The sequence below is a fragment of the Enhydra lutris genome, unplaced genomic scaffold, assembly GCF_002288905.1.
Source record: "Enhydra lutris kenyoni isolate GAN:26980312 unplaced genomic scaffold, ASM228890v2 scaffoldscaffold28, whole genome shotgun sequence".
NCBI classification, from domain to species: Eukaryota; Metazoa; Chordata; class Mammalia; order Carnivora; family Mustelidae; genus Enhydra; species Enhydra lutris.
In genome coordinates this window covers 22,777,276-23,065,633 of record NW_019154112.1, presented here as the reverse complement: position 1 = coordinate 23,065,633, position 288,358 = coordinate 22,777,276, and the positions used below count along the sequence as shown (strand labels likewise).

The following is a 288,358-nucleotide window of genomic DNA, read 5'->3' as shown; positions in this document are numbered from 1 at the left end:
GCTGAGTGCTCAGCTCTGGGATCTGCTTACACTTTGCAGATGTGTGAATTGAATCAGAATGGGAGAATTCGATTGCTAATCACCACAAGCCTCCCAGACTTGGTTTGGGAGGTGAATGGGCATGGGATTGCTTTCCTTTCTTGAGGAAAAATGAAATCAAAGCCATAACATTTTTTTTTTCTGTTGGCTCTCGTGTTCTCACTTTAAAAAACACATTCCTTTTGATCACCATGTAGCTATCTTAGTTCAGTTGTCTTCCTGAAAGATGAATACTTTTGATATTTTAGGGTGAGGAAGTTTGCACGTAAGTGAAAGTAGGCTGTGTTAGGCCTAATTCATGCCGATTAATGAGCGTGTCTCTTTGTTCCAGTGTTCATACTGGAAACTTCTGCATGCTCTAAAGCATTCACAGGGTTGGGGAAGTAGAGTCACATCAACCAATGAGCCCAACCTTGGGGTCATCAGTCCTGAGTTCGAAGGCCAACTGTGTAATTTGGTAGTAATGCTACTTTGGGCAAGTATTCTGTTTCCTTGTCTGTCAAATACTGTAGAGCCTGTGGGCTGGGAGGGATTAGAAACTCTCTTGATGTAAAACACCTGGTACACAGTAAAACAGACAATAAGTGGAACTTAGTATTAGAGAGAGAAATTCTTTTTAGAAACTTTTTAAAGTTATTTTTATTAACCTATAATGTATTATTTGCCCCAGGGGTACAGGTCTGTAAATTGTCAGGCTTACACACTTCACAGCACTCACCCTTTCACATACCCTCCCCAGTGTCCATAACCCAACTACCCTCTCCATAACCCCCTACCCCCAGCAACCCTCAGTTTGTTTTGTGAGATTAAGAGTCTCTTATGGTTTGTCTCCTTCCCCATCCCATCTTGTTTCATTTTTTCCTTCCCTACCTCCCCAACCCCCCACTCTGCTTCTCAAATTCCTCATATCAGGGTGATCATATGATAATTGTAGAGACAGAAATTCTTAAATTTGCTCATTAATTTCAAATTTTCTGACTTCTTCATTTGCAAAAACACAGCTGCTATATTAACTTGAGAAAAAAAAATTTCCTAAGCTCCTGAATAATAATCAGAGGAATACCTATGTGCCTCTTACTGATTTTTTCAAGGTGATTTATGCCTATTTGTCCTTACTTTTTTGTCTCCTATGTGCAGATGGCTTTGTGATTGGCTTGTGGAATTTTAATAAGCACATCGGAACTTTTACCAATGTGGTTGAATTCTTTAAATCAACTTCTAGTACCCGACAGTTATAATTAGAATTGCTCTTAGGAGTCTGGTAAATGTTGAAAATCCTTATCATGTTGCTTAGCCCATACCATTTACTCAGTAAATATTAGCAGTTATTATTAGTAACTGTAGTACTTAGAGGTTCCATCATATGGGCTTCTAGACTATAAATGTTTGAAAAAAGTAAGAGCCCTATTTTTCCTGACCACTTCTCAGATGGGTCCACAGTCAGGATGCAAGTGAAGCTATTGCTTCAGAGAGATCTCACAAAGAGTGGTTTCCTCTTTTATTTCTTATGACTTCCTGGTCTCCCCTGCTATGAAGGCAGTTTTCCCAGTGATTCTGAGAATCACTGCTGCCTCACAGGTACTTCTTTAGAGTTTTCCAGGTAATTCCCCCAGAGGTCAGTCCACAGAGCCCACCCAAGACTTGCGTTGGTCCCTCAAGTTTCACTACACTTCAAAGAGGAAGTTTGAATGTGTATATTTTATCATACAGAACCATTTTATTATTTATTATGCCTGACCAAGGGTGGAAAGAGCAGGAAGAAATGAACAGTTAAGAATGTTGCTCATGGGGCACCTGGGTGGTCAGTCAGTTGTGCGTCTGACTCTTGATCTCAGCACAGGTCTTGATCTCAGGATTGTGAGTTCAAGCCTGGCATGGGGCTCCATGCTGCGTGTGGAGCTTACTTAAAAAATACATATAAATAGATAAAAGAATGTTGTTCAACAATAAGGTAAATTATTTCACTGATTTTTAGCCTACTAAAGCCTCTTGCTCTGGTGAGAGTCAGAATGACATTTCTGACCTCTCCAAAGAAGCACTTACTTCCCAGCAACCAAGCACCCCCTCCTCCCTCCATGAGCTTAGAATGAATGAATGATTTCTGGTGGAGAAACCCAGGGTCCATCACTATAATCTCCATTAGTCTTCCCAAAACCACCCCCAAATCATCATAAATTTCACCGAAAATCAGGTTCTGAATGTGAAGCTATCCGCAGTGTGTGGACAGTGTGTGTTTTTGTTCAGTTTAAGTCAGGTTGATGTCTCTGGGCTTCACCTAAACAGAGCAGCATTTGGTACCTTTGCTGCTCCTCCTTCTACAGCTGAGGTGGAGGGATTCTGGGTCTATAATTTGGAAAGGCTGCCAGACCAGGTTTTTGAAGGAAAGCATCTCCAGGGCGCTGTGAGTGGGATTTAATTAATAGGCAGTGTTACACACACATTTTCTGAAATAAGGCATGTCTGTAGCTGATGTTTGCAAGATTTCCTGCTGGAAATGAAGAACAGCCTAGTAGATTGTCTTTAGGTGGTCTTTTCTAAGCTTCAAAGACTACATTTTGCATAGCATCCTGGAGGTATTGCCGAGATTGAAGCCTGGATACCATTTCATATAGCCCTGCATGAAAAATGTGCATCTTCTGTATTCCCCACATGAGGTCAAACTACTCAGCATTGGGACTGGTGGGTATTGTTTCTAGGCTTGATTTAGCCTCCAATTTTCTGGGGCTGAGGGTGGATTTGTTGGAGGTTAGAACTTTAATGGATTTTTAGTTTTTAAAAAAAGATAAAAGGAGAAAAAAAAATCAAACTGAATCACTAACCTGAATTCTTGTAGCAACCGGATAACTATTGCCTAGCTCTTCTATCTACCAGAAGCAAAGACCTGAAGTTTAGATCTGCTGAGAATGCCTTTTGCATTAGCCTGAGCAGGGAGAGAGCCCTTTTCATCAGACTTCCTCTTCCTCCTTTGCCAGGCTCTTTAACGCACATCATTTTTCAGACTTTGTCTCTCTCTGCTCTACTAAGCCTGAGTTATCCAGGCTGCGTTACTCCTGAACATATCCGAATCAGCCCCTGGAGAATGATCAGTCCTCTTGACTGTTTGTAATTGTCCATTTAGACCAGAGGTTGGCAGATCTTTTGTGGAAAGAGCCAGGTAGTCAGTAGTTTTTCAGGCTTTGGAGGCGAAAGCCATTCCCACCTGTGCTTACAGTGAAAGACAGTATGTAAATGAATTTGTGCAACTGGGTTCCAATAAAACTTCATTTTCCAAAATCGGTGGCAGGCCACAATTGGTCTGTGGACCTTCGTTGTGGATCCCTGATTTAGACCATTCCTGGTGACATCTATACAAAGTGGACTATGTTAAGAGCTTCAGTCTTCAAAATAATTACTAGGGGTAATCATGATTGAAAAACATAGCCAGCTCAAGGTTTCCTTAAAAAAATTAAAAAGAGCAAGATGCTTTTAGAACCATACCATATACAGCAGCCAGAGTCGTATGAATGTCGGGGAAAGGCAAATAACATACATCAATGCATACGGACGAGAAAACGAGCCCACGGCTGCCTCGACTTGGAACATCGGCAGATCTCGGTGGCGTTTATACAGTTTGCAAGCAAACGAATGCTTTAAGGCGCAGATGGATAAAGCTCAATCAAGAGCATTTGTCTTTGAAATACATGGCTCGGGACCTATGTTTTCCTGTCAGACATAGAGTTGGATTATTTAAGCTATTATTGAAGGCTAGGGAAACTTTTTTTTCACTAACGAGAGCACAGCCTTCCACGGGGGTCAAAACGAACAGGTTTTTCTATCCACAATCCACGGGGCTGGGGTCTCCGGTCGATCTCATTTTCACTCGGCAGCTACCGGTATAAACGCAATCATGACCTGTAAGGTTGTTTGCCCGCATGACCTACTGGCATTTTGGCAGAAATGTTTCAGCTGGCTCCACTGATGGCTGCTGACAGGCCGGGGGTTCTTTGCTGTATCAAAGCTGTGGCCCTGACACACCCACGCCTGGTGACTTTCACAGATTTGGTGAACAGTGCTTGAAAATGCACTTGTAATCAAGTCATGTTCTCTATTTTCTTCTTAGAAATTTGGGCTCCTAAAATACCACACAGGTGGTAAGTAGTGGAAGTAGTGCCCAGGCACTTGTTATGGTCTTGGCACAGGGCATAGAAATAGCGTGGCCGAATTTAGCAACTAGAGCTACCAGAGGCCCAGTCGGATGTGAATTTCAGGTAAATGACAAATAATTTTGTTAGTATATATAAATGTGGCAAATGAAATAGTTGGACCATACTTACGCTAAAAATATTATTCATAATAAATGCTTGTTGGGATGTAATTATACTAAGAACTTAATTGGTATTTATCTGAAATTCAAATTTAAATAGTCATGCTAACATACTCCAGTGTACTCTAGTAAATGGAGTTTTAGCTCATACTATGTTTTAAACAGGATACCGCTAAAATTTAAAAATGCAAATGCTTCCAGCAGACAATTTTCAGTACCTTCTTAATGAATCTGTCTTAGTTGAATGTCTACTCCTAAAACCCCCTTTTTAATGAGAGGATGGGAAGCACGCTTTTATTGTGGGGGTATGTTTTCTTCAATTCATGATGGGCAGGAAAAGTTTAAAATAATTGGGTTTGCTCTCTATTTTAATGATAGGCTTTCTTTTTGTTGTTTCATTCTAAGGTTTATGGTATATTTTTTGGAAACTAGATATAAGAAAAAGAAGAAAGAATAAACCAGTGAAAGGAAGAAAGAAGATACTTACACTTACCCATGCTGTTATTATCCAAAGAAAACCACTGTATACCACTGCGAACGTTTTGGGGTTTATCAGGATAGCCTTTTGCACATATATGCATATAAAAAGTAGAGCAGTTGAGGTATCTTGGATATTCAAAAGTACTCCAGCTCTGAAATATCATTTTTATCTTTAATTTCCAAATAAGTAGACTTGAGTCACCTTCCGCCATATTGTAGGACATTTGGAGCACCCAGGATCTTTGAAAAGATTCACCAAAAGCATGTAACCTGTTTCATAGAACCTCTTGCTCCCCATTCTTCCTTTCATGGACCCTCAATCGTCCCTCTAGTTGTCACATGTCCTCTTTTCACATTGTTTAATCTCATTAGAAATGGTCCCTTTGACTGCATTCCTCCAAATAATGCTAACACACAGCTGTTGCATGCAGTTGACTTTTACATAAGGTTAGAAAGTTCGTGGAGGTGGATTACATAGCACAGAACAGGATGGCAGGCAACTTAATACTGAGTACTAGACATCCTGTTCTTAGAAGTTTCCCTGCCAACACCAGCTCTGGGAATTTGTGCTTGGGGTCTGGCCACCTGCCTTGTTGTTATTCCTGACTCCTGTAATTCCAGTGCCCCTTCCCACAGCCTTCTTCTGCTTGGTCCTTCTCATTCTAGAGCCCCGGTAAACCCTTCTCCAGATTGTCTGCTTCTTTTACCTTCTTTGGACTGGAAGCCTGAAAATTCTCTTTACTTCACTATGCAGACTACTGAGTACATTCTTTGTTTAAACTTCTCACTGCCCTAGCCTTTCTCAGGGCTTAGACTCTCAGGAAAAAAATTATAATTTTTATATTTATATTTTAAATTTATATTTTTCATGTGTTTATTTTCTGACTTACAATCAAGTCAGATTAAGTCCCTTTTATTAACCATTAAATATCTACCTATCTATCTCTATAGATAGATATATAAATTTTGGGCTGAGAAAAAATTTATACACACACACACATACACACACTACCCAAAGAACCAGAAAAAAACTTTGGAAGTATACTTTTTCTTTAACTTGAGCCAGACCAATTATTCTTTTTTTTTTTTTTTTTTAAAGATTTTATTTATTTATTTGACAGAGAGAGATCACAGTAGACAGAGGCAGGCAGGGAGAGAGAAGAGAGGGGGAAGCAGGCTCCCTGCTGAGCAGAGAACCCGATGTGGGACTCGATCCCAGGATCCCGAGATCATGACCTGAGCCGAAGGCAGCGGCTTAACCCACTGAGCCACCCAGGCGTCCCCAGACCAATTATTCTTGAAGACTTCCTTCACACCAGTCATCCCTGTGGGTGACAGAACATTTATTCTTCTCCTTTCATGCCCTGCTTTCCCTGATCCTCCTTACCCTGAATCTCACAAAATCTGTTGCAAATGAGCTGTATTCCAACTCTAAGAGTCATGATTTTATGACTCTGTCTGAAGTGCCCTCTAAGACTTAAGTGAAGGGCTTATTTTATTTTTGGAAGCTGCCTCACCACCACCCTGGTCCCCTCGGGCACTGACGTGTCACTCTGTGGTGGCCTACATTATTCACTAGTCTCTATGGGAGCTTCCTGTAAGCAAGGATTATGTCTCATTCATCTCTCTCCGTTTGCTCACCACAGGGCCTAGAATATAGTAGGTGCTTAATAACTGTTGGTTGACTGCATTGATGAACCACTGCATGGAGGAGTCAATGGACAGATAACATCTCTTTCTCTAAGCCTCTCTCCTTCACTACCCACTGGTATGATCAAGTATTGCATAGTATCACAGGAAAGATTTGTCCTGAAAGCTGAGTTGCTATCCAGAGGTTTAATTTTGAGGAGGAGAATCCTGGGGGAGAGGCTATCTTCATAATCCTAAAACACTTCAGATCTTCAGGGGTAGCAGTGAAATGGAGACCCTTCCATGCTTGTGAAAACTACATAGAGCATTTGATATTAGCATCTGTGTTCAGAGTTTCAATTGTAAACAATTGACTACAAAGCAGTGGAAACTCTGCCTCAGTGTTTGGGTCAAAAAAAAAAAATATATATATATAGATAGATATCTATCTATCTATATATATATATTTTAAGATTTTTATTTATTTATTTGACAGACAGAGATCAAAAGTAGACAGAGAGGCAGGCAGAGAGAGAGGAAGGGAAGCAGGCTCCCCACTGAGCGGAGAGCCCGACGCGGGGCTCGATCCCAGGACCCTGGGATCATGACCTGAGCTGAAGGCAGAGGCTTTAACCCACTGAGCCACCCAGGTGCCCCTCAAAATATTTTTATAAGAAATTTTAAGACACTCTACTTCTCCATGACAACTTTTTTGATAATCATAATGATCCACAACAAGTTTATTCATTTTGATTTCAGTGTTATTTATCTTGAAGCAGAACCAACTGCTCCTTCACTTATGTGTTTTTTTAAGACTTTATTTATTTATTTGACAGAGAGAGATCACAGGTAGGCAGAGAGGCAGGCAGAGAGAGAGGGGAAGCAGGCTCCCTGCTGAGCAGAGAGCCTGATGTAGGCCTCGATCCCAGGACCCCGAGATCATGACCGGAGCCAAAGGCGGAGGCTTAACCCACTGAGCCACCCAGGCACCCGTCACTTGTGTTTTTGAGCATCATTAGTATGTTATTATACTTCAGACATGTGGCAGAGAGAAATAATGAACTGTCAGCATTAATGGAAACTGCTTGTCCACTCCATTCTACCTTATTCTTCTCACTCTTGCCTAGAATTTACTTTCCTGGATTTAGTGTTTATAATTCTCGTAAGCGTGTTATAATAATATTGCATATAATCTATACAATTATATATAACTGGTTCTGCATTAAAATATTACATGAATTATATAATGATAGTAATTTCTTTATAGTTTGTTTATGTTTACAATATTATGTTTCCAAGCTATAGTTATGTTGACAGGTATAATTTAGGTAACTTATTCCTTTGTACTATTTCACTGGCGAGATGTCTCATTTTTATTCTTAAATTGATGGGCATTTGGATTATTTTCTTCTTTTCCTCTCATGTAAAGCATCAGGTAAGTATTTATGTGTATGATTTCTTGGGCCAGGCGCAGGAGTTTCTCTAGGGTACATACCTAGGGACGGGATTGCTAGGTTATAGAGTATACTTATGTTCTCCTTTTCCAGGATATTGCCAGATTGCTCTCCAAACTGGATTTACCAGTTTACTCTCCTTTTAGCTACATGTGACATTACCTGTTACTCCACATCCTTGCCAACAATTAGTATTGCTAATTCAGTGGGTAGGAAATGGTATTTCATTAAGGTTTCAGTTTGCTTTTTCCTGATTACTAGTAAGAATGAATGTCTTTTTATGTTTTGTTTTTGGCGTTCATATTTCTTGTTCTGTGAATTTCCTGCTCCTATAATTTGCTAAATATTCCATTTTTAAAAGCTGATTTGCAGAGCACTTAAAATACATTTTTGACTTACAAAACCTTTTTTGATTTTATGTTTTGCAAATATCTTCCTCCCATCTATGGGTTGGCATAGCATTTTTCCCATCTGATTAACATAGCAGTTAACCCATTGTGTAATATTTTGTGTTTGTCTATCTCTTTCTCTCATAATGCTATGAATTCAGGTGAGAGCAGGAACAGACATTTTTATTTTTATTTCCTTAGTCCCCAGCATAGATAACACCCAGTAAAATCGCTTGAATTGACTTGTGAGTGCTACTTAATTTAATGTAGAGACTATGGTAAATTTGAGTTTTTCCCGAAGGCTTTCAATCTGAGGGCATTTCGGACACTCGTGGTTTGTGGTACATACACATATGCACAGAAACATACACACACACACATATACATATGCACAGAAACATACACACACACATACATTCACATCACTTGCAAGACTGGCATTTTGACATTTTTAGAACTGTCAGATTAGACCCATCCATTAACCTTACAAATGGGGCTTCCCTCAATTTCCCGGTAAATATATTCAGACGGGTTTGAAATAACAGATGCACTGCTATTTCTAGTCCAGCGTTGTTGGGGAAGCAGGGAGTAAGGAGGGCATAATTGCACAATGCCTTGTCATCTTTGCAACTCATCAATATCAGCAACTGACACAGGCAAGTGTTTGTCAATGAGTTCTATTGGCTGACGCTGACCTTGCCGTTACAACCACTGCTTTCTTGACATCTGCTAGTTTGACACGTGGCACCAGACTCTGTGTGCAGCTGGTATCTTGGACTTGAATGTACTGTGAGTTCTCTGGCATTGTTAGTGGAATTCCTTGTTTTTGTCACCATGTCATACCTTTGACATCAACGATAGCTATGTACTACCTTTGTGTTTCTTGTTTTGTATCGCAGTAGCTATGTTTCAGTTGATGCGATTGTTTTTAATGGTAGCAGACAGCAGATGTTAAATTAGCTGTGGACTGATGCATGCTCAAATTTGGATTTGCTCCAGCAAAAGTTGATTTTACTCTGACTTTATATAATAAAAAATAATTTATGTAAATTGTAGGTTGGGGTGAGCATCATGACTTTGAAGAATTGTTTTGCATCTAAGCTGAGGCTATTTCTTAAGATTAAATTTGAGATTACAAACTTTAAAAATGTGTAATAATTTTAAGTAGGAAGAACTTGGGAATGTAAAAATGTATCATGATTTGAATGATTTGATCATGAAATACATCTGAAAATGCGATTCTAACCTCTTAACATGTTCTCAGTTATGCACTAGGATTACAAAATATAGAATTTACTGTTCTCACTTTCACCCCTTTGTCCTTCCTTGAACTTTCTCTCTCTCTCTCTCTGTCTCTGTCCCCCTCCCTTCCCTTCTCTCTGTCTTAACCAGGCATCTAAACACTCCTACATTCTTCAGGTGAAACTTTGCACTCCAATTATAAAGTTTCATTATCGCCCCCCCAACCCCCAATAGTGTCTTTTGCACTAACTGGAAATAACGTTGTTTATGGTGCTGTACATAATTACGTTTACTGTTGGGTGTGTCAAGCCTATGATGCTGGAGTAATAAATGGGTACTGAATGTTCCTGTAGCTTTTATTTGCGAGGCATTGCTCATGCAATCAGGGTCACATTACCTAGATGTGAGTAAAATAAGACAGGGAGAAGAGGATTTATGTAATCTACCATTAATGCATTCCTGAGTGACGTATGATTGTTTTTTCTATACCTTCTAGCAGATGGATATTTGTACACATACAATAGCTGAGAACCTTTTTTATTTGGCTAAGAAGGAGAGGAAAATACTCTTTGCCTTGCAAATTCAGGCAATTTTTTCCCTTTTAGAATTTCTCAAATTGGGATTAGTCCATTTTCATTGCTTTTTCAGTTTATTCCCCCAGGGTAGCACAGCTGTAACTGTTCCCAATATATCCTGGTTATTGAAAAAGCCTTTTTATCTCAGAGCCAAGGGGGGCAGTTGAATAGTGAATTTTTTTCCAGAAGTTCAACCATTGTGAATTTCTGTAAAATTTTGTCTTTGCTTTCCTTATTTTCTGTATAAATGTTATATGTTAAGACTTGAAGCTTCTTTAAGATGATGCCAGAAGTTACGCTCGAAATGTACTCAGACTCTGTAGTAAACACTTAATTCTTTTTTTAAATTAACATATAATGTATTATTTGCTTCAGGGGTACAGGTCTGTGATTCATCAGTCTTACACAATTCACAGCACTCACCATAGCACATACCTTCCCCAATGTCCATCACCCAGCCATGCCACCCCTCCAACTCCCATCACCTCTAGCAACCCTCAGTTTGTTTCCTAAGATTAAGAGTCTCTTATGGTTTGTCTCCCTCTTTGGTTTTATCTTTTTTCATTTTTCCCTCCCTTCCCCTATGATCCTCTGTCTGGTTACTCAAATTCCTCATATCACCGAGATCGTATGGTAATTGTCTTTCTTTGATTGACTTCTTTCACTCAGCATAATACCCTCTAGTTCCATCCACATCATTGCAAATAATGAGATTTTGGGTTTTTGATGGCTGTATAATATTCCATTGTGTTTTATATATATATATATATATATATATATATATATATATACACACACACACACACACACACACATACACACACATGTATACACACACACACACACACACATTTATATATATCAATCACACCTTCTTTTTTCATTCATCTGTTGATGGACCTCTAGGCTCTTTCCATAGTTTGGCTATTATGGACATTGCTGCTATAAACATTGGGGTGCACATGCTCCTTTGGATCAGTACATTTGTATCCTTATGGTAAATACCCAGTAGTGCAATTGCTGGGTCATAGGGTAGCTATATTTTCAACTTTTTGAGGAACCTCAATGCTGTTTTCCAGAGTGGTTGCACCAGCTTGCATTCCCACCAATGGTGTAGGAGGGTTCCCCTTTCTCCACATCTTCTCCAACATCTGTCATTTTCTGACTTGTTAATTTTAGCCATTCTGACTGGTGTGAGGTGGTATCTCATTGTGGTTTTGATTTGTCTTTCCCTGATGCCAAGTGATGTTGAACACTTTTTCATGTAAACACTTAATTCTTGAAGATGCAATAGCCTGGTTAGATCTGATTTTAAATCCTCTGTACTTCTTCTGTAGATAACTATTGACTAGGAATTGCATCCATGTGAAACTTTTCATTGTTAGTATATCCTGAGCTCTGAATGTGGTTTCCTTAAATGGGTAGCTGAACGACATGGCCAGGTTAACTGAGGATTTCATCTCCATTCCTTTCTCTCTCACAGATTCTACTGGCTACTATCCCAAGTGGCATCTCTGAGAGGCATAACCCTGAGAAGCATTGTAGGATAATGGTTAAGATCACAGAAAGGCCTGGATTTGAGTTCTCGATCTGTCCTTTACTGGGTGTATGACCTTGTGAGAGGTTATTCAACCATTTCTCAAAATTACGAAGATTTTATTTTTTTTAGAGCAATTTAAGGCTCACAGCAAAATTGCAGGGAAGATATAGAGATCTCCCACATACCCACTGCCCTCACACATCCATAGCCTCTCCCAGTATTAACATCACACACCAGAGTGGTACATTTGTTATAACTGATAAATCTAATGGACAAATTTTAATCATCCAAAGTGCATAAGGTTACCTGAGGGTTCACTCTTGGTGTGGTACATTCTAGAAGTTTGGACAAATATATGATGAAAGTATCAATCATTACCGTGTCATACACAGTATTTTTACTGCCCTTAAAATCCTCTTTGTTCTATCTTTCATCTCCTCCTCCTCCTCTTCTTCTTCTTCTTCTTTTTTAAAGATTTTATTTGTTTATTTGACAGAGAGAGACACAGAGAGAGAGGGAACACAAGCAGGGGGAGCAGGAGAGGGAGAAGCAGGCTTCCCACTGAGCAGGGAGCCCGATGCAGGGCTCGATCCCAGGACCCTGGGATCATGACCTGAGCTGAAGGCAGATGCTTATTGACTGAGCCACCCAGGTGCCCCATCTCCTCCTGTTCTATCAACCCTTGGGAACCACAGATATTTCTACTCTCTCCATAATTTTATATTTTCCAGAATGTCATATAGTTGAAATCACACAGTTTATGGCCTTTTCAGATTGGCTTCTTTCACTTTGTAAAATACATTTAAGTTTCCTCTCTGTTTCTTCATGGCTTGATAGTTAAGTCCTTTTTAGCATTGAATCTATTCCATTTTCTGGGTGTACCATAGTTTATTCTCCTACTGAAGGACATCTTTGTTGCTTCCAAGTTTTGGCAATAATGAATAAAGCTGTCATAAACATTGGTATACAGTTTTTTGTATAGACTTTTTTATTGATATATAGTTGGCTCACAATGTTCCATTAGTTTCAGGTGTACAACCTAATGATTCAACAATTTATATGCTATGTTATGTTATATGCTCACCACAAGTGTGGCTACCATCTGTTACCATACAATGCTACTATGCTGTACCTTTTCTCCCTGTAACTTATTCGTTCCTTAACTGGAAGCCTGTTTCTCCCACTCACCTTCACCCATTTTGCCCATCCCCCTAACCAGCCTCCCCTCTGGTAACCATCAGTTTGTTCTCTGTGTTTGTGGGTCTGTTTTTCCTTTTTGTTTGTTCATTTGTTTTGTTTTTTAGATTCCATAGACGAGAAATCATTTAGTATTTGTCTTTGTCTGATTTCACAAATGCAACTCAAAACCACAGTGAGGTATTACCTTACACCTGTCAGAATGGCTAGAATCAAAAAGACAAGAAATAATAAGTGTTGGTGAGGATCTGGAGGGAAAGGAACATTTGTGCACTGTTGGGAATGTAAATTGGTGCAGCCACTGTGGAAAACAGTATGGGGGTTCTCAAAATATTAAAAACAGAAATACCATATTATCCATTAATTCCACTACTGGGTATTTACCCAAAGAAAATGAAAACAAAGACTCTAATTCAAAAAAATATATGCACTCCTATGTTTATTGCAGCATTATTTTCAATAGCCAAAATATGGAAGCAAATCCAGTTTCCATCACTGGATGAATGGATAAAGAATAGGTGGCATATATATACAATGGAATATGGAATATTGCTCAACCATAAAAAGGAATGAGATCTTGCCATCAACCGTAGGTTTTTAATTCCTTTGAATAAATACCCAGGACTGTGATTGCTAGATCATAACAAAGTTATGTTTACTTTGGTAAGATACCACCAGACTGCCTTCTAAAGCGGGTATACAAGTTTGCATTCACACCAGCGATAAATGAGAGTACCTGTTTCTGTACATCTTTCCTGGCATTTATTTGGTGTTGTCAGTGGTTTTTTGTTTGTTTGTTTGTTTGTTTGTTTGTTTTGGCCATTGTAATAAGTATGTGGGGAAATTTATTGTCTTTCCCTGATGAAATATGATGTGGAGTATCTTTTCATATGCTTATTTGCCATCTCTATCTTTTTTGCTGAGGTATCTGTTAAGGTATTTGGCCCACTTTAAAAATCAGGTTGTTTGTTTTCTTATTGTTGAGTTTTAAGTGTTCTTTGTATATTTTGAATAATGGTACTTTATTGGATGTGTCTTTTGGAAATACTTTCTCTCAGTCTGTGGCCTGTCATCTCATCTTCTTGGCACTATATTTTGCAGATCAGAAGTTTTATTTTTAATTTTCAGGCTTTGCAATTATTTCTTTCATGGATCATGTCTTTGGTGTTGTATCTAAAAAGTCACTGCCATACTTGAAGTCATATAGATTTTCTTCTATGTTATATTCTAGGAGTTTTGTATATTTGAGTTCTACATTTAGGTCTATGATTCATTTTGAGTTCATTTTTGTGATGGGTGCAAGGTGTATGTTGGATTTATTTTTTGCTTGTTTGCATGTGGATGTTCAGTTGTTCTAACACCATTTGTTGAAAAGACTATCTTCGCTCTATTGCCTTTGCTCCTTTGTTAAAGATCAGTTAGCTGTATTTATATGGGTCTATTTCTGGGCTCTTTATTCTTTTATATTGAGCTACTTGTCTAGTCTTTCAACAATATCATACAGATTGGTTACTATAACTTTATAGTCAGTCTTGAAGTCAGGTAATGTCAGTCTTCTAACTTGCTTCTTCTTCTTCAATATTGTGTTGGCTATTCTGGGTCTTTGCTTCTCCATATGAACTTTGGAATTTGTCAATGTCTACAAAATCACTTTCTTGGATTTTGATTGAGATTACATTGGATCCAGAGATCAAGTTCGTAAGAACTGACCTCTCGACAATATTGAGTCTTCCTTCTATGAACATAGACTATATTTCCACTTATTTAGTTCCTTGATTTTTTTTATCAGAATTTGTAATTTTTCTCATAGAGATCTTATGAATATTTTATTTATACATATATATCTCATTTGTGGGGGTGCTAATGTAAATAGTATTGTGTTTTTAATTTCAGATTCTACTTGTTCATTGTTGGTATATAAAAAGGCAATTGACTTTTATATCCTGCCATCTTACTATAATTGCTTATTAGTGCCAGAATTTTTTTTTTTTGGTTGATTATTTCTGATTTTCTGTATAGACAATCATGATGCCTATGAACAAAGTTTATTTTTTCCTTCCCAATCTGCATACCTTTTATTTCCTTTTCTTCTCTAATTGTATTAGCTAGAATTTCCAGTACAATGTTGAAAAGGCATGGTTAGAAAGGATATCCTTACCTCATACCTTGTACTAAGTGGGAAAACTGAGTTTTTCACCATTAAGTATGATGGGAGCTGTAGGGTTTTTGTTTGTTTGTTTGTTTTTTAGATATTCTTTATCAGGTTGAAGGAATTCTCCTCTATTCCTAGATTATTGAGAGTTTTTATCATGAATGGAGGTTGGATTTTGTCAAATGCTTTTTCTGTATCTATTGATCATGTGATTTTTCTTTTTAAGTCTGTTGATATGATGCGTTACATTAATTGATTTTTTAATGTTAAGCTAGCCTTACATATCTAGGATAAATCCCACTTGGTCATGGTGGATAATTCTTTTTACACGTTAGAGTTATTTTGCTAATATTTCATTGAGGTTTCTTGCGTCTGTATTCAAAATAGATACTAGTCTGTGGTTCTTTTCCTTCCTCTCTCTCTGTGCTCTCTCTCTCCCTCCATTCCTTCCTTTTTTCTTTCTTTTGATAATTTTTTAAAATCTAGTTTTGGTATTAGCATAATTTTGGCTTCATAAACTGAGTTAGGAAATACTCCTTTTGCTTCTATCTTCTGAAAGAGATTGTAAAGAACTGGTGTAATTTCCTATTTACATGTTTCATAGAATTCATTAGTGAACATACCTGGGCCTGGTACTTTCTGTTTTGGAAGGTTATTAGGGACTAAATTCCTTTAATAGTTATAGACCTATTCAGATTGTCTATTTTTTATGTAAATTTTGGAAAATTGTCTTTCTAGGAATTAGTCCATTTAATCCAGACTATCAAACTTGTGGGAATATAGTTATTCACAATATTCCTTTACTGTTCTTTTAATGTCCATAGGATCTGTAGTGATGTCGCTATGGATATTAGCTATAGAGGAAGTGAGAATTGGGCAGACAGCATATATTTTGAGACTAGAGCCATGATAAGGTTAATAAACTGGATGTGGAGTATGAGAAATAGATATTGTACTAAAATTTTTATATAATTTTCATATTTTTATCTTTTTATTAAGAAAATCAAAGCTGAAGAAGAGTTCCAAGAAAAGTACAATGAACGCCAAATACCCTTCATCTAGATTCACCAATTATTTAACATTTTGTAGCATTTTACCTCATTTGCTTTATATCTTTATTCTCTCTCTCTCTACCTACCTACCTGCTATCATCTTCTTGTTCATTTTTTTTTGAACCAATTGAGAATAAGGTGTGGACATCACAATATTTGATCTTTGAATACTTCAGCATGGATCTTCTAAGTATAAGAATATTTTCTTATATAACCCCATTAAGTTATCAAAGTTAGGAAATTTAACATAAATGCAATACTGTTTTCCAGTATATATTCTATACGGAATTCCTCCACAAGTACTATACTGAATCCCAAACTCATTCTTTCTTTCCTGGATTAGTGCAAAATTGGTGCACTGTCCTTTGTAACATTGACTTTTATAGCATTGTTTCTTTTCAATCCAGAATGCAATCCAGATTCTTATGTGATACTTAGATACCTATTTTGTTTCCTTTATATAGGACATTTTCTCAGCTTTTCCTTGTCTTTTCTGACATCAGTGTTTTGAAGAGCACAGAGTATTTTTTTTTTTTGTAGTCCTTTGAGTTGAGTGTTTTTTGGATTATTTCCTCATGATTAGATTCAGGTTATTATTTTTGGCCAGAAAGAAATATAAGTGATATATTCTTATCATATCACACTGGAAGGCACGTGATTTTAGTTTGTTCATTTATTGTTGATATTAACATTGATCACTTGGGTTAAGATGGTGTCTACCATATTTATCTATTGGAAAAGTATTTTTTTTTGCAATTAATAAATGATTTATGCAGAAATATTTTTTTTTTTTTTTAAGATTTTATTTTATTTTATTTGAGAGAGAGACAGTGAGAGAGAGCATGAGCGAGGAGAAGGTCAGAGAGAGAAGCAGACTCCCCGTGTAGCCGGGAGCCTGATGCAGGACTCGATCCCGGGACTCCAGGATCATGACCTGAACTGAAGGCAGTCGTCCAACCAACTGAGCCACCCAGGCGTCCCTTTATGCAGAAATATTTTGAGGCTACATATATCCTGTTTCTAAACAAACTTTTACCTAATGGCTTTGACATTCATTGAGGATTCTTTCCTGAATCATTCATTATAGTGAAGGTTCCAAAGTTGTGATTTTTCTAACTCTAATATTGCTTCTATTTTTAGTTGGCATTCTGCTGTCAGGGAGTATGGAAGTATTCCCTACCCAATCTAGTTACGTGTGTACACATAATTTTTAGTATCATCTTGCATTTCTTGTGACTCAACTTTGGAATCAGTCATTTCCCCATTCTCAGTTTGTTTTAGGGGTAAATGGCACAGGAATCAAGATTTGGGTGCCGTATGTGTTTTTTGCTTCAGGGGTGTCATTGCTTCTAGGTGTTTTCAGCAGACAAAGCTATGAAAAATAAATGTTTTTATTGTTTTCCCTAATATTCAACAGATCAGTGTTCTTCCTTATCATCCCTCTTCATATTTTTATCTCCTTTCTTCCACAGTGAAGGATTTACAACTACACACAAAACTATGGATTAATTTTGTGAATATAACATTTAAAAAGTTTGTACTGCCTGAGTCCATTTATAGTTAAGAAAAAACACATGAGGCCATGTTGTGAGAAGTCAGAATAGCAATTAGCCTTGGTGGGGGTATGGTGACTGAAAGGGAGGATGAGGGTTCTGGGGCAGAGGTAAGGTTCTGTCTCTTGACCTGGGAGATGATTATAAGGGTATATTCAATTTTATAAATTCTTCGAATTGTACACTGATATTTCCTACTTTTTTTGATATATAAATTAAACCTCAAGCATTACTTGGATTAATTTCTTTCCTTTCCTTTGTGTGATTATGTTGTCAATTCTATATCTGATTAGGTTAAGTTTGTGGTTTTTGTTGTGTATATTCACTTTTAAGATCCCTTCCCATTGTTGTTTATTTAATTTAATTTTTTCAAATATGTAAAACATTAGCATGATTTCATGCTACAAAAAACTACACAAAAATATGTACTTGCAGAATTACATTTCCTCTAGCATCCCTCCTGCTTTTCCTTCCTCTCCCCACTATAAATAATCAATTTATTGATTTGTGTTTCATCACTTCCTGTTTTCTGTTCCTAATATAGCAGCCAGAATGATCCTTTCAAGGCATAGTGAGATCATGTTATTGCTTTGATTCACATATTCCAATAGTTTCCCATATCACTAAGAATAAAAGTTAAAATCTTTATAGTGGCTAAAATGGCCCCAGCAATCTAGCTCCTGTTCTCAAACAGGCTTGTCTCATCTCCCTAGGCTCTTCCCCAGGGTCACTCATTCTCAGCCACACAAAAGTCTTCTTCCAACAGATATTCTCCCAGCCTTGGGTCTTGGCTTTTGCTATTCTCTCTTCTTGGAGTATATCTCCTTAGATACCTGCATTGCTTATTTCTTCACTTCCTTCAAGTCTTTTCTTTAAAGTCGCTGGGATGGCTTTCCTGTCCAATTTATTTAAATCTGTTTTGCCTTCACCTCTACCTTTGACACACTCCTTGTGCATCTTCATGCTTATTTTTTTCTCAGCAAGATCACATTTTAATATATAACCTATTTGTTTTATTTATTATTTCAAGAAAAAGAAGTCTTGGGTACGTGGGTGGTGCAGTGGGTTAAGCATCTGACTCTTGGTTTCAACTCAGGTCATGATCTCAGTGTCACAAAATTGAGGCCCACGTTGTGCTCCATGCTTACTGCGGAGTCTGCTTGAGATTCTCTCTCTCTCTATCCCTTCTTGCTTGTGCTCACTTTCTTTGTCTCTTTCAAATAAATAAATAACAAAAAAGAAGTGTTATTTGAAGAAGAAAAAGAAATAGAAAGGAAACTAAGAAGGAAAAATAAGGGTAAAAGGGAGTAAACGCAATGAAAGGAGCCAAGGAATTTCAGATAAGTATGGACACCCTTGGGGGCTCCTGGGTAGCTCAGTCTATTAAGTGTCTGCCTTTGGCTCAGGTCATAATCTCAGGATCCTGGGATCAAGTCCTACATTGGGCTCTCCACTCAGCATCAAGTCTGCTTCTCCCACTACCTCTGTGATCCCTTCCACTTTTGCTCTCTCAAATAAATAAATAAGATCTTCCAAAAAAAAAAAAAAAAAAAAAGGTATGGACTCTCTTGAAAGCTCTTGGTGGCTTCCCCTGAGTGCACCTACTTTTTCAACGTGGGGCAACTGCTCTCAGAAGTGCGTGAGAAAGAGAAGGAAGAAAATCCAAGTGTTCAACCTACATGGGCACATTTGTTGGAAGAACATTATTTTGCTTAAATAAAAGAAAGCAGATTTGGCCTGGGTGATGCTGTTATTTACTGAACTGATCAAGAAAAATTTAAAAAGCACAAGATATATTCAGATGCTTATGACGGAAATTCCTTTTTTGGACTCCTCTGCAGTGTGAGATCCTTGCCCTTTGCCAGAAGGCCCATCTGCCAGAAGGCAACCAGACTTTCTGTAGAGCCTAAAACTCTACTTGGGGAATGTGTCTATGGGGAAGACACCTGGGTGGGCTGAACTTACTCCTTACTGAATTCAACCTCTTAAGCTGAGCAGCTCTCTATGGGAATCCTCAGAAAGGACCAGGGAATTATTTCATTTTAGCTCTTGTTCCAAAGGGAAAATGTTCATATGCTTATGCTAATGTGTTTCCCAAACTTCACTCATTTAGTTTAAGCCAGGTTGTTTCAGAATGGTGATAAAATAGTTTATTTTTTCTGAAGAAAATCCAAGGAAAAGAAATTTTTGTGAGGTCTTTGAGCCAGCAAACTTATTGAATATGTCAAAGGTCACATGTTGGAGGTTCAGGGAAGTAAGAGGTAAGAATCTGGCCTAAGTGGGAGATCTGAGGGACAGGGCAAGGCACATACACATAGGACTGGCGAAGTATTGATTTGTTTTACCCTTCTTTGCTTTCCCTGGGGTTTTGTGGCAGATGAGACAATCTTGAAACCAGAATTGAAAGAGGCCAAAGAGCGTGACCAACCATAAAGACTACGCCATTATTTAACCTTGCACATGGAGATAAATACCAGTCATCCATCTTCACTTCCTCTCTAGCCAATTTTTTTTTTTTTTTTATAAATTACAGGGCCATCAAAGAACATCTCCAGAAGCACATTTGTCTCTCTGATTTTAGGGCAAGCTGGCTTTTCAATTTGGGTATTGTTTACTATTCCCTGTTAAGTTAAAAATATGCTGTATCGAAAAGTCAGCTACCATGCTTGAACAGCTGAAATTATACCTATTGCAGAGGTTTCAAAATGGGTAAGCACAGCTCAGTAGTTGTGTCTGGTTAACCATTAGGGCATCAGAAGAAATTATTAATCTGTAATAATTTTTATTTTCACCATTTCAGTGTCCATTTAGGTGCATATTTTATGTGATACATTTGTGCAGAAATACTTGCAGAAGAAAATCAACAAACAAACAAAAAATATGTATATAGTGGAAGTATGTGCCCAAATCATATTTTTAATGGGTGCATACTCCAGAAATTTTGGAGACCACTGTCCCAATATGCCCTATGCTAGTCTGCCACAATTTAAATGACTTTATGTACTAACACCTTGAGACTGAGTCTTTCCCTTAAGTAAGTGTTTAAGAAACACTTGCATGCTTTTTGTATCCTCAATATGGTAGAAGATGCGGACTCACTAGGAGAGATTTTCTTCTTCTTTTTTTGTTTTTTAACAGGCATGCTCATTCTTAAGGTATGGGTGGTAACTCAGTGCACTTCCTTAAAATAATTTAGTTAAGAGTTCCCCTTTCCCGCCATATTAGACATTTATTTTGAGGCCCATAACAAAGAATTTGAACTATTTCTAATGGAACCAAAAAAGAAAAAAAAGGAAATAAAATATTTAGACAAAACTATGGTGGTTTTGAAGAAAACAATTATGTTCCCATAACAGAAGTATATTCAAAAGTGTAACATGGGTACCTTTCTTTTCAGAGATGCTCAAGTTTCTTTAATGGTTTTAGTTGAATTAATAATAAATTGACTAGGACTTAAGAGGTATGTATGAATTTGCACAGATTCTCTATACCCTTAGAGATGCTGAGTTACAGAACTTTAGTTATTAAACAAAGAGGTCCTTTCACAGCAACATTTCAACACAGCAAAAGTACCTATTTTTAGGATATAAGCACTATGGGGAATTACCTTAGCTGAGCTTGAATTTTATATTACCTGATTAGTTTTGTAGCTCAGGTCCACAAGATAATTTTGCTCTCAGGATTTAAAGCCTTACTTTTTCTCCTTTTTAAAAATTTTATTTTATTTATTTATTTGAAAGAGAGAGAGTGAGATCATGAGTCAGGGGAGGAGCAGAAGGAGAGGGACAAGCAAACTCCCTGTTGGGCAGGTAGCTCAACATGGGGCTCTATCCCAGGACCCTGAGATCATGACCTGAGCTGAAGGCAGACACTTCACCGACTGAGCCACCCAGGTGCCCCATTACTTTTTCTCTTACTGGCATACAGAATGTGACTGAATATACATTTCATTTTCAAGTAATTATAGGTTAGCTCAAGCGCATGGGTTTCAGGACTTACTACCTCTGATGGACAGCACATGCAACACAGCTCTAATCTGGAGACTGTCCCTTCTACAGAATGTTCATCCCTGACCATCTGCATCTTTCAAGAACTAGAATCAGAATCCCCTTGAAACAGCATCTCAAAAAACAAAACAAAACAAAACAAAACATTATGTCTCACAATACCAAATATACTTGAAGAATTTACTAAAAGCCTAAATGAAACCCATGTATTGGGTTTATCTTTTAAACTCAAATTTCTGTTGAGCAAACCTATTTTTAAAATGCAGTTAGTTTATAATCCTGACAAACTGAAACATTTTTTAAAAACAATGGGAACACAATAAAATGAGAATTTTCGTATAGGAAAAAAAACAAAAACAAAACAAAAACAGAAACAAAACAAAAAACTAAACCAAAACAAAAACCCAAAAAGCCCAAACCCACCTATGGTCCTATAACAGATATCAGTATATTCTCTGAATGCAAGTGGACTTGACCCCGTGCATTTGTTTTAAGTCTCTGAATTGAACAGCAGGAGGGTTCTCATGGGGCCCATACCCCCACATTCAATTTTCTCCTTAATCTTTACTGATAATATCTCTCCCCACTTTAAATAACGATTTTAAGTAGCATCTTAAATAAACTCTTAAAATAGGGATTTTAGAAGCATCATTTGTAGAGAGTTACAAGTAAGTGGACTACTCTCTCAGCTCGTTGTTTCCTGATTCTTCCTTCCTTGTACTCTTGCATAATGAACGTGTGAAGAAACATGAAGGCAGGGCTCGCATTGCACCTTCCCATCATCAGAGGGAATCTGATCCTTGAGGGATCTCAGTTTTCTTTTCAACTCTTCCATCAGTAATGAGCCCTCTGGCACGTCTCTTCTGGCAGGAAGTGCTCAGACAGCTGTCTAAAGTGTACCAACCAGCTCAGAAAGACATCTTGAGATACAAAAGTTATGCACAGCAGTTACATTCAAGATGTCTATTCTCTGCTGGAATCAACTAGACTTAAAAAAATTACTCAATCCCTTCCAGGAAGATACTCCTGCCTCCATTCTCAGCATGTTTGACAGCCTTATTCTGTATTTCACTTTCATCTGTTGTTTTTTTTTTAAATTAACATATAATGTATTATTTGCTTCGGGGGTACAGGTCTGTGAACACTTTCATCTGTTTTTATATACACTTTCTCTCCAGAACAACTTTCTTTGGCCATTAAAATACTAATACTTTATTTTCTGTGCTATCTTTTTTTTTAATTTAAATTTTATTATTATTATTTTATAAACATATAATATACTTTTATCCCCAGGGGTACAGGTCTGTGAATCGCCAGGTTTACACATTTCACAGCACTCACCATAGCACATACCCTCCCCAATGTCCATAACCCCACCCCCCCTCTCCCAACCCCCCTCCCCCCATAAATCCTCAGTTTGTTTTGTGAGATTAAGAGTCATTTATGGTTTGTCTCCCTCCCAATCCCATTTTGTTTCATTTACTCTTCTCCTACCCCCTTAACCCCCCATATTGCATCTTCTCTCCCTCATATCAGGGAGATCATATGGTAGTTGTCTTTCTCCGATTGACTTATTTCGCTAAGCATGATACCCTCTAGTTCCATCCACATCGTCGCAAATGGCAAGATTTCATTTCTTTTGATGGCTGCATAGTATTCCATTGTGTATATATACCACATCTTCTTTATCCATTCGTCTGTTGATGGACATCTAGGTTCTTTCCATAGTTTGGCTATTGTAGACATTGCTGCTATAAACATTCGGGTGCACGTGCGCCTTTGAATCACTACGTTTGTATCTTTAGGATAAATACCCAGTAGTGCAATTGCTGGGTCATAGGGTAGTTCTATTTTCAACATTTTGAGGAACCTCCATGCTGTTTTCCAGAGTGGTTGCACCAGCTTGCATTCCCAGCAACAGTGTAGGAGGGTTCCCCTTTCTCCGCATCCTCGCCAGCATCTGTCATTTCCTGACTTGTTAATTTTAGCCATTCTGACTGGTGTGAGGTGATACCTCATTGTGGTTTTGATTTGTATTTCCCTGATGCCGAGTGATATGGAGCACTTTTTCATGTGTCTGTTGGCCATCTGGATGTCTTCTTTGCAGAAATGTCTGTTCATGTCCTCTGCCCATTTCTTGATTGGATTATTTGTTCTTTGGGTGTTGAGTTTGCTAAGTTCTTTATAGATTTTGGACACTAGCCCTTTATCTGATATGTCGTTTGCAAATATCTTCTCCCATTCTGTCAGTTGTCTTTTGGTTTTGTTAACTGTTTCCTTTGCTGTGCAAAAGATTTTGATCTTGATGAAATCCCAATAGTTCATTTTTGCCCTTGCTTCCCTTGCCTTTGGCGATGTTCCTAGGAAGATGTTGCTGCGGCTGAGGTCGATGAGGTTGTTGCCTGTGTTTCTCCTCAAGGATTTTGATGGATTCCTTTCTCACATTGAGGTCCTTCATCCATTTTGAGTCTATTTTCGTGTGTGGTGTAAGGAAATGATCCAATTTCATTTTTCTGCATGTGGCTGTCCAATTTTCCCAACACCATTTATTGAAGAGGCTGTCCTTGTTCCATTGGACATTCTTTCCTGCTTTGTCGAAGATTAGTTGACCATAGAGTTGAGGGTCTATTTCTGGGCTCTCTATTCTGTTCCATTGATCTATGTGTCTGTTTTTGTGCCAGTACCGTGCTGTCTTGATGATGACAGCTTTGTAATAGAGCTTGAAGTCCGGAATTGTGATGCCACCAACTTTGGCTTTCTTTTTCAATATTGCTCTGGCTATTCGAGGTCTTTTCCGATTCCATATAAATTTTAGGATTATTTGTTCCATTTCTTTGAAAAAAATGGATGGTACTTTGAGAGGAATTGCATTAAATGTGTAGATTGCTTTAGGTAGCATAGACATTTTCACAATATTTATTCTTCCAATCCAGGAGCATGGAACATTTTTCCATTTCTTTGTGTCTTCCTCAATTTCTTTCATGAGTACTTTATAGTTTTCTGAGTATAGATTCTTAGTCTCTTTGGTTAGGTTTATTCCTAGGTATCTTATAGTTTTGGGTGCAATTGTAAATGGGATTGACTCCTTAATTTCTCTTTCTTCTGTCTTGTTGTTAGTGTAGAGAAATGCAACTGATTTCTGTGCATTGATTTTATATCCTGACACTTTACTGAATTCCTGTACAAGTTCTAGCAGTTTTGGAGTGGAGTCTTTTGGGTTTTCCACATATAGTATCATATCATCTGCGAAGAGTGAGAGTTTGACTTCTTCTTTGCCGATTTGGATGCCTTTAATTTCCTTTTGTTGTCTGATTGCTGAGGCTAGGACTTCTAGTACTATGTTGAATAGCAGTGGTGATAACGGACATCCCTGCCGTGTTCCTGACCTTAGCGGAAAAGCTTTCAGTTTTTCTCCATTGAGAATGATATTTGCGGTGGGTTTTTCATAGATGGCTTTGATAATATTGAGGTATGTGCCCTCTATCCCTACACTTTGAAGAGTTTTGATCAGGAAGGGATGCTGTACTTTGTCAAATGCTTTTTCAGCATCTATGGAGAGTATCATATGGTTCTTGTTCTTTCTTTTATTGATGTGTTGTATCACATTGATTGATTTGTGGATGTTGAACCAACCTTGCAGCCCTGGAATAAATCCCACTTGGTCGTGGTGAATAATCCTTTTAATGTACTGTTGAATCCTATTGGCTAGTATTTTGGCGAGAATTTTTGCATCTGTGTTCATCAAGGATATTGGTCTGTAGTTCTCTTTTTTGATGGGATCCTTGTCTGGTTTTGGGATCAAGGTGATGCTGGCCTCATAAAATGAGTTTGGAAGTTTTCCTTCCATTTCTATTTTTTGGAACAGTTTCAGGAGAATAGGAATTAGTTCTTCTTTAAATGTTTGGTAGAATTCCCCTGGGAAGCCGTCTGGCCCTGGGCTTTTGTTTGTTTGGAGATTTTTGATGACTGTTTCAATCTCCTTACTGGTTATGGGTCTGTTCAGGCTTTCTATTTCTTCCTGGTTCAGTTGTGGTAGTTTATATGTCTCTAGGAATGCATCCATTTCTTCCAGATTGTCAAATTTGCTGGCGTAGAGTTGCTCATAGTATGTTCTTATAATTGTCTGTATTTCTTTGGTGTTAGTTGTGATCTCTCCTCTTTCATTCATGATTTTATTTACTTGGGTCCTTTCTCTTTTCTTTTTGATAAGTCTGGCCAGGGGTTTATCGATCTTATTAATTCTTTCAAAGAACCAGCTCCTAGTTTCGTTGATTCGTTCTATTGTTTTTTTGGTTTCTATTTCATTGATTTCTGCTCTGATCTTTATGATTTCTCTTCTCCTGCTGGGTTTAGGGTTTCTTTCTTGTTCTTTCTCCAGCTCCTTTAGGTATAGGGTTAGGTTGTGTACCTGAGACCTTTCTTGTTTCTTGAGAAAGGCTTGTACCGCTATATATTTTCCTCTCAGGACTGCCTTTGTTGTGTCCCACAGATTTTGAACCATTGTGTTTTCATTATCATTTGTTTCCATGAATTTTTTCAATTCTTCTTTAATTTCCTGGTTGACCCATTCATTCTTTAGAAGGATGCTGTTTAGTCTCCATGTATTTGGGTTCTTTCCAAATTTCCTCTTGTGATTGAGTTCTAGCTTCAGAGTTTTGTGGTCTGAAAATATGCAGGGAATGATCCCAATCTTTTGATATCGGTTGAGACCTGATTTAGGACTGAGGATGTGATCTATTCTGGAGAATGTTCCATGTGCACTAGAGAAGAATGTGTATTCTGTTGCTTTGAGATGAAATGTTCTGAATATATCTGTGATGTCCATCTGGTCCAGTGTGTCATTTAAGGCCTTGATTTCCTTGTTGATCTTTTGCTTGGATGATCTGTCCATTTCAGTGAGGGGAGTGTTAAAGTCCCCTACGATTATTGTATTATTGTTGATGTGTTTCTTTGATTTTGTTATTAACTGGTTTATATAGTTGGCTGCTCCCACGTTAGGGGCATAGATATTTAAAATTGTTAGATCTTCTTGTTGGACAGATCCTTTGAGTATGATATAGTGTCCTTCCTCATCTCTTATTATAGTCTTTGGCTTAAAATCTAATTGATCTGACATAAGGATTGCCACTCCTGCTTTCTTCTGATGTCCATTAGCATGGTAAATTCTTTTCCACCCCCTCACTTTAAATCTCGAGGTGTCTTCGGGTTTAAAATGCGTTTCTTGTAGGCAACATATAGATGGGTTTTGTTTCTTTATCCATTCTGATACCCTGTGTCTTTTGATTGGGGTATTTAGCCCATTAACATTCAGGGTAAGTATTGAGAGATATGAATTTAGTGCCATTGTATTGCCTGTTATTGTATATTGTCTCTGCTCCTTTCTGATCTACTACTTTTAGGGTCTCTCTTTGCTTAGAGGACCCCTTTCAATATTTCCTGTAGACCTGGTTTGGTATTTGCAAATTCTTTCAGTTTTTGTTTGTCCTGGAAGCTTTTAATCTCTCCTTCTATTTTCAATGATAGCCTAGCTGGATATAGTATTCTTGGCTGCATGTTTTTCTCGTTTAGTGCTCTGAATATATCATGCCAGCTCTTTCTGGCCTGCCAGGTCTCTGTGGATAAGTCTAATGCCAATCTAATATTTTTACCATTGTATGTTACAGACTTCTTTTCCTGGGCTGCTTTCAGGATCTTCTCTTTGTCACTAAGACTTGTAAATTTTACTATTAGGTGACGGGGTGTGGACCTATTCTTATTGATTTTGAGGGGGGTTCTATGAACCTCCTGGATTTTGATGCTTGTTCCCTTTGCCATATTGGGGAAATTCTCTACAATAATTCTCTCCAATATACCTTCTGCTCCCCTCTCTGTTTCCTCTTCTTCTGGAATCCCAATTATTCTAATGTTGTTTCATCTTATGGTGTCACTTATCTCTCGAATTCTCCCCTCATGGTCCAGTAGCTGTTTGTCCCTCTTTTGCTCAGCTTCTTTATTCTCTGTCATTTGGTCTTCTATATCGCTAATTCTTTCTTCTGCCTTATTTATCCTAGCAGTGAGAGCCTCCATTTTTGATTGCACCTCATTAATAGCTTTTTTGATTTCAACTTGGTTAGATTTTAGTTCTTTTATTTCTCCAGAAAGGGCTTTTATATCTCCCGAGAGGGTTTCTCTAATACCGTCCATGCCTTTTTCGAGCCCGGCTAGAACCTTGAGAATCATCATTCTGAACTCTAAATCTGACATATTACCAATGTCTGTATTGATTAGGTCCTTAGCCTTTGGTACTGCCTCTTGTTCTTTTTTTTGTGGTGAATTTTTCCGCCTTGTCATTTTGTCCAGATAAGAGTATATGAAGGAGGCAAGTAAAATACTAGAAGGGTGGCAACAACCCCAGGAAAATATGCTTTAACCAAATAAGAAGAGATCCCAAATCGTGAGGGGGGAGAAAGGGGATAAAAAGAGGTTCAGAAAGAAAAGAAAAAAAAATGAAACAATTAAAAGAAGAAAATGAATAAAGAAAAAATATAAAAAGGAAAAAATATATTAGATAATCTAGTTAAAAAACGTTAAAAAAGAAAAGGGTAAAAGTTTAAAAAATTTAGCAGAAGAAGAGAAAAAAATTGAAAAAGAAAAAAATTAAATTAAACGCAAGGCTAAAGAATCATGGGGAGAAAGCCATGAGCTCCGGCTTTGCTTTCTCCTCCTCTGGAATTCCGCTGCTCTCCTTGTTATTGAAACTACACTCCTTGGTAGGTGAACTTGGTCCTGGCTGGGTTTCTTGTTGATCTTCTGGGGGAGGGGCCTGTTGTAGTGATTCTCAAGTGTCTTTGCCCCAGGCGGAGTTGTATCGCCCTTACCAGGGGCTGGGCTGAGTAATCCGCTTGGGTTTGCTTTCGGGAGCTTTTGTTCCCTGAGCGCTTTCCGTAGAGTTCCAGAGGACAGGAAGATGGCAGCCTCCCGTTCTCCAGCCCGGAGGAGCCGAGAGCCCTGGGCCCCACTCCTAGTGCGCCCTCAGAGAACAGCGCCCAATTATTCCCTTCACCCTGGCCTCCGGCCGCGCTCCGAGCTGACCGAGCCTGCGACCAGTTCAAGGTAACCCCAAGTTTAGAGCTCACTCCTCGGCTCTGTCTCTGTAGCTGGCTTCCCCGTTCTAGTACCTATAAGCTCTGCGACCCTCAGACACCCCCGATCCTTCTATGACCCTCCGGGACCTGAGGCCACACTGACCCCGCGCGGGCTTCACCCCGGTTAAGCCTCTGGAGCGATGTCCCTCAGCGGAATAGACTTTTAAAAGTCCCGATTTTGTGCTCCGTTGCTCTGCCGCTTGCCGGGAGCCGGCCCCTCCCCCCGCGGTCTATCTTCCCCTCGCTTTGAATTCACTTCTCTGCCAGTCCTACCTTTCAGAAAGTGGTTGATTTTCTGTTTCTAGAATTGCAGTTCTTCTCTTCGATCTCCCATTGTATTTGTAGGTGTTTGCAATCTTTAGATAAGCTATCTAGCTGATCTCCTGCTACCTGAAGTAGTCTCAGCCTGCTACTTCTCCGCCATCTTGACTCCTCTCCTAAAATACTAATACTTTTGACTCTGAGTCAGTCATTTTAGTCTTCTGTATCCAGGCAACTGGCTGGAATGGGAATCAGTCTTTAAGATATAATAAGCACCAGTTGTATACAGGGTACTCTCATCTGTGTTAAGTCTTTTGTGTTTGTGTACGTGAGAGAGAGGGAGAGAGAGAGAGAGGGAAAGGATCACACATACAACACATGCGCAGGTGGCAATACAGCAGACTAAAATTCTCACGTAATCCCGGAGCACCCAGTCATGGAGTCCTGAAGTTTTCTGCAGCTTTGCTAAGCATGAATTTGAATCCCATCTGTTTGAGGTCAATGTAGGGGAGCCAGTCACTTGGATAATGAGTCAGTCAATGATACAGACCAAAACACAGCATTGTTTCAATTATTTATTTCTTGATTTTTATCTGGGAAATACTATAGAACAGGTTTCTCAACCTCAGCACTGTTGGCATTTTGGGTCAAATTGATCTTTGTTGTGGGGGCTGCCCCATGCATTGTAGGATGTTTAGAAATATTTCTAACCTCTACCCATTAGACGCTAGGAGCATGCCTTTCCCTCTTTTTGTGACAACTAGAAAATGTCTCCAGACATGCTCCATGGAGGGGCAAAATAGCCCTGGGTTGAGAACCACTTCTGGGTCGATGAGTGAAAGTTGAGCCATTAGAGTTTAAATCCTGAGGACACATTCCATTCATAAAATTTCAAAATTGATTTACATTTTTTTTCTTAAAGACACTAATATTATTATTAAATATAGAAAACTAAGTACTATAAAATCTATATTCTCTTTAAGGAAGATGTCTGATAGCTGAGACCTCTTAAAATCTTATTCGGTGAAGTTTGAACTAAATACCTTCTTTTTCCATTGACTATCACTATTTCTAATATAGGCATTCTTCTTTGAAAGTGTTTGGGAAAGATCATTTATCAACTGAGCAGAGGATAAAATGGGGAACGGGGGAAGATTTAATTCAAGGAATCTGGCCAGGACACTGGATTAGCTTTGTCTATAAGATCAGAGTCAGGTGTGTTTTCAAGATCTTGGCAGAAAAATCAATGAGTTTCACATAAGTGGTAATTTTTATTACTTTCAATGAAATCTAACCATCCTCCCATTGAGGCAGGGGTCAAGAGGTGATTTGGTCTTTAATGTCTGGGAACAGCCCATCATGAACTCATTCTCTCCTCCTAGGATCAACCCTTTCGATCCTTCTAGACCCAAGGCCTCCGGTTATGGATCTCTTTTACTTACACTCACATGTGTTATTTGAGAACTTGTAAACATTCAGCATACTTGAAAATTCTTATTTATTCTCTCACTTCTTCATACTTAACTAATTTCATGACTTCTACTTTTAAATCTTGTTTTCAGAGTCATTTCTCTATTCATCAAAATTGGCATTCAACACAAATTATGTTTCTGAATACTAATCCATGGAGATAGCTTTCAGAAGGGAAATTGCAGCTAACTGAAACACTGATAATTTGTCAACCGGGATACTTTTTACAACATGACTTGACTAGGATCCAGGTTTAAATACCTGAGAGAGAGAATTAAAAATAGAATGGGTTTCAGTTTCAGAAAGTGAATTCTTGAAGTGTCTTTCCTGTCCTTTTCATTCAATTTATCACATACCCTGGCACTACTATTTCTGCAAATGGAAGAGTGTTTCCTCTGGGGCTTCCAGATTGCAATGGAACCGAAAGCGCTGAATTCTTTTGGCTGGATTTTTTTCTACAGGCTGGTGAGTTGCCATTTCAATGCCGATCATAACATATTGGCCTAGCAGTAGCATATACTGTACCCTGCAAATAGAAACAAGAACTGGAAAGTTTTACCCTTTTTATATCTTGGTACATGTTTGATTCATTTCAAAACGGTCTCATCTTTGACACGCTCTGGAACAGCTTTTTTGGCCTTGTTTTGTTTATATGTAGGCAAGTAATACCATGGAAATCAGTCAGGTTTTTCAGAAATTATTTCCTTACTGACCATATTTTCCCAATCAAAATATTTAATGTCTCATTACTATTAATTGATAAACTAATAGTGTTATAATGATGATATAAATAGCATTATAGTGAATTTATAATATTGTAGAACTGAATATGTGATATAATGATCGAATGGTTATAAACAGTTTCTTAACACTTACAAAACTTTAAGATGCTGAGAGGGTTTGTAAGGATTACAATTCTATTGACTTTACAGTGCTTCAGTGTATGGTTTGAGCAGTTTTATTAAAGAACAAGCTGTAGAATTATTGAATCTTAAAGCTGTGCAAAGCTCTTAGATAATTTGGTCTAATGGCTTTTGAATTTATGAACCACAAAACCACTGTGTGTGTGTGTGTGTGTGTGTGTGGTTGTGTGTGTGTGTGTTCATTTAAATCTGTAGCAGTCTCCAAATAGTACTTACAGGGATATTTTCTATTAAATTTGATTCTGTCCCATTCTCTTCTCTTTTCTGCTTAATTTAAAAAAAAGCTGAAGAGAATTCATTCAGAGTCATGACCTGTGGTTTGAAAAACACTGATCTAGTCCAGCAGCTGTAGTTTACAGATAAGGAATCTGGGGTCCTCAAACATGCAGTGACTTGTTTAAGGTCACACAGCTCATTAGCAATCCAAGTAAGTGTTCTTTTAAAAACACATATGGAATTTTAGATTCAAATCATTCAGCATTTGGTGCTTACACCATGACCTATGGCTACTCCAGAAAGTACTTTCAAACTACTGTGCTAGGAATCAGGAGATGGGCATTACCCAGAAGCATTGTGCACATACTCACACACTTCCTAATCTCTGTTACTGCCCTGTGGCATCCCAGGCCCAAGAAATCAAGACTTACATTGTTGGCTTTTAGTTCCCTTATATCTTCGATATGGTTGTGGGAGAAATGAGAAATTCCTGCATTTGGTTCTTTATAGCTTTGAAGACTTGGGGAACCTGTGTGGACTCCATGGCTGGAGAAAGTTCAAGAGCAACTGCCAGGTGTTCTGTCACAGGGTGCGACTTTGAGCAAGTCACTTAACTTCTTGTGCCTTAGTTTTTCTCATCTGCACTATGGGGATTATAATATCACAACATCCTTCTTCCCCAGCTTTTATTTTAAGGACCGAATGAGAGAAAAAATGAAAACTTTTTGAAAGATGAAAATACTACATGCAAAAAGAGTAAAATAATTTTCTTCCTTGTCAAAAACCAGATATAATTTTTCCTTGATTTAAAAAAAAAAGGAAGGCATGAAAATGATTGTTTATGATTGTTCTTGTATTGCAGCTGAAGAAATAACATTAGTAAAATCAAAGCTTGGATACACATTATAATAAATGGAGCTATTAACATGTTTATATGTGTATCTCCTAAAATCATTTTGAATAACAGCCAGGGGGCACACGTATCACACTCAGGGTCATGGTGGTGAAGACCAGATGGGTAGACCTAGGATCTAACGCTGCCCTCTACTCTGTGTGACCATGGGCAAATGACCCAACTTCAGACAGGCTTGGTTTCCTCTTTGGAGAAATGAGGATGCTGCTGGCAACCCCACAGGGTTGTAAGGATATTTATGAGGTGACATGGGGTTGGCAGACCTGTGCAGATAGGCCACCACTAGTCCACCATTTGGTTTTGTGAATCAAGTTGAATGAGAATACCAGCAAGCTCATTGATTTGCATATATATATATATGTATATATATATATATATATACATATATATATATATATATATATTTGTTTATTTATTTATTTATTTTATGGCTGCTTTTACCCAACAATGGCAGAAGTGAGTGATTCTAACAGAGATGGTATGATCCCAAAAGCCTAAAATATTTGCTATCTGGCACCTTACAGAGAAAGTTCACTGACTCCTGAGGGTTATCTGATCATGAATCTAAGGCACTTAGCATTTCTGCCACCTGGAAAATGTGCCAGTCTTACAAAAATTTCTTTTTCTTTTCTTCTGGTATCAAAATTAATTTTTAGGAAAGTATCTGAAACTTGCTGTAAAGTGAAAGAATGAGGCTCTAGATGGTTTTAGGCTTAATCCACAGGTGTGGGGAGGTATTTGCTAGGGGAAATCAGATTTGCTTTTTGTCCATTTCTGCAAAAGTGACCACTAATCTCTTCAGACTTCGTTTTTTTCATTCCTGACAACTCTTTTGAAAATATTTATGGAGTGTTCATAAGAGATTTTGTATTTTTTTTTCCTAAGAACACACTGTCATCATGTGCCAGACATCTTCACTGGGGTGAGTCTCTGTGATGAGTCCTGGTCATTTTCCTTTTCCTGTGGATTTCTTAGAAAAATATGTTGGCCTTGTCTGAACTTTTTTTTTGGAGGGGGGATTTACAAAGGTAAGGAAAAGGAGAAGAAATAATTTCATATTTTTATTCATAACTCCTGGGTTCCAGTGAGGTTTCCTCTAAAGTGGACAATTTTGCTATCTCTTTGGCCTAAAAATTGTAACCCATTCTTACCACCCATGGATCCCAGCTATGTCTCAAAGGAAATTAGACTCACTCAGGAACTCAACATCTGTTTCTTCTCCCAGTTATAAATTCAGAAATAGGATCTGTTTCTCCCTTTAAAGCAGTTTCCTTAGCAACTAAACCACCCTTATAGGATCAGAGCCGTTTGTCACTTTTGAAGTCTGACTTTCTGTCAAGGCCTTCTGGCTCAGGGCGATGAAGAAAACAACATCCAAACACAAACATTTCAAAAACTCTCACGTGGAGAATTACAAATGGCAACTGCATTTAGGTGACTTTTCTGTAGATTGTGTGACAGTCCCCATCACCCCCACCTTCCCTTCGCCACCAGCGAAGATAGAGATCTCCTGAAGCAGCTATCTTTGTAACAGAGAAACAGATGGGAGTGATTCTTAAAGTGGCTAAATTACCATAAAGATATATTCTGGGAAGCAGCGGGTGGACGAAGATGGGGCAGATTTGCAGCAGGCGGCCCCGCAACGTGAACTCACCTTGTGATTGTTCAATCACGCTCGTGTGTAGGCCAAAATAAGAGCCGCGGTCACAACTCAGCTACGTGGTTGGAACACAGACTTTTGCGACCTCTGCTCACAAAGGGGCAGGATGGAGTGAGAGGCTGGTGGGTCTTGGCTAAGCCTCGACTGGCTTTTCATTTATTAGTGTTAATATTGAGCCCTCAGGTGCCTTTTCCCCTCTGTCCTGTTTGCTGCTGATTCCGGAGTCAGACCCTCACGCAATTCCGCATTTCCTTCCCTTCCATCCCCTCCACAATCCTCTTTGAGTTCCTGCATCTGATGTAATTAGACTGTACTGGGAGTGGACAGGATTTGGGGCAGGAAGGAAGAAGGGGGTAAACAAACTGTTGGCTGCTTTCTTATGTCATTTTCTATGGACCCCTTTGCAAAGGGGAGAGAGAAACTTATGAGACATTTAGCAATGTCTGAGACTCTTTGAGACCCCCCAGAAGGGCTTGGAGTGAAAGAGAATTGGAATGTATGAGAGGCGTGCTGAATTTGCTTTCCTGATCTCAAGATGTTTGACAGTGTTCTTCCTTGGAAGTTCCTCCCTGTGATCACTGTGTGCCTTCTATGAAGAAAGTTCATGGGAAGCTCTCTCCCGCTGGCTTGTGCTTCTGGTGGAGTGTGTCTGAGGCCCCAGTACATCTAGCATGGAGGGAGGTGTTATATGGAGCTCAGTGAAAAAGGCATGTTCTGCACAACAAGGGACTTAAACCTTTTGCCAAGTCAGTGCTGACTCCAGGAAGAGGTAGGCAAATGTTTTGAAAAGATTTTTTTCTTACAAAAGAACTTTTAAATACCTTCCTTAGGGCATGAGTGGATTCATCTTAGGAACTTCATAGCGATTATATTGTTTAGGTTATGCAAAGACTATGTTTTCATAAAACATCCTATGAATATTTATCACATACCTATTCTAAGTTGAATATTAAAGTAGGTGTTGTGGGAAGAGAAGCATACAATCCAGACCCAAGGCAATGGACACAGAGATGTGGTGTCCAGCAGCCCCTTCAGGACAGATTTGCTGCTGAGCAGTGGGAAGTGTGGCTGGCAGACAGCCTGTGGACGTGACCTCCTCCTGAGTCTGCCACTTCCCGGAGAGACGCTTCACTGAGGTCTTCCCTTTCCAAGGCAGCATTCATGGGGTGAAGGCCTGCCTTCTTTGGCTGCATAGAGGATGGTCTCGTGGTAATAATCATTTCCCAGTTCCCCGAGCAAGTAGCCCAGGCTCTGTCGGGTTTGTGTCATGGTTCAACTTCTTCCTCTGTCCACTCCTGCTTCTGTCCTCCTCCTCTAACAGGTGTTCATGCCTCTTAAGTAACTGGCACCCTGAACTTTGTCTTGGGATCCGTTTCTGGAGAACCCAGCCCAAAACACCTGGTTTTTAAGGATCTTACAAATAATTCAAACCACAAGATTCTCTAATAGGCTTAAATGATAATGTGGAAGAGAATATAAATGCTACAAACTTCAGGTGAGAGTGAGAGGGTTGAGTGCTTTAAAAATTAGATATGGGTTTGTGGTAGGTTGGAACCTTTTTGGTTTGGAAACCCAAGATGCTTGGAGGTGAGAAGAGAACCGGGCAAATGGAGCAGTTTGAGACAAAGCAGCTCGGGATCCTGTGAGGGACCTGGCCTCATTAGAATGAAGGATGCCCATTAGGTAAGAGACATTGAAATGTTGATTCACTTAAGGTTAGACCTGGCTGTGGACAAGAAATTTCATGATAGGTATTTACTTCTCACATTAGTAAAAAAAAAAAAAAGAAAAAGAAAAGAAAAAGTTCAGAGCTTATCAGTCCTGACCTCACTTTAGGGTTCCTTCTGCTAATTCATGTATCATTCTGTCATGTCCAGAGTAAAGCTTTTATCATGATGGTCTAATATGGCTGCTAGAGATCCAGCCATCACATGCAAATTGTAGACAGCAAGATGGAGGATGAAATCAAGAAGGACATGCCATACCTTTTTAAGGAGATTTACTTCTAATTGCATCTCATTGGCCACAGCTTAATCACTGGACCACACCTACCAGTAGAGGAGGGTGCAGAATATAATATTTAAACTGGGCAGCAAAATACAAGGCTAATTTTTTTTTAAAAATTGCAATTGAAGAAGACATTACTAGATTTTATTTCAGATGATGGAAACAAGTAAGAATAATAAGAAGGCTAAAGTATGGTGTCTGGGAAGTGATAGTGGCAGTAAAGCATTTCTAGAACTTATGGAGGAGTTATTTTATATAAGTATATGGAATGTCAAAATATTTTGGACATATTCAACTGGACATCAATGGAAATAATCATCTAACATACGTTGAGTGCTTTCCATGCACCAGGAACTATAGCAAATGCTTTACACCTGTTGTATTACTCAGTGGAACCTAGGTTTTCTACCTGATCTATTACAAATGAGGAAATGAAGATTTCGAGAAATTAAGAAGATGGACCAAGGTCATGCAGCTTGTAAATGGCAGAGCCAGGCCATGTTTGTCAGACTCCCCAGTCCAACCTCTTGCACTGTGGTGTTTGTATTAGAGCCAGCAAGTGAAACATAGAAGTGGGGAAGCTGGAGTTGTGGGGAGAGGGAGCAGTGGGAACTCAGAGAGCCAGCTAGCCTTCCAAAGTGTTGAAATGACAGAGTACAGGACAACCATCAGGGAAGGAGGAAACTCAAGCCAAAGAGAAGAGGCATTAAGTGCTAAGTCTTTGGGCTCAGGAGGAGAACCCAAGGAGAAGAAGCAGAAGAATGACTGGGGCAGAACCAGGGCAAGGAGCACTCAGAGAGGGCCAAGAGGAAAGCTCTCTTAATGATGAAAAGAGCCAACAATATCTATGACACAGATGTTTAGAAACAAGTCAGTGATTTGAGCGGCATGAGGTCATTCATTTATTATCTTTAGGAGTGTTGGAAAGCGGATGTGAGAATGGATGAAGGAAGGTTGGAAATAATGAATGAATTACTTAAACATATATCGTTGTTCTATTGTAAATAATAGCTGATAATAACAGTTAATATTTATTGAACATATACTCTATGCCAGCTCTTGTTGCCAGGACTTATGTTTGCTAATTCATGTAAGCACAGCCCTGTGATGTAGCTACTCTCATTATTCCTATTTTACAGATGAGAAAATTGAGGCAGCAAGAAGTCAAGTAATCTTTCTGGCTGCTAAGCTCATGGTTAGTACTCTAGAAAAGCCAAAGGTTTCTTTAAAAAGTAATGAATTGACACAAGGCCATGGATTATTTATTTTCTGAGATAAAAATCTCATGTATATTTTCAAAGGAAATATTAAATGTACTTAGGGATTATTCATTTTTCTTTGCTACAAAAACCATTTCAAAGAGGAAATAGTTTTATTTTTTATGTCAGTTTTTAAAGGAAAATATTTAAAAAAATAATCTGAGTAAAATTTGAAATCCTGAGGGAAAGTATATTGTATTTTTACTAGTAAGCTTATTGAGAGAATTTAAGTGATACATTTTGGACCTTGGTAAATGTCTTCAGAAAGAAAGGGGACATTCTATCTTTACAGGAAAACATTTTAGTAACTGTGCACTGGGACAATGATTTTTTTGTGTCTCAAATTCCTTTATGCCTACAGAGTGCTCAGCTGAATGTCATTAGAACCTCTAGAACTTATTTGTGCATAGTTTGAACCCTTCCCCATCTCCTACACAGTCACATGTTGATTTGAAAAAAAACAGGTATATATACATAGCTGTACATGATACAGTATGGGCAACGTATTGGAATCTAAGACTTACAGATTGCCTGCCTGCTCAGCATCCCTAACCCTTTTCAGGTAAACAGACTTATTAGCAGCAATACGTGTTTTCAAAAGACTGAGAAGTGATTCTGAAAATGTTTCTGCAGAAACACTATAGTTAGATTTTGAATAAAATAGCACTGTGATATTAAAAAACAAAGACTCTTGGAAAAGGATTCTGTATAGACTGTGTTGATAATTGGAATAGGCAGATTTGAAGGGAATAGGTTTGTCTTTGCATGTGGACTTACCAATTAACAAAATCACAGGTGAAAATAGTTATATAGTTATAATAATGTCTATAATGCATTATATACAGAGATGTGAACTATGAGGGCAAAAACAATAAAATTGATCAGAATAAACAAAATACTGATTTTTAAAGAAAAATACTTTGGAGTATATATCAGCAATAATATTTCTGTGAAATTTTAAAATGATGGTTATGTAACTGGCATTTATTGGTTTAAATATATAATTAATGTAAGATTGCTAGTTGCTTTGGGCAACTCAGTATTATGTCATACAACTACAGCAATAGCTAATCATTATTGAGGCTTTGTCAGACGGTAGGCACCATGTTGGGAAGGTTTTATGTACAATTTTATTTAATTATCACAAAATCCCTGTGGGTGAGATAATCTAGTTTCTTTATGGAAATGAGGGAGCTATTTTTCACTGCAAATTTTTTTTTTTTTAAAGATTTTATTTATTTATTTGACAGAGAGAGATCACAAGCAGGCAGAGAGGCAGGTAGAGAGAGAGGAGGAAGCAGGCTCCCTGCTGAGCAGAGAGCCCGATGCGGGGCTCGATCCCAGGACCCCGAGATCATGACCTGAGCCGAAAGCAGTGGCTTAACCCACTGAGCCACCCAGGCGCCCTCACTGCAAATTTTTTAATAGTCTCTTTGTTTTAATCTGTCGGCAAATTTGATAAATAGGTCAAGTGCTTTTTCTCGGGTAAGACGGTTGCTAGTTCAGTGTCCCTTTTGTGATGTACAGAATACCTTTAAATGATCTATTGTATTGACTTGAAATGTTTGCTTTGTTTATCCTGCATATGACTTCATCACACACTATGAGAAGTAAACAAAGAAAAATGTTTTCTTCATATTATCTTCTCTACTGCTTCCTAATATCTCACCTGTGAAACAGTAGCCATTTCTGACCTAGGAAGCCTTCTATCATCTAATGTAATGTAGTCAGAGAAGTGCCAGTAGAAGGTTGACTTACAGTTGCATTACCATTAGGTAAGGTGAATTATGCACAGAAAAGCTTTGTGTTTTGTTTTCTATTTCTTTACACTTGACACATGGCACCGTTACTTCTTACCTCTTATTTTCTCGAGGGTAGGTGTATACTATTAATTCTTTCAACAATATTCGTACCGACCAAAAGTTAAGCACCAGGAATGCAGTGGTGAGCCAAAGAATCATTAATTCCTGTCTTCATGGAAAGTTTCACAGGAGCATGGGTTCCCAGGACATCTCTCATCTTGTGGGAATATATTGTTGTCGCCAGCAACTAGGTTTCCTTTGGGTGAAAATTTCTAAGTATCAAACCAAAAATCGAAAGGAAAGACCATCTCAATATAATGTGGTTCATATACAACTCTCCATCCACTCAGTTTATCTTTTACAATGAATATGAACCTTCACTGAAATAACCCTTCAGGGGTGTCTGGGTGGCTTGGTCTATTAAGCATTGGACTCTTAGTTTCAGCTCAGGTCATGATCTCAGGCTCATGAGATTGAGCCCTGCCTGGGGCTGCATGCTCAAGGAATCTCTCTCTCCTCCTCTTCCTCTGCTTGAGGAATCTCTCTCTCCTCCTCTTCCTCTGCCCCCACCACACTCAAATAAATAGATAAATCTAAAAACAAAAAACAAAAACAAACAAACAAAAAAAAAACAACAAAAAAAACCAAACCCAAAAAAACAAAAAACAAGTCCAAAACCAAGATAACCCTTCAGTTTAAGTAGTGATTGCTTTGGGTGGATATGGAGCAAAAGTTGGATCTACTAACTTGCTGCCTGATTGTTTAGTAACTTCTGATGAAGCTGGTTTTGAGCATTTGTGGGTAAGCCACAGAGTTATAAAATATCTTTAGTATGATAGTAGATGAGAGTGAAGTGGTTAAAATTCAACTTTCTGTTTTGTTTTGGAGTTAAGGGGAGGAAGAGGAGGAAATCATGCAAGTAAATGAGATTGTATTCTGATACTTGTATCACTTAGAAGTTTTTGGTAAACCTCTTCCATTTTATCTATCCTAAAAAGAAAGAGATAAATTATATATATTGTGTGCCTACTATGTGTTGAGCCATATGCTAGGGTCTTATATGTCATTTAATTTTCACCTTAACCCTATGAGATTTGGATGCTTTTATCATGTTTCTTTTATAGACGAAAAAAACTAAAGCTCATGGAATTTAAGTAACTTACATAATACCACCAATAATACCACCAATAGGTAGATTTATTATTTGAATCTGATTCTGACTCCGAATTTCGTTGTTTCTATTAGTGGAATTACTCAGTTGATGGTGTAAAACATAAGTTAGAGCTCACACATTGCTTTTGAAGATAAATCTTATCTACTAAATATATTGAGATACTTATCATAAATATATTTAGTCATATTTAAATATCTGACACTTTTTCTGTATCTGTATTGTACTATCCATATTGAAATTTATGTAGCTTTAGCACTTATACCAGTGACAATATAATCGTATTTTCTGGTGATAATCTCATTTCACTTGTAAAGCTATGTGCAAAATAAGTATGCATTGCTTTTATAGTTGAACCGACATAGAGACACTAAGAGAGTAACAGCTCTAAAAGGCAGAAGAGTCAGAGTATGTGGCTATATTTTGAGAATGAATAGGGTGGCTTGGGAAAAAAATGTTCATCATTGCCCAGTTTTTCTGGATAGAAACAATGTTAAAAACACAATCCTTGCTGGCTTCTGCATTGTAATGTCCTGTCCTACCACCTTTCTTTCTTCCTTTTTTTTTTTTTTAAGATTTTATTTATTTATTTGACAGAAAGAGATCACAAATAGGCAGAGAGGCAGGCAGAGAGAGAGGAGGAAGCAGGCTTCCCGCCGAGCAGCGAGCCCAATGAGGGGCTCAATCCCGGGACCCTGAGATCATGACCTCAGCCGAGGGCAGAGGCTTAACCCACTGAGCCACCCAGTTGCCCCTCCTACCTCCTTTCTTATCACTTTTCTATGAATGAGTATCTGTAAGGTAACGGGGGCAGAAGTGGTCAGCAAATAAGAGTCAACACTACTCTGGGTTGAAGGCAGGCAGACCCAATTTCAAATCGAATTGCATCATGTGCTAGTTGAGCAAGGGATTTAATTTCCCTGAGTCTCATTTTTCTTGTCTAACAGACACCATAATTCTCTTGATGGCTTGTTGTAGGAAATAGAAGAAATAATATATGTTAAGTATCAAGAGTAGCATCACGTCAGATGGTTCAGTGGTATTTACGTGTATTGTATGTAGGACAAGTTCTGTTCTCAGGATGAGTAGGTGAAGTGTGTGAAGTAGCCAGGGTGAGAGTCTGAGGCTGCCAGGAATGGGAGGGGAGATCTCAACCAGAGATGCTTTTCCCATTTTTCTTCATTCACTCTTGCCCCTGACACACCTTTTATGCTTGATTCCTTCCATACACTCCTAAAGGTCACAGCTTTGATATCCAGTGTGGGTTGGTTTTTTGTATGTGCTCTATCTTCAAAATTATACAATGATTAAATGATTCATTTCTCTCTGGGTCCTGATACTGTATGTTCCTTGAAGACAAATCTCTCTTGCCGTCTCCAAATCTTCCATACTACTGTCATGAATGTGCACGATCGTTCATTTATTGAATGGACATTTACTGATCCCACATTATGTGATAGGCACTGTATTAGGTACTTTGGGTACAGCAAGGAACAAATTAGAAATTTCCCATTGTCCTGGTGCTTATGTTTCAGACTGGAGAGTCAGATACTAAAGTAATTCATTATATAATCATGTAATTTTAATAGCAGCAAAGGCTATGAAAAAGTACAAGGTGCTGAGAGAGTGGACAATAGGAGGTTGTGTCTAACCCATGGAATCAGGGAAGGAGTTGTTAGTTAGTGATTTTATGAGTTTATTGTCTTTCAGAAATTGTATTACCCTCATGATGCAAATTAAAATGATTTACCATAGAATCTGAGTTTCCTGGGATTCAGTGGGATTAAGAGGGGTTAACAGGGAAGAGGCTGCTAGAGAATGTTCCAAGCAGAGTCAGGAGTGCCAATCATCCACCCTGCTCCATTTTTTTTTTTTTTTTTTAAGCTAACACAATAAGCCCCTCATATCATCCCTACCCTCAACCAATACCCAATTTCTATTTAGGAAAAAGGAGAAATAACTCACTGAACACATGAATTGGCAAATTTCCTATATTTCATAGCATACCATTTTAACCTCCTGACAGTATTGAGATATTATATTTCTGTGTTGCAAATAAATAGACTGATTATGTCTTGCTCCAAATAGTCCCATTTATGCTTATGTCCTAAAGTAATTCCTAATAATGCTCTCCCCCACCCCTACCCTTCAGACTTAAGAGGGTCTCAGTTTGTGTGATAAGTTCTATGGTCAAAATAAATGAAGGTCAGGGAGATCAAGGATCTTCTTTGGGTCACATAGCTAATAAGTGGTGGGGGATACCACACCAGTACTCTCTGACCTATAGCCCACGTTCTCATTACTATATTGCAAACACAAGTTGTTAGTTACTTCTACTCTTATATTGTTCCCTGTTTTATTCTTCCAATCAAGGTTAGATAGTCCATGACAAAACTAATAAAAACTGGCTTTCTGAAGTCTTTGTTCAGTTATTCTGCTAAGGGTTGTGTATTTCTATAGATTATATAGGAAAGAAAAATGATGGGTTAAGATAAAATAAATGTGTAGTAAGTTATAGTTATTTTCTTGATATGCCTATCTTTTTTTTTTTTTAAAGATTTTATTTATTTATTTGTCAGAGAGAGAGAGAGGGAGAGAGAGCAAGCACAGGCAGACAGAATGGCAGGCAGAGGCAGAGGGAGAAGCAGGCTCCCTGATGAGCAAGGAGCCCCATGTGGGACTCGATCCCAGGACGCCGGGATCATGACCTGAGCCGAAGGCAGCTGCTTAACCAACTGAGCCACCCAGGCGTCCCTTGATATGCCTATCTTTATACTTATATTAAGTCTGTTCTTTATGTTGCCCAAGTATGAGGAAGCTGATTTAAAATACAATTGCTGGGGTGCCTGGGTGGCTCAGTAGGTTAAGCATCTATCTGCCTTCAGCTCAGGTTATGCTCAGTGGGAAGCCTGCTCTTCCCTCTCCCTCTGCCTGCCATTCCCCCTGCTTGTGCACTCTCTCTCTCTTTCTCTCTCAAATAAATAAATAAAAATTGAGTTGAAAAAATCTTTAAAATGCCGTTGCTTTGAAAAGTCAAGGTGTGACTCTAATGACAAAACATTGGTAATTGATCTTTTCTTTAACAAGATCCCCTGTGGGTGGGGGCAGTCCATGATTTGCCTTGGTGGGCAGAGCCCAAGTGTAAAGAGTTTAGAGTCTCAAAAGTAATCAATTAAATCTTTTAATGTTTGAACCATTTTGGACAGTTTTCATCATTGTCTAAACTGAGTAATACAGATAAAATTTTTTATCTGTGGCATATCATGATGACTTTTGAGGGCATTCTTCATACATAAATATATCTGAAACATAAAATAGAATGCTATTGCTTTATTTTCAATAAAAGTGCATATAAAATCATATTATACTAACAGTCATATTGGCAATAAATATTACTTTGTCATGTTTATGAAATTTTAATGTAAAGTCTAAAGATGATAGGGTCACTCTATGCACATAGAAATAAGATTTTATGAATTACATTTTGGATCAGCATTTAAGTTGCTCTTATGATGTGTATAGAAACAATTCACTATGGAATCTCTGAGTATATCTATTAAATAATATGTTTCATCCCCAGGTATTTGCCTCATACTTTATTATTACCTCTTTGGATATATTTTGAGATCTTCTAGTCAATTCATCGTCTACTTACTTAATTCCTATTCCTATGCCACTGAATATTTTGTTAGTCAGCTGTTTGCCCAAATGGGTATGTAGTTGGTAGACCTGGAATGTGCAACACCTCTTGTTTTTTTCTTTGTAACACAGAGAACATCTGCCATCTATCTCATTATGCTCTCTCCCAGATCATGAATAGTGCTTCATATACTAACTTTGTGGAAACTTTGTTTGTTTGCTTGACCAAACTACTTTCTTTTTATATATTTATTGGATATCACAGCAGAAAGAAGTCTTTATGGTTTGTCCAATTTAGCAGTTCCCATTTTGAGTGGGATATTGGTATACATTAGGCAAGCAGGGGGTTCTGTGGCCAAATAAATGTTAGAAACTGTGGGCTAAACCAAGCTTCAAAGACCTCTTGGCTATGAGACGCCTAACAGAAGATATGGAATATACTGGTTCCTAAATTTATTTGACCACAGAGTCTCTTCATTACCATTCATCTTGCAAGATTAGTATTCTAAAGAAGGGGCATTAGGCAACACTAATCCAGAATTTTATTTTATAAATAAATTGTCCCTGAGAAATTAAGTGACTTACCCAAGACCTCACAGGTCTCTGGTGGAAAATCTGGAATCCGGAGCTATTTTGTCTGCTTCTGATCAAGACGACTGGAAATTCCATTGCTTTGAACATCCTGCTGTTCTTGCTGCAAGTATTTGTATGGAAGAGTCATGGGGAGGGAGGGGACTGAAATTACCTCCATCTTGCTTCTTCCTTTAGCCCTTACACCTTCGGTTTTTAGTAAGGACCTGTGCATACCAGCAATAACTGTCCCATTTGGAACTGAGAATCTTGAGGAAATTGGGCTGATTCTGTTTTCTTCTGGACAATTAATTCCAAGTTTAACCAAAATTATTATCCTTTTCATCAGAAGAAAAGAAATATAAGAAATATCCACAAATAAAGAGATCACTGTCAGTCAATAAGTTTATTGGACAAATATTTATTGAGTGCTTATATGTGCCACATAGTGTTCTGGTGGCTAGGGAAATAATAATGATCAAAACAAAATCCTTGCTCTCAGAGTGTTTAAAATCCAATGATGACATCAGATAATAAACAAGCATTAGGGGCTGGTTACTGCTCTGGAGAAAAATAACATGGGCTGAGGGGGACAGAGAGTGCTAGCAAGAGTTTAGAATTGGGGTGGCAATTTTATGTAGAGTAGTGAGGAATTTTTTTTTAGTTGGAGTGACATTTGAGCAGAGACATGAGGAAGTGAAGGAACTCATGAGCTTGTGAAAAACATTCTGGGGAGTGGGATTAGCATGCTCTAGGAATGTAGGAAAATCACTGTAGATAGAGCTAAGGGGAGCAAGGGGGGAGAGTAGTAGGGGCCAGATCATGTTTGTTGTTGGCTATCGTAAGGATGTTGGCTTATCCTCTGGGTAACAAAGGAAGCCATTGAAGGGTATGGCATAGAAAAGTGGCATTTTCTGACTTCTGTTTTAAAGGCTCAATCTTGCTACTGTGTGGCAAATAACTATAGGGAGAGGAGATGACAGATCATGTTCCCAGGAAGTGGACTCTGAGGTAGAGTTTGCTTACAGGAAGTTTACCCCCATGGAAGTGCTCTAAGGAACACCACCCGTGGAAACAGGAAAGCAGCAACATAATTGAGAGAGAGAATTGGGTTGCAATGCACACCCAACAAAAGCTTAACTGACCTCATGAGGAGCTCTGAATTTGGGATCGCTCTTTGGAGTTGCCCTAAATTGGAAGGAGAGTGCCAGGCCTTTATATATGGATGTATCAAGTAGCCATTGGATGCAGGCAACCCCTGAGAAGGGGGAGAGGCTTTGGGCAAGGAGCTTCATTCAGTAGAGAGCAGCTCATGAAGAGGACAGACAGCTGAGTACTTTTACAGTACTTCCAGCAGCTAGGGAATAGTCTTTGGCCTGAAGGGAGATATGGATTATTTATCAGACCATTCACTATAGAAGGCAACGAGGAGGCAGGAGATTAGTTAGGAGGAAGTGATTTGGAAAAGAGATGATGGTAGGTTCTGCTACTAGGAGGTTAGAAGTAGAGGTGGCAAGGTATAAACATTTTCTGGATTTATTTTGAAGGGAGGTAATACTGATAAATTGGTGAGGGGGATAGATAAATCAAGATTATTGGTATATTCACTAATACTGATATATTGATGGGGGATTATGGGAAACCAATAAAAATTGATGTGACCTCATCATGTTTAGCCTAAGCAATGAAAAATAGTTGCACAACTATATGCTGAGGTGGGGAAAATTGGGGGTTCTGGTGGGGAACAGTTTTTGGAGAAAGACAAATAATTCAGTTTCAGGTATCAATCAGGTATCCAAGTGAAGATGTTAGTTGGATACATGAGTATTACTCAGGGAGGCCATTCAGGTTGGGGAAATAAATTTGGAACTCGCTGGCTTATTATTTGAAGCTATATAATGGGATGAGATTATCTAAGGAGTGACTTCTGGGCTACTTCAAAGCTTAAGGGTAGGATGGTGTAAAGCAGCCAGAGAAGGCGTGTCTAGGGGATAGGAACAGGAGCGATAGGAAATGGTGCCAGAAGCCAAATGGAGAAAGTGAATTCGACAGGGGAGAGTGACCACCAAGTGCTTATTCCTGGTGGATAAATATTTCTTATCACTGTCTCTTTTCCTTTCAAATTCTACCATGTACAAGGCCTATTATTTTTTCTGAATATCTAATTATGTCACGGTCTTACTTAGGTGCTATGTTTTCCTCAATACTTTGAAGCTTCTAGTGTATTTGAACTAAGGAGGGGTACCAGTAGCTTATTAACTAGGAGTATAAACCTCAATGAGGAGAGAATCTATGAGTGCAGAAGCAACAGAAGTAGAAGCAATACAGATGAGGCCAAAACAGATGCCTGGTAAAGATGGAGCCAAACTTAGGCTGTGATGGAATCTCACATATTTTTGATGAGAGGTCAGAATTCACTTTAAATAAAATACACTCAGTTCTGAGACTGTGAATTGAGATGGCCCTGATTGGATCCCTGGAATCACCTATTGCCCTAGAGACAGGGATCCAAACTCTTGGTGAGTCCCATTTTCAGAGGGAACACACCAACCAGAAACTAAATCAAAATGAGAAGTGTCCCAGTGTTGGTCACCAGAAACAGGAACTAAGAATGCAGAAGCTAAGAGTGCAGTCTCCTCGGGAATGGCCCGAGACCACTTCCCCATGGGGTCTGTATTCCACACATCACCTCGCACTGTCCTCTGACTTCACTCACCACCCTTGTAACTTGTGTCTCTTTCGTGAAACTGTCACGCATATTGGGAATAGAGTCCAAATCTTCTTTGTCTTTGTGTCTCTCAGAGCTTAGAGTAGTGCCTGGTACTCAACAGATGTTTCTGAAGATAAATGAATGGGATTTCTAGTACGTTATGTTATCAAGCACAGGGTATAGGAACAGACAAATGGGTAATTGAATAGTTTTGGCAGCTGGATCTGTTTAATTACATGTTTCTTGGCAAACTTTTGTGTGCTAATCTATTTTTTTTCTCAAATTTGCTTCCCATGTCAAGAAGAGAGACTATTTGTTCTTTATTGTTTATTTTAAAAGCAGTATCTGAAGAGTCTTTTGGCTAGAAGTTACTACAGTAATATCTGTTTAGAAAGAAGGTGAAAGACGTCCTACTTCAGCCATCAATAATGCCAAAATTTAAAGAGAATTTGGATTGTATTTGTCTGTTGCAAAGTTTGACAAATTTTATTTGCTCTTGGCAAAAGATTATTCAACAGAGCATTTTGTGTTATTTGGTGGGAGAGAGAGCATTAAAAAGTTTGTGTTTATATAAAAAGAGGCAGAACTAAACAAGTATGTTTACATGATCACTTAGCCTAACTGACTAAATGCCTACATCGAGCTGTGGAAAAAATGGTTTGTGTTTCTAAATGCTTCAGGGTCTTGGGCAGACCCTAGGTGATGTTCTTACTGATAGGAAAAGTCTTTGCAATTGGAGGACGGACACTCTTCCTCCCCACCTCTCTATCCTATGTAAGTAACTTCCTTGCTTTTCATCATTCAGGACTGGGGCCTGTTTTTGAACAGGTGCCATCATTTTCTATTTAAATGAGGATGGTTTCTATAGAAATTGTCCTAAATACATGTGCTCTTTGAGGCTATATGTAGTTACTAACCAGATGGCTGAAGCATGCTGTTATAATGCATGACCATTATGTTTTTTTAAACTAACAATTATTACTTCTATCAATACAACAAATAGTCTGCAACACCAACAATTATTAATAAAGCCAGGGAAAGAAAATGATTCGAGAAAAGTTGCCAGTAAGACACAGAGCCAAATAACAAAATAATGGATTAATTCAATTGGTTTTCATGTTGTAAAATGACTCAAGGAAGAGTTCAAATAGGGCAAAAGATAGGGGCTAAAGTATTTCCCCTTCCAAAGTTGACTTGCCAACATGCATAAATATTGCTTTGGTTGGGGAAGGATATGAGAGAGAAAAGACCAGAGGGAGGACAGAATGAGGTATGGGAGAAGAGCTTCATAGAGTCTACTTGGAACAAACGGATCAAACTATTGATGCCTGACCAGGCTGCTGCTTCCTCGTAGGGAGCCACTCACTAGGACTGTGTAAGATGAATGTGACCTCTAGGGGTTACATGATTTCACAGTAATTCTTGCAAGAACCCTGTGAGATAAGTACTATTCATATCCACATTTCACAAGTGAAAGGATTGTCTTTGGGAGGTCCCCTTGTGTCCCCAGTGAATGATCATCTCTAGGTTTTCGCCTTTTATGACTCTTCTTATGGCATACTGCTGTTAGGACAGGTGCATTCACTCAGGCCTTTAACTCTGCTTGAAAGGAGTGTTATTCTGTCCCACTTTCCTAAGCCCCCAGTCCCCGATCCTTTGAAGTGCAGCACCAGTGCCGCTTTCTCCTTGAATTTCTCTATGTAGCTGTGATCTCACGTCCCTCCGATTACCCCCCAGGTCTTTGCTACTCAAAGTGCTATGGGCAAGCAGCCAGGCATGAGCAGGGAGCTTGCTGGACATGCAGAATCTGAGGGCAGGGATGCCTTGGTGGCTCAGTCAGTTAGTTGTCTACCTTCAGCTCAGGTCATGATCCCAGCATCCTGGGATGGAGACCTGTGTTGGGCTCATTGCTCAGTGGGGAGCCTGCTTCTCCCTCTGCCTGCCACTCCACTTGCTTTGGCCCTCTCTCTCTCTGACAAGTAAGTAAATAACATCTTAAAAAAAAAAAAAAAAAAAAAAGGAGAATCTAAGGGCAGATTTCCTCAAGCTCTCCAGGTAGTTTATAGTTTCTGCATAAAGTTTGAGAACTTCAATGTCTCTCTCTCTCTCTCTCTTTTTTTTTTTTTTTTTTTTGCTTTGCATTTCTGTTATTTGTAATCTGTTTTCTATTCTCAATTGGAATGTAAGCTCTCTGAGGGCAGGAAGATGTTATATTTTCTTTTCTTTTGAGTATGCATAAATATACATAGCCTAGAGGAAGGCATATAATTTACCTAGGGGTGTAACAGCACTTCTATTCAGAAATTTAGAGAATTTTCTAGGTCAAAAAGTGCTGTGTTGTTTGGGAGAATTTTTGCCAGTGTGCTAGTAGAATCACTTTGAGCATTATTTTACTCGTAATATTTCCACAAATTCTGGCTTTTGATAAAGTTGAAAATGTTAAGAGGTATAATCCAGGTCCCCAAAGTAAAATCTTCATTCCTTCCCATAGCCTTTGGTCTATAACCAACCCTTGGGCCACAACATCTTTCTTTGCCAAAGCACAAATCTAGATATTACAGATTTGGAGAAAAGTCAATACTTAAAAAAAGTAGAAATCCCAAAAGCTTGAAGACGCAAGTCAGTTTCACATGTGAGGTTTTGAGGTTGGTTCGTCTGCAGTCAGGACGCTCACTGTCTTCCAGGAAGCCTCAGAAGGGAATTTTGTTTCAACAAATATTTGTCTCCAAGCTTCAATCTAGAGCTAAAGTGATTAATAGCAAAACTTCAGTCACTACAGAGTTCCTGCTGCATTTGCATGCCAAAGACCGATAATACTATTGATCTTTTGAAATGATCGCTGTGTGTTTTCTAGGGCTTTATTTAGGCGCAGTGTTTGCATGTGTTTGTACCTCTCAGTGTTCTCAGTGAGTGTGACCAACTGGTTGCTGAGATTGGCAGATGCTCAGGCCTTTCAATCAGCTTCTCGTCACCACACAATCTGGCTTCTCTCTTTGCATAGAATATGTAATTGGAATATATGCGTGACAAGAAAAGAGGGCAAACACGTATAGGTGGGGTTTTTTTTCTTTCTTTCTTTCTTTCTTTCTTTTTTTTTTTCTTTCTTTCTTTCTTTCTTTTTTTTTTTTTCTTTTACTTCTCCTGGCTTCATTTCAGCAGTCAACATGACCTCTCATGAAGTTCCAAATCTAAAAATTATCTACACATAAACCTACTCTTGGGAGCTGACAGGATTCTTCAAATCAGGGAGGATGCCACTTTACCTCTTTTTAGAATTCCTTTTTTCTGTGTGAGTGTGTGTTGTTTTAGTGAGAGGCTCCCTTCCCACCTCAGTCATCGGTTTGCTCACTCCCTTATGTGATGAATCAATGCTTCCAGAACAGGGGTTTCCGAGGGACTGCGGGAACAATTACTTCCAAATGAACTCGGGCGTCCTAGCAGGGAGCATTCAGACCACACCCCAGGTAAAGGGAAGTCTTTCCTTAATGCTTTCAAGAACTTTTAAAGGCTGTGCACTTCGGTGTTTGCTGCAAGAGGGCTTGAGGGAGAGCTGCCTGAGGAGAGATAAATTTGCCTGTATATCGAAATGAAATGTTATTATCTGCAGTTAGTGGCAGGGTGAGCAGATAAAAGCAAACAGCTTTCTGGCCAACCCCACAAAACGCTCGGGACTGCCCTTGGCATAGTGTGGAAGCTGACGCCCTGCCATGCCTCTTCTTCTTAACAGGAGGCTAGTGGCCATCTGTGAGTGTGGGTGTCACCACAGGAAGGAAGAGAACTTTTAGGGGAATAGAAGACAGGAAGGCATTGCAGCCCAGAAACCGAGCAACAGAGCAGTGAACTTGCATGGCACGGGGAAACGCCATTTCTTCAGTTATTATTCGGCTGTCCAGTGAGAGGGGGACAGTCTCAGACAGTTCTGAGTGCTTGAAACCGTAGTGAGGGCGAGATGTTCATCCTCTCAGGTCTAATTTCAGTTATTAAACTAGTTTCCCAAGGATAGGAACTAAGATGTGTTTTTAAATGGCATTGACAACTTGAAAGTGTTAAACTGGCATTTAACAAGTGCAATGATATTAACATGCATCTGTTTCTGCTTTGTGTGGAAAATGATTTTTCATCACCATAGCGATTCATTTCTGGGCTCCACTGGAACTTGGCTACCGTATGCAATAAAGAGAGAAAAAAAATTTTTTTTTCTTCTTTTCTGAACAGGGGATTCAACAGTCTACCCTGGCTAACACATGGCTCTTCATCTAAATGTTGCATCGTGTAGCTAGTATAATTTCAAATCCTTTTCCAACCTGAATTCTGTACCAAAAAAAAAAAAAAAGAAAGAAAAGAAAAGAAAAGAAATCAGTACCTCCTTGGTTAGATAAGAGGATGCTAGGTAACGATGAAAAGAGCCCTGTGCTAACACTGTACTCCCAGCTTAAAAGTGGATACCACTTTTGTGGTGGTGTTTCTGAGGATATGTGTTCAGACAGGAATTTATCCCTGATCTTTTTCTCCAACGGTAACCCAGGAAGATGAATACGTCTTTAGTCCTATTAGATTTTCCCTTTTATGTTATTCTTGAATGACATCATGCGTGGGTTCAACTAAAATTAAAAAAAAAAAAAAAAATTGTTCTCCTCCACCGGGGAAGACATTTTTTGTCGGATATGGATGTGTTTGTAGGAAAATATGACAATAATGTAGAAAGAAATAATTTTACTTTTCTGTTGCTTTCATTGTCCACATGTGGTTATGCTTTGAAATTCCTTTGAGGGCATTGGGTGGAAAGTGCACCTTATGCACTGAATCATCAGTTTTCATTTATATTTTGTTTCCCTTTTAGTCACTGAAATTATAGCTATTACCCTTTAAAAAGTCTGTAGTTTATTGGGTGTCAGTGATGGCAATCTATTTGTTTTTTAGAGATTTAGGTAGCATTGCATTATTCAAATTGCACAAGGTCATAGAAGATGTAAATTTTCGGTATTGTGTGTGTTTTAGAAGGCAAAGCCATGTCCTATTAATAATGGTTATATGTATTTCAGACCCCTGGGGCACTTATACTGAAGCCTTTCATGTATCAGTATTTAAATTTCATTGGGATAGAACCCAAGATAGACTTGTAATTATCATGGAGAGAGATGGAGCAGGCCTATAGAACCTGGGGATAAGGTCACAATTTCACCTTTTGACTCCTAAAGGACTGTCTTTATCTCCTGCCCACATGAAATTCTGTGATGAATTATCTGAACCACCTCTAGTGCTTTTGTTGCTAAAACCACTCTCTATCTATCTTGATATTGATGAGATTAGTCGTGTAAAAAGGTCTTCCTAGGAAATAATCTATCCAATAAGTGTGTTACATTGTTATTGCTGATAAGACTAATGGGCTTTCCAAATCTCACAAGGGATCTAATGTTTCTTACCACAAAAAAGAGCATTGATTTATTACTTTCCCATGATTAGCAGCAACCTGGGAATTTTGACATGACTGCAATGAGCAAATAAAGACAGCTGTCTTTAAGGGCATTAAAGAATCTTAGGGGCACCTGAGTGGTGCAGTCAGTTAAGTGTCCGACCATTGGTTTGTGCTTAGGTCATGATCTCAGGTTCCTGAGATGGAGTCCGCATTGGGCTCAGCATGCGGTCTGTTTGTCCCTTTCCTTCTGCTCCTCCCCCTGCTCTTTCTCTCACTCTCTTTCTCATAAATAAATAAAATCTTACCAAAAAGGGAATATTAAAAAATGAGAGCTCATAAGGGTTTGCCTGTATGTTTGATATTTCTAAGGAATATGCATCATTTCTAGAAGGCATAGCTGTTTTCATTTTTTTAGTTACCAAAAACTTTTACTATATAGTAAGTGGCCTACATTTAGTTCATTGGACCTATAACTTGGGTGAAATCTCCCGTACGGAGATCCAGTCCTCTTTGTTTGATTACATGCTCACAAAGAAAATATCCCATTACTAATCTAGCATCCCAGGAAGCTTGCTCCAGCTACCTCCTGACCCTAGGCTCACATTGTGCCCCCATGCTATCCGTCTCTCTCTCCAGGCCAGTCTCACTGTCACCCAGCATGACTTTTGTTTTCCCTGGGCTGACCTTGTCAACCTTCTTTTCTCATAGTTGCTTGAGCTTCATAAGCTTGGTGTCTTTTCTGTTTTTTTTTTTTTTTTTTTCTCCTTCCCAGATAGTCAGTCTCAAGGCCAAAGCCTAGACCACATAGAATTATCATACCTCTAAATCTTACATTTTCACATACTGTACTGTAAACCAAGCCATTCTTCCAGACACTCAACATGCTATTAGATCTGTTATCTGAGTGTCAGAGACCACTGGTCCCTGGAATCTGAGGGCCCCTCTCTTGGATCTGTCCAAACTCCACTCCATTTTGGTCATTTGCTCTACTCTCACAAGGGCTCTCAATTTCCTCAATTTCCTTTCCAGTTTCCAAACACCAGCTCTGTAAGTGCTATAGTTGACTTTCTCTGTTCCTGTGAGAGGCTGTTTGAATATCCCTGGAAGGAATATCAAAAGGCCAAGTAAATTGGCTTCACTGCAACAAATTCCTGGCTCTTCAGCAGAGCCTGGTAATCCTTTGGTTGATAGTCACACATCTTTCCTTTTGATGTCAGTGACATTTCAGTCTTTTCTATTTTCCTTAAAATCCCATGTCACCTCTACAAGTTCTTCCTTTGCTACTGGATCGCTTGTGTTACAAGTCGGGAGGGTTCAGCCTTGGACCTCTTCTTTTCTTGTTTGTGCTTGCGCCCTTGGTGAGCTCATCTGGTCTTGTGGTTTCAAATACAATGTATAAGTTAACAACCCTAATAATTTCATCTTTAGCACAGACGCTCCTCTAAATTTGACTCCCTTCCCACATTTCCATTTGGATCTATATTTAGCAAATCAAATTTGATCTTTATTCTCAGACTAGCTTCACCTGTTGATTTCCCCATTTTATTAAATAAAAGCTCATTTCTTACAGTTATTTAGGTCAATAATTTTGTACTCATCTTGATTCTTATCTATCTCTTATATCCCACATTTAGTTTTTAAGCAAATTCTGTTTTCCTTTAAAATAGAGCCAGAATCTTGGGTGCCTGTGTGGCTCAGTCAGTTAAGCATCTGCTTTTGGTTCAGGTCATGATTGAGTCCTGCATCGGGTTCCCTGCTCAGGGGGGAGTCTGCTTCTCCCTCTGCCCACCTCCCCCCTCGTGTTCTTTCTCTCTTGCAAAAATAAATAAATAAAACCTTAAAAAATAAATAACTAAAATATAGCTAGAATCTTAACACTTCTTATCATGGTTACCATAGCAACCCAAGTTCAACCTACCATTTCTCTACCATGGGTCATTGCAATAGCCTTAAAGCTAGGCTTCATAGCTTATAACTATATAAGTACTAAATATTTTACATATTTATTTTGTTTACTACTTCCTCCTCTGCGATATAAATTCCATTAGTATAAAGATTTTTGCTCACCATTATATCGCCAACACTTAAAGTGGTGCCTTAGCATTTAGTAGGCATTTAATGACACCTTGTTGAATAAATAAAAGTTAGTAGAAAGCAAAATATTCAAGTGAGAGTTGATTTTACTAGGGACATAATGGCAGGACTTCAGGCCACATGAGAGAACAAAGATGCGGGTGGGTGAGTAGATGTGGTGATGGGAACCTTGGTAATTCTTTTCTGATTGCTTCAGTTATCTCAGTGAAATGAGAAACAAACTTATCAGCTCAGAGTAAGACCATGGAAGAAGATGTTGGAGAGGATGTGAGTTTTCTAGGCAAGTGGGAGAGTAAATGGGCCAAATAGCTAGTGTATGTTTATAGAGCAGCATTGAAGGGACTGCTTGGGCTGAGTCATAAATTTGAAGTGAAACCAGTAAGCATAGTTTGTGTGATTTCCTCCAATCACATACTGTTGTGGTGCAGGAGTAGAGTAGGAGGTTAGATTTAGTGAGAATGGTGATTTACCCAGTTGGGAGGGGATGATGTGAGAGAGGGGAAAGCATTTGAGGAGTGTGCATGGGGGGTAACTGTGGTGAATGCAATCATTGAGGTTGGTTAAAAAGAAGAAATATGGGATAATATAATGTTGGTGGGATCTGTAGATTTTTATTCTGGTGAGATCTAAGAAATGTTGGAGTTGGAGTATGAGAAGGAGGTATGGAAAGAAAAGAAGTGGCAGCCAGAGAATGGAAAATGTGACATTATAGAGGGGTTGTAGGTACTGGTTGAGGCTAGGGATTTGAAAATCAGGAAGGAGTAGAGGCCAGGGCAACACAAGATGAGGAAAATTACCTACGGTCTATGATGTTGAGTATTGCACAAAGCATAATGTTAAAAAGAGTGGAACTGAGCCAGGAACTAAATCTTCAAAGAAAGAAGGGCTTCCTTTGGTTGTGGGGAGATGGCAGTGAAGAATATAGACTACTGACAGGAGATTCAAATCTGCAAGTTTCTAGGTAAAAGGAAAGAGGAATAGTCTGGAAGCAGTACAGGGAAGTGAGGAGGACACACTTGTAGTTCTAGGCCCAGTGTGAGAGAAAACAGTTTCCACTGAGGTGGCTTCTTAGAGACAAAGCCCTTTAGAAAAAGCCATAGTTTGGTTAGAGCTAGTTAGAGAAGTTAGAGAAGAGGTTTGGGACATGGGGGATTTTGTGGTGGCCGACTGGATACCAGAAAGTGTGTGGTGGAAAGGCTTCAAGAGTTGGAGCAGGCCACAGATGGGAAAAGAACAACGGGTATGTATAGCACAAAGGGATTGTGAGATGACTGAGGTCTGGGTTTTTTCACAGGGGCTGACATCGCTGGGTTTAAAAGGAATGCCAAGGTGAAATCTGAGGGTTTCAAGGCATAGAGGGGTTCATGGCTTAAAGGGAGAGGACAGTAAGGGTCTTGCCAGGTGTATCATATTTCTTGAGACTGAGGCATGCAGGTGGCAGAGGGGCAGTGTTACTCTGACGAGATGGGGCTGATTTTATCATCAATGTTGATTATACCACCTTTCTGCTCCCCGGTACACCACATTCATGAGCTTTCCTGTATCTTAGTTAATTTTCTCTGGACTCAAATGTGACCATATGTTCCCTTAACTTATTTTGCCTGCTTCCTCCAGGACCCTGTTTTGCTTTCCTTCTCTCCTGATCCCTACCCCCAGTCTACCTACATGTTCAAGTCTATCCGATTACATTGCTTGGTGATTATGAGTCAGATTGAACATGCTAACCCAGAGTTAAATGAATAAAAGTTGATTTTGAAACAGGATAGATGCTGTGTTTGTGATGACCCTACGGGGAGGTACAGGTGCCTTGTAATGTTCCAAGAGATCAACTAGCCAATCCACTGTTTTGCTGCCATCCCCTACAATAGGCTGTTTCTTGGGTTGTATTGCTTTCTCTGATAAATGGAATAATTTAAAAAAGGAATCTGGTCCATGCTCACTATTTTTACAGCTGTTTTCTTTGGCAACCATACACATGATCACAGGATAAGAGTCAACTTCTCAAAATAAATGAAGTAAATATCATGGTAATTAGAAAATAAAGTCAAGATAAACCTCTAACAAGACTGAGAGTCTAATTTATTACATGTCTCTTAGGTCTCTTCTGGTGATTCTGAAGCCAAACCTCTGATCTTCACATTTGTCCCTACTGTCAGAAGACTACCAACCCACTCAAAGTTGGCTGACACCTCTAAATTCCTTGTTAAAATTCCCGAGGAACCAAGTGATAAGAATCCAGAAACTGTAAATAGGGTAGGATTATTTTTGTTCTTTCTTTATATTAAGCAATTTTATATTAAGCATTAAATTGTCCATAAGAATGACTTGGAAATTTGTATGAATGTTTATTTCCCTTGCATAAAGTGAGATGACTGTGAAATCCAAGGTTGACTAAAAATATAACCGTATAATAGAAACCGAAACATTATCGTACTGTACTTCTCTCCAATATACTACTCTCAACTCTCCTGAGTTGACATCCTATTCTTTGCTATTCACGTGACACATTCTGCCTCTGGGCACTTGCTCTTCTCCCAAATATGTCCTAAAATAATAAAAATGAAATTTTTGGACAAGTTTGAATTTCTGTCAGTTTCTTGACAGAAAATAAAGATAAAACAATGAGGCATTATTGTTTTACATGCAATAACTTAGCAAAATTTAAAAAGTGCAATATCCAGTGCTGGGGCAGTTGTGAAGATACTGGTGTGCTCACACTTTGCTGCTAGCATTGTGAATTTGTACAATTTTGGTGGAAAACCCTTATGCATGATCATAAAACTGTTCATAATCTTTCAATAATCTAACTCTTGAAAATGTATTCCAAGAATGGTACAAAAGCAAAAATGTTCTGTAGGAAAACAGGGAAAAATAAAAATAGCTTACTAGCTAATAATCAGAAAAAAGTTGAGAGTGTAATAATACACCATTTTCACAAAGTTATAATTATAATGATTATGTAATTCCATGGAAAATGTTAACTTTATAACAGTAAGAGACAAAATTGGTTGTAAAATTATATTTATATGCTGACTATGCTTATCTAAAATGAGACCAAGACTGGCAATAAAATTAAAACGAACTTTAAAAAACCCTGAATATGACTTGTGTTAGAATAATGACATTTTGGGGAAAAAAAACTTTCTCTTTAGAATGTCTTTTAATATTATCTTATTATGAGTAAAAGATGACTGGGGGATTTTGTGGTATTCTTGAACCACTAAAAGGGGGTAAAATAATCTGATTCACCTTATCTGTATGAAAATATCTTATCCAGAAAGTTGTAATATATCTGTGATCTGAGATTTTCAATACTACCACCTTATTTCAAAGAATATGAAGGTTGAATTATTTCAGGGAGATCTTAAATGCTACTATAGGAATTTCTGGGAAACTTGTCTAACAGTGCTCAACTCTATGTGATGTATTTATGGGATCCTTTGTATAGGTGCTACGAGTATGAATGAGCTGTGCATGTATGAATTCCTCTTGGTTGCAAACCTCCAGAGCTTCCTAAGATGTTGATATTTATTTTGATTGCAATGATCACACACAACCACATATTTAAAATAGCCAAGATTTTTCTTCCTATTTTTTAAATAGTTCAATGTTATAATAGAACAGGATAAATTCTCCCTTGATCATTTATGTATTCAACCACTACGGACTGAATATACTATGTGCTTGGTGCTGTGTTCTGAATGAATAAAGTCAACTCATATAAGTCATTCTTGGGAAGGCATACAATAAAAAAAATGAAAAGTATATAATAAAGTTTCAGTGATAAAGCTATAAAAATACATTAGAGTAAAAGAATAGACAGTGATGGACTATGGGGGAAGGGAGTCATTGTATTTTATTTTTTTCTGATATAAACCATTGATTTAATAAGCAAATTGGAGAGAATGGACAAACCTGTGCAGAAAATTTTTTTCAAAGTCAAGCAGAGAAAAACAATTATCATAAGGTTTCACTCATATGTGGAATATAAGGAATAGCACAGGGGAAGTTGTTTTAGATCATTAATAATGTTTTCAAAAACTAGTTCAATTTTTGCCACCTTTTAATTATAGTTATTTTTTATAATAAGCAATCTGTCTTTGAATCCTGTTATTTTTAATTTAAACTTCTTTCCAGTTTGGGTTTTTGTTACTGTATAGAATTGTAATTTAAATGTGAAATGACCATTGTCCAAGAAATCCTAATGAGAGGCCATTTGTGTTTTATCTCAACTAAATCATCATCAGCTGAAAAATGTGCAATGGGCATATAAAATAACGTCCTTAGATTAGTTATATATAATCAATGGTTTGACTTCTATTTTCATACACACAACATGCATGCACATAAGAGCACATGTTAAATTTATCATCATGGTTGAAATTCAGTTTATTTTAGTTAGTGTCTTTTTAAATTTTTTATTCTGAAGTAATTTTAGGCCTAAAGAAATGTTCAAAGAAAAATATAGTAACCACAGCATGGTTATCAAAACCAGAAAAATAAACACTGACTCTTTTAAACACAATCTTAGTGTACACTGCTGCTCTCATTTTAGAAAAAGATGTTTGATAGCTTGATATAGCTGTCTTACTCTGGTCCTGTAAATCCTCTATTTACTCATAGAAAATTGAATGGGAAAAGATTAAGAATTACAAAATAAAATAGCAGTGAAAAATTCCTTGTACTAAAAATATCTACTTGTTTTCTTGGCATCTTATTCTTGAGTTCTTTTCAATTAGTTTGGATGGTTTTGTCTGAATATCTATATTTTTGGTCACAATTTTAGTTTTCCTCTCAGACTTTTAGAGAGATTTGTTTTATTTTAGAAACTTTCAATAGGGTTTCCTTTCTCTCCTGGCATATATAGGATATATAGGTTTTGCTTGACCAATAATTAAACCCTTGGTCAACCCCTGTTTGTCTCACGAATGTCTTCATGGGAAACACTGCTGTCTCTATCTCTTTTTAAGAAAATGTGTCATGATTTATTTGAAAGCAGGTTTACTTGATGTTGATTCTGAGCCCTAAATTGTTTGGGCTTGAACCAGGACAAATAAGTGGGCTGGTAAAAGTAAACCATTAACTTCAACCCAATCTCTCCTAAACCAACCTGATTTTTAAATATATTTTAAATAATTCTTGTCCTTGGAGATTATAAGCAGGTTAAACTTTTACGTGTACATGCAAAAAGGAAGCCATTGTCAAACCAATGTCAATGCTTTTATGTCTCTACATTAATTGCAGTCTGAGTCCAATGAGTACTTGACCTTGAATGCCAGGAGCCAACAGGAGAGAAACCAAGGGACATTGATTTATCCTTCAGAGGGCAGTGAAAAGGTTTTGCAAGCAAGGGGAATTAAAGCAAACAAACTTCAAGGAATGCAGCAAAGTGACCTCTTCAAAGCTGAATATGTCTTTATTGTGGACTCAGAAGGGGAAGATGAAGCTACAAGTGGAAAAGGTGAACAAGGCCCCCCTGGGGGGATGAGCACTACAGCTTCTCGGCCCAAATCTCTAGCAATTTCCTCCAGTCTGGTTTCTGATGTGGTACGTCCCAAAACACGAGGGGCAGACCTCCAGGCCCCATCATACCCTGAAATGTCTCATGGGATTGCCTCTCAGCAAAAGCACGGGCAGGTAGGTTTTTCTTCTTGTCATAAGAAAAAAAAAATGTTTACATACTCTTTATCCTAGGCTGTCCGCAAAGGCCTTCCTGTTTGAGGCATGCAAAGCTCTCAAAGAAAAAGGTATTAAAAAACCCAAATCCCAAGATCATAAATCATCACAGAGTAAATATAGATAATAAATTCATAAGACAAAAAAGATTATATAATTGTACTGTGAATTGGCTGAAGAGAAGATGTAAGATGTTCAGCTGGGGTGGATCTGGGAGAATGTTATCTCTTTTGAACAATTCTTGGAAGATTGATACTGGGAGTTTCTTAGGAGAGAGTGCTTGGTTGGCTGGCTGCATCAAGAAGCATACTGCACATACGAGAAAGATCCTGTGGGAAGACATTGGTTGGATGTTAGACGCAGGCATATTACTTTTAAACTACTGAAAAAGTAGTCAAAGGATATGCTAGGAAATAAGAGTGTTTAGAAAAAAAAAATTCTCGCCTGTGTGTCCTTCGGAAAATATGTGTTGTGGTCCTGGAAGCCACTAGTGCAGGTATTGCCTCAGTGAAATGGGTAGAATATCCTACCCCAAAACTTAGCAGCAAAACTGAATAGTTCCTTTATGTTGGAGAGCCTATTAAAGACCCATTTCTGTGATGGCAGGAAAGAAAGGGAGTGGAGAGGGAGGGATTTTGAAGGGAAAAATAGGAAGATTTCCCATTGGTTGGCTATTTGTTGTGATGAAATTATACAATGATTTGACTAGGCATAGGTAGAATGTCAGGAATGCAGAGGCTGGCTTTGGGAGTAGACAGTGGATGCAAAGTTCTCCTTGAGAAAGCATGTGTCAGTACCAGATGTCCTGTTTAGGATCTGCTATACCAGGTACTTGTAAGCATCCCAAAGTAGTTGGGAGAACATTTTTATTGGTGAGTTGGCCTTTTGGTGCTGCTAGGACCTATGCATAATTGTAGAGGACGTGTCTTATTTTGGGTGCCACTCTATTTTCATTTCTGCCACCTTCACTGACTTCCTGATGCTTAATTTCTATCACCTATAAGCCTAGGGTCCTTAGGCTACTTTTTGATGATAGAAGACTCTCCCTGGGTTACTCCTACCTCAGTCTACTGAACTAAAACATTTATTTCTTCTCAAAATTTATTCTCAGACAGTTGTTGGAAATGTTCTAATCATGTAATTAAACATATTCTCAGTAAGCAGTGATAGGCTTGAACGTTTCTTTCTTGCCTCAGGAAAGATGATGGAATAACCAAGTTGGAGATGTGGGGGTTTCCAAAGTTAGGGGAGGGTAATTTGATGGAGCCCCTTTGAAGAACTTATAGGTGTGATAATAACAAATGTAAGTAAACAAAGCAAACATTCTTAATGAAGCAACTTTTGGATTTTTGCTTTACTTTTCCCCCCAATTGTTAGATTTCTTTCCCTAAGTTGGTCATTTAATTCGTTTTAATGTGACCAAATACACAGAAGTAAACTAGAGCCTGAACACACACTTTGGAATCTTTTGTCCAAAGACAGTTATATGGCAGCAGGTTATAGCTGATGTTATCAAGGCTGCCAATGAAAAGGCAAAGATCAATCTAATTCATTAGCAGTGGCCAAAAATGATGGTTACCACTAATGGGGGAATACTAGATCTTGAAATGTTTGGGAGTAGCCATTGTTCCTGTTTGCATTTCCCATAACAATCCATTTGAGTAATGAATAGTAGGCTATCATCAAATAAAAATAAGAGGAAATAAGAATAAGGTAATTGTTAACCACAAATGTCAACCCCAGAGTAATGACCAGAGAACCAAAGAAGGTACTCTGAGAATTTTAATGTAGTGAGTAATAGAAACAATAAGTCTAAAGAATATCCCTGATTGGATTACTTGATGCCAACAACATCTACTTTTCTCTCAGAAATATAGTCATTAGGTGAATTTCTGGTCTGCCTGGTAAAAATAAATCCATGTACAGAACTGTCCATAAATTAACACTATTAGTCAGCAATAATTTATTAAGCTATTCTAAAAGATGCCTTCAGTTCCTGTTCTGGCTTTTAACTTTTCCATAAACTAGCCTAGATGTCATTTTCTAACCACACCTTCTACCTCTCTTCTTCAGTTCTTCTCAACTACAGCAAAGGTGCATACTTTATACTTTTCCATCCCTGAGCCTTTGATTCCTCTGTGTATAAAGCTTCTTCCCCAGACTCATCTTCATAGGCTACTCAATATACTCTGAACTCAGTTCAAGTAGTGCCTCTTTCTAGAGCCATTCCCTTTGAAGAGGAGGTAGGTCTTCTCCATCTGTACCATTTTCCACATCGTTTTTTAGCTTTTTTAGAAAATTTCCATAACTCCTTTTTACCCTGTTGTAATAATGGATTACCTTTTTCCCTCACTAGAGAGCAATTTAAGTCAAGATGTGTCCCATTTATTTCTGTGTCTCCAGCACTTAGTAGAGTGTCTTGCATATAGGTGAGGTTCAATAAGGTGTGTAAAAGGAATAAATATTTAAGAGTTCACATCTTTGAAGTCTTTGCCCAGACACTGACTCCTTTATGAAGTCAGGTTTTGTTCTCTGAGTCAAAATAAACTATTCCTCAATGTGCTTCTGATAGCTTTTTTTCTGTCCATCTTTTGTAACAATTCTCCTATTTCAGCATGTAGTATAACTATTTACATACATGCCTTATCTCCCCTAGCAGATTGTAAAGTCTTTAGAGATGAAGTCTATGGTAAATCCATTTCTATTAAACATTTTGTTCTCTGTAGTATTTACTATATTATCATGAATGTAGTCAATATGAATATTGGGTTGAATATGGTTATGCTCCAAATACTTTCATTGAAGTAGCATGTTAAATAAAAGTGCATTATGTCAAAAAAACACTAAACAGTTAAAACATTTGAAGTGTAGGTTAAAAGTTAAAATGTTATATATAAAATAAGCAGTTGAATCAAAATCCTCTCAATAAAAATTCAGAAAGAAAGAGTAATGTTTTTGAGTATTGGCATCTTGAATGTTGATGTAAAGGTCTAATACTGTCTTACTTAGGGATAACATTAGAGTTAAAAGAGAGGTGAATATACACCTATGAACACGGAGTGATTTGGCTGGAAGACCTATGGTAAAGCCTGTAGCTCAGGCAATGAGAGTGGGAATAAAAAGAAGAACTTACAAGGTAGATTTAGCTGGATTTATTCATTGACTTATAGGGGAAAAGTCAAGGATGGATGAAATTTCTCACTAGGGAAATTGGAAGAATGTTGATATCATCAATTGAGGGAAAAATAACAGGTTTCAGGTATTGGTAGGAAGAGATAAGACATCTGATCTAAAGTTTGAGATGCCTTGATGACACAGCATGATGTTCTCTAGGAAGGAGCTGGAAGTATGAGTCTAGAACACAGGGTAGGGCTGGGATACTGGAGATATTTCTACATAAGCTGATGAGAGTGGAGATATTTATTCATGGAAAGAATGTAGAACAAGAAGAAGGGAGGTATAGGCCAGGAAATAGCAAAATATAAAGGGCCTATGAAAGAATAGAACCCATGACAGAGACTGAGAGGGGTCCAAGGAAGTTGGAGGGAGGGGTTTCATGCACTGAAAGCTGGAGGGACATTCAACAAAAAGAATAGTCTATAAACAAGGTCAAGTAAATAAAAATACTATAAAATCTTATAAATATAAGGAAAAATAAAACATAAAACAAGATCAAATAAAGTAGGACCTTTAGAGCCCATTAAATTTCAGAATTAGAAGGTCATTTGTTGACCTGAAGGGAAACAGTGTGAGTGCGGTGATAGGGACAAAAATGAGGTTGAGAAATGGATGGGTGGTAAGGAAGGGAGCCCATGCACCAGAGAGATGTTTTGGGAAAGCAGGAATGACACAAGTAACATACTGGCTTCTCTGGGTAGTTACTTGAAATTATAAACCTTAGTTTCCTCATTTGTAAAATGAGGTAATGATATCAACCTTTTTTGTGAGGATTAAATGAGATAGTAATATACAGAATGTGCCTAGAAGACTGCCTGGATCATGGTAGGTTCTCAACAGATGATTTACTGTATTTAAGAAGTTTGAGATGATAGCATGTTTTGGGGTACAAGGAGAAGGAACTTGTGAGGAGGGAGAGGTTTTATATAAAACAATTATAAAGATTTTATTTATCTCAGAGAGAGAGATAAATAAGCAAGGGTTAGGGCAGAGGGACCAGCAGATTCCCCACTGAGTGGGGAGCCCAACATTGGGCTCAATCCCAGGACCCTGAGATCATGACCCAAGCCAAAGGCAGAGGCTTAGCCAACTAAGCCACCCAGGCGAAATGTAGCTTAGGTGTAAGAACAGAGAAGACATGGAAAATGAGGTCAGAAAAACTGGCTGGAGTTAAATAAAGGATGTTCTTACATGAAAGTGTGGGAAATTAGGAAACTAGCATGCATATTTATTAAGTACCTAGACTTTATGGATCCATGGAAAATAAATTACAACAAATTATTTGGATAGGATGTTAGATGTAGAAACCTTCCTTATACCTCCAGCCTTCAATCTTCTCTGATGCTGGCAGTATCCCTGAGATCCTTCAGTGGTAGCATGTTGTTTCCTCTGGGTGAGGAATCAATTTTGCCATTAGCCCATAAGACAGAGGAAGTACATTTGTGGAAAATCAAGCTGCTTTGACAATTCCCGCAGAAAGCTGATGGAAACTTTTAACAGGAGGTTCTCCTGATTTGTTGATGTCAGAACTCAATTTTGTTGTTGTTGGCGAGGTAAAGACTCAATGGATATCAGTGTCACTGTCCCCTTCTCCTGCTTATCTTCACTATCTAGAGTCTAGGCCAGAACAAGAGGGCACAGTCACTGAGGGAGATGATGAAGCTGGCTTTAAGGAGACATTATGTCCCTGAATTCTGTCCTTTTGTTCCTATATCCACTAAACACCATTTCTTCATTCCTGCATGACAGTAATATTACTCTCCGTACTGGAGAGTAAGGGAATTAACTATAAAAAACATACTACCTGCCTTTAAGGAACTTGAAAAAGATGCACCTGAAAACATTGACCATGAAAGGGAACATGTTCTAAGAACAAGGGGAAGTTCAGGGGGAGGATGCCTAGATCAGCCCAGACCATCAGGAAGGGTCACACTGTAATTAGCTGAAATGTGAGCAATGAGTACAAGTTTTCTTGATGGGTAACTAGGGCCTGGGCATTTCAGACAGTGTGAATGGCCAGGGAAGTACCAACATGTAAGAGGAGGGTGGAAAAGACAAGGAATGTGAAAAGGACTCGTCAGAAGATAGGAAATAAAGTAGGAGATAGTGATAAAACAGAACCCACAGATAAAACCTTTTTAAAAAGGAGGGAGGGATTGGAAGTCGGATTCTATGGAGAAATCAGAAAAGATAAGGCATTCAAGTGCCTGTTGGGCTTAGGAAAATATAAATCACTGTAGACATTGGTGATAACAGTTACTGTGGAAGACTAAGTAGGGAGTAAGAGCTGTTAAGAGGTCAGTAGGAAGTGTATTAGTTTTCTATTGCTGCACAACAGATGATCATAAATTCAGTGGCTTTAAATGCCTATTTATTTTTTTTAGGTTTCTGTAGATCAGAGGTCTATGCCCAGCTGAACTGGTGCTTCGCTCAGAACCTCCTGAGTTTGAAGTGAAGGTGTCAGGTTGCACCCTCATCTGGAGGTCCTACACAAGAAAGGATCTGCTTCTAAGCTCCCTCCTGTTACTGACAGAATTCACTTCCTCTCCTTGAGGCTATAGAATTCATGGCAGCTTATTTCTTAAAGTTGGCAGCAGAGAAAGAAAATTTCTGCTACTGAAATCTCTAACCTTTTGACCCTCTTTAAACAGCTCACTTAATTAGGTCTTGCCTACACAGGATGGTCTGTTGATTAACTTAAAGTCATCTGACCAAGGACTTAAATTACATCTGCAAAATGCCTTCAGCTTTGCCAGGTTCTATTAGAAGCAAGTCGGGGATTCCACCCATATTTGAAAGGAGGGGATTATGAAAGGGTGGGATTTTGGGGAGCAGTCTCTTTAAGTTTGTTGGCTATCAGAAGTAAGGAGATCAATACCGTGATTGTATGGTACAGATGTCACTAAGAAGATGACGACATGGGTCTGAAGTTAAGGAACACAGAGGATCCACAAAAGTCTTGGTGCACGTGTGTGTGTGTGTGTGTGTGTGTGTGTGTGTGTGTTTATCAGTCAGCTTTTGCTGCATAACAAGCCATACCAAAGTGCAGTGCTTTCAAACAGCGAGCATTTATTTAGCTTAAGTATCTGCAGATCGGCAATTTGGCTCTGTTCAAGTGGGTGGTTCTGCTTATTTGGGGCAGGGTCAGCTAATCTTTGCTGTGATTCACCTACTTGTCTGCCATTGGCTGCTGGGCAGGCTGGTAGCTTGTTAGCTGAGATGTGGTCTTGTAACCTCCATTGGAAAAGCCTGGGCTCTTTCACATCTTGGTGCTCTTATGTGCTGCGCAAGCTGGTAAGTTCCAAGGCACTCGGGCCTTTCAAGCCACTGCTTCTTGGATCATTTTTGTTAGTGTCCTCCTGGTCCAACCAAGTCAGAAGGCCAGTTGAGAAGGAGTGGTGAGGAAAAGAACTTTGCCTTTTTTTTTTGTGAAAAGAGAATTTGAGGCATTTTTATAACCTACTACATGACATTTATTACTATGTTTTTAAAGATTGGAAGGATTTTTGCTTTATATTTATGAGACAAATGAGACAGCTAATAAAAAGGAAAAAGGATGGATACATAGCCCATGGGGGATAACTGATGAAATAAGATTTCCTAAGAAGGCAAGAGCTGCTGTGATTCAGAGTATATAGGGAAAATTTACCTTTTCAAAAATGAAAAGTCATCATTTTTTCTTAGAAGAGAGGAAAAGGAATAAGAGTAGATCTAGAAAATAATAGATTTTCCTGGTAATCACCATTTTTCCTTGGAGAAAGTGAAACTAGGTCATCTATTGAGTACAATGGAGGAAGTGGTAAGAGCAGGGTTTGTGGAGAGTGTTAACTTTTTAGAAGAGCTATTGTTCAGAGCAGGATGGGAAACTGATTTCAAAACCAAGGGAAAAAAAAAACTACTAACAACCAACCAACAGAAAAATGAGAGGTACAGGGTACAGCTGAGACTATGACATTAACTTCATGATGACATTAATCTATAGTACCTTCCCAGCCCAGCCCATATGTGAGCTAGAGAAAGATGGCCACTCTGCACAGGTGCAGGAAGTTCAGCTCCACTCTCAGCTGGTACCCATATACAGGACAAGTTCGTGGGTCAAGTGCAGTGGTCCTGCCAACCAAAAGGGCTGTATTATTTTGTATTTATTTTTCTCTCCATTCTGTTTTTTTTTTAAAATCCAGTACAATTAATGTGCAGTGTTGTATTAGTTTTGGGTGAGCAATATAGTGATTTTATAATTCTATGCATTACTCAGAGGTCATATGACAAGTGTACTCTTAATACCCATCACCTATTTCCCTCCACTCAACTCTCCTCTGGTAGCCAGCAGTTTGTTCACTATATTTAAGTCTGTTTTTTGGATTGTCTGTTTTTTTCTTTGTTTTGTTTCTTAAATTTCACATGAGTGAAATCATGTGGTGTTTTGTTTTTCCCTGACTGACTTATTTCACTTATCATTATACCCTCTCGATCATCCATGCTGTTGCAAATGGCAAGATTTCATTCTTTTTTATGGCTGAGTACTATTTTGGGGTGTGTGTGTGTGTGAGAGAGAGAGAGAGAGAGAGAGAGACAGAATCACTGCTTTTTTTTTTAAATTTTATTTATTTATTTGACAGAGATCACAAGTAGGCAGAGAGTCAGGCAGAGAGAAGCAGGGGGAAGCAGGCTCCCTGCTGAGCAGAGAGCCTGATGGGGGGCTCAATCCCAGGACCCTGAGATATGGCCAGAGCCGAAGGCAGAGACTTAACCCACTGAGCCACCCTAGGTGCCCCGTATCACCTCTTCTTTATCCGTCTACCAGTGGACTTTGGGGTTGCTTCCATAATTTGCTATTGTAAATAATGCTGCAATGCAAACATAGGGGTGCATTTATCTTTTCCACTTAGTGTTTTCACTTTCTCTGGGTAAACACCCAGTAGTGAAATTACTGGATCATATGGTAATTTTATTTTTAATTTTTTGAGGAACCTCCACACTGTTTTCCACAGTGGTTGTACCACTTTGTCTTCCCACTGACAGTGCATGAAGGTTCCTTTTTCTTCACGTCCTGGCCAGTGCTTGTTTCTTGTGGTCTTGATTGTAGTCATTCTGACAGGTGTGAGGTAGTACCTCATTATGGTTTTGATTTGCATTTGCCTGATGATGACTGATGTTGAGCATCTTTTCATGTGGATGTTGGCCAACTGGATGTCTTCTTCAGAGAAATGTCTGTGTATGTCTTCTGCCCATTTTTAATTGGATTTTTTGATGGTGGTGTTGAGTTGTATAAGTTCTTTATGTATTTTGGATCCTAAAGCCTATCAGATATATCATTTTCAAATATCTTCTCCTATTCCTTAGGTTGTCTTTCAGTTTTGTTGATTGTTTCTTTTGCTTTTGCTATGCAGAAGCTTTTTTTTTTTTTTTTTTTTTGTAGTCCCAATAGTTTATTTTTGCTTTTGTTTCCCTTGTCTTAGGAAACATTTCTAGAAAAATGTTGCTATGGTTGATGTCAGAGAAATGACTGCCTGTGCTCTCGCCTAGAATTTTTAATGGCTTCAGGTCTCCTACTTCGGTCACTAATACATTTTGAGTTAATTTTTTGTTGGTATGAAAAAGTGTCCAGTTTCATTCTTTTGCATGTAGCTGTCCTGTTTTACAAACACAATTTGTTGAAAAGACTGTCTTTTTTTCCATTGCATATTCTTGCCTCCTTTGTTGAAGATTGATTATATAATTGTGGGTTTATTTCTGGGCTCTTTATCTTGTTCTGTTGATCTGTGTGTCTATTTTTGCATCAGTGCCACACTATTTTTGATTACTACAGCTTTGTATTGTATCTTGATATCTGAGATTGTGATACTTCAAGTTTTATTTTCTTTTTCACTACTGCTTTGGCTATTCAGTATCTTTTGTGGTTCCACAAAATTTTAAGATTCTTTGTTCTAGTTCTGTGAAAAATGCTCTTGATATTTTGATAGGGATAGCATTAAATCTATAGATTGCTTGGGGTAGTGTGGACATTTTAACATTTGTTCTTCCAACACGAGCATGGAATATGTTTCCATTTCTTTGTGTTGTCTCAATTTCTTACATCAGTGTTTTATAGTTTTCAGAGTATAGGATTTTCACCTCCTTGGTTAAGTTTATTCCTAGGTATTTTATTATTTTTGTTATAATTGTAAATGAAACTTTTTTCTTTTTTTTCTCTTTCTGCTACTTCATTATTAGTGTATAGAAATGCAACTTATTGAGGTAACTGTATGGCTCAGTGGGTTAAGCCTCTGCCTTCAGCTCTGGTCATGATCTTAGGGTCCTGGGATCGAGCCCCAGAGCCCTGCATCAGGCTCTCTGCTCAGCGGGGAGCCTTCTCCCCGCCCTCTCTCAGCCTGCCTACTTGTGATCTCTCTCTCTCTCTCTGTCAAATAAATAAATAAAATTTTTAAAAAAGAAAGAAATGCAACTTATTTCCGATTATCAATTTTGTAACTTGCAACTTTCCTGAATTCATTTATGAGTTTTAGTAGTTTTTTGTGCTGGAGTCTTTAGGGTTTTTTAGATAGAGTATCATGTGATCTGCAAATAGTGAAAGTTTTTACTTCTTCCTTACCAGTTTGGATGTCTTCCTTTTTGTTGTCTGATTGCTAAGACTTCCAGTACTATGTTGAATAAAAGTGCTATGGGTGGACATCCTTGCCTTGTTCCTGACATTAGGGGAAAAGCTCTCAAGTTTTCACCATCAAGTATGATGTTGGCTGTGGGTTTTTCATATATGGCCTTTAGTATGTGGAGGTATGTTGCCTCTAAACCTACTTTGTTGAGGATTTTTATCATGAATGGATGATATAGTATGGCAAATGCTTTTTTTCTGTCTATTGAAATGATCATATGGTTTTTATCCTTTTCTTGTTGGTGTGATATACTGTGTTGATTGATTTGTGAATACTGAACCACTCTTGCATCCCAGGAATATATTCCATTTGATTATGGTGAATGATTTTTTAACGTATTGTTGGATTTGGTTTGCTAATTTTTTTTGAGGATTTTTGCATCCATGTTCATTTGAGATATTGACCAATGGTTCTCTTTTCTTGTAGTGTCTTTATTTGAGTTTGGTATCAGGGTAATGATGGTCTCATAGAATGAATTTGGAAGCTTTTCTTCCTCTTATATATATATATTTTTTTACTAGTTTGAGAAAAAGGTTTTTTGTTGTTGTTTTTGTTGTTTTGTTTTGTTTTTTAAGTAGGCTCCACATCCAGCTTGGAGCTTGAACTGACCGCCTGAGATCAAGAGTTGCACGCTCAATGGATTGAGCCAGGCAGGTGCCCTGAGAAGAATAGGTGTTAACTCTATTTTGAAAGTTTGGTAAAATTCACCTGTGAAGCCATCTGATCCTGGACTTTTGGTTGTGGGCGTTTTTAAGTTATTGATTCAATTTCATTGCCGGTGATTGGTTGGTTCAAATTTTCTATTTCTTCCTGTTTAGTTATGGAATTTTATCCATTTCTAGGACTTTTATCCATTGCTTATAGGTAGTCCAATTTGTTGGCAAACAATTTCTCATAATATTCTCTTAAAATTGTTTGTATTTTCTGTCGTGTTTCTTATTTGTTCTCTTTAATTTGTGATTTTGTTTGTGTTCTCATTCACTTTTTTAAAATTTTAGTTTTTTTCAGTGTTCCAAGAGTCATTGTTTATGTACCATACCCAGTGCTCCATGTAATACTCACTTTTTTATGTATGTGTCCACCTAAAGGTTTGTCAATTTTGTTGATCCTTTAAAAGAACTCCTAATCTCATTCTATTTCATTTATGTTTCTCTTTCATTTATTTCTGTCCTAATCTTTATTATCTCCTTCCTTCAACTATTTTGGGGTTTTTGCTCTTATTTTTCTAGTTCTTATGTGTAAGGTTAGGTTTTTTGAGATTTTTCTTGCTTCTTGAGGTCAGCTTGTATTGCTATAAAGTTCCCTCTTAGAATAGCTTTCGCTGCAGCCCAGATTTTGAACCATTGTTTTTTTAACTTTCATTTGTTTCCATATATTTTTTATTTTCTCCTTAATTTCTTGGTTGACTCATTCATTGTTTAGTAACATGTTATTTAACCTTCATGTATTTGTTGTTTTTCCAGACTTTTTCTTGTGGTTGATTTCTCATTTCATAGTGTTGTGGTCAGAAAAGATGCATGGTATGACTTATATGTTTTTGAATTTGTGGGGACTGGTTTTGTGGCCTATTAGTGGTCTATTCTGGAGCATGTTCCATGTGCACGTGAAAAGAATACATATTCTGCTGTTCTAGGATGGAGTGTTCTGAATTTATCTGTTAAATACATCTGGTTCAATGTATCATTTGAAGCCACTATTTCTCTGTTGTTTTTCTGTTTGGATGATCCATCCATTGATGTAAGTGGATGTTAAAGTCTTCTAGTATTATTGTATTGTTATTGTTTACTTCCTTTACATTTGCTATTAGCTGCTTTATGTATTTGGGTGCTCCCAGGTTGAGTGTATAAATATTTACAATTGTTATATCTTCTTGTTTATTCCTTTTATAACTCTATAGTGTCCACTATAAATGTGGACACTATAGATAAAAGTGTCTACTTTGTCTGATATAAGTATTGCTACTCCAGCTTTCTTCACTTTCATTTGCATGATATATGCTTTTCCATCCCTTCACTTTCAATCCCCATATATCTTTGGGTATAAAATGAGTATCTTGCAGGAAGCATACTGATGGGTCTTACTTTTTTATCCATTCCATCATCCTGTGTCTTTTGATTAGAGTGTTTAGCACATTTACATTCAAAATGATTATTGATAGGTATGTACTCATTGTCATTTGTTAACTGTTTTATGGTTGTTTTTATAGTTCTTCTCTTTTCCTTTCTTCCCTTGTTCTCTTCTGTCATATTTTGCTGGTTTTCTTTAGTGATATACTTGGATTCCCTTCTCTTTATTTTTTGTATCTCTGTTACCTGTTTTTGATTTGCGGTTACCATTTGGTTCTATATAACATCTTATACATATAGCAGTCTATATTAATTCAACCATGGCTTAAGCTTGCACCCATTCTAAAAGCACTAAATTTCTATTCCTCTCCTCCCCCACAACACACCCATTTTAGGTATATGGCATCACACTTTATATCCTTTTATTCTGTGACTCCTTGACTGATTTTCATAAATATACTTCATTTTACTGATTTTGTGCTTCCAAGTTTTCTTACTCCTGCTGATGGTCTTTCCTTTCCACTCAGATTCCCCTTTGTCATTTCTTCTAAGGCTGGTTTAGTCATGATAAATTCCTTTAACTTTTGTATGTCTGGGAAACTCTATCTCTGTCTATTCTGAATGATAGCTTTGCTGGATAGACAATTCTTGGTTGTAGGTTTTTTGTTGTTGTTGTTGTTGTTGTTTGTTTGTTTGTTTTTCCCCTTTCAGCACTTGGAATATATCATGCCACTCTCTTTTGTCCTACAGAGTTTCTGATGAAAAATCAACTGATAGCCCCATAGGATTTCCTTCATATGTAACAGTTTTCTTTCCTCTTGCTGATTTTTAAATTTTCTGTCTTTATCACTACTTTTTTTTTTCCCTTTTAATTACTATGTATCTTGGTGTAGATTTCCTTGGTTGATTTTTTAGGCGGCTTTCTGTGTCTCCTGGATCTGGACTTTTGTTTTCTTCCCCAGATTCAGGAAGTCTTCAGCTATTATTTCTTCAAGTTATTTTTCTTTCCCCCTTTCCTTCTCTTCTTCTGGGATCCCTATAATGTGAATGTCATTATGCTTGATGGTATTGCTGAGTTCCCTTAATCTATTTTCATTTATTATTATTATTTTTTCTCTCTCATGACCATCTTGATTGCTTTCCATTACTCCTCCAGGTTGCTGATCTGTTTTTCTGCTTCTTCCTACCTACACTTATTCCCTCTAGAGTGTTTTCAGTCACAGTTATTGGGTTCTTTATCTCTGATTAATTATTGTTAATATTTTCTGTCTCTTTGTTGAGGATCTCACTGAGATCTTCCATTCTTTTCCCAAGCCCGGTGAATATTTTTAAAACCATTATTTTAAGTTCTCAATTGGGTAAGTTACTTATCTGTTTTATTTAGCTCTCTTGCTGTGATTTTGTCCTTTTCTTTCATTTGGAACATATTCCTCTGTCTCCTCATTTTATCCAACTTTCTGTGTCTGTTTCTATATGTTAGGGAAGTCAGCTATTTCTCCTGCTCTTGAAAGTAGTAGCCTTAAGAAAATGAGGTCCTATAATGCCCTATAGTGCAATGTTCCCTGTTCGCCAGAAACTGGCTCTTTAGGGGCATCTCTTATATTTGTTCCATGTGCTTATTTTTGTGGCTGAGTCAGGTTGTCTACAATGTCTCTCTTTGCCTGTTGTGGGCAGCATTTGGTCACTGTGTTGTTAGTAGGTCAATCTGGGGCTGCGTTGGGCTGCGGTTAAGTCAGTCTCACATTTGTGAGAGCTGTGGTGACACAGAACTGCAGCATGCTATTCCTCTGTTATCCCCTGTGAAACTTTTGTTGGTGGGTGGGCCTGAACTCAAAGAAGTTATCTGCTCCCAGCCCACAGCTATAGCCATAGTTGAACTGGTGAGTGTGATTTTCTTTCCCTGTCCCTTGGGCAGGAGACATTTTGAGGTGGGACTGGCCCCTTAAAAGGCTGCTTGGGCACTGGCACACTTGCAGTATGACTTTTGGATGAACTCCTGACAAGGGCATGTTGGATGGGGTGGGTCTACAGAAGAGCTTGAGGGTGCGGTATAATGTTAGTGAGCTAGGTGGATAGTGTTGGTGTTATGTTATTCCCACAGATATCCATGTATGTAGACTGGGGGAGGGGGAATGGTACCCACTAACTCTTTTGTTCTTGGAGATGTCACATAAAGATCCCTGCCCCTCTAGAAAACCCTCTGAAATTAGTAAACAAATCTCTCTCCTATATTCCCCAGGCATTTTTCAAACTGCTAGTTCTCTGCTGTATCTTGTAGAGCTATTTATTGTGCTCTCTCTTTAAGGGTGGAAACTCAGTTTCCTGTTGCTCTCCAGCTCTCCCAGAGCTGAGCCTGCTTATTTTTAAAGTTCCAGATGTCAATCTGCCCTGATTGTAAGAACTCCCAAAGTTAGATTCCTCTTGTTTTCAAAGCCAGATGTAATGGTGATTTGCCTTCCCAGTGCAAGTGCCCTATGCCTGGAGTGCCTGATATGGGGTCTGCTACTCTCCCCTCTCAGCACTTGGGATGTCCTTCCCTCCTAAGAAAAGTCCCCTGGGTCAGTTTGGCTCCTGACTGTGTCTCCACCTTTCCTACTCTCTTTGGTGTGGCATCTTCTTTACATTTAGCTGTGAAGAGTTTGCTCTGCTTGTCTTTGGGCCCTTTTCTGGGTTACTTACACTAGTGTGGGTGTTATCTAGATGTATCCATGGCATGAGGTGGGCCTAGGATTCTCTTACTCTACCACCTTCCCAGGAAGTCCTCTGTCATTATTATTATTATTATTTTTTAATATCAGCTTGAAGTAGACTGGGTCTCAGAGCAAAATGGCAGTTAGTGAGATTGATATAAAGAATGAAGATTTGGCAAGTAGATTAGAAAAAGAATAAGATAGCTAGAATGTTGACAATGCTGGCAAAAAGGTTGAGATTGAACAAAGTACTTCTAAAACCTAACGTGCAAAATAGGGGATGAGGGAGTTGGGATAGGACAGCAAGAGAGGGGATCTGTCATGAAGGAAAGATCTTTAGTTCACATTATATGGAAAAAGGATTGATGATAATCTTATGCATAGGTGTACTTTGATTAGATTTTAAAAAGTTACTCCAATAATAGGTTAAAGGGGGTGCAACTAGAGGCAGGAATACCAGAAATATTATTTATATTGTTCATCTTTGAAAGGCTGAGAATATATCTGCCCAGTGACATTACAAGGGTTCTTCAGTGAGAAAACCCATGAACAGGTTAAGTTTAGGAGGCCAAGCTGTTGTGTTGTAATGATTGCATATGAGGACAAAAAAGAATCTAGAGTTTCTGCCTTGCATGGCTTTACAGATTCAGGAGGAAGAGTTCAATTATATGAATCAATATCTTGTGCCATTCATATCTTGGGAACTATTCAGAGATCAGATCAATCACTTTGGTTTTTATTCAGATGCTTTGGAATCTGGTACTAATTAGGAAAAATTGGGTATGTATAGGAAGAGTTAATTTTATGTTGATTAAAACTAAAAGGAAGCTCCACAACAGATGTTGGTTGTTAGAATAATTGATGGCCTCTATTATATAGGATCCAAGAGTGGATTTAGGGTTAAGATTGTCTACTTGATGACAGCAGAACACTGCAAACATCCTCTCTTACTGATATTACTCTGAATGTATTCCAGAGCTCAGGGTAGTTTTTCTGGGAGAAGAGAGTTTTGAAAATAACTTTGGAGGAGGTATATAGTAAGGGGACTCAAGAATCAGTGGAAGGCTGGTGATTGGAGAGCATAAGCAGGGGTAGCTCTAGAGAGGTGTTTGAAACAAAGGAATCAACAAAGACCATGTTAGAAATAAATGATGGAGAAAACAGAGAACAGCTTTGAGGAGAAGGAATAAAAGTATCATTGACAAACCTAGAGAACAGAACAAGAGGTTATTAATGGGAGAGGCTGAAGGGGTGGAAATCTGTAGATGTCAATAGAGAAGTTTATTATCACTGGTAAGGGATTTATAGTGTAGAAGTGAAAGAAGGCTCTCTTCTGAGATAACTGAGCATTTGACAGGTATCCATTCTTTCTTTCTGCACGAAGTTATTCATGTCTGTACCTCCTCTCCGCTACTTTTTTTAAACCTATTGAGAGGAATTTAGGAAAACGAATCTTTTTTTTTTTTTTTAAGATTTTATTTATTTATTTGACAGAGACAGAGATCACAAGCAGGCAGAGAGGCAGGCAAAGAGAGTGGGGAACAGACTCCCTGCTGAGCAGAGAGCCCGATGCGGAACTCGATCCCAGGACCCCAAGATTATGACCTGAGCCGAAGGCAGTGGCCTAACCCACTGAGCCACTCAGGTGCCCAAATGAATCTTTTTCATTAAAAAAAAAAATTCTTCATGTCTGGGAATTTTATAAAAGTGTGGTACCACATTTTTTATTAGAATAAATCAGGATAATATCCACATGTATTTGCAAATTAGAAATAAATATATTGCAAATACTTGTTAATATACTGCATAGGAAAAGATAATAAACATATATGTAGGTTAATGCAAACATAATAAATATTCTTAGACTTTTCAGAGTCTTTCTCTTAGAAGGTCTTTAATAGTCAACTATTCAAAAGCACAATAAATTGAATTACTTAAATTAGGTAAAATATGACTCAGTGTAGTAGAATTATAGGCCTATGATTTTAACATGATAATTTCATGGATAATCTGAATGAATCAATAAATTTATTGTATAAATGAAGTTATCTGTAAATATGACTTAAAAGGTGATGGATTTTTGTGGCCATTACAGAATTTACAAAATTCTTTACCAAAAGCTATAACATAATATGCAAAGACACTCTACACAGCCTTGAAATTGCTTCATTCTTTTTGTGAGAAGAGACCAGTCATTGGAAACAATCGGAGAAGACTTTGCATTTATGTCTAATCACATGAATCAGTTATATGAGCACTGGCTAAGCAGAATTGTTTCTAAGTAAAGCTTATGTAAGGGAATTGTTAAGCATTCTTTCTCAATTTGATTGAATTCTGCTTGATTTTCAATTACCCCTGATATTTTTATATTCTGGGTAATGCCATGTATTCAAATATTAATTATGTAGGAAAAATTCTGTGTTGCAAGTACACATATGAATTTATACATAAAAAGAAAGGGCTATTTTGGGTATGTTTACTTGAAACTTAAACGTTTAGGATGCGTTGTTTGCATTTATCAGTTTTAAATTTTTCAGAACTCAAAATTATATGATATGAAAATCTTTGCAGTAGGTCTGACGGATACCTTGTTAACACGTTACAAAGCAAAATCGAGTAATATCATTTACTGAATTTGTAAACCAAGCTTTTGTCAAGTTTAATAGTTATGGTCATACATTTTTCTGCTATGTAAGGCCATAAATAAAATAAATAAATAAACACACATATATATAATAACAGGTAATATAATGTCACCTAATAAATATTAACATTTTGATTAACTGATATTCCCTAAATTCTCTTATGAGTTGATAGAATCAAATCAATAATTTTGTAGGAGGCCTGTGTTTAAAGATCTGGCTTTTGAATCATTTATAATTTTAGCATTGTCTTAAAGTACTGGATGATTTTTAATATAGCACAAAATACACATACCCAGACATTTCTTTCTTTCTTTCTTTCTTTCTTTCTTTCTTTCTTTCTTTCTTTCTTTCTTTCTTTCTTTTTTTTTTTTTTTTGTTTAAATTTGTTGAGGGGTTTGTGGGTTGCATTGCTTCAGGCAGGTGACATTTGTAAACTATTCTTTTCTTTTGATTTGAAAGCATATCTACCCTTCCCAACATAATCCAAATCACTTATTAAATGTTCATTCTGGCAAATAATTAGTGACATGTTTTTCATAAGTTAAAACTTGATCTGTATTTCAAACTTTGCTTTCACTCTCTTAATTTATTATTGTTGATCTCAATCGTGTTGATGGGTGCTGCATCTTTCGAATTCTGGTCATTTTTTGCAGTTGGACAATATGTAGGAGTACTTTAAGTTTTTAGAATTTTAAACACTTGAAGTGTGTTAGATTTTTTAAGGATTATAGTAATTACATTGTAGTCATTATATTGTTGTAGTCAGTATATTATTATGTTAGTTATCCTGTTATATTTTTACAATGGAAAAAAATCTATCTTGTTTTCCAATGTGAACTTTGAAACCTATTGATGGTGATTTAAATCTTTTCAAGTCACACAACTCCAAATTAAGATAACTGTTTAAGATTTTGTCAGTGAATTCTTTTCCAAAAGGGAACATGCATATACAACTCTATATTGATGTTCTTCCAGGGAATAAATGAGGCATAATATATAATATTTCACAGTTTGTTTATATTTTATTTCAAATTTAAAGCAATGCCTCATTAGCACAACAGAACTCCTAAAATTTTTATGGAGGTTTAAGGTGCCTGTTTTGTGTAAACTAATAGAAAGACTGTTTACAGAAACACACAAGTAACAAGAATATTGTGATCATTTCACAAATAATGTCCTATTACAATCTGTCTATTTCTCTTTCCTCTAGTTAACTTCTTCTCCCACTACCTCTGAGCAGCTTGCCTATAAACCACCTGCTTTCTCCTTTGTTTCTCCAACTAATCAGAAAACGCCACCTGACCCAGTTAACCTCGACGGAGCCTCTGTGCTAGAGGAGTTCCACACTAGGAGGCTGGATGTCAGTGGGGCCTTGGTGGAAGAAACAACTACGTATTTTCAAACTTCTGCTCACTCTTCACCCTTTTTTGCACGGAAGGGCACCTCCTCGACGTCACAGTTTCCCCATTTCACTCAGTTATCAGGTTCTAATTTATCCAGTCCGAGACCTGCAGATAAGAAACCTGGACTGGCATCTGAAGTTCCGAAGAAAACAGCTTTCACCTCGCATGTCCTTAGCCCCAGAGAAAGCCCGAGAACCACTTCTCCTTCACCATCCTCCAGTGCTTCTCTGAAGTCCAATTCGGGCTCATATATACCAGTCCGTATTGTCACACATTCACTCTCTCCAAGTCCCAAACAGTTTACCTCCTCTTTCCATGGCTCTTCTTCCACTATCTGTAGCCAAGTGTCATCTAGTGGAAATCTCTCAAAGTCAGGGGTAAAATCCCCAGTGCCTTCCCGGCTTTCCCTGCTCACTGCCATGCTCAAGTCAAACCCTTCTCACCAAAGACCCTTTTCCCCTGCATCCTGTCCCACTTTCTCTCTCAACTCCTTGGCTTCTTCCACACTCACACTCGATCAAAAAGCAAAAGAAACCCCGTCCACACCTAAGAAATCTCTCTCTAGTTGCTCCCTGAGAACAGGGTCTCCAGAACAAAGGGAACACCAAGTTTCCGAACTCAGCCAGCAATCCTTTCACTTACCTTTTTTTGCCAAATCTGCTCCCCTTTCTCAGGCAGGCTCCCTCTCTCCCACAACACATGTTGATAGTAGCCTTGTTTCTTTGAATGTAGAGAAAACATCACCCACTTCTTTGAAGAGGAACCCAACATTCTCACTGCTACAGACTAATACATTGAGTTCTGCGGGTCTTCCTCCCGTTCCACCAAGTGTTCCTTCTCTTTCTTTGAAGGGCAAAGAGGATGTTGACCTCAGGGGTCCAGAAAAGCCCAGGAATATTCACATACATCCTACATCAGCCTCATCTGCATTATCTACTCTATCTCCTCCCGCTAACCAAAGGGCCACACTCTCCTTTCCAGAGAAATGTTTCCATCCTTCCCCAGCTCTTTCAAACCTGATAAACAGATCTAAGAGAACAGCCCCGCAGCTAGCTGACCAGGGACAGAATCCTTCAATTCCTCCTTCACCCCCTGTCTCCAGTGCTAGCTCTGCCTCACTTTCCACACTGGGGTCCTTCCCAGTCCCTCCTGCTACTCTGCCCACCCAGGCAATCCAGCTCCATCCCTCAACACTGGACCCAAAATTTGGCAGTGGTACCTTGCCTTCAAGACTTGGAAAATCTGAAAGCTCGATATCCAACCACAGGTCATCTGTTTCAACCCCATCACCTCCCATTTCTCTAACAAGAACCAAGGAGCTGATTTCACCTTGTGCGTTGTCCATGTCAACAGGCCTTGAAAATAAGAAACCCAAGGTATTTTTTTTTTTTTTTTTGCATGTTTCATGGTGCATGATAATTTTAAAATATGGGAGAATCTTTTTCTCAGGGGAAAAATAATTATGATCTTCATTCTGTTCCTACATGGAGTTATAGAAAATATAAGCGGGGTGAGGATTTGGTATATTTGAATGTGGAAATGAATTATAATCTATCTAAAAATGTGCATGTTTTGGTAAAACTCTTTGATTTTGCAAATTCTCTTGTTATGTCAACTTCTTATATCTATGAGTCCAAGGGCATTTTTTTTATCAGGCATAATATGAGTTATATCATTGATCACAAAGACGGGATTTAAAGCAGATAGCTCAGGTTTGAGAATATGATACACCTCTGATTATTGAATTGCATGGACCCTATTGTCTAACAAAATATTCTATACTGATAGAATAGTAGCAGCAGTGTAAAATGGAATAGTGTCCTTGATCTAGGTCCATATTATTGCCAAGGCAAGTTGAAACCTTTCTATTTCCTTTGCTGACATTCATTTATTATTATTAATTTTTCCCCTTTTACCAAGTTGATTTCTTTACTGCTCCTCATACCCCCTCAAATTCATACCAATATGTATTTAGCTATATACATGTAGGGCAAAAGGGAATTGAAGTTTCTTTTATATGTGAATATTATATTTGATTTATTTTGAACACTATATACTTAGGAATTATGACAAACGAAAGGGTGGGTAGGCTGGGTGTGAGGAAATAGAATTGAGAAAGGAGAAATACTGACTTCTAAATGATCTGAAGCAACCCACTGAGCAAGAATGTGACATTGGCATTTATTTGTTTTTTACTTATTTAAAAAATTTTTTTTATTCTTATTGAAGTGTAACCAATGTATAATGTTATAGTGGCTTCAGCTGTACAACAAATTGATTCAACAATTTTATGCATTGCTCAGTGCTCACTGTGATAAGTGCCATACAGTACCGTTTAAATATTTTCTGTGCTGTACTTTCATCTCTGTGGCTTACATATTTTATAACTAGAAGTTTATTCTTCTCCTCTGAAAACCACCAGTTTCTTCTCTGTATTTAAGAATATGGTTTTTTGTTTGTCTTTTCTTTTGCTTTGTTTTGAGATTCCAAAATAAGTGAAACAATAGGGTACCATGCACTGTTGGTGGGATTATAATGGGTATAGCCACTGTGGAAAATAGTATGGAGGTTCCTCAAAAAATTAAAAACAGAATTACCATATAATCCAATAATTCCACTACTGGATATTTACCCAAGGGAAAAAAAAATCTTAATTCAGAAAGATAGAGGCACTCTTAGTTTATTGCAACATTATTTATAGTAGCCAAGATATGGAAGCAACCTAAGTGTCCGTCGACAGATGAAGGTATAAAGATGTAATACACACACACACACACACACACACACAGGAATATTATGCAGCCACAAGAAAGCATGAGATCTTGCAATTTGCAACAGTATAGATGGACCCATAAGGTATTAGGCTAAGTGCAATAAGTCAGACTGAGAGAGATACCATATGGTTTCACTGATATGTGGAATCTAAAAAGCAAAAGAAATAAAGAGAGAAACAAACAAAAAGAAGAATCAGACCTGCAAACACGAGAACAAACTGATGGTTGCTAGAGGGAAAGGGGGAGGAAGATGGGCAAAATGGGTGAAAAGAAGTGGAAGATACAGCCTTCCAGTTATGGAATGATTAAATCATGAGAATAAAAGGTACAGCATAGGGAATGTAGTCAATGATATTGCACTAGTGTTTTTTGGTGACAGATGGTATCTACACTTGCAGTAGGCATAGCATAACAGAGGTGTTGAAGCACCCATGTTATACACCTGAAACTAAGGTTAGCACTGTGGGTCAACTATATTCAAATGAAAACACTTAAAAAATAAAAACCCTGTACTCTGGAGACTGGCATTTATCTTAATGTGAGAAGGGAAGTATTTGAAGGTGTGATCCATAGAGTTCATTTTTCCTGGTAGAAGAGCATCTCTGCTCTAGAGCATACCAGCTTCCCAGCTATTCTCAAATAATTAGGATGTGATGCTATAGAACTAGAGTTTGGTTATTGTCATATAAATAAAATAAAATCATGAAAATGCCTGTAGTAGGAGGGGGCTGTGATTTTAAGTTCATTGCATTGAAATAACACAGTTTGAGAGCTTCTGAATTCCATGGAGATTGTGTTCAACTCTGTTACTGTTTGAATGACGAAGTTAAGATGGAAAAGATAAACAACACACAGGATCTTGTTAAGTTAAACTGTATTACAACATCATTAACAAGCATGCAGAAAACACCTGCTGTATGCCCCCCACTATACCAGCTTTTCTGGGGGATGTATGTTTGTGTGTATGTATTTTTTAAGGAAAGTAAGCAGCAGTCCTTTGTCTATAAAAAATTAATTTTTTTTTCAGCAGGAGGAAATACACATATACATAATATGGAGGAGCTATATAGGATTATTAAATCTACAATAAAACTAGAGAACAAGTTTAACGCAATATTAACATAGTAAATACAGATGATATATAGTATTCACTGAATTCAATATAATAGAAGTATTATTATGGGGGGTGGCTAGTGAGGGAAGTTATAATAAATGTCAGGCCTGTTGGAAATGTTTAAGATTTAGCTTAATGAAGAGGAAAGGAGCTAGCATTTCAAAAACAGTAAATAACCTGACCAAATTTACAGAAGATAAACCCAGTAGAGTATATGTGGAGACATAAAAAGATTGGCCTTATCATCAACTACTGATAATTGTAATAATAATAATTATTTTAACAGATATCACATGCTTTCTGTGAGGTAAGAACTATCCTATACAAAATATACAAAGTAGTTAAAATTAATTAAAAGAACTACATCAGTTACTTTTTATGACATTATAAACTTGGTAATATTTTCTCCATATTATATACCAAAATGCAAAAGCAATGACTAATATTAATTATCATTTTAGCCAATTTAGTAATTCTCATGAAGGAAATCATCATAATGGAATAGTCAGAATTATCAATTTCTATAATGTTTGGGTCATTTAAAAATGTATTTTTAGAGATTATTAAGTCCTTGTATTTTAAACTTTCAAAGCAAATGGGACAGAGAAAATCTAGCATTTTCTATAATTCTAAATTTAAATATCATTATTTGAGGTAAAATGACCTGGTAATTATCTTTTCAATACATATGTGTGATTATGGAATTCATTTGTGGTATATTAAAAACAACCTGGTGATGTAAACATTACTGTCTCCTGAATTTATTAACAATTATTTCTTAAACCATAATGCCATATGCTTAAATTATTCATTATCTTTATGAAAAGTGATTTTACTCCAGAGGCTTCTTTGAAGTATTTCTGTTTATGGTTCACTCTGCTTTGTTCACATTTTGTCCTATTTTTGGAGAGATGGAAGAGGGTGAGCTCAGAGAGCTTTTAATCAAGTCAAGGTCTTTTTTGTCCTAAAATCAAGTTTGTTGAAGATCTGTTCTCCCCCAGCTCACTTACTGCTCCCAATATTGAAGAATTTTCAGCATTTGCTTTATTATTGGTTTTATTTTTTAAATTTCCAAGTTAAAAAATGCAGCTTGTAGAAGTGCATGATAAATCTGATGGACATAAAAACATGAAGAGTAATTATAACATATCCATTTTTACCTGTTTTTTGAATAAAAAATGTTTCTTATAATAGGAAAAATTTATGATAACTTCTGCAAAAATAGTTGCTCTCTGAGACATACTGTTCTTAGTTATATTTATTTATTCCTTGCTTCTTGCTATTATCTCTCCAGGTAAAAATCAGTTTACATTTCTTTTTTTATTGCAAACTATTATTTGTAGAAGTTGTAACAAGCATAAAAATGTATTAAAATGGACACTGGAATAGATAAATCTTATCCCAGTTTCCTTTGATGTTTGACTAGTTATGTTTGAATTGCTAAGATTATTTCATAGATTGATAAGAGGAAATAGACAAAAGCTTTGGGATATCAAAGAATTCATATGTGTCTATGGATTGTTTCTTGTCTTGCTCCTTCCACTGTGGTGCTAATCCAAGCACAAGGCTCTCTTTGAAGTCAAAGAGCTTCAGATTTAGATCAGCTTCACTCAGTGCCAGATCCCAAAAGAAAAGAGGTCCTAGAATACAAATGGCCATCAAATTAAAACCTGAATGCTTCAGGGGTATTAGTTCAAAGTGTGGGCCCCACTGTCCTTTGATATTGAAATAAAATGGAACAGCTAGAGTACACTGAACTAAATTTAGATATGAAGCATATTTGATATTTCTTTTTCATAGATAGAATCTTAAGGTTCTAAATCTGTTTGCATTAGTATAACTGGTATACTTTAATTTCACATAATGTTTTAAAATATTATTTCACATAATAATCATGGCCCTAGACAGGATGAGCATCTGCCTGAAGGTTGCTCAGTTTACTCTTTGATTGACATCTGTATTGTTGAGATGTTTCTGTTCCTTGGGAAAGCCTGGATATCATAAAGCTAATTCCTGGAGTTGTAATTTGAGTTCCCAACATATTTGGTCTTCATTTATAAAATACTTTAAAATTTTCTACTAGTGAATTATCATGGTATTCCATATAGGAATTTGAGGACATTACCTCAAAACTGCAAACATTTTGCCACTTACTGAAGGTGGCTTGAAGTTTTTTTCTAACTATGAGGGCTCCAGTGGCATGCTTGCCCTGGCCTTAAATAGCTTGGGAATCAATTGAGAGCATTTTAATATTTCACAAACTTTTATAGTTGGTTTTTTTTTAATAGACTCTCATTCCTTGAAGACATCAAAGCATTTCCAAATACGTCACACCAAAAACTTGGGGACAAGAGTCTCTATGTGATTTTCTCCATTTCTGCTGACCACTTATAATTAGGGAAATGAGTAATAATGGAATGTACCTCCATGAGCTAAAATAGTCGATGTGGTTCAAGAAAATCATTCACTCATTCAATAGACATTCACTGAGTGCTTATTATGTGCAAGGCACATTTCAAAGCCATGAGGAGGTTGCAACAAAATAAAATTGCAAAATGCTTGCTCATAGAAAGTTTACATTCTTGGGTGGAACAGAAGAAACCAGCAATTACCATTACCACCTCCCCATTGCTGCAAGTAAATTTTCTTGTGCCTTAGAAGATCATACATGGTATGGAGAAAAGTATAGTGGGGTAAGGCATAGTGTCACAAATTAATATTGGGTGGTCAGGATAGTTTTCTTTGGGAAGGTGACATTCATAGACGTGATACACCTTAAGAGAGTATAGTTAGAAAAAATACCTGATGTCAGATAGTGCTTGGCAAAGATAGGTGAGCCAGCGTGGCAAGAATGGAGTTAGTCTGAGGAATTTGAAGTTGTCAGAGACATGTAACTGCAAGCTAGGGCCTATGAGGTCTTGTAGGCCACATCTTAGTCTTTGCTTTTTAATTTAAGAAGCTGGTGGATAGTTTTGAATAGATAATTGGCACAATCATGTCTATCTGGCTGCTATGTTAAGAATAGACTAAGAGGGTGAAAGCGGAAGTAAGGAAACCTTAGGAGTCTGTGGATCAATCCAGGCAAGTGAAGATGATGGCTCTGGTGAGGTTCTAGTGGTGAAGTTGAAGGTCATAAATCTATATGTATTTTGTAGGGAGGGTTAACAAACATTCACAATCATATGTGAGATGATAAAACAACTGCAACTAGATATATGTATTCTCTTGTTTTCTTTTTCTCTTTTTGTCCTGTTGTTTTGTACTCTACCTCCTCCACAGAATTTTTGGTGCGTTTGTGGAAATCCTAGATTTTCTTCTAAGATTCTCCCACTCCTGCTATCTGTTGCTTACATCTATGTACTAACCACTTCAGGGTCTCATTCCCTTTGTTTTTCTCCAGCTAACTTTTCTGAAATGAGCTTAGTAGTGATTCACACTCAAGGGTCAGTGTTTGACAAAACCTCCTTGTTTTACCCCTTGAGGAATATTTTCATTTTAATTCAAGGAGGGGCTTTTGCAGTTTAATTCAAAAGAGGGATTTAAAAAAAAAAGGGATTTAAGGTCATGAGTTCAAATCTTAGAAGTTCACATCACTGATGTGAACTTTGAAGTTTCACATCCAAAACTAATATTAGAAAAATTAGAAATGCCTTTAGGGCATACTTGGAAAGAGGAAGAGGATCTCCAATCAGTCAAGTGTGTCTAAGACGTGAATAGTAGATGAGGAACTAAAATTTTGGTTCTCCATGCCCTATAAATCTTACTGTAATTTTCAATAAAATACCTTGGTTTAAGTCAACAAATATTTGCCAAATATCTATTCTTTACTAAGTTAGTATAAGGTATTGGAAATAATAGAAAATATCTTCTCCAAAAGACCTATCAGGCTAATAGGGATGTCAAAATATTGTAATACAATAATGTTTAGAGTACTAGAAACATACAAAAGATAAACCAACCATGGAGAGGGGTCCTATGAAGACAGTTGTGCAGGGAAATTTCCCCCCTTCTCTTCCCCACTGCTTCTGTTCTCAGGATCATTATAGAGATGATATTCTGCCAATAATTCAGATGTAAGGAAGGTATCAGGGCAATTTCCTTCTGTGAGTTGAATTAAGGCTTGAGTTGAGCTTTTGCCTCAGGGAGATTCTGACTCAGGCACTGCAGGCATGGTCACTGATGAGCAGAAAGTGTACATTTGGAGCAGTGCTCTCATTTCTACTCATGGGTGCATCAGAAAGGAGAAGTTGGCCATAGTGGTAGGGAGGCTCTTTGTCAGGGTTCCCTCTTGTTGTTCATGTTATCTGAGATTCTGCCCTTCACCAATACTTAAAGTGTAACCATGAGTTCAAATTTCTAATTCTCAAGGCAACTAATATAGTTTGCTTTGAGATCTCATGGGCCTTTATTACTGGAGCCAGTGGTAGAATTTTAGGCATTAGCAATATCGAATAGGATAGTGGTGAGAGTATTTTCTGAAGGGGAAAGATGTGTGGCTGTCCCCACCTTCATACCCAGAATTTATGTTACAGTTATCTAGGATAAATTGTATTTATAAATAGGGTTAGCTCTGATAAACTAATGTAGTAAAATAGCATTTCCTTTTCTAAACCTAAAATTTTACCCTGCACCTGTCATGTAGTGGATACTTAGGAAATATTTATTGAGGGTGCCAGGGTGACTCAGTCAGTTAAGCATCTGACTCTTTTTTTTTTTTAAAGATTTTATTTATTTATTTGACAGAAAGAAAGAGATCATAAGTAGGCAGAGAGGCAGGCATAGAGAGAGGGGGAAGTAGGCTCCCTGCTGAGCAGAGAGCCCGATGCAGGGCTTGACTGCAGGACCCTGAGATCATGACCTGAGCCAATGGCAGAGGTTTAACCCACTGAGCCACCCAGGTGCCCCAAGCATCTGGCTCTTGATTTTGGCTTGTGTCACGATCTTAGGCTCATGAGATTGAATTTCATACTGAGCGTGAAGCCTGCTTAAGATTTTCCATCTCCCTCTCCTTCTGTCCCTACCTCCACATGGGCTTTCTCTTTCTTAAAAAAAAAAGAAAAGAAAGAAAAAAAGAGAAAAGAAAAGAAAAAATATTTTTTGAATGTTGAGCAAAAGCATAGAGTACAAATTGGAGAGATACAAAATATTATTGAATTTTTTGCTGGATTCAGGGTAGGCTGGTCCGTTCTACCTTCTATGATCAGCTGATGGTGATTACAGCCTATAACACTAAAACCTACTATTTAAGTTATACTTACACTGACTAGAGTGATTTATAATTTTAAACCAAGCAAAGGAAACCAATGAATTTAATTTAACACCTCGGAAACTTGGAATGCTAAAGAAGAAATATGTTTCAAATTAGAATATTGTTAAAAGAAACCTAAAGAACTATAGTGAACCCAAAAAGTATCTCTAAGGTCAACAAGAATGATTTTCACACTGAAAAGAAAGACTACATATGTCTTAAACTCACATAAAGGAACTAGAAGGAAACATCTATATGTTCTAAATTCATATCTCCTGGTCTAGATAAATTGTGCCTCAAACAGATGAAATTTCTACTTCTATTGTAAATGATAGGAAATAAAGGAGATTTGCTGGAAAAGAAGTGAGCCATATGTTTTATTTTTCACGAAAAAAGGGAAGGTAAATTCTGAAGATGATTATATTCTTGTGATTGTTATCAAAATCAGTTATAACTGGAAGTCAGACATTTTCTTCAAGCAAGTAATGTTTATTGAATTGCTTTCCAAGTTCCAGCTTTTGTGATGTTTTTCATGATATCATGAATAAGGAAAGGTATGTGAGGTGTAAGAGCATATTTCTGTGAACTCACATTTGTTCTGAGTGCCCATTTTAACACATCCTTGAGGTCACTTTCTATTCCAACACACTATTTGAATTTTCTGCGAATTATTTATCTCTCCATAACTTTTCTTTTGATTTCTCATTTCTTTGCTTTTAGTTTGTCTCTGTTTATTAGGGTATAAGCTCTAGAGAGTAAGGCTTTGGATGTTTTGTTTACTGCTGAATCTCTAATACTTAGAACAATGTAGGTCACAAAGTAGGTGTTCCATAATATTTTGTTGAATGAATCAATTAGCTGAACTGTCATAAATAAATAAAGTTACAGGATAGATTGATATCCACCAGGTTGGTAGGACCCAGGAGGTAAGAGTTCTCCATCCTTGGTATATGACTTGAATGATGATAAAAAAGACTTGCCTAACAAGATGGTTCATGAAATAATATAAAAATTATTGTCTTCATAGTTTGTAATAAGAAACCAAAACTAATCAGATGAAGCTGGATAGAGATAATGCGTGAAGTACAGTTTGGCATCTAGAGAAAAAAAGCATAACTACATGACGGAATTTAATTTCAATGAATGTTAAAGAAAAAAAGATGAAAGCATTAGGGAATTAGCATACTCGGTGTGATCTAACAATAGGAAATGACTCTAACTTCCCTCTCTTGTATATTCTAAACTGACTGCGAAAGCCAAGGAGACCATTCCAGTTAGTATCATCTTCATTGTATTAATTGATTTTATTGTCAGTATCTTCAAGGTGATGATTATATTCTACTTTGTGTTAAAAATACATCTAGTTTAACACACACCTTTTAAAAAAAGATTTTATTATGTTTTTATTTAGGGAGTGAGTGCATGAGTGAGGGAAAGGGGAGAGGGAGAGAGTGTCCCAAGCAGGCTCCATGCTTAGTGTGGAGCCTGACATGGCCCGATTTCATGACCCTGAGATCATGACCAAAGCCGAAATCAAGGGCTGGACACTTAATTGACTGAGCCAAGCACCCCAACACACCACTTTTCAACATTTGTAAAGGAATATTGACAGAAGAAGGTGATGAGGATAGTGACATTCTTCAACTGAGGATCAGTAAGGAGAGGTGTGGTGGAAACAGCTGTACAACTATTGTGCAGAATTGAGCTCTTCACATGTGTCATCATTCCAAGATTGGTAGAAAGGACCAATGGAGTAAGTTATCAGGAAGCATATTTTGGCTCAGTATAAGGGAGATTTTTTTTTTTTTTAAAGCCACTTCTTACAATTAGGCCGAACATGCTGACTTGAAAGGTAGGCAAGAGTTCATGTGGTAGCTGAACAGAGGATCAATCAGAGAGTTTCATGTCTTGGATGAGAGGGTTGAACCAGATGCCCTTACTATCACATCTAATTCTAAGACTGTATGGCATTATGTGTGCAGTAACAGTATATCTCTCTGTATAGGCTTGTCCAAGTATATACTCCAGGGCAGTTGGGGATAGGAGAACTGAAAATGTAAGTGACTGTGTGTCCTGAAATGAGAGGCAAGGGTCTATCATAGATAAGTGCATAGCTGTTGACTGGCATGGCTGCATCCAAATCCCAATTATGACTTACTACCTAATGGCCTTGGATAAGTTACTTAACATCTGTATACTTTAGTTTCCATATATAAACTGAATGTGATTAGAATCTATCCAGTAGGGGTGCCTGGGTGGCTCAGTGGGTTAAGCCTCTGCCTTCAGCTCAGGTCATGATCCCAGAGTCCTGGGATCAAGCCCCGCATTGGGCTCTCTGCTCAGCAGGGAGCCTGCTTCCCCTCTCTCTCTGCCTGTCTCTCTGCCTACTTGTGATCTCTGTCTGTCAAATAAATAAATAAAAATAAAATCTTTAGAATCTATCCAATAATTTGGTTGTGATAATTAAATGAGATAATGTACATAAAGCTTCTAGAATGGTACCTGGCTCATAGTGAGTGTTAGCTATTATTATTATTATTAAAACTATTGTTACAATTAAGTATCTATGAAATCATCATGGAATAGTAATGATATATTCTATTATATATTCTTTGTCTGCCTAGGTATTCTTTGAGAGAAAATATTATCTCATAGAGAAAGCATGGATATTGGATCCAAACAGGTCTGGGTTCCAAACCTGTTTCTATTCTTTACGGGCTGTGTATCTTAGACAAGTCACTTGATTGTACTGTGCCTCCCTTCCCTAATGGTTCTTTAGCTATAGGGCTTCTGTAAAATTAAATGAGGCAGTGTATATAATTTGTCTGGTCCTAAGTGCCAGCTATTACTCTCCACAAAGAGATGGCATTTCGTTTTCAGTCCTTATCCAGAATATGTCATATGGGGACTATAGCAGTGCTGGGTCAATATGGAGACAAGGGCTTGAAGGCATCTGAGACTTTTCCCCCAGGCCTGGCATTTTTATTTTTCTCTACCTCATCTTCTTCGTAAGGAAAATGAATGTATTACTCCCCCTTCCTCACATCATTTTAATGGAAGATTATATCAATTATATCCATAAAACTCAAGTCTTTATTTTATTTGACTATCATGTCTTCTATGATCCTGTGGTCTACCCAGGGGACTAAGATGGCTTGGAGTCCTCTACCAACTTCTAGCTGGCTCTGGACCCCTGGGGAAGCTGTCTGAGGCATAGGCTTTTGAAGCGATAAGAGTCTTGACCTTGGTTAAGCAGCATGGGACCCAGAGAAATATCAAAACCAGGCTTTTGATTATGCATAATATCCTGATTTATACAGCTTCCTCATGCTCTACCCTCTCTTTCAAATACTGCATGAAACTGAACTATATTACTCTGCGTTTTATTTAAAACTCAGGATGTTTTGTCATTTGATTCATCAATATCATTTCATTAGAAAGAGCAGGAGATGACGAAGCTTAAAAAAGTGAACTGAAGATCAAAAGTTTGGCTTTTGAATCTTTTTCATTATGGAGTTAAATTGCTGATATTACTTCTATTCAAAATATGCTACTTATTAAACATTACTGCTAAATGTTATGTATTCTGACCCTTGTTTTTACGAATGATGCAAGAGAATGTATCAAGAGTTCAATTAGATTTGTTGGCATAACATTTGTAAATTATGGCACTATAAAAAAGAGCCCCTTTCCTTTGAGAATTAAGCAAAACAAAAAAACCCCACCCACATTTGTAGACTAGTAGTACTCCTATGGGGGGACACACTGCTTATGAGAAATTTATAAGTAACTTTGTAGAAGTGGATGTTTTTAAGTTCTGAAACTTTATAGTACATAATTGCCTATAATCCCTAGACTGATATTTTACTATGATATTCCTTTGTTTCTCATTCTAATAAAATATTAACATGGTAAGCTAATTTTTTCTGTTAAAAACAAGTTGTAATAACTGTTTTCTTCATTTGATAACATGCCATTTAACTTGGCAGACCTAGTCTAAAATTGTGTTCTATTCTTCCCCCTTTTCATCTCCGCTCTTGCTTTCTGGTTACTCGTTCTAGCAATACAAGACCAAGTCAAGCTACAAGGCTTTTGCAGCAATCCCTACAAACACATTGCTTTTGGAACAGAAGGTCAGTGTTGGCTCAAAAGCAGAGGGAATTTTATGTTTCTAGTGTCATTTTGTTATGTGTTCTAAAATGGTTGTTTTGAAGTTCTGCTTTTACTAAAATGTTGCTCTTAGTTTAGGGTCTCATGATGAAAGCATCTCGGTGAACAGAATTTGAGACATCATTGATTTTTCACCAGAGGCTCAATATGGGCTTAGAATTGTCCAGTCCACTGTAAAGCAGGCCTAGGAAACTTGATTCGGATTTGGAGAGATCCCCGTCCTCTGGAATTTTAAGAGCTTCCACCTCTTTTCACATTGATCAAAATGGGGTTACATGAGGGCAACTGGCCAGTCAATACTTGGTGACTAGTAGTGGTTTCTACAGGGTAGAAACATGTTAGCTGAGTATCCAACTTAGCTCCTTAAATCCCAGCATGGGCTAAACCTCTTTGGCTGTTCTCACCAGCCACTGATGCTACGTCCATGAATGGGAGGGAGGACCGAAATCACTTCCAGTGACCCAGCTGCTTTCACATGCCTCTAGGGCATTTTTGCTTTGCTATTAAGAGTCATTAATTATAAAATTACAGGATTCTGCTTCCGTAGGTAAATTAAATTAAAGCCTCTTGTTTAATAAGCACATTACGTATGTTCAAATGAAGACCAAATGCAGGATTATATCAGAATCGAAGTGAAATCAATTCCCAAGTCAAAGAAATTACTCATTTCATGTTATTTTTATATTTATTTAGGTAATCTATCTCAGTGTATTAAGCCTATTTTTTTTTCTGTGTAATTAGAGTGTTTCAAATGCTGTTATTATCATTTGTCAAAATGTTAGTGTTTGCCAACCAGGTGTATCTTGAACATTGGTTTATGAATTTACTTTCTTGTTGTTTTAGTATGATCTGGGTAATGAAATCTTTGCATGATCTCTTATCTAAACCGTAGGAATCATTAGTGGGAGATACTCAGTAGCATGCAGATGGGTTTTGGTGGGCAGCATCTCTTTTATTCTAATCTCTGGTAACTAACTCGGATTTATCTACATGTGGTCCAGAGTCCATGTTTTATATTTGTGAACGCTTCCAGCTGGGGAGCTGAGGAGTCGCCGAACTGCAGAGAGAGAGATCTGCCACTTTTTCTCTAGCTTCTCTTCTGAATTTCTACCTTTTATATAGCCCAAGAAAAGATGAGATGGACCTAATCACTGATTTCAGGAGGCTCAGGAGGATTCAGGAAGTGACCATTTTAGCAGTGGTCCCTTATCCTATTATCTGGGGCTTTTATGTTGAGTCATAGTGCAGTGTTTTCTCACAGCAGACTCTGGGCCCATTTCAGATAGATTTTTGTGAAATATGGTCACAGTGTCTGACCCTGCAGAAGTGGGAGAAACTCTCCTCCTCAGCAGCTAGGAGAAGTAAATAGGGGCCTGGTGGTTTCCCTCCATCATACTTGTCTCACCTAACCTAGTACATTGTCATGTACCTGTGGGCTACCACTATATTAGTTTTCTATTTAGAAAAATTAGAGTTAATTCTCCTTTAAAGATGTTTGAAAGGAAAGGCTGGATGTCATTATTGGTTCCAGAATCTCTGTCTACTAGCTCTCTTCTCTTCCAAGTAAATGGATTTTAGAGATTATCATCTATTAGTTAGTCATTCAAAATGAAGAATCATTAATTTCCAGTATCATCATAAACCTATTTCATAAATGTATATGATAATATCACTGTGTATTGAACCTAATGTGAGTGCATATAGGAGGGTTTTTTTTTTGTTTTGTTTTGTTTTTGTTTTAAATTTTGAATAAGACAGACTCTATGGGAAAATTTTGAATAAGACAGACTCTGTGGGAAAATATAAATATCATGACATCAAACTTACAATAGTTTTTTCTAGGGAGGACTGACTACTGTATAAACACTAGGATTGACTATTGTATAAGCACTAGTCTCTTGGCTAAGAGAAATTGGTTTTGGGCCACAAATATATGAATTGTTCGAAGATCACAAGATATGACATATGTTTGTTTTTTCTTTAGAGCCTTTGTATAATCTATTTTTTTGAGGGGGGGCTGGCTTTTCTATATTGCGTGTTGCTCCATGAGAAACTTTAATTTGTAAGGATTTTTAAAGGATTTTTAAATAACAAAAGTCTAAACTTGAGATTTTATCAGCATTTATTTCTATATTCACTAAAATTAAATATTTCCATGTTCCTTTCATGGTGGTAGTTTTAAAAAAAATCTGGTAATTTAGGTCTTTTTATCCATCTGTTTATATAATAGAACTCAACCTATGCCATTAAAATCAAAGGGACTTATTTCTGAATTGAGTGGGAAAATTAAGACTCTAATTGTCAGAAATTCTGCTTTGGAAAGAATTAACACTTTTGGAATATTTTCTGAGACCCCTTTAATATCACACAGAACATCACAATTAAAGAGAATGGGGATGCTGCAGTGCCATTATAATGTTTGGTTAGGGTCTATGCTGTGGATTGCCTTAAAAATAGAACTAACGAATTTAATTTAGACAGTTTAATAATTATCCCCTCCCAAACACATTAAACTCACGGTTGATGTTTTATACCACATTTTATTTTATAGTATATGGTATAATGAGGAACTGGAATCACTTTAAGAAATAATACTATTTTTAAAAGCAAGATTTTCTCCAAATTGAAGTACCAGCATCCCTTTCAATCACATATTAAGCTATCATTGAATCGCTGGATTGGTTTCAGCTTTAATCACCCCTAGATGAAACCCATCATTTTCAAAAGAGTACATTTTGTTGGCAGGAGACATGAGGTTTCTGGTAGTTCTGTTCTGTAATTTATTGTCTGCATCAAAACTTAAATTTATAGCTTATTCTGTATTCTGTAATTTTTTTCCCCCATGAACATTTAGGAGGAAAGCATTTTTAGCTTAAGCCTTAACTAAGGCTTTATAGGAAGAGATAAATGTGAGGCGTATTTTAATGTGTTAGTTTCAGAGTCTTTGGCTTCATCTCCTACCAATAATCATCTTCTCCAAGATTGAGATGAGGATGAAATACAAGTGATTATAAAGCAGGAATAAAGTAAGCAGATCAGCTTGTGTTTGTGACTGCCCACAAACTTTATTACGACATGTTCAACAATACTGTAGAGGAAATAATTTTGAAATGGACATTACTTTTTAGGCTTGCTCTGTGTGCTTCTGTTCAAAGAATATTAAAGATCTTACTCTCTCTTACTAATTTTTCTTCTTATCATATGAGTCTGATAGCAATAGGTACAAAGTGAAAATTAAACTGAAGGACTCATAGTAACATTCTAAATAAATGGCTTTTTATTGGAAAGGAAACATAGAGAAAGGAATATTTCCACGATATAAAACAGTGTGCATCCTTATTGTTTCACAAGTGATTCATATTTTTCCATGAAATATTTTTCATGAGAGCATATTTTTTAAAGCAATTTGAGTTCTCCGTTCTTTTCTTCACAAGTATTTCTCAGGATAAAATCAAGGCTACAGTTAGGTGCCATTTTCTAACAAATGGCATTGTTATCTGCCATTTTCAAGACATTTTTAATTTATAAGCTATGTGAGTTTGAAAGAAGGATAATAGAGTAGTTCAATTCTATAAGTAGCACATTTAAATTATAGGGTTAATTATTTAAGTAAAAGTTAATATAAAAATTATTTTATTTTTTCCCAATGGAAGGAAGTTAAAGAATAGCCATTCTGAAGACAATTGTAAAAATTGTGCTATAGAAATGGAAAGGTGAAGATTCGAGATGTCTTGTCGGTTTTTAAATCAATTTATTCTAAATTGCCAGCTTAAAATTTTAAAGCATGAGTTGGTAAACTTTAATCTGATTAAACATATGTCTTTGGGTGAGATATTTTAAGATCTCTGCATGTCTCAAAAATCTAACAAAATCTGGTTGCTAGCTTAGCATATGGCCTATACTAGAGAGGCATCTCTTATTAATTGATTAGTACAAGGAAATGTGTTCCCATTTCTCTAGCAATGGAAAAATGCCCAGGACCCAAATCTATTCCAGTTGGTTCTCCTCAGGCAGTTGTATACCATGCACGTGTCTTTTTTAAAGTCCTTACCAAGCCATATGTAATTATACATGTTGGTAGCTTTTTTTTTTTTTCCTACTATGAACTATTTGAGGGAATATAGTAGTTTCTTGTTAGGTGTTCATTGAATTAATTACTTTGGTTTGCAGCTGAGTAGGTCACTAAAATGTCCAATTTTATTTCATAGGATTTTAAGGCAAATTTTTGCTCATAAAATTATAAAAATTAAGGACCCTAATGTATGATAATTTGGGAGATGATAATTAAGAATCCTTCTTTAGGGTAGAATAAACTTCATCAATTCTATTTAACATATAAAAGCTATAAAAGACCTTCTACTATGAGGGAAGTAAATTGATTTTAGACCTGGTACCTTTTAACAATTCGAAAATACAATCACAATGGCTGCCATATTGAACATTCTGGTGAATCAGACACTGAGCTAAATGTTTTGCTATCCTTACAATTCTGTGAAGATTTTGATGCTCAAAGATGCCAAGTAAATCCCGCAAAGCAGCAGAGCTATTAAGTTGCTGAATTGGACCTTATATGATTATCTCCCAGCCTTTTCCTGTTTACCATGCAAGTGACATCAACTAGCTGAAGTGAAACACTGAGCAAGAAATGATGATTTTGGATTTCTGTCTACAATGCTTTTTTTTTTTTTATTACGTGCTAAAATATATTAAAATCCTCATCAAATTAGAGCAACAAAAATTTTTGTTTTTGTTTTTGTTTTAGTGAAAAACAATGAAAGAGAATGGGAAATGATTTAGCCCTGAGACTTGAAAGTTTACCAACCATCTCTGACTCCTTGAGTTGCTGAGATGAGTCACATTACAGTGAAAGAGGTTAGAGCCGGAAGCAAGGCACACCTTTCTGACGTCCTTGATTAAATGAAGGAAAAATATGAATTCTCCTGTTATTGAACCTTAATGAATGGTTTTGAAATAGGCTGTAATGGTCTGCACAAATTCCCTTCCTTCTGTGTGGTAGGAAGAGATGATCAACCCTTCAGTGTTTTTGGGATTATAAACACCATGTAGATTTCCTCAATTGTTAAATATTTTAAACCAATCATGAAAATAATGTAAGGATAAAGACATCTGTATCTTTAAAGAAGCTGTATTTTTAAGTATCCGGAAGCCCTTTTGGCTTACAGTGTACATTTCCCCCTTTTCTTCAGATCTGAATGCTATTCAGACCCGAATCTTCAACTATATAATCAAAGTGAGATTTATTTTGCTGAAGATATCTCTAATCCTACAAAAGCTTTTGTGTTAATGACTGAAAATCAAACAAGGCTTTTGTAGTCTTCAGAGGATTTATTCTACCAGATACATAGCTGGTCAGATTAACAAAGTGTAGGAGCACTTGGGTTTAGCATGGGAGGGGGTTAATTTGATCATAACTGAAACAGAGTAACTGGCCCATAACATTTTTGAAGCCCAATCTAATTAGATAGTTTAGGCATCACAAAAAGTTTACAAGCCCTTTTAGGTTAGTCTTCCTTTGAAAGTAGTTTGCTTTCTGGCTCTGTTTAGAGTGCAATTCATGCTGTCTTTAGATTTTTAGAAGTTAATCCCATTTCCAGAAAGCAGGTTAGATTGATATAATATATCTGACTTAAAAGTGCCTGCGGTTCCATCAGGGTTCTCTTTTCAGGTGAGAAGCACCTGTTATAGTTTACTGGCGTGTATTCCCATAAGAACTTTGATTTACAGTGCTCGTTCAGAGTCCTTGCCTCTTAATTATAATGTAGTGCTGAGCTCAGAAACTATTTTCTACTAAAAATCGGATTTACTATGTCTCTTCTTAAAAACTGGACCCCACAGTTGGCTGTTCTGAGCAAAAGATAACTACTTTTTTTTTAAGATTTTATTTATTTACTTATTTTTGAGAGAGAGACAGAGAGTGGCAGAGTGGCAAGCAGAGGCAGAGAGAGAAGCAGGCTCCCCACTGAGCAAGGAGCCCAAAGCGGGACTCGATCCCAGGACCCTAGGATCATGACCTTAACTGACTGAGCCACCCAGGCATCACAAGATAACTACTTTTAATGAAAATATTCCTCATAACTTACATTAGTTAAGAATATTTAAAAAATAAGATTCAAAGCATTCACCTTTATGTCTCACTTGGCTAAAAAATTGATGTCCAATTTGGTAGAAAATATATGTTTTTAATAAAACTCTTTTATTGGAGAATATTTTGAGACAGCTTCATTCAAAATTAATAAATCTAAAAAAAATCAATACATTGCTGCTGGCTAAGGTGTCAAAAAGCAGTCTATGGTTAGAGTTCTTTTAATGGAGATTTAATAAATTTTCATTTAAATATAGTTTTGTACCACAGGGAAAAAAAAAACAAAACAACTCTTTAAGGCTGGCAGAAGGAATGGATCAAGATGATACATTTGACAAATAACTCCTCATTAATTAAAAAAATCTATTCTAATACTTTTCCAAGCTATTGAAACTCAAAATAACCTTTTCTCCAAATTTTAATGCACTCTGAGTATTACCCTATTTCAAAGTTTCAGCATTATTCACCTAATTCCATTTATCTTCCTTAATTTTCCAAGGGTTCTGAGTAGATAGTGTTTTCATTCATTGAGTAAATTCAATATTTTAAATGGCCTCCTGAAAGTTGTGTTTGCCTAGAGTAAGTTCCTACAGAGTAACCAAGATATTAACCTTATTGATTGTGGCTGAAAAAACATCGCCTCATTACATTAGCACCAATCATATGCTCAGCTCTTTGATGGTAAACAAATTTAATTGAAATGCAGGGAAAAAAAATTATGTATTTGTTATTTAAAATATTCAAAGGGTTTAAACTACTTCTCTAGAACATTTTACAGAGGAGGATTAAAATCATATTATTTGTATGATTCACTTATTCATTTAACTCCATTAGTTGTTACTTCACCCTTTCAATTCATCCTAAGAATCTTTATTGATCACTTGCTCTATCCTGGGGCTATAAAGATAAATACCATATTTTTCCGATTGTGATAGGGACAAATGGTCCAGTTGGGTAGAGATACTGTTGAAAAGTAATTATGATATCATATGTTTAAAGTATGTACAAAGTGATATGGTGCCCAAGGAAGGAATGACAGACTTTTCCTAATATGAGGGCCAAAAATAATTCATGAAGGAATTTGATTAGCATCTTTAGGGTGAACAGGAATTCTTGAAGTGAGCTGAGAGTGAAGGAAGGACAATCTAGGCAGAGTTAATAACATGCAGTTATAAGGTCAAAGAACTCAAGCGGTTCTTCATGGTTGGAGAGCAGCTTGCAAATGAAGAGAAAATAGAAGATATTATTGAAAAGGTAAAGAAAGGCTGGATCAAACTGTTCCCCTAAGGAGTTTGTTCTTAGTCCTTCTCATTAATTTCTGACTTTTTTCTTCTCCATAATTATCATTGTAGTTAGAAGTCGTATGGCATCAAGTCTAAAATTAAGGCCCCATATTATGTGCCACCTTGATGTAATAGTGAAATTAGAGGGGTCTCAAGTAGCCTAACTTCAAATTCCCCCACCCCCACTGTCCACCCCCAGATACGGTCCCCTAACCCTCCTTATCAAACTGACCATGTACAGTTTCTACTGAATCAAGCCAATCACAACTTTCTACAAACCAGGGGACATGTACGTCACCCTCTTGATACTACAAAGCCTGTCTTCCACCACCCCTGGTCGTTTACTTTGTGCCTGAGCACAGCCCTTGTGTGGCCCAGTGTGGTGTGCATCATTCTCTTCCTCTAGGCTGTGAATATATCTGACTAATAAACTGTTGGTTCTATCTGCCCAGTGGTCGGGGTTGTGTATTTGGCCGTGCCCATAACCTCAAGGTAAATAGGTAATTAAGACACTGTGCAGAGAAAAATTAAACTATCTGAACACCAGCTAGGAGTTATCTTTATGAAATTTTCTGTTCTTGCTACCCATTACTCATGACTAGTAAGTTTAGAGGAAGAAGAAGGAAGGCAAAAGAGAAATTTTTTATGGTTAGAAAGAGGCAATCTTACATATATATATATTTTTTAATTTTATTTTTATAAACATATAATATATTTTTATCCCCAGGGGTACAGGTCTGTGAATCGCCAGGTTTACACACTTCACAGCACTCACCATAGCACACACCCTCCCTAATGTCCATAATCCCACCCCCCCAACTCCCCTCCCCCCATTAACCCTCAGTTTGTTTTGTGAGATTAAGAGTCACTTATGGTTTGTCTCCCTCCCAATCCCATCTTGTTTCATTTACTCTTCTCCTACCCCCTTAACCCACCATGTTGCATCTCCTCTCCCTCATATCAGGGAGATCATATGATAGTTGTCTTTCTCCGATTGACTTATTTCGCTAAGCATGATACCCTCTAGTTCCATCCACGTTGTCGCAAATGGCAAGATTTCATTTCTTTTAATGGCTGCATAGTATTCCATTGTGTATATATACCACATCTTCTTTATCCATTCGTCTGTTAATGGACATCTAGGTTCTTTCCATAGTTTGGCTATCGTAGACATTGCTGCTATAAACATTCGGGTGCACGTGCCCCTTCGGATCACTACGTTTGTATCTTTAGGGTAAATACCCAGCAGTAAATACCTATGACCCAATTGCTGGGTCATAGGGTAGTTCTATTTTCAACATTTTGAGGAACCTCCATGCTGTTTTCCAGAGTGGCTGCACTCACATATATTTTTAAAAAGATTTTATTTATTTATTTGACAGGGAGAGAGATCACAAGTAGGCAGAGAGGCAGGCAGAGGGGGAGGGGGAAGCAGGCTCCCTGCTGAGCAGAGAGCCTGATGCGGGGCTTGACTGCAGGACCCTGAGATCATAACCTGAGCCGAAGGCAGATGCTTAACCCACTGAGACATCCAGGCGTTGCCAATCTCATGCATTTCTATTAGGTTATCATAGATAATGTTTTATATTTTTTTAATTACTGCAGAAGAGTGGATTTTGCAAAAAAAAAAAAAAAAAAAAAAAAAAATCCAGACAGTATTTTCCTTTGTGATTTATTGAAACGAGAAGATGGTAAATTCTTATTTTTAGAAGCAACTTTTCTGAATTCTGAGGTGTATATCCTAGGCCAAAATGACAACCGGCATCTGCCCATGGTTCCTATTGGTGAAGATTAACAGTCCTGGATCTGTTCTGTCACTGGGTCTGTTAGAAGGGGAAAAATTGATTCTGTTGAGTCTTAGATTGCATGGTTCCACAGCCTGTGTGACACTTTCTGGTCAGAATATGCGTTTATCAGACTGATAATGAGGAAACGAAGAATTAAGGTAAATCTAAGTAACAGGACAGGACAGCCTGTAATTTCCAGTTGAATACAGCAATTGGAAGTGGTTCACCCCAAATATGAAGCTGAGCTCATAAAAAAGTCAGGGCACTCCCCAAGGGTCAAATACCAAAAGCAAGTTGAAGTTCAGAATGCTTAGTTATTCAGAAGATATTATGCTCACTAATCATAGAGATTGGGATTTACTATCAAACTGGTGAAGGGAGAGAAAGATTTGGGGCTGAGTGAGACGAGGACTGGAATTGCCTCCCTGTCATAAATCCAGGGTTTCTGAAGGGTTGCATTCTCAATTACAAGATGAATAAGAGGGGTACCTGGGTGGCTCAGTGGGTGGCTCAGTGGGTTAAAGCCTCTGCCTTGGGCTCAGGTCATGAGCCCAGGGTCCTGGGATTGAGCCCCGCATCAGGCTCTCCACTCAGTGGGGAGCCTGCTTCCCCCGGCCTGCCTCTCTGCCTACTTGTGATCTCTGTCAAAAAAAAAAAAAAAAAAAAAAGATGGATAAGAAAAAAGAAATTTGCAAAGGGAAATGACAAGCAAATTTTCTTATGTCAGCCTGGGCTCAGGGTAGGAAAAAAGAGAATCTTTAACCATAAGCCTACCCTGAAGTGGGTTTGAGATTTGAATTTATGCAGTCTCTGTGATAAGGAAAATTTATGCTAAAGAATTGAAATGAGTTTGACTCCTTATATTTCTAGGAAATGAACAGTAGCTGGTATTGGACCAATTCTTTTGTAGGTAACTCTGATAAACTAGGCAAAATACAAAAAAATCATTGTCTAAAAGTACTGAACCAAGTGACCAAGAGCAGGTTGAATTTCAGTAGAGTCAATGTTTGTAAAGAGATAAAGGAATTGAGTGATTTTCCAAATTTTCTGAGTTTTTCATCTATGGGAGGCTCTTTGTCTCTTCACCATCAAGCAAACGAAAACTCAGCAAGAAACCAGCAGGCTTACTGGATGAGGAATCAGAGAAGAGAATGGAGGGTTACACAGGATCTGGAAAGTGAGGGGAGAATCTGGGAAAAGAATGAGTCACAGAAAGGAAGCCCTAAATGTTGCATATAAACTCTGTCCAAACCCCTGGATGACCACTGAATTACACATGTGCCTGTTAAGCCCAGCTAACCTCAGCTAAGGATAAAATAACTAAACAGAGATTCCAGCTGCTGCCCACCATCAAGGAGACAGAGTCTGGAGCTGAAGTAAGTGCCTGCTAAAACTAAACAATAACAACAAAATAGTTAGGATACAAAATTACTAATTTCTAGACATGCAAAGAAGCAGGATAATTTAAACCATCCTCAAAGAGAAAATGTAATTCACAGAGAGTGACCCAAAGATGTTCCAGGTGTTGTTCTTGTAACTATCCTCAAGGGTATAAAGGAAAATATGCTGATAATGAGTTATATAGGACTTCACAAAAATAGAAACTAAAACAGGCTCAAATGGAAATTCTAGAGTTGAAAACTACAATATTGGAAATTAGAAAATGCACTGTATTTTTCAAGAAAAAAATGAAGATGCAGATGTGTCAGTGAACTTGAAGATAAATTGCTAGAAAGTACCTGATCTGAATAAAAGGGGAACACAAATAGATGAACAGAGTTCCAGTGACATGGGGGATGATACAAAACGTAATTAAAGTCACAGAGGGTGAGGAGAGAATGGGGTAGAAAAAATATTTGAATAACTAATAGACAAAATTTTTCCATATTTGGTATAATATGTAATACTTTTCAGAAGCTCAGATAGTCCCCAAATGTTTAATTCAAAGAAAATCATGACTGAGCATATTACAATCGAACTTCTTAAAAATCAAATATAAAGAGAAAATTTTGGAAGCAGTCAGGGAAAAATAATGCATTACATACTGAGGAACAACAATAAAATAATTACTAACTTCTCATTAGAAACAGTGGAGGCCAGAAGACAATGAATGGAATGACATCTTTAAATGCTGAGAGAGAGAGAGGAAAAAACTCTCTCTTATGAGAGTTGTTATTATGTTGCTGGGGAAAACCCCTTCAAGAATGAAGACAAAATGAAGATATTTTCAGCTGAAAGAAGACTGAGAGAACTTGTTGATTACAGATTTTACAACAAAATATGCTAAAGGAAGTTCGTCAAGCTGAAGATAAATAATGGTGAATAGAAACTCAGAACTTCAGGAAGGAAAGCAGAACATGGAAAATAATAAATATGTGGATAACTATAAAATACTATTTTGTAAAAACTCCTTTAACATACATATAACTAAGGCAAAAATTAAAACATGAGGGGCACCTGAGTGGCTCAGTGGGTTAAAGCCTCTACCTTAGGCTCAGGTCATGATCCCAGGGTCTTGGAATCGAGCCCCACGTGGGGCTCTCTGCTCAGCTGGGAGCCTGCTTCCCCCTCACCCCCCATCTCTGCCTGCCTCTCTGCCTACTTGTGATCTCTTTCTCTCTCTCTGTCAAATAAATAAAATCTTTAAAAAGAAAAAAAAGTAGTTAAAAAAATTAAAACATGATAATATGTTGGTAGCATATTCAAATATATTTATAAGGCAATTAGAACATAAAAACAAGAGTAGGGGTTGAAGAAAGCTATACAATTGCTACATTATTGAATAGTATGTGAATTGAATCTAGATTTTGTACTGCTTGGTTTAGACCTTGGTATAAAAAGAAAAATTTTCAAGGTTAATTTGTAAAAAAAAAAAAAAAATAGTCTATAACATTCATATTAGTTTTTATGTAAGCCATACTCACTGCCATAGTGGACAAACCCTGATATTTCAGTGGCTTAACACAATCATTGTTTATTTCCTTTCCGTATCCATGTTGGTAGTGTTCATTTTTGCCCTCCCACATGAGTTCTTAGTAATTCAGTGATTTAGGAAGGTAGTCGGCTTCCATCTTGTGTCTTAGTTATCTGAAGAAGATGGAAGAGAGAATTATGGAAAGTCATATCCACTCTTAGCTGCCTTGCACCAGAGGTTATGTATGACTTCTACTCACATTTATTTCATAAGTCACAAGATCATACTTGAGACCAAAGAAATGTATATCTGTGTCCAAGAAAATGATAATCTCTGGTGAACATTTAGCATTTTCTTTGCCATGATATCCAAATTACTGGAGGGCAAATGAGTTAGAAAAAAACAAATTTAATCAATTAAAATATTTAAAAACTGAATAAAAATGAAATAGGAAAAGTAAAACAAAAATAAAACAAATGTTTTGGAAACATTTAAACATATAATTGTAATAAAAGAAATGTTAACCTCTCCAGTTAAAAGACAGTGGAAATTAGACTGGATCAAAAAATGAATTCTAGACATCTGTTATTTATAAACCACTGATTTTTAATGTTTGAATGTAGGAAATTGAAAAAAAAGAGGCATGAAATGATGTACTAGTAAAATGCTAATCAAAGCATTTGGTTTTATGAGGCAAACTAGATATTAAGACATAAAGCATTACTGGTGAGACAGAGGGTCACTTTATAATGATAAACATTTAAGTCATGAGGGAGGAATACTTCTAATTATGAATGTAGCTAATAAAATGGCTTCAAACTATGTTGAGCAAAAATTGCTGGTATCACAGGGAGAGATTAACAAATCCACTATCATTCCCTGAGATTTTATGATACCTCTTTCAATTATTGATAGAGCACGTATGCAGGAAACCCAGTAAAACTAGGATAAATTGAATAAAACAATAATTTTGATCAGAGAGACACACACTTACATGCAGAAGCCTGCAGACAACAGAAGATAGATATTTTCTTAAGTATAAATGGAATATTTATAAAACCGTGTCTTATGTCATAAATCTCAAACTTCATAAAAAGTCACTATTATGAAGAAGAAATTCTCTGGCTATAGCATAACTAAAATAGATAATTTTAAAATTGGGAAAAATCCTCATTTTTAAAAATTAATAGGGAAAACCTCTTTTAAATAGCCCGTGAATCTAAGTAATCTTAACAGAAGTGTTTAAAGATGTATTGAAAATGGAATGACAGTGATCATACTATATATAATGACTTGTGAAATGCAACAAAAGGAACACATTCAGAAAGGTTAGGATAAATCCAAAAAAAGGTAGAGGGAAGGAATTAAAGATATTAACATATATTACTGAAATGGAATATGAATATGCCAAAGAAGGTCAATGCCAATATGTAGTTTAATTAAGAGATGAGAAATTGATCATTCTCTGGAGAAACTGATTGTTTAAAAAAGTAGGTAGACACAAATAAATATTAGAGATGATAAAGGAGTGGGACCAAGATGGCGGTATGAGACTTCTGAAATTTCGTCTTTCCATAGACACACCAAATGTACAGCTATATGTTGAACAATTCCCTCTGAGAAAAATCCAGAAACTATGTGAGTGACTCTTACACACTGGGTGAATGAGAATATCAAAACCGGTTAAAAACAAAGAAAAGGCTGAGATACACTGTCCTTATAAACTCCAATGCTGGCACAGCTCCATGTGGTTGGGAAAGAATCCCCAATTCCCAGCTTCGCCGTGAGGCATGAAGGATTTAGACCACATATGAAGCAACCCAAATTTTAAGAATTCCACCCAAGGGCATGACTTACTAGGTTAGAAGAGAGTTCCTTAAATCACAAAGGAAAATGATGAAGAAAACTTTGATCGTATTGCAATGAAAACTTGTGTCTGTTATCATAAGACATATTGGCGATCATGAAAAGGGAAGGCAAGACTGGGTGAAGACGTGTGTGCCACATCTAACTGACAAATACTTTGCATCAAAATTATATAAAATTTCCAACAAATGAATAAAAAGCAGACTACCCAATAGAACAATGAATACATAAATAAAAGGAAACATGAATAACCAGTAAATACATAAAAGATGCCCAACCTCAAAAATTATCAGGCAAATTCAACATAAAACCATAGGGAGATATTTTATGTATGTCAGGATGTTAAGATTCTTCAAAGTCTGAAAAATAGGAACTCATATTCATTGCAGTTACGAGTGTAAAATTATACAATTGTTTTAAAGAACAATTTCACAATATCTGAAAAAGCTATCTTTTTCTTTAGTCTTAAACTACAAATATGTTATAAAGAAAAGTGTACGTGGGAGATAGTTGTTACAGTTTCTAATAGGGAAAATATGGGGCACCCTAAATATTCAGCACTAGAAGAAGTATCTATTTTGTTGTGGAATATGCATAAAATGGGATATAATGTGGAGGTCCAACAACTAAATAGCTATATGGAAAACAATAATGAGGGCAAGAGGAAATTTTCAGAGGTGATGGACGTGTTTATGGCAATAGACTGTTGACATGGTTTCATGGATATATACTTGTTTCCAAACACATCAGTTGCATATGTTAAATAGGTACAGATTTTTCTATTTCAACCGTTTCTCAATAAAGTAGTTTAAAGCAAGCAAACAAACACAAAAAAGTTCCAGAATCATATTTTGTATTTATATGAAATTAGAAGATTTGCACAACATAACCTTATATATTGTTTAGTGATGTATAAATATATTGCTACATTTTAAAAATTAAAGGCATACACATGATAAACACAAAATTAATGAGTGATGAATTCTCAGGTTCACGTGGAAGATGAAAAAGCAAGCAGGGAGGAATGCATACTGGTTTCCATTATTTTGTGAAACTAATTATTCTCAATGGCATAAGAACACGGTACAGAGTGCCATCTTACTTTCTCCGTATCTAAACTATATGTCTAAAATAGGTATCTGAACTATATATCACAGTAAATAAAAAGTAGATACCTGACCTATATCACAATAAACAAAAAGTATTTCTCAAAAGAGTTGAATGTCATCTGAGGCCAAGTCTAACGAATCAAGTAACCCAAATTTTTTATACCTAAATGATTAAAAATTAGGCAAGTTTCTTTCTTGTGTATGCATGTTTCTTATTAAACTGGCCCTGAAGTATTTTCTCGAAAGTAGTTTTTATGGTATTTTGAGAAAGGACTACATCATTGTTTCTGTGTGTCACTTCCCAAAGTGATTTCTTTGAAGGGGACAAGTGTCATCTGAATGTATAACGTGTCCAAGTTCCAGTGTATATGTTAAAAAGTTCGGCTTCCTTTCTTTATTTCAATACCGTATGTTCGAGATACTCATTACATTGGAGAAACTAGACAGATGTGAGCAATGCCTCTATGCCAGATAATAGATCATCATCAATGATTCAAAGTCTTTTTTTTTTTTTTTTTCTTTTTGAAATCTTGAGATACAGGGCTTTTTTGAAGAGACTTTTCTATTACATGTATATTTGACTAAAAGCCTCACAAGAGAACTATTTTGTTTATCACTAGGCACTCGATGAACCAGCCAAGACTGAAAGTGTCTTCAAGGACAACACTTTAGACCCACCTCTGGAGGTAATGACTTCAGATTATCCATGCTTTTGAAACAAAAGACCGAAACTCATTGCTAACTCAGTACCTGGTTTCAATTCTTCCAGTTTTGTTTCCCTGCACAGCTCAGGCAGCAAACTGAAGAGCTCTGTGCTACCATTGATAAGGTCTTACAGGATTCCTTGTCTATGGTAATGCCTTAGACTAGAATGTGCAATTCAAACATTTGCTTCGCTTCTCTTCATTTTCCTCTGTTTGAGTATGATGCGTCTTAGGTTTGTCCTTCTTGTTTCTTTTTCTTTTCCAGCATTCTGACTCTCCTTCGAGTTCCTCACAGACATTGTTGGGTTCTGACACAATGAAAGTATGTATATATTTAATATAATTTGCTGAACCATAAGAGTGACTAGATCAATGGTTTTAAACTCTAGGCTAAGACCCTGTCGTGAATTGGAAAGTTAATTAGTTGAATAGCAACCAGCATCTTAAAAACAGAATAATAGGAATGTAAAATATCAGACTTGATTACAAGTAGTGAGTAGTATTGTTGAAGTATGTTTCAATTTGTTTACATGTATGTATGTAAGTATATGTGTCAGGGTTACAAAGTAAAATTTATTACTAACTATGGGTTAAGTTCAAATAGTTTGAAAGCGAAAGTGTTAGACTTTGTCCTTATAGTTGGCATTTTAAGAAGCATTTTAAGAACCGCATATAGAATTTGTGGCTTATCCTTATCTCATACCATAGCTTCAGTACTTATGTAATTCACAGTCACTTAGAATTGCAGAAGTGGGAAAGGAAGTAGACTGAAGTCACATTAGGCTAAGAGTTTTCACACAGGTATTTCTGGAACTTTTTTCCTTTTGGTTGACTAAGCTTATTTAGTTGTTCTTTGACTCACAGGGACAAAAACCTGGATATTTTAGATTGTTTGGATACTACTAAGTCATTAATTGTTTTAACTATTTAATTATTTCCTTCTTATAATAGTCATTTTTGTTTGTTGGAATAAAATGCTACATTTTTTTTTTGAATGCTTAATACAGATCTCATCAAATTTTCAAAATGGTTGTGGCTTTTTCTTTATAATTGTTAGGGTTTTTTGGTCAGCTGCATTTTCACTCTTTGAGTGAGTGTAAATGCTTTTTTCAGGTTCCCTTTAAAAATTGTACATTGTGGGGCGCCTGGGTGGCTCAGTGGGTTAAAGCCTCTGCCTTCGGCTCGGGTCATGATCTCAGGGTCCTGGGATCGAGCCCCGCATCGGGCTCTCTGCTCCGCGGGGAGCCTGCTTCCTCCTCTCTCTCTGCCTGCCTCTCTGCCTACTTGTGATTTCTCTCTGTCAAATAAATAAAATCTTTAAAAAAAAAAAAAAGAATCTTCATAACAAGCTATTAAAATTTAAAAAAAAATAAAATAAAAAATAAAAATTGTACATTGTGGGGGCACTTCGGTGGCTCAGTCATTAAGCGTCTGCCTTCAGCTCAGGTCATGAGCCCAGGGTCCTGGGACTGAGCCCTGCATTGTCGGGCTCCCTGCTCAGCAGGAAGCCTGCTTCTCTTTCTCCCACTCCCCCTGCTTGTGTTGCCTCTCTTGCTGTCTCTCTCTCTCTCTCTCTGTCAAATAAATAAATAAAATTTTTTAAAAAATAAAAATAAAATAAAAGTTGTACATTGTATATACAAAGCAAGTTTTAAATGTACAGAATTGCTTATGACTAGAAGAGTGTCCTAATTTTTGATTGGAATATCAAAACTATAATTATCCATGAATAATGACATAGGAACTCAGTAACTAATAATCATCAGTATTAACAAATGATATTTTAGCAGAGAGGACCTACAAATAGATAATTGTAATTTTTATATTTGCCTATTCATTGTATATTCTTTAAGTCTTTTAATCTAAAAATATGAAACATTGATTTCTTTGAGGCTACATAAATTTTAAAATATATTTTCATTCTGTTTGTTGAACATATAAAAAGTACTTTATATTTTATAACAGGAATAGAAATTAAGTAATACTATGTGAATAATATATATTATTGATTTATTTAACAAATATTTAATGCTTATAGTATTAAAATACATTATTCTAAGTCACTAAGTTTAAGACAACTGTTTCATTCAACAAGTATTTATTAAGGGCCTACTATGGGCCTGATGGTATGAGGCATTAAGGAGATAATGGCGAGCAAGGTAATGTAAGCAAGGTAATATTTTGGATGTAGTGATCAGAAAGAGGAATTCAAGCTGAGAGCAAAGATGGGAAGAGTCCAAGGTATAGAGAGATCAGGGAGATTAGCTTTTAGGTGTGCACATTTCCCGAGGCAGGAAGGAACTTAATATGTATGAAGATGAAGGTGAGTATGGCTGCAGTATAGGGAACCAGGGGCTGAGCATGTGAAATGGGACGGTGGGCTAGGGATAGTGACTTAGATACTTACAGCATACCCTGGAGGTATGGAAGGCTCAGTTCCAGCCCATAGCAATATGGTGAATATTGCAATAAAGTGAATCAAGTGCATTTTTCCATTTCCCAATACATATAAAATTTATGTTCACAATATATCATCATCTGTTAAGTGTGTAATAACATGTCTAGAAAACAATGGACATATCTTAGTTAAAAATACTTTATTGTTAAATAATGCTAACTGTCCTCTGAACTTTCAGAGAGTCATAACCTTTTTGCTCGTGGAGGGACTTGCCTCCATGTTAATGGCCCCTGGCTGATCAGGGTGGTGGTTGCTCAAGGCCGGGGTGGCTGTGGCAGTTTCTTCAAACAAGACAACGATGAAGTTTGCCTCATCAATGGACTCTTCCTTCCATGATTTCTCTGTAGTGTGTGATGCTGTCTGATGGCATTTTACCTGCAGAACTTCTTTCACAATTAGTCCTCTCAAATCCTGCCACAACTTTAACAACTAAGTTTATGTCATGTTCTAAATCCTTTGTTATCATTTCAACAATCTTCCCACTATCTTTATCAAGAGTACATTCCATCTCAAAAAACCGTGTTCTTTGTTCCTCCACCAGAAACAACTCTTCATCCATTCGAGTTTGATCACGAGATTGCAGCAACTCAGGTACATCTTCGGGCTCCACTTCCAATTTTAGGTCTCACTGTTTCCACCCCATCTGCACTTACTTCCCCTAGTGAAATCTTGAACTCCTTCAAGTCCTCCATGAGGGTTGGAATCAAGTTCTTCCAAACTCATGTCAGTGTTGATATTCTGACCTCTTCCCATGAGTCACAGATGTTCTTAATGGCATTAAGAATGGTGAATCATGTCCAGAAAGTTTTCTTTTCATTTTTTCTTTTTTAAAAAAATTGAGGTATAGGGATTCTCTCTCTTCCTCAGCCCGCCCCCCTTTGACTTGTGCTTGGTTTCTCCCTCTTTGAAAAAAATACAAATAAATAAAATCAATAAAATTGGAGTATGTTGATACATAATATTATATTAGCTTCAGGTGTGTAACATCGTGATATGACAATTCTGTATATTATCCTATGTCACCACAATTGTAGCTACTGTCTGTCAGCATACACTGCTATTATTATACCACTGACTATATTCTCTGTGCTGTATCTTTTATTCCTGTGAATTATTCATTCCATAACTGGAAGCCTATACCTCCCACTTTCCTTCATTCATTTGACCATTCCCTTGCCTCCTCCCCTCTGGCCACCATCAGTTTGTTCTCTGTATTTATGAGTATTTTTCTGGTTTTGTTTATTTGTTGGCTCATTTGTTTTTGTTTGTTTGTTTGTTTTGTTTTGTTTTTAGACTCCACATATAAGTGAAATCTTATGGTATTTGTCTTTCTCTGTCTGACTTATTTCACTTAGCATAATATCCTCAAGGTCTTTCCATGTTGCTGCAAATGACATAGTAAGACTTAAAAGTCAATACTACTCATTGATCCATGAGCTGCAGAATAAATGTTGGAATAGCAGTCATGGCAACAACATTAATCTTGCTGTACATTTCCATCAGAGTTCTTGGGTGACCAGTTCTTTTGTCAATGAACAGTAATATTTTGAAAGGAATCTTTCTTTCTGAGCAATAGGTCTCAACAGTGGGCTTCAGATATCCAGAAAACCATGTTATAAACAGATGTGCTGTCATCTACACTTTGTTCCATTTATAGAGCACAGTCAAAGTAGATTTAGCATAATTCTCAAGGATTATTCCTAGGATTTTCAGAATTGTCAATGAACACTGGCTTCAACTTAAAGTCACCAGCTACATTAGTCCCTAACAAGAGAGTTGGCCCCTATCCTTGGAAGCTTTGAAGCCAGGCACTGATTTCTCCTCTCTAGCTATGAAAGTCTTAGATGGCACCTTCTTCCAATATGAGGCTGTCTCATCTACATTGAAAATCTGTAGTTTAGTGCAGCCTCCTTCATGAATTCTCCCTAAATCTTCTGGATAACCTGCAGCTCCCAAATCAGCATTTGCTGGTTCACCTTGCACTTGAGTTGTATGGAGATGGTTTCTTTCCTTAAACCTCATGAACCCACCTCTGCAGGCTTCAAGCTTTTCTTCTGCAGCTTCCTCATCTCTCCCAGCCTTCCTTATCTCTCCCAGAGTTTGAAGAGAGTTAGGGTCTTGCTCTGGATTAGACTTCGGTTTAAGGGAATGTTAGTGGCTATTTTGATCTTTTACCCAGATGGCAAAATCTTTCTCTGCATCAGCAATAAGTCTTTCTTTCTTATCACTCGTATGTTCGCTGGAGTAGCACTTTTAATTTCCTGCAACAACTTCTCCTGTGCATTCACAACTTGGCTGTTTGGCATGAGAAGCTTAGCTCTGGGTTTATCCTGGCTTTCAACATGCCTTCCTCACTAAGCTGAATCATTTCCAGCTTTTGATTTAAAGGGAGGGATGTGCAACTCTTCCTTTTACATGAACACTAAGAGGCCATTATAGGTTCTTAATTGACCTAATTTCAATTTTGTTATTTTTCAGGGAACAGGGAGACCAAGGTAAGGGAGAGAGATTGAGGAATGGCTTTTGGGAAAGTCAGAACACATCTTTGCCATCTTACATGGGCATAGCTTATGGCACCCCAAAAGAATTACAATTGTAACATCATAGATTACTGATCACAGATCACCATAACAAATATAACAATAATTAAAAAGTTTGAAATATTGCAAGAATTACCAATAAGTGGCACAGAAATACAAAGTAGCAAATGTTGGAAAACATGCTGATAAACTTTTGTCACAGGTTGCCACAAAATTTCAATTTTTGAAAATCACATTATCTACAAAGCACAATAAAGTAAAGCACAATAAAACAAGGTATGCTTATATTTAATAGTGTGAAATTTGGAAACCATGGAAAATGGAGGGATATAAAAATATGGAGGAATAATATAAAATGATTGACAATGATCAAGATGGCTGCTGTGGGGGGGCTCTTGAGGTCAGAGGACCAGTCAGTGATGATGGCCTAAGTGGGGTGGATTCAGGGGGCTAGAGGAGAGCATGTGGGTTTGATAGATATTTTAGGCTTGCTGCGGGGTTGGATGGAAGTAGTCTAAGAGAGTAAAATCATGGATGAACTCCAGGTTTTTGCCTTGAGCTCAGACAATCATGTAGAAGGCAAAATGTGGAAGAGGTTATGTTCACTTTGGACAGGATGAGTTTGAAGTATGTACCAGGGGGCCTTAAACTGGTGTGTCTGGAACTTGTAGGAGAGATCTGGAGATGATGGGCACGTTAACATTGGGAGTGCCCTACAGAGAGCTCCAAGGAACAAAATATTGTAGGTCTAATCAAGGAGGTAGAGGAGAAGCCAGTAGAGGAGATGAAATGTCCATTGTTGTGAGAGGAAAATTAGAACTATGTGGTAAGCTACGAGAGTAAGAGAATGTAATCGTGGTAATTGCTGCCTAGAGGAAGACAAAGATAATGCTAGAGTAGTGTTTATTAGGTTTGACTTGTATATTTTGAACTTGTGTTGCTTTTGCTTATGTGTGGTGTTCATTCTCATCTTTTTGATTTTTATACCCTTTAATAGCATATATAATCCTTTTAAGCCTGAGGTTGTTCTTAATCTAGTACGAAAACGGCGACCTCCATGTAGGTAATATATGTATGCAATTTTAAATTCATGTTTTCCTAGCTATATCTTTTGTTATTATTTTCTATTACTTTCATACCTCATTACTTTTTTACTATTTTCTCTATTACTTGTTTTTTTTAGAAAAAATGTTTTGCCCTCTGGTCTAATTATTTTTAGGACAATATATTTCTGGATATCACTTTTATATTCAGTCCAGAGAATCTGTTTATCTGGGATCCTAAATCGTTTTTTTTGTTTTTTTTTTTTTTCCCTGCTTTCCTTCTAGTATTTTGACATTGACGGATTTGAAAATTTAAAAAATTTTGACTATTTTACTTTACGTTTTCTTTGCTTAGTTGCACATAAATTGTTAAAGATAATAATTATGTTTACCTTCCTATCCACTTTGCAATATCTGTGTTATATCTTTCTTGATATCTTCTTTATTTAGATCCTGATTTCTCACACACTGATAGCTTTCTCCTGGATTTATTTATTTTTTCTTGGTGGAATCTTGCTGAAAATTATATACAACAAGGTGTTTTTGTGTTGGTTCTGTGGTCTATGTTTTTGAGAATATCTTTATTTTGCCCTTTCATCTAAATTACAGTTTTGTTGAACAGAAAATTATAGGTCCTATCTCTTCAACACTTTTTTCCCTAGGTTCTTTTTCTTCAACAACATACTTGTGAAGTATTTTGCCAGCATGATATTTAATCGTCTGCTACAGAGTGATCATTTACTAAGTGGCTCTGTATTCTTTCTAAGTTTTTTTTTTTTTTTTTTTTTTTGGTGCAGTACTTACTTCTTTATTAATCTTTTTATTTAATTCCGGTATAGTTAACATATATTATTGTTATATTAGTTTTTGGTGTACAATATAGTTCTATACAACACCTGGTGCTCATCACAAGTAGACTCCTTAATCCCCACCACCTATTTAACCCATCCCCTCACCCACCTTTTCTCTGGTAACCATCAGTGTGTTCTCTAGAATTAAGAGTCTATTTCTTCCTTAATAAGTGTTGTGATGAACACTGACTGTTATACACAGCTAATGAATCATTGAACACTACATCCAAAATGAATGATGTTCTATATGTCAGCTAACTGAACATAATAATAAAAAATTTTAAAAAAGAGTTTGTTTCTTGGTTTGTAGAATTTTATCTCTAATGTGACTGATTTTTCTTATAACATAAGGTGCATTTTTTTCTCTTACATGTCTGGATTGGTACTCTCTGTGACCTCTCCTTTGAAGTCTTCAATCTTTTCTGCCCCTTACATTCAGGATAATTTTTAGTCACAGTTTTCAAATGTTTCTTCCTCCTGGGACTCTTATAAAGTGATTTTGTCCCTTTTGCTTTCTGTTTTCCATAAACCTTAATATTTATACATTTTTTTTCTATTTACTGCTTCCTAATTTCTTTAAGGGGATTCCTTGATTTGATATTTCAATTCAAGAATTTGTTCAGTATCTATTCTGTCCTTTAATTTCTATGTTATTTGTTATGTCGGATATAGTTTTCCTTTTTAAAGTCATATTTGTTGAGGTATAGTTTAGCCATTGTTAAATTTACCCTTTCAGTGTACAGTTCTATGGATTTTCACAAAGCATAGTACAGTTGTGTGACCACTACCATGTCTGAAGTACAAAACACTTCCATCAAATGAAAAAGTTCCCTTGTATTCCTTTGTAGTATGTCCCTCCCTCCAACCCAAGTACCAGACAGCTACTGATCTCTTCTCTGTTTCTATACTTTTACCTTTTCAAGAATGTCATATAAATAATATAATTATACAGTATGTGGTCTTCTGAGTCTCACTGTTTATACATAGTAAAAAGCAGATGAGATTCATCCATGTTTCTGCATGTATCAATAGTTCATTTGTTTTCACTGCTGAGTGGTATTCTGTCATATGGTCGTACCATAGGTTAAGTCTTCACCATTTGATGGACAATTGGGTTATTTCTGCTTAGGTGCTATTACCACTAGAGCTGCGAAGAACACTTATAAACAAGATTTTGTATGGACATGTTTCTCTTGTGTAAAAATCTAGGAGAGGAATAACAGCACCATTGTTTTTTCCTACAGCATTCACATTTTTCAGATTCTTCTTATTTTTCCATGGAAACTCAAAGTTCTTGGAGCATATCGGCTTGCTTGGCTCCATGTGTGCCTGCTGCCTAGGTGGAAGACGCGAAAGCCTAGGGCCTAGGATTTGCCAATTCTGCTGAGTTTTATCTTTTGTTTTTGTTTTATGAAGAACAAAAAGAACATGTGTTTCAGGCTGTAGAAAGCTGTAATGTCAACCACTCTCCCCGTGCCATTCTCTTCCCACCCTGGTGATGACGTCCCTCATCTTTGACTTTCTGTACCTTTATTTATGGCTCTCCACGTTCCTCTTCAAAGAGCCGTTTCCATTGTCATCTCTGAGGAAGGCCTCAAAAACGGTCCAGTTGTCCAAACCTGTGCTTAACTGTCCCCTTTTCCCCCAGCCAGGCTGAAGGGACATCTTGAAATTATCCTCAGAGATACTTCTTTTCACTGTCCTCAAATTTTTCTCCCTCATATTACCCCTCTGCTGCCCTTATCTCTAATGTTGAAGAGTGATATGTGATGAGAAAGCAGAGACAGAATATGTAAAACAAACAGACAGAAACAACTACTTGGAAATGTTGGGCTGTGAAAGAGAGAAGGAAATTGGGTCTGAAGTAGGTCAAGGAATTTCTGGGTTGCTTTTTAAAGCTGAAAATGATAAGAGCAAGTTGACATGGGGTAGATTCACTAGAGGGGAGGTACTAATTATACAAAAAAAGGGAGATCCTGAAGGATGAAAATCCCTCAGAAGGACATAGAACCTACAGCCTAATTCAAATAAGTGTCATTTGGTTAAAACCTGGAAACCTGCCATTGTAACAGAACAGAAAACAGAGGAAATGTCAGGTGTGGGTGCAAGCATGTTTGTAGGTGGATGGAGGGAAAATGAAGGATTTTATAACCCATATGTTTAGTTATTCAATTACTAACACTTTTCAGTGAAGAAAGGTTTAAGATTATTAACTGAGATTGAAAAGCAACCATACGATGGGGAAGAAATTAGAAAAAAAGTTGTAAACCATTAGGTGTTCTGATTTCAGTTCCCTCATTCCCCATAAATTCTCTCCATTCAGGTCTGTGCCCTCACTGTGCTGCCCAGACCATGTTCCCCAGTTTCCCATTGCTATAAACTCAGCTCTGGTCAGAGCTGCCATAGCTGCAAAATTGGAGATAGTAGACACACCCTCCTCTTTTGCACACATTCCTCTAGGGCCTTCCAGGACACTGCTCTCTCAGCTTTTGTCCTACATCACTTGCCATTATTATTTCTTAGGATCCTTTGCTGGTTCATCCTCCTCTTCCTGAACTACGAATGCTAGAGGGACGCTGGAATCCATCCTTGGACTTCTCATTCCTCTCTGTATTCATTCCTTTGGTGTTTTGAAAGACAAGTCTATGCTAACAACTCTCAAATTTCTATCTCTAGTCCGGGATTATCCCCAAATTCTATTCTCCCAGATATCTGTTCTCCGTTACCATTTACATTTTTAATAAATATCTGAAATCTTAAAACCTAGATTTCTTCCCACAAAAACTATTTCATATCCTGCCTTCCCATCTCCACCTATAGAATTCTAATCTTTTGTTTGCACAAGGCCAGAAACTTTGGTGTCAAGTTTTCTTCTTCTCTCTCTCTCATATTCCACATTGCTGTAAGAATCCCTATTGCTGTAGATTTAAAATGTATGTAGAATATGATTATTTCATGCTTTCTGTACTGCTGAGCCATCCTCATGTTTTGCTGGATAGTGCAATACTTTTTTACCTCTATCCTTGCCTTACTATGATTCATTTTTAACACATCAAAGAGAGAGATCCTTTTCAAGCGTAAATCAGATTATGGCCCGCCTCGGCTGAAAACCAGCAGTGCCTACACATTTCCTTCAGATATAAACAGAGTCCTTACAAGCTCCTGGAAGGGCCTCTATGATCTGGTGCCCCAGCCCTTCCATCACTGCTCCCCTGCTCTCCTGCCCTGCTCCCAGCATGACCGCTCCGCCTGCTTCCTTCCTGTGCCTCGAATGTGCCAAGCATGCTCTTGTCTTAGCACATTTTGTTCTGTTTTCAAATCAGTTATATCACTTCTTATAGTTTCTAGTGCGTTGTAAAAATTTAAGCTTAACTTTTATCTCAGAAAAAGCATGTTGATAACTATGGTTGTTTTCAGTCTGGTTCTTAGAAAACAGATTTCTGGATTCTCTGTGCATGTTTTTTGGTTGTTCATTATTTCTGCTCGTTTTAACTAACATTGTCTTACCTCTTTGTGTGTTTGAATCTGATTGTGTGTTGGATATTCTACTCAAAAGTTAATTTATAGAAATTATTTGAGGGCTCAGATGATATCTTACTACAGAGAGCTTTTTCTTTGCTTCTGTCAGACACCAGGAGCATTAGCAAGGAAGGATTTTTTAATTTAATCTACGGTTTGGGGATGATTTTTTTCTAAGTAGTTGTTTTCATGATTCGAGGCAAGTCTGAAGACTATGTGAGGTCTTCTAGATCATTCTTAGTCCTGAGGCTCGGTCTATTCTTGGGGATCATGGATTCTGATTTTTATCTCCCTACACCTCTGAGACAGTCAAAAGTTTGGATCAGTTTCTCAAGCAACTCATTATTGTTTGCAAACATCTTTAGGATAAAAGCCGGTCTCAGATGCTTGACTCATCTATTTGGATTCCCATCTTTTCCTGATCTTGAGCCCAAGTTCTTTTTTTTTTTTTTTTTAATTAGCTCATTGATGTTTTTAATAAATAACATGTCAATATTGTTTTAAATATTTTAATTATTGTTGTCTATTTTGAAAGGATTGCTTTGAGTCCTTGAGCCACCATTCTGGGGTGGGAATTCGTTTTGAGAACTTTACATTTTTCCTTCTTGTTGAAATGCTCTTTTTTTAGATTGTGCATATCCAGCTCCCTCACTTCCTTCAGATCTTAACCCAAATGTCACCTTCTCTAGATTGGCCATCCTATTTAAAAGCCCTCAGCACTCTTGACCTTCTTAACACCTGGGTTATCTGAAAGAAATAAGGTCTTTGGCAGAAGAAAAGATTTTCTCTGGAAGAATACATTACCCTAGGCTTCAAATTATTTCTATTTTTTTTTTTTGTTTTGCATAACATATAGTGAAATATATGATTTACCTGCAACATACAGTGTAATTTACTTATTCATTGTTTTATTGTTTACCTTCTATCTTGCTAGAGTGTAAGCTCTTCAAGGACAGGGTATCTTTGTCTGTTTTGTTTAGTTATAAACTGAAGGGTATAGAAAAGTTCCTGGCACATAGTAGATATATAATAAATATTTGCTGAGGAGATAAATGACTCAAATAACACATCTCATTTCAGAAAGTAGGAAAGTGGGCCTACAAGAGAAAAATTAGAGGCTTACCAGGCAGTATTGAATTCTCATTTGAAGTTGGTAACTGTTAATTTATAATGAAATCAATTAGCTTGGTTGAGAGAGTTTCTCCACAATGTTTTGCTTTTCAAGTTTAGAGAAAATCGATGATAAGATCCACCAGGGTTGTGGTTTTCTTCTCTCTCTCTCTCTCTCTCTCTTTTTTTTTTTTTTTTTTTTTGGGTGAGTGTATCATAAAGAGAAAGGGAGGCCAGAGAAATTAAGGTATTAAAATAACTGATAATTTGAAATATATATAAACTAAGGGTAATAACACCACAATGGAACTGGTAAAACTCATTGATTTTGGAGTCTCAATGGGGCTAAAGAAATGTTGTATTGGGGACATTTGAGAAGTGAATGGGAGATAGAATTCTCAGAGTAGGATGCTCAAATTAAAATTTTACAGATTTCCCATTTTATTTGTGAAGGCAAAGTCTAGGAATGATCCTGAGAGTGGATGAGTGAAATGGAATGTATGAGAACACCTTTGGAGTTCAGTGGCTTGAAGAAGTGAGAGGTTAGAGACTTCCATGTGAATTTTGGAAATGGCAGAAATCCCATAAGGGGCCATTATGATTCATGAATGGATGTCATCAGTAAATACGGGAAAACTTATCAGAAAACTGATAGATAATGACAATGAAAAGAATAGTGAAGTGATATAGTTTAATGAAATAATTTTCAGAAGAACAGGGTTTTGTATAGAAAAGAGAGCAGAATGGTTAGAAATTCATAATGACAAAAAAAAAAAAGGTGAACACTTATCCCAGAAGTTGAATCTTTCAGTATTTTTGTGGTTACTTCAGTAGTATAATTATTTTTCTTTTCATGCAGATGCCTACAACTCTTCCAAGAGCAGCTGGTCGAGAAACCAAATATGTAAGTCCCTTCATAATGATACATACTGTTTTTTAATGGGTGGATGTGTATGCTTTAGAGGGAACTCAATTACACAGTCATTAAAATTGAATTAGTTGATATTTTTCATAAGTGGAAAGGGGTAGGATGGTGTGATTCACCCAGATGTGGAAGATCAGGTTAGGTCAGGTAAGTTTATTGATTAAATTCCTTTTTAAGTGAGGTCTAGTTTGATTAGTTTGGCTAAATAAAATGGGACTCCAACACCTCTTTTCTGTCTTTCTAAATATCAGAGCTTCGATGACACTTTCATTTTTGTAAAAGTTTATTGTGCTTATCATAAAGGAGTCAATTCATATACTTGAACCATTAAGATTTGTCAGTTTCCAATGGGATGGCCAGTTTAGCTGGTTTTGACTAGTTTTTTGCTTTCTTTTTGATTTAAATTATTGTCAAATAAACTAATTTCCACTTAGGAGCAAAAAAAGATTAATAGATGTGTAGATAGAGACTCACACACTTGATTCAATTAATTATGACTCTGGCTGTGAATGCCTTAGGCACACACATATAGCCCCATCACATTTCCATTCTTTACTCAACTCATAATCCACCCCGTGGCCAGCTTCAACAGAAACAAGATTTTCTCCTAAGCAAGTGTTTAGTTTTTAGTTTAAAACAAAACAGTAAATTATTTCTTTTAGGTTATGCCTTATATTTTCTAATATGCTATTTCCATCACTATCATCATCATCGTCATCAAGAATGCATAATCATTAATTGCATACTTTGTGACATATTCTCTTTCCAATTTTTGTATTTCTGTCTTCATTCGGATCTCCCTAAGCAAATAATAAACTGGTTGAAATCACCGAATTTTATCACATTTAGGAAATGATGTTTAGAGGGTATGGATAGGAACACTTCTTAGAGTATTTACCCAGAAGATTTCACTCTCATTTTTATTGAAAGCCATTTGGAGTAATACTTAAAAGACTAGAGACATTTAGTAGACTATACCCATATTTAAATCATAACATGGCTGTTTGCTGTCTGATCCTGGTAAAATAACTTAACCTCTCTATGCCTTAATTTTTTCATCTATAAAATTGGGAAACTAATAATTGCCTTATGTATGATTCATATTAGTTAATTTATGAAAGGCCCTTGATGTAGTCCTGACATACAGGAATAAATAATAGTTCTTCGCTTTCTTCCTCTTATTTTCCTTTGCTTTTCCCTTCATCTATGCCTCCCCCTTTCTCTTTCTCCTTTTTATCTTGGGAAGAGTAGAAGTGCCATGACTTAACGGAGTTCCTTGATTCTGAAGTTGAATACAAGAAATGAAAGTTCCCTAAAGCGGTTTCAATACTTTTTGTGACTAATATGTGCTACAAGAGCCAGACCCAGGAAAAAATAGCTGCGAGTTTTTGATTTCTCATGTCTTTCTCACCTACTCCTACCTGTCACCAAAGTGCCTCTGATGGAGACTCATTCACAAGAAGATGGGGAGGGGCTGATAAACATCCTCTCATCCCTCCCTGTGGGTAGTTAACTTGGTAGCAATTGGAATAATTCTGGAGGGGCTGCTTCATTTACTTCAAATTATTCTTCAATAAGTTATCAGACTTAATTAAAGTAGGTTAACATTTGCCCCAAACTTTCTGAGAGCATTTGAGTCATTCAATGTTAACAATGAATCATCAAATAGATTAGTATAGACTAGACCAAATATGAACTCTGATTTAGATAACATTCTTCACTTTGATTACATTTGGTTTCTTGAGTGAGAAGCTTTATTTTTTTACTTTCTCTTACAACATGACATTTAAATTGTTCTTTGTGAGACCTCAAATATGTCCATGTCTTTTAGAAGACTATCAAGGATAATTTTATGGTGGAATGTAAAACCCAGTTCTTTGGTGCCAAATCATAGGGAAATCACACTTCTAAATATTTGGCTATAGTTGTTATATTTACCAAGTGATGTCTGATACATTTATTTTAAGAAGAAAAAAATGAAATTTTAGAGCAGAAGTCCACTTCAGCTATAAGCGTTGGTCTCATGTGAACAATCTATTTTAATTACAGCATGTTCTGATTTAAAAGAATGACATAGTTGTATTTTCTTCTAGAAATTCCAATATTCATATTGCCTGAACTATAAGATACCTTACCTTAAGGATGACTTGGATAGCTTTTACTCAATTAATTAATTAATCTTTTGCTATATTTTTTTCTCTTCCACTCCCATGGAAACTCAAAAGCAAATCTAAGAAGTCTTTTCAGTATTTCACCACCTCTCTGCAGACTTGAAGGAAGTAGGCATCTTTGCAGTATATACTTGCTGGGACTTGATGTGTCATTGACTGTAGAAATTCTCAGATTCAATTAGAAAACAGGGACCCCCTGTTTACCAACTCCTACACCACATAGGGAAAAGGAGAAGACTTAGATGAGAACCAGAGAAAAAGTATTGTGATATTTAAGAATATCCTCAACAGATTAGCATAGACCATTTAAAATCCCTATATCTGGGGTCTCTCAGAAAGTGCAGTATATGACCCATGAATCACAACTAGTGGAAAACTTAGAATTTTCTAGCTAGTTCTATTACTCAATTTCCTACTCTTATGCATTGGTTGAACAAATATTTACTGAGTGTCTACCATGTCTACTCACTGAGGAGTCACTGGAGTGAGGGATGAACCTAATAAGGTCCCCATTTCTACAACTTATAATGGGGGAGACAGTTAGGGAATGAGCAAGACGCTTTCCTGTAGACATTAGAGAAGAGCTGGCTGTAGAATTGGTTGAACTGTAAGCAGACTTACCAAGTTGCTAATTTTTGATGAAGCTGTATTATCTATTGGATTTCCAGTGTTCCTGGGATGATTATAATGGTTTTATTAAATAACGAGAAATTGTATGACTAATTCCTCTTTCTGGGAACTTTGGTAAAATGCTGCTTTTCTTTTTCATGAAAAACAGAAAAGAAAAGAAAAGAAAAAGAAAAGAAAATGCAAAAACAATTAGTTTCCTATTCTTATTCTTTATTGCACATATTGTTACATTTCACATAGTCTGTTTTTTTTAGGATAAGCCAGATGCTTGAAAAGTACCATCAATTCAGTCTAATTAGAGTCAAAGTTTTCTTCAATTCATGGTGTACTTGAATTGCAAATGATTTTAAAGTAAATTGAGGTCTTCTTAAGTGTAGTAGAATAAGTGAGGCTAACAACATGTTGAGTAGTGGTGATCTCCACAGGTCACTTGTAAGATTGACTCTATTAATTTATCAACAATATTCCATTCAATTGTTTTGAGTTCTTACCTTGCAAATGAGACTGAAGTATTTCACTTAACCTTACACCAGTCGTATGAAGTGGGTAGTATTATTTCAAGATCTTCATATGACAAAGGAGGAAACCAAGTCTTGGAAGTCAGAGTAGGCAAAATCCAACCAGCTTTAATTCATGTCAAAGCCCTTGCCATTAACAGTTGTGTGAGAACTATAGAAGATGCGGAAATGGTTTGTTTTCCTTAAATATTTTATCCATTAGTATTTATATTTTGGGTCTAAATTATTTCTTCATGTTCAATAACCTTGCAGGCTAAACTTTGAATAATTTCATATTTGATGGCAATATCTAAAACAATATCTATTATATTTCTAACATTTTACATCACTCTGATAATTTAACTCATAATTTATCAGATAATGTGTAAGAGTGATTGTTTCTCATGACACTTACTTTTAAAGAATTTCTTTCCTCCTATGTGATTGTTTCTCATGACACTTACTTTTAGAGAATTTCTTTCCTCCTATATAAAGGAATGAAATTTTTTATTTGAATTTCTATTTTATTCTGTTTTCAGTCTATCATATTTGGTGGGGAATGTCCTTTTTTCCTTTGCATTACACTTGTCTTTGTAAAGATTTATTTTTCATTAACTACAACCAGTATAAATTATTTCATTCATATAATTCAAAACCACAGTGCGCTTTCTTAACAAAGAGCAACCTCAGAAAATAAGACAAGTATCAGATCCATTACTAATTTATCAAAAAACCCTTAGTTGGAATCACAACCTATAGATAACAACTTCTTTTATAAACTCTGTACATTGCATGAATTACTTTTAAGTGCCAGAGAAATAACAGAGATAGGCCTACTGAAGGTTATATAGTAAACAGGTAAGATCCCATCTTAATGAGCTTGAGGGACAGAAAAATGTCATAACAATGGATACATATTGCTTTCAAAATATCACAATATATTAAAAAATATGTCAAGGTTTATTAAGAATATTCCCCACTACACACACACACACACACACACACACACGCACATACGCACATACACACAGTTATTCAAGTAAAGGTCACTGTCTCCAATTTAGGCAATTCCCCTGTTGCTATGCTTGGCAATGTCTCTATGCTGGGGTGTTTTCAGAGGTGCTGTGTGCTTATGCAGTCCTAGGTCTGAAGGTAAGAGGATGCAGTTCACTTCAATGCAGTTCACTTCAGTCCAGACCTTGGTCCTGATCTGCTTTCCATAGTTTGTGACCATAGATTTGACGAATTACAGAAAGAGTTGTGAACACTTTAAACAACAATTCTGCTTATTCTCATTTATTTATTTATTTTATGATTTTTATTTATTTATTGTATTTAAATATTTCTGAGGCATGCTTATGTGAAATGGGATGAGGAAGGAACTAGGGTAATTATCTGGGTTCTGCTAAATGAAGAGGAAGAGAAAAGATGTAATGAGAGACTCCTTATGCCTTGTATCCTTCAAATCATTATTTTAGACTTTACCAAACATGAAGCCTCCGTATTTCAGCCAAACTTCCCCTTGATCTGATCTTTTATCTCCTCATTAGCATATATAAACAATGGCTGTCCCTGGTCCCTATGCCCACTTATTTTGCCTCTTGGTTATGTTCATGACAAGATGGAATCATCATTCCTTAGTACAAAGACTCAAACTTTCAAATTTATTTTTTGTGTTTAGGCCTTTTGGGGATGATAAGTTACTAATTTATAAAATGTTTTTCAACGAGATAGATAGGGTAATGTCTATAGAGGGTTAGAGTAAAGAATGTGAAGCAAAAAAGATATGATGCCTCATAATATATCGCTATGGGCTTGGTGCCTAACATTCTTACTATTGGATTCATTCTTTTGCATACATAGTAACCTATGTACAAATAACAGGAGCTCTTGGGGTGCCTGGGTGGTTCAGTTGTTAAGCATCTGCCTTCAGCTCAGGTCATGGTCCCAGCGTCCTGGGATCAAGCCCCACATCAGGCTGCTTGCTTGGCAGGAAACCTGCTTCTCCCTCTCTTACTCCCCCTGCTTGTGTTCCCTCTCTCGCTATGCCTGTCTCTCTGACAAATAAATACATAAAATCTTAAAAAACAAAACAAAACAGGAGCACTTGCTAGGTTAAGGGAAAGACAGTGTTTTATCATTTTATCATTTTATGTCTCAGCACTCAATGATTACTAGGGGCTCAGTTAATATTTTAAGCTTTGTCTTTCTGCCTGGGAGAAGTAACATAATTCATTTAACACATTATCACTAATTAAACTTCTTTGAGCCATGAGAAAAGGAAACTCAGAACAATGAGTCAACAGAGAAAAGGTGGAAGAAAAACACTTCAATGATGCTGAACTGGCTGTTTTATTCAGGTGGGAGAGATGTGACTGCTGAAAGGGAAAAAAGCAAGCAAGTGGAAGTGTAGAGTACAGAAGGCAAAGACAACTGGAACAACTGGGTTCTGTTCCAGTCCCCCAAGAGGGTGTCTGCTAGTGTGATGCCAGCCAAAAAGACATGTGTCAAGAATGAGGAAAAGCTGCACATGGCAAGGAAAAACAATGTAGATGCTGACTAAGGAGCTTCATTGTACTTCTTATGCCTCTAACAGCAAGTCTTTGGAAAAGGAACATGGTTTCTCCAAAGCTGGTTTGGGGCAGTGGTGGCCCTGTAGAGCAATTTATTTTTCAGTGAATTTCAAATTCTCCTTTCTTGCCTTTGTCTTTAGCTATTTGTTTTTCCATATACTCTAGCTCATTAATAGATTTTCTCTAAAGTAAGAAATTTTGCCTTTCACATTTTTTTTGGTCTTCTTTGTTGGTTTCTAAGCTTTTCAAATGATGTTATGTTAGTTAACATGGCTCCTCCTCCTTTCTTATACATTCCTTTTCTTTCTTTTATGATTAAAATGATGTTAAAGGCCTTAGAATAGATGGTAGGATTTTGTTTCACACAACAGCCATCCTTACACTCCTCTGTATTATTGTTCCTCACAGTTAGTATTAATGTGGATAGACACGAAAAACTAAAATCTTTGTTGTTATTCAAATCCAATTTCAAGTTTAGTCTTAGGAACATCAAGTTGCTTCTCTACCTTCCTTCACTAACCAAGGAGCAGTGGTTCATTCAGACAGAGTAACTTTCTCCCACCTCTCACTGCTCTGATCTCAGTTCACCAAACAGGCTTTTCTCCCTTTTCGGAAAATAATTGCTACAAAATTGATAACATATTTATACCTACAACATTTAATAAACCCTGCAAACCTGTATTAGGCAAACAAAGTGAGGCTTCTCAAAGAGCTTGACATGATTGGCTTGGTTGAAAAAATCTGGTTATATTCATAATACACAGAAGCCAATATTCTTTTTCTTTGGTGAAGGATCTGCAGTGCTTTTATAAATATTTATGTCACCCTGAGAGAGACATTTAATTCTATCCTTCTCTGGGAAGAGTTTCTCACATAAATGATATGAAATCCATTGTAAAAGTTAGAATAAAAATGGAATTGGGATGTTTAGAGTATCTTATTGTAATGTTATAATTCCCAGTAAAGGAATTTTGGTTCAAAGGTATTTGGGTTTTTCCGTAATTTAATCACAACTTTTCTTGAACATTTAATCTTTTTTCCCTCTAATAGTTTGGTATTATTTAGCACTACACACTGATAAATGTCAGTAATGTGGTTAAATTGCACAAATACTTAAAAAGATGTTTTTAATTATGTTATCTTAGTAGCCATACAGTATATCATCAGTTTTTGATGTAGTGTTCCATGATTCATTGTTTGTGTATAACACCCAGTGCTCCGTGCAATACGTGCCCTCCTTAATACCCACCACCAGGCTCACCCATCACTCCACCTCGCCTCCCCTCTAAAACCCTCAGTTTGTTTCCTGGAGTCCGTAGTCTCTCGTGGTTCATCTCCCCCTCTGATTACCTCCCTTCATTTCTCCCTTCCTTCTCCTAATGTCTTCCATGTTATTCCTTATGCTGCACAAATAAGTGAAACCCTGTGATAATTGTCTTTCTCTGCTTGACTTATTTCACTCAGCAGAATCTCCTCCAGTCCCATCCATGATGATACAAATGTTGGGTATTCATCCTTTCTGATGGCGGAATAATATTCCATGTGTATATAGACCACATCTTCTTTATACACAGATGAATCAGTACTTTGTTTTTGATCTGTAATCCCTTCTTTCCTATAATTATTGAGATGAAAACTTAACTATGATAGGTTTCAGTCAAAATACTCACATTTGTTTCAGCATATGTCATAGAAGCTATTAACTTAACTTATGGGACTCATAGAAAATTCTCTCACTATTGCAATAATGAGAAATTAACTTAAGAGAAAAAAAAAGACTTTAGAGGAAATAATTATTACTCATATTACATTATGAGGTTAAAAACAAAACCCTAGGTGGACTGAATGTGATGAACATTCTGAAAGGCAATTTCCTGCAGCACAGCATAACCATAAACCTTGGTGCACATTAACCACTAACCTGGTCCCAGCAATTAGAGATGGGGAGCATTTAGCCAAGACACCCTGCTGCCAGAGAGCAACCATGAATGGCAGCAAGCAGCGACAGACCTTGTGAAGAAAGGCATGAGTCAAAAAGCAGAAAACAAACAATATTGGGCACAGTGTGAGAAGGACCACAGGTGCCTTGTCCTTATGTTTGGTGATTCATACTTCTATATACTTGGCGATACCAAAAGAACCACTAAACTCTCAGTTCCCAGTTATCATTCATAGCTCAGAAAGTAAAAAGAATATTGACACATTTATAATACACCTTGAAAACATTTGCAGTTTCAAAAAGAATAGGAATATTTTAGGAAAACCACTTTATCATATTTCAGGCAAGTCTATTATTTATAATTAAGCATTTGTATGTTGACTGCTTCCCATCACAGTTGAGGGTGGAGTTGATGTGGAACCCAGCCTCCCATTTAAATGCAGAAAGCTTGATGAACCACAATTATTAAAAATGTTTAGGTGACCCAATCTGAAGTAAAGAAGAAACTTCTGTATGCCAGAAATGAAAAGGGAGTTCCAGGTGGAGAAGTTAAAGCTTTGGTGGAACACAGGTACATCAGAACCTGTGTGCCAGGAGCCAGGAGCTCAGATTTTAACTTTCACTATTTAGTAAGTCTAAAACATATTAAAAATGTTAAACAATGAATCTTGGAACACTGAAAAAATAAAATTAAATTAAAAAAATAAAAATGTTAAAGTAGTTAAAAGGAATTATAGATATTATAAGAAAGATTTGAAAAAGAATCAAGTAGAACTTCCAGAAGGTAAAAGTAAGTCTTTAAAACATGAAATTCAATTGTCATGTTGAATGTATTAATATAAAATTGAAGAAAAATTAGTTAACTGTCAAGTGTATATGTGGAAACCATGCAGAATGCAGCATAAAGGGATAAAAATATGAAAGGAAATTGAGGGAAATTAGATGGATTAAAAAACTAAATATATATTTAATAGAATTTTCTTAAGAAGAGATGAGACAATGTGAGAAAGGCAATATTTGAAGAGTTACTCATAGAAGATTTTCCAGAACTGAAGAAAGATATACATACTCAGAATGATGGACCACACCAAATCTCAAAAAAGAAGCATTAAAAGAAATCCACCCTCACATATAGCATGGTGAAATAACAGAATGTATGGAAAAAAGTTGTTTTTTTTTTTTTTAAGATTTTATTTATTTCAGAGATAGAGTGAGAGCATGAGTTGGGGGAGGAGCAGAGGGAGAGGGACAAGGAGAATCTGCGCTGAGTGCAAAGCCTAACATGGGGGGCTCAATCTCACAACCTTGAGATCATGACCCTGAGATCACGAACTGAGCCGAAATCAAGAGTCAGATGCTTAACCAGCTGAGCCACCCAGGTGCCCCATGGAGGAAAGTATTAATCGCTTACCAAGTGTGAAGACAAACGATCCACCAAGGTAGGACATTTAGACTGACAACACTGACAGAAGCCAGAGCCATGGGACAGTGTCTGAGAAATGCTGAGAGAAAATAACTCTGAACCTAGAATTCTATATCCAGTTGAACTCTCATTCAAGAATGAGCACAAAAGTAAAAACGTTGGCAGGCATAGTCCACGACAGTAGGGTGTGGCAGAACTACCACAACATTTACTTCAGTAAGAAGGAAACTAAATCCAGATGGAAGGAGTGAAGTTCAGGAACCAAGAAGGAAGAAATGATATTAGCCCCCACTTTGATTGAAAATAGTTTTTTTTTTTTTAAACTAAATTGTTTCCTTCCAAAATCATGAAAATTTTGTTATGCTTTCCTTCATATATAAAGATACTTTAAGAAAAAAATCTGTTGTGTCAATTTGCTGTAAACAAATTTAAACATCCACCAATGCTAGTATGTTTAGGTAAAATGTGCAGTATATACAGAGACTGAAATATTGTGTCATCTTGAAGAAATTTTGATGTTTTATGATAGTACTTATATTAAGATGTTAAGGAAAAGTAACACATAAAACATCTTATTCCTTGTTTGTAAGGCAATGTACCAAGCATGTTCACATCATTTTTTGGTGACATAATGATGTTTTTCCTTTTACCTTATACTTTTCAAAATCCTATAGTGGACGTGTATTCTTTAATAATAAAAGAACTCAAAAAACTTAAAAATATAGATATTTGTTAAATTATGAATTTCACTAAATGAACACCATGTTTCAAATTTTGCAGGCAAACCTATCCTTGCCATCCTCTACAGTATCTGACAATCAGCTGGTATGTATCCTCTTATTAAGTCATGAACCTATTTTAGAAAATTCTGACCTCTCAAGATAGCTTTGAGAGAAAGCGAACTGAGAATATATGTACTACATATATTTGCTTACTTGTCTAACAAAAATTTACTGATTCTTTACTGAAGCAGCTTCTGAACATACATAAAATCGTACATAGACCGATTGCTAGAAACTTGAATCTTAGTAGTGGGACTGGAATAATATGGGTGGGGTCAGAAGCAAGATGCTTTTGCAATTTATAGAAGGAGAGTGCTCGATTCCTGATGGGACAGATGCTTTTTAAAAAGCATTCAAGGGCAGGTCGCATTTGATAATGTAGGGCATGTTCTGGATTTTAAAACATGAGCAATGGGATATTTCAGACAGGAAGGTTAGCACGTGAATGGTTTAGATCAGTAATGGTTAGCAGAAATAGAATGTGAACCATAAATGCAAGTCACATATGTAATTTAAGATTTTCTAATAGCCACATTAAAAAGTAAAAAAACAAAACCAAACCAAACTCCAAAACAAAAAAACAACAAGACAAACACAGGGAACGTTAATTTCAAAGATATATTTTATGTAATGATATGTAAATCCTCTTTCAAACATATAATCAGTATAAACTTGAGATATTCTACATTCCTTGTTTGGGGCCAAGTCTTTGAACTATGCTGTGTATTTTCTATTTATAGCACAGCTTGGTTCTGAATAACCATATTTCAAAAAAAAAAAAAAAAAGTAACCACATTTCATCAGCCTGACAAGGGAATACTGGCTACTGTGTTGGCACAGATGTAGACTCTAGAATCTGTTATTTATAGATGAAAATTTGATTACATGGAATTATTTTTCCTTATAGTGTCTTGTATTTTCTATTCTTATAGTGGCTGTCAAATTGAAACCATGAAATAAGTTGCATAGATATTACTAAAGATTTTCTTTGTATCTTTTAACTTTTATTATTTATAATTATAAGTTCCTGAACAATAGTCACCTTCAGTATAATTAGAAAAATTTGTAGTAAAGCAGTTTGAGATGTAAGAAGACAAAAATCACTGTTTAGTACTGATTTTTTTCCCCTTTTTAAGCAATTGTTTTGGGGTCCATAGCCAGCAAGTCATTTTGTCATTATCATGCCAAAATATTTTCATTTGTAATACAAAAAAACATAAAAAACATAGTTTGACTCACAAAGTAGCCTAACTTAAGCAAACTACTTGAGTTTGTTGATGTTTATACATATGGTATATATATGGGATGTGTTTCCGTGCACGCGTGTGTGCTAATTTTAGTGTTAGTTTAGAATAGTACCTGGCAGTATGGTGTAGGTGAAAGAATGCTAGAATGGGGCCAGAACCACCATTTTTTATTTCTGCTTTGACACTAGCCACGGGGCTGGCAGTGAGGAAGCCACAAATTTGAAAGTTTGATCCTCAGTTTCCTAAATGAGCAATGAGAACGTTCTATTACATACTTTTGAAGCCCCTTTAGTACCTGTGAGTCCATGATTACCAACAGAGTGAAGAAGTTGCCATGGAAACAAGCACTGCAATAACAGTAAAGTTGAATGGTTTCCCAGTTTAGATATGGAAATATTACTACAACAATTTTAATATTTAAAGTAATGATACACTTGTTTCTTGAGAGCAAAATATTAAGCCAAGAACTGACTTGTATGTATGTGTATATGTATATATATATACACACATATACATATATGTATGTGTATATGTGTGTATATATATAGATAGATACATATATGTATATGTGTGTATATATATATACATATACACATACATACAAGTCAGTTCTTGGCTTAATATTTTAAGAAACTATTTTAAAGAGGCAAATATAAATAGTGATTTCATAAAAAGAGACATATTAAAATCAACTCATTGTAAATGTAATAAATAAGCCTTTTCTTGCCTAATAAAATAGTTTTGTGAATTCTAAGTTTGTGTTCTTTAGGGAGAAAAAATGCAAAGCATTGCTTTGACTGACTTTAATGATAATTTCTTTGCATTTGCTTTAGACTTTTTCTCTAAAGAGTTCAAGGAATATCTTAACCAAGTTTTAAATTAAATTTTAATCCTCAAATTCCCTTGAAATATAGGTCGGTTTGTGAAGGGATTATTATCAGGCAAGTTTATCACACAAAAAAAGAACATCTGGATTGATATAATTATTCAGTTTAATCACTTTGACTTCTATTTCATGGCATTAACCCTGTTTTTCATTACTGGGAAATAGAATAGAATAGAAATAATTGTAAGTAAGGACAGCTGTATGACATTTGCTTCTTTAAGGATTTGTGATGTTTTTGCTCTTAAGTAATATAAAATATGAATGAAATTATAACTTTTCCTTTCTATGAATGAATTTCCAATATTTGTCATCTCAAACTCTCTTCAACATTAAGTTCTGAGTAATTTGGATGAGAATAACTTTGAAAAATGAAACTAGGTATACATATGTGTATGTGTATGTACATGTTTATGATATAAATATAGATGCCATATAACAGGTAATTCTGATATAATATGTTGCTTTTTGTTAAGTAGTGTGTGTGTGTAGCACATAAAAATTACTGGGAACATATGATAGATTATAGTTAAATTATATAAGTAAATACTCTGTTCTGTGTAAAATAAGCAGTTAGTTAAAATTATTTTAGTCCTGTTTTGGGGGAGAAATATAATAAATTGGTTGAAGTGAAAATCCAAGATAGATCACCATAGTAGTACAAGCTTAATATAGAAACCATTTTGCTTTTGACATTTGGCTTTTTAGGGTATATAATATTTTCATACTTTCTTCTTTTCAACTTGCCTAAACCATTCACTTGTTAACATTGCAACTGTTCCAGTTCAACATGGAAAGAACAAAAGAACAAAAGAAATATGACTGTGCCCCTTACTCTTAAGATATTTCCATCATTTACTCTGGAAACCAAACTATTTAGTATCAGGCTCAGGATAATAGAATAATCTGGGCCTCCATGTGATACCAGTTCACCAATCTGTGCTTCAGCTTCTCTTCTTCTATTAGACACCACCACAGGATGTGAAAACTAGAAAGGAACTTAAGAGATGAGGGCATTGGAAATACTCATCCATAAAATGGGAGGTTGGAATAATTACTCAGTCAACCTGTAGGGGTATTGCAAGGCTCATGTATCACAGGATCTGAAGTTGCCAGTATAGCCTTGTGCATATGGGAGGTGTTATTGTTGCACACATGATCTCTGAAATATTATCTCGGAGATAATTATCTCCATTTTAAATGACTTGAGTTTGTTGGTCTTTGTCTCAGAAATAATGATCTCGGAGGTAATATTTTTTCGGATAAAGAAACAGAGGTTCACAGTTTAAATAGATTGCCTAACACCACAGCAGTAGTGGTTACTTTTGTGTGACTTTCAAAAAAAAAAAATCGTATGGACTTGAGATCATTAAAAAAGAATGAGAAAATGTTGATGAAGGAGTTGGGAAATTTGTCCTCTACAGACGTACGACTTTCGCTGGGTACCTCCCATGTGGGCCCGGTGCTAGCATTTTCCCATAGCCTATAAAGATGCACTTATGAAAGAGGAGGAGAATAGGTAGGGTGAATTCGGGTATAGAGATTTCTCCCCTGTGAGTAGTACCATACTTAACATAACAAGGGCAGCAAAAGGAAAGGATCTAGGATCTAGGTGTGGTACCTTTACAGAGCTTTCCTAATTCCTGAACTGAATCATCCCAATGTTAACAGAGGCTGGTGGGGCCTCTTCTTTGGATGAGAAAATAGATGAGGTTCAACAAAATGGGTAAGCACTGGTCTTCCTTGGGGGTAGATGGGGGAACCTTGTTTAGAAGACATTTGCTTTTGCATTTGGTATTTAATGCCATTACGAAATGTTCATTGTTGCGGGAGATGGAATACTGAATCTGGAGAGGAAAAACAATAGGTTAAAAAAATAAGCCACATGGCTACATACAGGTAAAAGCAAAATGCAGCTTACTGGAACACTATAAAGAAGAGTGGGTAAGCTTTCAGATACTTTGTTCCCAGTTCTGAATGCCAGCTGATGTGTCCTGCTTTAGTGAGGCATGAGTCATCTTTCTGAGGGCCCTTGAGGTCACTGTTGTTCAGAAAATGCAGCCCTGAAAGCTTTTGTGTAGAATTGATGTCTTCTTCAGGCTTAAGGGTGGTTTGTCCTTGACCAGTTTTCCTTGACACAACATACTTAAGTTCTACAGCATTCATCATATATGCCTCCTGAGGTTTGAATCATGCTATTGTCTTTTCTTTAACCATCGAAGTATTTCAATTCAACCAACCTGTGTTGTACACGTTACACAAAATATTTTTTGAGCTATGGGATATGGTTTATAAGAATTGAAATACTACATATATGTTTTTTAAGATTTTATTTACTTAATTGACAGAAAGATAGAGAGAGCACAAGTAGGCAGAGCAGCAGGCAGAGGGAGAGGGAGAGACAGGCTCTCCACTGAGCAGGGAGCCTGATGAGGGTCTTGATCCCAGGACCCTGGGATCATGACCTGAGCTGAAGGCAATGGCTTAACTGACTGAACCACCCAGGGGGCTCCCATATATTTGTTTTTATACAGCTATCATAGTAACTAATTTTTTTTAAAAGCATATCAGGTAGGTACTTTCCTGGATGGTGCAGATCATTTAGAATCAACATTCTATATTATAAATGCAAAAATAGGAAAAAGGAAAGTTTTTTTTCCCCTTTCACATTCATTCTATGTTGTTTTTCCTTTACAAAGTTCTGTCATGCATATTACAGCAGTCCCATAGCTAATGGGTGGTATAAAAATCTGTTTTTTTCCTCCTGAATCTTGGCAACTTTGCTCTGCACTTTGAAATCTGAGATATTTATTGGAGGGGAAAAATGCTTACATATTTGCTTCAAGTATATAATATTGTTTGTTGAGAAAGAAAGAAAGCTAATAAAGGTTTATTAATTGAAGGAGTGAGTAAGCTAAATAATTTAGAGCATACTGCTTTTGTCAACAGTCTTGACTGGTAGAATGTTTTTGAGTTTCTATGAGCTTGTTGCTACAGAAATTCTAAAATATATATGTATATACATAAAACACTAAAGACTAAAGACCAAACTGAAGCAAATGGGTAAAAGAAACATGGGGTACTTTCGCAAGCTCTTGGATCCACCAGATTAGTAGAACTCCTAGCCAAGCTCACCAAGGTTTCTATATCCAGTGTTTTATTACTTTCTTGCTTTTTTATTTTACATTTTATTTCTTTAAAAAGATAAAAATAAATCCATGAACACTGACACCTTGTTCTTTATTTCTTTTCTTCCCTCATCACAACCACTGCGGAGCTTATGACCGTCATTAAAGGCAATTAAAAACAGTCCACTAGTTGCAGTTACTAATTTGAGAATGAGGTTGCTCTCAGCAGCCATTATTTTAAGATATTGATAATGGATTCTCTAGGTCAGTGCTGGCAGTTAATTTTCAACTTTGGTCTCAAGCCAGAGGCAGTACCAACTTGTCATAGAATTATGATTGTAAGTTCCAAAGGACAGAAGCAATATTTATTTTTACGGTGCCCCTGAGTAGTACTGTTGAAGCATAAATGTATACTCATTGAGTTATAAACACAAATTAATAGCAGCCTCAGACCAGTGCCCTGTGTGGGCCATTAAAACCTGCCACCAGCCTCTAGAGACTCCATATGCTCTTGGACATTTTCTCCCTCAAGATTAGCAGAAGGTTTAAATGTGATATCTTTAGTCCCACCACACTCTTAAATTCTCCAAAAAAAGATGATATCATTGTCTTTTGGTATTAAAAATTTTATTGCTTATCACCATAAGCATATAAGGGGAAAAACAACAACTTTTTTTTTTTTTTTTTTTTAATGAAGAAGTTTAAAATCTTGTAAGTCCCTTAAGAACTGATCCCTGGCTTTGAATTCTTATATCCATCAGAGCTGGGAATTTCAGCCTCTATTCTTATCTCTAAGGGTGGAACTCACTAACCCACTTTCCTTCTTCTGGTCTTCTCTTGGGGAAAACAGTATGGATCTTCTATCCTGAAGAGTTCTCTCTTCTTGGGTTATACCCAAATAAAAATATTAATCCAGAAAAAGTAATGGGGGACACCAAGCTGGCAAGCAACACTCCTTGAGGTCTCCATATTGGATAATAGCCAGCATCCTGGGCTGCTTCTGCCTGTCAATTAATTTATTCATTCTTCAGTTATTTATTTAGCACCTTCTAGGATCCAGACACAGTTCTGCATGTTGGAAATACAACAGTGAGCAAAGTCATCATCTCTGGCCTCACAAATCATATATTCTAGTGGAGGAAAAAAAAAAACAACAACAATAAACACATAAACAAATGTCAGATTGTGATAAGTTCTATGGAAAAAAAATATCAGCATTCCAGGGATATCAGCATTCCAGGGAGAAATGACTTCTGGAAAAAGTAAAGAGCCCAAGTGCAAACTCTCAGGGGACAGGGCATCATGGTGTCTGTGCTAGGATGGAGAGCATGAGGGGGTGAGAGGGACAGTAGCAGCAGATAAGATGGAGAAGGGAGAGTCTCGTTAGGCATCAGAAAGATTAGGTCAGATAGCACTTGGTAGGCATTACCTCACAGGCATGACAAAGGTTTTGGCTTTCACTCTAAGTGAGAAAGTGAGGCATTAGAGAGCTCTGAGAGGATTCAAGTGACATGACTTGACTCCTAGTGTGAATATTCTGTGGTATACTGAACTGAATGCCAGCTGTCTGAGAACAAGGGTTATAGACACTATAGTTCCTGACATAGACGAGGTCCGATTGGCAAAATGGCTCCAGAGAGTGTCTGATAGACATGTGCTTCAGAGATCCAAAACAATGGTTATTTTGTCTTTGGGACACTTCAAAGATGGCTTACATCCTGTGTTGGTCAGTTCTCAGTAGGTTCATCATGATGAATTGAAATTTGGCATTTAGAGAAACTTTTTGTTATTCTTTCTGTGCTTTTTTTGTGTTAACTGTGGGAGTCATTGCCTGTTTTTATTTCCCCATTTAGGCTGGTAAGAAAATTAGGGAGTTGCTTTTCCTGGCCTCATAAGAATAACATTTGTGTGTATTAGTCATGAGTCTAGCTGGATCTATGGATTCCATAGCAGGTAAAAATGAAAGAAGAGCCAGTTGGGACTAATTTTGTTGCTGCAATGACAGTCTTACAGGAGCTCACTTTAACAGACTCTTCTAACTTGATTCATCTAATTTCCTTTATTTTTGTTTGTACACAAACCTAGCCCATTAGTTTTACCAGAATTAGAGAGCAAAGGTCTACTTCAAGTTTGAAAATATCAGTGGGTGTGTGCAAGGATGCAATGTAGATTAGAAACCAATAATAGACAGTCTCTTCTAAAGCCTCTCTTTTAGTCTGGAGGCAGATGCTCAAGGTTGAACAGATGTCTCTAAAATGGCAGACCAAGGAAGATCTATCTTTAGGCAGGCGGCACAGCGTTTAAATGGAAAGAGTTCTAGTTGAGTGCACATGAATCACCTAGGGATTTTGTGAAAACTCAGATTATGATTCAGTAGGTCTGGGATAGGGCCTGAGATCTGGCACTTTTAACAGGTTCTCAAGTGACACCGATGGTACTGGTTTACATAGCCCATTCTGAGTGGCAAGGTGCTAAAAGACATCTTATTTGGATAGATCCATTAGTTTACTCTGTGTTGCAATTTAGTCTTCAACAAGTGTAGATTACATAATTGTTTGACATTAGTAACGGGAATTAGGAAGAACAGAGAGCAAGTTAACTAATATTCCAGGGAAGCCTTGCATGTACCAGCAACAGAGCCAGTTGCTTTACTTAGGCTATTGTATAGATGTCCTAAAAGCACCTTGGGACCCTTGTTTGGGGGATGGATTTGAATATGCAGAAATAAGACTTATGTAAAAACTCTATGTGGTATGATACCTGAGAGGAAAGGAATATAAATAATAAAATGTGCCATTATTCATTATTAAAGGACCTAATCATGGACAATTATAATCCTTTAGCAGAACGTCCAGGCCGGTTGAACAGCTTTTTCCAGGTCATACAGTCTTTTAACACTAGTGCAAAAATTAAAATCTGTATCCTGCTTGCTTTCCTCCCAGCAACATCATGCTGTTTTTTGTGACTGTATTTTTAACCAAGTCTGGAGAGAGACATCAGTACAAATTTTGATGTCTTGGCCATGCAAACCACAGAGCCCTTTATGATGTAGGATATGGTGTAGGGTGCATATGCGTATATATAGAGGTGAAGGGAAGATTTATGGATGTGTATATCAAATAGGAAAACTTCACATCCTACAATGTTTTAGGAGTGCTCTTTTGCAGGAACATTTTGCCATGCTAAAGGAAAGAAAAACTGTATTGAGTAAGACTAATGAAAAAAAAAGGTAAATTGATACTGAATGAAGTAACATTGGCCAACATCAAGGATGTGGCAATGGACATTAGAAATAAAACATAACACAGAGGACACTGGGAATTGGAGAGGAAAAGTGAGTTGGGGGAAATCGGAGGGGGAGATAAGCCATGATAGACTGTGGGCTCTGAGAAATAACTGAGGGTTTTGGAAGGGAGGTTGGTGGGGGTTGGGTGAGCCTGGGGTGGGTATTAAGGAGGGCACATATTGCATAAAGCACTGGGTGTGGTGCATTAAAAAAAAATGAATCTTGGAAAACTGAAAAAATATTACAAAGAAGGAAAGAAAGAAAGCAGAAGCAATGAATTTAAAAAGAATCACAAATATAAAAATACTAGGGCTTTGTTATTGATTGGACAGAGGAAATTATAGAGGTGGGTATTTAAAAATGATTTTAAATTTCTGTCTGTCTGTCTGTCTCTGCAATAGGCATAGGAGTAGTTAAAATCATGGGCTCAATGACTGGATCTGCACTGAATTTAAATGTTGAGTTCTTCCTATATTAACTGTTTGGCTTTGACATGTGGCTTATTCTCTCTAAGCCTCTCACAGGGTTGTTTATAGGGAATTGATGAGATAATCTACCTACGATAGAGACTATAGAGCCTGATCACATATAGGTAAGACACAGAATCTGGATCTACAGAAGAATGATGGTGTCATTATCTGCAATGAATCTTCAAGGATTTTGAAATTGATTTCAAAGCATGTGAAATGGTGTGAGCAAGGTGCAGAGGTTGCCACAAACATGATTTGTCCATGTACCATGGTTTATGGAGCATGTGTGAGGTTTAGAATGGGACCACTAGTGTTTAATTCCCAACTTGACCATACTGACTAAATACTGAGAAATAGTTAGGTGTGGAGGTTATGGTTCAAGTTCACAGAATGGGAAATAGGAACATGTCAAAGGCAAACTATGCCTAGTCTTCTTGTGTGTAATTTGGCTTCCATGTCTGTAAAATACTACTGAGTAACAACAAGTGAAGGTGTGGGAGAAAACATAGGACTGGAGGAAGAGGAGATAAATACAGTGTAAGAATCAGGGCAACTATACCAAGGCCAACTGGGCAAACTAGAATGAGGGAGACTCAGAGACTTCAGGTAGACCAAGCCTAGGGACAAAATCAAAGAAAAGAGCATGTGCAACATCCAGTAGAGTAGAGGAAATAGGGAAAGAATTATTGTCAAATTAACAGACAACCACCAAATTTGGGAAATTCACAGGAACTAAGGAGCATAAAGGCTGGAACAAAAACAATTATGAAACATTAGTAACTGATTCTGATACTGAATATCCAGAAGAGTCTCTTTGCTGGGTCTCTCTCCCAGGAGAGAAGATCTGAGTGAAAGTCTCCAGGTGAGGATAACCCAAATCATCAGTCTGCTGGCAATACAATCAGTCAGGTAGCCATGTTGCTCTGGCAGAGGGATTCTTAGCATATCAAGTGCTCTGAGTCAGACTTTTCCTCTCTGCTTTCGTCTTTTTGCATACTGCCACCAAACTTAGCTCCTAAAGCTCCATGTTGGTTTTAAAACCTGGTAGGTCCAGGGTACTAGAGCTGTATTGATTTCCTACCACACAAAGGAGCGGAGAGAATGAGAAGGTACAGGAGTAGGGGGAAACGGAAATGAAACAGGAAGTCAAGTGGAAAAGAGAGACAGAAAATCTGGACAACTTAAGATCATGACCCAGATATCAGGCATCTCCCTTATTATAGATGGTTATAGAAATCAGTAGCTGCCTACGCTTTGTTCTTGTGTTGAGTTTACTGGAGGGATACTGCTCTCATATGTATACTCAACTCTGCGACTTAATACATAATTGGATGTTACTTGCACATTTTTCCCTCTTGAGAGAAATAACAGTTTCTTTTTTTTTTTTTAAAGATTTTATTTATTTGACAGAGAGAGAGAGAGATCACAAGTAGGCATAGAGGCAGGCAGAGAGAGAGGGGAGGAAGCAGGCTCCCTGCGGAGCAGAGAGCCCGATGCGGGGCTTGATCCCAGGACCCTGAGATCATGACCCGAGCTGAAGGCAGAGGCTTTAACCCACTGAGCCACCCAGGCGCCCCAAAATAAGAGTTTCTTAAGTAGGAGATAATTTCTTAGCCTGGGGACAATAAAGACTTCTCTCACACTTTACTTCCCCAGTTGGCATAAATATGAAAGACAACTGGGAAAATATCGATTGAAGAAAGTATTGCAGAATAGCATTTATTCAAGCCTCAAAATATATCAGGTGGTTTATAGAGCAGAGAGATAGATGTAGTCCCTTAAGGCTTAAGTTGTGAGTATCAGCATTTACTGAGGAGAACTAATTTACTATTTTCTGAAAGGAAATGGGGTTGAGAAGAATGATTGCAGCAAAATGCTTAACCAGGAGAAGTGTCACAACTTTTTATTGAATTCTTGTTTGGAGTATTTTTGTAAACTTATCAATCATTTTGTGACATTTCACAGTGTAACGAGATTTTGGTGTTTGTGAAACATCACTCTGAAATTGCCCCAAAGTAGATTTCTCTCTCTCTCTTTCTCATCAAACTGACATTGGGTACAAGTTTATGAGTCTTGAATGACTGGTCCATTAGGTAAAACTCTTTTGGTTGCAAGTTACGGAAGTTGTAAGTTTTAAAAAGAAGGAGATCTTGTGTGAAAGAAAAGGAAATTCTTAGGGAGCCTCAGGAAACAAAAAATCAGCGGGGCCCCAGGAATGTTTTAGAATTCCATTCTGGAAAGCCCCTGAGTGTCTCTCCTCCTTAGGCTCCCCATGCACTTCGCTCTCCTTCTTGTTCTCATCTGATCTGCTTTTTATGGCAAATTGAGGCTTTCCCATAGCTTGCAAATTGACATATTATAATTTCAATCTTCCCAAGTAATTGCAGAGCAGTCTGAATTCCTATTCCCCATTCATGGAAGAGAAAGTCTTACTCTAACCACCCCCCTTAGGTCAGAAGGCCATCCCTGGTTTCATCAGACTTAGTACGAACCTGGTTTCTGGGGGCCAGCTCTGTGGATGTTGGGTCATGGGAGTTGTTTTCCAGAAAAATAAAATCTTAAAGGCTTGGTGGCTTGTGCCAAATTCATCTCTCCTACCATGCCCAGAATGAGAAAGCTGCCTGCCATTAAGGACACTCTCCATAAATATCTGTTAAATGAAATATTTGTTGACTGAATGACCAGTGAGGATATAGGAACACATTTGGCTAGATAAATGAGGAAGGTTTTTGCATTTTGAACATTGGATAGTAGATACTTATTAGTCAATTGCTGTAGCAGTTAATTTTAAAGTTATCAGTGAAAATCATTTGATTTCTAGGCTGCTTTTATGTATTGGTAAAATCATTTTAAAATTTAAAAAATTAAAAATTTTTGTGAGAACATTTGGATGACTTAACAGTACACATATTCATTCATTTTAATGCCATTTATTTCTTTATTTTTTAAAATTTTATTTAACATTCATGAAGACTAAGCCTGGAGTAATTCGCCCAGTACCTGTAAAATCCAAAATATTACTGAGAAAAGAGGAGGAAATCTATGAGCCCAATCCTTTCAGTAAATACCTGGAAGATAACAGTGACTTCTTTTCTGATCAGGTGAGCATACAGAAGAAAAAATTTTGATACTTTGATAAATAACTGTATAAAATATGAAGATGCTTCTATGAATATGGTATGTACAAGAAAATGTTTATTTGACTGGAGTGTCCTTAGTAATAAGAAAAGGTCCATTATTTGCATAATAAAAAGAAATTCATATATTCCCAGGATGATATTTTGTTTGAAGTGTTTCAAGTTAAAAAAAATTTTTTTTCTACCTTGTGCTGGTAATGTTTTAGGAACAAAGACACGATTCTCCATAAAGAAAGACATCATGAAGTCATTGGTTGGATGGGTCATATAGATGTCGCATTATTATTTCTAAATTCCTGCTTCATTTTGAAGAGATGAACTATTTTGGATTTGGTATATTAGTACATTTAGCGAAATATCTTTTGTATGGATGCGTAGTAACATACTAGAGATGATACGAACCCCTAGATTGAGCAGTAATAGTGGATTGGGGCTTAAGATATTTTAAGGCTTTTTTGGTCATTTGGATTACTTGTAAAAAAGGAGTACTATCTTCCCCTTGTATATCCTATATGTTGGAGGGAGAATAATGGGAGGTTGTTGATGGTGCTTTATAAGCTATTTGGGAAACCTATGAAAATACACATTTATGCAATATAAAAGTCCATAAATTATTTCAGAGTGAAACTTTGCCTCTTTTTTGTCCTATTAAGATGCAGCAAATAGGCATGGGTTGTATATTTTATATCGCAAATACTATGACATGGATAAACAATGTAAGCAATCCAGAAAACTTTCTGAATACAGCCAAGGCAAGTAAAATCACCACCCTTGGTGATCTATAATAAAATATACTTATGAAGGAATACAAAGTGATATACTCCATGTAAATTTTACTTTGAAAATAACTAAGAATATTCTTGAAACAATAAATTATACTTGCATTTGTGAATCATAAGGACTATCTTATCTGCCACTTATTAGCTCTATAACATCTCTCTTCATTTTCCTCATATGTAAAATGAGGCGTTCAGATTGGGTACTTTTTAAGGATCCTTCCAATTCAAAAATCTGTGTTCCTTAAAAATCTAAGATTAACCCTCATTAAGTCAGAAGTCACTGTGTAGCCTTGAAGATGTTCATCATAAATACTTTCTCAGGATTTGTTATAGTTTTTTCTATAAAATGGAGACAATATGATTTTATAAGGTAAATATTTTTAGAAGACACTAATAGCATTACCTATGATAATTAGAGGCAATTACTTTCATTTTATAGAATAAAATGTTATCCTCACTTTAAATAGAGAAATCTCACTGATTTATAGGATTGTCTTTATTAATTCCACACATAACAGAAATGAAAATTCCTCTTAAAGCATATTTTAATCATCAACAAAAAACACTTATCAAATATCTACTGCTTGTGTGATACAAATACTTTAGAGGCTTACTATGACATTTTAGACCTCATGGGATCATTATAAAAATAATGCAGTCAAATGACAAAAACGTCAACAGCTAAGATAAACTTCACATACTATCTATGTAATTTACGTTCTTCAAAATACAACCTACTGCTGTAAAATAATGATTTTGTTCTTTTATATTAGTATAATTTCAAATGTATGTATTTTGTTTTAAATAAGATTCATGTGTAGAATATCAAGGTACAGATTTATCACCATTAACTCTCCATGAAAATAATAAATTCCATTTTCAAGTTTAGGAAATTCTTGTCATTAAAAGGAGTTGCCATTTCTTTGCCCTGCTTTTTTTGACTAGACTGCAAGTTTAAAGCTCTGTTTATGTTCAACATAAACCTATGAATTTCCAGATAATTTGTGGAAAATTGGAACTCTTTTGCAAATATGGAGGTGCCACAGATACAACTGTACTCATATTGTTTTTTTCAACCAATTTTTTCTTGCTTTTATCTCACCTTTTATGTGGAACATGGGAAGTAAAAGGAGTCTCTAGACTGTCATATTGAAAGAGGTAGAGCATACTATTTAAAAGTGAATTCCAGACATTCCCTGGTCGTCCTCATTAACCTTGCATGAGAGGGATAATTTAATAGAAATTTGGGGTCCCTGCACGTGGGCCAACTACATATACTATGAACTAGTCTCTCTATGTGGAGTTCTAACTACCATCTCCGTGTCCAGAATCTGCCAGGGAGAAAGACATCAAAGACAGCTCACCAGTGCAGATGCTTAGATCTACTTAAAATATAAATTGAGTAATAACAGTTTATAATCTCAGTGTTGCTACTTCATCAGAACTTGAATAGAAGAGCATGTACTCAAATTCGCTAGTCACTCTTGTAGTCTCCTTTGCTGCTGCCACAGAATAAATTGAATGGTTCCAAACTCAGTTGATCTCACCCACCCATGTAATGGAAAATTCTTTAGCCAGACACTTGGGCCAAATTGAAGCTGCTCACATTCACTAATCTGCCTTGTACTGGGGACAGTTCCACATGACAGGAGATGCTGGATGGGATTGTTAAGTCAATAAATTTCCCCTAACAGCTTCGCTGCCATAAAATATGATTTCAAAACTCTCTGTTACAAAATGTCAGACACTAGAGATGATGAGACCAGACAGAAATGTATTTACTGTAGCGTAAGATACAAGCAGGCAGCCTTTTAAACTGATAATGAACTGAACATTTGCCTGGAGACCGTCTCTGGGTACTAAAAGCAAAGTTTGAAACTAAACGCATAATCAAGTAATTGAGACTTATTAATCAACAGCTTTTACATCAAAATGGCATAGGCCAAGAAGCATCCGTCTATATTTGATGGATTTTGTGACAAAGACTCTTCGGAATGAAGCTTATGCTTTTTTGAAATTACCTTTAAATCCATTATTGTATCAATTTGTGGTCCTGTTGACTTATTGCAAAAAATCCTCACACTTGCATTTGGATTTGAAAGTATGGTGATATACTTTGAAGCATACCCTATAGACAGCCAAGGTCAGAGCTGAAAAGTAATTAACAGAATTGATTGGACAAACAGGCATCCAGAAGACATTGAGGCTTAGAAAATCAATTCACTGATGAGAATGAAGATACTTAAAGAGCCCACTGATTTTTAGTTTGTCTGACTACTTGTGAGTTGGCAAAATACATTGATTGTTTTCTGGTCACTTAGACACACTTTCTGGTGTGTCTAATTGGATAAAGGTGATTTCTTCACTTAAGATCTTCAACTTAATAAAAAAGCAATTGCTAAACTCAGTTATATAAAATGTTACATAAAATACTCTCTTTCTCTCTTTATAAATAAGTAATTGAACCCAAAGTATTAAATATGTAATTTTCTTCTGAAAACCTTAGAGAAATACATAAAAAGAAAGGATTTGGACAGAATTAAAGAGGAAATATTGTTATTTCATCTGATTACCCTGGTTGTTTTTGTTTGTTTGTTTTGTTTTGTTTTTTTAGTGAGAAATAACACTTCCTAGCACGTGTACCTCTTGAATTTTATTTTCTTTCTAATTTGCTTCAATAAGAAAAGGAACATGTTTTGTGTGAAAATGACCATTTAATGAATTTCCTCCACACCACTTTACAGAGAACTTAAAGGGACAATTATGGGGGATTTTTTTTTTTTTTTTTTGGGTAATATTTTCAGTCTTTCTTTTCTCTGATTTTTCTGAGATACCTGACTTCGCTACCAAATTTTGTTTGACATTCAACTTTGATGATTATGTGGGTGACTTTCAGATTTCTATCTCATTATTCATCAAGTTAGATTTCTTCTGCGACCTTCACCTTCACTTCCTTGTGTCACGTGCATGTTACTATTACAGAGCAAGTATTCATCTTTGTCATGGGTGAAACTGACAATACTGCCTTTTATTCTGAATGACTTCTGGCTTTGCCATAAATTGCTACTGTTTCAACAATTGTTTCTCAATCAAAATAGTCCATTCTCTTTTGTTGTAAAATGATCTCTTATCAGTGCTAACCTTTCATTGAGAAGTAGTTTTCAGTTTAAAATGTTTAACCTTTCTAGGTCTAGAAGTGATTAAGTGGTTTTCCCTGTCTTAAGGAGGGAGAACCGAAATGCCTTGTGTTACATTTCTTATGGAAGGGTTAAGACCAGATTTAGTTTCTTCATGTTTTGCCAGGTTATTTGTGTTTATTCGAGTAATGAAATCTTTGTGAGTTTTTTTTTTCCTTTTTCCTTTTGTCTTCCTCCCTCCTTCCCCACCTTTCTTTCTTATTTCCTTCCTTTCTACCTTCCCACCCCTCCTTCCTCCCTCTAAGTGTAATAGGTAATTGTTTATCATAAACAGGTACTATATCACATGTAATAGTTTATCATCATAAACTGTTTTTTTTCTTTTCTTTTCTGAAATTGTCCTATAGAGACAATATTTGCTTTTTCTCTAGAATATAATCAAAATAGGATCACCTTTTCAGACTTAAGATTTCCTCTCATTCTTTCTATTTGGCAGGGGGAGGTTTAAGCTTTCTCATGACCTTGTGTAATTATTGAGATTGGAAGATTAGAACTGGAACTACAGAGTTTCAATTTTCTGTTGCAGTTGTCTTCAAGCTATGGGAAACTTAGTTTCTTGTCCCCCTTCCTTTGCCTTACATAGCATTAAAGTATTGAAGAGATTCTTACTTGCTTTAAAACAAGCAAACAAACACATGAAGAAAACCCATTGCCACTTGGATCATAATAGATAGAATTATTCTATTTCTACTAATTCTAATAATTACTTAAGCAACTGAATTCTAATAATTAATTCTAATAATTAGTCAAGCTCTGAAGCATTAGTTGCCTAAGAAATATTGGTAGATATGCAGTATCTTACCATATCCTAATCCATGGGGAAAAAATGATAATCTGAAAGTTTTATACAAATGTGTTCTTTGATGTTTTGTTAGCTCATGATGTCCCTATCTATCTCTATTTAAGAGGAATGGTACTGTCATATATAGAGGCTCTCATGTAAATTATGCTACAGTTTTAAGATAAGGTCTTGTTAAAATTAAATATCATATATTAGTTTCTTCTGAAGAGTATTAAACAACAGTTAGAATGTCAAAAGAGAGAAGGTAGCTGTGTAAAATATTTTAAGTAATATCCAGAGTAAATGTTATTTAGAGATTAGAAAGTTTTGTTTTGGCAAGGAAAATGATACATTCTTATGTTTTACTTCACTGGTCTGTACCCCAAACTTTTCCTTGAACTCCGAGTCAAGGTCAACCTGTAGATAGAACTATAGATGGTACCAATATGGCATTTAAGACAGTTTTGGTAAAACTAGTGCTGTTCTTCAGCACACTGTCTATAATACTCCCTTTCCTCCTTCCTTACACAGTTTCAATTCTACAACTACCTTAAAATGACTTATGGTTATTAATAATGTTTAAAAAAAAAACCCAAAACCATGGGCCCCAGATGGTATCATTTAGAGTTCTTGAACCTGTGCTTAGTACGTAATTGATTTGTAGTTTCTACCTCCCCTGGAAATATAGTCTTTGCTTGTCAGTCAAGAATTTTTCTATCATTCCCCGCCCATCAAAGAAATAGGAGGTAATAATCTGCATGATAAGACACCTGCCCCCCTCCCCAAAGCTACCTCCCCTGGACAATCCTTTTCTTTTGCTGATAATGTTCTTGCCCCACCCTTCTACAAACCCTTCCATTTTGCCTAACTCCTCAGAGCTCTCTTCTACTTCCTGGAGGTTCATGAATCATTTAATAAAGCCAAGTAAATCTTTAAAATTTACTTGATTAAACTTTGTTATTTAACAATAAAGATCCTTAGGAAATGCGATCCGAGTGAGAGGCTTGTGATTTTCTCTTCTCTATCAAATAATTTTCTTTGACCCATAAGAAGAGGACTCAAGGTAGAAAGCACAGAGGATGACACAGTGAAAGTCGGATGTACTATTTGAATATAAATGCTAAGATTGACGTGTTTGAAACACATTATACTCTCTAAGCAGCAGGGAGATTGTTACTTATTTTAATGTGTGGGTGAGATTAGACTTTGTTGACAAATGTAAAGGTCACAGCAAAATATATAAGTCTGAAGATGAGTTATGTGGAGAGATTTAGAAACCTCTTTTCTGTGATCCAAGATAAAGAAAAAAAAAGGTGGGTAATTTGGGCAAGAAGAACAACAAATTCAAATGATAGCAGCAACCAAAAGAATGCATAGGAGAGAATGAAGCAGAGAGAAAAAGGGGGTAAATAAACTGGTTTTTGAATTCCATTAAAGAGCCACAGACAGCCTGAGAAGTCCAGCACGTGGGAAAACTCAACTCAAGCTGGTGAAGCAGGTCCTTTACAGTAAATATATGGAAAAAGAATATGTATGGAATACATTACACAAGTGCAAAAATGTAGTTCTATTTATTTCGAAGGCTGCATGGAAAGGAAGATCTGTAAAATCTATAAATTCAAAATTGATGATTCCTCAAGGACCGCAGAGCTGGCAGGTTTTTAGACTTTTTCAAGCTAATGTTCTAATCTCCAAATACGGACATCTGAAGAGAAATTTAATCTCTTGCAGCCAGATCATCCAAATACCAATTTGTCTTATGGACCTTTAGGTGTGAGATATATATATATATATATATACACACACACACACACACACACACACACACACACACACATTTTAACCTTTATGTATGTATGTGTGTGTATGTGTGGGTGTATATATAGATATAGATATAAACTTTTATTTTTCCTTGAAAATAGAAAATTGCATTTGGCATGGTAATAAACAACTCACCGGGACTGGATTGTCTCTTATATTTATCTGGTAGAGTTGAGAGGCTTAACGTATTTTACCGGTTCGAATAAAGCAAGCGTGTATGACATTCATTCCTTTGGGTAAGTTCGGAAATAGAGGTGTTTTTTTCAATCTTTGGCTAATCTATTTCCAGGAAATGTTAGGCTCTCCTGAACTGCATTTTGTGGAAGGACTGGCCTTTTGCAGAATATTGTAGGGTCAGGCTAGTCTCACCTCCCAAATTTAGAACCTCTATCCAGGGAGGATCTAATGAGCTCATTCATTCTGAGGTATAATTGAACCAAAGGAAAACTAGAGCAGCTTGGTTTTTCAGAAAGAACTCTGATGTCTGGAACATAGCCAAAGAAGCTTGATTAGTCAGCTCTACCCTTGATTAATCAGCTCTACCCTGTGTGTTTGTGAGCCATGAACCTCATCAATGAAGTGAGAGAATTGGGCTGGCCTGATGGTTTTCAACTGGGGTGATGTTGGCCCAACATTATTGGTTGTCATAATTGAGGATGCCACTGGCATCTAGTGGGCAGAGGCCAGGAATGCTGGCCTCTAAGCAATGTATGGGGCAGTCTCACACAACGCTGAATTATCCAGCCTGAAATGTCAGTAGTGCTGGAGTTGAGAAATCCTGGACGACACCATTTCTTGGCTCCCTTCCAGCTCCAAGAACACTAAACTAAAGAATCTCAATGCTACCACTGCACAGCATTTCAGTTCAACCAACACTGACTAGGTATCTTCTTTTTGTGCCTTCACTAAGAACTTTTCCCTATTTGATTTGTATAAAGGAGGTAAGCTTCCATTGATGGGATTTCCCCACGTACCATATAGCCTCTAGCCATATCCCCATTTATTAAGGGGCATGCATTTTTATTGACACTAGATATTTCAGCCAAGTTATGGCTTCCCCAACTTCCTATACATTTTACCTTCATTCTTATATTTCCCTAATTGTTAGGTTTCAGGAGAATCAATTAAAAAAGAATTTTTTTTTTAAGAGAAAATTTTGAATGTCAGGCAGCGGTATGAAAAATGCCTGTTGTTTGATGAAGTCCTTCCTGATCCTGAACCTTATTACATAGCTGCAAAAAGAGGGCATTGTACAAAATACTTTTCATGGTGCCCTCTTACCCTACAATTCTGTGTTTATGTTTGTAAATACTATTGGAATATAATGATAAATGTTATTAAATATTCAAATATTATTGGTTGATGTTTCTCATCCTTAGCTGATTCAAAAAAGGAAAGGAGCAAGTGTTGCTCAGGCCATAATGTTTGGGGAGATGGAAAGTCTTGTAATCTACTGTGTAGGTCAAAATCGTAATAAACAGTTCCTATTTCCTGGTAAGTGGTCCCCTCAATGCTATGGTTTCCTGATGTTCGTGATGAGTGGCATTGCTGCTTTCTTCCATGCTCACTCCTTTCTCTCTACTCCTAGCATTCAACTCTTTAACGTTTGTGTGCCAAGCTCTGCAACATATATGGGTGACTCTGCTGGAAATCGAGCCGACAGTATCCCTGCCCTCATAAAGCTTAGGTTCTAGTGATTTCTACCTATTTTGGACCTTGGTCTCTTTCTGTCAATCTTAACTTTCCCTGTAATCTTCCGTACTTCCTCGTGTGAAACTGTCCACTACACACTCAAGCTACACACACCATGGCCCAGTTCTCTGGTCCTCTTATCCCTTAAGGGACTTTCTGTGACTGCTGGTTACTGGAGTCTTTGATTCTTCTACTTCCTGCAAAGGAGAGAAACCTTGCAATAGAATGCAGTGGAAAGAACATGGATTCTGTGTGAGCCTGGGAACTCTGAACTTAATTTTTATCCTAGAAAAAGATGGGACTACTCATCCCATTTCTAATGGTACCCATACTGATACCTATTTGTGATTATACAAAATAGTCACCGCAAAAGGGCTTTGGACACTTGAAAGGGAATACACATTTGAAATGTTTATTGTTATCATTTCCTTTAAAATCACTGTAATTTTGGAAGAAAGGGTTTGACCCCTTGCCAAGACGATATCAAATATGTTCTCTCCTCCCCACTGTTATGAGAAATCACCGAAGTCTCTTTTCTATGTTGTTTTTTGACTTCTTCAATACATGTCTGGTGGCACCTCTCTACCAAATACATGTCTGGTGGCACCCTAAGATAAGAATTAAATTCTATGTATAGAAAAACAAAACTGGGCATTTTAACCTTCTAGTGCCCACTGTGATTGATTATGACATATTTTCTCTTTTTTTCCCTTGAGCATGTTGCCATCACAGTACCTTCCCAGGGGCATCTGCTCTTTAAGGTTTGCTGTTAGACAACCACAAACGCTAAGCCCTAACTAATCCAAAGCCTATCTTGCAAATTGTATTTGAATCATTTAAAAACTTTTTGGGGTAAAGGGGATTTGAAAAAGCTAAGCATATGCTATTTCTTTTCATACTTCACATGTTTGCATTTTTTGGTTCAAATAAGAATTTGAAATAGGTAAGTGAGGCGTAAAGTATGTCTGTTTTTAAAATGCATATAGATCCTCCAGAATAAGGGCTGATAAACAAGAAGCTATTCCAGGGGCACCTGGGTGGCTCAGTCATTAAGCGTCTGCCTTCTGCTCAGGTCATGATCCCAGGGTCCGGGGATCTAGTCCTGCCTCTAGTCCCACATTGGGCTCCCTGCTTGGCAGGAAGCCTGCTTCTCCCTCTCCCACTCCCCCTGCTTGTGTTCCTTCTCTTGCTGTGTATCTCTCTGTTAAATAAATAAATAAAATCTTAAAAAATAAAAAAGGGCTCCAGTAATTTCACCTGGTGATGCTCTGCATTTCCAGAGGCACAAATCACTGCATGGTGTGAAGTGGGGACAGCAGGAGCGAAGAGAAAGTGGATTTTCACCCTTCACTTCCAAACCACGGGGAAAGGGGGTAACTTTAAAATGCCAGGATGGAACAAAAGAGTCTCAGATGTGCAGGCTTTAATGAAAAGAGCCCATAGTGCCTTAAAATGCCCTTTGGTATTGCAGTGAAAACAGCTTTTGAAGTTAAATAGTTCCACTTGATGGCTGAGGGGAAAGTAGGCTTTTTTTAAAGTGGTAAATGCAGCGGATATGGCTATAGCATTAATTTTCTGAAGTCTCTGTCAATACTTAATTCTGCAGTTTCTCCAGCTCTCTTAATAAACAGAACTAAATTAATTTATTCACCACATATTGTCTGCAAAATTTTCTATAACGAACAAAGGTATTACTCGCTTCATAAATTCTTGTGTTCCTTATTTTTCAGGATATGATATTATAATCAAATAAAAGAATCCCTTTTTAAAAATCAAGCTCCTAAGTCAAGCTTATTTTCTTTTGAAAAATTTGTCCTAAGTATTTTTATACTGAAAAAGACAATTCTCAAGTAAGTGAAAAGCAGTTTAAAGCATTTTACTAGAAATTGCTTTGGTAACATATCTCACTGATAGAAACGGGGTATGAAACAATTTTATGATTCCCTATCCTTCCCTCAAAAACTAGAACATTAGAAGATTCATCTATTGGATGCAAAAGCAGGGTAGATGATGTTCATTTCCAGGAATCATTTAGAATAGTGATCTCCAAAGCAGTATCTACCTACCTCAAGATAGTTCCTTGGGGTGGTGGTGGGGTACAGGTCAGATATGATGAAGATTTTATTGATGTACGATAGGGTTCACACTATTACCTGTTGGCCATATCTGGTCCACCACCTGTTCCTATAAATAATATTTTATTGGTACACGACCATACGTATTCTTTAATGTCTTGTCTGAGGCTGTTTTCATGCTACCATGGTAATAGTGACAAAACATATGGTTTGTAAAGCCTACTGTGTATCCTCAGTGGACCCTCACAGGAAAAGCTGGCCACCTCCTGACTTAAAATTCTAAGAAATATTTTAAGCTTTGCCGATTAATATGGATTTACACTGGTGTCCTTTGTAAGTCTGAGTGCTAGACAGTCACAACTCATGTATATTTTAAGTGAGATTTCCTGAGAAAGTGTCAGCCCTTCAGTTTGGTGCAGTGAACAGAGAGCCCTCAGCTGGCTACTCCTTAAGCCTTTTATCCTTGATTGAAGATCATGTGCCCAGTCGGACGTATGATTTATCACATAACTATTTTTTTTTTAAGATTTTATTTATTTATTTGACAGAGAGAGATCACAAGTAGACAGAGAGGCAGGCAGAGAGAAGCAGGCTCCCTGGTGAGCAGAGAGCCCGATGTGGGACTCGATCCCAGGACCCTGAGATCATGACCTGAGTCGAATGCAGCAGCTTAAACCACTGAGCCACCCAGGCACCCACTATCACATAACTATTTTTAATTAAAATAATCCACATAAAATGAACAAGGGGTTTTATTTTAAAACATCTGCAAAATAGTCTGGATTGAGTGTACCACGACTAATATAGGAATAAATAACAAGAAATGACAGTGATGATGTAAGACCTATATCTAGTATAAGCTTGTTAACAGCCATATTGTTAATTCATCATTCATATTAGTATACCTAGCCCTATATTTATAGTTTTACCTTGAGTTTTAACTAATAATGGCATTATGGCATCATAAGACATTTACAAAGTAGGCATTCAGGACCTGGTGATGCTTTGCGACTTTAGTAATGTTTAAAGAAGTGAGGTACTCAATATTATAATGTTTAACATTTTGCTGAAGTCAATGATAAATATCTTTTTTGAGGAATATTCATAGAGGAAAAATTAAAAACCCAATTTAATTGGAAACATACATGTTCTTCCTGCTGCAGAAAACACTATAAAGTAATACATAGAAAACAATAGAATGGTGAACTGAAATTCATTCCTTTGTATCAGATACCATTATGAAGTGCATTGAAAACATATCTGAATATTTAAAACAGGACATAGTGAGCAATCACACCGTATTGCAGTTTTATAATGCAGTTAAATTAAAACACAGATTTAAAATAGTTTCAGTGTATGGCATTTGTGTTCTACACATGAAATCTACAATGAGTGACATTTTGGGGATTTAGAAGAGAAATAAGTTAGAGAAAATTTATTCCTTAAAGTAAGGGACTTCTTTATATCAAATTACAATTCTGTGAGAAAATTGTGAAGGTATAATCGGCAGTAGAATATGTAAAATAATTCTGGGTGTGAGGCTGAAGTTACATCAACATCCATAGATAAGCTCTGATGACAAAGTCATTGTAGATGTGTGTACACACACACACACACACACACACAGTATATAGAAAGGGCCTGTTATGTATATTACATTTGTATATGGTCAAGATTCCTATATATAGTAATAAAAACATAGGGATAAAGATGGGTGTGTGCGTGTGTGTGTGTGTGTGTATTTTTATAATAATGAGATAGAGAAGGACCAAGAATATCTTTTGAATCATTTGGAGGTTCTCAAGTTATCTTCTGGCAAAATATTTTGAAAAGTAACAAACTTCCATATGCATTGTGACTATTTGGACTTCCTTGCTACCTGCATATTGAAAATGTGCTTTTCAACAAATTTTTGATTAAAGAGGAAATTCAAAATAAAATTTCTACCTGGAAGAAAAAAGTAATGAAACTATTGTCTATTAGAAATTATGGAATACAGTCAAAATAGTCTCTGGAAGAAAACTCATGACTCTAAATATGGTTAATGAATGAATATGAGAATACAAACAAATGAATTAAATATTTGATTTGGAAAATTTAAGAACGATAACATCCTGTGCATAAGGAAAGCAAGGGAAATGAATTTATAAGAATTGACAAAAGAAAACTAGAAAAATTAAATGTAAGGGCAGAACAAAATTTTCAACATGCAAAGGTCAAAATTTTTCTTCTAATACTCCATTTCCCCCCAGGAAACTCCTCTAGGGCCCAATAGATACAAAAGAGAACCAAGAAACACATGGCATACTGGAAACAGGAGATCGAACATAAAGAGACAGGAACAGAAAATTTCCAGAATGATGGTAAAGAGAATCACAGCCTAATGGCTTATACGAAGCATAGAAGACAACTAGCACAGATCAGAACAGGTGCCTCAGGTGACATTTATGTCAAGGCGGTCACCACCAAGAATTCGTTCACCTTTGTACCATATTATTAACCAAAGTGATCCTGGCCTGAACCCTTAACTCCCTATAGCCTGTCCAAATGCTGATACGATTCTGCTCTTCCCTCCCTGCTGAGCTGCCCGGGATAGCTGGGATCCTCTCTGACCCACAGAAGTATCCAGGCTTGACCAGCCCCTGAGATAGGGAGGTTGGCTACAGAGAGGACAGAAATATGAAACATTTTCTGTCTGATTGGTTAGCCCTTAGCCCTGCCTGAGTCCCCCATCTAGGGAATCTTCTGTTGCCCCAGGATCACTACAGTCTTGGCTTCTGAAGTCCTCAGAATGGGTTCTTGAACCCTCCCAGAAAAGCTGAAGCCAAACATCAACCAGGAACTGTTCGCTCACCTTTTCCTCTCACCTCTTCCTAACCGCCATCAACTGTCAGTAACAAAGCTACCTTTTCCTTACACACCTAGTCTTTGTGTTTGCTACTCAGTTCTCAAATCAGTTTCCACACTGATTAAGAATTGTAATGAGCTGTTGATAAAATAATGAAATCACTGATTGAGAAAACAAATTAGAATATATTTCAGTCTAAAAGCCGTCTTTAATGGGAAAACACTAAAAGTGTTCCCTTCAAGGTGCACAATAATGTGACCATTATTTAATGTTAGTGGCAGGGGCCAATGGAATTAGACAAAAGGAAGGAATCAAAAATATGAAAACTGGCAAAGAGGAGGTAAATTTATCATACCATTAACTATTTGATATTTTGGGTGATATACCTAGAGTTTCCAAAAGAATCAATTGAATGACAATTATATCCGTGAGATAACTCAGTAATGTGTTTTGCTAGGAAATCCAAATCTTTCATGGACTGACAGAAATATTCCAAAGATATTGTTAAATGGGGGAAAAATACAAACAAACGAGATGCAGAATGTTGCAAATTGGATGCTTTTTTTAAAAATAATAATGTGTGCTTACCGCATGCATGTGTAAAATTATTTGTATTTGCTTGATATGTAAAATAAACACTTGCAGCACAAACAAGAAACCAGTTAGTTACCATTTCAAAGTACAGAGGCTTATAATCTCTCATTTCTACAAACTTAAAAGATCTAGAATTATAATTTTCTAACCTGCTTAAATTTTCTGAGTCTTTTAAAAGTAAGTTCTGAATCTAATGCTTAAAAAAAAGAAAAAAGGGGTGCCTGGGTGGCTCAGTGGGTTAAAGCCTCTGCCTTCGGCTCAGGTCATGATCCCAGGGTCCTGGGATGGAGCCCCACATCGGGCTCTCTGCTCAGCAGGGAGCCTGCTTCCCTTCCTCTCTTTGCCTGCCTCTCTGCCTACTTGTGATCTCTGTCTGTCAAATAAATAAACAATCTTAAAAAAAAAAAAAGACATCTACCAATATAGCAAACATGTTCAACGTACACTTTAGAAAGACAATCAGTGGCTGAAAAATACATAGTATTGGTAAAATGAATTAAATTTACATTAAAAATATTAAAGATTTATTTATTTATTTATTTGACAGACAGAGATCACAAGTAAGCAGAGAGGCAGACAGAGAGAGGAGGAAACAGGCTCCCTGATGAGCAGAGAGCCCGATGCGGGGCTTGCTCCCAGGGCCCTGGAATCATGACCTGAGCCAAAGGCAGAGGCTTTAACCCACTGAGCCACCCAGGTGCCCCAAAATTTACATTAAAAATATTAAATGTACAGTTTTAAAGTGGAATTTATTTGCTTGCTAAATATAATTTTGAGCAATGTGTATTATTTCGTACTAAATTTCCATTTCACACAAAACCAAATATATTTTTAGTTCATTGCTTATGGAGCAGAGAAATAATAGAATACAGTATTGAACTCACAGAAAATATAATATTCCTCTGAAATTTCAGTCATTAATGCATTAAGCATCTACTATATTACACGTTGCACTTGACTCTGAGGCCACAGAGGTGAATAAAGGTTTCATTTTATAAGATTCATGTCCTAAGGGGTTTTACTATAGGATAATCACTGTTGATTTATTTCCCCACATTAAAAGTTTCAGAAATATAAGAGATGGTATATCTGAAAAAGTAGCCCTGTCTTTCATAGATATTTATGTATACAGGCCCTTTTTGGAGCTTTTCTTTGTAGGCTCAAGACTTCCCACTCTCGTGGCTTTCTTGCCCCCATTCCCGGCCTCATACTGTGGGTCCTACTTCCTCAAAGTCTTTGGCATTCACCCATTTTTCCAGGTTCAAGACCCACCCTAGGGAAAGCCTCCTTCCCTCTCCTCTCTACACTGTAACTCATCTGTGTGCTCTCTCCAGTTTCTCTCCAAAGGAACACACTGCCTGGATTGAAAACCTCATGTGTCTCTCCAGACCTACCTCTCCCCGATCCCTTGCCCTTACTCAGCCCAGCTTCACAACTTAACGGTACCACAAATTAAACTGATGCTTTGGCCCTGCTGCTTGCACACTGATATCCTCTGTGATGGCCTCCCATCTCCCTCATTTCTTCCACACTAAATCACAAGCACTCTTAGATTCATTTCCATTGTTGCTGTCCTCTTCCACAAAGCCTTTTCTGATCTCATCCTATCACCTTTGGGATGGATGCTCACTTTCCTTAAACATTTCTCCTCTCAACACTTTGAAAAATAACAACCTTGACACCCTTCAGGAGACACTGCAGGTGCTTGTTTCTTTCTGTGGAGGAGGCTGGAGGAGGGAGACTGACAGGAATTCCTGAAAGAGACAGTACACCATGAAAGTGGTGTGTTGTGAGGGGCCCAAGTGCGAGCAGAGGCTTCCTTCTTACTAGTAAGAGATTCTGATGTAAAGTCCATAATGTTTAGACTTAATTCCAGGTGAGCTTGACTTTCATCCACTAACATGCTCTTTATACCTTTCTTCTTCCCAGGATGTGACAGTTCCTCCCAAGCCTGTTTCTCTCCACCCTTTATATCAGACTAGACTCTATCCTCCTGCTCAGTCCCTGCTGCCTCCACAGACCCTCTCACATGCTGACTGTCTTACCCCAGGACCTTTCAGTCATTTGTCCTCCTTCTCAGTGAGTGATGAACAGGGGAATTTTCACACCTTGTTTAGAGGCAACACATATAATAAGGTGAGAATTCCCTGCTGAGATGGGAATTGTTCTGCGCTGGGAAGCTTCTTTATGCTCAAATTTTAAAACTTAAGTGTAGAGGAAACATATATATTAAGAATATTAAATATTTGTGTTAGAGCCCATGACCTTACAAAAAGATAGCAATTAACCTTGAGAACTTATTCAATATTTATTTTTGCTTTCAAAATCATTTCCTGATTTGCATTCCTTACTGTTTCGTGTTCTAACCCCCAGGTGGAAATCCCAAGAAATTTTCCAAAACCTTACAAGATAGCATTATTAATTTATCTTCAAGTTTCAGTTCAATGTTCTTTAAAAAAGTCTCTAAATTATAGTGCCTTAATGAGGAGGCACTCATTGAAGTCAATGAGCAAAGGAATTCTTAGAATGTCTACAAATATCTGTAAAATAACATTAACATCTCATTTTATTTCATTTTATTTTTTGAGTATAGTTGGCACAATGTTACAGTAGCTTCAGGTGTACAACATAGTGATTCAACAGTTTTATACCTTATGCTATTAATATTTTATTTTAAAATGTGTCTGTCTGCCTCATTATGTATAGTGATGGGATATGTAAAATGAGGTGTTCATTACCCCAAAGAAAACGTATGTATTATAGATATCTTATACATAATATATTTATACATATTAAATATTTACTATATCAATATTTTATTATAGTGTTATATTTATGATACAATTTATATATAATTATTTAAATGTTTTAATATATATTGTATATTTATACAAATTATATCTTTTTAGATATATTAAATGTATATTTTAAGTGAAAAAAGTATTTATAGTTGACTTTGGAATGCAATCATAAATATTCTACTAGAAGCAAGAGGCTAATACTACCACACAAAGCTTATGTGCAAGTGCCCTTTGTTCTTCTGAGCATTACCATAAGGTCATCCTGTCTATTACAGACTTTCAGTTTCTGAAAATTTCACAACAGAATTGATTAGTTAAACTCAACCTGGAGTTATTATTTTTTAACTCAAAAGCTAGTTTAAAAACACTTATTTTGAAAATTCTCTATATCAATGGAATATACCTCTGTACTTGGAAATGAATAAAGGCCAGAATCAGAATGTTCCAGCATGTAGTTGTACAATATCCCTTGGTCCCCAAAATGTGTGTTTTTTTTGTTTGTTTGTTTGTTTGAGAAAATGCTCATAAACTCAATCTAAAGACAGTCATCTAAAAAGTGAATAATATATGGAGAATATTTTATTTTTCATATGTAATAGCATCTATCATATTGGATGATCAGCCCTTAATTAAACCTTTAAAATGTCCATTTTCTGTAAACAGAATATTTTTGGGCAAAGTTCAGGATGACATTTTTATGACTTTTGTTTCTTATTTTTGGTTTAGAAAAAAAGCAGCATTTCAGAGAAAGTGTAAGATTTTAAATGATTTTATGTTCTTTGAAATTTTTCCTGATCTAATCCTTGCCAACATATATGAAATCCATTTAGCTATTAAATAAAGTCAGTGATTCTGAAAATAACATAACCAGATTCTTATGAATTGTCATCTATGAGAGGATTATAATTGTATTTTCTAAATATCAATTGCATTAAGTAGCTTATTTTTTTATATTTTGGTTATGTTTCCTAGAAACAGAGGTTTCTTCACAAATGTTCGAGGGTAGAATCAGTATTTCATTGACATTTTCATCTGAATTTGATCAGGCTGTGAAGAACAATATATAAAAGTGATTTGAGGTTGGACAACTATTTTCAGTTTACACAATCCTCATAATATATTTTGTCTTTCACAGTCTGAGATTTATGGTTACTGAAAAAAATATTCATATCAGAAATAATAATAATTAAAGTAATGTAAGACAATATTTCTTAATGAAAGATTCAGAACACTCAATAGTCTTGTACTTAAATTGCTCGCATTAAAACATACAGATGACCCAATTTGTTATCTATGTCTATAAACCTTGTGTTATGAATACAGAGCCGGTAGTATACTGGGTTTCAGGACTTGTCTTTTTAAATTTGAAATAGCTTCTTGTCTGGAACTGTAAAACATAATCTAAATTCTCTCCAATACTCAACATCAATGCCAGACATAGTTTACAGCTTTCCCTACTAGGCTCATCTCCCAATTCAAATCTTCCCATAATTACCCCTAGAGAGCCATACTGAAGTTGAGTTAACTATCTTTGATAGTCCCTCACCAACCAGGACTATAGAAGGTGTTTAACAGGTTTTATTATCCTTCTGTTGAATCTGTAGTGTGTGCTCTTTTTTTCCAAATCTCCATCAGACTCTGTGTGTCCTCTATCTTTACCTTAATCCCTACCCTCTTCTCTTACTTGCAAGATAGAGCTCTGTCATATGATGTCATATCATACGTGATGATGCTCAGGTGCTTCCCTTTCCATCTTGTAATAAATCAGGAGGTCCTTTTTTTTCTCCAGGTCTCAAGAAGGGAGTTATTACTGTTACTTCTTTCTTTAATCCTTCAAAGTAATAGAGACCTATGGTTAACACGGTTAAGAGCATGATGTCTCTAGACAGCTGGGTCTAGATTCATTTCTTGACCCCACTCCTTCCAGATGGTGATTTTGGGTAAGTCATTTAGGTTCTGCATGCCTCCATTGATTCACCTATCGGGGGCATGACAATAGTACCCACTTTAGTAGAGTATTATGAGATTAGGATGTATTAATATGTAAAAAGCACTTAGAATAGTGCCTTGAACATTACAGGAACCATGTAAGAGTTATATCTTATGATTAATAAGTCTTTCTGAAGTGTCATTCCCAGCGTTCTCTTGAATCATTTGTCCTTTTTTGTGTTGGATCCCTCCTCCTTGCAGAAACCTCAAAAAGAAAGTTAAAAAAAAAAAAAAAAAGATGAAATGAGCTGTCTCTCTCCTTTTCCTTGATAGTGCTGTTAGCCTAGTAATTTCAAGACTTTCTCTCTCTCATAGTGATCAATAGTCATTATCTCTGTCCTCCCTCTATAAACTCATGCTTTAACCCATTCTTGAAAGCATTCTGTCTTTTTGCCTCAACCACTCTGTTGAGATTGCTTCTCTCAAGGTTAGCTGCTTGTCAGCAAACTCAGCTGAATTTCCTGAGTCCTGTCTTTTATCCCTTGCAGGAACTGACACGATTGTTCATGTGCTCTTGAATCTCCCTCCTCACCCTGCTCTTGGGATCAAAGGCACATTCTGACTCCCTGACTGCTCCTTCTTTGTTTTCTTTCTGGACCCTTCTTCCTCTTCTCCCTCATTGCCTCCCTTCAGATACTCACCCACTCACAGACTTCTATGATTACCTTAGGACTGATAATTCTCAAATCCACATTTCTGATTCTGTTTCTCCTCCGTCATCTAGTTTTATATCTTCAGCTGCTCACTTGTCACTTCCCCTAGGATGTCCTGTTGTCACCTCAAACTCATCATTCATTTTGCCTCAAACTAGTTCTGTTCTGGCGTTCCTACTTCTGTCATTAATACCACAGTTCTCAGACCTTAGACTCAGACTTGATTCAGCTGTAAAGCTTTTTAGGCTTTGTCCTCATGGCTAGTCATTCATCAGGTTGAATGGATTCTTCCTTTGTGAGGTCTTTCCTGTAGTTATCTCTCAGTACTCTTTATTATTATTCTAGTTCACTTGAACCAATCAACTTACTTTCCTCCAGGCATGCCTGGGGGAATTTCTTATTGTTTAACTCTCTCCTGCATTCCCCTCCCCTAAAATACCCTCCTGCTTTTCACCTTCCTTCCGCAAAGCAAATTCTTATCCTTTATCATCTAGTCAAATTATCCTGGCTCCTCTGTGAAGTTTTCCCACTCATCAGCATTCAAAGTGATGTTTTTCTCCTTTTAGTTTTTATAATCCTTGCCCGTGCCAAGGTATCTCATGCACATTACAGGTTATCTTGTATGTGCTTGTTGTGATTGTTCGTGTCCATCTAGGGTGTGACATGCTTGATAGGGTGTCTTTCACATTGTAGGTAGAGCAGTAAATATATGTTCATGATGAACAAATCCTAAAATGACCCAGGTTATTCACTAGGAGCCCCAAATGCTTAAAATATTTAGGATTATTTCCATCTTAGTAGAAACAAAATAGAATCAATCTATGGATTTATCAGCACACTGAATACAATTTCAGTCAGTTGAGAATATCCCTTTTTTGGGGGTTCCATGCACTTTCCGTTGAGCTGATGGAGCGCTTCAGTATAGGAGCGTAAGTGGGGTGGGGGTGGATTGGCAGTAGGCATCTGATCTTTCTTTGCCAAATGTGGGCTTTGGTGGCCACCAGGGTATCCTCAATCCTGTCTGGTAATATGACCATCAGTCACAGAATACACTTGCTGCATCCTTCTTTCTCCTGCTGCATGGCCTGCCCTGATTGGCTCTATTTTAGCTACTTCTGAGCCCCTCGAGCCTATATGGGAAAACACAGTTACCTGCATGCTGGGAGAGGATCAGTTTTTGTGAAGCCCTCTCAGAACCATCCAGTTAGATCTTCTACATATCCTTCATCACTCTTCTTTTCCCACCCCCTCATCTGTAGAAACTCTAGGAGTCCATCCTTATGAATTTGCCTACACACGAAAATGTATTTGTAACCCCGAAATCAATACTCACTGTACTTTTGTGGTCATTTGCGGACATGTGAGGAACAGCGAAAAATGTGATTGGCCTGTGCACATGTTCCCAGCTGAGGTGAACAAGGTGACTTTCTGCCTTCTTGCTTGAGCTCTCACGCTGTACGCAATCATTCTTGTCATGGTCCATTGAGTACCACATGTTTTGAATTTCTGTGCTTTTTCTTGTGGTTTTCACTGTTTAAAATGACCTCTTGGGCACAGTGCTAAAGTTCTGTCGGTGCGCAGAACTCAAGAGGGCTACTGTGTACCTCACAGAGACAGTAAACATGTCGGGTAAGCTTCCTTTAGGCATGAGTTACGGTGCTGTGGGCTGTGGGTTCAATGTTAATGAACCAATGATATATATTAAATAAGGTGTTTGTAAACAGAAAGATACATTAAACAAGACCATGATTAACTGATAAAAATTAATTGGGGGCGCCTGGGTGGCTCAGTGGGTTAAAGCCTCTGCCTTCAGCTCGGGTCATGGTCCTAGGGTCCTGGGATCGAGCCCCACATTGGGCTCTCTGCTCAGCAGGAGGCCTGCTTCCCGCTCCTCCTCTGTCTGCCTCTCTGCCTACCTGTGATCTCTCTCTCTGTCAAATAAATAAATAAAATCTTTAGGAAAAAAAAAAGAAAAAATTAATTGGGCTCTCAGGAACTTAATCTTCTCTTTCATCCTGGAGCAATGGTTCAGGACTTGCTAATTCCACATTTGCGGTGACTTTACAGAACAGAACTACTGTAAATATGGAGAATCAATTGTACCTTTGTTTTGGCGTCACTGAGAAGAGGATTCATTTACAAGTAGTTAATTTGGGAGCTGGTTCCAGGAAACACCAGTGAAGGAAGTGGGGAACTGGGAAAGATGTTTAATAAAGGGCATATCATCAAACAAGTTACCAGGTAGGAAAAAGAGGTTGAGTTTACTGGGGAATTCTAGGAGCCAGCAGGGACGATTCAGAGGTAGGCAATTTGAGGTGGGGGCAGGGAATCCTCCTAGTCTTCATATGAGGGCTGTGCTTGGGGAGAAAAGCATTTATCAGCAGAAGGAGCCCTCAGGCAAAGAGAAACCTTGTGAACGCTGTGCACAGGCTGATACTAAAATGTCAAGGCCTGAGATGGCAAAGGAAGGACCATAGATTATATTATATATATTTGTAACTTTTTTTTTTTAAAGATTTTATTTATTTATTTGACAGAGAAAGAGAGAGAGCACAAGTAGGGGGAGCAGCAGGCAGAGGGAGAAGGAGAAGCAGGTTCTCCACCATAGGGGAGCCTGATAGCAGGATCCTGGGATCATGACCTAAGCTGAAGGCAGATGCTTAACCAACTGAGCCACCCAGGCATCCCTATATTTGCAACTTTTATGTTCATGATCTAAATTTGAGGTTCAGGATCCTGCAAATCAAAACTTGGGCTAGCAGAATGCAAGAGAATTTTCTTTATTTTGGACATATTTTACCCTGGGCCATGCATAATGGCTGAAATGATAAAGAATACAGAGGAATTATAGGTCTAATATGTTCGTGTGTTGGTGGGGGGGTTACAACCTTAAAGTTGTATCTCATCTGGGGTCATTGATGTAAGAAATATGTTAGGGTTTGATGGTGATGGCCAAGAAAGAATTCTTGAGATGTCTTTGGTGCAAAAAGGTGTTTTTGTTTTTTTTTAAAGATTTTTAAAATTTTATTTATTTGACAGAGAGATCACAAGTAGGCAGAGAGGCAGGCAGAGAGAGAAGAGGAAGCAGGCTCCCGCTGAGGAGAGAGCCCGATGCGGGGCTCGATCCCAGGACACTGGGATCATGACCTGAGCCGAAGGCAGAGGCTTTAACCCACTGAGCCACCCAGGTGCCCCCAAAAAGGTGGTTTTATTGAAGCATGGGGATAGGACCTATGAGCAGAAAGAACTGCACTGGGATCATGAGGAGTGGCCCATTATATACTTTCAAGTTGGGAGGGGGCTACGGATAGCATAAGTCTCTAAGGACTTTTGGAAAGCAAGATTTCCAGGACCTTGAGGGGGCTAGCTGTTGCTGGGAAAAGGCCATTTATTACCGTCTAATAAAACGTTAGTCATGAGACCTTTCAGATGTATATTAGTGGGTCATATGTTTGGGGGATGATTGTGGGTAGAGATAAAGGAAGTTTCCAAAGGAACTTTTATATATTAAAGTAGACTCCCAGGATCCGGGGGCAGGGGTCAGGCTAAGATTGCCTTTTGCGTTTAGCAAAGTATTAACATGGAGACAGCTGAGTTCCTAGAAAAATGTCACGCTGCCTGTTTCAAGGACTTGTCAATGGACTGTAAGTAGTAAGGAAATTTAATAATTTTTCTTCTGCCTTTGTTTCCCATATCAATTTTTACCAATTTCCCCCCCATTTTGAAGTTCACATAGAAATGTTTATCTTCAAAGTTAATAAAGTACCATGCACAGCATGGGTACGTCAGTGTTTAGGTCGGAGACTAGTGGATGCCCCCTCTGTTTTTGAGAATTCAGTTCATTTGGAACGATTCCTTTCCTACACACCACTCAGATGTTGCCACAGGGGTCTCAACTACTTACTGTCCTGGCCATAGGTAAGGACACTAGTGAAAGTTGATGGCCCTTCATGACCTTTTTTTCTTTTCTGCATCCTCTGCCTCATTTCTTCTGTCTCGTACTCCCATCATCTCTGAGGCGCAGCTGCATTTTAAGTCAAACCCAAATTCCAGTTCTTCTGGCTTACTTTCACTTTCCCACCAAAGCACTCACCTTTCTGTACTTTTCCCTCTTTTCTCATCCCAGCAACCTTTTCTACCTTGTATTTGGCAGAAACACTAGGCGAGGTGGACAGGATGTTCTCTCTCCTGCTGTCTCCCCTGAGTCTCTATTCTACCTGATTTGCACCAGCAACAAACAAGAAAACCCACCGCAGGCCTATGAATAGGAAGGAGAGGAGGGGGAACTAAGCCTGCACAGTCTGGGCTGACTTCTGGTGTGCTGGGGAGCGAGGCTGGGATTTCCTACTCAGGAAGGCTCTATTTACAGTGAAAGCTTGTGAGGTTTTATGCATAAGAATAGCATCTTTATAGACAGAGAGACAGTTTTAAATCCCCAGGAGAACGCTGACAGCCGTTCTGAGGACATCTCTTTCGGTTTTCAAAAAATTACATTCTTCAGAGGCCTCGTTTGTGACTGTGCGGCCATTTTTATTTCACTTTCAGTTTCTAAAATGCATTATCCTTGTGCCTTGTTTGCAGTCATTTACCATTACCATTGCTGCTCTTTCTCTCATCCAAGAGATAAGTGTGGCTGGTTTCTTTGCATAAGAATCCTCCCATTGGCTCCACTGCTATTAAATTCTATTGTATATTTTCTATGCAAACGTTGGGGCTAGCTAGCTTTTTCCAACATGTTCAATTTAAGTACTATCTCTGGAGTAGACCCTTGAAAAATAGCTTTCAACCATGAGCAGGAGAGAGTTATTTATTTATCTCCCACCTCCATTCTTCCTGCCCAGAACCCCCCTGGTCCTGATCACACCCATTTGCAGACCCCAGGCTGTTATCAAGACCCCTGGAAGTCAGGGAAAGACCTAAAGGTCTTTCATGGAGAGAGAAAAACCTATGTCCCTGTGTAAGACAACCTGTGTTCTAATCTGTCCTGGACATTTTTGTAAAACTATATCAATATGTGTTTTTCCACTGTTTTAGGGGAAAATTTTACTTTTTAAAAAGAGTGGTTTTTTTTTTTTTAAGATTTTATTTATTTATTTGACACAGAGAGAAGGAACACAAGTAGGGGGAGTAGGAGGGGGAGAAGCAGGTTCCCTGCTGAGCAGAGAGCCCGATGCAGGACTCAATCCCAGAACCCTGGGATCATGACCTGAGCCGAAGGCAGACGCTTCACGACTGAGCCACCCAGGGGCCCCTTAAAAATAGTTTTTTGAAAACAAATATTTTATAGATCTACCAATATAAAAACCATTTGTTAATATGTATTTTTAATATTATATGATTTCAGTTATTTCTGTGCCCCTTGTCATTATTAAAGTGTCCAGTTTGATCAGTCAAGTAGACTTAACAGTTACTTTACTCATAGTGAAATGCAACAAAAGTTCATCCATGGCCCCTACTGCTGAATTAATTTTGTTGAATAAATAAATTGTTTTATGTCCATGTTTAGAAAAGTAATCCAAACTCTTGCTTTAGTTTCCTTATTTATAAAATAGCAATAAAAATAGAATATTTAGGTGTGCCTGGCTCGCTCAGTGGGTAGAGCATGAAGCCATTGATCGCTGGGTCTTGAGTCCAAGCCCCACTTGGGTGTGGAGATTACTTAAGGAAATTAAAAACAAAAAAAAAAAACAAAAAAAACAAACTTAAAAAATGTAGAATCTTTATCATAGGATTTTTTACCAAGATCAAGTGGTACATCTAAGTGAAACTTTCATGTTCCAACTTAAGTACGCAGTTTAATATATTTTTCAGCATGCTACCTGTTTGTAGGATTTTGGTGCTGGAGTGAAGGAGCAGTCCGTTGATGTAACTAGGAGAACCTTACTCTCATCTAAAATGCCGTTTTTCCTTTTATTACAACCTATTGATTCCTTTCATGCTTTCAAATTTATTCACATATGTATTTGCTTTACATGTGATTTCTCACTCCCTTTTCCTTTCTCCGCATAGTCAACTATACTGTTTTTTTCATCTGTTTGAATATTTTCTTCCAAATGTTGCATTGTTATTTGGTGTACGTATAATTTAATTTACAGAAATGATATTGTGAACACATACTTCACTCTTTTTTAGTGGATTTCTTTTTCCTCTGGAATAGTAGGATATTGCGCTTGGTTCTTAAGCTTTTACTTTAGGATCAAAACTGGGATCATTTCATGAGAATTATGTGGGAGAACTTTAGAAATATGCAGATTCCTGAGACTCACTTAGAACTCCTAAACTCATAACTTCATTGGACTGGATGATCTTTAAAGTTTTTACCTCCTTGGGGCCCCTGGGTGGCTCAGTCCTTTGAGCATCTGCCTTTGGCTCGGGTCATGATCCCAGGGTCCTGGAATCCAGTCCAGAGTTCCTGGTTTATCCCCTTCCCACCCCAGTTGGCTTAGGCTCCCTGCTCAGCAGAGGCAGAGGATGGGGGGAGGGGGAGGGGGAGGGGTGTCTGTTTCTCCTTTTCCCTCTGCCCCTCTGCCCACTTGTACACTCTCTCCCTCTCTTTCATAAATAAATAAAATCTTAAAAAAAAAAAAGTTTTTACCTCTTGGAAGCTTTCCCATTGATAGCAAATGTTTCCTCTTGTCTTTTAAATTCTGTACTATTGAGGGACGCCGGGGTCACTCAGTTGGTTAAGCCTGTGCCTTCGGCTCAGGACATGATCTGGGGTCCTGGGATCCAGCCTGCGTTGGGATCCCTGCTCAGCAGGAAGCCTGCTTCTCCCTCTCACACTCTACTTCATTGTGTTCCCTCTCTCACTGTCTCTCTCTCTCTCTATCAAATAAATAAATTCTTTAAAAATAATAAAATAGATCTTGTAATGATTCAGCAAGAAAATAAACTTCATTATGAAAAATAAATGGTATATATACCAACTTAGGTCACAGGATGTTTTTTATTTTTTTTACCCCTTAATTTAAAAAAAAATGTTAGGTTGAGTTCTTAATCAAAATTACTCCCATGTGCTTGTAACATTTACAGTTGGGCTGAGTGTTTATATATCCAGTATTCATGGACTTATTGAATCAGAAAGTACATTTTTTTCCAATACATTACTTTGATTATTAAAAGTCATTTCTCTTTGAAAAAGTACTGAAGCTGCCAACGTGTACTTTTTTATGATTTACTTTTTAAGAAATTAAAGTGCCTTTTTCATAAAATGAGATTTTAGAATATACCAATCCTTTATATTAGAATATGTTTTTGCTAAGAAAGATGAAACATTTAATTTGAAATGTATCTTTATGATACATCAACAGAGTATTTACTGATGGGTTTTTATTAGCCTCTTTTCCAAGCAGCTGCTCTTGGGATTATAGATTAAGAATAAAGAGGAAATATAACTTGTCTGCAATGACAAAGTGAGAGGAAGGTGAGCACAATGGAAATATTTTCAGGCCATTATTTGTCTTTTCTAGGTAAAGGATCACTCCACTTATAATAAAAGCCAAGGGCAAGACGTCTGTTAGAAATAGAGGGAACCCTTTTTAGCCAAATGTATGATGAATGAGAAACACACAGTTATGGGAGTAGAGGGGGAAGCACCTGAATGTACTAGACAGTGAACTCACTGGGAGATTTGAGCTCTACTGTCTTTTGTTTTCACATCATGGAGTACTGAGGGTTGGCAATGGACTCTGGAACCTCTGACGAAGTCTCCTGGTGGAAAGGTACTGTGCGATGAGCTAGGAAGACAGAAGAAAGGAAGGAAACATATATCCAGGATCAATAGATAGGAAAGTTTCCACCATAAACTGGCTTTAGCCTATTCCTGGGTCATGAGCATGTTTCCTTTAAACCTTTTGGTTTATAGTTCACCCTATAAATGTTGGCTTTTCTCACTTTGTTTTTTCTCCATTTGTTCCCGTACTTATTTATTTTCAAATAAAGTTGTAAAGTTTATATTGTTTCCATTATTGATAATATCTTAACTGGTAGTGCTATTGTATGGCTACTCAGAAAATTGACTCTCTGAATCTACAGAAATGCAGCAAATGAATTAAATTTTTTAATATTATCAGTGTGTTTCCAACATGCGTTAAACTTTTTAGTACCTCATCTGAAAGGAGAATTGTTTTTGAGGTTTCTTCTAATATTTTAACAGAGATTAATCAACAGAAGTTATGGCAGATTGTGTTTTGCTGGAGAAGGGAAAATCTAAAGTATTCTAACCTTCACCAACTGGTTCAAAGGCTGAGGGGGCTTTGAAATTAAAAAAAAAAAAAACAACCAGAAACCGTTTTTCTAACGTAAGCTGTAAATATTTAGATCTAAAGATGTGAAAAATCTTTTATAGATGTATTTCAAGAATAAAGCAATTCTCCTTTGAGATAAGCAGTTCACAATTGCACATAGATTCCAAATGAGAAAATGAACACTAAATTAAGTGGTTTGGCTCAAGGTCACAAAAACCTTGTCTAACTAATAACCCAATTCCCTACCAGTAACAAGGAGCATTGACTTTGCAACTTTTTATTCCAGTCTGAAGTCTTGGAACCCTGGAACCTGGAAGGTGATACATTACCTCCTTATTTCACAAAGATTTACTAAGTATCCCTTAGGTGTCTCTGCTGGCCTTACTCTGAAATCAAGTATACAGAAATGTAAGGGCACTTGGTCAAGTATTTTCTCCACTTGGGAAAAGCAGAAATTAAATATGCAAAAAAATCCATTACTGAATTATAATTGTGGCAACTGCCACGTAGAAGACCACTGAGTGGTTAGGAGTATCTGTTGTAGAAGTCCTGATCTAGTCTGATGAATCAGGAAGGACTTCAATGGGGTCATGATGTCTGAATGCAGGTCTGAACAGAAGCAGTTTGGGGGCCTGCTGGCCACTTCAGTCAGAGGGAACTGCAGCAGGAAGGTTGTCAGGCAGGAAAGAAAAGAGACAGGACAAGCATGAAAAAAAGGAAAGCAGGCCAGAGTATTGAAGAAGCATGTGGGACCAGGAGCTACCATTTGAAGTTAGCAAGAAGTAAGACTGCCAGACAGCTTTGTATCCCTGGGAGCCCTGGGTTAGCAGAACCTGTGAGAAGAAAGCAGGGTAAGAGTTGAGGGGGTCATGGAAATTTTGTAAGAAAGAAATTAATATTTGGAAAAATAGGCAAATGTTCCACTTTATTTTTATTTAATTATTTTTTAATTTAATTAAAAATTTTTTTTTTAAATTCTGGCATAATTAACATGCAGTGTTATATTAGTTTCAGGTGTACGATATAGTGATTCAACAATTCTATACACTATTCAGGGCTCATCATGATAAGTGGACTCTTAATCCCCTTCACCTATTTTACCCATCCCCCACCCACCTCCCCTTGGGTGATCACCAGACCAGTTCTCTAATTTTTCAAGTCTGGGTTTTTTGTTTGTTTGTTTGTTTGTTTGTCTCTTTTTTCTTTGTTTTGTGTCTTAAATTCCACCTTTGAGTGAAATCATGTGGTATTTGTCTTTCTCTGACTAATTTCACTTAGAAGTGTGCCCTCCAGATCCAACCATGTGGTCCCAAGTAACATGCCACTTACTTTATAGGCAGCATTTTATTTACATTTCAAAACATTCAGAAAGTAGGTTTTAATCCCTTTATTTCACATACAAAGAAACTGAGGCTCAGAGAGTGTAAACAGTTTGTCCGTGATTCCAGCAAACTAGCTTCAAAGCTGGTGCCTAACATCAAAGAAATAGCATCACCACCTTCACCAGCCACCACCATCCTGGAATCACAGACTTGTATCTGGTTCACCAATAACACTTTATAGCTCAGGACTGGAACTAACCACTGAGATCAATCAACTTCCTTCGGCTGACAGATGAGGAAACTGGAGACTAGTGATGCAGTGACACACCCTGGGGTAGTGTGAGTTATGGGAAGAGCCTGGGTTTATCAGGAAGTCCACAGCCCTCCTCACCTTGCATGCCCAGGCTGCAGCCATTTTCTGCAGCCACAGTTCCAAAGGCTGGTGGCCAAGAGAACCACTGTGCCTCTAACACTTCGACACACTGTAGGCAGCTACGTGTATGGAAAGAAGTCATCTGGAATTTTGGACTCAAAACTTTCTCTTCTCCTCTTCATTAATCCTATCTGTTTTTGTTCCATCGACATAATTAGAAATTCTTCTGTGTGAATAAACCAATGTAATTTATTTTCTATCATCACAGAGATAATACACAGAGAGCCACCTGGCTCTCAATTCCAAAACTTTTCTGACAACTTTGGGAGTTCATGGGAATTGGATAGCTGTTTAGGTAATGTAGAATAGAAAACCTTTGAGGTGGGTGGAGTAGGAGAAAAAGCCATCTAAAAATTGGTTTTTAATGTTTTTAGATTTTTCAGGAAACCGAAACAGGGGCACTGTTTGCCTATGCAGAATTGTTTTCAGAATGGATGAATTTGTATAAAAGTTTCATAAAGAACATTCTGTTCAAAATGGGTAAATGCAAATTAATTGGGCTTTTAACATTAAAAAGATGAATGCTGGTGAGTAGATATTTTAAGAGAAACAGTTCTGAAAACTGAAGTATCAGTCATATTTAGTTAGGTTCTCCACTAGAGGGCAAAAAGAACATTTCAACACAATTGATGCCTTAAAGACAGGCTGGCATTTGAAACCAGGCATGTTTCAGGTTATCTAATTGCCAGTCATCATTCTTAAAATGTACTTAATGTAATCACAAACAGTTGACTTTTAAATTTCTTTCAGGAAATTGAGAACAATCAATTTTCATATCCCTGTCCCTGAGCTCATTTGTTGTCATCTAGCTGAAATTTTTCATTATAACACTTTTTTTTAAAAAAAGATTTTATTTTTTTTTGACAGAGAGAGACAGTAGAGAGGTAACACAAGCAGGGGGAGTGCGAGAGGAACAGGCTTCCTGCTGAGCAGGGATCCCAATGCAGGGCTCGATCCCAGGATCCTGGGATCATGACCAGAGTCGAAGGCAGATGCTTAATGAATGAACCACCCAGGTGCCCCCCATTATAACACTTAATAAAATCATCTTAAAAATTATGGATTTGCCAATTGGAAAGAGATATGCAATAGGAAGCAGGTTGGATGACATTTGTAGTGAAGAAAAGTATACTTGGAGAAAGATGATTTTTAAAGCTCTCAAAAATAACATGCTGTCCCCTTAGAATTAATTGCCCATGCTTGTCTTTCTATAGGCATAAAGAAAATAAACTGCCATCAGCTTACACCCTGTTCAGATAGAGGCACAAAAGAAAAATGAGCTTGTATTTCACAGCACTCAGCTGCCACCTGTCCCTTCCCTAGTGCATAGTATCTAGATCAGGTTCTTTGGAAGCAGAGCTTGAGACAAGGGTTCAGGTATTGTGATTTATTGAGGTGTGCTCTTCAGAAAAACTTTCTGTAAGAGAGAGAGAGTGAACACTAATTGAGAAGGGCAAAGAGCAGAGCAAATGTGTTCCTAGGTAGCAGTCAGCCTTGTCCTAATTCACAGGGAGAGGAGAGCATAAGAGGCAAAGTTATCCACTCTTGAGAAAAAAGTGCTGACCTTCGATACCCCATGTCAGTCAGTCTTTGGTTGTGGGCCATGATGTGGGAGAAGGTCAAGAAACTCAGCTTCAGGATATTCAACTGAGGGTGATGGTCTGTCGAGGGAGGTAGCTGTTGGCCCAGAAGTATAATAAAAACCCTGATGGAGGCATTCATCTTTATAAATTGAGTCTCTATACACACACACACACACACACACACACACATTTATATACATATATATGTATATGTGTTTATAAACATATACATATTTATCTTTGAGCACAGCTGTTTGTTTAAACCTCTAACACTATGACTTAGTTTTTTAAAATGTCTCGTATGAGATTGATCCACATGAAATCACCATTATTCAAGTTATCATTCAAGTTATTCAATGGTTCTTGACTTAAAAAAACATCAATTTTATCAGTTTTATATAGTTCCACCTACTTACATGTCTCATTGCTTTATTTTGTTATCCCTTTACTTATTCAGTGTAACAAAAGCCATATATAACATGTGGTATTTACACAGTGAAGGAGTCTCTTATTTTGAAACTTCAGAGCAGAATGTTCCTATGTGGTTTCATCTTGCTTAATATAACCACTGTTTTATTCCTTTCACTAAAATGAGCATAATATTTTTTTCAGATTTTTAAATTTGTTGAAGTTTACCCATGTGTGACTGATTTGATACAACTCAGGCATTTTATTTACAGCATGAAATAATAATATCCATTTGCCCTCAATAAGCCATGTGTTCCATATGTTCTGTGAATCAAATAGAAATATTTTGCAGAAGAAATGACTGTGGGGTTGGACCCTTCCTCAGGTTGTTTAAAAATATTTACTTAGCTCCCATCGGGCACTGAAACACTATCATAGTTCTATTAAGGCATTAGGATGAAGTACAAGGTCTCTCCTTTGCTCTCAAGGAATTAAAGATTACTAATCTCAATTCTTTGTATTACTAGGAATATATATTTGGGGTGCCTGGATCGCTCAGCCACTTAAGTGGCTGGCTTTTGATTTTGGCTCAGGCAGGTCAAGTTGTGGAATCAAGCCTGCGTCAGGCTCTGCACTTAGTGGGGAGTCTGTTTGAGATTCTTCCTCTCCTCCCCCCTCTCCTCTCCCCCCCACCCCCAATAAATAAATAAATATTTTTTTAAAAAGAATATATGTTTATGATGGTTATATCTTCTTGTTCATTGACTTTTTTTTTAAACTAGTATTTAATGTCTTTTCTCGTCCCTTATAATTTTTTTACTTAAGGTCTATTTTTAAAGATAATAACATTGCTATTCCAGTTTTATATTGGCTCAGATTGGATAGATAAATTTTTTCATCCTTTTATTTTCAATTTTTATGTCTTCGTGTGTGTGTCACTTTTCTCGACTGAATATTATCTGATCTTGATTTTTAATGGTACCGAAGGGACTTCTCTTAATGTGTAAGATTATCTCATTACATGATCTTAATACTGTCATGTTATTTTACATTTTCTCTTTCTCTACTTATCTCTTATTTCGAGTTTTCCACCCAAGAGATATGGTTTTTACTACTTTAAAAATGATTCATTCTTTTTTTTGTGTGTGTGTGTGTGTGTGTGTGTTTTTTAACATTTTATTTATTTACTTGAGACAGAGAGAGCATGAGCAGGGGGAGCAGCAGAGGAAGAGGGAGAACCAGATGCCCCACTGAGTGGGCAGCCGGACTCCAGGCTTTATCTTAGGGCCCTGAGCCATCACCTGAGCCAAAGGCAGTTGCTTAACCAAGTGAGCCACCTACGTGCCCTTAAAAGTGATTCATTCTATTTTGTTGTTATGATTGCCCTTAACTTGGGGTCCATATTCATGTTAATATACCCTATTGGTATCTATATCCTCTAGAAGACTCTTCACTTGGCCCCTTCCATGACCTCTCATCATGCTGATGTATCCTAGATTTTTATATCTGGCATTTTATCGTTATAGTTTCTTTTTTTTTTTTTCCTGTGGTCTTTCATGGCAACACCATACTTACTCAAAATGTTTTATTAACCTACCTTCCTCTATTTCTTGCCATATCTTCTTGCATTGGTTTCTTTTCTTATTTGAGTTCTTGAATCAAGAAGGTTTTTTAAGGCAGTCATTATTTGGCAAATATTCTGAGGCCTATATGCCTGAGAATATATTTTATGCTTCAATGTTTCAATAACCTTTTAACACTTTATCAGATTCCAGGTGATAAAAATCTTGGACCAATCTGGTAGCATTATAAGCATTTTTACCCTAATTTTCAGATGATCTCACTCTTTGACATGAAACCTACTGACATGACATGACATAACATGGCATAACATGACATCACTTAGGGGTTTTCTATGGGTTTCTATACTTAGTAAATACCACACCTATATGGTTTGAAGTTTAAATAAAAACTACCAAGCTTGTTAGGATGTGGCTCTGTCAGGAGCTTGGCAAGGTATAAAAGAAGACGGATTCACCAGAAAGGAGATTTTGGGTAAGTGGAGGGCTGCCTCCTATATGCAGCCTGTCTGCCCCACTTTCTTGTGGTTGAATCCCATTCCTCCATTTTCTGTACATTGTTTCACACTAGCTTGTGAACGATCTGAGTCCTTCCCAACACTCTCACCATGTCTGTCATACACCTTTAACTGTCAGCATACCCACTGCCTACCCGCCACCTTGCCCTAGCTCTTTGATCCTGCAGTGCCTCCTACAGCTTGGTCTTAGATCCCAGCCATTCCTGAAGAATTCTTTTTTCTTTTCTTTTTTTTTTTTTTTTTTTATGATTTTATTTATTCATTTGACAGAGAGAGACACAGCAAGAGAAGGAACACAAGCAGGGGAAGTGGGAGAGGGAGAAGCAGGATCCCCGCCGAGCAGGGAGCCCAATGCGGGGCTTGATACCGGGACTCTGGAATCATGACCTGAGCTGAAGGCAGATGCTGCTGAATGACTGAGCCACCCAGGCATCTCTCCTGAGGGATTCTGACAGGAATTCTTGCTTTCCTGATTCTTAAAGGCAGATGGTCCTCAGCTCATCTGCCTACTTCTCATTCACAAAACTTCTCCCTCTTCAACCCCCTCCTTACATACTCAAAGATGCTGCTAGGAGTGTAGTGTTAGGGGAGAGCAGGTTGGGGTCTGGTAGGGGGTCTCTGGGGGTCCAGGGGAGCACAGATTGGCCCCATCACATTTGTGCCTGTTCTTCCTCTTAAGAAACACTTTTCCAAATTTTTATAATACATCGACTGACATCTGTTGACACGCTCCTGAGTTCTGGGATAGGTTTCTTGCAACTTGGGATAACTGGTTGCAAATTAGGAACAGCTGGGATGAGATTAAAGCAGGACAGGAACTGAAAAAAAAAAAATTATGAGGCTGAGTCTTAATAGAGAGCTGTTTATTTTTTATGATATATCCCATTGGGATAAAATAGCTAATAGCCCTCAGAGTCTATAGAAAAGAAAGAACAGGGGGAGAAAGATACTACACCAACACTGTCTTTTGTGCAGAAAGAGACATTTGTTTATGATTGCATTAGTGTTAGTATGATATTGACAATTGAAGTAATGTTTTGCCTGTAGTAGCAAGCAACTAATTGTGTCCTTGAAGGCTAGAGGAAAGACAGAGAACAAATATGCTTCCTTGTCAATTCCAATTTCAGTTTCTGGAATTTGAGTCCAAAAAAATGCTGTTGGAATATAGATCTTGTTCTATTTTCATTACAACCTGGGAGCTGTGCAATGCAAAAAGTGAATTGCGTAGTTAATCCCCTCAAGGAAGTGGTTTTCTAGTTGAGAAAGAAGCAACTGTAGATGAAAAATGTGGATAAACACAGGGATGTGGTACTTGTTTTCAAAATAGGCTGAACACAGAGTAGATGAGAAAAAAAAATCCATTAAGCTGCCCTTTAGAAAGTGGTCTTTAGAGGAAGGAATTCTAACTGTCCCAAGTCTGTACCTCCTGGGATGAAAGAGAAAAGGCCAAGAATAAAAATAGTACAATTTGGAAATGTTCAACCAGATCTCAAAAGACTCATTACAAAGATCAGAGCAGAAAATTTCTGTTTTCTTACTGGTATTAGAGTGGTTTCAGACTTACTGGTACTTAGACTTCAATATAATGACATTAATGATCAACACTTAATAGCAAGTTTTCTCTGGGTTTATGAAACAAGGAACATGTATCAAATTCCAACTGAGTTTATGATAATACTGAAGGAATACACAAAGGGATATTGTGAAACTTAATAGTATTTATAAAAGTTCATACAATGAGCAAGTGTCATGGTTAAATACTGATATTAAGGATTCCAGGAACAGTCTATGGAGAGTTCATTTTTACCATTGCTAGAGGCACCAATTCTACCTCAGCTATGGCTTGGGAGATTCCAAAAATGAAGGAGATTCCAAAACGAAGAACTTTTTGTCTGAGACAGCATCATTTATCAATCAACAGGGTTGTGGTTACACAGATTCACCAAGTTATCCAAGTAGAAGGAGGTACTGGAGCTCATCTACTTAGGGCCCAGATTTTAAAGATGAGGAAACCAAGGCCCAGAGACAAAGAGGTGTTCCCTAAGTCACACAGGGAGTTAATGGCATAAGGCGAAAAAAAAAATTATAAGACTTTAAATAATCTCTACACTGAATAGAGGCTTGAGCTCAGGGCTCAAATTATTACCCTGAGATCAAGAGTCACACATTCTACTGACTGAGCCTGCCAGACACCCCTGGCATGGGCAAAAAAATTTTTTTTAAGATTTTATTTATTTCAGAGACAGAGCGTGCAAGTGTGCACAGGAGAGTGTGGGGAGGGGGAGGAGCAGAGGGAAAGAGAGAGGGAGGAGGAAAGAATCTCTAGCAAACTGTGAGCTGAGTGTGTGGAGCCTCGTGCGGGTCTCGGTCCCAAGACCCCGAGATCATGACCTGAGCCCAAACCAAGAGTCTGACTGATGCTCAATCAATTAACTGAGCCATGTGGCACCCCTGGCATGGGAAAATTTTTAAAACTTTTGGGCATCACCAAAAATAGATGCCGCACCCTTAAATCCTAATAATATATATTTAAATTACTGATGTTCTGGAATTTTAAAAAATATTTTAGGCTAGGGCAGATGAGCTCTTCAAGACATACGGGTAGGAGGTTTCTGCCATCACTGAGAGCAGGTTTTTCCTCAGAGCACAACAGCCCTCAGTAAGGGAAGACTTGGAGCATGGCCCGTTTTGTACAAGGCATAGACTCTTGAGCACTGAAGTTGATCAATTAGGATTTGGTGCACAACTGCTAGGGTATAATGGGCCCTAGCCTTCAGCAGCTCAAAGTCTTTATGGGAAATGAGACAACCGTATTAAGTAGTTTTCATTCACTTAACAAGCATTTGGAAGGGCTTCCTCTTTTCCATTGTAAGTGGAGTTGGGGTATGCAAAATCCCTGTGTAGCCTCAGTTTCTGACGTCCTCCCACTCACTGTGCCTGTGCACTCTGAATTTTCTCCCTCTCTTCCCTTCAGCGTGAGTAATTTCTTTTCAGCGATGAACCCCGTATTCACTCTTTATACCCCTTCTCCCTTAGGACCCTTCTTTAGATTCAGTCTCTTGGAAAGAGAGTTCTTCATCCTTCTAGACCAGGTCAGATTTCTGTTTCGAACCTTTTATTTCCTAACACATTATTTTGTGTTTGTTTCTCTATATTCCTGATTAAATAATTAAGATCTGTCTCTTCCACTAGTCTGTGGTCTCTAAGGGCAGGGACGATGGCTTTTTGATCACCTTTATATCCCTAACACCTAGCAACATGTCAGGCACACTAGCAGGTAACTAATTAAAAAGATCTGTGGTAAATTATATAATTAAATGACTGCATTACAGCTCAATTGATTAGGACATTTCTAATATAGTTAATTTCAGTTGTGAGTAGATAAATATTTGAAAACTATCAATGCCCTCAGTTCACACAAAAATGTTGGCTGTGGCCTCCTTACTCAACCTGTGGTAGCATTGCCATCAGTTGAGAGCCAGTTAGAAATGCAGGGTCTCAGGCCGACTGTGTCGCAATGTAGAGATGATGAGACTCCCCAGGTGTTTTCTGTGTCCTGGGTTATGTTGTAAGTGAGAGATTAAGAACTCAGATGTTTTCTTTGCCCAGGCAGATCCCCCAAATGAGTGAAGCAAGCCAGTTATATAGGTAGAAACATGATAGCAAGTGACTTCTGACCCTGAGTCTCCTCTTAGCAGGATGGAGGGGACTGTGTTGACATGAAGACCTTCAGCTTCATCAAATATAGCCAGGCTGCTCTACAGATCTAGATGTTTGCAGGGCCTGTGTTGTAAGACCTTTAAGCGGTTCAAGAGAAACCAGAAACACAGACCTGCATGGAGAGTTGGTAGGCTTCAACACTGACAGCTAAATTCAATTCCTTTTCAGGCAAAAGAATTGTGAGGGTCAAACAGAAGACATGTGTATGATAGTTCTAGTTCCAAGGTCCCTGGTTTGCAAAATCTCCTATAAATGAGGAGTTTTTTAGGAATGCAATAACATGTCCTAATTCCTCACTAATTCAGAATTCTTTAATTTTGCAAGTCAGAAAATCCTCTTTTCTCTATCCATCTCATTCATTCATTCTTTCATTCATCTACTTACCTGGTAGTCATTTAGTTGTACTTGCTATTGAGTGGGTCCTGTGCCAGGTGCAGAGGACCTAAAAATGAATAACCCATAATCCACATGACTTCTAAAGGCTTATGCTCTCCTAATGGCAATGTCATACTTAGGAAACACATTTTATGTTGGTAGTGCTACAACAGTTTGTCACATCTATTTTTGAGAGATGTTCTTAGGAAGCTTGCACTATAGCTGGAGTGGTCTACAGTCTAGATGGTGCAACAGGAGTAGATGGTACGGCTTTCCCAAGACAAAAGGCGTGAAGAAGATTTATGAGAAGATGTGGTTCAGCAGAAAAACAATCCCAAAGGACTGAATTCTTTTTTTTTTTTTTAAAGATTTTATTTTTTTAAGAGAGAGAAGGAGAGAGAGAGGAGGGCCAGGTGGAGAGGGACAAGCAGACTCCCTGCTGAGCAGGGACCCTGGGATCATGACGAGAGCCAAAGACAGATGCTTAAACAACTGAGCCATCCAGGTGCCTTCCAAAGGGCTGAAATCTGAATAGCATTTGTAGCACCCTTGGCAATTTTAAAATGTTAACATTCCTGCAGCACTTTCTCAGCTTTGTAATTTCTGGCAAACAAAAAAACCTACTTCATCTTTGTGCAGGAGGGAGAGCTCCAACACCAAAGCGAGAGCTTTGAATTCCATTTCTCAGGTAGAGTCAAGACTTAATGAAGTGATTTAACCACATTTGGCATATTTCCTTTTTTTTTTTTTTTTCCTAGTTGTCCAGGTTCTCATTTCTCCTGTTGGTTTGAGGGCATTTATCTGTCTTTGTTAGAGAAGTTCACATTACCTTGGGAGAAGCAGTGACATTTCTGAGAAAGCCACACTGGTAACAAACACTTCAGGAGGCTTTATATCAGGTTGGTGGCAGCTGTGATTAAGAGCGTAATAAAAATCAACTGAACATTTTATTCAAATACCACTTGTTGATTATCCCACAGTAGTGAGTGAGTGAAGGTCTAATTAATCTGTTATACAATATCCGGGACATGAGTTTCCATCCAGGATACAATATGTTTTGTCTCATTTCACCTGAGCTTTTTATTTCATGGTTCCTCCTGTGTTGAATAGTGTTCTGATGATAAAATTAGTAACTTTTTTTTTTTTTTTTGAGGCATAATGGTAATTTGCTTTCCAGAACACTTATAACCAAGTAAACAGGCTTGGATAACTATGGCCTTCAGTATACTCCTACTCTCTGGATAGCACACCACTCACTTACTTAGAATTTATTTCATTTTTAAAAAAATTTTTTTAAGCAAGCTCTATGCCCAACATGGGGTTGGAACTTATGGCCCTGAGATCAAGAGTTGCTTGCTCTACTGACTGAGCCAGCCAGACACCCCTGTAGAATTTACTTTAATGTTTTAGTTTCACTGTCAACCTTCTGATTGTGAGAAGATTTTCACAGCACGTTTTATTGACCCCCTCCTCCCCCACACTTAGCCGCTCTAGCCCTCGAGCGCTACAAAATGTCTCCATTCAGCAGACGTATCACCATTCAGCATTATTTCTCTCCAGTGTTTCAGTGTGTCTTCCCGAATCAGTATCATCAACATGTCTACCTGATGCTGCTTCACTCATCCTGGAGAGTAGGGGGTCTAGAGTCACCCAGAAAAATCTTGAGTCTATTCCATACTCGAAGGCAATGCTTTAATCTAAACCTTCTTCTTGATTCTCTCCCTCAGATTACTTAAATCTTCCAAGTGTCTCCCCGCTCCCCAGCCTTCCGTATTTTGCACATCAGCCAACATAGACTTTTTCTGACATGAAAATCTAATCACATGTGCCCCTTTTCTTCCTTAAAGTACTTCCGTGGTTTCTCACTGCCTGGAGAATGAGCCAGACTCCTCATCTCACACATAAACTCCATTGGATTATGTCTGCAGTGTGGCCCTTCGTAGCCCCACCGGGCACTCCTGACTGCTTCCGACCTTTGAACGGGGCACTCAGGCCTTTCATATGTGGCTCTTCCTTCTGTGGAATGGCACATAGCTCTCCCTTCCCCTGGTTCCCCATCCTGTCTCCTGAGTACCTTCCTGGCGTACTACCTCTTCATCCTTGCTTTGAAAGCATAACATGTGGAACTTTCATCCGGATTCCAGTCATGGTTCTGCCACTTACTGGTTCTGGACCTGGAATAAGTGTCATTCTGCCTCTCTGTGCATTGGTGTCCTCATCTGTGAAACAGGGTAATACTAGTGCTCACCTCACCAGATTGTTATGAAAACAAAACAAATACATGTGGGGAATTTGTCACATGAGTATATAATTATGATGGCTAAATCTATTAATCTTCAAATATCACATTTTATTTTACATTTGCAGTCAGTTTGAGGATAATACAAAGGCAAACCTACTATGATAAGCAATCATAGATAGAAGAAAGCATCCCAAAGCCAAACATAAATGATTTGGGGATTACCAATTAATTCGGATTAGTCATTTTCTGTTCTCTTTTGTTGATTAGGGTAATTAACACAGTTTTTAAAAATTCAAGATTAAAATGAAATGAATTTAAATGAATCAGTACCTATATTGGAAAGAAGGAATGGGATGTAAAAATAGGTATTACATAATTGCTCAATTACCTTTCTAGTCTTAGCTGAACATTTTCTTGGAAGAGTTCCAACATTTTAAAATTTTAGGATATTTATCCTATTCTATTTTAGGAGACCAGGAGACTGAAAATTTGACATTGTGCAAACTCTGATGATTTATATAATTACCCTACTGCATAGCCCAGGTATGCTAAAGAGTCTGTTTCCTCCAGGACCAATTACCTGGGTCTAGGGTTTGAAATGATAGTAGGGTCCATTCCTGAGCCATGCTGAGGATCTCAGGAGACCCTGATGAACAAGAGAAAGTAAGCACTTCCAGCTGATTTCTGGAATGCTGTTTAGATCTCTCGTTGGCTCTGGGGCCAGATCATGCTTCTATTTAAAGCAATGGCCTTGGGCAGCCAGGCGTCCTGATGTTATAATACCCAGAAGTATCTATTTCATAGTTGGGAACAGAGTGTCATGTTTGGGATTTAGTGAAACTAGAACTTTGGATAAAAACAGGCTCCATTCTTAAAAATCTTCTGGCACAGAGGGAAGGAAGCCTGAAGAAATGTGAAGCAGGATCTCCTTGGCCTTCCCAGCCGCCAGGGATGGCATGGTCCTGGGCCCGAGGACACCTTGCCAAGTTTCACTGGAGGATTAGGAAGTAGAAGCTCTTCTACTGAGTTACTGATCGTATCAGGACCCTCCTGAGAGTGAAAGCCGGGGCAATTATTTTCCTACTTCTGATTTGCCCAGAACAATAACAGAAACAAGGAATGTTCTTGGCACACCGGGTACTGTGGTTACCCTGAAGCTTGAATGAGGAGAGATGGTGAAAGAAAGGGGGCAAACAGATTTATTACAAATGATAGCTCTCCCCTGCTCTTCTTCGTGTGGGTCCCTCATTCTGCCTCTCTCTTTTTCTTGCATTATCTATGTCTCTCTTCTGCCTTCTTAGGTTTAAGTGTATGTCTAATGCTCAGATGACCCATGCAATAATCAGATTCCTCTTACAGAAGCACAAAACCTCTTTTCTGTGAAAATGTCACTGTGTTGTAAACTACATTATAACAACATATCCTAGAAGATTACAATGTTTGTGAAGTCCCTGTACATTGACATTATTACTGTTTGCAATAATGCCCAATGCTTTATGTTCCAACTAAGTATTTACTATCTCTGGAACATCTGCATTTACTGCAGTCTAAGCACGATTTGTTTCTTTTGTTGGAGGTTTTCAATTTGAAGCCTATTATGAGGGCGGAGACATAACTATAGCTTCATTTCCTCTATGTGAAATCTGTCAGTGTGCTTTAACAATTCATTCATTCGATAAGAAATTAATAAGTGTCTATATTATACGCCAGACACTGTGAGAGTTTATGTGGGACACAAAGATACCTAAAATGTGGTCTCGTGCTCAAAGTATTCTCCGCTGCCAATGTGTGTGTGTGTGTGTGTGTGTGTGTAGACTATCTGCCCTGTTTTTAATTACAAATCAGTTCAAATCAAATGTTTACACTTGGAAGACTCTACTATGATCGGCAATAATATACATATGTCATTGTTTATATATTTAAATGAAATGTAAACATTTATTTTTCCTCACTTCTCCCCCCCCCCCGCCCCACCCCCATCACATCCTGGGCGTCCTTTCTGTGAAGCTGAGTCATCCAATGGTGGCTATTCCTGAACACGAAACTCTTGATTCCAAAGAGGTAAATGTAAGATACAATTAGAGATGTAGTTATCCATTTCCATGTGATACTAGATTGTAGAAATAAATCTTATTTAAAAATATTAATAAGATCGTGCTTTTAATCCCCTCTTTAAATTTAAATTTTAAATTTTTTATAGATTTTATTTATTTATTTGACAGAGAGAGACACAGAGAGAGAAGGAACACAAGCAGGGGGAGTGGGAGAGGGAGAAGCAGGCTTCCCGCTGAGCAGGGAACCAGATGTGGGGCTTGATCTTAGGACCCTGGGATCAGGACCAGAGCCGAAGGCAGATGCTTAATGCCTGAGTCACCCAGGCACCCTATATTCCCCCTTTTATTTTAAAAATAAAACTAACTGGCCCACTTTGTGGTGTTCAGAAGCAACTGATACTTGAGTAAATAAATTTTTGCTTCTTGACATGGAAGGTGGTTCTAGAGGTTCCCATATGTGTAGCATCTTGATCACAAACCAGCTCTTTCTATACCCATGTCCGCCTTGGAGATTACCACTTTGGATTCATATGCGAAACCCTGTTGCTGTCTTTTGATGGTCAAAGGGTGTCCGCCATACTTATGGTGGGTCTTATGAAGAGTATCACCAGTATCTCCTGGTGTCTCAGTTTCAGCTCATTGGAGAATGTCTGCTGTCACTGAGCCCTGCCCCTGATCCTTTGGTAAATTCTGCTTGCGTCAGGTAGCATGTAGGCAAAAACATGCCAGCTGAAATGGAGTCTCTGATTTTCATACAAATGTGTAGTCACTTTCACATTTTGAGCTGACGAAAAATAAATAAAAAAAAAACCAAACACCAAAAACCCTCTGTATTTCTAGAAATACTATACCAAACAGGCAAAGAAAAAATTCTGTATAGGAATTTTGATTTTCTTTTGATCAAGAGCAAGAATAACTAAACAATGTTTTCTTCTTCTACATCCTTCCAGACAAAGTGGTAAATGTGAGGGGGAAAAAGTGATTTTTAAAGGACTTATCTTTCAGAAGGGAGTTAAGAGAGCCCATGCTTTCAAATATCTTTGCAAATGAGACATGGTCAAAAAAAGAAACATAATACAAAAGAGAAGTAGGAATAATAGAGTTCTAAATAAAATGTAACTTTTCCCCAAGCAAATTTTCTATAATTTTGGGCATCTTATCCACTTTTCATAAACTGATGTTCCTATTGTTGCAAATTTTAAAACGTTTGTTATATGGGACCATGTGGCTTTCTGCTGTAACATTAGGCATTAAACTAGAAAATTGTGTTATGAATAGATGTGAGTTTGTATCCTTGAGCACATCTTTGATTATTTTTAAGTTGGATTATTGGTTCCATGAGTATGGACATATGGGAAAATTTTAATAGATATAGCCAAGTTACATTCCTGAAAAATTATAACAACTCACCCTAGAAGGAGGCTGTTTTTACAGCTCCTTTCCTGTAATCTTGCCAGGACTGAGAATTATCATAATTGTCAATTTACTGAGAATTTGCTATATGTTGGAATATATTATGTACTTTATATGCTTTATTTTACTTATCTTCCAAAATGAAGTTAAGTACTCTTACTTCCATTTTACAGATGAGGAAACTGAGATTAAGGGAAATCAGTATATTGCCTAAAGTGAAATAGCTGGGAAGTATCTGCTTCATCAGGAATTGAATCCAGATCTGACTGCCTAGAGCCTACACTCTTAAGAACTCTACCGTACTCTGTCCAGCTCTCTATCCAAATCTCTATCTATGCTATCTAAATATTACCCCCCCCTTTTTTTTTCTTTTTAAGATTATTTATTTGAGAGAGAGAGCAAGAGATCACAAGCAGGGGACTAACAGAGGGAGAGGGAGAAGCAGGCTCCCCACTGAGCAGGGAGCCCAATGAGGGGCTCCATCCCAGGACCCTGGGATCATGACCTGAGCCAAAGGCAGACACTTAACTGACTGAGCCACCCAGGTACCCTAAATCTTTCTTCCTTTTAAAATCATGCCTGGGTGGCTCAGTCAGTTAAGTGTCTACCTTTGGCTCAGGTCATGATCCCAGGGTCCTGGATGGAGCCCCAAGGTACGCAGCTCGCTGCTCAGTGGAGAGCCTGCTTCTGCCTCTCCCTCTGCCTGCTGCTCCCCCTACTTGTGCTCTCTCTCTCTCTCTCTCAAAAAATAAAATCTTAAATAAATAAATAAAATAATATTTTAAAATATTGATTATTTAAAGGGAATTATTTTTCACATTTCTTTGCATTTAAAGAATTCTGTATTTTTCTCCTACTTTTGTCTATTTTGTTTATGCATTATGTTATACATTTATCTACTGGTATGGTAATATCTTTCTTACTGAGTTGTAAACTCCCTTTATATATTAAGGATATTAATTCTTTGTCAAATGTGCTAGCCCTTTCAGTGTGACAGTGGCAGATTATGTAATAGTAAAAATTTGGACAATTGTGTCCAAAAATAGAATGAATAAATTTTACACATTTCAGTGAGTGTTTTCCAAACTTTCCCATTTCAGCCATTGACTTAACTTGCTCTGTGTTTCTTGTCACTGATTAATTAGGTTCTTGACTTGGTAACCTGCAGAGGCTTATCTTCTCTCCACTCTTAAGCCATTCCTTCTGCCATCTGAGCCTTTTCTTTCTTTCATCTTTTTTTCCAAGTAATCTCTACTCTCAACACGGGGCTGAACTCATAACCCCAAGATCAAGAGTCCTATGCTCTACCCACTGAGCCAGCCAGATGCCCCCAAATTTTACAAATTTTACAAATTTTACGCATTTCAGATGAATGTAAAAAGAAATAATCAAATGTTCTTTCTTTCAAACATCATAATTTTGGCTCAAACTCACATAGGCTGTTTCTACACAATAAGAGTGTTTCTACACAGTAATAGAAAATCAATTGGTTATTTAAATAACAAAAACATCCAGTTCAGATAATAAGTGCTGAATTAAGGACTTTGGAATGTGCTGCAAAAAAGAATAGCTTGGGTGCCATATTTGCATTTTTTGCATCAATTATCATAATTTGAGAGACAAAACTTAAAATTAAGCTAGTGGGTAAGATTAACAAAAGGTGATTTCAATCTCAGGTTTGGAATATATGAGAGTAAAGAAACTAAAGTTTGAAGTTTAATATTTATGAGAGATAGTGCGTTACTGTTGGTATTAAAAGAAATGTAAATAATTAAGCAAAAGACCATTTTATTTTCCCAGTGTACTATATTTTACTTGTTAGTAATATTGGCACATCTTAGAGCAATTTCACAACTTCTTACAACTCCTTATGGTATGTGGCAGGCTGCAATACTGACCCGTACATTTTCCACAAACCCTCTTATTTTTTATTTATTTACCTACATGGCACCAACTGAGAACATGATCTGTTTTTAATAAAACAATTCTATTCTTACGACTCTATGGCCTAAGGAATAACCCATTCCAGTTAAATACCCAGTGAAAATAAAGAATTATAGAGGAAACTTTACTAGATCTCAGAAATCCCCCCTTGGCTTTTCTTTCATTTCCTAAAGCTAAGTTTGTCTTTCTTACTACCAGAGTCCCACCTCTTATTTTCAGTCATGTTATTTGTAGATAACTAGTTTTTTAAAAATTTGCTTTGTAATTCCTTTAAAAACTAACAGACTTCAGATTTATCTGATTGGATTTGTCCCTTGTTTGTTTGTTTGTTTATTAACATATAATGTATTATTGCTTCAGGGGTACATGTCTGTGAATCATCAGTCTTACACAATTCACAGCACTCAACATGCCACATACCCTCCCCAGTGTCCACCACCCAACTACCCCATCCCTTTCACCCTTGTCCCCTCCAGCAACCCTCAGTTTGTTTCCTGAGATTGAGAGTCTCTTACGGTTTATTTCCCTCCTGATCCCATCTTGTTTCATTTTTTCCCTTGTTTTTATAAATCATATGATTTTAAAAATACACTTTAAAAAAACTAACTCAAAACAACATTTCCAGTTATAATCTAGTTCAGGGGATCTCAACTCTGGTGGAATATTAGATAGACTCCCCTGGGACTTTTTAAAAGCCCCAGTAGCAGGATTTCACTCTAGGCAAACTAAGTCAAAGATCTCTGAAGGGAACAAAGTGGGTGGTTGTTTGAAAATCTCTCCAGGCTGCACAAATGGGTGACAAGAATTGAGATTTTCAAATTCTAGCTCCTTTCTTGATAATCTAGGAAAACAAATAAGTTATTCGATCTCAGAAAAAAAAATTTGAAAGTAAAAGCAGGAGAATCCTCAAGAAATTTGTTTCAGGGAATTCTTTGAATTAATAGAAAAAACGGGGTCACATATTTCTGCCTACCATGATACAGATTTAACATGTGCTTTCTTTCACCTGGTAGGTTAATTTTGAGAATTAACCCAATTAATTTTGAGAATCTATTCTACATTAAGATTCACTAAAATTTTCTTAGTAAAACCTAAGATTTCTTTGTGTTTTCTTTGATATTCCACAAGAGCTTGGAAAATCTTTAGGCTGGGCCAAGCTGAGTGTGGGGAGTTTCATGGGAGATAGTACATTCCAAAGGATTTTTTTATTTAGCATTTTATATGGTACTTTAAAAAATTCTTGGCCAGTGATGAACCCTCATACAAACAGATGAAATCCCTAAATAATTGATTTGACCTGATCAGTTTTCAAAGAAGCTCACTTTCATACTTGTCAATTGTTCACTCACAGCAAGGCAGTAATTCCAAAGTAGGTGTATCTATAACACCATCTCATTTATAGCAAACTCCCTGCCTGAGGTAAACGATTTCCACATAGAGTTGCTTAGAAGAAATTAAATTCTAGTTGCAATAATTGTTTCTGATTGTATTTATCATGTCTTGTGAATTCAGCAACTCTTTGATCCACAACTACTCTGTAGCCCTCTTCTCTTTCCGCAGGCTTAATTGTGAACGTTGTAGTGGGGGAAGAGATAGAATCAGACCTGCTGCTCTTCACATTGCCTGCTACACGTAGCCCTGGGTCCATTTTATTTTTCACTTGAGGGTCAATTGATTTCCAAAAACATGATTAGATGCAGTTGACTCTGACCTTTTGGATCTACTTGCTCTTAACACAACTTGAGAGCTAATCATTCACCAGCTGCCCATAAACACATACTAGGCAAATTCTTCTCCTGTTTTCTCATTCCTTCTCTGTGCAGAATTTTGATAAACATTTAAGAGTTGGCAAGATAGCAATAGTGTTAGCAAGGTGACTACAACTGATTTGTTGCTGTGGTGCACATAAGCATTTTGTGCCTATTTTATTTCAAATTCCAGAACCTCCATTGACGTTTCAAATTCTAATCTTAGGGGACAGCACGTCTCGTTCCTTTATCTCCAGTCTCCAGATGAGAACATAGGGAAGAGAAAATGAGTGTCTTGTCCATGGAAGCCACTCTCATTTTCTGGTTTGATTCAAGGGTAAAAACGAAATTATCAAGAGAAATGGGCCCACTCTGTTCCCTTGAGGCAATTTCCCATAAATGTTATTTCTCAAAATCAGGCTTCGATAAATCCTAGATTGCTGAGTTCAAGGTTGTAATCTCGGGCAGGAACTCAGGATCTGGTTATTATTAACTGCTGATTAAAAGAAAATTCATATACTTTGATAGACAACTGCCTAGAGAGCCAGAGTAAATTTATCTAATAAACACAATAACATGAACACCCAAATGGTTAGCCACCCTGCTTAGGTATCCAGGTAGACAAGGCAATGAAAAAGAGAAGGACATTCCTAGTGCAGGTTTGGCACCCCATTGAAATGATTTCTTGGGTTATAAGCCTCCTGCCTGTTTTGGGGAAAAATAATTTTAAAAAATTCTGCTGGCCCAGAAATCATCTTCTTAAATATAGTAGAGAAAGGAAACACTTTTGTTATTAAATAAGCATTAAACCAGAACGTTATATGCATCACAATCACACAGAGATGGCAAAGACGGGTAGAAATCTCACCCTTCACATAGTCAAGAGGATACAACCCATTATATACACGTTTGTCAAGATAAACAATAATTCAATGCATCCTCAAGTAATGACTTGGCAGTAGTATTTATTATACATAGTTCACCCTAAATTGCCTGGCAATTGGGGCAACCATGTTAGTTAATTGCCTTTATGCCAAGCAAAAGTACACTTTTCATATCTTTATGATAAGAGTTAGTTTTACCACTTGGAGCCAGGTGTCCGCTAAACTTAGCCAAAGTTAGGCTCTTACCCTCTCTCAGAGACTAGAAAACAGGGAAGCTGTCTCATCTGGACATTTTATACAAAGGAATGGTTCTCAAAGGCCTTGAGAAAGACATTGCTGGGTCTTAAAGCTGACAAAATGCCCACTGACTTTTCAGAGGAATGAATATGTATTTCCAAGGGAGTCAATTACAGTGACGAGTTTTTTTAAAGTAGATGCTCTATGAAGGAGGGAGGGAAATTGCTTCCCATATTTTCTTTTATGAAAGATTTATTTATTTATTTACTTATTTATTTTAGTGGGGTGGGGGAAGGAGCTGAGGGAGAGAATCTTCTACAGACTCCCTGCTGAGCAAGGAGCCAGTGCAGGGCTCAGTCTCACCACCCATGAGCTGAAACCTGAGTTGGATGCTTAACTGACTGAGTCACAGAGATGCCCAGCTTCCCTTATTTTCAACAAAGAGAATGAAGCCTCTTCTTTTTAATTTCCCTTTGTTCTTTCAACTGGTGGACAAGGGGCAGATCTGCAATCTGAAAGTCTTACTCTGAAGTAGTCAATAAAAAGACAAGCAAGTGTCATTTATTTTTCTTTTCTAGGGACACAGCTGAATCAAATGTAAGAGAGGTGGGGGTTTTGTAAAACTGAGGTCCCTCCTTCAAAGTCATCTCAATAGATTATTGTTGGTTTGGGCATTGTCATGAGTCATGGTAAAGCTGAGCAAAAGTCAGGGAACTAAGTGGACTTACATTCCTCTGTGTGCTAATTTCTCAAGATAAACAAAATAAGATCAGGGCTTATAATTATTTGGAGCTCAGGTTATCCAGATATTAAATGTTTTGACCCCAGATTTAATGTGATGCTCTCTGGTATCCGTTATATGTATATTATCTATCTATCAGGCTACTTTTATAGCACGCTTAATTACTGCATGTTTTATAACTCTGGCTTCTGGACAATAAATTCTGATCTGGATCTTGTGTTTTCACACCGAAGTTAGTAGTTACATAAATGTCCAAAATACATTTAAAATCTTTTGGAAAACAATGAGTATATAGCAATACGATTATATATATTTCCTGTAAATAACATTTTTGGGGGAAGTCTGGTTTCATAGTTACAAGGGCACATACGTAGATTGTTTTGCTTTCTTTTGGCAGAGAAAAGTATACATGAATGGTTTTGTATAAGAAGGGAAAAAAACTCACACATCACATTCTTTTAAGAAATGCTTTCTGTAACATTGGTTTAAAGTTTTACACCCTACATTACTTATTATCCAAAGTTCACTAAAAAAATTGGGATTTGAGTCCCTTCAAAATTATGATGTTTAAAAATGCCTTAAGTTCTTATTTATATTTTCTTATATCCAAAATAAGTGTGTTGCTCAACTGGCAGCGTGAGACAATCCCGAGCCTCAACTACCAGGGGGCTCGTCTGAAACATAGGATTTATTTATTTATCTTATTAATGAACTTCATCTCTCTGAAATGTCAGACCTTTGTTTTTCCCAAGTTATTGAATGCCGTATGTACTGAGATTGGCAAAGGTAATTAAAGACTTCACAAAATGTCGAAAATCCCCCAACTCTACCTGTCATAGCATAATGCATCCCTTCAAACTGCGAAACTGTGATTCCAGACATGACTTTGATCTGCCCATGAGTTCAGGAAGAACTGAGAAATAGTGCTGGGTTTGCCAGCATGGTCACAGCAGATGAGCTACCTAGTCCTCTTCGATCTGACTTAATTACTTACATAATTATAAATCGTAAATGAAAAGAATTCAGAGGACATTGAGTCTAGTATTTGACTGAATGTTACTATCCTGTCTGTACTTATATCCTTGCATATCATCTGTTTAAGTACTTTCAATGATGCAGTTGATCATTTATAAGCCAGACACAATATGGGTTTTCATATATGGCCAAGACAGTCTAATGACTACACCACCAACAAAAACAAATAGAAAACACTGGACAAACCAGGGTTTAATTTCAAATGCTGTGGCCTTGGGCACTATATTTAATTTTTTTGAGCCTCAATTTCATTCTCTGTAAAATGAGATCAAGGGATAATGGTGAAGATTTGCATTTATGCATGCAAAGTGCTGAGTGTATAAAATACCTAACACTTCATAAGCATTAGCTAAAGGATGATGATTCCTTTAAATCTCTTGCAGTATTAGCTACCAAATGTTGGTACTTTCAGGAAAATCAAATAGACAGTAGTTTTTATTTGTTAGAAAAGGAGAAGATGCGATTTAGTCATTTCCTCCTTTTATTTTAAAGCTTTGGAGAACCCCAGATGATGAAAACTACAACTTAGGTATTTCATGACTACTGATTTTCTGTGGCCAGAAAAAATTAGTGCAGTGGTGGAGCTACCCCCTTGTTTTGGTAGCCTTTTCCTTTCCTCCTCCTTCTCATCTAACAAATGTAGTTTCTCCTAAATGATACAGAATGTGTCCACGTTTCACAACTCTGCTTCGCTGCTTGGCCATACAATACTCAGGTTTCTGGTCTGCTTTACTTAGCCCTTGTACATAGCTGGTGCTTCTTTTGGAGTCAGGTCTCCCAGACCATGGCTTCATCATCCTGTGATCCAGCCCAGGGCAAAACAGGGAGACTTGCTTACAGAAGAGCAGTGGGCCTCTTCTCTTCTCCACCTGCCATTTTGGAATGCTCCATTGGTACCCAGAAGTATAAAGTTATGGACATCTCCTTCCATTAGTGCCATTTCGTCATTGTTCAATCAGAGTGCTATTTTAGAACTAAATTTCTCTTCTGCCCTTATCTCTGATACTTTCTTTTAAACTTCCTTTCTTGACTTGTTAATCTACTTAATCCCTCCATTAAGTTTATATCTTCTGTGCTGGAGAGTCCAACCTTGTCAAATAGGAACACATGGAGATGGATGGATAAAGAAATTATGAAAATCACTCCCATGTCACACAGTAGCATTATAAATCCAGTTGAATCAGTATATGGAACAACAACAAAAACAACAATAGGAGCCCCACTTGCTGTCTGTCTTTTGTAATGGTCCATTTTGCAAAAGCTAGGATTTGTTCCAGTCCCACTTCTCGTTCCCTCCTTGTCTGAGAGATTACATTCTAGGGAATGGTGGAGTCATCAGCACTAAAGGAAAGGGGTGGGACAGCAGTCAAGTGATGAGTGGGTGAGGGCTTATGGGTGGGATGTGGAAATGCTGTACCTTAAGGCTGCACCAGCCCCCCAAAGCCTTCATAACCCTTTGCATGAGGCCAGAGCTGCTTGCTGAACTCTCAAGAGATCAGAGTTTGATGTGAAGGTACAGCTGTAGGTCTTTATTATGCCGTTAATTGTGTAACAAGAAAATAGCTCCTAAGGGGAAAATAAAAATTTCCCACTATAAATAATTTTTTATATGAGACTCTATGTCCAAATGCTAATATATACATTTTTAGGTGTATTTTTGGTGTTTTATTTATCTCATCAACCTAACTACTATTTCCTCTTGTTTCGTAGCAATGAAGTTGGAGCAGAAGCTGGAAACAGGCTGCGCTAAAGTTTTCTGGAATGCTGGTGCTAATCACTTGCTAGATTTGATGTTTAATTTTTTTTTTTCCTATGAGTGTTTCCTTTATGAACTGCAGTAGAAGTAAAAAAAAAAAAAAAAAGTGTCCTGCAGGCATATAACATCACAGTACCCTACTAACACCCAGCATAGAAAAGATTTATCTATAGCTTCTTGCACCACTGTTAGAGCCTTTAATGCCTTCTATTAAGCTGACAACAATATTAACATGCCCCTATATTTAGCTGCCAAATAAAGAAGAATCATGGGTAAATAGAAGAATGGTTGTGACTATTTTTCAACACCACTTTTATTTAATGCATACATTACTTACTGAATCAGGTTTTATTTCCCTTTAGATTGATTGGTTGATTTTTTTATGTGTTAAAAAAATGAGCAACTTTTAAGAAATGAGCCCCTGCCCGCTTTCAGGGGATGCTAATATTCAGAGGTTCATTGTGGTGATCTTGAACATGAGAAAGTTGGCATTTCACATAACTCACACAGTTTTCCTGTTCTGTTTGGGTTCCATGTTACCAGGACAGACCCCGTATTAGGGGCAGTCCAGTGATGTTGAGCTTCATGTTGTTGGGATGTTCTTCACATTGTGGTTTCTCTGTTGTCACACAATTCTTGTGAAGGCTACTTCTGAGTCAGTTCATTCTTATAATCTTGGGAGCAGTAAAGACCACAGAGCAAAACCATACTTTGATGACAATCCTGGGATTCCACTCTACAGCATATCTAATGCTCACCATATTGGCCATTGGTCCTAGTCTTGTCTACCTGGTTTCCTTCTTATAACTTTCTGTCCATCTGGGAAGCCTAGAGCAATATGCACTAATCAGGAAACCATGGCAATTCCAGACAGGGAGCTCCTGGTAGCAGGTGAGCCTTGGTAATGGCTCCTCTACTTACTTCTTGCACATAATCCTTGTTCCCTTGGAGCCGGCTCTGTTTGAACCACAGTTCTCTTAGACCACTGCTGCATTACCCCACAATCCTGCCCAAGGCAAAGCAGGGAAAGTTGTCTACCAAAGAACAACTGTTCTTTCTCATTCTCTACCTGCCATTTTTGGAATGATCTACTGTCAGTCATGGATTGGTACCTGAAAATACAAAGCTTTCCTATCATCTCCATTAGCATATGAAGGCAGCAGAGCTTTGGTAAAGCTCTCTGTTCATCTTTCCCAAAAAAACACTATTTCTCTATCAACCTGCTACACGGTGTGAGGCATCACTTTAGAGTATTAGTAACAATTTCATACTCCCTGTGTTCTTCTCATGTGCCAGGCCTCACACCAAGTGCTTCATTTCAATTTAACCTAACCTTCACAATGAGACTGCAAGGTAGGTAATATTATTACTTATATTTTATGTTTGTGAGAACAGATTCTAAAAGATTAAATCGAGCTCATAAGTGGTAGAGGCAGAATTCAAATCCAGATACTCTGACTCAAAGACCACCCATTTATTAAACCTTTCATTCATTCATTCTTTTTTTTTTTTTTTTTTTTGTGACCTTGGGTATGAAAAGTTGAGTTTATCACACTTTTCAGTTCATGGCAGACTGCTGTAATAGGTCTGGGCAAGTCCTTCCCCAACGTATTTATTGGTTAGATGATTGCTTAACTTTATAAATAATATCTGTCTTTCCTTCCCATGCTATAGGCATACATTCTTATGTGTTTAATGTATAGTCCCTACTTACATGTTTTGAAGATGTGCATTGCTTTTGTCTGAATATATAAGAATCATAAATGATATTGTTTCTATTTTGTTTCTTTTTTTTCTCCCAGCACTATGGCTTTTAAGTTCTTGGTTTATTTTTTAAGATTTATTTATTTATTTGAGAGAGAGGGAGCGGGGGGGGGGGGGCAGAGGAATTCTGAGAGGGAGAGGGAGAGAAACTCAAGCAAACACCCAGTTGAGCACAGAGCTGGATGTGGGGCTCGATCCCATGACCCTGAGATCATGACCAGAGCCAAAATCAAGAGTCAGAAGTTTAATCTACTGAGCCACCCAGTCACCCTGGTTTTAAGTTCTATTCACAATGCTCTGTAAATGTCAAATGGATTATTTCTGCACAGCTGTGTTGTATGTTTTCATCACTTATCACTTAGCCACCTGTCCATTGGTAGTCTTCCAAGTTGTTTTCCTCTATCAGGTATGGTTGTGATGCACCACCTTACATATACTCCCTTGTGGATTTTTTTTTTTTAAGATTTTATTTATTTATTTGAGAGAGAGAGAATGAGAGGAGGAAGGTCAGTGGGAGAAGCAGACTCCCTACCGAGCAGGGAGCCTGATGTGGGACTTGATCCCAGGACTCCAGGATCATGACCTGAGCTGAAGGCAGTGGCTTAACCAACTGAGCCACCCAGGTGTCTTCCCTTGTGGATCTTTTTGAGAATTTCTCTGAAGTATATACCTAGGATTTGAATTGTTTAATCATAAGTACTCATGTATTTGATTTGACTAAATCCTCTCAGAATGCTGCTCTTTAGAGTGGACATATCCATTTTTATTCCCCCCACCAACAATGCTTTAGGGCTCTTCTATCCCTGGGTTCTTCTCTACTTTTGAAGATCTGAACTTTGAAACAGGCTATACCATCATTAAAGGCAACTTCTAAGTTGGGAGTTTTCTTTGAAATGCTGTCCTATTTATCTTAAGTTTTCCAATTCTCAGAGCCTTTTGTACTCCAACTCATGACAGATGTCAGATATTGGCTTCATTTCATTGATGGGAAACTTGAACCACAAGAGTAATTTGACTGAGGTCACCAAAGTAGTGAATGACAGACCAAGAACAAAGTCTTTTGATTTTCCTACTGTGTTTTTCTAGCCAAACAAGCTATATCTGAACATCACAGTCTAACCTATTTATTCAGATTCTCAGCAAAAATCTTGATTCTTGAGTCTTAAGAGCATGAGTACAGGAAGGGCAAATGTTGGTTGTGGAGACAACATGGAGAATTGGGTGCTTTTTAGTTTGGTTGGTATCAGCTTTCAGTGCCCTGAGTCGCTTAGGAGCACAATGGCTGTCTGTAAGGAGGAAGAGGGTGAGAACAGTGATATGGAATGGACAGATATTGAGGTTGTCTATTTGGGTCCCCCAGGAAGCAGATTCTGAGAAAGATTTAGTGTAAATAGTTTCTCTGGAAGATGACCACAGAGGGAGTGAAGAAGCTAGCTAGGGAAGAGAAGGAAACAGAATCCATTATAAAGCCAATTACTGCAATGGGTAACTGGAGCTCATTCACATGGGGAGTTCAAGGATACAAGGTTGAACACGTCTCACAGTTAATTCAACTCAGAGGAAAGGAAAATGGTAAACATTCTAAAGCTTGACTATCAACCTTCACAGAGCTGTGATTTCTTTCTCCGTAAAAATTTTTTTTCTTTTTTTTCTTTTTTTTACTTTTCATTGTGCAAACCTAATAGGACTTATTATTTTCTTGTGATATTTCAATTTGGAAAATATGGAAAGTCTAGTGAATATTGTTCTGTATGATCTTTGAAATAAAGTGCAAGAAGGAAGAGTTAGTTGAAAGCTTAATAATAAAGGAATACCTTCAGAATTGTATTTATTGGACAAACAGAAAATTTTGCACTTAGGCTTGGGAACAAAAATCCTTCTGGAATGCCATGGATTTCCACATTTGAAAGAAACTGTATCATCTAGAAATTAAATCAACTGTGTGAGAAGATAACTTCATTTGCAAGAGGAAGAGATTGTTTTGCTTAGAGCAAGTCTAGAGTCCATGGAATAATTGAATAGTAATTAGGAAATATTACTCAATTTGTTTAAAATATATATTACATGTTGGGGACTTCATGTTTCTATGGTATGTTGTAAAATTCAACATTATTTCCTCTCATGTTTTAGAATGTTCTTCTTAACTAATTAATTTAAAGATTTTATTTACTTATTCAACAGATTGAGAGAGAAAGAGCACAAGTAGGCAGAGCATCAGGCTAGAGAAAGGAAGAAGCAGATGCCCTGCTGAGCAAGGAGCCTGATATGGGATTCGATCCTAGGACCCTGGGATCATGACCTGAGCTGAAGGCATTCTCTTAGCCAACTGAGCCACCCCGATGCCCCAATAATTTATTTGACCAGAAACTGATTTTTCTTCTTTAATTTATACTTTAATGAATACACCTTAATTTCTTATAAACATTTTTCCTCATGGATTTATTTGGAATTGTTCAGCCTCACTTAAGCACCTGAGTCCAGATTTTCCCAAGTGGGATAAAATTTAAATATGTATGTTTTCCTCCAAGTTTTCAGTCCCACCACTAAGCACAGATTTTACTTGTAGAAAAAGAGCTAAATCTCTAAACAGAAATGTCTTGAACTGCTATGGTAATTTTTGTTGAAGGACCAACCCTAACCTCCAATAAACAGGAGTCTGGATGTATGACATCTTTAGGGTTTCTAAAAATACAAGTTGAAAATTATAGTTCCATTTGGTTTTATCTTTTCCTCAAGAAGGGTAAAGAAAAAAAATGAACAGTTTATCATGTTGATAAAACAATGAAAAGCCATGTGAAATAAGTTATTTGGAAGCAACATTTAGCTCAGAGCAGCCAATATTAATAGTATTAGGGTGCATTTTAAATTGATAATATTTAATTATTTTTGTTTTAAGCTTGTCTAGAGAAGATTTCATCTTTGACAAACACACACACACATACGCAGTTATTCCTAACATTATATTTATTGCAAGAGTGGGTGTTGAGGTGCTGTGCTCACGTAGGCAAGAAAATGGAGCAGTTTTAGGTAACAACTTTCCAGACAAACTAGCTGTGACTTCTTAGGTACCCATCAGTCTACCTTTATGAGGCTCAGTTTTTTCATCTGCAAAATACGTGCCAGACTAGATTTTTCTTCACTTGGTTTCCTTCCAACCAAAATAATTATGTGAATTTATTACTTGGTTTTAGGAAATTCTCCTCTACATTCTGAAACTGAGGAACAAAATAATTTGGGAAATATGGCATATTTTAGCCCTCTGGGTCTCTTACAATCTTGGCGGGATCTTTCACAGTGACCAAGACCACTTGTATCAGAATGAGTGAGGCTGTTTTTTTAAAAGATCATTTTCTGTTCCTTTCCCATACCTATTGAATTAGAATATATGAAGTGGGGCTCAGAAATCTGCTTTTTAAATAAAATCTATGGGTTATTACTATGCAGATGAACTTTTGATAAGTGTAGATTCTCAGATCAGTATAATAGGTAAGCAGGAAGAATAAGGATATATTCCATGGCTAAGATAAGCATGTGATGACATTGTTTGTTTTACTTATGGTGGGAGGGAAAAAGAGAGAACCTATATTAAGTGTTTGTACATCAATTGAGTAAGGGCAAATAGTATAATTAAACTGAATACAGTTAGGCTAAGTATATGATAGAACTAGTAAATGATCTAGAACTGGAAATATACTACTGAGTATAGTTTTGAAGAAGAGAAAAGTACTCACCATTGTTTCAGTTGTAAATAGTAATAATTTAGAATAGATCTTAAGTCAAATATGCAGAAGGGAACATTGGGATGATTAAAGGAACAGTTTATATTCTTTATTTTCCTTCCATGTGCCAATTGACACCAAGGAATGAAAGAACTAGCAACTGATATGAGCCCCTAAAAGGCCCAAGATCAGAGACAGATTCCTTTATATATTTTACCTCATTTTAATTTAATTATTCCCAAAGTCAAACAAGGTGTACATTATTGGCACAGTAATGCTGAGAAGTAAGCTGAGGTTGAGAGATATTAAATCTCAAGGCTAGACAGGATGTGACAGGATTGGACTTCAATTTTGGTCTCTTCTTTGTTCCAAATTCCTTTACGTTATATAAGAGCTTTTCCATTTTTCTCCTGCTACATGCCAGAGAACTAACTCTCCCATGGAAAACACATTCCCTTCTTTAAGGGCACAACACCAGGACCTACTAACTAGAGATCATAACAGGTGGGAACCTCTTCACCAGCTTGGGCAGCAAACAGTTTCAAGTCCTTTATTTTTGAGACTGATAATTTACGTCTGCCCTTGCCTTATGCGTGGGTAATCTGACTGTCCATATCTTGACATTGTTCTCTGGTGTCCTTTGCCCAAAGACTTCTTCATGCATGATGATCCCCCTTTGGGAACCTAGCTTCCACTTCCCTCAGCCAATCTTCCCGGGCAACATATTGTTCAAGCAATTCTTCCCCAGTTAACAAAATCTGCCTTAAGGTGACTTGTTTCTTAACTAGAGAGAACTAATGTATTCTTTTATTTTAAAGAAATTCTGCCTCACTTAGCACTCTATCATGATAGAAGAGGCTTTCGCGATTATGTGTGTTTCAGTGGTGTGCCAGCTGTCTTTCACTCCTTTTTCTTAGAATGCTTTACCACTCTGATTTTTGAAAACTGCTGTTATATATGCCACCCTGTTCCCTGAAGAGTCAAGGAAGCCTAGCGTGATTCATTCACCATTTCAGAATACGGTTGCTAAATCAATCTCAATATTATATATAGAATGCCACCTCTAGTTAAGACTGGCTTGGACACATACACTTGCAAAAAGAAATCCAATGCCCTCTCCAAGATTCCTGTGAATTTGCAAGGATTTCTTTCCTAACCTCCTCTACAACAAGCTCCCAGGTCCTGTGGAATATTCATACCCTGCTCTTTATCTTGCTGCTGTACTCTCACAGTGTCTTCAGTGTGGGTTACCATCAGTTTACGATGATGTCCTCCTAAAAGTCCCCTCCAACAAGGTATGCAAGGACATTTATTGGAGATTTGTGGGCAATGTTGAAGAATGGGGGAGACAAGTTCATTTAGCATGGTATCAGAGGGTAGCCTATTTAATTTGGATTTTTGACTTCCCTGTTCTTAAAAGGGAATGAGCCATTTAATGCCAAATCCGTGTCTTCAGTTTCTACCTTGGAGCTTAGGGTTCTTCTCCATTTTTTGACTTCTTAGTTCCATTCCATGCTTAGATTGCTTCTTCATTTTTATGCATCACTGTTAATATCTCTTTTTCAGATCTTCTCCCTACCCAGCCAAGTAGTTTATTGATTTTCCTAAATAAAAATGTTTTCTTTCCTCAGAGCCTTTCCCAAGAGTTAAATAATAATATTAATAATAACGATGATGATGATGATGACATACCATGAATGTACAGGGAGTAGTAGCATCCAAAACTTTCAGCTAAAAATCTACCATAACTTTTTTCTCTTTTTCTTCCTTTAAAGAAAGCAAAAATGTGACAAAATATAAGTAAATTGGAATCATCACAGTAAAAAATAATAATAAAACCAAAAACTATTGTGCTTTGTCTGCTCTGGAGTTGTTCATTCCGGCATCCTCTGTCTAAGGAAGCCGTAACTGGATATAGGGCTTCCATGCCAAGCCGTTTTCAGCCCCTTTTACCTTCAAACCTATCAGCTTCTTCTTCTTCTTCTTTATTTTAAAGATTGTATTTATTTACTTGACAGAGAGACACAGTGAGAGGGAACATAAGCAGGGGGAGTGGGAGAGGGAGAAGCAGGCCTCCCTCTGGGCACGGAGCCTGATGTGGGGCTCGATCCCAGGAGGGTCCTGGGATCATGACCTGAGCTGAAGGCAGAGGCTTAATGACTGAGCCACCCAGGGGCCGCGAAACTTCCATATTCTTAATCGTCTTAGTCACTGACATGTCCAGGCCCCCTTCAGATTAGCAGTTTGGGTGTGCGTCACATCCTGGGCTCTAATCTGACACTTCCCTCAGGAGCTCATCCTTTAAAGCTGTGGACCTATAATCTAGAAAATTCGCCATATTCTGTCTCTTGTGCAGCTATGGTGATTTCAGGCCCCAGCACCAACCCATATGGAAAATAGGTGGGAGGTTATTAGACTTGAACCATTTGGGAGTCTTAACTGTGTACAACAATATGTAACTCTGCTTACATATTGAATAATAAGCTATGTTGAAGGTGACCTGTGCTTTCCACTCTATCTTAGAAGTAGGTAGCAATATTGGGAGAAACGGTGAAAAGTGCCATTGATGGAAAATACACTTGACTTTCTGGAAAAATGCCCAGAAAACTTTTCAGTTTCTATTGACTGGCTACGTGAGAGTTGTACTTACTTCAGAGGATTTAAATGGAATAGAATACGTGAGGCTAAGGTTTGCACATCAAGCCTGAAACCCAAAGTCATTTTTGTTTCATAAGACAACTTTTTAGGCTTATTAAAAAATATTCCATGTCAGACCATTTCCTTGGTAAATGCTTTATCACTACAATTAATAAAAATTATAAATGGAAACCTGAAGCTGACTGAATGGTCCTTTCAGGTTGCATCCCACTTCCATTTATGCTTACAGCCAGAACGTTACTAAGAAAATGTGCTTTGTTCACTTGATAAGTTTCTGCTTTGTTGAACTGCCCCTGGGGAATGAGTTTTAGATATTTCCTATGAGGACAACTTTTCTTCTATTGAGGGCCATCCAGACACAAGCTCGGTGAAGGTTTTCCTGGCAAACACTTTTTAGCTACCTCTTAGGGCATGGGAGCTGTCAAGATGGGCTGTCAAATGAGTCCTTCATTTTTAATCCAGTCACATTCCCCCAGTCTCTAAGTGCTTCCAAACTTATTTACCAGCACACACACACACACACGCACACTTTCTTTTCCTCACATACATACTTACACACACAAATAGACATACTCCTATACTTTATCATTAGCAGCTGAATTATAGGCATTTTTAAAATTTTGATGGCTATAGAATAAGCTTCTTTCAAATATTTCACAGCAGACCAATGAACACATGAGATGGTATATGTAAGCCTTTGTGTAGGTCCAAAGTATAAAGCTTTTAGACAACCCTTTCCTACAAGAATGGTAAACCTCTGACATAATCTCCCCATCTCCCATCCTATACTCATGGAAGAATCTTTTTCCAGATCATGGCCTCGAGCTATGGACTTTAGGTTTGGTTTTAGAATCCTCCATTTAGAGCTCCAGGTATCCATAATTAAATAGTAGCTTACATTCAGAATGAAATCTGTGATGGCCTCTGCCCTGAACTGTTGCAAGTTAGCCATTAGACAATTCTTTCCTCTGTAGTCTTCTTTTTCTTCAAGAACCATTCTCTCTGGCTGTCTGAACCAACTCAGGTCCCCCAAACTCCCCTTATCCCTGAGCAAGTGAGGTCTATGCCTTGGACTCTGCACTGTCGGAAACTCTGAGCTTTGGAGTGTGTTCCTCAAAAATATCCAAACTCCTCTTTCATTGCTCAAATGAGTCAGAGTTGACAGTACCACTCAAACCAGGCCTCCTAAGTTTGTAGAAGGAACTTTATACCTTTCATCCCTATCCTCTCTTTCTCCTGTTCAGGGTATCTTGACCCTCAATCTTTGGGTCTACCAGGTACTCTGGGTTGTTCCAAGGTTCTATGGTCTAGCCCCAATTCTAGGAAAGTGATCTGGTAAGAAGATCACTCTGGCTGCCTTAATGTGCTATATCTTTCACAGAATCATGCAAGATCAGACGTCTACATGGAGCTGACGTGTTGTTTTTGCTGACTCCAATTGCTCTTTTAGACAGAGGGGTTTCCAAACACAGTCTTCCTGCAATGTTAACACCATTTGTGTTCTACCACATCTTTCCTTCCTACTAATTACCCTCCAACACTTTATTTATTTATTTATTTATTATTTTATTGCAGGAAAGAAATACTACTCCCAATATTTGCTTCCAAAATTGAAAACTTACTTGTTCTGGTTCCTAATGTTACTGGAACCTACTGCCATTGGTTTCTTAAGAAGGGGCATAGAACTAATTCAGGTCAATGGTATTTAAGAGGAAGTACACTTGGGGTCTTCTAGTAAGGATTTCTTAGTTCTCAAAAATGGAAACAACTTAGAACTTCCATTGTTAGTTGAAAATATCCTAAATCAAAATTGTATTTAACACATCTAATCTAGCAAACATCAAAGCTTAGCCTAACCTATCTTAACCGTGCTTAGAACACTTACATTAGCCTACTATTGGGAAAAAAATAATCTAACACAAAGTTATATATATGTTTTATAATAAAGCATTGAATATCTTATAATTTATTGACTACTATATTACTAAAAGTGAAAAACAGAACAGTTTATGGTTATAGGCATACCTCATTTTATTGTGCTTTACTTTGTTGTGCTTCATGGATATTGTGTTTTTTACAAATTATAGGCTTGTGGCCTCCCTTCATTGAGCAAGTTTATTATTGTACCATTTTCCCAACACTATTTGTGTACTCTGTGTATCTGGGTAACATTTTGGTAATTCTCACAATATTTCATTAAAGATCATTATTATTATATTTAACATGGTTATCTATGATCAGTGATCTTTGATATTACTTTATAATTGTTTTGGGGCACCATGAACCATGCCCAAATAAGATGGTGAACTTGATCGATAAATGGCGTGTATGTTCTGACTGCTCCTCTGGCCTCTAAGCGTTCAAGTGAAAGGAAGAGCTGCACATCTCTCACTTTAAATTAAAGCCAGAAATAATTAAGCCTAGTAAGGAAGGCATGTCAAAAACCAAGGTAGGTTGAAAGGTCTCTTGAACCAAATAGTTAGCCAGGTTGCGAATGAAGGCAAGGAAAATTAAAAGCGCTACTTCAGTGAATATACTTAGGATAAGAAAGCAAAGCGGCCTTATTTCCAATATAGAGAAAGATTTTGTGGCTTGGATAGAAAATCGAACTAGTCACAACTTTCCGTGAAGCCAAAGCCTAATCCAGAGCAAGGCCCTAACTCTCTTAAGTTCTCTGAAGGCCAAGAGAGGTGAGGAAGCTGCAGAAGAACAGTTTGAAGACAGCAGAGGGAGATTCATGAGGTTTAAGGAAAGAAGCCAATTCCACAACATCCAAGTACAAGGTGAAGCAGCAAGTGCTGATGTAGATGCTGCTGCAAATTTTTCAGAATATCTAGCTAATTAATGAAGGTGCTATACTAAACAGGAGATTTTCAGTGTAGATGAAACAGCCTTATATTGGAAGAAGGTGTCATCTAAGACTTTCATAGCGAGAGAGGAAAAGTCAATGCCTGGCCTCAAACCTTCCTAGGACAGGCTGACTCCTCTGTTAGAGGCTAATGCATTTGGTGACTTTTGGTTGAGGCCAGTGCTCATGCACCATTTGCAAAAATTCTAGGGCCCTTAGGAATTATGCTAGATCTAATTTGCCTGTGTTGTGTAAATGGAACAACAAAGCCTGGATGACGGCACATCTGTTTATGACATGGTTTACTGCCTATTGTAAGTATACTATTGAAACCTACTACATAGGAAAAAAGATTCCTTTCAAAATATCACTGCTCATTGATAATGCACCTGGTCATCCAAGAGCTCTTCTGAGGATGTACAATGAGACTAATATTATTTTCATGTCTGCTAACACAACATTCTACAGCTCATGGATCAAGGAATAATTTCAACTTTCAAGTCTTATTATTTCAGAAATACATCTTGTAAAAATGTAGCTGTCCTAGATAGTGGTTTCTCTTAGGTTCTGGGCAAACTAAATTGAAAATCTTTTGTAAAAGATTCACCATTCTTGGTGTCATTAAGAAAATCTGTGATTCATGGGCAGCTGTCAAAACATCCACACTAATGAGCACTTGGAAGAAGTAGATTCCAACCCTCCAATGGAGGACATTGAGGGGTTCAAGACTTCCATGGAGGACGTAATTGCAGACAGAGTGGAAATAGCAAGAGAACTGGAATTAGGAGTAGACTGAAGATGTGCCTGAGCTGCTACAAGCTAATGATAGAACTTGTATGGCTAAGAAGTTGTTCTCTATGAATGAGCAAAAAAGTGGTTGCTTAAGATGGAATGTACTCCTAGTGAAGATATTGTGAAGACTGTTGACATGACAACTAAGAATTTAGAATATTAAATAAACTTAGATGATAAAGAAGCAGCAGCATTTGCAGGATGGGAGTCCGATTTTAAAAGGATTCTACTGTGGGTAAAATGCTATTAAATACCATCACATGATAGAGAGAAATTGTTTGTGAAAACTAGAGTGAATTGATGAAGCAAACTTTACTGTTGTCTTATTTTAAGAAATTGCCACGGCCACCCCCACCTTCAGCAACCACCACCTTGATCAGTCACCAGCCATCAACATGGAGGCAAGACCCTCAACCAGCAAAAAGATTATGATTCACTGAAAACTTAGATGATGGTTAGCATTTTTTAAGCAATAAAGTATATTTAATTTAATTTAATTTTATTTTATTCATTTTTTCAGTGTTCCAAGATTCATTGTTTATGCACCACACCCAGTGGTCCTTGCAATATGTGCCCTCCTTAATACCCACCACCAGGCTCACCCAACCCCCCCACCCTATCCCCTCTAAAATCCAGTTTGTTTCTCAAAGTCCACAGTCTTTCATGGTTCGTCTCCCCCTCCAATTTCCCCTAATTCACTTTTCCTTTCCTTCTTCTAATGTCCTCCATGTTATTCCTCATGTTCCATGAGTAAGTGAAACCATATGATAATTGACTTTCTCTGCTTGGCTTATTTCACTCAGCATAATCTCCTCCAGTCCCATCCATGTTGATACAAAAATTGGGTATTCATCCTTTCTGATGGCTGTGTAATATTTAAGAGTAGAGCAGAGAACAATGAGTTAGAAACTAGAGATACAGTAGAGCACACCAATGAAACTAGAAGTCGGTTCTTTGAAAGAATTAATAAGGTCAAAAAACCATTGGCCAAACTAATCCAAAAGAAAAGAGAGAGGACCCAAATTAATAAAATTATGAACGAAAGGGGAGAGGTTATGACTAACACCAAGGAAATAGAAATGATCATCAGAAATTATTATCAACAGCTATATGCCAATAAGTTAAGCAACCTAGAAGAAATGGATGCATTCCTGGAAACCTGTAAAACTTCCAAGACTGAAACAGGAAGAAATTGACAACCTGAACAGACCAATAACTAGTAACAAGTTTGAAGCAGTGACCAAAAACCTCCCAAAAAACAAGAGCCCAGGACCTGATGGATTTCCTGGGAAATTCTACCAAATATTCAAAGAAGCAATAATACCTATTCTCCTGAAGCTGTTTCAAAAAAATAGAAACAGAAGGAAAACTTCCAGACTCTATATAGCCAGCATTTCCTTGATCCCCAAACCAGGCAAAGATACCATCAAAAAGGAGAATTTCAGACCAATATCCCTGATGAATATGGATGCCAAGATTCTTAACAAGATCCTAGCTAATAGGATCCAACAGTATCATCCACCATGTCATCCACCATGACCAGGTGGAATTTATCCCTGGGATGCAAGGGTGGTTCAACATTTACAAATCAATCAATGTGATCGAACAAATCAATAATAGAAGAGAGAAGAACCACATGGTTCTCTTAATTGATGCAAAAAAAGCATTTGACAAAATACAGCGTCAGTTCCTGATTAAAACTCTTCAAAATATAGGGATAAAGAGAACATTCCTCAACTTCGTAAAATCCATCTATGAAAAACCCACAGTGAATATCATTCTCATTGGAAAAGCTGACAGCCTTCCTACTGAAATCAGGAACACGAAAAGGATGCCCAGTCTCACCACTGTTGTTCAACATAGTACTAGAAGTCCTAGCAACAGCAATCAGAAAACAAAAACAAATAAAAGGTATTCAAATTGACAAAGAAGAAATCAAACTCTCTCTCTTCGCTGATGACATGATACTTTATATGGAAAACCCAAAAGAATCCACCCCCAAATTACTAGAACTCATACAGCAATAAAGTATTTTTAAATATGGGTATGTACATTTCTTTTTCATATATAATGCTATTGCACACTTGATAGACTACAGTGTGCTGCACATATAACTTTTTTTTTTTAAAGATTTTATTTATTTATTTGACAGAGAGAAATCACAAGTAGGCAGAGAGGCAGGCAGAGAGAGAGGAGGAAGCAGGCTCCCCGCTGAGCAGAAAGCCCGATGTGGGGCTTGAACCCAGGACCTGGGATCATGACCTGAGCCGAAGGCAGCGGCTTAACCCACTGAGCCACCCAGGCGCCCCAACATATAACTTTTATATGCACTGGGAAATAAAAAAATTCATTTGACTTGCTTTATTGTGATATTTGCTTTATTACGGTGGTCTGGGACCAAATGTGCAGTATCTCTGAGGTGCACTGAAATATCTAGACTTGTTCAGTGTGGAACAAGAGGGTTGGATTAGTGTCAGAGTGAGGAAGTTCATGGAGTCATGTTTCATTGTATTATTAAAGTTTCAGATGAGAGGGGGTAACAAGTTCCTACCAAGGCAAGGAGTTGAGAGACCAGATCAGCATATGGCAACCGTCTGTGTTGAGCAAGAGATTGGCCTTGGTAAATTGGAAGCTTCTATCCAATTGTTTTTCCCAATATAAGAACATTAGACTACTCTCAGAACTGAACAAAAGTTGAACATGACTATTTCAGAAAGTCCAAGTACATCTAGAGGTTCTGAGTTGTATTTTAATGACTTGCTTAAAGTTGTAACAGCTACTTTGAGGAAGTCCCCTCAGACCACAGGAGAACCCACAGGTGCGGGGCCCCTCCCCCACCAACACTGGCTTGTTCTCTAGTTTCCGACACTCTCATCCTGCCTTAGGCTGGGCCCTGACTGTGGCTGGGGCTCATCTCCCAACACTGGACAGCTTGGCTCTGTTCTTTCACAGAGATCTCTTCTCAGTGGACTGTGTGGAAATTAAGACACTGACTCTAACTTTGATTCTCAGTGTGAGTGTGGCCAACTCACTACTCTGTTTGGGCTTCTGTTTCCTTATCTTGTGAAGTGAGTGTTCCACTGCCTCCCTTATCAAGTGACATCTCAGAACCTTCCTGGAATTTATACTCTGAGATTCTCTGATTAATAGGTACCAACCCATGTTTTAACAAATGTAAATGATTGTATGACGTCATTAACCCTGTCCAGTTGGCCCAGGGAACTGTAGTCAGAGCTTCAAAGTTCATTAGAAACTAGTCATTAACCAAGGTATCTAAGTCTTGAGTTATATGACATTATTTTCTGAGCAAATGTTCAATGGAATTTCTGGACAAGTATGTCTTACAGATTCCATCACTGCACACATGAGCCTTATTTCCCAGGGCTTTCCCCTCCCTTGCTCTGGTGCTGATATTTTCTTTCCCTATATGATTTATTGTATTTTTTTATTTTATATTTTCTCACCAAAATTCTTCAGAGCTTGAGGTTTTTTTTTTTTTTTTTCCTTTTATATTCCAAAATGCGTTGCTGTGGTAAAAACAGACAAACCAAAAATGACAGTCTTTGGGCTAAGTTTGGATGGGGTTTAAATTCTCCTTTTGTACTTATTAGATTGGGGAAAGTTATTGTTTCTCTGAGTCCCTGTTTTCACATCCGCTGAATGGGGATACTATAGAACACTTCAGAGTTTTGTTTGAGGATTAAGGAAAGATTAGTTTCCTGTGACTTTTCTCATATTACTAAGAACATCACTAAGAACAAACCCCGTGAGGGATCTTTATTCTTTGTTTTTCATTTAGTCTTATTCATACTCAGCCAAACTCTGCATCTAGAGTAGCCCAAGTGAAGGAAGAGGAACACTATGTGTACGCTCATTCATGCTCAGGAAGATTGTGTTTGAGATTGTGATTTAAAATACCATTCATCTTTTATATTTATATTATATTTAATATTTTAATATTATTTATTTAATATTATATTATATAATATATTTATATATAATATATATTATATGTTATATATTATAATATATAAATTATTATATATAATATTTAATATTATATTCTTTTATATTTATATTATATTTAAATATATTTATATTGTATTTTTATATTTTATATTGTGATTTAAAATACCATTCTTCTTTTATCTTCAATATGTATGACATACCTAGGCATGTTTGAAAATTATAGATATGCTTTCCTTCCTCCTTGTTTGAGCTGAACACCTATTAATTTATTTATCTCGTACCCTCTTTTCTAGGACTCCCCAGCCCTTCTCTTGATACACTGGCCAACTACACAGTCATTGTGGGAGCTGTCATGTTGGTATCTCCAGGTCACCATTCAATTGTACAAAAATGAAACCCCCACTTAAGAACCTAGCTCAGTCCGTAATTGGTCTTAATGGGTACATGTCTCCGGCTAGACCAACTGACCAAATCCAGAGATTTGGAGTTTGACTAGAGAGAATTCATTCTATCTTTTATATAGGTGGGAAGATATTGGACCATCTCAGAAACTTTCAGAGCTATTTTCCACAGTGGATATAGGCAATTAAAAAAAAAAAAAATATATATATATATATATATGTTTTTCACTGAGTGACAAGAGAAGGAAATGCATGGAAGGAAATAGAGATGAGAGTGGTTAATCTGAATTTCTTCTGGCCTTGTAGCCACTGGTTCCATTGATTTCCAAAGGGCTACCTAGCTCCCTGCCTGCATAAGCTCTCTATGCACCCTTTTCATGAATGTCCTTGTTTTTGCTTAAACTAGTTCAAGTTGAAATCTGTTACTGGTTAACTAAAAGATGTGTAACTGACTGATATGAAATTAAAACACAGCCTGTTAGTCTGGGGGGCCACTGCTGTGTTTAGAGACAAATGATCCCTTTTTGTAGATTTCATCATGTATTGTTTTCAGCAGCATTCTTTACTCCTAGTAAGCATGTGTTCTAATGATGTTCAGATCAGGTTTTCCAGTGCCTTTTAGCTTAGCTTAGATTTATTAAGCAGTGTGGTTCATTAGAATCAATTGGAACTTTTTCTGGGAAGTTCTGTTAAAGTGTACCTTAAGAAGAATTTGGTTTAAAGCAGAAGACTCTAAATGGAGGTCAAGTACAATTTGCTTTGGATCCATTTAAGCAGATAGAGCGTGTGAGAACCATAACCCTTCTGTCACATTAGAAAACTAGTCAGCATAGAAGAACGTGTTTGATAATAATAACAGGTCACTCAGATATGCAGAAAGTAGCTAGTGTTGTACTGCTGTAAAAGTATGAATTCTGAACTACCCTATCTTAGTTTGAATTTTGATTTTGACACTTAGCCACTATGTGTCTTTGGACAAGTTATTTAAATAGTAACCTTTTAAGGTTTATTTTATTTTATTTTTTAATTTTTTATTTTTTTTAGAGAGAGGGAGAAGGAGAGGTGGGGAGGGGCAGAAGGAGAGAGAGGGATCTTAAGTAGGCTCCACGGCCATTGTGGAGATTTGATCTCACAACCTAGAGATCATGACCTGAATCGAAATCAAGTGGTGATTACTCAACCCACTGAGCCACCCAGGTACCACAAAGTAGTGTTCGGTTTTTTTTTTTTTTTTAAAGATTTTATTTATTTATTTGACAGAGGAAGAGACAGCAAGAAAGGGAACACAAGCAGGGTGAGTAGGAGAGGGAGAGACAGGCATCCCTCTGAGCAGGGAGCCTGATGTGGAGGAGCTTTGACCCCAGGACCCTAAAATCATGACCTGAGTCAAAGGCAGCCGCTTAATGACTGAGCCACCCAGGTGTCCCCTGAAGTAGTATTCTTTATAAGTAGACTGGCTCATAGTAGTTGTAGCTCAATAAATGTGAGTTATTACTATTTTTTAAAGATTTTATTTATTTATGTGAGAGAGAGAGGGAAAGAGAGGGGAGCAAATTCCCTACTGAGCAGGGAGCCCAATGTGGAGCTCAGTCCCAGGACTCTGAGATCAAGACCTGAGCTGAAGGCAGTCGCTTAACTGAGTGAGCCACCCAGGCATCCCACTATTATTTTTATGATCACAGCTATGTAGCCTTAGCCAGGTTTAGAAATTCTTGTGTACCTCAGTACCTAAGTAGAACAAATATCTGGAAGTTATTTATAAGCCTGAAGTCTAATTCCCTTACTTAACTATTTGTGTGCTGGTTAACATTAGTCTTTAAACTGTATGTGGCAAAAAATTATACCAAAGACAGATGATACAAAAGAGAGAAAAAAAAAAAAAGTTTTCTATCCTTAGCAGTTTAGAGTCTAATGAAAGGTCTGAGGGCAATTGTTGAAGAAGATGAAAAAATAAATAATAAACATCAAAAATAAGTATATAAAATATATGCCACAAGTGCAAACCAGTGCTAAAAATAACAGTGTGTTTACTGTATGTACAAAGATCTAGCCTATTTTTGTTTTACTACATACTCAAATGCATAGATTACTGGTGAGAATGGAGGAGATTGGTGTCTCAGAGGATGCATTTTACTTAAAGGGGAATTGAGACAAGAGTTTAAAGAGAGAAACCAATGGAGCTTTTCGGGATAGGAGAAGCATCATAAAAGACCTGAACTTGGAGGTAGAGATATTCTGAATGTCTTTCAACAAATAATGTTTGGGCACCTGCCATGTACTATGTACTATATTAGTCACTGAATTTTCAAAGACAAATCAAAATACTTACAGCTGACAGGAAACACTCCGGAGTGTCAGACACATGAATAAATGTAATGGGGGATAATTCTTGGCAAACTTCAAACCCACACGTTTTCAGATTCTTCCTCAATGTGTTTTCTCCTGCAGCTTTTCACCCACCTCGCGCTGAGCTGCCAGGCTTCCTGCTCCAGGGAAGGAAAAGGAGGGTATTGCTTAGAAAAGAGGCCACTGATTAGTCTTAAATTTTGAAGCTGACTTTCTTGACCCTTTTATTTATTCATTTATTTATTTATTTATTTATTTATTTATTTATTTTAATTTTATTTTTTATAAACATATAATATATTTTTATCCCCAGGGGTACAGGTCTGTGAATCGCCAGGTTTACACACTTCACAGCACTCACCATAGCACACACCCTCCCCAATGTCCATAACCCCACCCCCCCTCCCAACCCCCCTCCCCCCATCAACCCTCAGTTTGTTTTGTGAGATTAAGAGTCACTTATGGTTTGTCTCCCTCCCAATCCCATCTTGTTTCATTTACTCTTCTCCTACCCCCTTAACCCCCCATGTTGCATCTCCTCTCCCTCATATCAGGGAGATCATATGATAGTTGTCTTTCTCCGATTGACTTATTTCGCTAAGCATGATACCCTTTAGTGACACTTTTAGGAAGGTAGTAACTCTGAAACAGATTGTAAGAGAGGAAATAATTTTCTAAATTGCTTTATCCTCCCTTAGGATACCGAAAGATAAGTGAAAAATTAGATCAAAGAGGTAGACTCGCTATGGCAGGGGTAGAGAGGTCCCAGGATGTTGGGGGACCATGCAGAGAGTCAGCCCCTGACCTTGAGGTTGGTGAGAGAAGCGAAGGGGAAGATGTAACACAGAAGAAGCTGAAGATCCCCGAAAGAATCCGAGCCTTCAGCTGTTGCCACATCCAAATGGTCTGTAAGTGATTGGGTAGAGAAGGCAGCGGAAGGAGTCCCGAGAGCACTCTGTCTCCCCAAGGCCCTGCTGCAGAGTTCAGGGAAATCAGAGATTCCCAGATTAACAGAAGGTGCTAATGAGCCCAGAGAGCTAGTAAGGGTTATGTTCGGAATAAAATAAATAAATAAACAACCTATGTTTTCTGGACTTCAATCCCAGAGTCAAATATGTGGAATCACAGATTTTTATGGTAAGTTCCTCATGTCACCTAAAATTAATTGTTATTGCATATCTGAGAGTAGGGTTTTGAGGAAGGGGAGATGTATATGCAGTCCTTAACAGGGACTCCATGAGAGGGCTTCTTTGGAAGTATAATGTTCTTTGTTGACATGATGTGACATTCAAGTCCTTAAGAATAAGTAGGGATGACTCTGGCAAAATGAGGGACGTGGCATTGGCATTCCAGGTCTCAGATATCACATGAGCAAGGGGCCAGAAGGAAAAACATATTCGGGGTGTTGCATTTCAAATGCTTGAAGCACAGAATTTGAGGCACATTTTAGGTTCCCTAGGAAACAGACTCTGAGGCAAAGATGTCAGTGTAGGAGGTTATTGGAGGAATGCTCTGAGTTGATGACACCTGTCAGGGAGTCAGGGGGTGTAGACCTGAGCAGAAGCTGGAGAAGCTGAGTCCTGAGGAGTGATGACAGAGATCTGATGCTGTCCCTTAGAGATTTCTGGAACCCGGATGGCTTCTTAAATTTGTCACAGATTGAAGTAACGAGAGGGTCTTTGTATCCTCCATTGACCACAGATAAAGGCTGCCACAAGGGTAATGGGGTAAACTTGGGTGAGGCAACTTCCTCTGGTTGAAGGCAATTTCTGGAAAATAATTTCAGCTGTGAGCTATCAGTTGGCAATGTTTCAGTGGTTGGAGAAATGACTGCATCAGAGTTGAAGGGGAGCCTGGGCAGCTCATCACTGCAGCCACGGCAAGGTATATGTTTGCACAAGATGGATTTAGAGAAGTAAGCCCTGACCAGGTAATGCAGGGCTTTATGAATCATGTTTACAGATTTGGGCTTTTTTTTTTTTTTTTTTTAAAGAAAGAGCTACAGAAAGGTTTTAAGCAGGAGCTTAAGTCAATACAATCATGTTTGCATTTTAAAAAGATCATTATGGTTGTTGTATAGAGAAATGATTTGAGAGAGAATCCTCAAGACAGGGAGATTTGTGAGGAAGTTGTGACCATCAGAGAGAGGTGTGATGAGAGTTCGGATTTATAAAGTAGGGAGGTGGGAAAACAGATCATATGTGTGTGTATATACACATATACATATACATTATATATATATGTGTGTATATATATATATATATATATACACTGATTCAAGAGATACAGAGCAAGTAGAATTAATGGTATCCACTTATGGACTGATGGCATGTGAGGGTGATGGGAAAAGATGGAGGAAGCCCATTCCCAGGGTTTTCTGGCCTGGGAATCCGAACTAGGAAATTGAGCCAAAGACAATGCCATGTGGTATGCATTTCTTATGCCTTCTTTCTGACGCACCAACAACTATACTTGGCAACATCCTTGCAGTTAGGAGGGACCATGGAACTATCTCTGGCTAGTGGAATGTAAATGGAAGCAATGTATGTTATTTTTGGGACAAAGCCATGGAAACCCTCGGGCCATTCTCTAGTCTTTTAATTCCTCTTTGGTGAGAAGCAGGAGGGCCATTTCTTGACATGGTTGGACCACAAAATCAAAGCAGCTGAGACTTCCGAGTCACACCGTGGAGGACAGCTACTTTGGATTGTTACCCGGTCAAGAGAGTAGGACCTTGTGTGAGCTGGAGATAACTTTAGAATAGTTATGTTTTTGAGATTTGGGGGCTGTTTGTGGTCACAGAATGAGAGTAGCCTGTCATGACAAATACTGGAACACAGAGATCGTCTGTGTCATGGGGGGTTGTGTGTGCATGTGTGTGTGTCTAAGGACACACAGGGGGGCGGAGAATGGAAGAATGTGAATTGAGTTTTAGAAATGTTGAGTTTGGGACACCCGGGTGGTTCAGTTGGTTAAGTGTCTGCCCTAGGCTCAGATCATGGCCCCAGAGTCCTGGGATCGAGTCCCACGTTGGGTTCCCTGCTCAGCGAGAAGTCTGCTCCTCCTTCTGACCCACCCCCATCTGCTCATGCTCTCCTCTGTCTCTCACAAAAGTAAATAAAATCTTAAAAAAAATGTTGAGTTCAAGGTAACTGAGAAACGTTTAAGTGGATGTGTCCAATATGCAGTTAAAACGTGGCAAGGATTTTGAAGCAAAATCTAGGCTGGAGATACAGATTTTGAAAGGCATAATAGCCAGCAAATGAAGTCCTGTGAAGGATGAGATTATTAAACCCTCCAATCTAAAGTGATCTGAACACATTATTTTCCTGCTCATGGTCTTTTCTAATCCCTTTTAGAAAGCAACAGAAGTAGAGAAAACTTTACCCTTTAGTTTTAAAATCGCATTTACTATATAAGTCAATCTCAATATCATCAGACATTACAAAGCTATTTTCTTTTTTCCTTTTTTTCCTACTTCATAGTTCTGTAGACATCAGGGTGCCCTGCTGGAATGCAAGGAAGGAGAAGAGCCACCTGTATCTTCATGGCAGAGCAGGGCAAGCCAAACGATTATCATTAAAAACCTGCAATCAGTTTCCAGCTTCCTTGAAGTGATGTCTCAAACTCAAATTAGAAGTTATTTGGAAAGTTGTCAAAAGGGGTCCTTTGGTTACACAAATGTAAAATAAGGACCAATACATTGCTGTTGACAACTACAAAATAATCTGCATATTGCTATTTTAGACACAGAAGCTATGAGAGCTATTTGGTAATGTACGTTATATATGATTGAAATAGGCTTCAAAATGCTACAGATTTTGTTGCTTTTGGGGGATAAAAATGTAAGATGGGATCTGCTATAAATGCAGCCTTTACTGTAATTGCACTCTCGCCTACTCGTGTTCAGAGACATGTTTTCGTTCCTGCTTAACATTAGCTATTAGATGTCTAACCCAACTCTGTTCAGCAGCAAAAATGTCTGGGCATGGGCATGAGATTTGTATCATGTTGCAAGTGGGGAAGAAACAAAGTCATGTTTCTGCTTGGCTCACCCTAACTGTGGACTAAATTGTTACTGTCCTTTTCACACAGATAACCAGCATTTTTTATATTAATATTTTATACTTATTATCATTTCACTCCTAAATGGAGTCACTGAAAGATTAAGTGACCTCTAAAAGGAATTCAGCAAAATATAGGCGCCAAAGCTCGAACCTAGGCTTGGTTCTCTTTGATTCCAAATCCCATACTCTCCTTTCTTGACCACACTGTTTTATGTGAAGTCATTTCTGATGTGTTATTTATATGCCTCTGTATTTATATCCCTCCCTCCCTTCTTTCCTTACTTCTTCCAACCTTCTTCCTTCCTTCTTCTTCCTCTCTCCCTCCCTCCCGGTCCTCGGAGCTTTGAAACATTTTAGGAAGAGATGTTAGTTTCCATGCTCCCTTTTGTTTGTGATCGTGGAAATTCTTCCCTTCTCTCTCTCTCCTTGTGTTCACTAGGTCAGCTGCTCAGAATGAGTCAGCTTTTCCAGTCAGCTGTGGTGTGTGCCTCATGGTGCGGAGGAAAGGGCCCATCCCTGTAATAATGCACCAATAGTCGCTTGTTTGTGATGAGAGAAAAGGAGCCCTGTCCTTGTCTGGAACCATCATCTCTTTCTCAACCCCCACACACCGATCTCTCTCAGTGTTTCATCTCTTTTGCCTCATTCTGTTTTGATTAAACATCATCCTTTTTGATGGGTCATTATCACTGTCTCTGTGAGTAAATGGGATGGGAATACCCTGAGGAACCCCGCTCAGGAACGCAAACTCTCTTCCATTCTACGAAGGGAAGAAGCAAAATCACTGAATATTAATAGCTCACCAGAGATTAGAATTCAGGATTAGACAAGATCTGCCTAATGCATTTATTATCCAAAGGTGGATGATGGGTTAAGGAGGGGCAGAGCAAGCATGTAATTTAGAGAGGAAACTAATATATATTGAGTGCCTATTTATATCCGGTACAGAAAATTTTCTACTTACAAATTTTCCATCTGTTGGCTTTCACTATGTGAAAATGGCTTGCTTTTATCCTTTGTAGTTTTTACTTCCCAGGTGATTCTAATCTGCAGCCAGTGTGCCCACTACTGCGTTAGGAGTTCACGAGGGAGACTGTGGGTTTATAAATGGAGGGGCTTGTAAGCACTAAATGTGCTCTGTCCTAAAGTTAGGATGATGGCCCCGAGCTGGTGGAGCTTCCACGGGCTCCGAGCTCCTTCAGATTTCACACATTAAAACCAGTGATGAGGCAGTAAATACTATTGCCACACGCTAACAAGTTTCCCTTCACTGTATTCACATATTTTCATATAAATTCAACAGTCATATTTTGAAAAAGACTCCTAATTGAATGAATGAATATATATATATCTATATCTCTATATATCTATATCTATATATATCAGTGGAAGATAAGACTATGTTTAGTTTTAAGTTATTTTAGAGAAATGTGTCTAGGACTACAAGCTGAAACCTGGGTGTTTCTTTGGATTTGAACACATTGACTTAAGTTTGGCCTTATGCAATCTAAGTCTTTGCAAGTAAAGGAGCTTCTGCATAGTTCCAGTAATCTCTTATAGATCATTTTATTTAATCTTCAAAGCGACTCTGTAGGATTCCTATTTTGATGTTTGAGTCAACCAAATTTATAGGAAGGTAATGGACTTGACTAATGGCTGGTAAGGAATTTCAATTTGATTTAAAAATTTTTTTTTTTAAATTTCTTTTGATTTGAACCCAAAACTAAGAATCATTCTCATATACTATGATGTTTCATAAAAATACACCAGGAATTTCTTATAGTTCATGAAAAAAAAAGTGATTAAAAAAACTTTTAGTGGTGTCCATGAGGTTCTAAAATACAATTCTTTACAACCACATTTAGACTATTCAGATATCTTACAGAGTCATGCTTCACCTTGTCTGATGATGGGTAATGTCATTCACTTTCATGCTTTTACTATCAATTGTATGTTGATGACTTCCAAATCTATGCTTAGCAGAGATGGAAGCCAGTTCCTCCTTAGGCATCTGCATCTGGATCATCCACCAGTAAATCAAACCATGAATTGCAAACTGAGCTAAACTTTGCCCTAAATTGCTTCTTCTATAGCTAATACTGCTATCTAGGTCATTTACACCAGAAATCAGGGAACTCATGCTAAGCAACCTCTATTACTTTATCCTCACATCCAACTAGATAATTTACAAGCTAATACTTGTATTAACCTATAAACATATAACTTACAAGATATGTCCTTTCTATGTGTCATATTTACCTTCTATTTCAGAACCACTTCTCAAGGGCTAGTTCCTATCTTCTACATGGACTACTATAGTAGTTTCCAGATTGATCTCCTAGCCTTCAATCCCACCCTCATCCAATCCATCCTCTATTCTAACATAATTATCTACTGAAAATGCTATCCTGGCCATAACCTTGTCTTGTCATGAACCTGAAATAACTTCCTGTCTCAACAATTCTTTAGTTACAAATAACAAACACTGACATGGGTTAGTTGAAAGTCCTCCAAAAAGGATTTTTTTTTTTAAAGATTTTATTTATTTATTGGACAGAGAGAGGTCACAAGTAGGCAGAGAGGCAGGCAGGGAGAGGGGGAAGCAGGCTCCCTGCTAAGCAGGGAGCCCGATACGGGCATCGATCCCAGGACCCTGAGATCATGACCTGAGCGGAAGGCAGAGGCTTAACCCACTGAGCCACCCAGGCACCCCCAAAAAGAATTTTTGAAGGATATTGATATTTATAGAAATAAGGAAAAACTGATCAGGGATCTTGGTTACTACCTCATGGGCATTTTGGGGGGAATGTCGGTATTTCAATGACTCAGCCTTATCTGGACTATATATCAGGCACTCCACTCAAGAGTCACATTCTTTGGAGAGAGTGACTGGCTCAGGTTAAGTCATACGAGGCCTCAGGGAGGTGGTGAAGGTGAAGACCTGTGACTGATTTTTTTCACCAGGACTACATGGCAGGGTGGGGTGAGGTGGGGGAGAGCAGATCTCCAAAAGAAAATTCATGCTGTTACTTAAAGAATTTTGGATGAGCAAAAACAACTGACTCCTATTCCTTTTCATTTTTAAAGAAAGTCTACACTTAGTATATCCTTGTCATTCAAGGTCTAAAATGATCTGGCCCTACCACTTTTTCAAATACATCATTTATTTTCTGTTTCTGGTTCTAGAATTTCTATTTACTTTACATGAAAAATATGCCTGTTTACTCTTTAAGACTCACATGAAATGTCATTTTCTTAGTCTTTCTTAATTCTAGCAGGAAGGATTGACCACTACCTCTTTTGTGCTCTCATTAAATCCTCTCTCTGTAATAACACTTATCAAGGATCATTGTAATACTGTGCATGTGTGTGTGTGTATGTGTGTTGTTGTTATTGTTGTTTTAACAAGTTAGCTTCCCTGGCTATCCTGGGTTGTTCTTTAAGTATTAGGGTTAGATTTTTTTAGTATATGTATCTATAGAATTTAGCTCCCCCCAGAATACATCTGGAGTACATTTTTTTTTTTTTTAGTAAGAGAATGAATGACTACAACTGCCTTTCCTCAAAGCTATACTGCTAGAAGTACAGTAAGACAACGAGATAGCATGTCTCTTTCTTACTTTTAAGTAAGAAATAAAACAATGTTTTATTTATTGTGAAACAAAACAACGTTTTTTTTATTAGCTCTAGAGGTGACTTTTTGTGTTCCCCATTGTTTCCTGTTTAAATACATTGAAATTAGAATTTTGACGTGAAAGAAAATTTTGTTTTTAAACATTTGCACAATTCTTCATCTAATAACTTGTTTTTTCTATTAGTTTTTTCTCCCTTGTAGTCTTTTACTATCCCCTTTGCCTTCATGCATTTCTGTTTATTTTTTCTTTTTTCTAGTTTATTTTTGAGTTTGGTCATTCTAAAATTTTAACGGCTCCTCCCTTGTCCACATCAAGGCAAAGAATTGGCAACACGAGCTCTGCAGGAGGCCCTTAACCAGAGTGGAGACCTGGTGGGTGTTAAAATAGGGCCTTTGTCAGGGCCATTCTCTGCCTTGCTCCAGACCCAAATGGACATATACTCTTGGCCTGTAAGAGGTTTTTTTTTGGTGCCTAATGATCTAAGTCAGATATCCTTCCCAGCTGTATTATTCTGCAGATGCAATTTTATGTTGGAAAGTTAATAAAAAGGAAAAGGATGTTGAAATTGTTATTTTTTAAGAAGCAGAAAAAACAACAGAAATGTTTAATTATTATAAAAGGTTAGATGGTTTTGAGAAAAATTTCTGAAGCCTGGACCTGAGCCCAGTGTCCTGAACCATTGTCAGTTGGAGAGCTATTGCAAGATCCTCTTTTCCATTTCATGGATCTGCTAAATTTTTAATTCTTTTCAGTGCTCTTAGTAATGTATAATTAGAAGCCAAATCTGCATTAGTGGGTAGACTTCACAGAAGAGTGGAGTTTCACTTGAGTGTTTTTATAATATACAACCAATCAGGGAAAACCCTATGATCCTTCCCAAGATCTTTACCCTCTCCCATACTCTCTCCACCTCAGGAAGCACTTGGTTAAAAAGGACCTAGAAAGATAGTCCATGTCATGGGTAAGACCAGGCTTTAGGCAAGATGACCAGATGAATATTTAAACAGAAAGGCTGGATAGGTCAGGGAAATATGCACTGAGCTTGTGGTCAAACATTCTATCATTGGCTGTGTGTCTGGTATTGTCACCTGAGCCTCAGTCCTTCCTGTGTAAAAACTAATGTAGGGATAGTAATTATAATTGCTGCCATCACGACTGGTTGCAAGGATCAAAGAGATTGTGTACATATGCTAACACAATATGTGTTGTGTATTATACAGACATAGATATGTATATATTACAGAGGTATATGGTAATTATAATGTATCACATCCTTCAGTCTCCCTCACAGCCTAATCTTAAAGACAACTACCCCTTCTTTACATCTCTTTGAAGTCCTCTATTCTAAAATTCAAAATAACTTAGTAGGGTAGAAATAAGAAGAGTGTTGCTTCAAATAGTTAACTAATGGACCAATGTGTGAAGAAAGAACATTTCATTTTTAACAAGTCTTCTCTCTACCCTTTCTTATCATCTTTACCAATCCTTTATGAGATCATCCTAGATCTTTCTTAAAAGAAATATATATATATTTATTTTGGAGAGAGAGAGTGTGAGTGGGGTGAGGGGTGGAGGGAGAGAGAGAGAGAGAAAGAGAAACAGAAACAGACTCCCTGCTGAGTGTAGAGCCTCCTGGGGAGCTTAATCTCTTGACTCTGATATCATGACCTGAGCTGAAATTGAAAGTAAGATGCTTAACTGACTGAGTCACCCAGGTGCCCCCATTCTAGATCTCTTAGCACTTACTACCACAGGACACTTCTGCAGCCTCCATAATTCAAAGAGATAAATCTCTGGGGTGCCTGGATGGCTCAGAAGGTTAAGCATCTGCCTTTGGCTCAGGTCATGATCACCGGGTGCTGGGATGGAGCCCTGCATCAGGCTCCCTGCTCAGCGATGAGCCTATTTCTCCCTCTCCCTTGGCCTGCCATTCCCCGCTCTTGTGCTCTCTCTCTCTCTCTGTTGAATAAATAAACAAAATCATAAAGAAAAAAAAAAAGCTTAAAGAGATAAATCTCTAATGACAGAATTTAAGTCAATAAAATAAAGTGGTTTCAGCAAGCTCCCCCTCTCTGTTCTCTCTCTCCCCTCCTCTCATCCCCTCTCCCATTCAAGTTTATAGTTCACTTGTTTAAATAAACCCACAAACTTCCAATTATAAAAATCACTGAAATTTCCAGTGTCCAGTCCATTTTCACAGCAACTAAGATCTTGCATATAGAAAGTTATTTGGTTGACTTCCTTCCTCCCAAGGAAAAATCAGAAGGTGCTGATTCCCTCCATTGTTCTTTGTGCAATGGGGGTTGTAAAAATCACTAGAAGAAGGAATGTGACATTTTCCTTACCTAAAACATAGATCATCCAAGGAGAGTGGTCAAGCTGGAAAAGAGTGTGGCACGGTGGATCTCAACCTTTCTAGTTATGCGTATACTGATTTGTCAAAGTGTGCTGCTGTTATCTCAAAAGCAACCATTGTTGGAGGTCCAGATGATCAACATTTATATAAATCCAAATTGCAAGTACGCATGATAATTTTTATTTTTTTCTGATTTCTTGTTCTTTTTAAAATGTTTGTAATGTGTATAAGTTAGTGTTTATCAGCGGTGTCATTATTGACACTGTTGGTCAGATAACTCTTTGTTGTGGGTTCCGTCCTGTGCATCTGGGGTGTTAGCAGCGTCCCCAGCTTCTATCCACTGTGCCACCTCCCCAGTCAGGTCAGCAAAAACTCTAGATATTGTTAAACTTCTCCTGGGAAGCAAAGTCACCCCTGTTGAAAACACTGGTCTAAAGGAATTCAGTAGTAGTGGAACTTGTGTGAAATATGTTCTTTCAATGTGAAGTTTATTTGCAGAGATATTTGAAAGCTTTTATCAACTTAGAGAAGTTATATTGGTAAAAGCAAGATATTATAATTCTGGTAGATACACTTATCAGACATCCACTTTCTATAAGGTCTTATAGCCCATGGCTTTTAGACTGATTGAGTGCTGGGGTTTTTTGAGGGAAGATGAGGTATAAAGACTAGGGAAGAAAAGAATTGAGACTATTGGTAAAAACATACTTTAAATTATCACTGAAAAGGAAAGAGAGTCCAAGCAGATTGTAAAGCCTTGTAAAGAATGGGAAGAGAATCAGGAAAGAATGAAGCTAAAGTTGAAAAGGTGTTCTAGGGGGACAACATACTTATTAATGGTAGGTAACATTTACTTAGCATGTGCGATGTGCCAGGTACTCTGAGTATTATCTCATTTAAATTTGCCACCCACCCGGTGTGGTAATCAATATTATTATGCAAATTTCACAAATGAAGAAATTGAGATATAAACCCAAAGACAAGCTGCTAGTTAATGGTGACATAAGGTTTTGAACTCCGTTAGTCTCTTGGGCTCCAGTTTGTAATATAGTGCTAAATGCTGCCAAAGATTCATGTCTGATGAGGCTGGACACAGATGTATGGGAACTGGATGTAAAGGGGTCATTGGTCATAGGTGGTGAGAATGTTCACAGCACTTTGCAGTAGTTTCGTGAGTGAATGTTGAGGAAATCTCCACTAGCCTTTTTGGGATTGGAGAGTCAGGATGATTATGGACAGGGATGCCAAGATGTGTAAATTTGAAACAGAAAAGATAAAGGAACTTATGCTGGTTTATAGCCAGAGAGGAAGGGTCAAGAAAGTGAAACAATGATGTGTGAATCAGATAAATTATGCGGGGGTTAGAATTGTGAATTAGCCTTAGAGAAGACCCTTGTTTTATAAGAAAAAGTAACTGAGAACCAGAGAAGCAAATTGTGAACCCAAAGTCATAAAGCTAATTAAATAGTAGCCAGGGACCAGAGTCCGGCTTTTCTGACCGTCAAGACAAGTCCTTTCTATTAAGCCACCCAGCCACTCTTGCTGATTCATCATTCACTTGTTACGTCTCCTGAATCCAAAGGGAGTTACTGTAGTTAATGAATAAACACAGTATAACAAAACCCACTGTAAATGTACAGTTCTACTAAAGACATCTTGACCTTTGGGTTTCCTTCATGACTACCTCTTCCTGAAGTTTTCTAGCACAGAGATGGTCTTTCCTTGACTATAAAATGCCTTTTAGATACTGCAGGTTCCTACACTGGTGCCAAGAAGGGACTCAGGTGGAAGGAACTAAGGTCACCCTCAGGGAATTTCTAGCTGAATTAGGCTCAACTAAGCCTTGAAATCAAAATGCTTCTGGTAGGTAAATGGAGTACAGATGGGAAATCAAACCAGTGTGTGACTGGGCATGATTTAGAGCAACTGTTATTGATATGACAGATCCTAGCAGGTAACCCCATGAAAGCTTGGATTTTAGTTGCTGTGCAAGTAGGTGAAATGAATAATTGTGTTTTTGACTTTCCAATTTCCTACACCTTGCCAGTGGTTATTGCAGCCATAATTTGGGCCATGTGTATTCCAGAGAGGTTTCTGATTTAAGAATCTAGATTTTTTTTGAGGCAAGGTTTATTCAATGTATTTCATCAATGCTAAGATTTTATGTACTTATTTTTGTGGTGATGGATTTTTTTGCATGATATAAAATATTACATATTTTTAACTTTGAAGGAATGATAAGGGTCTATTTTTAACACATTATCTTGGGCAAACATTTAAATTTTTGATTAATGTTTAACTACAAGAAGTATACTCAGTTCAAGTAAAGGATCCACTTCAGGATTCAGGCTGGGTTGTCTTGATGATTAGAATTCCGGCTCCAAGGAGAAGCCCCAAAGCCAAGGGTATTGACTATAACAGAAAGTGGGAACCCTACCTGACATCTAGAGAATGTGGACTGGATATAAGATCTTAATCTTTTCCTATCTTACCACAGAAATTTGGATGAAGAAACAGTATTTATCTCAAAGAGAAGTGATCCCAGGACCTGCTTTCACTAGGAATCACACGATTTGGGAGGGTTCTCGATTCAAGAGAGCCATTTTCAAAGGACAATACTGTAGAAGTTTTGGTTGTTGTGAAGACAGAGATGATGGCTGTGCCACTCAGTTCTATGAGGCAAATGCAGTATGTTACTGCGATAAATTCTGTGAAAGGGAAAATTCTGATTGCTGTCCTGATTATAAGTCATTTTGCCTTGAAGAGAAAGAATGGCCTCCTCACACAAAGCCTTGGGATCCAGAAGGTAGGCTTTGGAAATGTGTTTGAACAAGTGCCTGGTTCATTACAGATCTGTCAAACTTTCTTTTCCTCTCCTCCCGTCTTACTTTCCTTCCTTTCTTAAGAGGAGGTGAAAAATGAATATTATGGTTAAACAAATGTCCTTGGATTGTTCAAGTGCTTTGCTTTAGATGCAAGATACCTGTATTGTATTAGAACTTTCAAGAAAGTTCTGGTGTGATGGTCATGAATTCTGGTCTGGATCCTTTTGGGAATACTGACTCAATATACATCAGAGTTACTTAACACTCTTTCTTTCTTAGTAAAATGTTTTGACAGCGGACTCTTAAGCTCTTTTGAGTGTAACCTGTTAGAGTATCTCATCAATCACAGGCCTGATCATCTGCAGACTCACCTAACATTTGGCTTATTATGTCATTTGACTAATGGACCTCCTGACATTAGAACCATTAATGCCATTAAAACCAGGCCACAAACAAAATAAAGGCAGCTAGCTACCTGCCTAAGTAATACCAAACAGATCTTTCGTATGTATTTTTGTTTTGTTTCACTTTTATCTGGGATTTTTTAAACCTTTGAAACTAAGGAAAACTTCCCATGGAGTAATTGTAAGAGTCAAAAATTGAGTGGTTAAGTACAAATAATTAATGAGGAGAATGATTGTATTTACCACATTGGTCTAATTATAGGAGAAAGGCTCTAGATTCTGAGCAATCAATACATCTAAGATTTGCAACAAACCACAAAGCAACACCCTTTTGCTATACTTAAATAAAACCCTATTTTTTTTTTGAATTACCTGTCACATCAAATCTCCTCAGCAGAAAATGCAGGTTTAATCAGAGCTCTATAAAACTACTAGAAATTTCAGGTGAAGATAATTAAAGGTCAACTAGGATTTGGCAACCTTATTTCAAAATCCAAATGTGATTGCCTTCATTCTCAATAATGTCATATTGCTTGTAAAATTGAGGGAATGCCTTTTAAAACATGTATATATTAGATTAAAATTTCCACAGAACTGTCATTTATCCCAGACCTTTACCTCTACCAATATACAGCTCAGAAAACATCAAACATTTATTTTATCCTAAAAAGGGGCAGATCCTTTACTAATAATGGAGAATGTAGTCATTCATGAAAAATTATTCACTGAATATCTTCACTATGCCAGGCACCGAACTTAGTGCTGGGGTACCAATGGGGAAGAAAAAGACAGGATCTTACTCTCTTTGAAGTGACAGTCAAGTTACCAGGGAGAGGGTAAGATATTTAACAAATTCATGGTGTAGTTGCAAATTGTGATAAATTCTCTGAAGGAAACACTTGGGGTGTTGTGAGAGTGTATCACAGTGTAACATTAATCTGTAAAATGTTATATTTTATAGGGGAGAGTCAGCAAGGGAAAATATTTAACAGAGGCTCTCGGAGTGAGGAGGAATGAATTGACCTGAAGAATTGATAGAAAGGTATAGATCTGAGAGAGAGGAGATTGGAATGTGGAACTGGAATGTGGCCGACATTTCTGGAGAGTAGGGTCTAGCGGAAGGCTTGGTAGGGGGGGACATGAAATGAGGTTTGAGAAGTGAGTAGAGGTCAGATTATGCCAGGATGTATAGGCTATATTAAGGATTTGGGCTTTTATTCTGTTATGAGGACTCATTGGCAGATGTTAAGTAGGTATACTGTTGGCTTCATGGGTGTTGAGTCTCAATATTACATATAAATTGTAGTGTTTTCGATGTGTACAATGTTTTTAAGTTTTTCTTATTTGAAACATATAGCTCATTTAGAAAAAAGTAATTGGTACTTTTTCAATGTCCATTTTTGCTTGAGCTAGAATTTTGCTCTGACTTTAAATTACGGTCATGTTTTAGGTAGAAATTATGTTCCAGGTATAGTTTTTATTCCATTCTTTATGAAGGGAAGCAATTAATCATTTTATTTAGTAGCAAAAAGTTCACATTAGACTATAATTGCTCTTATGAGGGTAATTTGTTTTCTTTTGTTTTATCTTGTGGAAGTAGCTGGTCAAAAGAAAATAGCACTACACAATATTAAAAATCATGCAAAATTAAAATAAAAACACAATGGTATATTATTTATACCAATTTTTGCAGTACTATGACTTTCCTCTGAGATGCTAAGTTGTTCACTCACTGATCTACTAAGCATTATTTTTCAGTTATCTAATTACGTGGTATTATCTAGTTCTTTATCCTACAACTGTCCCAAGAGTTCTTTTTAAATGAGTGACTTAACACTATGTACACCATCTTAAGGGTTATAAAAATAAATATGTACCTTTTCTATAAACTGGAAGTAGGACATACTGGTAAATAAGTTCCTTCTTTGTTTTTTTTCTTTTTTTTTTTTTTCTCCATCTCTGATGGTAACTTCTGGTACTTGGAGGATTTCAATGTCAGATACTGAAAGCAAGTGATAGAGTTCGAAAGAGAACCAGAATGGATTTTCCAGACAAATCTTTTGGTGTAGCAGATTTTAAGGGAAGAGTCTAGTATACCATCTGTTGTGAAGAGACATAAGTTAATTTAATTTATGCAGAACTTTTATGTTCACATTGGTAAAAAATGTGTGTAAGCCACTGACACATTTGAACTGGATAAGTGTTATTTAATCCTTCACAACCTCCTTAACCAACCACATTGTAATGAAGATAAGTCACAGTCCAAATTCTGCCATACACACTGATAGTTACAAAAATATATATTGCTAAGGCGACGTACACCAGTTCAACAACCTGTGTAAGCGTCATGAAGTCTCAAGTCCCTATCCTTTAGAGGTTCCCACATTTACCTTGCTTGAGTAATTTACTGGAGGCACATATGATAATAATGCAGAGGTAGGATTCTGTTACCCTTGCAGTGGGCATCAGGGAATGAGAATGCCTGCTAACCAGTGGCTGGGACACAGAACTTTTTAGAGATCAATTCTAGGGCATCAGGTCTATGGATAAAGGCTTTTGACCTTAAGAGAAACATAAACTGTTAGCTGTTAAGAGTGGGAGTGTGGGGCATGACTTTTAAATTGTTTAACTAATATATATAAGTTGAATACTATTAATTTAACCAATAAGAGTTGATTACATATATCCATTATGTTGATTAACAAGACACTAATTTTACCAATGAAAGCCCATTTCTGATATTCATTATACTGGTAGTCTAGTGTTCATCCAAAGATGGATAACGGAAGCACTTATAGCAGCTGCCTTGGAATCTGGACTTTCAGAATAACTGCTACTGACCACCCATGGGATGTGGATTCCTGATCTGAGCAAATAACTGTCTTCCTAAAGTGAAGTTTAGACCAGCATAGATACTATAAAGCATTATGATGAAGTATTAAAATAAATTAACAGGCATTGTATTACCATCCTTTTTAAAAAATCAATGGGCCAACTATTTCACTCTCCAGATACCTGATTTGCCTTGTGTTTTGATCTTGTGTTAATGTCTATTAATGTGTAAAACCCTATTAATTTCAACAGCCATTATCTTTTTTTTCCCAAGATGCTATATGAGTAACCATTTTGATTAACTCACTCTGAGGCATTTCATGTACATTTCACTGAGAAAATAAAACCATCAGGAATTCTTTCATCTCTATCATCATAATTTTCAACCTCCTTCCCTCTGGATTACTCTTAAACTCTAAACCTCTGAATCCAGTCCTCTCTTGTCTTTTTAATCTTCACCATTACAATTCTCTCTCTCTTTTTTCCCTTTCGTTCTCCTTCTCTCCTTTTCTTTTCCCACTCTTTCTTTCCTAAAGCTGCCTTTTCCCCCTTATTTCATGGATCAGTGATCAATTTACAAAATGTGTTTTTCTAGCTTCCAATTTGAAAAAGCCCTCCCTTGGCTCCATGTCCTTAACTAACATCTGTCTCATTTCCTTTTATTATTTTTTTCTTTGATGGAAAATAACTAAAAGAAATGTTTGCTTCCTGACTTCCAAGTGTCTCATCAACCAATTCCTACAGGATGCCATTCCTTGCTACTTCACTGAAATCCTTCTTAGCAGGGTCAGTGACTTTCCTATCACCAAAGGCAACATTCAGATGTCTTTCTCCCAGGGGTACAGAACTGTGAATCATCAGGCTTACACATTTCATAGCACTCACCATAGCATATACCCTCCCCAATGTCCATAACCCAACCACACTCTCCCTACCCCCTCCACCCCCTAGCAAAACTCAATTTGTTTTGTGAGATTAAGAGTCTCTTATGGTTTGTCTCCCTCCTGATCCTATCTTGTTCCATTTTTTCCTTCCCTACCCCCCAACCCCCTGATCTGCCACTCAAATTCCTCATATCAGAGAGATCATATGATAATTATCTTTCTCTGATTAACTTATTTTGCTCAGCATAATACCCTCTAGTTCCATCCACGTTGCAAATGGCAAGATTTCATTTCTTTTGATGGCTGCATAGTATTCCATTGTGTATATATACCACATCTTATCTATCCATTCATCTGTTGATGTACATCTAGGTTCTTTCCATAGTTTGGCTATTGTGGACATTGCTGCTATAAACATTTGGGTGCTGTGCCCCTTCAGATCACTACATTTGTATCTTTAGGGTAAATACCCTGTAGTGTGATTGCTGGGTCATAGTGTAGCTCTGTTTTCAACTTTTTGAGGAACCTCCATGCTGTTTTCTGGAGTGGCTGCATCAACTTGCATTCCCACCAACAGTGTAGGAGGGTTCCCCTTTCTCTGCATCCTCACCAGCATCTGTTGTTTCCTGAGTTGTTAATTTTAGCCATTCTGATTGGTGTGAGTGGTATCTCACTGTGGTTTTGATTTGTATTTCCCTGATGCTGAGTGATGTTGAGCACTTCTTCATGTGTCTGTTGGCCATCTGGATGGGTATTCTTTCTGCTTTGTCGAAGATTAGTTGACCGTAGAGTTGAGGGTCAATTTCTGGGTTCTCTATTCTGTTCCATTGATCTATGTGTCTGTTTTTGTGCCAATACCATATTGTCTTGATGATTACAGCTTGGTAATAGAGCTTGAATTCTGGAATTGTGATGCCGCCAACTTTGGCTTTCTTTTTCAACATTTCTCTGGATATTTGGGTTTTTTTCTGGTTCCATATAAATTTTAGGATTATTTGTTCCATTTCTTTGAAAAAAATGGATGGGATTTTGATAGGGATTGCATTGAATGTGTAGATTGCTTTAGGTAGCATAGACATTTTCACAATATTTGTTTTTCCAATCCATGTGCAAAGAACGTTTTTCCATTTCTTTGTATTCCTCAATTTCTTTCATGAGTACTTCATAGTTTTCTGAGTACAGATTCTTTGCCTCTTTGGTTAGGTTTATTCCTAGGTATCTTATGGGTGCAATTGTAAATGGGATCGACTCCTTAATTTCTCTTTCTTCTGTCTTGTTGTTGGTGTATAGAAATGCAACTGATTTCTGTGCATTGATTTTATATCCTGACACTTTACTGAATTCCTGTATGAGTTCTGGCAGTTTTGAAAAGGAGTCTTTTGGGTTTTCCACATAAAGTATCATAGCTTCTGCAAAGGGTGAGAGTTTGACTTCTCTTTGACGATTTGGATGCCTTTAATTTCTGTTTGTTGTCTGATTGCTGAGGCTAGGACTTCTAGTACTATGTTGAATAGCACTGGTGATAGTGGACAGCCCTGCTGTGTTCCTAACCTTAGGGGAAAAGCTCTCAGTTTTTCCCCATTGAGAATGATATTCGCTGTGGGTTTTTCATAGATGGCTTTGATGATATTGAGGTATGTATCATACACTTTGAAGAGTTTTGACCATGAAAGGATGCTGTACTTGGTCAAATGCTTTTTCAGCATCTATTGAGAGTATCATGTGGTTCTTGTTCTTTTATTAAAGTATTTTATCACATTGATTGATTTGTGGATGTTGAACCAATCTTGAAACCAGGAGGAAATCCCACTTGGACATGGCAAGTAATCATTTTAATGTATTGTTGGAGACTACTGGCTAGTATTTTGGTGAGAATTTTTGCATCTGTGTTCATCAGGGATATCGGTCTGTAATTCTTCTTTTTAATTGGGTCTTTGGTTTTGGGATTAAGGTAATGCTGGCCTCATAAAATGAGTTTGAAAGTTTTCCTTCCATTACTATTTTTTGGAAAAGTTTCAGAAGAATAGGTATTAATTCTTCTTTAAATGTTTGGTAGAATTCCCCTGGGAAGCCATCTGTCCCTGGGCTCTTGTTTGTTGGGAGATTTTTGATGATACTGATTATGGGTCTGTTCAGGTTTTCCATTTCTTCCTGGTTTAGTTTTGGTAGTTTATATGTCTCTAGGAATGCATCCATTTCTTCCAGATTGTCAAATTTGCTGGTGTATAGTTGCTCATAATATGTTTTTTTTTATAATTGTTTGTATTTCTTTGGTGTTGGTTTTAATCTTTCCTATTTCATTCATAATTTTATTTATTTGGGTCCTTTCTCTTTTCTTTTTGATAAGTCTGGCCAGGGTTTGTCAATCTTATTAATTCTTTCAAGGAACAATCTCCTAGTTTTGTTGATTTGTTCTACTGTTCTTTTGGCTTCTATTTCATTGATTTATGCTCTGATTTTTATTATTCTCTTCTCCTGCTGGGTTTGGGCTTTCTTTGCTTTTCTTTCTGCAGCTCCTTTAAGTGTACAATTAGGTTGTGTACTTGAGACCTTTCTTGTTTCTTGAGAAAGGCTTGTATCAATATATACTTTCCTCTTTGGGCTGCCTTTGCTGTGTCCCAAAGATTTTGAACAGTTGTGTTTTCATTATCATTTGTCTCCATGAATTTTTCAATTCTTCTTTAATTTCCTGATTGACCCATTCATTCTTTAATAGGATGCTCTTTATCTTCCATATATTTGAGTTCTTTCTAACTTTCCTCTTGTGGTTGAGTTCTAGTTTCAAAGCATTGTGGTCTGAAAATATGCAGGGAATGATCCCAGTCTTTTGGTACCATTTGAGACCTGATTTGTGACCCAGGTTGTGATCAATTCTGCAGAATGTTCCATGTGCATTAGAGAAGAATGTGTATTATGTTGTTTTGGGATGGAATGTTCTGAATATGTCTGTGATGTCCATCTGGTCCAGTGTGTCATTTAAAGCCTTTATTTCCTTGTTGAACTTTGGCTTGGATAATCTGTCGATTTCAGTGAAGGGGTGTCAAAGTCCCTAACTATTATTGTATTATTGTTGATGTGTTTCTTTGATTCCATTATCAATTGGTTTATATAGTTGGCTGCTCCCGTGTTAGGGGTATAGATATTTAAAATCATTAGATTTTCTTGTTTGACAGACCCTTTAAATATGATATAGTGTCATTCCTCATCTCTTATTATGGTCTTTGGCTTAAAAATCTAATTTGTCTGATATAAGGATTGCCACCCCAGCTTTCTTTTGACATCCATTACAATGGTAAATTATTTCCCAACCCCCTCACTTTCAGTGGTGTCTTTGGGTCTAAAATGAGTTTCTTATAAATAGTGTATTGATGCGTCTTATTTTTTTTTTTTATCCATTCTGATATGCTGTGTCTTTTGATTGGGACATTTAGCCCATATACATTCAGGTTAACTATTGGAAGATATGAATTTAGTGCCATTGTACAGGCACCCTACAGTGCCTGTAAGGTGACTGTTATTGTATATTGTCTCTGTTCCTTTCTGGTCTACTACTTTAAGGCTGTCTCTTTGCTTAGAGGACCCCTTTCAATAGTTCCTGTAGGGCTGGTTGGGTGTTTGCAAATTCTTTTTAGTTTGTCCTGAAAGCTTTTTTATCTGTCCTTCTATTTTCAATGATAGCCTAACTGGATATAGTATTCTTGGCTGCATATTTTCCTCTTTTAGTACTCTGTATATATCATACCAGTTCTTTCTGGCCTGCCAGTTCTCTGTGGATAAGTCTGCTGCCAATCTAATATTTCTACCACTGTATGTTACAGACTTCTTGTCCTGAGCGGCTTTCAGTATTTTCTCTTTGTCACTAAGACTTGTAAGTTTTAGTATTAGATGAAGGGGGGGGTGGACCTATTTTTATTGATTTTGAGGGGGGATTCTCTGTGCCTACTGGATTTTGTTGCTTGTTCCCTTTGCCATATTAGCAGAATTCTTTACTATAATCCACTCCGATATACCTTCTGCTCCTTTCTTTCTTTCTTCTTCTTCTGAAATCCCAATTATTCTAATATTGTTTCATATTATGGTATCACTTATCGCTTGAATTCTCCCTTCATGGTCCAGTAGTTGTTTGTCTTTCTTTTGCTCAGCTTCTTTATTCTCCATCATTTGGTCTTCTAAATCACTAATTCTCTCTTCTGCCTCATTTAACCTAGCAGTAAGAGACTCCATTTTTTATTGCACCTCATTAATAGTTTTTTTGATTTCAACTTTGTTAGATTTTAGTTCTTTTATTCCTTCAGAAAGGGATTTTATTTCTCCAGAAAGGGATTCTCTAATATTTTCCATGCCTTTTTTGAGCCCAGCTAGCACCTTGATAATCATCTTTCTGAACTCTAGTTCCAACATATTACCAATGTCTGTATTGATTAGGTCCCTAGCCCTCAGTATTGCCTCTTGTTCCTTTTTCTTTTCTTTTCTTTTCTTTTTTTTTTTTTTTTGTGGTGAGTTTTCCACCTTGTCATTTTATCCAGATAAGAATATATGAATGATAGAATAAAATACTAAAAGGGTGGCAAATACCTCCCCCCAAATATACATTACCCAAATCAGAAGAGACCTGAAACTGAGGGAGAAGAAAGGGGGAGGGGTTTTAGATTGGTGAATAGAATAGAGACACCCACTTGATTTGGGGTGCATTCTGCTCTCTTAGAAGAGATCATGACCTGAGCCGAAGGCAGAGGCTTTAACCCGCTGAGCCACCCAAGCGCCCCTGCTCTCTTAGAAGAAACTACCTCCCAAAATTTTAAAGAAAGAAAAACTTATATATATATATATATATATATATATATATATATATATATATATATACACACACACACACAAAAATAAGTGTAAACAAGATGAAGGGATGGAATATGAGTGTAAAGATGAAAAAAAGATTCTAAAAGAGGAATTGATAAGATAAGTTTGCTAGAAAAAGAAAATAAAAAGAGGAGAGAATGTGATCTGGCTGAGAGTAGAACAAAGCCATGTGCTAGATTTAGGGTATATTTTGATCCATTAGAAGAACTTGTATCCCAAAATTTTAAAGAAAAAAAAAAACCCTATATGTATACAAAAAATGAAGGTATAAAATATGACTATAATGATGAAAATTAAGAAAAATTTTTACAAAGGCATTGTTAAAATAAAATAGTTTAAAAACATTAAAAGAGGAAAGAGGACAATTTAAAAAAATAGAAAAAGAAAAAAATAAAATAAAATAAAAAAAAAAAACAAACCTTAACTTTGCAAGACTTAAGAATCATATGCCATGAATTCTATGTGCTGCTTTCCCCAGCTCTGGAGTTCCATAGTTCTTGTTGATTGGTGAACTTGGTCTTGGCTGGATCTTCTCACTGATCTTCCGGGAAGGGGCCTGTTGCAGTGATTCTCAAATGTCTTTGCCCGAGGTGGCACCACGCTTGCCAGGGGTCAGTTTAAGTAATCTGCTCATGTTTGCTTTCAGTAGCTTTTGTTCTCTGAATGCTTTCTATAGAGCTTTGGAGAATAAGAATGAACATGGCAACCTCCCAATCTCCAGCCAGGAAGAGCTGAGAGATCGGGGCCCCACTCCTCAATGAACACTCAGAGACAAGCAGTCAGTCCTTCCCATCTCCCTGGTCTCCGGCTGCACTATGAGTTCACCAGGCCTTCTATCTCTGGTGCACTGCCCCATTTGGAGTCTCCAAATCCAGCAGATTCCTGCCATGTGCTCCCACGCCACTCCTCCTGGAGGAGGAAGGAGGGGGGTCTCCTCGGATCTGCCACTTGTGGGGTCCCTGCTCAAAGAGAAGTGGTCTGATTGTGCGTCAGATCGTGGTTTAAGGTAATGCTGAGCTGAGAACGCACTCCTTGGCTCCTCTCTGTAGCCGGCTTCCCTGCTTCAATACCTGGAAGCTTTGTCACCTTCAGACACCCTTGATCTTTCTGTGGCCCCGCAGGTCCTGAGACCACACTTTCCCCACAAGGGCTTCACATCCACTTAGCCTCTGGAGCAATAATCCTCAGTGGAGCAGACTTCTAGAAGTTCTGATTTTGTGCTCCACTGATCTACCGCTTGCTGGGAGCTGACACCTCCCCCCATGGTCTATCTTCTCATTGCTTCAGATTCATTTCTCCACATGTCCTAACTTCCAGAAAGTGATCCATTTTCTGTTCCTAGAATTGCTGCACTTCTTCTCTTCTATCTCCTGTTCAGTTTGTAGGTGCTTGGAATGGTTTGATAACTATCTAGCTGAACTCCTGGGACCCAATGATATTTCAGTCTGCTACTCCTCCACCATCTTGCTTCCTTCTCCTGCCTTTTTTTTTTTTTTTAATGTATGTTACTATCTCTCAAATTTGTGCTCCAGATTTGACTTAACTCTGGACTTCCATAAACTACTCTACTTGACATTCTCCACTAGGATGTCTCACCTAGATTTAATCCATATCTAAAATATGAGAGCAGACCTCTTGATTTCTTGCCAACAAACCTGTTCCTTATTTCAGCGATAACTTCACTGCCCCTCTATAACTCAAGCTAAAATTCCAGTGAGACCTGCTTAATTCCTCTTTCTCCTCATTCCCCAAACTCAGTCTGTGAGCAAGTTCCATTGCTTTACCTCCAAGTTACATCCATCCACTGCTCTCCCCATTACTACTATTATGAAAATCCTTCATTCCACTGGGAGCCTAGCCCCATTCAGCACGAGGTAAGTGACGAGGGCAGAGACATTTTCAGTAAGGCCTTAGAGGTTACTGTAAGAAGTTGAGTTTAAGAAGGGGCAAATGTGCCCCAATATTCATAGCAATATCCATAATAGCCAAACTATGGAAGGAGCTGGTCCCTTTAAGAGATGAATGGATAGGGGCGCCTGGGTGGCTCAGTGGGTTAAGCCTCTACCTTCGGCTCAGGTCATGATCTCAGGGTCCTGGGATTGAGCCCCGCATCGGGCTCTCTGCTCAGCAGGGAGCCTGCTCCCCCACCCCCTGCCTGCCTCTCTGCCTACCTGTGATCTCTCTCTCTCTGTCAAATAAATAAATAAAATCTTAAAGAAAAAGAGATGAATGGATAAAGAAGATATGGTCCATATCTACAATAGAATATTACTCAGCCATCAGAAGGGATGAATACCCACCATTTGCATTGACAAGGATGGAACTGGAGAGGATTATTTGAAGTGAAATAAGTCAAGCAGAGAAAGACAATTATCATATGGTTTCACTTATATGTGGAACATAAGGAATAGCATACAGGACATTAGGAGAAGGAAGGGAAAAGTGAAGGGGGGATGGAATCAGAGGGAGAGATGTACGATAAGAGACTATGGATTCTGGGAAACAAACAGGGTTTTAGAGGGGTGGAGGGATGGGTGAGCCTGGTGATGGGTATTAAGGAGGGCACAGATTGCAATGAGCACTGGGTGTGGTGCATAAACAATGAATCATGGAACACTACATCAAAAACTAATGACTTACTGTATGGTGACTAACATAACATAATAATAAAAAAAGAAATTGGGTTTTATTCTAAATTTGATGGGAAATAACTTGAGGATTTTATGTAGGAAGTGACACAACAGAGATTTCAAAAGTCCTCTTTAAATGCTGGGTAGGAAAATGAGGGATACATTGGAACCAGGCAGGAGTAAAGAAAATGACTGGACTATCTGTAACACTCCACTTTGTGAGCCCCTTGAGCAGGCTCAGATGAACTGATTATGCTTTTCATGAAGGAGGGCATGTGGTATGATGAGCACTAGGTGTTACATGCAACTAAGGAATCACTGAACGTTATATCAAAAACTAATGATGTATTATATGTTGGATAATTGAATTTAAATAAAAAAAAGAGGTCAACTTTCAAGTTGATTACAATAATTACAATTACAAGAGATTACAATAAACGCAGTTTCTCATAGTAAACTTTGACTTGATATTAAGGAAGGATGACCAAGAAAGGAAACTTTTGCTAACACTAGACTTAGTACTGGTGATTTGGGTTAGGCCTGGTGATAGCATTCTCTTGACTTTAAAATTATGAGCTAGAGTACAGGTCAGAGAACGGACTTTTTTTTTTTTTTTTCCTCCTTAAGACTTTTGTGATTTCTGTTTCCTTTATCTATATAACTGGTATGTTGGGCAGGGAACATTTATGAGGTCTGATTAAAAAAAAAATCAGCTTTGGTTTTGGCCTCTTCTCTGTCCTTTAAAACCAGTCAGAAAGTACTTTCTTTGACTTTGAAACCTTGAGTTGTTGCATGAATTTTCTGTCACCCCTAGGTAATAAAAGTTTGAGGGTTTCTTTAAGTTCTATAGTAGAAGTTCATTTATTTCAAGTCTCTAATACTGAATAGTAGTTAAAACTCCAGACTTGTTCTAAAGTTAAATCTTTCCCCTTCCCTGAGTTCACCATGTCCAGAAGCCTGTGGTCCAGGAGAAAGGCAGTTTTTGCTTCTCTTCCCATGGTTGTGGAATGTTCAAAAACCTTGGGAAAGAGGTAAATAGATGCAAATTTGTAGAGATTTTATATTCATTAAGCAACATATTGAACTATAAAAACTATATGCTGCAGAGTGGTGGTTGTGAAGTTTTCAATGAAACCATTATTTGAAAAATCAGAGGAGAGCAAATTCCCTAAGTGGCTTTTGTGATATTGTGGCTAGAAGTTAAACCAAGTCCCTTGGAATGATCTCTAAACATGTAGATTTTTCCCTCTGATCATATGAATAAAAAGTTAGGATTTGTTTTGTTTTATTAGACACCACTGATGTGATCTATCAATTACATATTTCTGTTTTCACATGACAAAGTAGTAAATTTTACTACCTTTGTTAAGTCAGAGTGGATTTCAAATCTGTGTGAATTATATTTTTGAAAAGGATTTCCTTTGTAACCAGGGTAATATTTTCACCATATCTTATTGATGGTTTTCATATAATGATAATACACTGTTAGTCCCTTTTAAGTAGTTTATATAATCAGGTAAATTAGTTAACAGCCAGTTTCAGTTCATTGAGAAACATTTGGATTTAGAACACAAATGGTTACTATCTTACTGGTTTCATGAATTTTTCTTCTGATCCAAATTCTTAAGAAAAAATAGAATTTATCTTTAAAAGGTAAATTCAATGAGCTTCACATTTTGGTCCAAAACTTTGAGTTCTTTACTCCTGTCATATACAATGAATCATATTTACTTATGAGACTTGATTAGATTTTTTAAATGAGAAAAGCTATAAATTTATCCAAACATTGTCTTATTTCTCACCTATTTAAACACATAAATTATTTTTTGAGTGTGGTTAGTGATTAATTCTGTGGTAATCAAGTTTTCATGCTTTACAAATCCTCTGTTGGAACATAATATGCAATTTTAAAGATAATAGCTCATGAAACAAGCTTAGAAAAATCCTGTACATAAACCTCGACACAAGCCAGATGTGGATTTTCATCAGAGTGGCACCAAACAGTTTTGCATATTTGAGAAACGAAACAGAATTGTAGGTTTCTTGTGAATGTTGATGCACTTTATCGTTCAATTTAGAATTTTCATTTGTTCAAATGTTGTGTTGACAGGTTGCCTCAGAAATGGCCAACTTTATGAAGAAGGATCAGTAGTTAAAGAAAACTGCAACTCCTGGTAATGAATTTAAGTGGCACAGAACTGAATTCTACTGTCTGTATATGTTTTCTTCAAATAAAAGGAGTATTGTGAAATAAGATGATAAATACAGACAGAATCATAAGTCCTAGGATATTGCATACCTGTAGCTTTATATAAGCATATTTAATGAATGTTGACAAATCTAATCTTAGATATATCTTTCAATGCTAGAGCTTGTTCATGACAGTGACCTTCATCATACAGCAGGCCTGCATGAACTATACCTCTTAATTAAAGCATTCTACAGGCAAGATATACTACAGGCAAACTGTATTTCTTTGATCACAGTAGCTATAGATAAAAGCAGGCTGCTTTCAAATGATTATCCTGCAGAAAGTTTCCAAATACAAATACAAAGATTCTACTGTCTAAATTTTCTTATGTTTTCAAATGTCAGTGGCTGTGTGGTCATTTCACTTATTAATTGCCTGGAGGAGAAGTTAAGAGCATATTGAGTGATAGCTAATGCATATGCTATTATTTTATTTTTGCCAAGAATCAAATAGGCTTATGGCTATCATTAATCAAAGATATGTTTTACACCTTAACAGTGTGCAATTCTGGTTACTAATTCTGTACATCTACTTCGTAAAGGCTAGGCCACTTTTGTAATTTTTTACATCTTTGCAGCACATGCTCAGGACAGCAATGGAAATGTTCCCAGTTTGTCTGCCTTGTTCAACCAGAACTGATTGAACGTGTCAATAATGGAGACTATGGGTGAGCAAAATCTTGCTTTACAGACTTTTTTGGCAGCCCCAGTTACTTTTCAGGCTTCAATCTATTTCCTAACATTTACTTCTAAAAATGGCCATTATTCAAAAGAAAAAATGGGAGAGAAATGGGAAGAGAAGTAGAAAGACATGTGAAATAGGAATGCATGGAAGTAAATATTAAATGATTAAAATTAAAATGCACAAAGAAATGTAGATGGGGTCTTAAAATTACTAGGAAGGAGCATTGTCATGGGGTGAAAGAGGGGAATAGAGGGAGTGTTAGTTTGGATAAATATTTAGACAAGATTAAAAAGTAGGCAAAATTGATTTTTTCAAATAAACCATCTTTCTCCCTCTGGTGTTGCCCTGACCCAGCCGATCAGCTGTCACAGGAGAATCAGACCCTAAGAGGTCAGTATTTAATCTTGATGATTCCCCAAATAGCCAGTCCATCTAGACAATTTCACTGACATGACCTATGTAGCCAGTTTCACTTAGAGTTGAATGGAAAGATAGGGTGAGCCACTTTACTTTGCTTATAAGCTAAATATAGGGCTGATTGACACTTAAACATGGCAAATAATGGTTTAATGCTCTCTGACAGATTAATAAATTAGGTGGCTTCTCCAATTACAAAGAGGGAATAATGATATCAGTACTAACATGGATTTTCTTTACTGAACTGAAAGGAAGAGGGATGGCCTACCTGGTTATCTGCCTCAGGATTGCTCCTTTGCCATTGACCAAATCTCTAGATACCCTCAGAAACATTTTCCACATTCTGGAAAATGTAAGAAGATCTATTATCAAGTAATTATAAAAGTGATGTAATCCTGAAATATATTTTTAAAAATTAAAAGTATCCATTGCTTTCACATAGAAGACCATAAAACAGATATTTCCTAGATTTCCTAGCACAGCCCCTGTCCCCAAAGTATTTTCTTGGAAGACAGGAAATTTAGAAAGTTACATTTTTTTTTTTGACATTAATATTCTTCAAGCATGCTCAATTCCTGTGTATGTGTATACATGTTTACCCAATATTGTAGTTGATAATATGACATTTTAAGTATTTCTAGGGAAAATACATCATAATTTTCTGTGACTAAGTGATACTCAAATAATGAAAAGGACATCAGAGTATGTGTCATCATAAGAAATTATCTGAATCAGGTTCTTAAAATAATTCAAATACTTGACCCATGGAGCACATACTTCCAAGAAGCTCTCAGCAGTCTACTTTTCCACTGTCCCAGAACCTGTGGGAAACCATAGTTGAAGGCAATGTGGAAAAAACACATAAGAACACACAAGCTGGTGGGAATGCTGTCTTCTTTGGAAAGAAGAATTTTCTTGCCATCATTTGTTCACTGTGAGATAACTCTGCAATGAGTTAAGAGGCACAGGCTTTGCCTTTTGTAGCAAACATTGATGACCTTAAAAGGACAGAAAGTGAGGGATAATTGGAGCAAAAGGAAACACCCAATGCCCAAAGAAAAAAAGTTAAGGAAGAGAGACAAGCTGTGAAGAAACAGTAAAACTAAAATTATTTACCAGAGGACAAAAAGGCAGGGGGAGTCCTTGAATTTAAAAGAAAGTTCTGACTCTCAGATATATTCTGGTCCTGATGTTCAAATTGTTTTCATGTGTGAAAATAGAACATACCATTCAATACTTACTGAGTGCTTTTTAAAATAGCCTACATGCAAATATACACAATCTTTGCTTAAAACATTCATTTATCTCATCTTGGTGGCATTTTGGATCCAAATCTTCCTTCATTCTATATAAGTTAATTCAGTGCATATTTATTCCCTGTGTTATTTTTCAGTGCAACCAATAAATATTAACGAAACCGTGTTTCTTTGGTGGCACTGCTGAGGATAGAAATAAATAATTTCTGTCTTACAAGAATTTCCAATCTAGCTGAGCAGTCAACATGTCATCCCTTTGTAAAAGGATTTTTTATGATAGGGCAATATGTAAGTGCCAAATTAGTAGCAAGTAATAATCAGCAAGTTAGTGGAACAAAGGGAGATAGAGAACTGTGCGGGGCAGTAAACCACACCTGAATTTAACAGCTTAAAACCATAAGCCTTTCATTTGTTTACTTTAGTACCTTGACATTGACTTACCTGAAGCTCTTTTCCTGATCTTTCTTGGGGTTCCTCAGATGTCTACAGATATCTGGAGACTCAAATGGGCTTGAATTGTCTAAAGTGGCCTCATTCAGATGCCTGGTAGTTGGTGCTGGTTGTTGGTGGGCTCACGTGTCTCCAGCAGACTGCCTTAGCCCCTCACATAGTACGAGTGTTCTAAGATGGCATGAGGGAGGGCTGCAAAGGGCTTCCCTGTAGGCCTAAGCTCGAAAGATACACAGCATCAATTCTCCTACCTTTTGTTGAGTGAAGCAAGTGACTAGCCCTGCCCACTTTCAATGGTTGGGGAAATAGATTCCACTTCTTGGTGCTAAGAGCCACAGATAATTTGTGGCCATTTTTAATCTGTCACATCTCTAAACTTGATTTTTCTTTTTTTTTTTAATGAACTCAAAACCTAGTCTGTTGGATAAGTTCGCCTTGATGTTTTCACAGGTTTCTCAAATCAACATAACCCAAACCAAAAGTGTTAACCTCTTTGACCTGCCCTTGGTGACTGGCCTTCACCTCTGCCTTGTCAGGCAAGCCAGGAAATTGGAAATTAATTTGATTCTTCTCTCTTCTTCTTTCTCAGCCACTAGTCTCATAATTCCCACACCATAGTTTCTTTCAGATATTTATTTTTTCTACCTCTCTGTTACATTCTAGTGCATTTCTTTATCAAGCCTCATTTGAGATGACCTGATCTTTCTCCCTGTTTCCAGTCTGACCAAACTGCAACCAATTCTTTATGGTTATCACTCTAAATCCAAGCTTTGACTCTGCTGTTCATGGTCTTAAAAATCTTCAGTGATACTCCGTTACTTGTAGAATATCATTATATTCCTTAGCATAAGAAACAGTCTGGCCCAAATGCTTCTTTACTACCTCATTTTTTTATGTTCTTTCCAGCTTCCCTTGGTCTCTCATGGGTTTGGCATTGAACTTACCTGCTCATTCTTAAACATGCTACCCAGCTTCAAACCCATATGCTCTACTCCTGAGTTGCCTTTTTTTCTTTTTTTTTTTTAAAGAATAAATGTCCTTTTTTTTCACATCTGTCCACCAACCTTATTCTCATCCTTCCAGACTGAGCACTAAAGTCACTTTCTGTAATGAAATTATGCCAACCCCTTCAGGCAGAGTTACATTTGAAACCTCTACTCTGACCATACCTTAACCTACTGCTAATAAATGATGCACATTGAAGTCATATCTAGCTTTGCAGTATTTTTAGGGTATGAGCTCCGTGTGGGTAGAGAAATTTACTTATTCTTATGTTTAAAGAGAGAATATGATAAATGAAGAATGTCCAGTAAATGCTAAATTGGATTAAAGGGAAAGTTATGAGTCTTGATCAAAGAGGATGGTATAGAGTGGTAGTCCCTTCATAATTTTTTTAAGCATAAGTCACCGTAAAACATGCATCTAACTTTATGATTTAGTGTATACACACAGACACACACACACACACACACACGCACATGAATATCCGTACAAATATGTGCTATACACACACACACCCTGACACGTATAAAAACAGTACTCACCCTCACTATGTGCAATAAGTTCTAATATTTCCTATTATCTCTCCTGTATTCTATTTATTTTTAAAATACTGATTCCTTGCTCACTAAATTAAGTGATTAAATGACCACAAATGTATCTGAATGTTTGAAAACTGCTAGGGTAGAGCACGAAAAACATACTTCCTTGATGTCATGGCTTTGCCTAAGGCTGGTCCTGATGGTCTCTTATAAATCCTGCAAAATTTAACAAAGTCAGCATTTTCCTTTGGTGATGGAGATTATACTCTTAAAATTGTGGCTCCAAGTTGCTTAGGATTTTGTAATCTAACAGATTCTTAGAAAAGCGTGAATTTGCTAGTCATATTATTGAAAATCAAACGTATCTTCAAGCATTCATGAAAGTCTATCACAATATAAGCAATTTTGGTAATTAACTAACAGGATTAAGTTTAGATTTGACTTAAGTACTGAAAATATATTGTTCTCAAGTTGTAAATAATTCAAACAAGTGATGATTAAAGTACTTTCATCTTTCTCATCTACTCTCATCCCTTCAGAAATTTTTTGTTGGATTTAAATGTCAGTGTTAGAAAACAAAGCTCCTTTTCCTATGTAGGGCCACAAACCCTGTCTCTAAAAAATATGTGCTTTTAAGTATCTAATTTCACATTAATTGAATTTGTATCATCACTAATAATAACTGAGATTATTGAGCACTTAACACAAATTAACTCTTTAATATATGATAGAATATTCCAGTATTTAAATAAATTAATTCAGTACAATTAATTAGCACTGATGTAATCTTCTTAAGTATAACTATTTTATCCCCAGTTTTTCACAGATACTTCCTTTTACATGGTCAAGTTCTTTTCAGATCTAAATTATACATAAAACAATTACCCTATTTATCTATAAGTGCATTTCTATACATTCAAGCTTCTTTCTAAAATGCATTTAATGACATTTAAAAGATTACACAGATTAGCCTTTTGCCATTTAATCCCTTATAATATGTAAAGATTCCATATTCTTATATTTAGTCTATATTGATATAGCCTTAGGTTCCTCATATAAGTCATTAAAATAATTGGAAGAGACCTAATTTAGGAAGAGTGGCTCATAGGCTTTCCTGTTAAATAATCATACATTCTTTATATAAAGAATATCTATCTGATAGTAATTCTAATTTTGTATAACTTCAGAAATATAAACAGACATTATTTATAAAAGTGATATTGCATAATGTGTACCAATTTTTCTCTTTCATTTGTAAGGCAGATGGACAGCCCAGAACTATAGCCAGTTCTGGGGAATGACTCTGGAAGAAGGTTTCAAGTACCGTCTTGGGACCCTGCCACCTAGCCCCATGCTTCTCAGTATGAATGAAATGACAGTAAGTGGCCTCTCTGTCTGACTCAAATGTGTGTGTGTTTGTACAGGTATGTTTTTGTGTGCATTTAAAGAAATTTTAAATAACTAAAATAGTGGGTTTTGAGCTTTTGGAAATGTAATTTTTTCATATAAATAAAAAACCTTCCACCAAAATGGTTGTTATCTTCCCTGAACATTTCATGTGAACTTTGAAGTTCACCAGTGTCAATTAGATGAAGTGTCCTGTCTTCAAGAATGATTGTGTTCCTTTATACTGCTCATGATTTCTTAGAAATTCCTATTTCTGATTATTGGCTGTTTAGTGACCCAATGCACAAGCAACTTATCAGTTGTCCTTATTTTTCTTTCTTAAGTAAACATAGTTATTTTTTTAATTCATCCAAACAAAATTGTGCTGTCTTTGGGCTATCCATTTTCATATAAGGCTAAGAGAAATGCCTGTCACTGCAGATGTCTATGCTATGATAATTCATGAAGGTTTATCCTCAAAATTTCCATTACAGGAAAACCTTCAAATTTTGCCGGGTGACCTCACAAACTCCCTCATGAAATTTCAGCATTTCCTATACTCTTATGTTTTATACTATTGTATTGGCTTTCCATTTCATTTTTAGGAGATGTTATCATCCCATAATGGGTATCTGGTATAAAGAGACTTCTATCTCTCTAGTATGACAATCCTCTAACTCATAGAGCTGAAATTTGACCACCATATGTGTAGTGTCCCAGGCACACATCTTGCCGGTTGGGATGTTGACAGTATTCAAGGCCTAGTTCAAATGCCCAAGCCTAAGCGGTGCTCACAGATGGTGGGAGTGCAGCCTCTTCTCTTTACAATGCAGGCTTTAGGTCCTGGCTGCCTGGAAGCTCCCAGTGACTCCAAAGCAAGCAGGGTTGTTGTTTGCCATTGGATGAGTTGTAAATCTACAACTTTCTTGTGAAGCATTTAATGTACTTTGCTTTCCAGAGATGTAATCCCCCGACTTATTATACCAATTCAAAGTGCAGTAGCAGGGCCTGCTAAATTATAACCAGTATCAGAAAAGATCATAATAGCTGCCATATATCGAAGAGATGTGTGTTAAGCGCTCTTATAAGCACTTTCATACATTATCTCATCTAATTCCCATAGCAGCTTAATGTAGTGGGTACTATAATGATTCCCATTTTAAAGATGAGAAAATTGAGATTGAGAGAGGTTAAGTCACATTGAGATTGGGAAAAGTGAAAAGCCACCGCAGAATTACTTAAAGTGCAGAGTCAGGACATCTTAAAACATCTGCTCCCAAAAATAGTCCCTAGAGTTCCAGTAGAATCTTTTAGCCTTGGCCAACACAGGTTCAAAAGGGCAAAAAAGCAAAGCTAACTTTATGAAATGATCAGCTTAGATATACTCTTGGATCTTTCCTAGAACCAGTAAAATATAAAATCTTTAGAGATATGGCTTGGATTCATGGTTTTTAGTGACCTAATTATACGATCAATTGGAAGAGTTATTATTATTACTATTTTTTTTTCTGGCTGCTTTCTTTTTCATTTTTATTCCCATCTGGGGGAAAAAAAGAGGCAGGATTATTTAAAAAAAGAATAAATTCACTCCCTTTATTAGGATTTCTCTTTCCCTTGCTTTTATTAAGGGCCTCAGTCAGCCAAATACTCATTTGAGTGTTTATACATATTTTCTCTGGATTATTTCTTTTTAAACTTTAATTTTTGCAACCTGGAATATTTTATATTCTAGAGAATATGAGGTTGTCACTCAGCCTGGTATAGAAAAGGAAGTTGAATTCTAATTCAGCATTTATTGGCTGCTAGGGATTTGTTTGTATGAAAGTCTTTCTGGCAATATTAAATGAAAAATCTTAATGATTAATATTTTGGGAGCATTAAAATTGCCAAGTGCTATGAATTAGTGTAATATAGTTGCCAGCTTATTCCAGGACAGCGATAAGGAAAATTTGGCTGATCTGTAAGAGTTCCATTGTCCACTTACAATGTAGGGCAACAAACTAGCTTCTTATTTCTAGGTCATAGTAGCTTGAGGGCTGAGGGTCTTCCAAAAAGTTTCTGAGTGTTAGAGTTGTCCTAATGTCTGGAGATAGAATAAAATCATAAATATAACAATTACTTCCAGGGAGTGAATTGACTTGAACAGGTTGCTACAGAAAGAGGTAAAAAAACATGTTAATTCTTAGCCTGGGGACTACATAGATAATTACCTCAATACAGCAACTTGCCTCAGAGTACAGTGAAAATGAGTTTTATTTCTTTGTAGATATGCTTCTGGGTAACTTTTTCCCTCACTTTTTCCCAACTTTTTCTTTTTTAAATACCATTTTCAAAATAGGATGGTCTATGTATACAGCTGGGGTAGGGAGTTGCCAATAGCTGTAATGATTTTGTTGAGGAACTCCACTGCATTCCTACCCCAAAACATCTTCCTTTCCTTGACTATATTACCTGGATGAGAGTTGGGGTTCATATAATTCTTTATCTGGGTGAGGCAAGATGAGCCATGAATCATTCCTGGTTTCTGAGAAAGCTCTTCTCTTTCCTGGTTGGATTCCTGGTTTCATTCCTTTGTTTAAGTCACTATTCCCATAATGTATTTGCTGAGCATGAGTTAGAGAAATATCAGTAGGCATTGTACACAGAGTTCTATGATCATATAGTTATGAAAAATTTGTTGCATCTATATGAATTTATTAAATTCAAGTGAATATTTGTAGAGTGTGGTTAGTAGCAGTGAAGAATAGAAAGATGTTGATAGTGGAGGATGAAAAAAAGTTAACTTTAGGGTTTTGGGGAGCCCTTCTTGGATGACAATCATAAGTGAGGACAGTCAAAAAGGGAACATAAACTTAATGTTTTCCCTCGGTACAAGTAGAGTACCTGAGAGGAAGTAAAAAAAGGGAAAGAAAGAAGGCTGAGAGGGACATTGTTTGGACCATGGAACTCCTTGATGTGTATGAAGACTCACTTCACCCCCAATGGAGTAATTATGTCTGGTGTCAGGTCAACAAACCTGACTGGCTGGTAAATGCATGCCTATTTTTTTTCCCCCCAAAGGTTTTCTTTTTTGTTTGTTTCAAGTTTTTGTTTAAATACTAGTTAGTTAATAAGATATAGTATAATAGTGGTTTCATGAGTAAAATTTAGTGATTCATCACTCATATATAACATCAGTGCTCATTACAAGTGCCCTCCTTAATACCCAACACCCACTTAGACTATCCCCTGCCTACCTCTCTTCCATCAACCCTCATTTTGTTCTCTATAATTAAGAGTCTCTTATGGTTTGCTTCCTTTTCCTTCCTCTTCCCATTCTCCTTTTTGAAGGTTTTCTTAGTTCGAGATTGTTTAAAGTGATGTCTTGATTGGACAGTTCTGTTCTAAATGTTTCTACACTAAAAGAGTTAAGAACTAGCGGATTAGGAGCCCCCGGGTGGCTCAGTGGGTTAAGTCTCTGACTTTGGCTCAGGTCATGAACCCAGGGTCCTGGGATCGAGCCCCACATCGGGCTTTCTGCACAGTGGGGAGCCTGCTCCCCCACACCCTGCCTGCCTTTCTGCCTACTTGTGATCTCTATCTGTCAAATAAATAAATAGAATCTTAAAAAAAAAAAAAGAACTAATGGATTAATTAACCATTCTCTGGCACTCCACTGAAACTTTGTGTGTTGTTTGGAGAGATTCACAATGGGACTAATTGGGAGCTGGCCATCAGAAGGAATGCAGCTCACCACAAGAAATTCAGATTCTGCCTACTGAGTATTTTGTCTTCTTAAACTACAAAATAGGCTATGACATGATTTGACCCTTATTTCAGTATTTCTCAACATTTGTTCCATGGGCTAGCAATCTTGCAAGATTAGGACTAAAGGTGTCCCATCTGTGGTCAAATAAATTTATGTAATGGTGCATTATATCTTCACACTAGAGCAGAAGTATATTTAGGGATCAATCAGAACTTTCTCAGTGTCTCAGAAAGGAAACAACGGATACAACCAATTATTATGACAGCATGCAAACAAATCTGGCATTGCCTGAGGTCCTTTTGAGCCAGCAGAAACCTCACAGTTGAAGTCTGTTAATAGGCATGTGTGAGCCAGTGTGTTTACCCAAATGGGCACTATTCCATTTACCATGAAGAACATGAGCTCTGGAGCCAGTGCACTTGGGGCTCAGTCTGGTTTTTTCATTTATTGCCTCCATTTTCTCCTCTGTAAAATGATGATGGCAGTAATACCTTGCTCATAGGGTTGTTAGAAGTCCATGAAATGCTGAAAAATAAGTGCTTATTATATACCATATTATATACATATATAACAGAAATGTTATCATATACCATACAAAGTTCTTTCTCCTTTGGATTAACCTTGGGAGAATAGTAGGGTCAATTCCCTACTATTCCTTGCTACTAATTTGGTAAGAAATAAATTATCAAAAGCTTCATCACTTGGAGATTTTTATTTCATAAGGAAAATTATAGCTCTGGATTTATTGGCCCTGATGGCATTTACATATTTCTGATGAACCTGAAAGTTCTACTATGCTCCTAAATCAAATTAAATCATATCAAAAAAAATCAACGGCTTTGTACCTGAGTGTTTTTCCAGGCATAATATTCAAGTGTTTTTGAATTTGGGAGATAACTTTAAGAAGCTTCACTGTGTTATAACCTATTACAAATACTGTGAATATTTTGAATGAAAAATACTATTTTCAAACAGAAATAGAGAAATAAGAGTTCACTTCTATACTTGTCTCAGCTAAAAAAAAGTTTTCAAAATAGTTTTGTTGTTGTTGATTCCCCAGGGAGAACAATGAAGTGAACAAAGCTGTTATAGATGTTTTAAAAACTTTTTCATCCACCTTATAGCTTACTAGTATAACATCTTTTCCCAGTCACCCAAGATGTATGATTTTGGTGAGTTTTAATTGGCATTACTAACACAGGAAAAATAATGTCTTTATGGTTTGTTGGAAACTAAAGTAAAATATTTTGTGTATTATATAATAACTTTTAAAGCCACCAATCATTGAGAATGAGAAATGAAAATTTATTTAATTATTTGAATACTTGATCATTGTCTAGACAATATTCAGTATTGACTGACTGACTAGATTTCTTTCTTTTAAAAAAGTTTATTTATTTATTTGAGAGAGAAAGCACAAGTGGCAGGGAGGGGGAAAGGGAGAAGCAGATTCCCCGATGAGTAGGGAGCCCTAGGACACCTGGCTTGATCCTGGGGCTTGGGGATCATGACCTGAGCTGAAGGCAGATGCTAACCAACTGAGCCACCCAGGTGCCCTTGGATTTATTTCTCTTGTCATCAGTTATAATAAGAGGATTTGATTTTTCCTTTCTGAAGTATGTTTCAATGATAGCAAGTAGTGAGTGATGAGAAGTACCATTGGAAAAAATCAAAGAGAATATTACCATGTGTAGTTTGTAACCTTCCATAGGCTATTGAAAATTTTTTTTGATTAAAAATAATCTACTTGATTCCAAATATGTTTGTCACCTATGTAAATAGAAGCTTCTGTAGCAAATGAAACACTAAGTAGAAATGTGAAGGACACAGTTATATGGTTTGGTTCTTTATATAATATGAAACAAAAATGATCATTTTTCCCATAAAAATGATGTTTAGCTCCCACATACACGAATGTAGGTAAATGGCATCAGGCTTGAGTAATAACTTAATAAAAATGCAGGTGCCGGTGATACTGCAGAAGAAGGGCACAGCCAGATGTCATGGAGTCTGTTTAAGTGTATATTTTCCTCACTTCATCTCAGAATTTTCTTATCTATGTAGGTATGGAGCAAGGGACAGAATAGGATGCCAGTTCTTGCTGTCCATGAATTAAGAGTTTTAGAATTCAAAGATCATTAAAACATGTGCTTATGCCGCCTTTCTCTCCTTCCCAGAATGGAACCCCACACCCTTTGAGAAACTTTAGAAAATATGCACTCTGCCTTACTCCTTATTCAGCCAAACTTTTGGCAGAATGAGCTCATGGCAGTGTCTTATCTCTCACATCAGTTTTTGAGTTTTTAGTTCTCAGTTTTATTTTTCTGTACTAGTTGCAATCTGGTGCGTAACACTGTGGTATAATTGAACATGACTTGAACAACACCGTGGACCTGAATTGATCACTGCAAGGCAAATCTCCAAAAAGAAATGTGAAAATTTATTTTTTTCCTTCTCTGTGAATAAATATTTGGGGCTGTGAAAAAGTAGATTCCTGAGATGATTTGGTGTGTTAATAGAACAAACACCTGTTCCCTGGGTAATTCCCAAACCTGGGTTAGCTAGTCCAGATTACGGTTCTTTCCAGAGCCTGTTCCAGGAAACACTAGTCCTTTGATCTGCTTTACAATCAAAAGGATGTGAAATGAAATGAAACAAGACAAAATAAAATACTTGGCATTGGGTCATGAACATTTAAAACCATGAATATTATTTCTACGTCCTGGAGTCTCACAACACTTAGGTAGATCGTAAAAAAAATATTTCAGTGAGGATGAAACTATATTTAATTTTCAAAACCAGTGTTTCTTAGAACTGTTAGATTAATCAACTCATTCTTTTGTAATTATCTGTTATAATTCCCCTAGAACTAGTGTTCTAAGAAACTCATTTGAGGAAATATCATAGTTCATCAGTTTCTAGATGCTTATTGTCTTCACTTCTTTACACCTCTAGAATTGGGATGTTTCTTATATTTGATGATGTCCTGGCTTCAATGAAATATGGTTTTACCCTAGCAAATTTAATGTCAGATATGTGTGCTATTTTAGTTATGATTAAGCTCATCTGAGAGAGACAAAAATTCAGAATGATAGTGGCTTCAATAACATTGGAATTGGTCTACCACCAACAAGTCTGGAAATAGATGGTCCTCCATTAGAATTGCACTCCATGGTGTTGGAGACCCAGGCTTCTTCCTTTTTGTTGTTCTGTATTCAAGTCTTTATATCCAAGGTCATATCATGGTTCAAGGAGGCTATTCCATGTCTATCTGTAGCTGGAAAATAATTTCTGGTAGCAGGAAAAAATAAATAAATAAATAAAAAGGAATAAAAGTGAGGCGTCATTTGTCTCTTAAGGAAAGTTCTCAGAAACTGCCAATGACACTTCTGCTTATATCCCAGGGGCCAGTACTTAGTAAGGTGGCCACACAGAGAGGAACTGGGCAATGCAGTCATTTTTTTGAGCTGCATTTTGAGCTGCATATGATGAGCTAAAATTGTTATTTCTATGAATAAAGGGAAATCCTATGAAAAGGGGAAGGGTTGGAGAAGAATTAGTACTACCTGCCATAGTATGATCATGAAATATTGATATTTATAGATCATTAAGCAAATTACCCCATAAATAGAAACTAGGGAAATATCCAAGTTAACCCTTCCAGAGTTAAAAACATGAAGATGAATATTGTTGAAGATGAAAAATTCATTTTGCCATCAGCAACCTGAAAATTAATCTTATCCTCTCCAATTAGTTTAGAAGAAATTTAGTTTAGAAGTAGTTTGGAAGAAATTTCTTGGTATTCATGGCCTTGGGTTGTGAAGGGCAGAACAAAATGATATTCTCTGTTGAGTTCTTTTGATTCTCGGGTCACTCTGATTATCCAAATTTAAGTGGAGGAAAGTGCAGCCAGAGATAGAGGCAGTCTCACATGGTGGATATTGTGGAGATATGGGCTCTGAGTAAGAATGTCCAGAATGTCCAGAATTTGACTAGAGTGTTCTCAACTGCTCTATGATTATGTTTGCATTACTCTTTCAGAGATTTTGATTCAACTAAATGCAGAAAGTATGTTAAAAAATTCTTCAGTGTTCACCATTGTCTTTAATTTTTATATTTGCAATATCTTTAATCTCTAATTTTAAATAGAAATATTGAAACTGGGAGACTGTTCATATTTAGCCTCAAATTTGACTAATGTTAATTTGGAAGTACGACTAGATTATGACTGAAATTTTTTGATATTACAGTTACAATAATTAAAAATGACCATATGCCACAGTGTAAATCCTTTTAAAAATAAATTTGTATCTTATTTAAGCCATTGTCATTTTGAAATTTCTGTCACTCTCAGCTGATACTCTTGATTCTTTTGCTTTATTAATCTAACCTTTGGCATACATTCAAAAGTATGTGTTGAAGCCAAATTTGTGTTACCGGTTCCTAAAAGCTATTATTCCATGATGCTTGCCTTTATTTATAAGTCATTAAAAACACTCTTACTTTACAGGGGCATGCAATAATTATGGAATAATGGGATATATAATTTGCTCTTTATTTATTATGTCAGATTATCTGATATCATAAGGCAAATAAAATTACAAGATAGTATATTCCTGTTGATCTTCAAATCCTATGGGCTTATTTTTAGGAAAAGAGGTATTAAATAAGTGATAAAAATTCAGAAAGATCCAATACGTGAGCCTTTTGAATTGGACCTGGCTTAGTGGGTTGATAAATGCTTTGCTTGTTATTTCTCTATTGCCTTATGTTATTAAGAAGGATTAACCATTAGTATTTTTTAAGCAAAAAATCATAAAAACAACAAAAACAGACTGTTTGTATTTATAACAACAAAAACAGATTGCTGATATTTATAATTTAACTTAATGCACCTAAGGAGGAAATATTTTTTTAAGAGATGCAATCTACCAGTTAAGTCTATATTTCTTCATCATTATGAGATATTTATGGAATACCTCCTATGTGCAAAACATTCTGATAGGTTTTGGCATATGGAAGTCAAATTCTAAATAACTCAACCAGGCTGAAATGTGTTTGAAGTAATAGTTGTATTTTTATTGCTTCAATAGAGTAAAAGGAAAATATCCTAGCTATTTTATTAAATTATAAAGTGATAGCATAACAACCAACACTTCACCTGTTTTCCTAGAAACTTGAGACCACTTAGTACTATAAATATTTAGAAGCACACTGATATGGCAATGATAATGAAACTGGAGGTTAGTAATTAACAAGATAGGTGTATTTCCACTGCAGTTGGAAAAGACTCCTTTGGAGAGTGAATCTATCTCTCTGGAACTAACTCTTTGGAGCAGTCAATTTATTCTGCTCCAACTGTAGGTTTCAGCAGTCAGTCCCATGGCTTACAGATCTAACATCACCTGGATTTCTGCATATCATGGATTTCCACAATACTGCTCCTAAAGGTATCATGCAGGCACTCTACTTGATGTGATCTACTTGACATTTTCTATACTTTTTCTATACATTTTCTATACCTTTCTTCCATCATCTAAATAGCAGTGTTTTTAGTAGTTGAACTCAGGATTTAATAACTTTCTTATTGGGTGATAATAGTCTCTTTAAATCAAAACTAAACTCTCTCATTAAAATTCAAATTTATAAATATTTTGGAGGGATATCTTTTCAAGCTGACATGTAAATTCCAAATCTTCCTTTAGTCTCTGAAGCAATTATATACCTGTCAGAAGTAATTTTGTTTGCAAGATACTGGATCAGTAGCCCAACTTGTTTAATGGAATGCATAATCATTAAACTTTTAAACAGGTAAACTTTTAGCTTTTATGGACTTTTTACTTCTGTTGCAAAATATCAGTGTATTTCTAATAAAGAAGGAAATGATAAATGGAGCTTAGTTTTAAGAATTCTAAAACCTGGGTCTGGTTTCATGGGTATTTCTTATTTAACCTTAATGTCATTTAACTTTTAGAAGTTTATCTCCTCATTCATAAAGTAGAGTAAATGATATTTGCCATGATTATATAACATAGAGCTATCAAGAAGATAAAATGTTGAGAAAAAAATGAAAATCTTAAAGCACTCTCAAAAATGATATATGTGAATGTGTGTATAATTAAGTGATAAAAATTAATAAACATAATTTTTATTTTGTTTGAGTCATTATTTATGGAAGTGAAAGTTATCACTCGAGAAAAATTTGGGGAAAAAAACAGGGTATGGTGTTTGAGATCTTCTTTGAGTGACTTGAACGAAGCAAGGCCCTTAACTTTTAATTTACCTTCTTGGAAAGACAGTAGGTGAAACAGATTCTATCAGGACTTGAACATGGTTCTCTGAAGACATAATGGTATTGTACATTTGGCATTCCCACAAAAGCCCCTTTTGGATCTTCAATAATATTTATAATATCAACCAATTCATCCTAGTTTTTTTCATAATGGCCAGGGTAAGTTTGGTTCTTCCTGGACTTCCGAGTGTAGTAATGCATAGTTGCTACAGATGCATTGTTTCGAAATTAATTTCATACAGAATCACACTCTCTAATGTAAGAAGGGACATAAAAGTAAATGTTATTTCTGAGACCAATTTTAATAACCATATTGTTTTTCATATGGATGATGATCCAAACTCTGATTCAAGATGATAGAAACATTGACTAAAATTATTGTGTTGTATGCTAATCCCTCCAAAATTCTACATCTTGTTCTTAAGATATTGCTCTATGTTAGGATTCCCTGCATTGAATTATTTTTAAATGTATATGAAATAGAAATCCTACACTATTAATACCTTTCAAGGATGTCATCAGAAAACATGAATGTATAAAAAATAATGATAAACATTATAAAAAGCCTTGGCACATTCTTATAACAGTTATTGGGATACATTTGAAGAAATCTGACATGTCTGCTTCTCTTCTTTAGGCTTCTTTACCTGCAACAACTGATCTTCCAGAGTTTTTTATTGCTTCTTATAAATGGCCTGGATGGACTCATGGCCCATTGGATCAAAAAAATTGTGCTGCATCATGGGCATTTTCTACTGCAAGTAATAAAGTCATTTTAGTTACTTCCTTGTAATTCTCCCTTTAAGTCAAGATTCTGGGACAGTAATTAAAAGATTTTGAAATTTAGAATATTTCAATATTAACATTTGGCCAATTAAAATAAAATCATATTCAGACCAGAGAAAGCAGCCTGAACATTATATAAAAATTCCATTTTCACTCTGAAAATTCATCTTGATTTTTAGGGTATAATTTTAATTGGAGAATAAATCAAAAGAGCAACAAAGAAAAGTTACCAAAATTTTTTTGTCCTTTGAGTTAAAGCCAGATGATAAGAAGAGTGTAAAGTATGTCTTCATTCATAATATTATCTGTAATACTAATATGAAATTACACATACCTATATAATTCATGTATTCTTTTTCCTTTACAAATTTGCAAAAAAAAGTCTTATTATTAAACTACTTTGATGTAAAGAAATACTTCAGAACAAGATAATAATGGATTAAATGGGTTTTATCATTTAGATGAAAGCAAATTTGTAGCTTTTGACTCTAAAATGTTTAAGAGTAGCTTCCAAATTAGTATTGCTGTTACTTCAAAAGGATCAGGAATACTACTTTTATAGTTACTTTCATAAAAGTTCACAAGTCCAATAAATCAATACTCAAGTTAATCTTAAGTTTTGGTCTCTAAGGTATCCTCAAAGGAATGTTAATTATATTGCAGCAAATAACTTAAGCCTAACATAATGTTGATTGGCTACTATCAAAGGTCTTCATTAAACTATGTTCTAGGCTTTGAAGGTAATTTCAAGAGTGCTCAGAATTCTAAATTCTTAGCACAGAAAACATTGTAAAACAGGTACATAGGTTTACAGAGATGCCAAGCTCTGAAGGGTAATACTATTTTAGACAGAAAAGTGCTGATATACTTGTTTAAATATCATTGCTTCATAATATAAGCTAGTTTGTTTTAGAAATGATGACTTTGGCCAAGCTTACCCCTGGAATGGCTTTATCTACTAAGTCTATTCTACTTCCTACTCCTCTAAAACAAATGCTTTCTGGATTTCTGATATTTGATCACTTATTAAGGATCCACATGGTGGTCCTGTTTGAGCCTTGCTTCACATGGGTAGGGAGATACTTAATCAGATAAATCATTTGTCACTTTGTGTTCATGTGGTTAATGTATTACACCTCTTAGGGGATATATAAGAATTTTGCTTTAAATGGAAGCTAGACCAGTATTTCTGAAGCTATCTTAGGAAAGATGTTGCTGGTTAAATAGTGAGAGTAACATGCTAGTCTGATTTGGATGGTGTATTTTGGTGTCCCCAAGACATAGTCCCACGAATGGCCTCTGCCGAGGTTTATGTATGGATTTGTCTCCTACCTAATTCACCAAAACACTAGAAAGAGGGTTTTCAACACTTCTGTGGTTTCAGATGACATGGTTTTTATCTTGTGTATTCAGTATGACAAATCAAACTCATGCTGGTTTTTTTCTGAGTATGTTAGGTAAAGAAAAGAATAAACTAGGTTCTTTTAAGAATCCGTGTAACTGTGTCAGAAAATAATAGTTAAAACAAGAAAAAAATGTTTTTCAAAGAAGCTAAAAGCTATTAGATGAGATAAAGAAGACATTTTAAAATATACATATATAAAACAAAAATTAGACAGCCAAATACAATTTAAGGACGATGTCAGAGACAGAAGAGGTGAAAGAGTTTGAAATGGGAGGCGTGATGCTTGTCACAGGCAAAGATGGAGATATAATAAATAAGCAGGGGAAATGGCAGTGTGTCTCAGAGTTAAAGGCCAATAATAGTTTTCAAAAAGAGGGTAGAAATCAATTCACTGAGCTGAGTCATTCTTAAGTATTTCAAATGAATTTGGATTAAACATTCACTGAGATTCAGAAATGTTTGTCAAAGAGCAACATATTGTGTCCCGTTGGAATTTAAAATATTTATCCTTGAGTTGAAATCTACAGATTCATGGGGTTGGGAGGGATCTTAGAGGTCGCATTTTTCAAGCCTTTGGTTTTCTAAAAAAAGTACAAGTAGATAAAATGACTAACCCTATCTCAGAAATGATCCTGGAAGTCAGGTTACTGATTCCTTGACTGCTGTTGTCCCAAGTAGTTTTTGAACTAGGGAATAGTTAGACTAACATTTTCAAATTTACATTGGATTCTGAACCCTTGATCTGAAAGTCAAAGCATCAGAAATTTTCTATTTTCTTCTATGAAAGAAGGAGTTATTTTCTTTTTTTTTTAGATTTTTTTTTTAAGATTTTATTTATTTATTTGACAGACAGAGATCACAAGTAGGCAGAGAGGCAGGCAGAGAGAAAGAGGAGGAAGCAGGCTCCTTGCCTAGCAGAGAGCCCAATGCGGGGCCCGGTCCCAGGACCCTGGGATCATGACCTGAGCTGAAGGCAGAGGCTTTAACCCACTGAGCCACCCAGGCGCCCAAGGAGTTATTTTCTTGAGAATAGCAGAGGTGATAGTAGAATGTCATCTGCTCTTATGAAATATATCCCAGCATAGTAAGAGGTGGGAATTGAGAAGGAAGTAGGAGGTTATAGACTGAACAGATATTGAACATTTAAAATGTGCCAAAATTGCACTGCAGAATTATACATATGCTGTAGTTACATAAAAACCCTGTACATACAGAAATATATATGTAAATGAATTATTTAAAAATGAATTATTTTAGAATAATTCTAAATTAGCTCCTTGAGAAGTTCCAGTATACAGATAATTTTGATGGGCAAAACTACAGCTTCTTCTGAGAAAATCGGATGGATAAAGAAAGTTTACTTTTTTGCCTTTAATTAAAAGTAATTAAGTTTAAATATCAAGAACAAACTATACCAGTTACCCAACAACCACAAAAATTTGTACCAAAATTTTCCCATGATCTCATCATTCGTATTAGTTTATCATGGTAGCATAATCAAAAAGATAATGTAAGTAGTTTTCTGATACTGGTCGGTTAATTTCGCTAGTTTATTTTTCTGTGAGTGTAGCATTGTGATTCTTGTTCATCATTATAATTTCTAGTGCTTAGTACAGTGCCTATCCCCGCATAGGCAGTCAATAAGTATGTATTGGGAAAAGGAATGAACTAATTAATGACAGCCATGGAATTTTATATTGTTATCAAGTTATATCAAGTATAAACAAGGTGAATTCCATGTCCATGTAATATAGGATCATGATTTCCAAAAGTATTATAAAGATAAACATGTGCTGTTAGTTTTTAGATATTTATAAGGTTCATATTAGTATAGATTAACTTATGGTGTTCAGAGTAGCCAACCCAGATACTGGTTAAAAACCAAGCATTCAGTTTATTACAATACATCAGATTAACTTGGATGAATTTCCAGTTAGTATTTCTATAAATTTTTCTGATTTCTTCCACTTAGTTGTACTCATTTCAAAATTTATATGTTTATCCATGATTATATGTGAGGTACAGGAGTTACAAATGTAAATGAGACATGATTCTTGCCCTCAAGGAGTTTCACTTGACAGATTTCTTAATGAAAAATTCATAAGTGTATAGAACATGAAAGGAACAAGGGACTAGAAAAGTCTTTGAAGTCAATAAGGCAATTAAGCAAACCAAAATTGGATAAAAATTATGACTGAAATTGTGACCCAGTTGACTTTGCTGGAATACAGAGATACACTACTGACAATGGTTTTGATTTTAAATTACATAAAATTCTGAAGACTAGGATTCAAAAGAAGTTATGTAAATTATTAAAAATGCCACGTGCCATTTGAATATTAACCAGTATTCTGTTTGAAATAGGTGTGGCAGCTGACCGAATAGCAATTCAGTCCAAAGGTCGCTACACAGCCAATCTATCTCCTCAGAATCTGATCTCCTGCTGTGCCAAGAACCGACATGGATGCAATAGTGGAAGCATTGATAGGGCTTGGTGGTTCCTGAGAAAACGTGGGTAAATAGCTACCTGACATATGTTTCTAGGATTCTTATGAGTTCTTTTGGGGTTAGAATAAGGAAAAAAATAAATTGTAAGATTTTTACTAAAAAAATATGTATATATATGCTACACCTATATAAATATGTGTATTACCTTTAAATATATAAATATATTAATATATTTGGTTATCTACCAAGATTACAAGCTATTGGAGGTGATTATTTGATTAATAGTGATAGTGATTGATAGTGATAGTGATTATTTGAAGAATGTATACATTCCAGACTAAATTACTGGAAAGGCTCAAGTAAGCATTGTCTTCTTGTTGCTCTGTGCTAAATGGCTCTACTGAATCGCAGTGGGAATAGAGTAGTTGGCATTGCTGATACCCTGATGAGTCTTTGCGTTACCCAGGTAGATGGATAATGCTAGGTAAAAATTAGATGAAGAATAAGATGAATAAAATAAAGAATATATAGTTGCCTCAGCTTATCAACATCACTAAGTGTCACTGTCCCATTCAATGGGAAAAGGCAGGCTGTATTTCCTTACTCACATGTAGTCTGATACCTGTTGCATCCTCGTATCTACTGTAAGAGAGAATCTACGTAAAAGCTAAGTGATTTGGGTAAGGAAACTGCAGCTGATAACTAGTAGTATACATATGTACTGCTCACCTGTCCTTTTATCATCCACTGAGTACTCTAGGTTTGCTACAGAAGAGTCAGTTGCTATGAAAGCATGGATGTCAGATATTGATGGGTAGCAATAAATTTCTTTAAAAACATTTCATACATTTTGCTTAATAATGTGGTGGTTAGAATGAACAACTTGGGATGATACCTTCCTGGCATAGTAGTGCTTGGATGGCTTCTGTTTTGAAGTATGACAAAAATTAACAGAAGCTATAGAAGAAGCTCAGAAATAGAAATTAACATTGAGACCCAACTAAATCTTACTGTGGTGGTCTTCTCAGGTTACCATAACAAAATGCCATAGACTGGGGAGCATAAACAACAGGACTTTATTTCCCATAGTTCTGACGGCTGAGAAGTCCAAGATCAAGATATTAGCTGAATTAGTCCTGGCGAGAAACCTCTTCTCATTTGCCTTTTTGTTGTGTCCTCACGTGGGGGAAAGAGAGTGCTAGTATCTCTTTCCCTTCTTGTAAGGGCGCGAATGTCAGTGTGAAGGCCCCAACTCCATCACTTCATTTAAAGCTAATTATCTCAAAGGCCCCTCCAAACACCATTACATTAGGTGTTGGGGGGTTCAATACATGAATTTTGGGTGACACAATTCAAGCTACAGCACTGATTATCCCAAAACAATATGTTTAATGCAAGACTTTTTGGAAGTATTCATAGTCTTTAATGGCTTTGCTTTCATCATGCTCCTTGCTCAGATTCTCTTACTCTCTTGAACACTACTGAATTTTTCTGAAGCAATCCTATTGGATATTTCTATGGCCAATTCAAATTGAATATATATATATATAATCAAATTTTTTTGAACTTGGGATATTTATTTATTTATTAATTTCCTCAAAACATTTTTTTATTTTTATTAACATATAATGTATTATTTGCCCCAGGAGTACAGGTCTGTGAGTCATCAGGCTTACACATTTCACAGCACTCACCATAGCACATATCCTCCCCGATGTCCATAACCCAGCCACCCTATCCCTACCCCCCAACCCCCAGCAACCCTCATATAAAATCAATTTTATGGCTTATTTTCCTTATGATCTTCTTCTATATTCAATAAATAACTTTAGTTTTGGTTCCAAATAATTTGTATTTTACTATGTTCGGTTTCAAAATCAGAATTCAAAATTATTTTGTTTATTCTTCTGTATGATGTGTGTGTCTGATAACTTTCTACTCTATTAACTTTAAACACTATCTTAGTGTATAGTATTTCTCTCAAAATATGCTGAACCACAGAAACATATTGAACAATTGAAATCCTATGAGGAGTTATTTATAACTCAATAAAAATTTAAAAATAAAACAAAGAACAAAACATCCTTAATTATAATACTTACATCATTGATCAAAATACCCCATCTCATCATAATAAAATCATTGTCTTTTTCACATTAAACTTGGTTTTTCTACATTATAATTATAGATACAGGATGAAGTCCTGCCCCTATTAATATTACCACAGATTTTATTGGCAGTCACTTTTCATCTTTAGGAAATTCTGTACTGTAGATAAATTATTTATTAAAATGAATTGAAACAAGACTTTTAAAATTACAATAAAAATGAGGGGGCAGGGAAGAGTATAATATATTGAACTGGTATGTTGGAGTTAATCCACATTTTGAATGTTACACATGTGAGCAGTTAGGAAAATTTATAAATGTTTAATTCAGTAAAATTGCACATAGATAGTATATTACAGCATTTTCCTAAGTATTACTTCTTTGCTAATTCCTCATAGACTGGTGTCCCATGCATGCTATCCACTTTTCAAGGACCAAAATGCTACCAATGATGGCTGTGCCATGGCAAGTAGGTCTGATGGGCGCGGAAAACGGCATGCCACAAAGCCATGTCCCAACAACATCGAGAAATCGAACAGAATCTACCAATGTTCTCCTCCATACAGAGTGTCCTCCAATGTAAGTCTAAATGGCAAGAATTAACAATGGTTAACTTTCTCAAAAAGACATAGCTCTGCTGTTATTTAAACTCTTTAAAAACTATTATATTCTAAAGTAATGTTAGTTTTCAGAAATAATTTTTATATTCCTAAAGTGTCCATTAAAAGATTTCAGATTTCTGATCTTTGTATTATTAACAGCATGAATAATTATGTGACATATATTTACATACTTGACAAATAAAAGCTAAATCAGGGGTGCCTGGGTGGCTCAGTGGGTTAAAGCCTCTGCCTTTGGCTCAGGTCATGATCTCAGGGTCCTGGGATGGAGCCCCACATCGGGCTCCCTGCTCAGTGGGGAGCCTGCTTCCTCCTCTCTCTCTGCCTGCCTCTCTGCCTACTTGTGATCTCTGTCTGTCAAATAAATAAACAAAATCTTAAAAAAAAAAAAAACTAAATCAGACCTTTTTTCACTGACTTTACAGCAGTAGTAGTTCATTGTGCCAATCCTTTGCCTTAGTCCACAAAATAATTGAAGTAGACATAGCCATTATGGGAAAATGACTCCCTTAGATACTAGTTTTTCATGTTGAAAGCCTGGATAAATTTTACTTCATCATATCAGTGTTACCCAGACCTCACTTTCAGAATATCTGAAACTTCAGTGGCTTTCAGTTACCTACAGAATATGGTTTAGTTACCTACAGACTATGGCATATAGGTCTTCTATGATTTGGTTCTGACCTACTGCCTTTACAGACTTTTGTCCTATCTGCATATGCTCCTCCACCTGCTCATAATGCTCCTGATAAACAGGACTACTGTCTGCTCCCTAGACACATGGTGCTCTCTCATGCTTGTCTACTTAGGCAGATGATGATTCCTCTGACCCATGTTGGTTATCCCACCTATTTCCATCAGTAGAATCCCACACATGGTTCAAGGCCCAGGTTAAAACTTCATCTCCTCTGTGACCTTTCCTTGACTCCTACACAGGATTACTTTTCATTTGCATCCCTGGGAACTTGGAGCTTATCTTTGTAATAGAACTTAATATATTATAATGCAATTAGTTGTGCTACTGTCTGTCTACTCCACCAAAATGTAAATTCCTTGAGACAGGTACAGGGTCAGTATTTGTTTCTGTCCTAGTTTTTTGTATATACTCTGTGATCAATGCACATACATGAATGAATGAATAAATGAATGACCTGCCTTTTTACTAAGGGCTGCATCACACAGTGGGTGACAACATAGAAATATTTATACACTATAGCCACACTGAGGACCTCACTAAACAATCATCTGGGGTTCTTGTGATCAAAAGAATGGAGATGACACAAATCTCCACTGATAAAACATGGTTTTAATTAATTATTTTTTATCTGTGACCAGAAAAAGTTATTACTTTATTTCTTCTTCATTCCAAAATTATCACCAGTGGAAAAAGTCAATGAAACAAATGGGTCCATCTTGTCTTTAGCAACTTAATCAATGTGCTGTTTCACACTAAGTATTTCAAGGCATTATTAAGAGTAAATTATAAGTGGTCAAGGCACATTGGATTGTATAATTCTTAAATTGATTATGCAGCACCTAACTTATACACCAAACAATAGGTATAGTATGCTCTGATAATAATGTTTATTGATGCTTTCCCTTCTAGGAAACTGAGATAATGAAAGAAATCTTGCAAAATGGACCAGTTCAAGGTAAGTTTGAATGAAATATGGTTGTGTCTTATTTCTTTCATAAACAATATGACCTTTCAATTCATGCAAAAGGAGCTTAATAAAAGACAGAAAATTTTTACTTTTAGAGTGTTCATAAAGGTTCAACAGTTCTAATATCAGTGCAATTATAGCATATATGCTACCTAATAACTTCATTATCTGCCATTTTATTTTAAGAAGATAGGCACATTCATTGAGTTCCTAAATATTAATAACACATTTGATGAAAGTCTGCTGAATCTTTCCAAAAGTGATCATGGGCCAAATAGACAATCAAACATGAAATGCTAAATGGTAGAGCTCATTTAATTATTCAGTCATATTTAAGAATCATACATAGTATTAGAAATTTCCTCACCTTCACTTTAAAGGGATTAGGTAATGGATTGAAAAAAAATAAAGCTTTAGCAGTAGAAAAAAATCTAAATATTTTCCTTTTTCCGTAAACTCAAAATAAATTAAATAAGCCAGTGTGATTTTTGTGTTTTATAAAATGCCTTGTATTTTGATCAATTTTGTAAATGTGTTATGGCTAGTAAGTTAACAATAAATAAGAAAATGATATACTGAATTTACATTAACTTTCATTTTTAAGATATCATCTGTGAGATGTAATTCCTCTGTTTACCCACTGAATTTTATTTTGCACCACTGCAATGGATGAAGAAGATAGGTTTATAGAATATATTCCCTGACTAAACATTGCCTTGAGCAGCATGGAAGAACAAAGCAAGTGAGGCCTAAAACGGAAATTCAGGTTGTGAACATGTGAAAGCCCCAAAATATATTATCAGTGGAATGAACCAAATAAATTTAAATTAACCAAAATTAAATTTAAAACATTTGATATACACCTAAGGAATTATTGGTCAACAGCTGCTTTAGCTTTTCTGAATGCTGACCTAATTAGTACTAGTTCAGCATCTAGCAGGAATCACAGATTTTAAAGTTGTGTTGGAACGATCCTTATTGATCATTATCATCACTTAACATTTATTGAGAAACTAGAGCTTACACTAAACGTGTCCTGAATTTAATTCTAAAAATCCTGGGACCTTAAACAAAACCTGGATAAATGAAGAGAATTTTTTTTTCCTTATAATAATGTAATTTTTATTAGGTGTTATAAGACTGGGGGAGTCATATGTAATTTTACATGCATGCTTCAGTAAGTTAAGTTCATGTGACAAATTTAAAGGAGCATAGGCATTGGGAGTCAAGGCTGAATTCAAAATTCCACCTTTGACGTTTGCTACTTAGAATGATTTTGGGCAAGTTATTTCAGTTCCCTGAATCTTCAAGTCATTGTATAACTGTTTCAAGTTTCTCTATTTCTCTCTTTTAATGAGTCAGAAGAAATTTGGATCATAATTCTTTAAAACTGAGAGCCCCAGGGGTTTATTTTATAGTCAAGTACTTAAATGTTCATGAATTTCACATAATACATAAAAAATAATCAAAAGTGAGAATCACAGTAAGAATCAAATGATAAACATTTTAAAATAGTGGAGTTGAAATCCAAATTATTCAACGCCTATGTCAAGAACGTACCTCCTGCCAGCCCGAGCCAGGAGCAGAAGATAGTGTTGCCATCAAGGTGAGCTCCATCCTGCCCTCGGCCTCCTAACAATGCGGTGTGTATGCTTGCGGCAGTTTTCCAAAAGCAAAATTGCACTACAGTAACATATGTTATGTCCTTACGGGCTTATCAGGTCAGTTTTGGTGTCAGAAACTGAAACAAAGAGCTACCTTCAAGTTAATTGTAATGGTCTCTCTCCCACGCTTCTTCTGTCAGTACTGTTTCTCAGCAATGAAGCATATATTTTATTCCTGGTGCTTAAGGAGAGTTGAGAGGAGCTGAAGGGGTCAATGGTTCCACAGAAGAGAAAACCCACTAGCAGTATCTTCACATTTATATAAGTGCTGGTTGACTCATCTTGCTGTAGATGCCACATGATTGTCAGCACAGCATTGCCTGGTTAACATACAACATTTTCTCCTCGCTCAGTCCAAAGAATGGAAAAGGCAATAGAATGTTGGGTAAATAACAGGGTGTACATTCTTCTAAAATCTGTAGAATTAAAAATAAGTTTAGGTGCTGAAAAGAGAACAAAACAAGATCTGCATAAAGTACAGTTATATAAATTCTTAAAATCCTATGGGAATGTATTTTATTTATTTTTTGGGGGATGTATTTAAAGTAGATAAAGAAGACCTAACCTCTTTTGAGAATATTCAAACAGCATAAGAAAAAGCATGAAACATTGAAAAAGGAGATAAAAGGTGGAACATCAAAAAGCTATATATGACTTTGGAGTAGAAGTTTCATTTTAGGATCTGTCAAATACTTGTGACCTTAATTTTTTTATTATTATTTAAAAAAACATGTCAAACTAATATAGACAAGCATTGTGCATTTATCAAGGTATACTTATCTAGTCCCAACTAAAAATATTTTTAATTCATGTCTTCTGGAAGTTTAAAGTCTTCACCCTGAATTGTCTAAGCCCTTCAACAAAGCAGCACATGATATAGAAAAGACGTAATCTAGGTGAGGGAATGAAGGAGAGCTTTATCAAATATAAGCTTTTACTTTCTTAAGAATACAACAATGGCTTAGCTCTCCAGAGCTGGGAGGATGAAACTTTGTCAGAGTATGCTTGGGCCAGAGGTTTGCTTTTTATTCACACTCACCAAGAAAAGGTTTGCATTTATTTCCAAGGATTAAGGACAATTACTTTAAGCCCTGTTTGCTAGGTTCACCTTTCACTGCTAGCTTAATTGGAGTTTTAAGAGGCTCCTGGTGAAGTCCAAGGTTAATGGAGAAATAGCAATCACCAGCCAAGTGCACTGGGGCTTCTCTGCAAGGGTCTGAATTCCTAGTAACAATGGTACTGTCAATTAAGAATAGATGGTGTTTTAAAGGTATAATGTGTACTTAAGTAATATCCTAAGTAGCTAAAAGTTGTTTTTATAAGAGAACAACAATAAAAAATTGCAGCAATTAAATAAAGTAGAAAAGAAAATTAGGCTGAGTTGCAAAGTCCCTCCTTAGATTCTCCTGCTGGCATTTTAACCGTTGATTGTTCTGTGAGAATTTCTAGAGATTTTAAAAGAGATTTGTTTAAAACTGTTTCATTCTGTTGGGTTTTATTTTAGCCATAATGCAAGTCCATGAGGATTTCTTCCATTATAAGACAGGGATATATAGACATGTTACCAGAACAAATGAAGAAGCAAGCAAATATCGAAAGCTCCAGACGCATGCAGTCAAACTTACTGGGTAAGGCAATTTCTTAAAAATCTTCATTTAATGCTTTTGGGAAATGAAACTGAACATACATGTGCATACAGGTATCAGAATTCTCCTTGGTATGAAAGAGTTCTTTACAAATTAAAGGTTATCCAAACCTGGACACTATTTAGTCATTATTTTAAAGTCTGGTTAAAAGGTAACTCAATATTCTGGAAAAGATGATCATTTCCTCTCTCTCAGTTGTGAGTGTATTCTAAAAATCTGTTTTAAGGACAAGGGAAATATATTATTGGAATAAATTGTACATATGGCATAAGCAGGGAAAGAGTACAAATCCAGAGAATATTAGGATTTGGAAAGAAGGTTTTAGACAAAATTATGAATGGAAGTGATTAGCAGGAAGAAAGAAAAAATAGGGTCACCTTTAATTCAGTATGAAATTACTTTTTGTATTTCTTTGAGCATTTTAGAAATTACACTTAGCAAATTGTGGGTAAAATACATTCATCTCTACGAGGGCAAGAAATAGCTTCAAAATCGGCTTGCATTATGAGTAAGTAGATTCATAAATAGACTGTACTCAAAAGAGAGTGTGGTCATCTGAGACCACTTTCCCCAGTGCCTTCTCCAGCTCATTCTGACTCTGCCCTGCCTTTAAGACCTTTCTTCTAATGTCTCAGTCCCACTCCAACAAAATGCTACAGGAAATGTTTCTGGGTCTTTTTTTTTTTTTTCCATGTCCATCCATGTCCTCACTTTGCCATCATGGTAAATGACTTTGCTCCTATTGAACATGTCCTTCCTGTCAAAATTTGGTTAAATCATTCTTATACATCTCCTCACCTCTCCTCCTCTTCCACATCTTATATTTATTAGTAATATTATGATTCTTACATATTACAGGATTATAGAATTTACATTCTGCTCTGAAACTATAATACTAATAGTTGCTTAAGCTTTATGGTGTATTAATAGAGTCAATGATAAGCAAATATGTTTATGATGGCTTTTCTGTCCTTGAGTTTAATTTTTATCAGTTATGTTGTTGAATAATTTTGTTAAATTATTTTCCAGCAATTATTGTTTTAATTTATCATTTTTTAAATTAATTTTTTTAATCAAGAAGGACTCTTAATGCCTGTGTTCCCTAATTTCTTACATGTTTGAGGAAGTGTTTGTTTTCCTTTAATTCAAGAATAATACTATGTATAAAATTCTGGGATATAGTAACTTCAGAACTTTGCCAATGTTGCTCCAGGGTTTCTGGCATTAAGTTTTCCTGCAGAAAAACCTCTGGCTAACCAAATGTTTCTGTCTCCTTAGAAGTGACATGACTTTTTCTATTTGAACACTCATACTTGTTTCTTTCATCCTTGAATTAAATATATTCACTTTTTAAAGTACATATTATACATATGTTGGATCTTCTATACCGCCTATTATCTTTTTAATAACATTTATACTGTAAGTTTATTTGTGTTTTGTTGTGTATGATTTCTTTCTACATTGTCCCATCTATCCTAGAACATTTATCATATTTGGCGTTTATTCTCCAAATGGCTCTTGCTTCTGAAATATTTATTTTTTTAAATATTTAATTTATTTATTTGACAGACAGAGATCACAAGTAGGCAGAGAGGCAGACAGATAGAGAGAGGGGGAAGCAGGCTCCCTGCTGAGCAGAGAGCCCGATGTGGGGCTCAATGAGCCCGATGTGGGGCTCAATCCCAGGACCCTGGGATCATGACCTGAGCTGAAAGCAAAGGCTTTAACCCACTGAGCCATCCAGGCACCCCATCTCTGAAATATTTTTATATATTTTTTTCTTTTGATTGTCCTTCAAGCTCTTTGAGCTATGGGTTAGAGAGTTCATATAATTTCTTTGAGTGTATGTCTGACTTCTCTAGTGTTTTTGAATAATTCTTTTTGAGCTGTACATCTTCATGGGCTTTCCCTACCTTCTTTTGCAAAATTTAATCTTAAAGTTATGCATTTTACTCTCTATCATGTCCTCTCTTTCTACTGCACTTTCTCTACCCTCACCTCAAAAGTTCCTCAGCCCCCTACATACTATCAATGAATTATGGCATTCAGTCTGGCCACTATTCTAACCCTCTGCTTGAGGCTACACTTCCTTTCTTATCTAGTTAAAATACCATGGCTAATCATTATACTCAATCACACACCTTGGACTCCTCTGGCCCTGCTTCATTCATCATACTTGCTTATCAAAATATCAACTCTGGTTAAATTCTATTTGGCCTATTTTTTTTTAATTGTGTTTATTTATTTATTTTTAAATTCCAGCATAGTTAGCATACAGTGTATATAGTTTTAGGTGTAAAATATAGTGATTCACCAGTTCTATACATTAATCAGTGCTCATGAAGATAAGTGTATTCTTAACCACTTTACCTCTTTCACCCATTCTCCCACCCATCTCGCTTCTGGCAACCAGCAATTTTCTATATTTAAGAATCTGTTTTGTTGTTGTGGTGGTGGTTGTTATTGGTGGTGGTCTCTTCATTTATTTGTTTTGTTTTTTAAATTCCACATATGAGTGAAATCATATAGTATTTGTCTTTCTCTGACTTATTTCACTTAGCATTATACTCTTTAGCTCCATCCATGCCATTACAAATGGTGAAATTTCATCCTTTTTTATAGCTGAATAATATCCCATTGTGTGTATGTGTGTGTATTTATGTGTATGTATATATATACACATACACATGTATATGTGTATATACGTGTGTGTGTGTGTGTGTGTGTGTGTGTGTGTATCCATTCATCTATTGATATTATTATCCATTCATCTATTGATGGATACTGGGACTGCTTCCATATCTTGACTATTACAAGTAATGCTACAATAAACCTAGGGGTGCATATATCTTTTCAAATTAATGTTTTTGTAACCTTTGGGTATATGCCCAGTAGTGGAATTTCTAGATCATATGGTAATTCTATTTTTAACTTTTTGAGGAACCTCCATACTGTTTTCCACAGTGGCTGCACTGGTTTGCATTCCCAACAGTGCATGAGAGTTCCCATTTCTCCACTCCTCACTAGCACTTATTCCTTGTGTTTTTGATTTTAGCCATTCTGATAGGTGTGAGGTAATATCTCTTTGTGGTTTTGATTTGTATTTCCCTGACGATCAGTGATGTTGAGCATCTTTTCATGTGTCTGTTAGCCATCTGTATGTCTTTTTTTAAAAATTAAATTTAATTTTTTTCAGTGTTCCAAGATTCATTGTTTATACAGTACACCTAGTGCTCCATTCAATACGTGCCCTCCTTAATACCCACCACCAGACTCACCCAATCCTCTATCCCCCTCCCCTCAAAAACTCTCCATTTGTTTCTCAGAGTCCACAGTCTCTCATGCTTTGTATCCTCCTCTAATTTCCCCCAATTCACTTTTCCTTTCCTTCTCCTAATGTCCTCTATGTTATTCCTTATGCTCCACAAGTAAGTGAAACCATATGATAATTGACTTTCTCTGCTTGACTTATTTCACTCAGCATAATCTCCTCCAGTCCTGTCCATGTTGATACAAGAGTTGGGGATTTATTCTTTCTGATGGCTGTGTAATATTCTATTGTATATATGGACCATATCTTCTTTATCCATTTGTCTGTTGAAAGGTATCTTGGCTCTTTCCACAGTTTGGTGATTGTGGCCATTGCTGCTGTGAACATTGGGGTACATATGGCCCTTCTTTCCAGTACTTCTGTATCTTTGGGGTAAATACCCAGTAGTGCAATTGCAGTGTCATAGGGTAGCTCTATATTTAATTTCTTAAGGAATCTTCACACTGTTTTCCAAAGTGGCTATACCAACTTGCATTCCCACTGACAGTATAAGAGGGTTCCCCTTTCTCCACATCCTCTCCAACATTTATTGTTTCCTGTCTTGTTAATTTTGGCCATTCTAACTGGTTTAAGGTAGTATCTCAATGTGGTTTTGATTTGAATCTCCCTGATGGCTAATGATGATGAACATTTTTTCATGTCTGCTAGCCATTTGTATGTCTTCTTTGGAGAAGTGTCTGTTCATGTCTTCTGCCCATTTTTTGACATGATTATCTGTTTTTTGAGTGTTGAGTTTGAGGAGTTCTGTATAGATCTTGGATATCAGCCCTTTGTCTGTAGTGTCATTTGCGAATATCTTCTCCCATTCCATGGGTTGCCTCTTTGTTTTGTTGACTATTTCCTTTGTTGTGCAGAAGCTTTTGATCTTGATGAAGTCCCAAAAGTAATTTTTGCTTTTGTTTCCTTTGCCTTTGGAGACTTTTTTTTTTTTTTTTTTTGAGACATGTCTTGAAAGAAGTTGCTGTGGCTGATGTCAAAGAGTTACTGCCCGTGTTCTCCTCTAGGATTTTGAAAGATTTCTGCTTCACGTTGAGGTCTTTTATCCATTTTGAGTTTATCTTTGTGTATGGTGTAAGAGAATGGTTGAGTTTCATTCTTCTATACACAGCTGTATGTCTTTTTTGAAAGGTTTCATTTAACCAGAAATTTCAAGCAGTTATTTAATACTACCAGGCAATCATATTCTGGATTCCTATTTTGCTTCATGCCCCTCCCTTCAATTGATTATCTCAAAACTTACTCTTTTTCCTTGAATTCCCAATACCTACATCCTTATGTTTTTAGCTCATAACCCTGAATTCTATTTCACCAAAAAGAATAAAGCAATCTGAGAACAACCTGCAGTATCACAGATACCACCTACTCACATGCCTTCCCTCATACTCTTTCTTCCCACTTCTTACATAGATAAAACATCCATATTCCTATTTAAATCCCTCTTGCTATAGTGTAGACCCCAAACCCTCTCCACTATTCAAGAATATAGGGAAACGACTTTCTGTTTTTTTTCTCTGTAATCAAAAAAAATTATTTCTGCTACAATATAAGCATGCAATTATTTCTCAGATAGTATGAAAAAATACTTTCAAGATTGTCTAGATTTATTTTCTTCAATTTTTCTCTGCCCATGTTTTCTTAAACTTCTTCATCATTTTTCACTTCCTCTCTCCTATTCACAAAAAATATTCATTTTAAGTTTATCAATGGCTTTTTCATTGCTATATCTATAAGGCAAAATCCAGACTTGCCCATCTCCTCCATCTGACTTTTCTTTACTGGCTGTGATTTTTCAGTCAGTTTCAGCTAGTTTTTCCCCCTGTACTTCTATACTTCTTACTGTTGGAATGCTCCAGGATCAGTTCTTAGTCCTTTTCTCCCTTCTATTCTCAGTCGTTCTCTTAACAGGTTCTCAACTCATCCTGACTTTGAGTACCATCTCAGTATGTCACCAATGGAATCGATATCTCCAGCCCAGATCTCTCTCCTGATCTCCAGACTCCTATGTTCCCTGGGCTATTTGACATCCCCACCTGGATACCTAATAGATGACTCAAATTCAGCAGTTCTAAAACAGACCTGCAGATCTTCCCATTTCTACATGCTGAACAATATCTAGCTTTTCTATATTAGTTGATGGCAATGACATTTTCCATGTGCTCTAAGTGGAAACCTTGGAGTCTTTAGAATTATGTTTTATTCCTCTGCTTAAAACTCACTTCCAATGTCAGGAACTCTGTTGGTTCTTTCAACTTATATCTGGAATCCAACCACCTTTCATTTTCTGAACTACTACCACCCTTGCTTGAACCACCATTACCCATTATTTTGTACATGGGTCTTCCTGAATTTACCTTTGCTTTTAACAGTCTAGTTTCAACAGAGAAATATTCCTTTACAACATTAGTCAGATCTTGTTGCTCCTTTGCTCAGAACTCTATATTTTCCCATTTCCCACAGAGTAAAAGCCAGGGTCTTTACAAAAACCTGCATGATCTGAGGACTCTCCCATCTGTCTGCCAACACCCCCTCAACTTCTGATCTCAATTTCTGTTAATCTTTACCTTGTTCTTCCTGCTTTGCTACCCTTTAATGTTCCAGGAACCCACACCCCAGGTCTCTCCCTTTGCCAAAATGCTTTTTATCAGATTTCCAGCTCCTTAGTTTCTGTATCTCCATCTACTCTTGGCTTAGATCTCATCTTCTCAGTGTGAGTTCCTGACTGCCCTATTTAATGCTGTTACCTGCCCTCTCCTCCAGCATGTCTGAACCCCCTTACCTGATCTATTTAATTTTTTTTTCATAACAATGATCACTTTCTAATATACAATTTAATTTAATTAGCTTTTTATGTTCATTGTGACTTCTGCATCCCTAGTAGAATGAAGCTACAGGAGAACAGGTGTCTGTATTATTGATTAACATTGCCAAACTACATAATACAGTGCTGACCCATAATGTATTTAATACTTCCACTAGTATTAAGAAGGATATATATTGCATAGAGCACTGGGTGTGATGCATAAACAATGAATTTTGGAACACTGAAAAAATAAAATAAATTTAAAAAAAATTATATATTTTTTAACCTTATGCTCAATGCTAGTTCTTATTTAGTCCTCAACTTTAAATGGAACAGCTCTTTGTTGAGAAATAGAGTGAGGGGCAGTTTGGAGGAGATACCTGATGCACTCAGTTTTAACTGAAATTTTTAATTGTTGGGCCCATGCTCATCAAATCAACTCTGGTCCCTTTGTTCACAGCTCAGAGAATTTGGTGGTTCTCAGAATATCTTGCATGTATCTTTGCTGTTATCTACTCTTTGCCTTTATTTTTGCCTCCCCTTACTCCATCTTCCAACCACTGTCTTTGACAGGTTAGCCAGGACTTTGGCAGCCCAGTGGGCTTCCACTGTAGTTTCTTCTTCAGTTGACCCCTCTTGGGTATAGTGGGAAGGGATTGACATAATCTGATTGTTGTGGCCCGCTCATGTTCTTGTTATAAAGATCTTGAGAGGTACTTCTGGACTGTCTTGCATATTTTTAGGGGGAAAATGTAACTGTCAAGGTCTGGAGATGAAGGGGGAGGGTTGTGGTCAGTGTTGTTGCTCAGCATTTATTCTTGTTTTGGTACAGAACAAAATGTGTGTTGTCATTATTACTCAAAGTTGTCATTTGGGATTATAGCTATTTGCTTGGTTCACTAAAGATAAGAAGAAGTACTGAGATTTTAAAATCTGTTTTGTTTATTTTATTTTTTCTTTTCTAATTGTTGAGTGACTTTTCAGGAAGGCAAATGGTATACAAATACCTTTGTATCTCCACTCAAACTAGAAATTCAGCTTTGCTGTATTTCCATTTTTTTTTCAGTTTGTAAGTCATAGTCCTTCTAAAGCTCTCCTTCCTATGCACATTTCAGTATTAATTTTTGTCTTTTCTAATGATGTTCTTGACTTAGAAAATTTTCCTACCACATACCTGATGATTGAAATGATGTTTCTTCTCATTTAGAGAACTATGAAAATGCTAACATTGAGGTAGAGTCTTTCTTGATTTATTAGAATTGATTGTTTGTCATCTCTTCCACCTATTTAGCCATGCTGGTCATGTTTTCTTCACTCTATTCCTAAATTCATTCATGCTGCGATTGAACAAGATATAAATGTGTTTCTATTTAATTACACAGACACTCTTTGTATATCTTCCATGTTCAATATGTCAGTTGCAGTAATGTGTTCAGTTTTATAAACTTCTAGGAAATTGAGACCTTTATAAATTTACCTTACATGTGTGGCAATTAGCAAGGCTCATTCGCTAGTAGGCAAATTACTTTTAGAGAATGTGTTTGTTTTTCAGAAATATTTTAGGTCATCTGGGCATTGTTAGGTGCCCTGGAGCAGTAGATTTTAATTCATTTCTCCATTAGTAATTCCTGATGGTAATTACTGCATTCAGAAAATTAATGCATCAGTGAATTAGAGAGTAATCAAATAGACTGTGTAAGTTAATGTTCCTTATCAGAAAGCTTAAATATTCTCCTATGAAGTACCTTGCAAATTTATCACAACAAATTCTACTTGCTGCCCTTTCTGTAGAAGACAAAGCTATTAGATTTAACTTACTTGAACAAATGATCTTAGTATTTCTTTTAAAGATTGCTTTGACTGTAAAGAATGTGATACAAAAAGGCAAATTATAGTAAGCCAAGTAAAAGATAACAGTCTGGACTTGATAAGTTGGTGGAGGAGTTGGGGAGACATGAATGAATAAAAAAATATTTAAGGAGAAAAGCTGGCAGATGCAACATGCTTTTGGAATAGAGCATGGACAATGAGATGGGGAAAGAGTTCACTAATGGGCCTGATGATTTTGAGATGTCTTTAAGATATAAATATGCAGATCGGCATCAGAGGAGACAGATATACTGATCTCAAGGTCATAGGAGAGAGAAGATTTGAAGACAGATGAGACTAAACAGAATAAGAAAAAAAAAAAAAAAGAAAGAAAGACTGATTGAGACTACACCATTGGGAAAATCCAATATTTAATGACTGGCTAGAAAATGATGAGTTTATAAAGAAGGAGAAAGGAGGCCAGCAATTTTTGTTTGTTTTTTTTTTGAAGATTTCTGAGAAAGCTATAAAGCTATAAGAATGACGTTCCAGAGTAATTTAAGGGATTGGTTTTAGAGAGAGACTGAGTGGCAAATTCCTTTTATTGGGAGAAGGCAAAGAGGACGAGATGAGATGAAACATTTTTAGCATTTAAGATAAGGGTAAATTGAGGAAAATTCCCACCAAATTGTTTGTTTGTTTCTCTCTCTCTCTCTCTCTCTCTCTCTTTCTTTCTTTCCATCTATCTCCAGAATGTAGAAGGTAAGGTAATCTCTAAAGGAAAGAGGTAGTGAGAGAGAGAGATGCATTATCAGAAATTTGATGTGTTGAACCATGATGATTTGCAATGATCATCTAGAAGTTTAGGAGAAGGAGTTGCCCAGAGGAACCTGATGGGATTGCTGCACATTGCTGATGGTACCCTTCAGCCCCCTTGTATGTGCCTTCCGCAGTTGTAGTCAACTGCTTCAGTGTTTGTAGCAAAAATGAGTAGTTGAATTCATTCAAGTTGGGCAGTTTTCCAGATGGATACAATGAAGAGTCAGAAAAACAAGGCGTTTAGGGTGTGAATATTGAAAATATCGCTAAAATGACAGAAAGCTTAATTAGCCCAATTAAAAGAGAGAATTGATAGACTTGGAGAAAATAGAAAAATCATTAGATTGAGGCAATGATGATTTAATTTCAGTGATTTTCTAATTCTCTATTTTTCTTAACTTTTAAATTTTTTAATCATTATTTATGAGAAAAAATATAATCATGTAATATTAAGGAAGTAATACTTTACAAATTATGAATACAGTATTAAATGATGACTATAGGCCATAACTTTTTTATGTTAGTGCCTAATTATGTTGTAATACCGATTGTCTACTTTGTAGTCATAAACTTTTGATATCTATTATATCTAACTCTATATCTAGCCATCCAGTGATCCATCCATCCAAACAAAGATACTTGTCTAAGAAAGTATAAAAATATTTCAAAGTTAAGTTTCCAACATATTTTTCCATATTTTCTATACATATCATAAGTAGCAAGGATTCCAGGAGCATTATTATTATTTAGTGTCATTACAAATTACTTGACATAGCCTTAATGTGGTCACCACTTGTTTTTCCCCATTCATCTTTTTCCTTTCCTATTTCCTTTCTGAAAAACAACTGAACATTAAGCCTGAATTTTCATGCTAGATTATGTTTAACCCATGGCAAATTGATAAATTCTGAGCAGATGTTTTAATTAGAGGTTTTTATTTTTTATTTTTTTTAAGATTTTATTTTTATTTATTTGACAGAGAGATCACAAGTAAGCAGAGAGGCAGGAGAAGGAGAAAAGAGAGAGAGAGACAGAGGGGAAGCAGGCTCCCTGCTGAGCAGAGAGCCTGATGCGGGGCTCGATCCCAGGACCCTGAGATCATGACCCAAGACAAAGGAAGAGGCTTAACCCACTGAGCCACCCAAGCGCCCCTTAATTAGAGGTTTTTAATGCATAGCAAAGTCTAAGAGAGTTGAATGAACATTTCAGATATACTTATTTCAAAAATGCAAATAAATATGTGAAAATTGGTATAGACAATACAAAAACATTTGATTTGGGTGTTAGGATATTTTTGAACTGCAAAATGCTTAGTTCTTTCTTTTTTTGTGGGGGGTGTACTGGTTTGGATAACAGTAATGGCTGCAACAAATGCACTAAAAATACTGAATAGTTCAAATATGTTTATAAAATTGTATTTCTTGTTCACATAATAGTTCAAGATGGGTGATACTGGGTTTTGGGTCACTCTCTTCCATATATGGTTTCAGGGCCCAAGCTCTTTGCACACTGTTGCTCTGCCATCTCTTAGGGTTATATGTGATTTCAGTCAGCTCATGGAAAATGAAGAGGAGCATGAGGAGGGCTTTGTAAATTCATTTATGCAAAGCCTTGACTCATTCCTGACCCTTATTCTTCCATTCACATTCCTTCTGGCTAGAATTCATTTACATGGCTCACCCCAAGTATAAAGGTGGCTGAAAGATATGAGATTTGGCAGGAATATTTTAATATCAGAATGAATAGAGTTATATTTTGGAGTAGAATTCCAGATTTTCATAAGTCATTTTTTTAAGATTTTTATTTATTTATTTATTTGAGAGAGAGAGAGAATGAACACGAGATGAGGGAGGATTAGAGGGAGAAGCAGACTTCCTGCTGAGCAGGGAGCCTGAAGCAGGACTTGATCCTGGACTCCAGGATCATGACTTGAGCCAAAGGCAGTCACCCAACCAACTGAGCCAACCACGTGCCCCTAAGTTTTCATAAATCTTAAAGAAAAAAAAAACAAAGATACAAATTTTCAGTTTGGGGAGTGTCGACTTGGTCTATATCTCTCAGACCCACTATGATTATGTGTTCTCTTTTTAGAAAATATTCATTGAACAATTTTGAGAATCATTGCTTCACAAGCTTGAATAAGTTACTTAAAGTATTCAGTGCCAACTTTATCCATTTGCACTGATGTAGTAGTGTTGTACAACCCTCATACTTAAAAATCTTTTTGAGAATTATTATTCCATTTTACCAGAAATCAGAGACTGAGAATGTTTAGAAACAATACAGAACAAAACAAAAAACTTTTCAGGTTTTTCCTTCTAGCTTCAATAAGAATATCTTACCAACACTATAAGGAAAGTCCAGTGCCAAGATTCATCCAAGGTCTGTTTACACCTAGGTTTTCTGAAGCAATTGTTGCATTTTCTCTTTTATTAAAAATTTTCTTAGGGTAAAAATAAATATATGCTTTTTTCCTATCTAAAATTCTAATCTGACTTACTCTGACCACACATCTTTCATCTGTACATAAAGACTTTTGCTCAATTTTTTAACAAGAAACTTTTTAAAAGTCCATAACATGTGTCAAGTACTGTGATAGGCATTAGGAATACGAATACCAATAATATACTACTCCTCCTCAAGTAAGTTGAGAGAGAGAAAGCAGGCTGGAGTGGAAAGGGAGAGAGAGAACCAAAAGGAGGAAGCAGGTGTTAACACACAATGTCTTAAGAGTAGAGATGGAAACAGGATAGGAATTTATACTGAGTAGTGAGGATAAGCAGCATATAGGAAGGCTCGTAACTCCCATTTCAGGGGCCAGAGAAGACTCTGATGAAAAGGTGGCTTCTGCTGTAGAGCAAGTGGGAGTTAACTAAAGGCATATTGGAAGAGAAGACCAAGTTTCAGGAAAAGTGAACAGCAAATGCATATTTTCATAGTAAGAGAGAATATGACATATTTACAAAATTGGAAAGAATTTAATATGGGCTGACTGAAAAGCGAGGAGGAATCTAGTAAAAAATAAGACTAGGAGGTAGCCAAGTCACAGAGACATTCTATTTAATCATAATTTTCTTACTTATCCCATGAAGCATAGCCTGGCTTTGTAGGCTTCACCCTGAGTTTGCTTCATATTCCTCCATTATCTCTATATTAATTTAAGTGTCTTTTCAGCAACATTGTTTGGTTTATGGTAAAAATTCCAAAAGTGTCCATGTGACATGTCTTCCCATATCCTGTGAAGTGATATTTCCCATAGAAACCAAGATAAGTCTTTCACATTTGTGAGCCGTTCAGTTCAGCATCCTAGTGTTGTCATTCTACTTTGAGATGAGATATATCTAAGAGCAGCAACTATCACCAAAGAAAAGAAATGGGATTTCAAACATGGTTTGAAAAGGAAAAGAGATCTTTTTTTTCCTGATGCTTTATGGCAGAGCTGAGCTCTGGGAAATATAAACATCCATGAACTTGGCTGGTTTTCAGATGTTTACAGTCAAGAGTGGAGGCAGCCCTGGAACCAGTATAATGTAAGTGCATTGGTTCTGAAATGAATGGAAACACAGAGGAGGGAACCTCACCCAAGAGTACGTAGGTACATCTGGAGATAGTACAAGTGAAGAGTAAAGTAGGAAATGACCCTAGAATAAAGGTAAATATATTAATTATTCCTTTGTGTTTCCTCTTCTGTGAACTCTAATTTATCCTCCCCTTTAATCATTTCTCTAATGGAGTCAGTTTTTAAAATCTAGATGTATATGAGCTCATAATGCATTGAAAGCATTAATCCTTTAATCTTATTGATTAAACTCTGGTTTATTGTTGGCTTTTAGAAATTAATTTCTAATGATTTTGAATGAGACAATACTTGAACTTTTATTCTATCTTTTTAAAGTTATATTTTTAAATTAATTGAGTAAAAATGTACCTGGGAGATATTTGGGTAAACGATGTGTAAGGATGATTTAATTTTTTCCTCTCCAAACTCTAAGTTAAAAGCATCAAGACCATAAAATGAATAACGCACATCTTCCTTACTCTTTATAATGTATTTTTATTACATATTAAATTCTTACATAAATTTATTAAGGTTTGATTCTTGGTTGTCCTCTTCAAAATATATCTATTATTCAACTTCTACTATTTTTAATACCAAATGGTGTTTGCATTGCTTCATTGCTCTCATTTTCTCAATATTTATGCAGTTATTTTTCCTCTTTATTTTTCCCAATGAGATTTAAAAAAAAACTCAGAGCAACTTAAATTAGAACTTGTTTTATTTATGAGGAAGACAGCATAGATTTTTTTTTTTACTTTCTAAAGACTATTATAAAGAAAACTGAATTTATTTTTCCCTAGAGAAATGTTATTCTTCAAGGATTTTGTTTTTGTAATACTGTTTTTTTCCTTCTATAGCCTGAGATCTTAATATCATTTTTTTTAAAGATTTTATTTAGTTATTTATTTGACAGACAGAGATCACAAGTAGGCAGAGAGGCAGGCAGAGAGAGAGAGAGAGAGGAGGAAGCAGGCTCCCCGCTGAGCAGAGAGCCCGAAGTGGGGCTCGATCCCAGGACCCTGGGATCATGACCTGAGCCGAAGGCAGAGGCTTTAACCCACTGAGCCACCCAGGCGCCCCTTAATATCATTCTTAAAGGCAACTTTCAAAAATGGAACTAACTGGCTGCTAAGCTGTTATTTTATCTCACTGATGTTACCAAGTTGAAGTATTTCAATAGCAAATAATATTAAAAATAAAAGAAATATTAAAATGATAATCTGATTAAACTGACCAAAGAATTTACTAATTTTCAAACTTAAAATATTTTGTCTGTTTAAGATCAGTAAAATACCATAGATTTTATATATCAAGTAACCTAATGTAAAAGAAGAAGACACTGTAATATAGATTTTTCAGAGATTACATGCTGGTTAGCTTCAGAACCAATACTCAGTTCAATCCACTTCAATACTAATCTTGTTTGATAAACCACTGGGACACAACACTGTATTAAGAGTATGTGTGTTGAAGTCAGGCACATCTAAATGATATGGCTGCCATTTGTTTAGCTGTATTTAGCCTTTTGTAAGCCAAGAATAAAAGGGTGTTTGTGAGGGTTTACATGAGATGCAGACACAGTATTTGTATGCTTGATATATGAAAGTGTTTAATAAATACCATTGACTCTTACTACAATAAATGTTATTGCTATTGACTACTATTAGTTAATATAAAAAGTGGAAATCAATGAGGCTATATTTGTAATTAGATAGATAGTAACAAATTTTTAAATATGTTGCACTTTGCCCTGAATCTATAACATTTCAAAATAGGTTAAATTTTTTTAGATGACATTCTCAAATTATGTTCTTCAGATTCCTTCCTTGTGGATGAAAGCTGAACTTCTGATTTGAGAAATTTGAACTGATTGTTTGGAAAATGAAACCATCATGTGTATAATAGACAAGTGATATCATCTAAAAATTTCTTTAAAAATTGACTCAATGTTCCTTTTCTAATATTTTCAAATTTTTAAATTTATGCATTATAATATAGCTATAACATTGTGCAATTTTATTTAAAGATTTCTCAAGTAAATCCATGATTGTTATTTGGTAATCAACTTCAGAATGAATTTTGCTGGGGAATGGAATGCAGAATTATATTGTGTAATTTAATATTTCCCCAAATTTGGATGAATTTAATTGAAAATATTAGCTTCAGTGGCACTTTTTGGGTTCTTTTTTTTTTTTTTAAGATTTTATTTATTTGACAGAGAGAAATCACAAGTAGGCAGAGAGGCAGGCAGAGAGAAAAAGGAGGAAGCAGGCTCCCCACTGAGCAGAGAGCCCGATGCGGGGCTCGATCCTAGGACCCTGGGATCATGACCTGAGCTGAAGGCAGAGGCTTTAACCCACTGAGCCACCCAGGTGCCCCACTATTTGGGTTCTTTAAGGACTGATAGTTTCCTAAAACGTATAAAAATGTGACACAACACTATTTAGTACAGAATTTAGGAAAAATTAGGCAGAATAAAATATCTTTTATGTGTTAGAAGTGTGATTGGGAGCTTCTTAGGTTGCTAGTGAAGACATCTAATTAAAAACTATTTCTTGATTTCCTTGGAGGAAATCTGGACAGAATATGGATTTAAATTTTTTGAATAAAATTTTAAAAACCCTAAATTTTTGTGTGAATAAAAGGATGACATTAGGTAATAGAGGAATTTGGTGAAATTTGAAAACAAAATTAGCTTTGGTGCATTGGTAGGTACAGAAAATACTCTATTGTACACATCAAAATAACTCCAGAGCAAAACAAAAGCTTATTTCATGAATATTAAAATGTCCAGGGCTTTAAGAACTTGGAAAGAATACTCACCATAATTTTGTTTCTTTAAATTAAATTCCTCTGAGGTTTAATCTTTATGTGTTGGTTCTTGACTTAAGTTCAATTGTCTTTTTTTAAAGTCAGGAAGTACCTTTCTGTCCTGTTTTTTAAAGAGTTTTGGTCAAGCATGCCTGTATGGCTTGGCTGGTAAAGCATGTAACTTTTGATCTTGAGGTCTTGAGTTTAAGCCCCATGTTGGGTGTAGAGATTACTTAAAAGAAATAAAGAGTTTTGATCACAGTGAGTTTTAAAAATGTAACAAAAAAATTTTAAAAAAATTTTATTTTTTAAATTTCTTTTCAGTGTTCCAGAATTCATTGTTTATGTACCACACCCAGTGCTCCATGCAATACGTGCCCTCCATAATACCCAAAACACGTTGAGATGAGTGAATGCTTTTCAATAGATACAATGTTATATTTCATCAGTAATTTTCTGTAGTTAACTAGGTATATTTCTAGAATTTGTTATGTTGTGAAGGGTCATATGTTATATACACCAATGTGCATGATTTATTTCCATTTTATTTCAAGTTTCACAATTTTCCTTCTCAAGGAAACTAAAAGTCTGTTTATGTTATTGCCTCTTCAGATTTTGGTAACATTATGATAGTCTCATAAAATATATTGGATAATTTTCATACTTCTGGAGCAATATGGAAGGTAACTTTTCCTTAAAACTCACATTAAACTAGCTGACTCTAAAGCTATTTTGGGGTAATAATCATTTTATATCTTTAATAACATACTTTTTATTCATTTACTTAATTTGCCTTTAACTCTTTGATTAAATTGATATTTTTCCAGAAAATTAACTCATCAAGTTTGGTTAGTCGGGTATGATAATAATGTGCTGACAACATAGTAGCAGTTGTTGCTAACTCCTTTGTGTAGGGTTTAAATTCTTGGCCCTGTTCTAAATGTTTCCCATACATGAACTCAACACCATAATCCTGCTCCTGATAGAGTTAAAAATATTCTCAAAAGATGTATAACTGAAAAAGCATTTTAATAACAAGATTCTGATATTTTGGCTCAAAAACACTGGGATTATATCTATATTTATACTTCCTTGCATAATATCCATATAGAGATTATTGTATATATAGGTGTTTTTGTGCTATTTTAAAAAGTCATAATGTGGGAAATATTAAAATTACTCACAAAGTTGAATCACTGGTATGAAGAAAAAGATAATAAAGTAGAAGTTACCCAATTTCATAAAGCATGAAATCAAAGCCAACAAAATTGTTTAATTAACAAAATAAGCTATTAATCTTACAAAAATACAGTCCTTCACTTAAATTCATGTAAAGTAAAAAGCACAATAAATATCAGAAAGCTGTCATAAAATAATTGCTGTGGAAGACAACATAATTCGCTGGACTTCTGATGCCTCGTTTCAAGATACCATGGAGCATTGTGTGGAGTTTTATCAAATGAGCCCTTTATAGCTTTATTTTTTTTTAAGATTTTATTCATTTATTTAGGAGAGAAAGAATGAGAGAGAGAGAAAAAAAGAGAGAGTGCATGAGAGTGGGGGAGGGTCAGAGAGAGAGGCAGACTCCCTGCTGAGCAGGGAGCCTGATGCAGGACTCCATCCTGGAATGCCAGGATCCTGGCCTGAGCCAAAGGCAGTGGTTTAGCCAACTGAGCCACCCAGGAGCACCCCCCCTCCCCCGACCTTATATCTTTTAGTTTCCCAAAGACTCAATTCTAATTTGCAATAACCTTGGACTCACATGTAAAAATCTGCTATTGAATCTGTAGTTTCCTTTCCTTACCTGCTTTCCTTTCAATTTGTTTATAATACTTGCACTTTATTTATCTTGTTACCCATATGTCTCAACCTGCTCTCTACTAATGTCATCAGTGCATTAAATCCAAACCTTCTTTCAGTCCCCTGAGAATGCAAATTAATCTCATAGAAAGTTCTCTTATCGTTGATAAGTTTTCTGAGGTATTATCTTTTTCCAAGAGCATAGGACAATGTTTTATATCTCATGAATACATGTTTGCTGTCAAGTCCCTTTCCCTTTTTCACCACTTCCGTAAAGTAAAAGAAATCTGTCCAGACTTTGTGATTGCCAACAGAGAGGGTAGATTGTTCTTTGCCTCACTCACCATCTTGTTGTTCACTGGCACAATTCCCAGTCTACATTCTGAATTGAAGTTCAGGTTGATGTGTGCAGCAACTCGCTTCAGTGCTCTGCTATGTTGATGCTTCTACTCAAGCCCTTACCACACCAACATGGCGCATGATACTAAGGGCTGATCAGTGTTCAGCACTACTGGATAAATCTTCCTGCTCTACAGCCAATTATTACACTTTCTTTGTAAGGATTATGTTGCCTGAAATGTTCTGCTTCTCTATCTCCTCTTAGTCATTGTCCTGATGTCTTTTGGGGATTACTAGGGATGACTTAGGATAAACACAAGTATGGACAATGTGGTCAAAAGATAAGAGATGAAATAGGTATCAGAAAAAGCTTGTTATTTATGGGTTAGAGTTTTGAACCTTATTCCAAGCTTTAGCAAAGTTATTTTCAAGTGCTTTCAACAGGAAAATTGCATAATTTCCATTTTTTAAAAAGGTCACTTTATGTGATGCTTAGAGAATGAATTCATGGGGTTAAAGGTGGAACAGGAAGAATAATTAGGAAATTAATGTCAAGAAATAATGGTAGCTTGGACTAGCTTGGTAGTTCTAAATATAAGTAAATGAGTGTGAGGTTATATCTTTTTTGGTACAACTGACAAGACTTGGTAATTTGTCTGAATGAGTAGTGACTGGAGAGGTAGGTATCATGAATATACCCCAGGTAACCTTCTTGAGGAAGAGATTGTATAGATTTCCATTTACTGATACAGGGAGCAGTAGAAGAGGAGTGGGTAGAAATGGAAGAATCAGGAGTTCAATGTAGACATATTGAATTTGAGATTCCTGGAGACATTCAAATAGAAAGATCAAATAACCAATTATATGTACTTCTGGAGTGAAACTATAGGTTTTTACAAGCCTGATCACTGAGAGTGATCAGTTTTTAGATGGTAGCTGAAACCATGGGAATGGAAAGGAAGAGTTGCAGACCCAAACCTGAAGAACCCTAATATTTAAAGGTCAAATAGAGAAGAAGGGGCTAGTAAAGGGGCTTAAGGTCAGAGAGGGAGGACCAGGCTAAGTATCACACAGACATGGGAGAGAAAAGTGTCCAAACAGGCAGGAGTAGTTAGCAATGTGAAATGTAGCTAAGAGGTCTCAGAAAACAGTTACTGAAAAATGCCCTTTGGGTTTGGTGCTATCAAAATCTGCAGAAAAAAAGAAAGTATAAATAGCAGTTGGTTCTTTTTGCTAAAGCTTTGCATTTTTATCTGTAGTTATAATTGGAGATTCAAATTACATGAAAATATTTTTTATCTCCATCTTAAATCCTTCCAGATTTGACTTCACTTATGAGAGTTTACTTAGCATTCATATGTTTTTCTATTGTGTGTGTATTAAACTTGATGAAAATAAACCTAATTAATTAAGACTATACAAAAGCTAAAAGAATTCTTTGGCTACTATATTGAATGACTTCCAAAAGTACTTTGACTTCTTTGGGGGAAAAAAAAAGTGCAATAATTTAGTTTGTGTAGATACCCCCCACATTGATTCTCAACTGAAAATTTAAACACATTTTATTGTGCAGTGATTAGTGATTATTTACCAGACACCTTGCTAGATGCTGAGGATAATACGATAAATAATGTGAAGAGCCTTAATAAGTAAAATAAGACCTACTAATTTGATGCAGCGATGGAAAGCTCTCACTCAATCATTCAAGGAAGCCGCTGGGGGGGGGGGGTTCTGCAGACTCTTGAGATTCTTTGAGTTACACTAACAGAAGAGCGGCAGTGGAGAGGGACTCTGGAGATGGTGCAGCTGATAAATGAGGTTTATTTTTCTTCTATTTTCAGTGCTGATTGAATCCTGTTGCCTTTGTCTGTCAGCACTGAATCAAATTGACAGAACAGTTTGTGCTCCATTTGTTTTCTCTTGTTTGACATTGGTGTCTCATTGATTTGTCATCTCAAACCCTGACCAGGTCCATTCTACTCTATAACCACTATTACTATGAACTGACCTTTTACAAAACAAAACAGTAGTCAAAAAAAAAAAAAAAAAAGCTTTATTATTTTTTTTTTTATTTAGGTGCAGGCATGGTAGAAGCATTGTTCTAAAAAGAATTCTTAGAAAGTTCTCTTTCTCTCATAAGAATGTGGCTTATAAAATACATATAAAACAATGTGTATGTGTACACACACACACATACACACACACAAAGGTCTTTAAGGTCTCTTTTGCTTCACGACAGATTGTGGAAACAATACTATAGAGCATAAAGAACTGGGTTTTGGAGTCAAGTTTAGGTTTAAATGCTTATTCTGACTTTCTCCTTAGGTGACCTCAGACAGGGAGTTGAATCTCTTTATCTCTATTTTCTCATCTATGACATTGGATAATAATTGAACACCATCTTGTTGTGAGGATTAAATGAGACCGTGTGTCTGCCACCTAGTAGGCTACTCACTTTACAGTCAATTTAATTTTTTAAAAGTTCATACTTCCTTAACTTTTTCCTTAATACTCAACATATTTTCAGAATTATTTTTAGAAACTATAATTTGGAGCTGATTCTAATTATGGCATTACTAAGTACTTACCTATGGTATACATCTTTACACATAATATTATTATTTAAAGTTTTTTGATCCAGCTTACACTGAGAACACAAGTAGATGGGTAAGAATGATACAGGAAAGAAATATGACTGTAGGAGTAAATGAAAAACTTCTTTGGTAAATGTGATAAATGGTTCATGGCCTTAGAATATATGATTCTATTTCTACCAAGAAAGCCGTGTAAATAGCAGGAGTTTGGTCACGGACACTTTAATTCTACTGGATTGTGTAAAATCAGCATGGTTGGAAATAACAATATTCTAGTCGGTAGACATAAGGGAAAGACATGGCATGTGAACAAATGGGCAGTTGAGGAAGATGATCACAGGCAATTTCTTAGATTCATAAAGACCTGGGGCAATGGGTTATGCCAAGGCTGAAAATGGCTTTTAGTAACTGGGAAAGTGCACTTTACCTTCTTGTTGAATGAGTGTTAATGTCTGTGGGTAGTTCAGGTTTGAGGGGGCCTGTGTGATGGGATTTTATTAGTCCCTGGTAGCGTGCTACCTTCTAATTTAGCTTAAATTCTTTTTTGTGACTTTGTCCTATAAACTCGTATCTTCTGTGGCAGGTGTTGCCCTCAAAATTCCAAAAGTTATAGAATTTACATGGAGGTATGGTAAAGTAAATGTCTGAATTTCCAAAGATGTGCAGAGGGGGGAGGGGACATCAGGAGTAGGAAATACAGTGGCTTCTGACTTCTGTCAGCTGGAATATGGATTGGCTATTTCTTAAAAGAGAGAGCGCTTTTGGGGTAATCACTGTACATTTTTAGAAGGCATATATTACAAGCTCACCTTTTCAGAATCAAAGATCAGGA

General features: G+C 36.9%; 2 protein-coding genes across 2 annotated transcripts in view; both read left to right on the top strand.

Annotated features, from left to right (window-relative positions):
• Positions 1 to 50,705: 50,705 nt before the first annotated feature.
• Positions 50,706 to 206,096, top strand: LOC111152487 (muscular LMNA interacting protein). The gene is made up of 14 exons (XM_022510962.1): positions 50,706 to 50,801; positions 56,945 to 57,100; positions 60,092 to 60,484; positions 78,965 to 80,533; positions 92,355 to 92,426; positions 108,146 to 108,211; positions 108,295 to 108,378; positions 108,495 to 108,551; positions 120,610 to 120,654; positions 130,689 to 130,733; positions 142,677 to 142,805; positions 158,558 to 158,764; positions 185,119 to 185,255; positions 205,949 to 206,096. The coding sequence occupies exons 1-14, from the start codon at positions 50,706 to 50,708 to the stop codon at positions 206,094 to 206,096; spliced, it is 3,204 nt and encodes a 1,067-aa protein (XP_022366670.1).
• Positions 206,097 to 225,160: 19,064 nt separating this feature from the next.
• The window catches only part of LOC111152354 (tubulointerstitial nephritis antigen), an 89,628-nt gene continuing 26,430 nt past the window's right edge, over positions 225,161 to 288,358 (top strand). Inside the window, exons 1-9 of the mRNA XM_022510863.1 lie at positions 225,161 to 225,672; positions 239,409 to 239,472; positions 240,127 to 240,216; positions 245,161 to 245,275; positions 255,961 to 256,084; positions 259,879 to 260,029; positions 262,469 to 262,649; positions 264,297 to 264,342; positions 267,523 to 267,646. Coding sequence (XP_022366571.1) covers positions 225,318 to 225,672; positions 239,409 to 239,472; positions 240,127 to 240,216; positions 245,161 to 245,275; positions 255,961 to 256,084; positions 259,879 to 260,029; positions 262,469 to 262,649; positions 264,297 to 264,342; positions 267,523 to 267,646 — 1,250 coding nt within the window. The 5' untranslated portion in view covers positions 225,161 to 225,317. The remainder of the gene's footprint in view (positions 225,673 to 239,408; positions 239,473 to 240,126; positions 240,217 to 245,160; positions 245,276 to 255,960; positions 256,085 to 259,878; positions 260,030 to 262,468; positions 262,650 to 264,296; positions 264,343 to 267,522; positions 267,647 to 288,358) is intronic.

Coding starts and splice junctions, on each gene's coding strand:
- LOC111152487 (XM_022510962.1), top strand. CDS start 50,706: ATGCTTCCAGAACAGGGGTTTCCGAGGGACTGCGGGAACAATTACTTC. Junction 108,552..120,609: donor TGGGTTCTGACACAATGAAA/GTATGTATATAT, acceptor CTTTTCATGCAG/ATGCCTACAACTCTTCCAAG. Junction 142,806..158,557: donor GTGACTTCTTTTCTGATCAG/GTGAGCATACAG, acceptor TCTTCTTCCCAG/GATGTGACAGTTCCTCCCAA.